Source organism: Esox lucius, chromosome 10 (assembly GCF_011004845.1).
Source record: "Esox lucius isolate fEsoLuc1 chromosome 10, fEsoLuc1.pri, whole genome shotgun sequence".
Taxonomy (NCBI): domain Eukaryota; kingdom Metazoa; phylum Chordata; class Actinopteri; order Esociformes; family Esocidae; genus Esox; species Esox lucius.
In genome coordinates, this window is record NC_047578.1 from 29192755 (window position 1) to 29457854 (window position 265100).

The 265100-nt window shown below is 42.6% G+C and overlaps 2 protein-coding genes and 1 pseudogene across 3 annotated transcripts; 2 read left to right on the forward strand and 1 right to left on the reverse strand.

The window, feature by feature from the left end:
* The first annotated feature begins 22334 nt into the window (after positions 1-22334).
* LOC105031624 (nuclear factor of activated T-cells, cytoplasmic 1) lies at positions 22335-153131 on the forward strand. 2 transcript variants are annotated; one of them, XM_029122953.2, is made up of 11 exons: positions 22335-22706; positions 24220-25252; positions 25900-26059; positions 29291-29493; positions 63407-63579; positions 64369-64509; positions 97072-97127; positions 106898-107030; positions 125938-125984; positions 126249-126525; positions 151267-153131. In XM_029122953.2, exons 1-11 carry the CDS (start codon positions 22688-22690, stop codon positions 151320-151322), a joined length of 2298 nt encoding a protein of 765 aa, XP_028978786.2. In that variant the 5' UTR covers positions 22335-22687; the 3' UTR covers positions 151323-153131. The 2 variants fall into 2 exon arrangements, with proteins under 2 accessions (XP_028978786.2, XP_028978785.2); XM_029122952.2 differs by having other exon boundaries at positions 125938-126525.
* Positions 153132-189007: 35876 nt separating this feature from the next.
* LOC106023937 lies at positions 189008-190853 on the forward strand (annotated as a pseudogene).
* A 36359-nt stretch (positions 190854-227212) lies between these two features.
* si:ch73-196l6.5 (riboflavin transporter 2) lies at positions 227213-230888 on the reverse strand. The gene is made up of 4 exons (XM_010869008.1): positions 230771-230888; positions 228179-229220; positions 227911-228034; positions 227213-227807 (listed from the first exon to the last, which is right to left on the reverse strand). Exons 2-4 carry the CDS (start codon positions 229174-229176, stop codon positions 227598-227600), a joined length of 1332 nt encoding a protein of 443 aa, XP_010867310.1. The 5' UTR covers positions 229177-229220; positions 230771-230888; the 3' UTR covers positions 227213-227597.
* Between the last annotated feature and the right edge of the window lie 34212 nt (positions 230889-265100).

Sequence of the window (265100 nt, forward strand, 5' to 3'; positions counted from 1 at the left end):
CTTATACATTCAGTGTATCCACACTCTCCAGGTGTCTCCATCATTGCCCACGTGTGCGTTGAAGTCCTCCAGCAGAATTATGGAGTTCCCTACTGGAGCCCAATACAGGACTCCATTCAGGGTCTCCAAGAAGGCCAAATACTGCAAACTGCTGTTTGGGGCATATGCACAAACAACAATCAGAGATTCCCACCCCACAACCCGTAGGCGTAGGGAGGCGACCCTTTCATCCACTGGGATAAACTCCAACATAGCGGCACTCAGCCGGGGGCTTGTGAGTATCCCAATCCCCGCCCGGTGCCTCACACCCTGGGCAACTCCAGATCAGAATAAAGTCCATCCCCTATCCAGGAGTACGGTTCCAGAACCGAGACTGTGAGTGGATGTAAGCCCCACCAGATCTAACTGATCGCGCTCAGCCTCCCTCACAAGTTCTGGCTCCTTCCCCCACAGAGAGGTGACGTTCCAAGTCCCCAGAGCCAGCCCCTGCCGCCCGGTTCTGGTCCGTCGAGGCCCCTGGCCTTCATTGCCACCCATATGGCAGCGCACCACAACCCCAGCGGTTCCTCCCATGAGTGGTGGGCCCACCCGGGAGCCATCACCTTATCGTGGTGGAGAGGTTTATGTGTTCCTATGAACCTGAGGGCTGTGTTGTCCGGGCCTTAGTGCTACTGGTAGGGTTTCCCATGGCAAAGTGGTCTCAGGGGAGGAGCCAGACTAAGAATGGTTCAAAACAACCCTATGTATAACTGAGGAAGAGGAGGTGTTACCCTGCCCGGAGGATGCCCGGGGCCCCCGTCTGGAGCCCCGTCTGGAGCCAGTTTGCCACGGAGCCTGGTCGGGCATAGGCCGAAAAAGCAACGTGGCACCCCCCCTCTCCATTCTATGTAACCTTTCTTATGGGTACTAATTAGAACTTAGCTATGGACAGCCTGTATGCTTAGTTTTTTTAAGTATCCACTGTAGGCTTTTGGGCGATAGGCTAGAGTCTTGATTTTGGAACTTTATAAGCCTACTTTATATGTTTAAACTTGTTAGAAATAAACATTCTTCTTTAAATAAACATTATTTTGAGTCTGTATTAATTTTCTAGCCAAATTTTTACAAAGACTCACTATTATTAAAAGTAATTTTGAAAGTAAAGTAATAAAATACTTTTTTTAACATTTGAGAAATGTCAATTTTTTGTGATTGTGACACACGTCTGTATATATATCAGCATCACTAGGTACTTTGACCATCTGTTCTTCTGCCTAGACCAAGAAGGGTATCAGTCCTTTGTGCCTTAGGAATGTGGTCCTTGTGGGGAAGTAAGGTCAGTTGGCCTATTTAGTTAAACACAACAGTAAACATTATGGCAGGAAGGATAAGGTAGGGGGACAGCCCTCCCTTTGGGTAAGGCAGATGGGCGGCATCTTACCACACTACTTTTTCCACTATAAGTACTGATGATTTTCATTTATTAATTTAGAGACTCCTCAGATGATTATTTTGTAAGCATTTGACACGTCTCTCTATTTGCAAATAAACGTTTAATTGTGCCAAGAGCATTTTGTCTCTGTACTTACTCATTTAAGAGTGTCGATTGATGGAATTGCCATCACAGTACTTACTGTACATGAAGTAATAATGTAACATAATCACACTACTGAACAATAATAAGCAATAAGTAATGTATAACCTTTTGAAAAAAACTTCCCGAACACTGGATGGCAGCACTAGCTCTTCCAGATAAAGGAACTGAAATCCGTTATGTTATCAACAAAAATATTGTAATCAGATTACAGACACTTTTGAAAAAATGTATGATTACTTTTGGATTACTTCAATTGAAAAAGAATAGGTGCCAAAATAATTATGACACGTTGTATGTTTGAGTTTATTATTTAATGTTATAAATTTGGATATAAAAAGTCTACACACTCCTGTTAAAATGCCAGATTTTTGTGATGTAAAAGAATGAGACAAAGATAAATCATGTCAGAACTTTATCCACTTTTAATGTGACCTATTAGGTGAACAATTCAATTGAAAAACAAACTGAAATCTTTGAGAGGGAAAAATGAAAAATAAAAACCTTACAATAACCTGGTTGCATACGTGTGTATCTCTGAAAATTGTGTTAATGGTTATCATTGGCTGCTGACGTAATTTACTTTAAGCTAAGCGTGCAGGTTTGTAATCACGTTATCAAATCATCAAACTACTGCCGATTTAGTTAATGCGCGAAAAGCTACGGATATCAAAATTTTTATATACAACGTCGATACCCTTTTTGAGTAATTGCCATATATTTTTCAACAATGTTTTGAATTAAAAACATGAATAAAACACAAATAACAGAACAGGCTTAAGCATCATTAGATTTTGGGTAATGTTCAGATAAAAAGTCAGATTCTGGAAGATCAAGGTTTATTGGATTAATTGGAATGACTGAATATCTGACACACAAGTGTGTAATGTAGAGATGTAGCCCAATCATACTGAAGTAAAAAGCAATGGTTTAGAAACCCATTTCCAAAGGCACTGTAGCCTACACAACCCATAAGATAAAATACGAATTCTGTTTTTGGCCAGCTATGTAAACTCTAACATTGATTGATCCCACAAGTAGGAATATAGGCTATTCCTACTTGTATTCCAATGCCTCTTAATATGAAAATAATCTAAATGTAATTCAAAGTAATCAGATTACTACGTTACTGAGAATGAGTAATCAAATAGTTACATTACTGATTACAAACGTGGACAGGTAACTTGTAACTGTAACAGATTTCATTTAAAAAGTAACCTACTCAACCCTGATGATACACATACCAAAGCCCCTCGCCCAGCTCCCATTAATTTCAAAACAATATCAAAAATAGCGATTTGTGCAGCGGAAGCCTGAGCTCGGGTGAGCTTCGCGATTCTGGCTGGGGAAGCAGTTTCCCAGCAAACATGTTACGTAACCCCAACCAAATGTGACGTAGTGGATTGGTCATGTTGTGACTTTACCTTCTTACAAAGTTTTTCTGCTCAGGACGTCGCAGAAACCTAATTAAATGACGTGCTGACAATGTAAAAACGTACGTACCAGTTTAGTAACAATCTTACGTAACTACAACTGGAAAAGTTAAACTCTTGTTTTTGTTGCTACAGCAATTGCTTACGATGTCATTACTTGCCACCACATCGGAAACCATATTCCAAATATTTCAGAGTTCAGCTGAAGAAACCATAATATTCCAATACATGCAATTGCTCAATTCAAATGCCATGCAGCCTAATCTCTCACAATACCAGATGGAAGGCATACACAAATTAACTTTGCACACAAGCACGGAAGAGCCGCAGCTCGAGTGTCCCGCCACATCTATGCTGTAGTATATGTACTAAATAGTCCTGAGAAGTTTACCTCAGCAATGACATTATCGCGGTGGCTGTATACTTCTGATGTGTTAAACTATATTTATGTTTTGACTCCAGTTTAAGGTAATTCTGGTTTAGTTGTTTCTGTGAGTTTTCACAAGTATCTTTCTACTCTGATTAGCCCAATAGCTATTATAGTGCTTAAGTTTTTTTAGGTAGGTTCTCCCAAGGCAAACAGGTCCTAGGCGATGGGTCAGACTAAGAGCGGGTCAAAACCCCTTAATGATGATAGAAATGTTGAGGTCCGTGACGTTGCCCTGTATGGCGCAGCCGGGGCCCCACCCTGGAGCCAGTCCCGGGGTTGGGGCTCGTACACGAGCGCCTGGTGGCCGGGCCTTTCCCAATGGGGCCCGGCTGGGCTCAGCCCGAAGGAGCGACGTGGGGCAGCCTTCCCGTGGGCTCACCACCCACAGGAGGGACCATAAGGGGCCTGTACGGAGAGGATCAGGCGGCAGTTGAAGGCGGGGGCCTAGGCAGCCCGATCCCTGGACCCGGAAACTAGCTCTAGGGACGTGGAACGTCACCTCGCTGGCGGGGAAGGAGCCTGAGATCGTGCGAGAGGTTGAGAGGTTCCGACTAGAGGTAGTCGGGATCACCTCTACTCACGGCTTGGGCTCTGGAACCACACTCCTTTAGAGAGGATGGACTCTTCACCACTCTGGAGTTGCCCATGGTGAGAGGCGGCGGGCTGGTGTGGGTTTGCTTATAGCTCCCCAGCTCTGCCATTTACCCCGGTGAATGAGAGGGTCCTTTCCCTGCGCCTACGGGTCGGGGATAGGTCTCTCACTGTTGTTTGTGCCTACGGGCCGTCTCTGGGAGTCTCTGGGAGGGGTGCTGGAAAGTGCTCCAACTGGGGGCGGAGCTGTCAACTGATCACCACCTGGTGGTGAGTTGGATCCGATAGCGGGGGAGGAAGCTGGACAGAGTCGGCAGGCCCAAGCGTACTGTAAGGGTCTGCTGGGAACGTCTGGCCGGGTCTCCTGTCAGAGAGATCTTTAACGCCCACCTCCGGCAGAGCTTCGACTGGATCCCGAGGGAAGTTGGACATATTGAGTCCGAGTGGACCATTGTTCTCCACCGCCATTGTCAAAGCGGCTGCTCGGATCTGTGGCCGTAAGGTCTCCGGTGCCTGTCAAGGCGGCAATCCCCAAACCCGGTGGTGGACACCGGAATTAAGGGATGCCGTCAAGCTGAAGGAGTCCTATGAGGCCTGATTGGCTTGTGGGACTCCTGAGACAACTGTCGGGTCCTTTGCTAAGGGCTGTCAGGTCCCTGTACGACCGAAGCAGGAGCTTGGTCCGCATTGCCGGCAGTAAGTCAGACTTGTTCCCAGTGCATGTTGGACTCCGGCAGGGCTGCCCTTTGTCGCCGGTTCTGTTCGTAATTTTTATGGACAGAATTTCTAGGCGCAGCCAGGGGCCGGAGGGTGTCAGGTTTGGGGACCACACGATTTTGTCTCTGCTTTTTGTGGATGATGTTGTCGTGTTGGCCCCTTCAAACCCTGACATTCAGCATGCACTGGGACGGTTTGCAGCCAAGTGTGAAGCGGTGGGGATGAGAATCAGAGCCACAAAGCGAAGCTCTCAATTTACCGGTCAATCTACGTTCCTACTCTCATCTATGGTCATGAGCTTTGAGTCACCCGGGAGGAGCTCAGAGTAGAGCCGCTACTCCTCCACATCGAGAGGGGTCAGATGAGGTGGCTTGGGCATCTGTTTCGGATGCCTCCGGAACGCCTTCCTGGGAAGGTGTTCCGGTCCCGTCCCACCGGGAGGAGACCCTGGGGAAGACCTAGGAAGAGCTAGAGGAAGTGTCTGGGCATCCCTGCTTAGACTGCTGCCCCCGCGACCCGGTCCCGGATAAGCAGAAGATGATGGATGGATGGCATTAGTTGTCAGTTATAATCATCAAAATTAAAATAAATAAACACTTGAAATATATCAGTCTGTGTGGAATGGACACTTTGAATGGAATTACTGAAATAAATCAACTTTTTGATGATATTCTAATTTTATGACCAGCACCTGTACATTGAAGGGTGTGTCTACCTAGCAAAGATCAGGTTTCCAAGACAGTAACCCCCATGCCAAATGGTCAATGTAAAACATTCCTGTGGTTAGTAGAGCGCAACCTACAGAGAGATAATCTAAACAGAGTTGTTTCTGTTGTTCTCATTATCTAGGCACATTCACCTACAATGAAACACACAGTCACATTGTAATTGTTAATGCTCAGATTCCACAGCCCCATCCATACTCCCCTCAATACGGTGCAGTCTTCCTGACCCCTTTGCAGAAAAGCATCCCCAAAGAATGATGTTTCCACCTCCATGTTTCATGGTTGGAATGGTGTTCTTGGGGTTGTACACATCCTTCTTCTTCCTCCAAACACGGTGATAGATATTTGGGAATGAAACATAGCTGAATTACAGAATGTATGAGAGTATTAATGATCTCTGTACGAAGGACACTAGGTAGGAAATGTGATGCCCCATTTTTGATGGTTTCCACACATCCTGTTCATACCTCCTGATAGGAGTTTTCCATCTGACTGTCATAGACTCTATGAATAGACCCATGGACAGTAGTGATGGGAAATTGGCATGAGAAACTTAACACAACACAGATGTGCTGACTAACTCTGAAAGAAGGACCATAGACAGGACGTGTTGCCTGTTACTGATGGACCCCACACATCCTGTCCATACATTATGTCCATTCCTCCTGCTAGGAGTTGCCCATGTGACTGACATAGGCTATATGGATAGGTCCATTGACCATAGGTTGGAACATACCATTCAAGGGTCTGTTGTAGGATAAACCTTTCTTATTGGAGGGTATTGGAATGTGTAATGGTTGGTAATGACCACTGGCCACCTCCTATATATTCTAGCATAAAGACAGTGTTGCCTCTGTAATTAGGGAGGAGAGAGACATGAGAAATGGAAGGAAAACATCATAGACTCATGCTGAATAAAGATGGCTCTCCCCTGACTTCTGGTTTCATTTATTTTGTTCATGGATCAAACCTGGACAGAATATAACAGTAGGTTGGCACATACCATTGTGAGGAAACCTGTCTTTACCTGATGATATGCATGTATTTAAGTTCTATTCTCTTGTTAGAGGAGTGGTTCGTTATCTTGTGCTATATGAGGTACCGTATGACAAGCAGTTGGTATCTACTACTGAGGAGCCCCACACAACCTGATAAGCTGTGGAGCCAAGAAACTTAAGAGGGGACACTATTAGGCCATGTAAGGTTAGGATATAGAATACACATATGTGATTGGAAGACAGCCAGATATTGGAGGGGATGTGCTGGGGCATAAATACTGTGTCCACTTTGTAATCATTGGAGAGATTGAAATGAGAAATGGAAGGTCAACATCATAGACTCATGCTGAATAAAGATGGCTCTCCCCTGACTTCCGATTGCATTTATTTTGTTCATGGATAAAACATGGACAGAATCTAACAACAGCGAGTGGAGTTTAGACCAAAAAGCTCTAGTTTTCTCTCATCAGACCACATAACCTCCCATTCCTCCTCTGGATCATCCAGATGGTCAGTGGCAAACTTCAAACAGGCCTGGATATGCGCTAGCTTGAGCAGGGGGACCTTGCGTGCGCTGCAGGATTTTAATCCATGACGGCGTAGTGTGTTACTAATGGTTTTCTTTGAGACTGTGGTCCCAGCTCGCTTCAGGTCATTGACCAGGTCCTGCCGTGTAGTTCTGTGCTGAACCCTCACCTTCCTCATGATCATTGATGTCCCACGAGGTGAGATCTTGCATGGAGCCCCAGACTGAGGGAGATTGACCGTCATCGTGAACTTCTTCCATTTTCTAATAATTGCGCCAACAGTTGTTGCCTTCTCACCAAGCTGCTTGCCTATTGTCCTGTAGCCCATCCCAGCCTTGTGCAGGTCTACAATTTTATCCCTGATGTCCTTACACAGCTCTCTGGTCTTGGCCATTGTGGAGAGGTTGGAGTCTGTTTGATTGAGTGTGTGGACAGGTGTCTTTTATACAGGTAACGATTTCAAACAGGTGCAGTTAATACAGGTAATGAGTGGAGAACAGAAGGGCTTCACTCATTCCGGCTGTCAAAAACTAACAGGTCTTAATTACTTAATTACCATTTAATTACCATTTCTGAAATTTCCAATGTAGTTAAAAAAATATGACCCCGTTCCCAATTATCGTCTACCTTCCTGTTTTGTTCAATTGCATTATATTTCATTTTTATTGATGTTCCAAATGACAGTTATGGACTAGAAATGTTTACCTTCCTTACTTGCCTTCCGGTAAAGAAAAAAGACTGATCAACTTAACATTACATGATGTCTGGTCTGTCGCACATGTAGTATTTCATGATTTGCAACTTGTCTGCTAAAGTTTGTTTATCAAACAGGTGAAATAACTATCAAGGGAACCTGGGACCTTCAGGCATCCTGGCTGGCATGGTGATGTCTTTAGAGCAACAAGAGGCTATAGCTAGCAAGTGGGACAGTGCACAAACCCCTTGTTAAAAATCGTGCTTAGTGAGAGGTTGATTTGTGTTGGGCCAAAACAAATGACTTCACTGCTAAAAATTGTTGTTGGCTCACATGCGCTAGAAGGGGTGTAGGTCTGTGAATTGGAGCACAGACAAATTGTTACTGGAAAGGACATGTGCAGTCAGGGCTGAAAGAAAAAAGCAAAACATTCGTACTATAGCATATGAAAATGATAATAATAGCCTGGTAAAATACATCAGCAAAATAACATCAGTTTTGCAAATAGCACGTAACTAAATAACTTTCCTGTAACATCCAGTTTCAGCTGTAGTGGTATGCATAATTTCACTGGTTTGCTAGTTATCTTTCTGGTTTTAATAATATTTTTCAACACTGCGAGTTAACTTGCACACACGGGAAATGATGCATACAAGCATAGCTAATGTTTGCATAACTAAGTTAGTGTACATAACCAAGTTTTCCAAAACTCAAAACATGATAGCACACTAGGTAGCATGTTCATGTTTATATACATGGCCTGGTGGAAAACCTAATTTCATAGTGTACATCATGAATATCTTGCAAATAATAATGTTACCCAACGTTTCTCCATCTACCACAGACAGCACTTGGTGATGACGTCGAACGTAAGTGTAGTTAATTTAGATAGCCACATTAGCGGCTAATTAGCGTTCCATAATTTCTGGCAAAATTTGGCCAAATATATTGATATGTCACCTTGTCTCATATATATTTACTCAGTTATCAAAACGGCGAGGTGATGTATTCCTACGCGAAACACACCTTATTTACATCTAAAGATCCACATCTAAAGATGCCACTTCAGAGCTATATTACCAAAAAATTATTAAGGAGGGCATTTAAATAAAGGTAATAGGGCAGCGGGGCTTGTTTGGGATTCGCAAGAGTATGCTCTCATTCAGTTAATAAACGTTATGTAGCCCACATTGTATTTATATATGGGAGGTGTTAGTAGTGATTTAATAGTGGTCCTTTATATAAGCAGAGAAACATTTTCTTTTGTGAACTATAGTTTATAGTAAATTAACATCAAATTACATGTTCTTTTTCTAAATACGATTTTTCTGAATCATTTAAAAAACTGATTTAGTAATTATTCACCTCTGAATAAAGTCATGAAACGTTAATGGTATATCCACATTATTGCAAAGAGATTTCAAATAGCTGTTTTCTGTTTGAGAAGGTATGTTTATCAGTATACAATGCTACAGTTGTTTTTGTTCCTCATTGTTCACCCCAATGGATCTATCTGGTATTGAAGTCTGCACATATAGGCTGTGTAACAAGCCAGGCCTGAAAATGTGGAGGAATTTGCAATACAAAATAATTTATTGATTTCTTGATTAAAGAACTAAAAGCAAATATTATTTTGCATTATGGTATATCATTAGTTGAGATAATAGGGTCAATCACTTGCTGTATAATGATTGATAGGCTAATGTTATATGGTGTTGAGTGACACTGACTAAGAAATACCTGACTATGTAATTATACAACATCCCATTAAATCTCTGTCTTTTGGGCATAAGTGACCAAACCCGTGATTATAGAATCAAAGGACTTATCTTAAAGTAACTAAGTAACTTAAAGCCTTACTTTCTACAGCAAATAACTAACTAATGTAAAGTTAGGAAACTATAACTAGTTTCTGTAATTAGTTACCTTTAACAGTAACTAATTGCAGTGAACAATATATTTTGAGAAACTAAAACACATCTGTGGCCTTTGTACACTGATAAACACCTTCTTTCAAAAGAAAACATTAGGCACATTGCAATTTGAAATCTCTTTGCAATAATGTGCATAATCCAATAATGTTTCATGACTTTATTCAGAGGTGAATAATTACTATATGCATTTTGAAATTATTCAGAATAATCACGTTTAGATACAGAAAATGTATTTAGATATTAATTTGCGATCAGCTTTGGTTGTCCGAAAGAGGATGATTTCGATCTTTGGTTGAGATTCCAACAAAACATCACAGCAACCTCTGCGATTGGTAGTATGCTAGGGTAATAATGACCTAGTCTATAGTAAACTGCTTCCCAAGCCTGAATCGCGCAGCTCAGCCTTGTGTTGCAGAAATCGCTTGTCGACGCTAAATATCGATTTGAAATAATGGGAGCTGGGCGCGTGGCTTTGGTAGGTGTATGTTGATCTCTAGTTCAGTGCTGGTGCTGCCATATTTGCACCCTTTTGTTGCCACTTGATACTGGAGAAAATAAACACAACGTTGTTGGTTGCATTGAAGGAAATTGAGTAACGTGTTATTTATTTGAAAAATTATCTAGTAAGGGATTACTTAAATGAAATAACTAACGTGTTACGTTACTCGTTACCGTTAGTCTGACTGATCGCAAATGAACATAATTTAAAAACGCTTTCAAAACGCTTTAGGATTCTCGAAGTCGCAGCACTTTTGCGATGCGAGTTGCGGCACACGTGTGTATTTGCTTGCCTTTAGGGCCATGGTCCTTCCAGTTATGGGAACTGTTGAAGTCTAACACTTCCCCGAGTTGGTTTGTTGGAAAGGAGAATAAAACACCAGGAGTCAGGTCAATTACAGTACCACATATTCCGTTTATTACAGAAGCTTCCAGAGACAAGTGACGCTGCACAATGTCTAAGGATCAACAGTCAAAACATAATTTTATACTTCTACTACGCCCAAAAGATAGAGGCGTTAAGTTACAAAGCAAGTGTGCCATTGGCCCAATCCCAGTTCTATTCCTTATAGGATAACTGCAAGTATCCCCTTGCCCCCCCCTTTGTGGTTTCTGTGTTGTCTGTCTGACTATGTGTGTGTGTCTCTAACCTGTGTCCTGTTTCTCAAAAGATAGATATACTAAATCTTTCTCTCCCCGGCAACCGCTTGAACAGAGTTTCCTATTCTCCTACTTGCACCTTCAGTTTCAGCTCATATTACAAACAATTAATATTTTGTTTCATTGGTTACAACAGCTTACAACAGTCCACTAACTTATACAATCAATACATCTACAGAACACAACTCAGGATGGTGTGATGTAAAACTTATTTATAATTTTTTTACATAAAATATAAAATAACAGTAAAAAAAAATCCAGGAGTAGTCATCCACGAAGGTCAATTAGAAAACATACAACAGGCAAACTGAAAAGGGCATCTTATGCAAAACAAAACCCTGTTCAAACCAAATTACTTGCCAACATTGCGAAAAACAATGTTTCTGTAACACAGTATATACACTGATCAGCCATAACATTATGACTAGTGCTGGCCATTCGAGCCTTCATTACCGTTCTTCTATCTGCAGGATATTATGCTAGTAGCGTTAACTCAGATTTTAAAAGCCATATTTGAAATATATAAGGCAATATAGTCAACAATCTAGTCTGTCAATCTGTCATTTTATGTTTAATGCCCATTCCAATGTTGTTCTTGTCTGTTCTTTTTTACAGACTAGAATGTTATCTATATGGCCTTATACATTTCCATGATGGCAGGTGAAGTGAATAACACTGAGAATCTTGTTATCATGGCACCTGTCAGTGGGTGGGATATATTAGGCAGCAAGGGAACATTATGTCCTCAAAGTTGATGTGTTAGAAGCAGGAAAAATGGGCAAGTGTAAGGATCTGAGCGACTTTGACAAGGCCCAAATTGTGATGGCTAGACGACTGGGTCAGAGCATCTCCAAAACTACAGCCCTTGTTGGATTTTCCCAGTCTGCACTTGTCAGTACCTATCAAAAGCGGTCCAGGGAAGGAAAATGGGTGAACTGTCAACAGGGTCATGGGCGGCGAAGGCTCATTGACGTGGGGAACAAAGGCTGGCCCGTCTGGTCCAATCTAACAGACGAGCTACTGTAGCTCAAATTGCTGAAAAAGATCATGCTGGTACTGATAGTAAGGTGTCAGAAAATACAGTGCATCACAGTTTGTTGCGTATGGGACTGCGTAGCCGCAGACCTGTCAGGGTGCCTATGCTGATCCCTGTTCACTGCCAAAAGCGCCTACAATAGGCATGTGAGCATCAGAATAGGACCACGGAGCAATGGAAGAAGGTGGCCTGGTCTGATGAATCATGTTTTCTTGTTCATCACATGGATGGCCGGGTGTGTGTATGTCGCTTGCTCTCAAGAATACATGGCACCATGATGCACTATGGGAAGAAGGCAAGCCGGCGGAGGCAGTGTGATGCTTTGGGCAATGTTCTGCTGGGAAACCTTGTGTCCTACCATTCATGTGGATGTTACTTTGACGCGTACCATCTACCTAAGCATTGTTGCAGACCATGTGCACCTTTTCATGGCAACGGTATTCCCTGATGTCATTGGCCTCATTCAGCAGGATAATGCGCCCTGCCACAAAGAACAAATGGTTCAGGAATGGTTTGAGGAACACAACAGCTAGTTCAAGGTGTTGACTTGGCCTCCAAATTCCCTAGATCTCAGTCTCATTATTTAATTTTCATTTTGTGTTACTTATTTGTTGCACTTACTCTTTTGAATAAACAAGTGAGTTGGAGAAATCTTTTTCGTAATTTAGTTTTCTAATTGTTGCCTAATAATTGTGCATACTTATGTATTCCCCTGAGAAAGATCAAAACAATTTTTTTTGTTTAACATTCAGGTTTGAGGTTCATTTATATTTTGGATTGACTGAGAGCATTGTGTTTGTTCAACAATAAAGTAAATCTTGAGGAATACGATTTGCCTAATAATTTTGCACGCAGTGCACATTAAATAGATATTAAGGCAATGGGTCTTATTTGCTACTACCACTAAGATGATAAGACATTGTTTCCATTATTTGTTCTTAGTAACTGTTTCCTGGTTTCGAGGATGGTCTTTTAGTGGTTAATGACCAGAGTGCCTGCAAACGAAGAGCAGGCATCGGGTGGAAAAAGCACAGTGATCCTACGCTCCTTTGACGTAGTTGGAGCTGAGCGTCAATCAGCAACAGCAGTGCTATTTATTAACTGAAGACGAAGGGGAAAGTGTTTACTGTCGCACATGTTTCAATTACACATAGCCAGAAAGCAGGGGGGCTACAGTAGCCCCCTTCCCACCACCACTCTTGGGCCCCATGTCTCTTAGTGGTAGATTTCCATGAGGTCAAACAAATAAGAAGAGCTCTTTAAATGACAGGAAGAGTGCACCGCACCAATATCTGCATTATGAAATAGACAGCTACTATTTCACATGGGCGGTTATTCCTATGGTTACTCTACTGAAAATGAATCCTGTTTCCTATTGGTGAGAGGAAATGTTACATTTTGATGGGAGACATAGACGTGGCGTCGTGGCATAGTTACTATATCCTATCTGCTTTAATATTGCTCGAGACATTGGTAATAATTCAAAATGACATATTACCCAATGGAACATAATCATTTTCTGCTCATAAAAAAAATATTGCAGCTCAAAAACATAGCACATTTGCACCCCTATTTTTAAACTGGGTCTTACAGCTTCATTTGTTACTTGCTCAGGTGCCTATGCCAGAGAGGACAAATATTAAGTACTAGTATCATGACCTACTCTCAAAAGTACAACTTCAACATCTGATGAGAAAAAACCTTTTTACACTGTAGATAATTACATTGATAAACAAAAAAAGAATGTTGGCAGGAGAATTGCATTTTGAGAAAAAGATACCCAAATGTTCTCCTCTTAGGGTTTAGCATACTGGATGGCACAACTGCATTGCTAAGGCTTGTGGAGCAGCTGATAATGTTTCCACTGTTTTGTAGAGATTCCCACTTTAAGAGCTGAGCAGACTCTTACGTTTAGACATGACTAAGAAATGCTGTAAGATCAGATGTCCAGACCTGTCAAAGATAACTATATTGTGAACGTGAAGTTGGATGAATAAGAAATAAAATAAGAAAGATGTAAGAATATTCCTAGACCTATTTCCAAATCATTGGCTCTAGGACTAACTTTATTTATTATTGTGTATGTAACTTGTTGTGGAAATTTCTTATACAATGTATTCTGACTGTATAAAGGAGTGAGTCCCACTGTTAAGATAGGTACAGGAATGTGTGGGATCTGGTATTTGCATAGGGGACATCTATTGTCTGTCCAGATGGAGATCAATGGGTTTTAGGACAGGATAGGAGAAGATACAACAGGGGGCAGTAAGGTCAGTTGGCCCCTTTGGGTAAACATTATGGCAGGAAGGATAAGGTGGGGGAAGATAGCATTTGACGTGTGTGATAGAACAAAGGGAAAGGTGTTTGATTGACATGAAACAGATGGCAGCATCTTACCACACCCCTTCTTCCTATGTAATAAATACTGTCGAAATGATGTTTTTATTTAGAAACTATCCACCGTTACTTTGTAACCTGTATACTTTCTCCTTGCAAGCAAGATTAAAACCGTTTATTGCGCAATTGATTTCTCCTGTCTTACCTACCATTTTCATAGAATTAGTTGGATTTTAGAAATTGCCATCACAAACTACACAAAATTATGGGTTCCTGGCTCAGCTTACAAGCCCCCGGCTGAGTGCCGCTATGTTGGAGTTTACCCCAGTGGATGAGAGGGTCGCCTCCCTACACCTATGGGTTGTGGGGGGGGGGGGTCTCTGACTGTTGTTTGTGCATATGCCCCGAACAGCAGTTCGGAGTACTTGGCCTTCTTGGAGACCCTGAATGGAGTCCTGTATGGGGCTCCAGTAGGGGACTCCATAATTCTGCTGGGGGACTTCAACACACACCTGGGCAATGATGGAGACACCTGGAGAGGCGTGATAGGGAGGAACGGCCTCCCTGATCTGAACTCGAGTGGTCGTTTGTTGTTAGAGTTCTGTGCTAGTCATTTATTATCTATAACGAACACCATGTTCGAACATAAGGATGCTCATAAGTGTACGTGGCACCCTAGGCCGAAGGTCGATGATTGATTTTGTGATCGTGTCATCGGACCTGAGACTGCATGTTTTGGACACTCAAGTAAATAGAGGGGCGGAGCTGTCAACTGATCACCATCTGGTGGTGAGTTAGGTCATGGAGTGGGGGAAGACTCTGGACAGAACGGGAAAACCCAAATGGGTAGTGCGGGTAAAACATCAATACATTGTATTGATGAGATGTCTTGTTTAGTGCACCTGGTCCTCATTCATTATTATTCCCCCCAGTATATATGTTCCCTCTGCTCCCCTGGTCTTTGTGTATTATTTTCTCACTGTTGTGAGCATTGTTTGTGCTACGCAAATTATTAAACTACGTTAAATGTACAACTCCACGTTTCCTGCTCCTCGCTCACTACGAAGCATTACAACATGGGACGCTCTTGAACTTTCCAGCACAACAATGACCCTAAGCACAAGGCCAAGTTGACCCTCCAGTGGTTACAGCAGAAAAAGGTGAACGTTCTGGAGTGGCCATCATAGTTAATTGACCTTAATATCATCAAGCCACTCTGGGGAGATTGCAAGCATGCGGTTCATACAAGATGACCAAAGACTTTGCATAACCTATAGGCATTTTACCAGGACTAATGAGCAGCTATACCACCTGCAAGAATTCGAGGCCTCATAAACAACTATTACAAAAGACTGCACGCTGTCATTGATGCTAAAGGGGGCAACACACAGTGTTAAGAACTAAGGGTATGCAGACTTTTGAACAGGGGTCAGTAGAAAAAAATATTTGTTGCCATGTTTTGTTTTATGATTATGCCATTCTGTCATGACCTAGAGTTTAATGTGAACCCCATAAGAAATAAAAGACATGTGTTTTGCCTGCTCACTCATGTTTTCTTTACAAATTGTACATTTATTATCAGTTCTCCAAGTGTATGCAAGTGTACACATAAACTACTGTTCAAAAGGTTGGGGTCACTTCGAAATGTCCTTGTTTTCAAAGGAAAAGCACATCTTTTGTCCATTAAAATAACATAAAATTGATCAGAAATATATTGTCAGTGTTAAAAATGACTATTGTAGCTAGAAATTTATCATTTACTCATGCTTTATATTTTTCAACACCTCACTTCTACTATTTTCTTCAGGCCTAGAATAGTTCTTTCCACATTAAACATTATTCACTATTGACGCTGAGACTTGTGCAGGTGCTAGTTGAGGACCTGTGAGGTGTCTGTTTCTCAAACCAGACACTAATGTATTTGTCCTCTTGTTTAGTTGTACAATGGGGCCCTAACCAACCCCCCCAAAAGGCTGGTGTCTGCCATACAGCTCAGGGACCCTAAAAGGCTTGAAAATATTATGACAAAAATATCCCATAAAAAGCTATATGTTGGTCCCACCCACAATTTTGAAAATAGCTTAAGAAAAACGTGTTGTCATGTCAAGGTTTCGTTCGAACCTGGGTCGCCCACGTGAAAGGCTATGTAGTTAACCACTACTCCACAGAGCTGTATATTTGCTGGTTGTCAGTATAGCCTCTTGTCTATACTGACACCCGGCATCTGTATATCCTGAACAAATCCTCTTTTGCCACTGGCCGTTTAAATAGTTAATCGGCCATTTGTGAATGACATTGATACAGTTAAACTGACTAACGTTACTTACCAAGTTTACCTCCATCACAAATAGCGTCTATGGGTGATTCTTTAACTATGGTACTTTTCTTGTCCCTGGATGAAATAATAAAAACTAAAAAACATTTCTTCTTTTTTGTTTTTGTCATACTTACTTCACCATAAAAATGTATCATGGCTCAATCATTCTTTTTATTATATAATATGAGTCCTTTTATGCATGGTTTTTAGTGTTTTCCCTCTGTCCCTAAGCCAGACTTTGTATCTTCAACCTCGCTTAATTCTAAATTAAATATTTAAATAATGTAGATTTCAAGTACAAATGATAAAATACAGTTTATTTCAATTCTACATATATATTGCGATATTTATTCACATTTTCCTATATTTTTCATAAGTAGAACCCTTGTCCCTTGGGTTTACTGTTTCCACCACGCTGTACAAAATAGAATCCTGGGATCATTGTTTTAGGTTTTTATACTTAGTAACCATAGCAACAGAAACTCCACAGTGGAACACATGGCTGGATGAAATGGTGTCCTCAACAGGGGGCAATGAAAAGAAGAGAAATCAAGGTAAATATGAGTAAAACTGAGAGTATGTTTATTGGTCGTCATTTCCAAACAGCTCATATTTCACATGTACGTAAAAATAACTGGATACATTTTATTTAATAATGTGTAATTTGTGTACATTTAATGCTAACTCTAAAACTAATATTAGCAGGCTAACATAGCATTTTAGAGGTAAAGTGGGGATGTCATTTCCACCACGGTGTTCATTGTGGTGGTAAAAACGGGTTGTGGTGGAAATGACATTGTTCGTGCTCAACAGCAAATTATTTGGGCTATAATACTAAAACTTTCATGTAAAAAAAAACATTTAAATTCAAAAACAGTTTTAACAATATTACAATATGGTTGGTAAATAAGAGAACAATAGATAAGAAGGTTTGACATGATGTCTTGGCTCTTTCTTTAAGATGCAGCAATACCACAGAACAGAGGTCAAGATCATACAGAGAAAGAATAAAATCAGATCCACCCAAGAAGGACAGAGAAAGATACCTGAAGAAAAAGCAACAAGGTGTTGTTAAATCTGTGACAGAAATGACAAAAAGAGAACAACGAAAAATGAGAAGACAGTGGCGAATTTCTCAACGAAAAAGATGTAGGAAATTGAAAATGGTCTCAGCAGTGAATAGTTTCATGGCACATACAACACCAACACAATCACCAGACAACATGAGTGTTAATGCAGAAGACATCCCTTAAACACCTCAGCTGTGTGAGCCTACACCAGAGAGAACTCCACAGAGGAAAAGAGGGAGAAAAAAGGTTGTGAAGGCAAGAGCAAAGGTGTACAGGGATCTTAATGACATTAAACAAAAGCTTGAGGATGCCCTCAGAAAAGTGAAAAAAAAAAAAGAAGTAATCGACTTAAGAAGAACCTGGGGACCCTAGAATCACCTAAAATGAAAACAAAGCAACAGATGCAGCAAGGAAGCAAGCAATTAAAGAAGACACTCCTATTCCATAACACCATTATATCAGAAATAAGAAAAAAGTATCAGAATATTGACAATCGTAAAGCTCGGCAACTGATCTCCTAACTTGTGGCTGGCAAGATCTTAAAAAATACCGCCTGGTCACCATGGCCAAGAAGGAGTTTGGATTCTCTACATAACTAATCAGGACAAACATGACAAGGGCAGATAAACTCACATACACCCGCAAAACACAATGAAACAGAGTCCGCCAAGAAGTGAAGGAAAAGATAACAAAGTTTTTAGAACGCGAAGATAACAGTAGGGCCACTACTGGAAAGAAAGAGACAATTACAAAGATGAAAAATAAATTGCAAAAGAGCTTCCTGGTGGAGTCTATGCAGACACTGCATCTGAAGTTTAGACACGAGGATCCCGAAGTCAGACTCTCCTATGCAGAGTTTTGCAAAAAGCGATCCTTTTGGATTGTAACACCAACGATCAAAGACAGAGACACATCTCTGTGGAAGCTACACTCAATCAAACAGTTCATGGCAAACAAACTGTTCTTTCACAAAGTCATTAAAACTTCCAAAGTTACCGATCTCATATATTCAATTGCATGCAAGAATGCATGTACAGGGAGTGTCTGGATTGTAAAGACCATGAGCTCCATACCTCTGCCTTGGTGGTTTGAATGGAGAAGCTCTGTGGAAGACAGAGAAAAAAAGAAAAAATATAGCTCCAACGAAATGATTAAAGTTCATCACACAACAAAGGAAAAAGTATATGGGACTTTTTGGGACACTTTTGGATGACTTTTCGGACCAACTGAAAAAAAAAATGGGAAAGCACATTCACAACATAAAACAACAATATCTGTCTTTGAGAGCACTAAAAGAAAAGATTGGCGAAGACAGTATTTTTGTACAAATTGACATCGCAGAAAAATCCAAGCGGTCCATTTTGGCGATTCCCACCAGCAGCTAAGCCTCCATACTGGTGTGGCTCACACTAAGAATGGTGTTGTGTCTGTTTGCACCATTAGTTCCTCAATGCGCCATGACCCATCTGCAATCTGGGCTCACCTCAAAAAAGTACTTCCCTTCCTCAAACACAGCTGCAACCACCCTGCATATCACAAGTGATGGCCCAACCACTCAGTATAGGTCAAAGTACCATATGAGCTGGGACTCCAAAAGGTGACCTGGAATTTTCTGGAGGCCGGACATGGGAATGGCCCAGCTGGTGGAATTGGTGCGGCTGTTAAGCGCCAAGCAGACTCGCTTGTGGCCAAGGGCAGTGACCTTCCAACTGGAAAAGTGTTGTATGAACAACTGCTTAACCAGCCATCAACTGTCAAGTTAATGTACATCACTGAGGGGGAAATTGAAGAGATGGATAGTCTCCTTCCTGATGGCCTGCTGACCATCAAAGGAACCATGCAGATACATCAGGTATCATACATGTCACCTTTGTAATAAGAGTTTAACAATTTTCAATTTATATCTCCACAGTGTTTAAATGCATTTTTTTCTTTTAGATTGTCTCTACAAGACCGGAAGAGATTTCTTGGCGAGTTCTCAGCTGCTTTTGTGCAGATCCCCATCCTTGCCAGTGTTTTGGTCTCAAAAAAGTCGACATACTGGGAGCACAGAACATAGAGACTGCATTGGGATCACCAAGTTCAAGCACACTTACCAGCACATCTCAACCTATCATAGACCTGCATGAGGGACTGATTGGAAGTTGGTGTGTGGTACGGTATGATGGGGATCCTTACCCTGGCATTATACAGGATGTGGACCCTGAGGGTTGTGCTCTGGTGAGAACCATGTGTCATATTGGCAAAAACAAGTTATTCTGGCCTATGAGAGACGATGTTATTTGGTACCGGCCAGAAGATGTGATCAGGCTGGTCCCAGAGCCTCAACCAGTAACAAAGAGGCATGTGATGGTGGAGCCAACAGTTTGGAAGGAAATATGCTCTGTTCTTGACCATGAAACATAACTGAACCTCTGGCCCATATGCAAGTTTGACAGATACAGTATTTAGCAAATACAATGTCTATTTAGTCAGATTCAACTTGTTATTCCACATGATTACACAGCACATGGATTTACAACATAACACACATGACAGTAACGTTTAAGTACAGAGTGTTTGCTCTGGTTCAGCATAGGCATATACGTTTTCAATTTCAAAATATATTGCCTATTTTATCTGTTATTCAACATTATATTCAACTGGTTATATTAAGGTAATGATTACATATAGGATTTGCTCTAGTTTGTACCATTTTGCTCTAGTTCAGCATGTGGAAAACAGTGAAGAAATGATTTGCTGATGTTTAACACCAATTAATGTTTTTACAATTTTTTGGATTGTTTTTAATTTAAACATATTGGTGATATGTTTTTGTTCACTAATGCTGTTGCTTATTGATTTGCTCTGGTTCACCACATAGAGCAGTAGAAAAAAATTTTTTTAATTGGAAGTTGCCTATCTGTCATTTCCGCCCCACACTGTCTCTTCCACCACGCCATGTCATTTCCACCACACCACATATTTTTAAGTAAAACATATAAAAAACATACGATCAAATCAACTATATTCAGTGGTGTTGATAATTGTGCAGTTAGGGCTAAAGATATGTGTATACATTTTGAGAAATAAATGATTTTGAGCTATGATAAGAAAATGAAATCTTCCAGTGAAATCTTCCATATTTAATCAAATATATTTATAACAGAAGATATTTAATTATTTTCTCTTAAAAACACGTTTTGTTATGTGTTGGAATAATATATATTATTCAATACAAATCATCACAGCCAACTTCAGGGAAGGTTTCTAGAGAGATTGAGGAACCAACTGATACTAAAAAATGATTTGAACAATTTATTTTATTTTCTGAAACTGTCTAGCTCAAAGAGTACCAGTTGAAGAATTACCCCTATGTATGTCGTTTGCCACTGGGCGTTTTAACAGCGTATTAGCCAGTAATAAGATTTACCGGTATCTACTAACTTACTGTAATAGTCATAAGAATTGAGCAATTGCTAGCGAGCCTGCCAAAGCTATTTCATTTCATGGCATAAGAACGTATTTTTTATTTCGTGGCTTAACAACGTACTTTTTTCTTTCATTCGTGAATGACATTTATACAGTAACTATCACGACTACGATAACTTTTTCATCAAGTGAAAAGACGAGAGAATCGTGGAATCTACCATAAATAGTTAATAAATGTCCTTGCATGCTTTCAATAGATTCAAACTTGGGTCTCCCATATGAGAGGCACTGTCTTTAACCACTGTACACCACAACAATACACGTTTTGGCAATTGCTAGGCTCCCTTGAGGATTGTGTTAAACTGACTAAGGTTTCTTATTAAGTTTACCTCCACCATAGCGTCTATGAACTGTCTTGCTTTTGCCACTGGCCGTTTTAACAGCTTATTAGCCAGTAAATAGGCTTACTAGTATATACTAACTTCCTAGGAATAATCATAAGAATTGAGCAATTGCTAGGGAGACTGAAGATTAACTTTTCCATGCCAGAAACAGTGCAAAATAACCGTAAACAGTTTCATTTAAGTCTTACTATAACGTAAATACTTTGTGTTAAGCCAGCAAATGTGTTTGTCTATCCTGACCCAAAACTCATGCACGGATGCGTACTTCGAAAATCCACCAGAAACAGTCGCTATATAACCGTAAACTGTTTTATTTAAGGCTTACTATGTTGATACTAACGGTTTTAGCCAGCGCCGTTTTCGTCTATACAGAGTAATACATAATGTGTACATTACTTCGCCTGCGAGGAGATACGAACTGGGCCTATATTTCACAACTGCTTCTGTAACCATTACGCAATTTAACAAGGGTCAATCAGTCACTCACTCATTCAATCGTGGAATCTACGCTTACACAGTCCGGCAAAAAGGTGCAGAAAAATCATGTAAAACATAAGAATGGTTGCATTTGATTTGAATGTACAATATTTAAATATTATTTCTGCATAGGCCTACCGCATGTATTATCTTTTAAAATAGAAACGTTTAAATTTGCAATTATGCTTAATGTCATATCGAGTATCCGATCTTTCTTCTAATAATCCTACATTGTTTGTACCTATAAATATTTAAGTTGTTTCACTAGCCATCACAGTTCTATGATCAGCCCAGCAACTGCACACTGCCAGTCCAGCTAATCAACAACGACTGGAAGCAGCTGGAATCCCCATTGAGTGGAGAGAAACTCCATCAAACGCGTTTGCTGGTCAGTGTTGTGGAAGTGTCACTGTGTTCAAGGGGCGGTACGCTCTCGCTGGAGGTGATTCCCGAGTTTATAAACGCAGAGGAGCTTTCTCCAACCAAGCAGTGCGTCACACAGACCCCGACTAGCAATAATTCCCTTCCACAAAAATCTGAGAATTCAAAGCAGGGACTAAAATAAGATGTACTCTCCTTGCGAATCATAATTTGAATCCTTGACCGCGCGTTGTGATTTTATATATTTTTTTGTTGTAATCTAAACCTTTTCCTTGTTCAAATAATACTTTTTTTTACTTGGCTTTCCATGCATTTTCATTGATATTAATACAAATAAATCTACCGTTATATAATATTTCGTATTATACAGCCTGATCACCGTTAGCTTTGGAAGCGTAACTCGATGCTATATGGATATTGGATAACAGACCTGCTGTTTAAAAGTTCGATTTCGGACGTTGATTACCTAAAAAAATGAAATCTGCTGAAGATGGTGAGTAGACTGATCGTGTTACTTTTGAATGGCAGGAGGTATGTAAAACTGTAATTGCAATCATAAACAGTAACCGACAATTGAACTGATGCATCTTGATACATATGGGTTTTATCTAGTGGCGCACTTTCACCTCAGGTAGCCTATCAGGTTTATTTTGCCTAAATTTAAGCTAACCCTTCAGGTATGACAATGTAACCATGCGTACTGCTATGATCGACTGAAGGCTTTATGAGAGCACTTTCGAGAATAATTGCCATCAGAAATTATGAACTTTGACATTCAGTCAGTTATAATGACAGCATTTTTTTTTAATGTGCTTTTATAAATTACTAGTGGTGGGTGTGGCGGTGCCACCAAAGCTTACAATTAGGGTAGTATATCTAAAGTGGTAATCCAAACCTCTGCTTGTTGCATGAATAAACATACCCTATTTGAAGGCAATTGTACACAAAATGTAATGTGTGCAATTCTACATTTATTATTATTATTATTAATCCTGATTGTAAAAATGTTTTTCATGTTTTAAAAATAGTACGAAGGCCAAAGTGTATCCCTTATAGTTCAGGCCTATTGGCTACATTATACTACATTATTTAGCCCAGGTCAACATATGTAGGGGATGGGGTTGGTGACATTAGAGAAAATAGTCATGTTGGAGTTAGGCCGTGTAGCTTTGTGTGTATACTATATATATATACTACTTTTTTTGTGGTGTTTGAATAATTAAAGAGACTATACTGCAGTTAAGGTTAATACATTGTGATTATGTTGAGGGAGTCACGAGGTATTGCACTGATTTAATTTCTTTATGGTTGCCCAGTAGGCTCTTAATTAATTCACAGCAACCAGGAGCTTTGGCGGCTGCATGCTGTCTGAGACTGGACTAACCACACTGGCTCTCGAGATAACTGTAGTAAGATTACCCAGGTCCCTGAAACCACAGCTCTTAATTTTCTCGTTTTCCTCTGTCTGTGCTACACGTGTGTAAGTCCCTCTCTTATTTCTCCATACCCAGTGGGGGAGCAGGCATTTGGGGAGGCACCACAAGTGTGCCCTATTGGTTAAAGCTTGAACCTTGCAAAAAAAATCTAGCCATGAGGCCCAAGGGCAGTTCCTTTGCCTGGAAATTTTGACAAAAAGTCAGTGAACAAAAATCCACCATGTGGGTTACTCAATGCTGTGATTGCTGTAGAATTGGAAAACAGTCTGGTCTTATTCTTATCCATTTCGGATTAGTTCCTTTTTAAGAGTTTTGCATTTAGGGCTGGAGGTATATATTATTTTTAAAATTTTGGAGAAACCCATTTTGTTTACAATTATGAGATTTTTCTCTGATTTACTTTCATCATCAGTGAGTAGATGAGGTTTACACCCGTTCTTAAGCTACCATTTTGTTGCACATTCTTTCAAAACTACAGGCTACTACAATAGGCCTATGTCTTTCCATGTTTGAGGGTGTTTATGGAACTTTGTTTTTTCTTATTCCATGTGAATCCTTTTTGTTTTTCAGATGCATACAGTTACTCCCCCAACATCAGCCTCTCCCTGGGCAATCCCTGCCTGACATCTGAGTACCAGTCTGGGCATGCCATCTCAGTCACCATCAGCCAGTCTGCCAGCTATGGAGTCCATAATGACAATCGGACTGTGGGTTACTACACGTCCACTAGCATCCGTCCAAATGGAGCACCAGCCCACGAGAGCCCCCGCATTGAGATCACAGCCTATGGGCAGTTTCCTGAAGATGAGGTAAAGGAGAGCAACAACCTTCCTGTGGCTAAATGTGTCAACTCCATTGTGACCCTGACGTTGCCTAGCGCAGATGGCTACCGTGACCCCAGCTGCCTCAGCCCAGCCAGCAGCTTGTCATCGCGCAGCTGTCACTCTGAGGCATCATCCTTCGAGTCAGGCTTCTCTTACAACTATGACAACTCACCTCAGAACTCACCCTGGCAGTCGCCCTGTGTCTCGCCCAAGGGATCCTCCTCTCTTGCCCTGCCCGGTGACGTCTGCACAAACACCGGCTCCCCCCATCATTCTCCTTCCACCTCTCCCCGCACTAGTGTCACAGATGACAGCTGGACAAGCCAGCAAGGTTCCAGGCCCAACTCCCCTTGTGGTGGGAAAAGGAAGTACAGCTTCAATGGAAACACAACCTACAAGTACCCCAACTCCCCCAACCACTCGCCTGGGCAATCCCCTCACAGTTCCCCACGCCTCAGCATCACAGACGATTGCTGGATGACGAATAACACCAACCAGTACACAAACTCAGCCATTGTAGCAGCCATCAACGCTCTAACCACAGATGGTGTGGTGGACCTTGGAGAGGGCATCCCTCTGAAGGCCCGTAAGACCAGCATGGAACCTGGGATAGTCAGCCTGAAGGTCGAGCCTTCAGGGGAGGAGCTCAGCCCTGGTGAGCTCTGTCAGGATGAATTCCATTCCCCTCGCCTGCCCTTTAAGAAGGAGAACTACTGTGGAGGGTTTCTGGATGTGCCTCATCATCCCTACTCATGGTCCAAGCCAAAGCAATATGTCAGGTATGCTGAAGCAATCATTTTAGTGACATAAAGAACATATATTAGAAGGTTAACAGCTCCAGATAAGCCCAAGCAACTAAAGGAGCATTATACTTACAGCACAAAGAAATTAACAGATTGTTGCATTAATTGGTTTAAAAAGAAAACAAAAATATTTTTATCATGGTAAAAAAAAAAAAAAAAAAGGATATATATTTTTTTCTCATTCTGACCTGAATATTCAGCAATCAGTGACAACTGTTTGGAGTAGCTTGAGATAGTATTATAGACATTATGTCCTGGAATTGATTTTCTTTGATGTACAAGAACTTACATGTATGAGTAACTAAAACAAATCAGATTTCACAGATGTATTATTTGGTGAATAAGACTTGGCCCTCGAACCCTCAGGGATCTGTCTCACCAAAAAAAAACTATCTCAGACCTTTTATCACACAAATGGTTGGCATCTATGGAGCTGGAGGAACTACACAAACCCAAATGGTACTACCCAGAAGACCATGTTTGTTTAAAAGGGGTATTAACGCGCTGTTTACATGATGGTTCATCACTCTGAGATATCCGTTATGAGGAAACATCCCAGGAAAGAACTGTCAATCTGTAATCAGGGTGCACTGCTAATTTTAAATACACTCTCTTCATTCTAGCCCGTCTCTTCCTGCCCTTGACTGGCAGCTGCCATCCAGCTCGGGGCCATACAGCCTGCAGATCGAAGTGCAGCCCAAATCTCACCACCGCGCACATTATGAGACTGAAGGAAGCAGAGGGGCGGTCAAGGCCCTGGCAGGAGGACACCCTGTGGTGCAGGTCTGCTATCCTCCTTAAACTAACATACCATACTGTAATACAAACTTGTCTGGATGTTATATCATTAGCCCCATCACTTCTCGACTTACCACTTTCTCCGTCCTGTTCCCTCCAACCGTTTTCTCTTTGGCCTATTTATACAACCAGTGCTGAAATAGATTAGCAGCTATGTGTTTTTTCAATCATTACACATCTATGGTGTTATTTCAAAGATGTCATAGTTCTGAACAAAGTTGCATAGGTATGCCATTATACTGACCATTCCGATCAGTCACTTCCTGTCCAGACGACGATGACTCAGACATTTCCATTGCTCAAGTGCAGTCTCAAGTGCAGACAAGACAGTTGCTTAAGCATGGTCTGTAAAGGTTAGTCATGAGACATAACCGCAGTAGCTCTTGTCTTCGAATTAGAAGTATTGAGTAATAGTAGTTCTTGGCCTACAAGGCCGGTCTACCTGATCGTTACACCACTTCAATGACCAAACTTTAACCTCTGAACAAGAGAAAGGGAAGTAAATTGTGAAAAGTCCCAACAGGCAACCGTTGGTGTCTGTTGAATAGTGGTCTGGACTGTTGAACTTCTCACATCCGTGTGTGGTGACACTCCAAAGTTCATGACCACCCTGAGATACCTACCAGAGCTGTTGCAGTGGGAATGGGAACCTGAAAACAAAGCAAGCTAACCAGCAAAGCATGTCAAACTGTCCCTTGTGTCTCAACACCAGCATGCACATCTGTGCTGAGTAGCATGTTTTGCCCTGTGAATAGGTGCTAATGATTTTATGACATGGGGACTTGTTCACTCTTCTCATGAAAAGTAGTGTGTTCCTTCTAAATCCTCCTCCCCCTTCCCTTTTCCATCCCTCCCTTCTTCCCCTTGCTTCCGACCAAACACACAGACTTGCCTTTGTTTAGGAAAGTTCCCGTGTGTAAGGCTGACATCATCCACAGTGGAGACGGTCAGGCCAGGCCGGGCTTTAACCACACACGTTTCTGGCAGCCCGATGGAGATGTTAAATGGATGTTAGATGTTGGAGGGAGCCTGTTGACAAGGCCACTCAATCAGCCCCCAGCTTCCTGATTACATGGTAGACTGCGGTCTGACTGGTGCTGTTCTCTGACTCTTCAGTGTCAAGCCTTTTGCCCAAACTTTGCAAAGTTTCCGGAAGCCGACGTGGTTTCTTCCATGTTGGGCACAGCTCAGCACCGTGTTTTCTATTGGTTTTCAGATGCCACAGCTTCTGCTGCTGCAGACTGTGTGCTCCATTACATAGGTGGCAGACTTGAGTTATGCTCTCCCATAAGACTGTGTGGACTCCCTGCCCTCCCTGGTTTTACGCTTTACTTTTATAGCTGGTGCCGAGGAAATACCCCATAATTAAGTCAGTGGGGGCTTTACTGTGAAAAACCTTGTGCCAAAGATGATATTTCAAATTCTTCCACTGAATGATGGTTTTTGATTAGCTCGATTTTTCTTAAACTTCTCTTTGTGTCATCTATCTATGCTTTTTTAAATGTGTGCGCAATAAAAAAGTAAAGTAAACAGTCCAACCAGTATCCAAAATAGTTGATAGATAGAAACCTAGAGCTGGCAGAGGTGAGAAGTTGTTCCATACCTGAGCAAAGTATTTAAACCTAATTGCTCCCAGGTTGTTGTTGTAAATAGTAATGTAAACCATTTTCAAAAGGATATCCACATCAGGTCATCAATGCCAGTGATTGTGCTGGGGTCTCTTTTTTTTCTCCATAGGACAAACATTCAGAGTTCTGCTGTCAGCACTGTCAGAGTTGTGTGTAGCCATCCCTTTGAGCTGGAGGGACATCGAAAGAGAAAGGCTGCCCCCGTTGCCCTTCTCTCTCTCTGGCCAGAGTCTTGAAATTCCTCTTATGGGTGATAATATGATCTAGGGAGGGGAGGCTGCACTGGCTGTGCTGAAACGGGCTACCTTTCACTTCATCACACACTCCCTAAAGCTTAAATAAACAGCATTGCTAGGCAGCAACCCATTTCCTTACATAAATATACAGGCACTTAACCCTTAGAGGAATCTGTCTTTAAATTACATCTTCTGCATACTCCTGTTCAATCCTAAGCCTAGTTAGTACGATACTCTGTGTTAAGTTAATGCAGAAGAGAGTAAAGTAACTCAATGTCTTAGCTTCCTTTGTTTGTGTCTTGTCCCCTGCTTTGTATTTTGCATTGTCTGTCAGACAAATTATCTCCACTGATGCAATTATACTGTCATAATGTACAGATAACTTACATGGCTCAAAACTCAGTGACCCATAATAGTTTTTGCTCTCCGTTTTCAGAGTAGGTTTTGGGTCGCTTGGCTTTCCAGGTGGCTGAGGTCATTTGGCATGAGGCCTCTCATCAGCCAACACCTAAGGAGGCCTGGGGTTCTTAAGGAACCGTTTGACAGCATGGGCAAGCCAATTCTGAATGCTATCCAATCAAAATGTTATCATCTCTCAGATTTAATTTTTTTAAACTCTGTCCAACGATACTAAGATCTATCCCTGACTTTCATCAACAAGGGCATGTGTCATGGTTCTTTTTTCCAAATGGCAAGCTATTCCTTATATAGGTCAATCTTTTTGACCCTCTCCCTCAAGACTCTAGGTAAAAGTAACACGCTAGTTTGGGAGTAAGATGGATTTGGGAAGCCCCCTGACCTTTAGTTCACTGTAACTTAGGCTTAGCCTTGTCAGCAGAGTAAACTACCATCTGAAACCACTGTACTAAATGTCATATATGGTTTACTGGCCCTTGGGCAGCCACTGAGACCCTGGGGTTTGAGCCGCTGCTACCGTAAGATCACTCTGAGGCGCAGGCCATCAGTACTGACATAAACTGACATTAATGGGAGGAAGTATGTGTCCGAGTTGTTGGTGTTGATTAAAGGTTCCTCAGAGTCAATGAGAAAATAATATTCTAACCCTATCCCTAATGTGTTGAATACAACAACAATTTAGGGGGGTTCGTTTTAAGTTCACATGTTGTTTCTTATCCATTATGAGCCACATTTCAATAAACTACTTCTCATTGAGTGTTAAAAGTGTAGATGTCTTCTCAGTTCGAAACAGTTAGACTCGGATCCAAACCAACATGAGGATAGTCTGATAAAATGAAATGGCTGTGGGACAGAAATTAACCAGACTACTGGTTGACATTTTTTTGGGGTTCGCTTGGGTGAGTGGATACCTAAATAAATGTCTTCTCCTCCAGCTCCATGGCTACATGGAAAGTGAGCCTTTGACCCTGCAGCTGTTCATTGGTACAGCGGACGACCGTCTCCTGCGGCCCCATGCCTTCTATCAAGTCCACCGCATCACCGGCAAGACCGTCTCTACCCCCAGCCATGAAGCGCTGCAATTCAACACTAAGGTGCTGGAGATTCCATTGCTGCCTGAGAACAACATGCGTGCCATGTGAGTACCAGGTGTATATATGTGTGTGTATTTATTTGCCTCTGTCAAGCAACTAAGACTATGAGTGAACATCTGTGAAGATATGTCCATGACAGCTAATCAACACCAGCTGGTGAGGTTGTGTGGACAGGGCCACCCTTTTCCTCAGATGAGTAGGTTTCCAATGTACAGTAAGAACAGACCTGGAGGTGAGTCCTCACAAAACTACAGTGGGGCGTATTTGATACACTGCCGATTTTGCAGGTTTTCCTACTTACTTACTTAAAGCATGTAGAGGTCTGTAATTTTTATCATAGGTACACTTCAACTGCGAGTGACATAATCTAAAACAAAAATCCAGAAAATCACATTGTATGATTTTTTTATAATTAATTTGCATTTTATTACATGACATAAGTATTTTATCACCTACCAACCAGTAAGAATTCTGGATCTCACAGAGCTATTAGTTTTCTTTAAGAAGCCCTCCTGTTCTTCACTCATTACATGTATTAATTGCACCTGTTTGAACTCGTTGCCTGTATAAAAGACACCTGTCCACTCACTCAATCAAACAGACTCCAACCTCTCCACAATGGCCAAGACCAGAGAGCTGTGTAAGGACATCAGGGATAAAATTGTAGACCTGCACAAGGCTGGGATGGGCTACAGGACAATAGGCAAGCAGCTTGGTGAGAAGGCAACAACTGTTGGCGCAATTATTAGAAAATGGAAGAAGTTCAAGATGATGGTCAATCTCCCTCGGTCTGGTGCTCCATGCAAGATCTCACATTGTGGGGCCTCAATGATCATGAGGAAGGTGAGGGATCAGCCCAGAACTACACAGCAGGACCCGGTCAATGACCTGAAGAGAGCTGGGACCACAGTCTCAAAGAAAACCATTAGTAACACAGTACGCCGTCATGGATTAAAATCCTGCAGTGCACGCAAGGTCCCCCTGCTCAAGCCAGCGCATGTCCAGGCCCGTCTGAAGTTTGCCAGTGACCATCTGGATGATCCAGAGTAGGAATGGAAGAAGGTCATGTGGTCTGATTAGACCAAAAAGCTCTATTTTTGTCTCAACTCCACTCGCTGTGTTTGGAGGAAGAACAGTACAACCCCAAGAACACCATCCCAACCGTGAAGCATGGAGGTGGAAACTTAATTCTTTGGGAATGCTTTTCTGCAAAGGGGACAGGACGACTGCACCGTATTGAGAGGAGGATGGATGGGGCCATGTATCGCGAGATCTTGGCCAAAAACCTCCTTCCCTCAGTAAGAGCATTGATGATGGCTGGGTCTTCCAGCATGACAACGACCCGAAACACACAGCCAGGGCAACTAAGGAGTGGCTCCGTCAGAAGCATCTCAAGGTCCTGGAGTGGCCTAGCCAGTCTCCAGACCTGAACCCAATAGAAAATCTTTGGAGGGAGCTGAAAGTCTGTATTGCCCAGCGACAGCCCCGAAACCTGAAGGATCTGGAGAAGGTCTGAATGGAGGAGTGGGCCAAAATCCCTGCTGCAGTGTGTGCAAACCTGGTCAAGAACTACAGGAAACGTATGATCTCTGTAATTGCAAACAAAGTTTTCTGTACCAAATATTAAGTTCTGCTTTTCTGATGTATCAAATATACTTAAGTCATGCAATAAAATGCAAATTAAATACTTAAAAATCATACAATGTGATTTTCTGGATTTTTGTTGTAGATTCCGCCTCTTACAGTTGAAGAGTACCTATGAGAAAAAATTACGGACTTCTACATGCTTTGTAAGTGGGAAAACCTGCAAAACCGGCAGTGTATGAAACACTTGTTCTCCCCACTGTATAGCCTAAGGCTTTTGGTGGTAGTACATACACTAATCTTATGGTCTTATCACCTGTCATCTTCGTTTGTATCGTGATCTCTCTTTAAAAACAAATCTGTAATTTTAGGCTACTAGAAGTCACCTGAAAAGTTAAAAAAATATTTTGCGGAGTAGATGTAGTTATTATGTTTTAATGGAATATTTTGACATGCTTGGGTGTGAAAGAAAACTAGGATCCACTTGTTTTTCCGACATTACTCATCTCCGTGATAACATCTCAATTATATTTAGTTCTAAACTTAGACTAGTCAATTACAAAACTTGAAATGTGTCGTTTGTCCGCCTTTCTGATGTTTACTTCTGTGTTTTGGATCATTTTCCTACTGCATGACTGTGGCTCACTGAGCTCACAGAAGGATGGCTGGACATTCTCTTTTAAAATTCTCAGAAACCGAGCAAGAGTCATGGTCCGTTGAAATGATGGCAAGTTGTCCAGGTCCTGAGGCTCTTGATCGTGGTTATATGGTTTTTAATGGGGAATGCAATGTTACATTCTCCCAAGAAACAATGGGATCCATGGCATCCAAAAAGTAACCTCAGGTTTGCCAAAAAAGAACTTGGAAGCACCTGGAAGAATATTCTATTGAAAGATAGGTCAGAAGTGGAACTTTATGGACTACATAGGGCCTAATAGGTGCCTGCAGAACTATAAAAGATAATTGCTGGCCATCCGTCCATGACCTGAGGAGCAGCTGGATGATGGATACAGAAAAGACAATGATCCAAAACACTCAAGTCTACATCAGAGTGGCTGAAATACAAGAAATATGAAGTTTCACAATGGCGTAATCTGAAGTCCAGACCAAAATCCAATTAAGATTTTCAATCAGGAGTTGAAATGCAGCGTGCATGCTCAAAATACCCACAAATGTCATTGAATGTTATTGAGTTAAAGCAGTTCTTCATGGAAGAGTGAACCAAAATTCCTCTACACCAATATGAGAGACTAATCAACACTCAAAGGAAGTGTTTGGTTGCAGTAAATGTTGAATTTTCACCAAGGAGAATTCGGTGTCACCTTACATTTTATTAATGATGCAAGTTGTGTTACAGTAGAATACATTTTATAAACCCAAAAAAACAACCCCAAATAAATATGGGTTTTGGTTGACGATAAGATAACATTCATTGTAAACAAATATTTTGCAAATGTTTGCAAGATTGCAAATAAGAAAGAGGGCAAATCCTTTTTCACTGCACTGTATACTAAGCACAGGCATTGTTGGGGTTTATACATTTTTAATGTAATTTTAATGGGACTTCACATTTTACAGCTGCATTTAAGGCCTATGACAAACAACCATTCATATTGATCTGAAGTTAATATGAACTCACCAGCAGTATCATTTGATTTAGTAAAATCGTAATCAACTTGAATGTTCATTTGACAAATTCAGGAGTACTTTATTGACCAATGATAATGTCATAATATGAGTTAATGACAGATCCATTCAACAGCAGTAGTTCATGGGTTGCAATGGGTTCAAATGAGAATCGTGGCATCTCTTCCCCCCCTGAGATTGTATTTTGTTTTATCCTTGGAAAAGCTGACAAAGAATTGGTATGTGTCCTACATTTGACTTTATTGCTGTAAGTAATGCAATTTAGAGGTGCTATGCAGCTCCTGGATAGTTCAGTTGATTGTGTACAGTGTATGCAACTCCAGGGTAGTAGTTAAATTCCCATGGGAAGTGCATTAAAAAAAACTTGCTACAGTAAGTTTTTCTGGATAAGAGCATCTTGTAAATGACTTTTTCAAATGTGAAATGCAAAACCATTTGGTGTGCACCATGTTTTCAGCCACTGAATAGAGACATCTCTGTACTGTTGCCTCAGGCTGTGTATTGTTCACTTCTCACACCTAGAGTTGTCTCTGTGTAGGTGGAAGGCGAGATGAACAGCTGGGGTCCTTAGCTTCAACACCTGATTGCCTCACCAACGGAGCAGCCCCTAGTGTCTGACAATGAATGTTCGGGCGTGTTAAGTTAGTGTAAAATGTTGATGTTAACTACATTACTCAGAAAGCAGCATCATGGAACACTGCCATGGAAAAAAAAAAAATTCACTTGGAACGACTTACCCTATAAAATTGTGAAATGCTAAACTGAGTGCACAGCATAGACATGTTGAGAAGGAGGGGCAGAGAAATAAGACATTTATAAAGTGTTTGTTGAAACCTCTGAGACTCTTAAAAGCCAAAAGGGGTTGTTGGCTGGTAGAGCTGTAGAGGGACTAGTGTTGGACCAGTATCCCATGAGACTTCTCCTTTGGTGCATTAAAAAGCTATTTATGGAACTATTAACATTCACTGTGTTTGGTTTGCTGAGGGATTGGGATTAGAAGTGAAATCACTGGTTGCTGAATACATAGTAAACCTTCCATTGAGGATACAGGTAGTAATCTTACTGCTGTCTGGTTGAGTCATTGAGTACTGAGTGATGCAAGTAAGAAACAATTAAATCATCTAATTAGCTAAGTGTTGATGTGGTCACTCTTTTCCTGGGATAATGAATCAGGATCACTCTAACGATGGGGTAAGGTTTTATTTTTACCCATCAAAGATTTCTGTTTGTTTTTCAATTGAATTGCTCACATTATAGGTCACATTAAAAGTGAAAAAAGTTCTGAGATGATTTATCTTTGTCTCGTTCTTTTACATCACAAAAACCTGGTATTTTAATAGGGGTGTGTAGACTTTTTATATCCACTGTATATTCAGCTATATAAGAGTAATACACTGAACTCTTTTTAATAGATACATTCTTTGGGGTGTTATAGGAGTTATGTTACATAGAAACAAAAAGCAAACACAAAGACCAACAAGATACATTTGGAAAGGAGGAACTTAAATATGGACAGTGATCAGGAACACAGGTGAGGGCACTAACAAGAAACAGGTGTCCTTGCTCTAAATTAGGGAAAGAGGGCGTTGGATCTCACTGGCAGGATGTGGCACAGCAGGCTTATTGTTTACAAAATGACGGTTTTGTCATGTTGTAAACATTCTTATCCAGATTGACTTTAGTAATAAGTGCATATATTTTCATACTTTTTAGTATTGGCTCCCCTGTGGGAATAAAACCCTAAACAATAGCGTTACAAGCAACATGTTCATACAAAGTCAGCCACACAAGACCACCAAATTGATTGGTCGATATCACAATTTGTATATATTTGTAAATAACACAACAAAATAAAACAAAAACACATGTTTTATTTTATAAGATTGATTGATAGTAATATTTGAAAATTACAACAAATTAGCATGTTGATATCAAAAGTGTACACACCCTTAGTGACAAATCATATGAGATCTTCAGTCAAATCTTGTAACCAACAACTTTTAAGTGAAAAACAAATGGATATTTTTTTTTCTTTTAAGAAATTGAAGATGAGAAATGTCAATTCCTTGGTTACATTACTGCGTTCAGAAGTCACACATTAGAAGTCTACCAAAGAGGCCAATGGCAACTTTGAAGGAGGTGCATGAGCAGACAGGAACTGGGCACTTCCTGCATAGTACAATAATTTTGCCTATTCTTTACATGTCTGCGCTGTGCAGTACATTGGCAAGACAGAAGCCAGTTCTCACATTAAAAAACATCCAGCCCTGTAAAATCTTCCAACAGTGTGTAGGAAAATGTGTAATGGTCTGCTGAGACCAATTGAGGACTTTTTGGCCTTAATTCCAAAATACATGTTTGGCACAAAGCCGACATGGCTCATCACACAAAGTACACAGGACCTACTGTCAGGCATGGTGACTGCTGCATCTTGCCATTGGGCTGCTTCTATTTTGGGACAGGGACTCTTGACAGGATACAGGGGAAAATGAATAGCTCCAAATATCAACATATTTTGGTACAAACCCTGATGCTGTTTTATTTAACTTCAGAAAGTTAACGAAGAATTTCACCTTTCAACACAACAGCACTCCTAAGAACATTACCAAGAAATGGCTTACAGAAAAGACATTGTCCAGGAAATGTCCTGGAGTGGCCCAGTTAGAGCCTCAAACTCAATTTTATCAAAAATATGTGGACTGACCTAAAGAGAGATGTGCACAAAAAATCCCCTCACACAGTTATTCTACAAAATAACAGTGGGATACAATTGCAAAATGCAGGTTTGCTAGGTTGATGAGTCAAAATCATTATAATCTTTGAACAAACCTTCCTCCCACTCTTTGTAATTTAGCATTTTGAAGTCATATTCTTATTTTCGGAAACACAAAACCTTATAGTCACACACAGGAATTTATTTCAGCACAAATCTCTCTGCGTAAATGCATAATAGTTTTTTCATTCCGTTTTCACTTTTCACGGTTAGCGCATGATGGTTTTTGCGACTGCACTTGGGGACACATTCAAAGTTTTCACTGTTTTCCGGACTGACTGACCTTCATTTGTTAAAGTAATGATGGCCACTCGTTTCTCTTTACTTAGCTGATTGGTTCTTGCCATAATTATGAATTCTAACAGTTGTCCAATAGGGCTGTCAGCTGTGTATCAAACTGACTTCTGCACAACACAACTGATGGTCCCAACCCCATTAATAAAATGCCACTAATTATCCCTGACAAGGCACACCTGTGAAGTAAAAACCATTTCAGGTGACTACCTCATGAAGCTCATTGAGAGAACACCAAGGGTTTGCAGTGCTATCAAAAAAGCAAAGGGTGGCTACTTTGAGGAATCTAAAATATTAGACATGTTAGTAGTTAGTGTAGGGTATAATGTGTCAGAATTGTGATTTATGGCCCTTGGGGGCGGGACTTCCATATTGATGTGACAGGTGGGTGGGACATCCGGTTTGTAGGGTGGGACTTCCGTTATGACGTATGTTAGGGTGGGACTTCCTGTATGACGTGTGTTAGGGCGGGACTTCAGGAGTGACGTATGCATGTCCGGTAAATTTGTAATTTATGATTACATTGATGTGTCAGTGTTTGATGTTTTACAATGCCTGATGAGCAAAACAGACTAGTGTTATAACAGGTGGGTTATGATTGATGATTAACAAATGGGGCTTAGGGTTCTGGAATGTTAAATTCCCAGGCAATAAATAGGTGTTCTGTCTGCGGTAAGGTGTTTGGTGTTCAACAAATGGTGTTCGGAAAATCTAAAACCCAGGTGTTTTATCTTCTGACAAGTGGTGCAACAGCTGGCATACAACCGGTGGTTGTTAACCATTCATGTTTTATGGGGTGATTCTGTGTATTTAAATCACGCAGACATCGGTGATGGTCATTCAGTCTTGCCTGAGCGAACGTACCTACACATTACAAAACATGGAGGATTGTGCTGCGATCAATGTTTTGGGTGAAACACCAGTGAAAGCTAACAGCTTAAACGCAGCTCAGCGATTTGGTAAGAAATTACAAATGGACCGCAGAGATGCAATCAACATGCCAGCCCCGAAGAAACCGATGCAGAGTTTAACCCGAATCCATCAACTACACCAGGATATGTTGACACAGGAGTGGAAATTGGACGATGGTCGGATCGGTGGATACATCTTCAACCCAGAGCTACCAGAGGTGTCATTTTATGAATTACCCGAAGGCCATGTGTTTAAGGCTGGTGTAACTGATCAAATGGTTTTTAATGCCAGTTTATGGGTCACCTTTCGAAAAGTGTTTTATTTGGGGCCAAAACAAGGCCCACATAATACAGTAGATGTACTGTTTAAAGTTGTTGAGGGGCTGAAAGAGTATGACTCTGATAGATTGGAGTTAATTCCGGAAAATGTCAGCGGGTTAGATTGTGACTGCGGACGGATCGACTGACCTAAGACCCTGAAGCCCCGGTTTAAGCTAACACTGTCCTCAGCACAGCATAAAAACCGACAGCCCGCCTGTGACTATCAAGCAGTCGGAAGAATTTACAAAACATGTCTCAAGATTACAACCAAGCGGTGATTGAAGAACCCAAGGCTGAGGACTGGCTGTGTGACGCCTGGGATGACAACGCTGAAGCCTTCTACGGAACCCCTGACCCAGACAGCTCGATTCCACCGGCATACCCCGCAAGAAACTACCACTGGATTGACAGGGTTGGTGATCAGCTAGGTCCTCTTAACCTGTCATACCTTTCAAATGCTAACAAGAGTTCTCACAAAATGGACAAACACCTTGCACCACAAATTTTAAAGATCATCAAAGCAACAATGGGTATGATTCTGGAAAATGTTGTTGGGGCTATTCTACACAAAGCATGCATCGGATGTGAAGTGGACCACCTGAGCCAGACAAGACATTCATGTCTCGAACCGCCTGAGTATTTTTTTGAGACCCATTATGATGACATTGTGGCGACCGTTTTAACACCGCGACTGAAACATGTGTTGGTCAAGACTTTGAACGCATCTGTTTTTCACACACCGAGGACTGATGTTCACGAGGCCGCTGAGAACTTTCTGCATGAGCTCAAGTTGGAGCCGAACATCACACAGAGACTGAGTGAGAACAGGGATGAATACATGGACAAATTGAATGAGGATGCTGTATGCGACGCAGCGGCGTCATGGTGTGACGAAAGCAAAGAGTCTGTTGTCTAAGGACAGGGTAACTTCAGTTCTCATGTTAACAAAGACTATGAGAATTCTGAATGTTTGTGTAACTTTTCTGAATATCTTGGTTGTGTAATTTCGAAAACTCAAATAAAACATTGTTAAACATGTATTAATTCTCATTATTGCTCAAACACTCTACGATGTCTGAACAGGTTATGAACCCGGCAAACCCTGGTGCTTATGTGGGTAGAGAGGGTTTGAAAAGAGCATACTTAGAAAAAACCGGGGAGATCCTCAAAAATGGTGAGGCCGATGACTGGCTGCTTGCCCAGGATACATACACGCTACACAGGCCTGTAGCTATACATTTTAAAAGAAATAGAGTTATTGTTCATGATATAAATTCGCAATTTCAGCTGGATTTGGTTGACATGAGTGCTTACAGTGTGGAAAACAATAACATGAAATTTATGTTAACATGCATAGATGTACTACGCAAATACGCATGGATTCGCGTGCTGAGAAATAAAAGCGCTATAGAGGTAAAGCGAGCATTTGAAGACATATTAAAAGAAGGAAGAACACCGCAAAAAAGGGGAAGTTTTTTAATTCACATTTTGAAATGTTGATGAAGAAGTTTGTGGGTACAACCATAGCTACCATCGGTCTATTAAGAAGAAGACTGCTGACGTTTGTGAAGAAAATGTTAGATTAGTTCTCAAGAATCTGTATGGCACAACATTAATGAGAAATGGTAATCAAAGATACAAGTTCCAGGTTGGGGATACTGTGAGACTCTCAAAGCTGAGAGGTGCGTTTACAAAAGGCTATGAAAAGGGTATACAGATGAATATTTTACAATAACAGAATGCATTCCTCGGGTACCTCCTGTATATAGAATAAAAAATTACGATGGTGATGTTTTATGAACAGGATTTGCTGAAAATAATCGTGGCTAAGTATAAAACTTTTAAAGTGGAAGCAGTTTTGAATGAGAAAGTACAGAAAGGGAGGAAAATGTGTCTTGTGAAATGGCTTGGTTGGCCTGAGAAATTCAACAGCTGGATACCATCAGAACAAGTGGTTGACCTAGAAACTGGATAAAACTCCAGTAACTCATCGAGACATGTCTATCCAAGCAACACGAGTTCGTGCTATACCACTAAATTTGCCAAAGGTATAGATTTGAAAGGCAATTGGGAAGTATCTTTGATAGAGTTCCAATACCCGCATACTTGGAAGACTTTTACATGGGGTGAAAACGCATTTCAACTACATGACACCGGTTATTACAGCAGCATATTAAAACTAGTGATAGAGCTCAACAGTTATATAAAAACACATGGTATATCGGTGGGGTACGATGAATTTAAAAATAGAATGTTTCTAAAAGGTGAGCCCCAGTTTAGTTTGAAATTTAGTGCAAAACTGGAACAGATATTGGGGTTAAAACCAGGCGATGGTACGGAACATACCCCACAGATATTCTGGCAGGGTTTAACACCCTATACATTTACACAGATATAATTGATTATCAACGCGTTGGTGACAGTCATGTCCCACTGCTGCGAACTGTACATATTACAGGGAGAAAGAATGAAGTTGTCACAGTGACGTACGACAAGCCACACTACGTACCTCTTAGTAAGAGACAATTTGATGAGATCTGTATTGAAGTAAAATCTGATCAAAACCAGCTGGTTTCATTAGTAGTGGGGAAGGTGATTGCAAAATTACACTTCAGACCCGTCAAACAATCTTTTAGAATTTAGGATGCAGCAGCAGAAGCTCTATGATGATCCTCAAAGGTATGTTGAATACTACACAACACAGGCCGGTAACGGTTTACCGGGGTTTCATGGTAGCTCAGCAATGTATGGGGCCGGTCTAGGGGGCCTTTTCCAAGGGCTTTTCCGGATGGCAATACCTTTGTTGAAGCGCGGGTTCTCCATAGCAAAACCACATCTGAAGAGTGCGGCTAGGAATATAGTTGGCGATGTTGTCAACAGTGTTATGTCACGACAAACAAAACAGCAGGACGGTTCTGGATGGATGGTTATGTCTCGAGGTGTTAGAAAGAGACCACCTGGTATCGGAGCCTACCCAAGAGTAAAAAACGCAAGAATGAGACAAAAACAAGAGCCAAGGTTAAAAGAGGACATACACCCCGGAGGACACTCAAAGGGAACACGGCAAAGCTGATTAAGAATATATTTTAGAAAGATGGCACTCCTACACCGTATGTCTGGCCAATGTATGAAGACAGAGTTGGATTTATTCACAGTTCCCTTCACACAGACATCTATTGAGAAAAATACATACATTGAAATACCGACCCTATCAGCAATATCAGACACAGCCCCTCTGGAGTTCCTTATTGCCGGGAATGGCGAAGACTATGTTGATCTAAACAATACTTTGTTGTACCTAGGTGTAATAGTCACTAAACCGTACGGAACTAATATTGATGACGGAGCACGTGTTGGGGTTATCAACTATCCGATAGCCACCCTATTTTCACAAGTGGATGTCTCCTTGGGTGATCATTTAATTAGCCAGAGTAGCAACACATACCCCTACAGAGCCGTTATAGAGAGCATTCTGAATTATGGATGTGATACATTAAAGACACAGTTTTCAGCTGGGTTGTTTTACAAGGATGCCGCAGGTCACATGGATGTTACGGACCCTGCAGGCGAGATTGATGGACTTACGAAAAGGGCAGCCTATTCAGCGGATAGCACAACATTTGAAATGATCGGCCCTGTTCATAGCGATATTTTCTTTCAAGAGAAACTTATGTTAAACGGCGTTGACATAAAGGTTAGGATGGTGCGCGGTAAAGATGAGTTCTGCCTTATGGGGGTCGGGGATGTGCGTTATCGTTTGCATATATTATCAGCGTCACTATTTGTCAAGAAAGTGTCTGTTTCGCCAGCCATGAAACTTGGACACGCTCAAGCGCTACTCTCAACCAATGCCAAGTACCCAATTGAAAGAGTGTGTATGAAGACATTTAGTTTACCGGCTGGGGGTCGTGTTTGCAACCAGGAAAACCTATTTTTAGGACCTGTGCCAAAATGTATTGTAATTGGATTGGTGGACAATGACAGTTTTACGGGAAGTTACACAAAAAATCTATTTTTTTCAAACATTATAATTTGGAGTTTATGGCTATGTATGTAGATGGTCAGCAATTTCCTAGCAAACCATTCCAACCGAATTACGCAACAGGGTCAGCAGTGCGTGAATTTTACCAATTGGCCTTAGCTTCAGGAAAACACCTAAAGGACCAAGCCTTGGCTATTGACAGGTCAGACTTCTTACACGGCTATGCCCTTTATGCATTCAACTGCACGCTGTTGAAGTCTAACACTTCCCCGAGTTGGTTTGATGGAAAGGAGAATAACACACCAGGAGTCAGGTCAATACCTATTCCGTATCATCCATTTATTACAGAAGCTTCTGGAGACAGAGTGTCGCCCCCCAATGTCCGAAGATCAACAGTCATACAGCATTATTTATACTTCAAATACGCCCAAAAGATAGAGCCATTAAGTTAGCAAAGCAAGTGTGCCATTGGTCCAATTTATGTTCTATACCTTATGTGTAAATGCAGTACAAGCATCCTCTTGCCCTTTGTGGTTTCTGTCTTGTCTGTGAGACTGTGTGTGTCGTTAACCTGTTTCCTGTTTTTGTCAAAGACAGGCTGTCTGCTCTCCTAAGACTTCCTGTTTTCTGTTTTCAGTTTCCACTTATGATACAGACATCTAATATTTTGCTTCATTGGTCACAACAGTTCAACAACTTATTCAATCAATATATCTACAATTCCCCCTTTTGATCTCTCCCCAGAGAGATCACCCCTATTCGCCAAGCTCCAGTTCTCCCGGGTCATGCTGCTCCATTAGAGGCATCAGCATCCCTAGTGGCGGTCCTGGAGCCTTCTCAATGGCTGTAGAGATCACTCTCATGGCGAGCCCTCTTATGCATGGGATACAACAACACCCACAAGTAACCCTTATAGCACAAAATGTAGCAAGCGATAACAGACATTATCAAACCTTTCCACTGGCCGAACATCGATGTCATCCATTCCTCCAGCGGATTATCTATCCCAGAATGCTCGTGCATAGTTCGCGAGAGCGTCCTAAGGCCCTGCAGCGCCTTAACAACCGACCCGTCTGGAGCTGTATTGTTAGGAATGAAAGTACAACACATGTCCCCAAACATCGCACAAACCCTGCCTTTCTCTGCCAATAGCATATCGAGGGCTATGCGATTTTGCACCGCCATCAACGAGGTGGGGCCCAACTGTTCTGACAGGCCCTCAACCGCATCACGGGTCAAATTAGAGAGACGTAAGACATTATAATGTACATAGTTAATGCGATCTACATTCTTGTTTGGAGTGACAGGGAACAAAGCGGACAGAATAGGAATATTTTCAAAGCCTGACGCGACCTGGTCTGCGAGTTTGAATTATTTTGGGACCCCTCTAGGGACTCCTATCGCATCTATATAGGTTGGGGAGTCCACAGTGAGGTCGAATGTATCAATTGAGCGACGGCCTATTACATGTCTACGCCGGCGCCGGGTAAGAGCGTCGCTCCTTTTTGCCTGGAGTGATATAACTCGGTCACCTATCAGCACTAAGGGTGCTGCTAACCGTACCATCGCACATACCCCATGGGTGCCTTTTGAGATTCTTACCAGGAGTCGGGTGCCCCCACAATAGTAATACAGGCCAGACCGGGCCCAGGGTCCGATAATAGATCTGCTCTGGATCGTAACATTACACCACTGCGAGGGGATTTCTCCAACCTTCACTACGGGTTTCTGGCTGGTGAAGTGGAAACAGGTATATCCCCCTCCCCCTTTATGGGGAGTGAACGGCCCTGTCCTGGTGTTGTTAGCTATCGGAGGGAACACGCTTGCCAGGGTGGTGCAGTTCACAGGGGAAGCGCTATGTGTAAGAGCTAACATACACTGATATCCCCAAGGGTCCTCTGAATACAAAGGAGCCGGCTCAGTGTATAATTGAGGTTGGGCGGCGGCACATGCCACACAGTCCCCTAAATCTTGTTCTTTGGCATTTTGCAACATCCAATCAAGCCAGATATTACTCTTGTGATACCCCGTGGCTCTCTCGATCACCTCTAACGGTTTCAATTTGGTATAGTCAACCTTTACCACTTCCCCAGATTGCACCTTACCTGCGGAGGTGTCCACAGTCCCTGTGACTGCCACAACTGGAGAGCTAGTGGTCGGCACCCTAATGTTAATCTTAATAAACGCTTTGGTGTCAGTTCCTGCATGCTCCACTCCGAGAACCAAATATATTTTGTCCGCTGCTCTGTAAGGAGAGCTGTCCCAACCTCCAATAGATATGGTGAGTGGATTCTGGGAGGGGCTGAAATCTCGTTGGAGCTTAAACGAGCTCCACATAGTGACATTTGGTCCCCGCGGGAGTCCGGGCTGCCACTGTCCAGTATACGCTCGGACCTCGTCCCATCCCGGGCACCACCCATCAACCGGCGGACGTCCCCAACCGGCACATGCCGTATCTACTAATGGAGTGTGACACACATACAGGTTGTAACCCCTCCACAAGCCATTATATCTCCCGCAAGCTATGACCGAGCATAAATCAAACGTGAAAGCAGTATGTGACCCTTTGTTTAATCCAATTCAATACCCCCTCCCTTCTTCAGGCAGGCGTCCTTTTTTTGTGTCACATGCCTTCTCGCTGTGGAAATGGAGACTCGACGCCAACCAGGGAAACCTGTAGCAACATACAACACACATATCATTATTCCACCAATACCCATATACCATTTCATTCTACTATCATCTCCCCAGACCTTTCTCTGTGACCCTGTCATCTTGGTACGAGTGGTAGGAGCCACTCTGTGTCCAATACCCCCTTTTGTTACAGTATTCTTCAGTTCCCTGGCGCCGTCCTTTGTCTCCTTCTCTGGCTCGTAGTCCCGCAGTATCCTGGGGTCCACTCCTGGCACCGGTCCGGCTGGTTCTGGTCCTCCTTCTGTCCACACTGGGGCAAGCTCCTCCTTCCCGGTTTGGATGAGGTCCGTCAGCGACCTCCCTGGCTCCTGCGCTGGTGTACACTGGCTCCAATGGTATTAGGTCTCTCCTTTGTCCCTCAGGCGGACCACATGGCTCGTTCTCTCCACCACCTGATGAGGACCCGTCCACCTTGGCTCCGACCACTTTCGCTTGATGACCTTCAGCAGCACCCACTCCGCCTGGGGCAAGTTCTGGTCCAGAGGGTGCAGGTTCATCCGTTCTCCGTCTCTATTGGAGAATCATTGGGCCACTTTTCCCCTTCCGGGACCGCAGGCCCCGCGGCTGGTCCTGGAAACTGTCTCCCCGTCAGCAGCTCGTATGGGGTGAACCCAGTGGTCTGATTTAACGAGCATCGAATCGTCATGAGTGTCAGTAGCAGTGCATCTACCCAGTTCAATTTAGTCTGTGCACATATCTTAGCCAACTTGTTTTTTAAATTTTGGTTCATCCTTTCTACCTTTCCCTGGGACTGTGGATGGTATATAGTGCCAAAAGCATGTTTTAGGCCCAATAAGCTCTCTACCTTCTGTAAATCACTGTTCTTAAAGTGAGTCCCATTGTCTGACTTGATTTTCTCTGGGAGACCGTGTCTGGGAATGTACTGGTTCACTAAACACTTGATCACTGTCTGACTGTCCTCCCTTCTTGCCAGCCAGGCATCTGGCCACCCTGTGAACATGTCCACACACACTAACATGTAACGGTACCCCCGTACAGTTTCCCCCATGTCTGTGTAGTCTATCACTATCTCTTGTCCAGGTCTCGTCGTCATGGGGAACGCCCCCATCTCAGGTTTGATCGTCGGTTTTGGATTGTGGTGAGTGCAGATGGTGCATATCCTAGTGTAGTTGCGTACCATGTCTACCATAAACGGGTGCCACCAATGGCACAAGTTCCTCAACATCTGCGCTGGCCCTACATGGCCCAACCCATGGGCTTCTGCAAATTTATCTCCCTGCATGGCTGGTGGAAGTATTACTCTACCGTCTGGCCCTCTCCAGAGCCCTCTCGTCTCTGTTGCTCCTCTCTGTTGCCAAAATGTTTTCTCTTGAGGGAAGCCCCCTTTTGATGTCTCACTAGCTTGTCTCTCTCAGAGCCTTCTCCCCACCCCACTTCCTCTTCTGCTCTTACTATCATCACTCGCGGAGTGTACCCTGCTGCCTGTTTTGCTGCTGTATCTGCCGCTTGATTTCCCTGAGCTACTACATTATTTGAATTATCGTGTCCTTTGCATTTTATGATGGCTACCTTTTCGGGCAGGTCTAGGGCCTCGGCTAGTTCTCTCATCTCTGCCTCGTGTTTAATCGGTTTGTCTCCTGCTGTTCTAAACCCAGCTTTTAACCACTGTCCTAGCTCCACGTGCGCTGCGCCTACCGCGTATGCCGAATCTGTGTAAATGTTTACTCTCTTTCCCTTGGCCTGCCTGAGTGCCTCTATCACTGCTTTCACTTCTGCTCTCTGAGCTGACTGCAGCCCCTGGAGCCTCTCTGCTTTCAGTGTGACTAGACCTTCTGGTGTTAGTTTCACTACCGCAAAGGCCGCCCTCAGCCAATCTTGTTCGTGTCTGAAACAGCACCCATCAGTGAAGAGGTCCTCTGCCCCTGGGAGGGGTTCTGCTGTGATGGTAATTCCATGTATCGACACTCGGAGTAAGGGACACAGAGACAAAGTTCTCTTTGTACATTATAACCGTTTTATTAATTATTATGCACAGAGACTATTATGAGAGACGCGTCAACCGCTTACACACACATAATCGTCTGAGGAGTCTCTAACTCAATATAGCTCATTCAACCATATATATCACATAGGAAAAAGGGGTGTGGTAAGATGCTGCCATCTGTCTCATGTCAATCAAACACATTCTCTTTGTTCTATCACACAAGTCAAATGCTATCTTCCCCCACCTTATCCTTCCTGCCATAATGTTTACTGTAGTGTTTACCTAAGCTTCACACAAAGGACAGCTCTCCTTCCCGCCATAAGTAACTTCTTCAATTCTAAGAGTTCTTACAGTATCTGGACAGACAATAGAGGTCCCCTATGCAAATACCAGATCCCCCACATTCCTGAGGAACAAAAGACTGATACCCCTCTTCTAGGCAGGAGGACATGGCCCAAATACCTGTTAATCCTCTGATATTATAAAGACATGTGTGTCACAATCAAAGTAAACATCTACATATCAGCCAAATGGAAAGACAGACATTTCTCAAATGTACCGTAGTACAAAATTACCATAACATCTGCCTCCAGTTCGGTTTGTGTCTTACTCTCCCTCACTACCTCTTGCGCGCACTCATGTGGTAGCCCCGTCCCCATTCGGTCTGCCATATTTATCCCTTCATGTGTGAAAGTCAAATTTGGAGCCCCGAGAATTTTGCTTAGGTGTTGTTGCCTGAGGGAGTCATAGTGAATTTACATACGCCACTACACTATGTGTTGTAAGTATCTGGAGTTGATGTCCCATCACTATGTGTGCGCATTTTTGAATGAGTCTCGCAGAAAACATCTAGAAAAAAGGGTTTTGTGTAGTCGGGAATTGCCAAATCAGCTACGGTGGCTAGTTGTTGTTTCAGCAAAATGAAGGCCTGGTCGGCCGGGCAAGTCTAATTGAGAGTGGCTTTAAGTTTACGCATTCCCTGCTCTTTAACTAGCGCTCTAAGTGGCTCTGTGAGCCCTGAGTAGTTTGGGATGTAATTGCGGCTGTACCCCGTGAGCCCCAGGAACTATAGCATTTCCTGAACAGTAGTGGGTTTAGGATGGTGGAGGATGGTTGTGCGGTGTGCTGGGGAAAGCCCCGCTCCCTTCTGCGAGGTTACTCTGCCCAGATAGGAGACCTGTGTTCTTACCAGCTGTAGCTTTTCTTTTGACACCTTGAACCCTTTCTCTGCCAGTCTGGTGAGGACCGTTATTGTAGCTTGGATGCAGGCGGCCACCGTCAAGGCCGCCAGCAGCAGGTCGTCTACGTACTGGACTAAAGTTACCCCTGTCTGCAGGCAGCATCCCTGCAGCGCTTCTCTCAGTACCTGGTTGAATATGCCAGGGGAAAGCGCGAACCCCTGTGGTAGTCTCGTGTATCGCCATTGTCGACCCCTATGTGTGAAAGAAAAGATATCACGAAGTTCCTCTGCTAGTGGGAGACAGAAAAAAGCATTAGCCAGGTCAATGCAGGTGAACCATTTTTGATCAGGGTTCAAATTAGTGAGTGCTACATACGGGTTAGGTACCGGTATGGTGGGTGTGAGTAAAATGTTGTTAATGGCTCTGAGATCATGGGCCATACGGTATTTCCCTGTCCTTTTCTTTTCTACCGGGAGGATAGGCGTGTTCCACGTGGAACATGTCTGCAGGCAGCATCCCTGCAGCGCTTCTCTCAGTACCTGGTTGAATATGCCAGGGGAAAGCGCGAACCCCTGTGGTAGTCTCGTGTATCGCCATTGTCGACCCCTATGTGTGAAAGAAAAGATATCACGAAGTTCCTCTGCTAGTGGGAGACAGAAAAAAGCATTAGCCAGGTCAATGCAGGTGAACCATTTTTGATCAGGGTTCAAATTAGTGAGTGCTACATACGGGTTAGGTACCGGTATGGTGGGTGTGAGTAAAATGTTGTTAATGGCTCTGAGATCATGGGCCATACGGTATTTCCCTGTCCTTTTCTTTTCTACCGGGAGGATAGGCGTGTTCCACGTGGAACATGACTCCTCTAACACCCCTGTGGGCCACAAACCATTCAATGTCACATCTAACCCTTCCTCTGCCTCTGGTTTGTGTGGGTATTGGGGCAGCCATATGGGCTCTCCCGGTCTGATTTTAAAGGTGACCGGTGGGCAATCGGTGAGCCCCATGTCTGTGGGGCCCTTGGACCACAGTGAGTCCGGCAACTCATTAAGTCTGGCCGTGGCTACAGGGTGATCCATCTTTTCACTCCCATGATCCCGAGTTATCTCCCTACGCTCTAAATATACCCAATCCGTCCCTGGTGCCTCTAACCGATACGTCTTACAGCTGGGTGAGTACCATACGTTTGGCGCCTGAGTGAGTGTCCAATCAGTGCATTCGACCGCCCTTTTAACCATGGGCCCCAGGTCTTTTGCTTGGTGTTTAGGATGCAGGGCCAGTGACACATGCGGGACGGACTCCACCGCCATCATGTACCGCTGATCCTGCTCCTCTGTCAACTGTACATCTGCCGCTACCCCTTCAGGGCCTACATATATGAATTTAGACCCGATCTGCCACGTGTCCCCACACACTACATCCCCAAACCCCTCTCTATACACCTCATCGCCCTGCCAATCATAAAATAGGGTTACATATGGGGGGTCTGGCGGAGGAAAGTACGGCTCGAGGAGGGAGATCCACGGCCTCCACTTGAAGTGCTGGGACAAAATGCCCTGTTTGTCCGGCTCTTCCGGCACCAATAGTCCCCAATATATTTCTGCTATTTCACCCTTCACCGGCTGTACCAGGTACTGCCCCTTGCGTGTGGTTTCAGGTCCGCACACCGCTGACGTCCCGTCTGGTAACGTGACAGTTAGTCCATCTGGAGAACACAAGATATTAGCCCCCAGTTTTATCAACAAGTCTCCCCCCAATAAGTTCACTGGTGTGTTTGCCGACACCACATACGGATGGCTGAGGGCCTGTTTACCCAGTATCGTTTTAAGAAGAAATGTCTTTGGCAAAGTCTGTCCCACCCCTTCAAACCCCACAACCTCCACTGTCTTGGAGGATAACAGTCCTGTGGCGGGAGGGGCGGTGATGGTGGAAAAAGTGGCACCTGTGTCAACCAGAAAGGGATAGTCCTTCCCATTCGACATTCAGGGACAGCATAGGGTCTGCCTTTCCCCCGCTGTCCCCTCCCCTCCCTGTAGACCGTCATTCCTGGTCCCACCCTCCGTCATATGAGAGTGGGTACTGGCCAGGTGCACTAGGTGGTGGGACGGCGTGTGGGTTGGGAACTGGAGCTGCCCCTTGGTTTGGGTATCCTCTGCCCCTTGCAGCGTCCTGTGGGCACTCTCTGGACCAGTGGTTTGGGTCACCACACGTAAAGCAGGCTCCGTATGGGACTTGGGCTCCTGGAGCCCCTCTGCCTCTACCCTGCCCCCTCCCCCTACCAAAACCTCCCCTTGGAGTCCCTGGTCGATAGGGCGCGGTGAATGCCCTCCGGCCACCGTGAGGTTGGGGTGCCCATGTGGGAACAGGGTATAAGTCGGGTGTATCAGGTTCTCTCGAGCCTAGGGCTGCCATCTGTCTGTCTCTTTCTCCCTTCATTCACTCTCGCTTTTGCCTCGTCCAGCTGTAAGTGCAACAGTTTCTCTTTCAGTTCCTCTATCTGTTTCTCTTTTTCTGACTCCTCGTCCTTAGCTCTCTGCAAATGATGTATACATGCCTTTCCCACACATGTGATTCGCTCCCCGGCAAATCTGGGTTAGCCATCAATGCCTCTTTTATTTTCTCAGGAATTCCCTCTAAGACCGCCCTGCTGCAGACCTCCCTTCCCCGAGTGGTGCCCTGTGTGTTTGTTTCTTGCTTCTAAATACTGTCTAGGGTGTTGGTCTTTTTCCCAAGGTAACTTGGGTACTGGGGCGCCAGCGGGCAAGGGAAATCGTTCCCTCAGGGCCGTGGCTATGAGCCCGACCACCTGACTGAAAGGGGTGTCGTCAGGGCTCCGCCTAGTGGCGGCCCCTTTTTCTATCTTAGTCATAGCCTGGGCGGACATGGCTCGGGCAGCTACTGCCCTCCAGTCCCCCTGTGCCAACATTTGACCAGCTGTGAGTTTATCAAATTGTGCCAACCAAAGTCCACCTCCCTCTCCCATCGGGGGTAATTTATCTACCAGTGCTTGTACGTCTCCCATACCGCGGTTCGCCGCCTCCCACTCTAAAGAGAGGCTGCTGAAACCCAGCACAACTAGCTTCCCCTGCTTGTGACCGCGTATACATTTTATTTTTAGTCTTTGAACCGATTCTAATGCGTCATGGTGTAGTTTTTGTTCTGGTGGGGGCGAACACGGCAAAGGATCTACATCTAAGTCTCCCTTGCCCCAATCTCCACAGTCTGATTCGGTGTCTGAGTCAGTCCATCTCCCTACTGCTTTCCCCGTGAGTAACACCAGCCTCTATGTGAATTTCCTTTTTTCTGCTTATTTTTTGTCTTTCTCACTGTGTCACTATCGTCTGACCCTGACCTTGTGTCCTCACCTAACCTGCCTTTAGCACTACCTGACCTTTTCTTCCTGGCCCCTTTAACTTCATCCTGTTTATTCTCTCCTAGTTTCTTCCCCTTCTCTCTTCTCTCCTCATACCTCCCGTACTCTCTCTCTGCCCTTGCCTTAAACGGTTTCACTTCCCCCTCAGTGTCTGTCTCGCTCTCTGACTCTGCCTTCCTAATCAACTTTTACTTATCTTGCTATCTAGTCAACTGAGGTACGGGCTCGCGGTCCCCTGGGTCTAAACACAATGTCCCTTCTTCTAAGCGTAACACTGGATACAGTGGTGCGGGCGGTGCACTAGGCGACACCGGGTCATCTTCATATGCTGGGGGTTCTATCTCTCCTCCCTTTTTCTCCTCCTTAATTTTCTGCTCCTTTTTCTCTTTGTTCAAATGTTCTACACCCCGACACCACACTGCTAATTTACACCATTCTTTTCTGTGCTTTTCCCATGCCTTCTCCTGATCTCTATATCTCCCTCTCTTGACCAAATTTGCTGTTTCTTTTTTGTCCCTAACTCTATCTCGATTTTTGGCACAATCCTTCTCTTTATTCCACAAAATAACATGTAATGGTCTCCTTTCCCTCCATCCTTAATCCTGCCTCACTCACCACTTGTTGCAATTTCTCTTCTATCTCTTCCTTTTCTTTCTGAATTGGGTCCATCCTGCCTACAACTGTCAGTACATTTCCCACCTGTATTCCCAATTGTTTACACTTTCCCGTACCTGGACCCCACCCATTGTCATCTACTTCTCTCTCATACTCCCCGTCCATCTCCTTATTAATGTTTATCTATGTGTGAGATTCTAATTCACACGTTATATTCGAGGTGGGGGAGGGGGGGGGTAGTCAACCCCGGAACAATAACCAATTACCTTACCCTCCTGAATTTACACCAGTCCCACTACGTTCTTCACAGGTTCACAATTTAGTTCACAGCCAATATGCAGAGTTCTGCTTACCTTTTTTGTGATGTACCGGTACTGGAACCTGTGAGTCCCGTAGAGGTCAACTAGACCAAGTCAAATTTCTTCTCCTTATTCCATCCCGGACGAGCCCCCAAAATTGTTGAAGTCTAACACTTCCCCGAGTTGGTTTGATGAAAAGGAGAATAACACACCAGGAGTCAGGTCAATACCAATTCCGTATCATCCGTTTATTACAGAAGCTTCTGGAGACAGAGTGTCGCCCCACAATGTCCGAAGATCAACAGTCATACAGCATTATTTATACTTCAAATACGCCCAAAAGAAAGAGCCGTTAAGTTAGCAAAGCAAGTGTGCCATTGGTCCAATTTATGTTCTATACCTTATATGTGTAAATGCAGTACAAGCATCCTCTTGCCCTTTGTGGTTTCTGTCTTGTCTGTGAGACTGTGTGTGTCGTTAACCTGTTTCCTGTTTTTGTCAAAGACAGGCTGTCTGCTCTCCTAAGACTTCCTGTTTTCTGTTTTCAGTTTCCGTTTATGATACAGACATCTAATATTTTGCTTCATTGGTCACAACAGTTCAACAACTTATTCAATCAATATATCTACAGCGCCAGACGAGGAATGTGGTCAGCACCTATCCTTGATAAAGTCAGGGAATGTACGACTTGAGATGAGGTTCAGACAACCACTACCACACACAATTTACTTAGTTGTTTATTCAATCTTTGACTCCATTATCGAAGTGTCAAACCGGCGACAAGTCATGGTTGATTACTATTAGGAAAACTGTGTGGAAATGAATACCGCAGAGTTGACCAGTGTGGTGAACCAATTTTCATCTAGGACCCATTTCTATGGTGTGCTGGCAAACGATCAACTACCTAGGGTGCCTGTCCGAGATGTTTCATCAATGATGATTGTTAATACACACCCAAGCAATCACCCTGGGGAGCACTGGCTGGCTATTTACATAACAGATGATGGCATTGGAAGATTTTACATATTTTCCCAAGTCAATCAATGCCTTTCTGAAAACCTGTGAGAATGTGGAATACAGTTCAAAACAAGTACAGGACCTGGTTTCAACCACGTGTGGACAGCATTGTGTGTTCTTTCTCTTTCTAATGACAAAAGGTCTGAGTTATAAAGATTTTATGTATTTTTATGTTGATGATTTACGAGAAAATTATGCCCTAGTCTCTGGTACATCTAGTAGCTCAGATGTACCAGAGTAAGCATGATAAGCAAATGTTTAATTGCATACAACATGCTCAATCTTGTGAAACGTTTTATTTGTGCCATGGTTGTTGAAGAAATAGAAAAGCCAATCACGTGTATGTCACGTCTTCGGGGGGCGGATAAAGGAGGAGCAGGAGAATGGCGTGGTAGAACAAAGTATTTAATGTAATAACGAGAACTCAAAATGTAGTTGAAAACGGAAGCGTACACTGCTCTTATGCAAACAGAGACAATTACACACAAAGACAGGGGGAGCAGAGGGAACATATAAACTGGGGGGAAATGATGAGGATGAGGAACAGGTGCATTAAACAGGATACAGGTGAAAAGTATGATGAGATGGACGATGGTGTCAGAAGGCCGGTGACGTCGAACGCCGGAGCCTGTCCGCTGCAGGGGGAGGTGAAGCAGCAGAGGGAGCAGTTGTCACAGTACCTCCCCTCTGACGCGCGGCGACACCGGCCCCGGGGCCGACCCGGGGGACACGGAGCAGGGCGATCCGGACGACACTGATGGAAATCGCGGACGAGGACGGGAGCCAGGACGTCCTTCACCGGAACCCAGCTCCGCTCCTCCGGGCCGTACCCCTCCCACTCCACGAGGTACTGGAGGCCCCCCGCCCGGCGCCTCGAGTCGACGATGGAGCGGACGGAGTACGCCGGGGCCCCTTCGATGTCCAGAGGGGGAGGGGGAACCTCCCGCACCTCACACCCCTGAAGGGGACCAGCCACCACCGGCCTGAGGAGAGACACATGGAACGAGGGGTTAATACGGTAGTCGGGGGGAAGGCGTAACCGATATGTTACCTCGTTGACTCTCCTCAGGACTTTAAAGGGCCCCAGAAACCGCGGGGCCAGCTTCCGGCAGGGCAGGCGGAGGGGCAGGTCCCTGGACGAGAGCCAGACCCGGTCGCCCGGCCGATACACCGGGGCCTCCCTGCGGTGGCGGTCCGCAGAGACCTTTTGGCGGCAGACAGCGAGCCGGAGGCGGGCTTGCACCGCCTCCCATGTGCCCGCTGCCCGCCGTAACCAGTCATCCACCGCAGGGGTACCGGTCTGACTCGCCGTCCAGGGCGCCAGGACCGGCTGGTAACCCAGTACACACTGGAACGGTGACATGCCTGTGGAGGAGTGGTGCAGAGAATTGAGCGCATACTCAGCCCAAGGCAGAAACTCTGCCCACTCCCCCGGCCGGTCCTGGCAGTAGGACCGGAGGAACCTACCCACTTCCTGGTTTACCCGCTCCACCTGCCCGTTGGACTGGGGATGGTAGCCCGAGGTCAGGCTGACCGAGATCCCCAGGTGCTGCATGAAAGCTTTCCATACTCTGGACGTGAACTGGGGACCCCGGTCAGACACGATGTCCTCGGGCACCCCATAGTGCCGGAAGACGTGTGTAAATAGGGCCTCCGCGGTCTGTAGGGCAGTAGGAAGGCCGGGCAGAGGCAAGAGGCGGCAGGACTTGGAGAACCGATCCACAACGACCAGGATGGTGGTTTGGCCCTGGGAAGGGGGAAGATCAGTTAAGAAATCAACCGACAGGTGGGACCATGGTCGTTGTGGAATGGGCAAGGGGTGCAACTTGCCCATAGGTAGGTGGCGGGGTGCCTTACTCTGGGCACACACCGAGCAGGAAGAGACGTACACCCTCACGTCCTTGGCTAAAGTGGGCCACCAGTACTTACCGGCCAGGGCACGCACCGTTGGCCCGATGCCAGGATGACCGGAGGAGGGAGATGTATGCGCCCAGTAGATGAGGCGGACACAGACAGACGCCGGCACATACGTACGACCCTCAGGGCATGTGGGCGGAGAGGGCTCGTCACGCTGCGCTCTAGCGATGTCTGCGTCCAGTTCCCATACCACCGGTGCCACGATGCACGACTCTGGGAGCACGGGAGCGTCATCCACTGGCCTCTCCTCCGTGTCATGCTGGCGGGACAGTGCGTCGGCCCCGACGTTCTTACTCCCTGGCCTGTAAGTAAGAGAAAAAACAAACCGGGTGAAGAACATAGCCCACCTTGCCTGGCGAGGAGTCAGTCTCCTCGCTGCCCGCATGTACTCCAGGTTCCGGTGGTCCGTCCAGACGAGGAAAGGGTGTTTAGCCCCCTCTAACCAGTGCCGCCACGCCGACAAGGCTCGAACCACGGCCAGCAGCTCACGATCACCTATGTCGTAGTTTCGTTCCGCCGCACTGAGCTTCTGGGAGAAGAAGACACAGGGACGGAGCGTGTTACGACTCCCCGTCCGTTGGGAGAGGATGGCACCAAGCCCACAGTCGGACGCGTCCACCTCCACGATGAACTGGAGCGACGGGTTGGGATGGGCCAGGATCGGAGCGGTGGTGAAATGGTGTTTCAGTTCCACAAACGCCACCCCCTTCAGAAGGGAGGTGATCGGAGCCGCGACCTGGCTAAAGCCCCGGATAAACCTCCTGTAATAATTCGAGAAGCCTAAGAAACGTTGCACGTCCTTTACCGTGGTTGGGGTCGGCCAATTACGCACGGCGTCAATGTGAGGCTCCTCCATAGCCACACCTGTGCTGGAAAAGCGATTTCCCAGGAAGGACACAAGACGACTGGAAAAACAGACACTTCTCGACTTTCACGTACAGGTCATGTTCCAGCAGTCTAACAAGCACCCTGCGCACTAACGAGACATGTTCGGCGCGGGTGGCAGTGTAAATCAAGATGTAATCGATATACACCACCACGCCCTCGCACAACATGTCCCGGAATACATCGTTGACGAAGGACTGAAAGACTGAAGGAGCATTCATCAACCCGTACGGCATCACTAAATATTCATAGTGGCCGGACGTGGTACTAAAGGCTGTTTTCCACTCATCCCCTTTCCGGATACGCACCAGGTTATAGGCGCTCCTGAGGTCTTATTTGGTGAAAAAGCGGGCCCAGTGCATCCTCTCCACCTCCGCAGAGATCAAAGGGAGAGGGTAGCGGAACGGAATGGTGATCTTGTTCAGTGCTCGATAATCGATGCACGGGCGCAAACCACCGTCCTTCTTTTTCATAAAAAAGAAACTCGAGGAGACCTGTGACTTGGAAGGCCTAATGTAACCCTGTTCCAGCGCTTCCTTAACGTATGCGGCCATAGCCTCCGTTTCGGTGCGGGACAGTGGATACACGTGACCCTTTGGGAGTGCGGCTCCGTCAATGAGGTCTATCGCACAATCCCCCGGCCGGTGTGGCGGCAACACAGTGGCCTTAGCCTTGGAGAAAACCGCAGCCAAGTCCCTGTATTCGGGGGAAATTGGCACGGCGGGAGCACTGTCTGGACTTTCCACCGAGGTCGAGCCAACGGAAACACCCAAACACCTACCTTGACACTTCCGCGACCACCCCGAAAGACTCTGACTAGACCAGGAGATGACGGGGTCATGTAGGGACAACCAAGGGAAACCCAAAACGACTGGGAACGTGGGTGAGTCGATGACATGGAATCCAAGGGTTTCGCTGTGACGGTCGCCGGTAACCATAAGGAGGGGAACAGTGCATCTAGTGACCAAACCTGACCCTAGTGGCCGGCTGTCCAAAGCTCTTACGGGCAGGGGGGTAGTGAGGACCTGAAGTGGTATGCGTGAACGCAGAGCAAAGGACCTATCCATGAAATTCTCAGCTGCGCCTGAGTCTACCAGCGCCTTACACTGGGAAAGCAACGGAAAACCGGGGAACATAACAGGGACAGTGCACATAGAGAGGGAAGAGGTAAGTGGTGAATGGGCATGTGCTACCTGGGGTGACGCGGAAGTGCCATGCCTATCGCCTCTCGACTCGGGGAGGGAGGTGCGGTGTGGTTGTACGGCCTCGCCTCCTCTTGGAGGCACTCCGCACCTGTCCTCCCCGACGTCTGCCCGGCAGTGCAGCCGCCCCCAGGTCCATGGGGACGGCGGTGTCTGGTTGGCAGGGTGGAACGGGTGGGCCTCTTCCGGGACGTCCTCGGGCAGCCAGCAGGTTGTCGAGACGGATGGAAATGTCTACCAGCTGGTCGAGGGAGAGGGACACGTCTCGACAAGCTAGCTCCCTCCGGACGTCCTCGCAAAGGCTACACCGATAGTGGTCGATAAGAGCCCGCTCGTTCCACCCCGAACCCGCTGCCAGGGTCCGGAACTCCAGGGCGAACTCCTGCGCCGACCTCGTCCCCTGCCGCAGGTGGAACAGCCGAATGGCGTGGTAGCACATGATGAGGATGAGGAACAGGTGCGTTAAACAGGACACAGGTGAAAAGTATGATGAGATGGACGATGGTGTCAGAAGGCCGGTGACGTCGAACGCCGGAGCCCGTCCGCTGCAGGGGGAGGTGAAGCAGCAGAGGGAGCAGTTCTCACAGTGTATGTCAACTTTATTATTCAAAAATAAAAACATTTGTAAAACCACATCAATGTTTACAAAGTATTTTTCAACATTTATTCAAGGTAAAACAAACATACAATGAATCACAAATGATTAAAAAAGCATAAAATAAAAACACATTCAAATGGAAGCCATTTTGTGGGGTCCGTGGTAGGGGGTTCAAAGAAAGCTTTGGTTGGTTGAAAACCAGTTGCTGGTGGTGTGGCTTAATCATCCATTGGGTCATCAGACGTTTGTTTACACAAATTGATTTTACGTCTTACATGCACATTTGGAATAGTTGTAAAAGGCATGTTGAGACATGCCATGGCCTCTAAAAACACCCCCCACCCCAACGGTGATTCAACAAGATCCAACAGGTGCGAGCCCTTGATTAGCTCTCCTTTGAAAACAAATTCACCATTTGAATTCCATGAAGTCAAATCTTTAGACCTGTGCATTCTATTAAGAATATATTCAACATTCTTTCTACGCCTCGCAGGCACATTATCCAAAATTTAATCAACAAGGTCAACATTTCGGTCAACAGTTTGCTTAGTGTCAGTCACGTTTACTACATCAGACCCTGTCTCAGACCCAGGTAGACTTAAAGTCAGTGTGTTTGTATCAAGCTCCACCTGTCGCACAACAGCCAAAAATCTTTGTAAAATGGCAGAGTATCTTTTAGCTTTCTCATGTAAATCCATATCAGGCTTCAACAGTATATTGCGAATCGATGAGTCCAAATAATTTTCAACAGATTGTCTTACATCGGTGCTAGTCGTTTTGGATTCTCACAGTTTTTCTAACTGATGTTGTGGCACCAGAAACATTTTCTGAGCATGCTCCATGTTGTTTAACCCTGTCTCGATGCAATTAGACTGGTTAAGAATGGAACTGCAACGCTTAGTAACGGCAGTTGAAAACCTCCAGATTGGTTGATGGTTTTTCTTTTCCTTGCGACTGAAGTGTTCTTTCTAGACATGTATATAATTTTGGCTTTTTGTCTCTTTACTTTTCGGAGCTGTGACTCGGTTAAGGGTATATTTCCGCGCCTTAGATTAAGGCATTGTGCTGTAATCAGGGAGCAGTACACGCTTGTTGTACACAACTCTGAAACGCTTAGACACTACCCGGTTTTTTAACGTGAATGTTCTTTTATCTCTAACAATTGTGTCTGCATTAGCAATGACATGATCATCATCACCGCCCTCACCCCGTACAAAGTTATCAACCAGTTGTGTCAGCGTCTCCAAATTAACAATGGTTGTGTTGTAGCTGTTGAACGTAATGCCTTTTGCTTTGAGACAGGTCAGACCTTTAACGGTTTTGTAACCATATGTCTTTGGCCCACCACTAACAAATTGAGCTATGCTGTCACCATCCGGTAACTCATTGATCAAGTCACCCAAGAACGGGCCCAGTGGGGGCACCCAATCCCCATGGTGTGTGACAAAGATCACGGAATCAGTGTCTGTGTAGAGTACACGTCTATCTAACTTCTCCAAGAGTGAATACAACTCGAGTCTAGCATAAGCGGTTGTGAACGCGGCAATAAAAATGTTGCCGTTACGTGGTTTGATTGGTGTCTGTTTTGTGTAATGCCACTGTACCATCGCAACAGTGTCTGAGATGAACGAGAAATAACCAACATCTATTTCACTGGAAAAAAGGTAGTGGCAAACTCCTCCGGATCTGTAATTAACATTGTGTTCATAAGGTTAGTCCGCTCACCCATATTACCCCAAAGACTATTCATTGCCAATTTAGCTAAAGATCGCCTAGCACTGTTTACAACAATGTTTTCCTTGTCAAGCTGCACACCCTCCTTTTCATGATATTCACGGATATACCGGTCTTTAGCCTCATCGTCAACCACAGATGGTGGGAAGCCACTAGCTTCCTGCTTGTGCTTCAGGAATGTTCTCATGTAATCTGCAAAAAGATCATCTGATGTCCTGGTGAAATCCCAGACTTCAAATATTTCCACAATGCGATAACCTTTCTCAACAGCCTTAACCAGCTCAATAGAAACCCAGGTACCAGTTAAAGATCTTTCTGAATCAGTATGTGAACAATCAGTTACCTGGTTTTCAGACTCTGCACATAATCTACACAATGGAAAGAACAGCTTACCGCCAACCCTGTGTGGTAAAACAGGGTGATAAAGGCCATCTCCTGAATAGTCTCCCCTTCTCGAGCCGTAAACTTCAGATGAATCGCATTAGTACGACCGCCAAAAAGAGCATCCCGAGGGTCAAGGCGCTCTGGAGCACCAAATGTCTTCAAGAAAGCTTTGACATCTGCAGATGTGTTTTTAAGCTGATTCCACTCACACTCCCATATGTATTGAACATGTACGTTGTGTTGTTCTTTCAAAGCCTCTAGCTTTGTCAACCATTTCTGGTGCATCAACCCATACTGAATCTTTGTCATTGGATTGATGCTTGTTGAACAATGACACTTTGGGTGAACGTGCTGTATTGATATATTCTCATCGGAGGCCACATATTCAAGCCACTGGATTGAGCTGTTTGAGAATGTCTTCTGGCAACGGTTGTAGTTGTCTGAGGGGACCAATGCAATGGTGTCCTTGGTGAGGAATCTGTTGCAAAAGACTTTCATGCAAGCCAAAGCAATCGTAATTGACCAGAATGGGTCAACACCACCACACTCCAGGAACTCGAGTCTGTAGCGCATACAACCCTCTCTCAAGATGACCACATCATTCACGCAGTAAGCCTTTATTTCATCCTGCATGACTAAGGGGTCTGCGGAAACAGTTGCATACCATTGCAAAAACTCATCTTTTTCTTTAGCCATAATGGTATTCACACGATAGTAATGCGGTTCCGGATGGGGGCCAACATAGTTCTCATTCTCCTTGATGTTAAACTTGTAAGGAAAGTAGCCTTTTTTCAAATCCTTAAAACCCATAGCATGTGGCAAGGCTGACAGCTTCATAGGTAGAATGCAATAACTATCAATGTATCTCTGATTGAATGTGCGGTCTGTAGAAATCATGAGCTTGCTACCATTAGCAATAAGTGTCATGCCAATACCATTGTTAGCAAGGTACTGCATCAAGATGTAACCATAAAAACCTTTAGAGTTGTGTGCTATAAATGTGTAGTCATTATATTTCGGTTGCCTAAACTTTTGAAAAAAAGCAGTGACACAACCATCTCCGGCTGAACACCACGTCTTGTTATCAAAGCTTATTGCGCACACAACATTTGCAGTGTGTACACCATTCACCGGATTGGCAATTGTCTCCAAATCATAAAATATGTAGCGCTCACTGGGGTCCTCGGGCTTGGAGGGTGTTATAAAACACTGATGATTCATTTCAACCGCCAGATCCACATTACAATTGTGACATATGTTAGCCATGCACCTGTGCGCTTTATAGTTGGTAATACTAACATTGTAATAACGGCCGCAATCGACACAGTATTTCTTCTGGTCACACCTACTAAACCAACAATCCACACTTTTGTGGTGCTTCAAACGTTTATGCTGGCTATAACAAAAATCTGAATAACATATCCGTTTATAGTCTGGGCACTGCTTTGTGTTACGGGGTTGGGTATGACAATCTTCATGAAGACAGACACTACAGCTATGTTTACAACCATGATCACCACGTGTGTTGAAACTGGTATAGCACCAGTCACAGACATAAGACACACCCAGAAAACCCTTCAGATTCATGATGCCGTAGAAATGGTTATCGTGTAACGATAAAGACAGTTCTAGGGTGGGCGTCCTCGCTGTTTTGAAACTTGGTAAAGTGACCATCCCGTGTTCAGTGAAAGACAACAATTTTACACCCTGTCATTTCTTCAAACCGAACAATATCTGTGAATGCCACACAATCAGCTAATGCTAAACCAGCACCCTTATGTAACTCACGACCACTAACCAGGGCCTCAGGATATGTGTACTGTGGGTTCAACATACCCATCAAACAAACAGAAAAACACGGAGAATCATTATTCACAGCCACATATAAATGTCTTCTTTTTTTATTGATAATCTGATCTATCAACAATGTTTGAGCTTTACGTCGCGGGGCACCACCCTCACGTTTTTGACAATTTGTATCACCAGTTCTTGTGATTCATCAATCATAATCTCGGCATTACTCTGCATAACACTTTCAAGTACATTAACAAACGTGCATTCATTATATTCATCCGCTCTCATGGTCACATGTACGGGGTCTATCAGAGATTCACCAATTACCTCAATCTGCAGACGATCACCAGGCCCGTGTACAAAGTCTGAAGCTCTAACAATCAAAGTATCCAAGCCTGCCATAATACTTGCGTAGAATGTGCCAAAATCACCAACTTCACCAGTATTTTGTAAATTTATCAACTGTCGTAATTCAACATTGTCAAACGCATTACGTTGTATAACTCTAACATCGCCATCACTGATGCACTGAGTTTGCATCAGAGAGCTCGAAGGAGTGTCAACTAGATCGTGTGAAATATGGGGGCTACTAAGCTCGGTTAACAAGCCTTGTATCTGAGGATTATTGTGCACATCGCTGTGTAACAAAGTAATGGTTGGTTCATTTGTATTTTGAGGTGTGGTCGATTGATTATGTGTAGAGGTTGTTGGCTGTTCCGTGTCTGGTCTGTTGTTAGCATTATCTTTCTGGTTTAATGTGTAAATAACAATCCACTTTTCAGTTTTAAATATTCTAACTCAAACATACATTTACATACAGCGCAGTTTTGAAGAGTTGGCTGTATTACCTTCAGCTTTCAAGCCTGAAAGAAAACAAAACAAAAATCCCCTCACGCTGTGCAGCCACAAGGAAGGGTGTCCGTAACTGAACCCATTGTGGTAATGTACTTTGTATCATCACCCGGGTGTCCTCAATCTGTTGGAATATAGAATCTTGTACCAAGGGTCAGTATGCATAGTCATAATTGTTAATAACACTTTAGAGCAAGACTAAACATTTCTGTAAATAATTAAACTTACACAAAAAAGTATCTGCTCAGGTTGTGTAAGATCACAGTCTAACCGCCCAGTCCAACTGACGCAGATGCTGGTCACTTGGACTAAATACAAATAGGATTAACAAGCGTATACAGGTAATTAAAGCTGATTAACAATAATGTCAAAAGTCTACTTACCAAGATTTGGAGGTCCAAAAATGTGTTTACCAAACACGGTCGGTGTTCATTCCGCTCAACCTAAACCGGAGATTTAAACAGGCAATATGAAAGACAGCTAAAAATGAATGGATTGCGCAATCGTAAAATGTATTTACACATTCTTAAAAAGTTCAAATGTCTGTATTTTTTTTTTTAACCAACGCAACGTTTTTAACCAACTATTATTAAACATTTCTACCAATGTGTGGAAAACAATCTTGCGTTGATCTCTGTTGTACAATTTCAAAAGACGCTTTACAAATGTTTTAATTACCTGAAATAACATATCCTTACCTGTCAACAATTTGCCGTTGTTCATGCAAATTTATACGCTACCTTGCGGGTAACTTTGTAATGTTTTGCCCTTTAATGCAACTTAGAAGTTAATGCTTACTTAAACATTTTTATTACAAAACTCACCATTGCTTATACATACACTTGTTTTTATTTATAACAATATTTTAAAACCCAAACCGCGACACAATCCACCTATGCGTAATGTGTGGTTGGCCCGGGCCATGGATGCTCCTTTAAAATAATAGCATTGCTCATGCAATGTTAGTTTGCTGTAGTGCTGTGTTGGACTACAAACCGTGAGACACGGGATGATTTCTAACCTGCAGATACTACAGTTTGTATTAGTGGTTAATGAGGGAGCATTACTACAGGGCAGATATCACCTTAAGGCCCATCTCTTGTTAAATTGAAAGATGGGCTGAAACTATCCAAAATTGTAATTCGCCCCCCCCCCCTTCTTTATATCTTACAGAAAAAGCATGTCTCTCACGTGTAACTCTGTGCTTGTGGAAAAACACCATGTTACAACCACATTGTAAAACATGGAAGTTTACATCTGTACCACATGGCATTGGAACCCTGGCACCCTTTTGTTGAACACCAAACAACTTACCGCTGACACTTATTTAACATTGCGGAACCCTAAGCCCCATTTGTTAATTAACATTCCGGAACTCTAAGCCCCATTTGTTAATCATCAAACATAACCCACCTGTTATAACACTAGTCTGGTTTGCTCATCAGGCGTTGTAAAACATCAAACACTGACACATCAATGTAATCATGAATCACAAAGTCACCGGACATGCATACGTCACTCCTGAAGTCCCGCCATAACACACGTCATACAGGAAGTCCCACCCTAACATACATCATACAGGAAGTCCCACCCTAACATACGTCATAACGGAAGTCCCACCCACCTGTCACATCAATATGGAAGTCCCGCCCCCCATAAATCACCATTCTGACACATTATACCCTACACTAACTACTCATGTTTTCAGTTATTTCACACTTTTTTGTTAAGTACATAATTCCATTCATTCATAGTTTTGATGCCTTCAATGAGAATATACAATGTAAATAGTCATGAAAATAAAGAAAACGCGTTGAATGAGAAGGTGTGTCCAAACTGTTGGCCTGTACTGTAGTTCCATACCAAAAACGAAATTGTCCCAGATTTTAAAAAATCTGTTCACTGTTGCTGATATCCTCTCAAAGGTCTAACTTAGTTTGTATTCTGTTTTTATGTAGAATTGACTGTGCTGGCATCCTGAAACTTCGTAACTCAGACATTGAGCTGAGAAAGGGTGAGACGGACATCGGGCGTAAGAACACACGCGTTCGCATGGTATTCCGTGTTCACATCAACCAGCCTACTGGACGGACATTGTCCCTGCAGGTTGCATCAAACCCCATTGAATGCTGTGAGTGTACCTTTACTAGGCATACCATGTGCTTCAAAATTTGTGGTTGCCTTTTTGCTAAGAAAAGGGTTTTTATTGTAAAGAATATTTCTAATAGTATTTTATATACATATAATATATATATCATATACAGGTGGTGTAAACTTGATTTAATATTTTGCATTTTGTGCATCATGACCTCGTAATGCAGTAAAACTGGTAATGTAGATCTGGTAAATCTAAACAGATCTGGTAATGTCATGGGTTTCTGATGGAGAATCACATCACAGAGATTAAATGCAATGAGATAAATGAGAAATTTGGTTAAACTATGATCTCAGCTCTTAAGAATAGGATGCTGCTGGTTACTGACATGATGCCACAAAAATTATATTGACCTAGTCGATTCCTTTCTATACTGTCAGAATAATTGTTGGAAAAATTGTTTTGCCAGATAGATTTTTCATTTATGAACATATTACTTTTATTAAAGAATATTACACTATTCGCAGCAATTAAAGTTAACCAGGACTCAGGAGGTAATGGTGAAGTATCATAATGATTGCCAAGACATTTTCTGGAAAAACTATAATATGAGAAAAAGTATTCAATAACAAAATATAGTAATAAATGACACCAAGTTCTGCAGCCCCTATGTTCAGTTTATAATGCTTAGGGCTACTAACGTTGCTAGAGTTAAGGATTCTTCAAGAATTTACAGACACAATGGTCTGGATGCTCAGGGTTGCAAGGGGAACGGGTTTGTTTAGATTTTGTATTCAGGACTGTGTGTCTGTCCACCTCCTACAGCCCAGAGATCAGCCCAGGAGCTGCCCCTGGTGGATAAGCAGACCCTGGAGACATGCCCTGCTCCTGGGGGAGAGAGAATGCTCCTCAGTGGACACAACTTCCAGCATGACTCCAAGGTGGTGTTTATGGAAAAGGCCCAAGGTACTGTAGGATCTGGATCTGACAGAGGACAGATACAGATGTGTGTTATTATGCTTGTGTATGTGTGTGTTGGCTCTAGTGAGTGTGTGTTTGTTTTTGTGACTTGTCAGGACATTTTGTCCCCACAACTATACTAAAACCTGAACAAGGTGACTTGTGGGGAAATTTTTCATTATATCCATTATATCTAGGTAAAGTTTAGCCATAAATGTTACTTTATTGAGGTTAAGGTTAGGGTTAGGTAAGGTTAGGGTTAGGTTAAGGTTAGGGTTAGGGTTAAGGTTAAGGTTAGGGCAAGGGAGCATGGAATTTAGTTTTTCTGGTCCCCACATTTCACAAAAACAAACATGTGTGTTTGTGTGTGTGTGTGTGTGTGTGTGTGTATGTGTGTGTGTGTATGTGCATGCTCCATCCCATACTCTGTACCACTTGGTTCAAGAAAACCCAGGACTACTCCCTCCCTTCCGTCTTACTTCCCCCCGCCGTCAAAATATACCCCATCCTGCCAGACTACCACATGTGGAGCGCATTAATGCAGTTTATTTTTAACTTGGCAGATTTACATTAGCAGGAGTTTTCCATTGCCTGTTCAGCAGAGGAATGAATCACAAATGTACCATGTGCCATTTAGGCTGCTGCACTGTCCCCTCAAAGATCAGCATTGGTTTGATCTCCTCTCTCTCTAAGCCTCATTTAGGAGGGAGAAGGGGAGGGACCACCCCCAGATGTTGTTGCTTGAGGTTTTCTAACAGCAATTACCTTGATTAGCTTTAAAAAAAAAAAAAAAAAAAAAAAAAGAAAAGCAATGCAAGATATGGTTTGGGCCAATGTAAACACTTCCGATCATATCGCCTGGTGAGTCATTTGGTGTAAAGGGAAACCTGTTGCCATTGTTCCGATGCAACAAGGAATTCAAGGTGGGTTGGGTGTTGGGTGGGGTCTTGAGTACACAATGGAGTAGTGAGAGATTTTTGCTTTGCTATTACTCTTAGATTCATTGATTTCTCTCAAATTCTGAGCAACTGGGGGATTATTATTTAATTATGTACATTTCCAGTAAAAAGTTTAGACACAAGGGTATTTCTCTTTTTTTTACTAATCAAAACTAAATACACTAATTCTTTAATTAAGTGTTCCTTAATTAAAGAATTAAGGAACACTTAAATAACGCATCTGGTCTTGATGAAAGAAATATAGAGAGGGCAAAAAAACGAAATTTCTGCCTAAAATGATGTACCCAAATCTAAATGCTTGTAGCTCATGACCTGAATATAGTAGAAAGAAAATGTTGGTATCATTTGAAAGGAGACACTCTGTAGTTTGTAGGAATTATTAATTAATGCAGGAAAGTATAACACAATAGATTTGGCAGAAGAAAAAACAAACCAAAAACATGCGTTCTTTGTAAAAGTTGAGTTGCAGTGGGGAAGGCCAAACATGGATTAGTAACCTGAAGGAACTTTCCACTTGATCTACTAGATGTCAGCAGGATCTGGGTAAAGTTTCATGGCCATTTAATATAAAATTAAATGATCTACTTAGTCATTTGTAAAGCAAGCCCAAAGTGTCCTTTCCAGTTTGGCCACTTTGTGCCAAATTGGACACTTTGGACACATTATGAATTTTCAAGTTCATACATACACAGAACATACAACAGTGAAAAGGGGATTAATATAAGGGTTACACACTCCCAGGAATGTTATACATGATGAAAAATTTACTTTCCTTCATAAAGGTACTAACAGGAAGCACCACAAGGAGGCGGGTCCAATGATCTAACGTGTGGTGTTTGCATCATGTGGTGATCTAACATATGTGGTTTTTGCATCATATTTGATCTAACATCATATGTGGTGTTTGCATATTATGTGGTGATCTACCATCATATGTGGTGTTTATATCATATGTTAGTTCACCACATATGATGTTAGATCATATCTGGTATCTATGCCTCCTTACACACATAGATAGTAAGCAAACAGTTGGCAGGAGTAGAAAGGAAAAGAGTAGAAGGAAATAGGAGAAAGAAGGGGGAGACTTACCGACTTCTGGGAAATCTCTGAAATGGCCAGTCAGATGATGCTGTCATTGTGGGGGTCAAGAGCCAGAGGGACCTCCTGAATCACTGTTGGTTATTCAGGGGAAAATATGGGGATGAATAGGCCATAAGAAACAGCCACAAAGTGTCATAGCCAAATCACAGACAATTGGTTACATATAAGGACATTATGAACTGAAATCTACTATGATGACGTGACCCAATTGGCAGTAAATGCTCAGAAACTATATGACATAGCATAACATAGCCTAACATAGCTTAATATGCTAATGGTAATACATTGTATGTCTTGGGTAATCTATCTTATTGTACTCACCAAGTTGCTTGACTCACAGTCCATGATTTCTTCCAAAAATCTGGTCCAAATTGGTCTCCTATGTTGCTTTTCCACTCAGGAGTAGCCATTTAAACTTTAAATGCCGAGTATAGTTTCGTGAGCAGCGACAGCTGTGCGTCTTGCGCAATAGTCCAGTTTGGTTGAAGATTTGTGAGGGTGGTGCGCACTGTTGGTGTGTCCTGTGTGTGCGTCTGATGGTGATCGTTCGACATTTGCCGTAAAGTGTGGCTCGTGTGCTCCAAACCTAGCGAGTTTCAAATCCATTGGTCATCATTGGAAGGAGTTACATGCTACCAAAGACATGCTGTCGTACATAACCGGTGCCAGACTGCATGTCTTTGCTTACATGGTGCAAAGCATATAGGCAACGCAGAAGGATAAACTATGTCTTGTTAAATGCTAGAGACTCTGTTCTTTTCAGGAATACCAATTATTTCGGTGTTAAAACCTAGGAATGTTTGAATATCATGAATAGTTTTGCTCCAAGTTGGATTTTGTTGTACAATGCTGTGGAGAACATGAATCGTTTTGGATTATAAAAACAGAATTAATCAAACAAAACGACGCTTGGTTATATCTCTGGGACCATCAAGATAAGAAATCAGAAGAAGATGGCTAGCTAGCCTGGTGCCATAATGTTGACTATTCTCAAACACTTGCATAGGAATTTGTCGCCATAATAGCTACTTTAAAATGTGTACTGCAGTTAGATTAACGAGATTCTAAGCTTTCTGCACATATATAGTATGCCTATATAAAAAAACATATATTTACAACACTTTGCACACTTTGTGGCATAAACGTTTTGTGTCCCGGCGCCGGGACAGTTGCAGCTCAGTGGAGGCAACAGGTTAGGTCAAAATCTTTACTGTACATTGTGTAATTCGTTGAGAACAAAATGAAGTAACAACAGTCACTGGAAAACGAAATCACCAACCAATTGACCTTTTGCCAGCCCCTCCCCCAAAATGGCCATTGTCCAATCACACATCATAGCAACCGTTACCATGTGAGCAGGTCCGACAAACATTGACTTCAAGCAAGATGGTGAAGCGATGCGCCCATGGCATTTGTAAATTAGACACTAGATACCCCGAGAGATTGTCTGGAGGAGTTGTGTTCTTTCCATTCCCAATGGACGGCCCCACTCCCAGTTAAATGTGTCCAACATTACGAAGCATAAATACGTCTGCCCAAAGGTAAGGCTAACAGCTAACTAGTTACCATGTTGTCTAGATCTACTAACTAGAGGCAAGAACACAAATTGGACCAAAGTTATGATTACCATGGATATCATTGCCAGAATGTTAACCTACTCTCTAAGCTAAGATTAACGAGCCCTTTAGCTTTAGCCAACATTAGTTAACATGTTAGCTAACGCTAGCTACAATAGCTGCTGTTGTGTTGGGTCTTTGAGCTCCCCAAATTTATTTTTCATCAGTTTACAACAAAGTCAAACATAGCGCCCCAACAAGCAACTTTAAATAATTTAGTTTTTATCTTTCATGTAGCATTTTATGAACATAAAACGGCTATTCTCAAAACAACAGAGAAATGTTAGTTAGCTTTGAATGGCTTTGACGCACATGTAGGTTTAGCTAGCTAACATACCCTTGTATTTTAACAAAATAGCTACTTACAATAGACAATAATAGACCATAACATATGAAAGAGAACTTACCCGGCACTGCAAGAGCATGACTGGTCCACAAGGCTGTGCTGGTTGCATTTGAGGTACAGGTCATGGGGTTTATCAGAGTTCGCTTGAGACCTGTAAAGCATTAGCCTCGATCGTGTCTCCTTCATTGCGTATTTTTATATTTTGTATATACCTCCTCCCATCATGGCAATCTGTCGCGCTGGTCTTGTTTGACCATTTGTTTGTCGGACGTAGCTATTTGTTTGTCGGACGTAACAGTAACTAAGGGGGGCGGGGCTCAGCAAAAGGCTAATTGAGGGCTGGATTCAAACTCTCACCGAAAATCTAAGTAAACAATTGAAATCACAGGCTGTTCCAACTTGTGAATTTCATCACGGCAACTCAGTAGTGTGTATGGCCCCCATGTGCCTGTATGCACTCCCTACATCTGGGCATGCTCCTGTTAAGACTGCAGATGATGTCCTGGGGGTTCTTCTACCAGACCTGGATCAGGGCATCAGTGAGATGCTGGACTGTCTGTGGCTCTACCTGACGGCGTCGATGCACGATACATAACATCCCAGAGGTTCTCAATTGGATTCAGGTCTGGGGAATGTGAGGGCCAGTCAATGGTATCAATGCCTTTGTCATCCAGGAACTGCCTACACACTCTGGCCACCTGAGGCCGGACATTGTCCTGCACCAGGAGGAACCCAGGGCCCACTGCACCAGCGTAAAGTCTGCCGATGGGTCTGAGGATTCCATCCCGGTACCTAACAGCAGTCAGGGTACCGTTGGCTAGCACATGGAAGTCTGTGTGACCCTCCAAAGATATGCCTCCCCAGTCCATCACTGACCCACCGTCAACCAGTCATGCTGGATGATTGCAGGCAGCATAATGTTCACCACAGCGTCTCTAGACTCTTTCACGCCTGTCACATGTGCTTAGTGCGAACCTGCTCTCACCAGGGTGCAAATGGTGGACAGGTGACACTGATTTACAATCGCTAATGCCTCCTAACTGGACAGATTGATATCCCTGAAGTTTAATTGACTTGGTGTTATACTGTGATGATTACTTGTTCCCATAATTTTTTGAGAAGTGTAATAACACATATGGGAGATTGGTTGGAGAATCGGAGCAGCGGGGGCGGTATTGCATTTGCTTTACCGCACCGTTACGAAAAGAGAGCTGAGCCGGAAGGCAAAGCTCTCGATATACCCGTCAATTTTCGTTCCTACCCTCACCTATGGTCATGAAGGCTGGGTCATGAAAGAACTAGATCGCGAGTACAAGCGGCTGAAATGGGTTTTCTCAGAAGGGTGGCTGGCTTCTCCCTTAGGGTAAGAAGCTCAGTCATCCACGAGGAACTTGGATTAGAGCCGCTGCTCCTTTGCATCGAAAGGAGCCAGTTGAGGTGGTTCAGGCATCTGGTATGGATGCCCCCAGGACGTCTCCCTAGGGAGGTGTTCCAGGCACGTCCAGCTGGGAGGAGACCTCGGGGTAGGCCCAGGACTAGGTGGAGAGATTCGGGACCCCCCTCGGGATCCCCCAGTCAGAGCTGGCAAATGTGGCTCGGGAAAGAGAAGTTTGGGGTCCCCTGCTGGAGCTGCTGTCCCCACGACCCCATTCCTGATAAGCGGATGAAGATGATAACACATACGGTATTAATCAAGAAAGTGTTAAACAGATCAAAATACATTTCATATGGTAAATACAAAAGTAGCCACAATTTGCCTTGAAGACTGATTTGCACACACTTTGCATTCTCTTTGCATTCTCTCAACCAGCTTCATGAGATACTCACCTGGAATGCATTTCAATTAACAGGTGTGTCTTGTTAAAGGGATAGTTTGTCCAAAAATCATATTTCAGTGACAGTCCCCATATCCAGAATTGTTCCTTAAGGCACATAATAATTTTTTTAAACAATCCATTACTCTGGCTCTGTCAGTAATTAGCGTTATTAGCGTTGTACAAATTCATGAATGGAAACCTTATGTATCGCAAAACTGCATTGCAAGCGGAAAACTACTCTAAAACCTTCCAAACTAAGATAATGGTGTTGTTTACCTCAAAGAACTTGACAATTTTTTATTCCTCCTAAATAAAGTTTTAATATTCGCGTTATAATTCTCATTTCAAATTAACAGGTACTTCCTGTGTTTACCGGTCAGTTTTGTTCACAAATGTATCAATCCACGTGTTTTTTTAGGAAGAGTAAGTGTATACATCACAGTAGGGCTGCACAATTTGGATAAAATATCGAATCGCAATTTTTTTGACAAATATTGCAATTACAGTTATGATTTCTGATTTAGATAAACTCCCTTAAAAATAGATATCATAGCCTACATAATGTGCTATTAACCTGATGGAAGGATGTTTTTTCCTGTTGAATGGTGACCCCATGTAGTTTTTTTACATACTGATCTGGTATGTTACATACTGGTCTGGTTGACCAAATGTCAAACTACATCAAGATTGGTCATTTGCTGCCATATGAGTAGTGTTTTTCAAAATAAATAAGATGGCTGAAAATCCATGATGGGGATTTTTTTGGGTCTCAGTGGCAAAAAATGTCATAGTGAGGAGATACACCTATGGACTGATTTCCAAGACTATGTCAAAAGGGATGGGTGTGGTGAACTTTAAAAAAAAAACATGACGCTGATTTGCATGATGATGCTTTACTATATTAATTTGGGCACCTTTACACCTTAACTCACAGGAATTTGCAAAAAGGACAGTTTTTTTGCCAGAAGAATAATATTACAGAACTGGAACAAACATAATAGGATTTTGGCATACTGTTGAAACCCTAATGACACACATTGTCAATTGACTTTGATTGCGGAATGGCTTAGATTATAACAGCAAAACATTCTCAGCATCAGTGTAATAAAAGAAAACAGTAGATGAATGTCACACTCACAGATATCTAATATAGTGAAAAGCTAAATTTTTCTAAGCTTCACAATGAAAATGGAAAATACTATTTGAAAGGTTAAGTTAAAAATAATATTAAAACTAGCCCAGCTAGATAATATAGGTAATAAATTAGAGAAGTTACTTTTGTACAAAAATAACAATCACACCAATACCAGAATTGAGTAGTTATGATAAATCATTTTTATTGCTAATTTATCAAGTTCCTAATAAAGGAAAACATTTCAATTTTTGTTTTACTCCACTTTGAACATTGTAAATACAAATAATGATGTGTATACAGACACAAATCAAATGCATTAATATAAAAAATAGGTACAAGTATACATTTGAGTCATTTAACAGATACTCTTATCCAGAGCAACTTACAATAATTACAGGTACACTGGCTCAACAACATTTGGCTCAATTGGGAATCACACAGAAATTTACAATTACAAATTTCACTCTAACTTTAGAGCCACCTGAATGAACACACACACACACACAGTCAAGGACAGGCTCCACACAGTCACACACTGTGCACACCCAAAGACACGCACAAAACACTCAGCATAAATCCTGGTTTGCGTGGCATCTATAAAACAAATAATATTGTTAGTCAATTTGAAATACATTTCATGGAAACCATATTATTGAAACCATGGAATTGATCTGAAATCTAACAAGAAGAAAAAATATATACACTGTGGGCCAAAAGTTTGGAATCATTTACAAATGTTGCTGTTTTGAAAGGAAATTTTTTTACTTTTATTCATCAATGATTCAACTGATCAAAGTATAGTCGGGACATCAATGATGTAAAAAACATTACTATTTAAGTCTTTTTGATTAAATCTACACATGCCTCATTTCCAACAACCATTACTCCAACACCTTATCCTTGAGTGATCATGCCAAATTGCTAATGTGGTACTAGAATATCACTAAAAGCTATTTGGTTTGATAAGTTAAGCTTTATATGGTCTTTGTGTTTTTGAGTTGCCAAAGTATGCGGTAGACTGGTGTTGAGGTCAATATTAGGTCATAAAGTGCAAAAAAGAAACAGCTCACTGTAGAAACCAGACAGTCAATAAATGTTTTGAGAAATGAAAGATGTATAAGGAGCAAATGTACAACTAAACAAAAGAATAAGTACCTCAGAGTGTCTAATCTCAAACTTAGACATTTAAATTTGTAAAATACAGGGTGAAACATTTTTGTAAAGCTCCTGAATTCTAAAATTTTACACAATTGAATATCCTGCTGAGACATGGTGCACCAAGTCGTGTAGGCTGAATTACGATGACAGTGAAACATGTAGAACGTCATCACAGCGTGACAAAATGTTTTAATATTAAAGAATTTGGTAGATAACTGATAGACCTTCTGATTACTCTACTTAAATGTCCTAATATTGGTCGTCAATCTCTTAGATGATTTCATCTTGACTGATGCTAGAAGAGTGAGCTATAGCCTGTATTAAAACAGCTTTGTTAGCTGCACAGCACTAATCAACTAGCTAGCGAACTTCATGTAGCTCAATTAGTAAATTACCTAGCTAAAATACTGCATAAAAAACAGCTGTAAGATGTTTGGTCATTATCTATCATCAACCTTGTTTGAAACAGGAACTAGATCGCTAAATCAATGAGAAAGAGGACCAATGTATGCTTTACCTGCTTGTGCACAACCTTGTGAGGAATTATGTTGCTAACTAGCTCAATCAAACACACCTTACTATGTGATATACTGCTTTGCTTCAGGAAAACACATGCAAGCAACTTCTGTTGTGAAAAAGTCTAGCTGCACATACCAGTACCGAAAACGATGATGAAACAAAGAGGCGAGATGTCAGAGTTTGATACCCTCTGGCTCTGAGTATTTTTCTTTTGCCTTGGCCTGCCTGCCACTCTGAAATTACTTCCAAGTGCTGAAGCATGTCGTCCTGATTTTTTCACCATAAAAAGTGGATGAGGGGGACAATAATGCAATTTTGAAATGTGGAGGGGACAAGTCCCTACTGAAATGTCCGCCTTTGGAAAATATATTTTTTTTAAATGTGGCTCTGAATGCTGCCATATTGTTTGAGATATACATTTTTCATATAGAACATTGAAATATCATGGTCCAAAGATACTTCACAAGCAAACTGCATACCAATCTGTTCAATGATATCAGAGTAGATGGTGTTTAGTTGATTTTACTTCATTCACTTATTCCGGTCAAATCGTTTGTGATATAAAAATTCCAAATAATTCCATTGAAGATACTGGTCCCAGGGTCCTTCTCAGCAAACGGCGTGCAAATCTGTTCAGCGGTCTCCGAAGAGATGTCCTTAGAGTGTGTATTTTACCATTCATAAATGCTAAAAGTTGTCAGTGTTGTTGTAGCGCCCCCTTAAGGTCTATTTGGTTGATACTGCACAGGTCCATCCATTGACCTAGTGTTTAGTGCTATGTTAAAGGGCGTAAGTCTCGGATATTCCTGATGGGATATATAGCCTGACAAATGGCCATACCCATGTAAAAGTAATTAGCCTATTACGCGTGCACTGTTTGAGATATCAAAATTGAAGATACTGGTCCCAGGGTACATCTCAGCGAATGGTGTGCAAATCTGTTCAGCAGTTTCGGAGGAGATGTCGTTTAAGTGTGTTTTTATTAACGGCAAAATCGTGAGAAACATCGGTGATGTTTTAGCGCCCCCAAGAGCTATGTCTGTATGGGACTTTTTCTGTCCATTCCTGACAGACACATTTACGCGTATGTTTCTTTCATAGCTGTTTCATGTTCCATTTGGGATTAATGGACTTATAAAGTCATAGACCCCCCCAGCTGAATTTAATTCGCTGATTTCGACCATACTATTTGAGATATCAACTTTTCTTATATTCCTTTTAAAGATAATGGTTCAAAGGTCCTTCAAACCAAACGGCATGCAAATCTGTTCCACGGTCTCTGAGGAGATGTCATTAATGAGTTTTTCACCAAATTCAAAATGGAGGAAAATCCAAGGGGCGAATTTGAAAGACCCCAAGACGTATTTGGTCAGCATGAGAAGGAGCATGTAGGGAAATTGGCTGCATGACTCTAGGACATTCGGTTCATGAGATATGCATGCTCAAACCTTCAACATTTGACTAAGTGCTACAGTGCCACCATGAGGAGTATGGGTACCAATCAAAGTTTGGAGCATTTTGAACCAGAGGGGACCGATTTATGGACCTTTGAAAATGGCCCTGGAGAATAATAATAATAATATAACCTACGAACATAAAAGGGTTCCAGCAACTTTGTTGCTTGGCCCCCTAATAATAAAACCAACAAAAACAATAGGGTACCCGTACCTACGGTACTTGGTCCCCTAATAAAAGCAGCAAGCAGTATTTAGCGGGTTTCAGCATTGAAGCTACTACTAGACAGATTGCAATTTTTTTTCAACATATATCCATTGTTGCAAGCAATACCACATCTATGCTATTTCCTTTCCCAAAGTGCCCCCATCTGGCCAACTTGAAACATCATTCACACAAAGTGAAATCACAACCGTGATCATGTGTACCAAATGTAATCTCATTGAGTGACAAAGAACAACAGATTTACAGAGTTATGGCTATAATGCCGCCACTGTTTGGCCAAACTGAATGTACTTGCATGTTACATTGCAATTGTTTTCAGGACATTTACCACAAATGGTATTATAATACAATATTTGCATCAAAACAATATGGATACTTCAAATGTATGATACTATCAGAGCAGTATAACACCTTAAACACCAAACAATGTAACTAGATAGTTGCTTGAAATTTTCAAAATGTAATAAATGTAGCTTAATTATATGGGAAAAATAAATGTATGGATATTTATCAGTCTACCCAAGCGCAGAGCATATTAATGAATTGACCTTTTGCTTGTTTTATGATAATGATGGGGTCAGATGAGATCATTATTATAATTTTCAAAGCTATGTTTACTTCAGTATGTGTATTAACATGATTGAGCAAACTATTTCTTTTAGATTTGTTTAATTTCGATGATCATAAGACTGTTACAGATGGCCACAATAAAACCAATACCTTTCCAGATTTTCATTTATTTGGAAAATGCCCTCCCTATTCTTACTGTAAAAGATGTTGACTTTGGTAGGGCATGGGCATATAGCCTATGTACTCATGTGTTACTGTTAAACTGCAACTTAGATTTCATTTTATTTTAACTGCCATGTCTACAATTGAAAAGTTCAACCCTCAGTTAGAAGTGGAGCTGTAGAAACCAATGAAAACAGAGAAATGACTTAACAACTGAGAATGGATTATCTACTGAGGCTTAAACCCCATAACACCCTCTCTACCAAAGGTACCTTTTTAATAGTTAAATCATTGGTTATAATGTTCTTGTCACCAGAATGATTTAAGGTGAACCAATGCTAGTTTAGACTGAGACTCTTGTAGCATTTATTTTTGATTAAATAATCATGGCAACGTTGCATTCCACCAAAAATGTGCTTATATTAGCAAGTAATTGTGCAAATGAAAATTATTAATAGCTAAACTGTCTGATATTATTTTCATGTCATCAAAATAATTTTAGATGGAGTAACTAGCCAGATTCCTAATAAAAGCAACTAGCTGCTAACTAATGAGCCAATGTGATCGGACATTTGTTGGCAGAGAAGTTAATTATTTAGTGTTTTTCACAAATTCTAAATGGCCGCCAAACCATTAAAGCGAAGTTAATCAGTCCCAATATATTCCTTGTGAAGAGGTCTACTTCTTTTCATGGCTGTATCTCAAACGGAGTGAGTATGGTGACCTTGCTAATATGAAAAACCTCAATAGCGCCACCGTCTGGTTGATAAGAAAATCCTTGCAGTCATTTTTTCCGTATGGTCCTTGTCAACATACGTACCAAGTAGAATTATTATACTATTATCCTTGTAGGTGATGTGTCTATATATGTGCAAAACCACGCCCCCTCACATGTTCATTGGTCAATAGCATCCATGTTTTTTGACATAATGGTCTGGCTGATATAACTTTTGAAGACCACGTTCCCTAGATGCAAAATGTCAAAGTATGTGAAGATCGACATATTTGGTGCCAGAGGAGTAATTTCTTTTGTGTTTTTCTAAAAATCCAAAATGGCGGCAAATCCATCATGGCGGGGTTGGCGCAGTGAGCTTGCAAAAAGTGCAACTTTGGAGGCTTGTGACAGCGCTACCATGAGGCCGACATTCATGTCACTGCACCAGAAGATGCGGCCCTTGGCCCTTTACTACCATAAAAATGTGGGCCCCTTTAATCTCATGGGAATTTGCAAAAAAACACCCTTTTTTGATGTAATAATAATAATAATAATGAACCGGAACAAACACAATAGGGTTTCACCAGTGAATTGCTGAAACCCTAATAACAATAATGAACTGGAACAAACTCAGTAGGCTAAAAACCATAGGGTACCAGTACCTTAGTACTTGGAATTGTCATAACTACTGAGCAATTGCTAGCGCGACTAAAGACGACCTTTACACTGCCAAAGTTATTTCATTTCAGGGCACAACAATGTTCAACATTGATGCAGTAACTCTCAATATAGGTGACGATAACTGATTTTTCATCAAGTGAAAAGATGAGAGAATCGTGAAAACCCCTCCTCTTTTACTGCACAAGTAGTTGTGGTCTATATTGCCCTAAACGTATTAAATTTGAATGTGATCAATGTTGAGATCATTCAGAACTAGAATTTATATTTTGAAAGACACCACTGCATCAACTCTTTTTAGTCATGCTGAGCAATTTAAAATGAATGCTCTACCAAGCAAAGTGGGCCAGATCATTGGTCACCCTCAATGCTGTCAGAGGATCTGCAATGGAAGTTGCCTGTTGAAGGTCTCATACTATAAATTGATCAAAACTTATTTGATCAATTTTCAAAGATGTGCACATTTCATCCAAATCCAATTGTTACTATTCTGCCTGACAGTGTGTGGACAGATGCCCCTAGTAGATGCCTGTATGTTTAGGCTATGGAAAGATTTCCTATTTATATTGTCTGCCTCCACAGGTCCAGATGGGGACCGGCATGCACATGGGTAAAGCCTATTGCTCCTATAATATTGGGGAAGCCTGAAAAAGAGGATTAGGTTAATACAGAAGCTTGTCGACCTTTAGGCTACTTTACATTTATTTTAAAGGTCACATACCTGTATTACCTGAGTAGCAGGAACGTTTGCACATTCACCGGCTTGTGAATTTTATTAGTTCTTGATAATAAGGCTGGAGACTAATTTAGTTTCAAATGTTTTAAAGCATGATGAAAAAACACACTAGATGGTTGATGATGACGTCAGAAGCTTCAAACGTCATATATCACGTGATACTGTTGCTCGGGTAGAAGCCTCTGCCCTTTCGTTCAAGCAGGCTGGGTTGAAATTTCAGAGCCAGCCTCCAAGCCTCGTTTTCACGCGTCCCGTCGTTGGTGTTCAAATTTGGTGGCTGAGTGGATTGAGCAACTGTTAAATGCTTAGTGTAGATGGGTTCATACCTTGCCTAGTGAGGACGTTTTGTTTCCACATGCAATTTTTTCCCAATCTGACATGCAACAGTTTATTATTGAAGTTTAATATATGAGCTGTCTTTTAAGTTTTGAACATTGTTGATTGGTTATTGCATTGGTTCTTCCATTTTCTAATGCAATATTTAGATGCAATATAATTTGATGTGTATAATTCCGCAGAAATGTTTTAGAGAAAAAAATTCACTTTCGAAATTTCAATCACGTTTAAAAGAAAATCTGAATCAAACCTTGGCCCTTTCGCTTCGAGCAAACTGGCTTGAAATTTCGAAGCAAGCTTCGGAGCCTCGGCTTCGAGCACCCAAAAGAAAAAAAAATACGGACGTACTATGCATGCCTGTCACTTCGCTTGAAGCACATATCATTCACCTTTTTTGAGCTGAAAATTGCGTAAGTTGGCGATTTGGATATTGCACATGCCAGTATCGCAATTTAAATTATATTTAAATTTATTGTCCAACGCTACATCACAGTAAACGAAAGTTAGTATTCGCTAGCTAGAAAGCAAGTTACCTATTTCGTCTTGAAATGAAAATACATATATTATGTCACGGGATAGTGCCTTACTTGTTTTAACCATTATACACACATCATGAATTGACCGAATAGAAGCTTGCACAGCAGCTGAAGGGGGCGATGGTGAACCCGTTAATCCCCAACCCTTGCACAGAATATCCGGAGGCAATGTGTACTTTGTGTATTCTTACATAGCAATTGGAAGTATTACTTACAATCTGTCTTGTCTCCACAGGTTGAACTGGGTGACTTGATAGAATTGCATTCGTCTTTTGTCCTGAACGTGGGTTACGATCCTCTGTAAAATATTTATTGCAAACTTTGTATGTCTCGTTGGCAAAGTTGCTACATTGATTATCCCACAATACGATTCGGGAGACACAGATCTATTGTTCCAATTGTAGAGCGGGTAGAATTTCATTTCAACTCAAGACCAACGATCAGGCAAACGAGCAGGCAGAAGTCAACATCGATACAAACAAAGGAAGTTCAAAGTTTATTCATCAAATGCACAAAATAACACGGTCATAATACAAAATGAAATTCTTGTGACATGGCACACAACGTCTACATAGTAAGAATTAAGAAATATATAAAGCAAAAATAGAGAAATAATAGCTATACATAAGTGTTAACTAGCTGCAATTTAAAAAATAATAGGATGGGGAATATGAACAATATGGTTAGAAGTATTGAATATTATAGATATAGCAAGTATAGCAGTAATATAAATAACTATGCAATCTAGCAGGCAAAATCCAAGTCTGTATGTCAAAAAGGCTCAGGCACAGGTACAAACTAGGATAAGCTAAATCGTATACACGGAAGGCATGCTAGAATCAAAGAACGTCAGAAAGCTATCACAAACTCTTGAACAGGCTTAGTATTTCGGTGATTGGGAGCTGGGAAGAGTGCTGCATTTGTGATTGGGATCTGAAGGATCTTGGGATCTGGAGGATCTTGGGATCTGGAGGCTATATGTTGTCCTGGTGATGTGGTTGAGAGATGGAACTGTGAACAAGAGTTGGTGACTCAAGTTGGACTTAAGTCACCAATAAATTGACTTCTGACTTGACTTGTGATCTGTTCAAAAGACATGAGACTTGACTTGGACTTGTAGTCATTGTGCCTTGGACGGTAAATATAAAATAGCTAAAACTAATGAAAAAAACCTGCCTTTCTTCCTTGTTCTGGTCTGGTAGCTCAGGCGATTAAAGTTGAAAGTCACCTAGCGACAGTGCATCTGTTCTATTTGTAATAGCAATACAAATACTTTTTACATTCAGTGAGAAGACTAATTTTAGTTTGCTGTCAGTAATTGGGCCTGTTTCTAATATTTGCCAGCCCATTTAGTTACTTTAAGACATGAAGGTCAGTAAACCCATAAAATTTCAAGTACTTTGAAAGTTTATTTAAATCCAACAACCGCTATGATGAAACTTTCATGAAGACCGGAAAGGAAGACTCAGAGTTACCTCTTATGCAGAGGATAGATATTTATTATTCATTTATTAGATTAGCCAGCCTCAGAAATCTGCAATAAACTGTATATCAGATTGCAGCCCAACAAAATGCTTCACAGAGTAACAGACAAAAATCAGTTGTTTAGAGGAGACTGCTAAACCGTACTGAAGAACCCAAATAAGAATAAAAGACTTGATTGGGCCAAAAAACATGAGAAATTTACATTACACTGATTGAAATCTGTCCTTTGGTCTGATGCGTCCAAATTTGGGGGGGGTGACACATAACTCCAAATTACATGGCTTCATATGATCACTATCCTTAAATAAAACACGTATTTTTTACATGATCAGTCATATTTTCAAAATCAATGCCAAAATTGCACAATTTCTGCCAAGGTATGCAAACCTATGAGCACAAATGAATATTATGGTCTAGCTAGCCCATGTGGCTTTTGTCAGGATTGCCTATGAAGTTAGGCTCCTTTGGGAAACACCCTGGAAACATGTCCGCCAAATACCCGGTCAAACCCTGCCGGCTTGCCCCTGGTCATAAATCAGCCAGCATCATTTCAATCTTGTCATTTCAAGACATTTCAAATTTCACAATTTCTGCCAGGGTATGCAAACGTATGGGCACAACTCTATGTAACAAAGAACACCTTGTTTATATGCCAAAATGCAGTTTTTTGGTAATTTTGGATCATTTTGAAGAATTGCAGTACCCCCCCAGTGTCGGTTGAGCTTCAGCACACTGTCTTTAGGGCAGAAGTTCCCAAACTAGGGGTCCCAACCCCATGTGGGGTCACCTGATATGAAAATAGGGTCAGGAAAGAATGTTGGCCTAAAATAAAAAAAATACAATTATACAATTAAAAATATCATTTTTCATCACATGGTTGTGGTCATGACAATTTTTAGATATCGAAATGGGGTCGTTGGCCAAAAAAGTTTGTGACCCCTGTAGGGCATAGCGCAACTGCTAGGTTGGTGTTGATGGGTGTGCTCCCTTGTTTTTCAATGAGGGTTTCCCTGCGTCTGGGACCAGCTGTAGAATTCCTGGGCAATCCTACCATGGAAACTCCCATAAACCCGTCTTAAGCCATCTCTCCCATCTCCCTCCCTCTCTCAATTCTCTCTCCATTTCTGCCTTCTCCTTTTCTCTCTTCATCAAGACTCCATTTCAGCAACAGGATACTACACTGCGTGCACAATTATTAGGCAAGTGAGTATTCTAATCGTATTATTATTTATATGCACCTTTTCCAACTCCAAACCATATAAACTTGAACGCTCATTGGATTGAATTTTCAGGTGTTATGTATTTGTGTAATGAGGGAGCATGTGGCAACAGTGAATAAAACCTTATATCAAGGTGTGCATAATTATTAGGCAGCTTCATGAGCTCAGGTAAAATGGGCCAAAAAAGAGATTTAACTGACACTGAAAAGTCATAAATTGTAAAATGCCTTTCAGACGGATGCAACACTCTTGATATAGCTAAACTAATGAGGCGTGACCACCGGACAATCAAAAGTTTTGTTGCGAATAGTCAACTGGGGTGCAAAAAATGCATGCAGAAGAAAAGATGCAAATTAACAGCAATAGACGTGAGAAGAATTAAATGTGAAGCTACTAGCAACCCATGACCTGGCCCCCTTCCTTACCTGACTTAAATCCTATTGAGAACTTGTGGACCCTTCTCAAACGTGAGATTCACAGTCAGGGAAGACAATACATCTCTTTGAAAAATAAAAATAGAGCTCGCTATAACCACACAAGTCCTGCCTCAGAGCTCCTTTCTGCCCTATCTAAACACAGTTGGAGGTATGGGAGATGGCATTAACACACTGAATGGAGAGAGATCCTTTTATATATAGCCTTTATATTACACTACAGCCCATATTACTCTCACACATCAGGTTGTAATCTGAAACTGGCCCAATCTGACCTTGCTTTTCATTCTCTCCTGCCTCAGCTTGCCCAGAGATGGGCTGTCTGATAAACCTGAGTACAACTTGGTAGAGTTGTGAATCGCTTATCCATCACATTCTCAAGGTTATACCTCTGTTTAGCATTTGAAAACTGTTGACTCAAAATAAAGAAATAATTGAGTAGGGTAGAGATTATTGTAGAGATTGATATTTGGATCCCAAATCGATACCCAAATTGATAGATTAAGCACCGTAACCAGATTCATTTGTACTTCTGACATTTTAATATTGACTATGGGAATGGGAATGTTAGACAGTTTGTAAACACAGCTCAACTGAGCTTTGTCTTCAGCATTTGACCTAACCCCTCAGAATTGGAGAGGTGCTGGGATTGACCGTCTCGCTGAGGAATAGCATTTTTTCTTCACTTTGTTGGGGCGATGGTTCAATCTACCAATCTTAAATTTACTGGTCAGATGCTCTAAATGTTAGGCTACATGCTGCCTTATATTCCCATCTCAGAAAACACTTTGAAACCATTGATGGAAATAAAATAAACAGAAATAAAAAAAAATTATGAGGAAAAAGTAAGTACACCCCTACGTTTACGATCACATAAAATGGCTAACATTTGGATCAGGTGCACCAAACTGGTTCAAATTATTTAAAAAACTATTAGAGGAACATGGACGAGACCAGTCGTGTATAAAGATTAAAAACTTCTTAACCAACTGGCTGTGTGGTAATATATCTTGCTAAGATAAAGAGATCTGAGGCCTTCAGAAGAAAGATTATTCATACACATGAGTCTAGGAGGAGTTATAATTCAAATAATTCTAAGTGCATCATTCCACTGTCATATGGATCATCTGCCAGTGGAGAACATTCCAGACCACTGGCAATTTACATAGGACAAGTCAATCCACCAAATGCCAAGAGCTGACAAAAAGATGCACATAGAAGTCTCTAAGAACCCCAGAGTAATGGCGTGTTCCATTTGTACTCAAGTTGGAAGTTTCAACTGGAAAGCTTCCTCAAGTCAGAATTGCAACTCGGAGAGTCGGAGCAACCCCACTAGCCCCGAGTTCATAATCCAAGATGGGAGCACCCTATGCCACCCCTATGCCAGACAGACAAGTGTTATAAAATGACAGTTATAGTTACGTTACAATATTCTGAAGAGCACTTGCTTGTCCAGGTTACAGGTAATTTTTTTTCTACACAATGAAATACAATGGAAAACATTGTATACATTCCAAAAGGGCAAGCACAACAAAGGCTTTATTGGGGCATACTTTTGGAACGCGATCAACTTGGGATAACTCAGGTGTGACGTCATTCCCAGTTCCGACTTCCGAAGTAAAGATCAAGTGATCTACAGACTTCTCTTGCCACAATCAGCGTAAAAGTCATTTGTCAGAAAGCGGATGTACAAACTTGGCCTTCATAGGAGGTCAGAAAGGAAGAAGTCTTTGCACTCAAAAAATTATATCAAGACACAACTGACATTTACTAGACAATACCTGGGTTAAGACCAAAACTGCTGGAATAATGTGCCCTGGACTGATGAGTCAAGTGTTGAATTGTTTGACTGCAATGCTAGGCGCCATATTTTTGTGAAAATGAAACACTACCTTTGAACAGTGGAACCTCATAGCAACTGTGGCTTCAGGGCCTGGCTAACTTTCCATCAATGAGTCAACCATGAATTCCATATTGTACCAGAGAAATCTGGAGGATGAAACCATCTGTCAAAAAGCTGAAGCTGAACCGAACATGGGTCTTGTAACATTACAATGCAACAGGATAACGATACAAAACCCACAAGCAAAGCTACAACAGAATATCTCAAAAAGAAGCAATTGATGGTTATGGAATGGCCTAGTCAGTCCTCAGCACTCAAGGGCAACACCAGCTATTGAAGAAACAAGTACTTGTTTTTTCCATACTAACACTGAAAATGGAGTTTAGTTTTTTTGCAGTGTATAAAGTCATTTGTTAAATTATGTTACTTTCAGCTGCCAATTGTGTTTAAGTGTAGATTACATGTCCATGTTCCAATATATAAAAAGAAAGACAACTTTCCAGGTGATGTGATAATTTTTAATGCGACTGCTGGGTGATTATACTGTAGGCAGGCTCGAGCAACCATGGAGACTAACTTACTGTGTCTGAGTCAGAGACCCAAAGGCTTTTAGCTTCCCCATTCTTCCCAACCTACCAACTTACTGCTTGTGCTTGTGACAAATGACCCAGAGCTCACCATCTTTCAATGAGTCACAGCCAATGAGGAGACAGCTTACAACCCGGTAGAACCCTGCCCTGGAATGGCAACAGATCCAGACAAGCCCAGTTGTTTTTGGCCAGAGGGGCTGTCTATGTCTACAGTTTGAGGGACCTCCAAATGTAATTCTTTGAAGATTATCAACCTGCATAAACCTTGCCAGGTGGTGTATGGAATTGCCATAGAAAATTATAGATAACTATGTGTCCATTGAGAATAAATCTGTAAGTGTGTAAGGAGGACGAGGAGGTGGAATGTGTGTTACTGTGGAGAGATTCTGTTTATTTTTTTATGTTTAGCTTGCAGTGTGAGGGGTGCTTTTCTGTTTGTTATTTAATTGGTCTGAATCTTATTAATTGCATTCAGCAGTTTGGCCGGCCTCAGACGTTTAGAGAACAATGTCTGTTTTCATACACAAATCAATTAGAAAAATCCTAACAGTGAGTTTATATAATATATATATATATATATATATATACAAATTGCAGTGTACATTTCATTAAACCATAGAAAACCAGAGTCTGTTCTTATGAATTTATGGTGGCACATATTGTAAAGTCATATAATAGAATTTGAAATTATGAATTGCAACCTTGATTGCTGATTGTCTAAAAGCATTGGTAAAATCTGATGCAATAAGGCACAAGTGGATGTGGTATATGACCAATATACCATGGCAAAGATTTTTTCTTATGCAGGATGCATCACAGAGTGCCTAGACAATACATTTAGCCATTGCAACAATGCAAACACCCCAAAGATGCCTTATAATAGTAAAAATAGAATTGTAAAAATGTATGATTTGTCACACTTATATACAGTCTCATACACGACTTTCAGCCTTTGATCATTAAGAATGACACACCTTTTCTTTCTCCTGCTCTTTGTAAAGAAGTAAATTGTGCTGTGCTGAGATAAAGATGAAGAGTAAACCATGTTGTACTGAGCACTGAACTTTTCTAGAGCAATACTGTATTCACCAGCTGCCATTGATCAAAGCAGTTAGCAGAGCTGGCTTGCATTAATTACCGCCCTTTCCAGCAGTGAGATTGCATGCCAAACCCATTGCCCACATTTTCTAAAGGTAGCATTCGGAGGAAGAAGTTGCTCTCACCAGACCCAGGACAAGGGCTCTCTTTCACCCTGCCACATGAGCCTGGGTAGCCCATGTGTTTGTATTTACAGTAGTTATGAGGGCTTTGGGCATACGCCACCCTGCTGTTTGGCCTCGAGCACTATGGTTTACTCCACCCCACCCCAATTACAGAGCACAAGGAACTGTTTGATTCCCTTCATAAACTGTGCATGCCTTCATTGTATACTACTCTGTTCCCCCTCCCTATGCTGCCATAACAGTGTAGTACACCAGTGCTGTGTCTATTGGCTCGCCTGTGTTATGTCTGCTTTTGGAGGGAAAAAAGGTAACTATTCAATTCGACCACAACTAGAGGCACGTTGACACCTTATCTAACTGTGGCAATGTTGGGATTGGCCCAAGAAAAGGCATTTTGAGGTGAGGGAGTGGCCTGATCTGGTTGCCAAGGCGCTTAGTTGACAGAAGGAATGGGCAGTTGTTAAGTGCTTGACAGAACATTCTGCGGTAATCATTTCACCCGATGCACTATACAAAGGTATTCTAAATGCATGTGATGGTTTGAAGACCCTTTTCATTTTGGCCAAGTACTTTTCCTGGCAGAGGGGCAGCACCATGTTGCTAAATGTTTTGCTACTGCATTCATGTGGGTCTAGAGAAAGCCAGTGAGATAGTAAAAAAGAGCAATAAAAAATGATAATGGAAGACTGGAAAAGAGAAGGGAGATCTGAAAAACATGTTTACCTCTGGCAGATTGATGTATCCTTCTAAGATTTCCCTTTTTGGCATTTTTCCCAGAGAGCAAGAGAGAGAGCGAGAGAGTAGAAGGCAGAGAGGTTCCCTGCAGTCTCCAGACATATGAAGAGGCATTGGGAGATATCAGTGCCAGAGTCAGTATCTCCTTCTGCCACATCAGAGCCTTATCAGACCCAGACAAAGAACAGGGTTACCCTGTCTAATATTTGCCTCACTGTTTGTCTACCTTCCAGTCTCATTGTATACACCAGACCTTCTCCCAGATAACATATCTGTCACTATCTAGACAAGTCGGTCATTCATGAATTACTATAGCATTTATGCATGGCATTTCATTTTAGCTGAATTTTTTAATGAGTCAGCAACTGCACAAATCTAAGTTAAAAATGTTTTATTACCTTTTGTTTTGGCTAAGACTGGTTAAAACTTTGATATGTTATTTACCAAGCAAAAGGTGGGGACATCCAGTGGACCGTGACCCAACCTCCTGATTATAATTGATAAACTGACCCGAGCATATTTGATTCACTGCATAGAAATCTCTAAATCCCCAAAACAGGTTACTGCACCTCACTAATAATGAGTGACCTTTATTATAATTATTTATTATAATATGTATATTTCCTCAGTTGTTATATCCCAATTTTGCACCTTTAAAAAACATGAAAAGGCATACAAATATATGCTTGGCAGTATTAAGGAAATACATACAGTGTGTATAGAAAGTCACCACCCCCATTGAAAATGTTCACCTTCTGTTGCCTTACAGCCTGAAATGAAAACTTTTTTCCAGCTTTATTTACACACAGTAACCCACACTATGCAAGAAAAATCCATGAATCAGAAAAACTATTTTGGATACAGTGGGGAGAACAAGTATTTGATACACTGCCGATTTTGCAGGTTTTCCTACTTACAAAGCATGTAGAGGTCTGTAATTTTCCAGTAAAAGTCCAGAAAATCACATTGCATGATTTTTAAGTAATTCATTTGCATTTTATTGCATGACATAAGTATTTGATCACCTACCAACCAGTAAGAATTCCAGCTCTCACAGACCTGTTAGTTTTTCTTTAAGAAGCCCTCCTGTTCTCCACTCATTACCTGTATTAACTGCACCTGTTTGAACTCGTTACCTGTATAAAATGAAATATTTTAATAATCAAATCTCCTGATTTGAGCCTTTCCAAAATTGTATCTCGTAGATCTTTCGAAAGTACCTTTCCTCCCATATTACAAAAGTTTCCAAAACGTAAAATGCTAATAAAAACAGAATGCAATGATGTGCAAATCATTTATCCCTGTATTTAATTGAAAATAGTTGAAAATAAATGCCTTTTTAGAATTATGCCAGCAACAAGTTCAAAAAAAGTTGAGAAAGGGGCACTGTGTTGCATCATCTCTTCTTTTAACAACTCTCAGTAAATCCTTGGGAACTGATAATTGCTGTAGTTTTGAAAATGAAATGTTTTCCCCTTCTTGCTTGGTATAGGATTTAAGTTACTCAACTGTTTGGGGTGTCCTTTGTTATATTTTTTGTTTCATAATGTGCCAAATGTTTTCAGTCGGTGACAGGTCTGGACTGCAGGCAGGCCACTTTAACAGACTCTCTTACAACAAAGCCATGCTGTTTTAGTAAATGCAAAATGTGGTTTGGCACTGTCTTGATGAAATAAGCAAGGCCTTCCCTGGAAAACACTGGATGGCAGCACATGCTGTTCCACAATGTGTACATAGTGTGCAGCCTTAATGGTGCCTTCACAGATGTGCAAGTCACCAATGCCATGTGCACTAATGCACCCCCATACCATCATGCATGCTGGTTTGTAAACTGTGTGCTGATAACAAGCTGGATGGTCCCTCCTCTTTAGCCTGGATGATGCAGCGTCCATGATTCCCAAACATTATTTCACATTTTGATTCATCAGACCACAGGGCAGTTTTCCACTTCACCTCAGTTCATCTTATATGAGCTCGGGCCCAGAGAAGGTGGCGTCAGTACTGGATCTTGTTTATATACTCACCTAAAGGATTATTAGGAACACCATACTAATATTGTGTTTGACCCCCTTTCGCCTTCAGAACTGCCTTAATTCTACGTGGCATTGATTCAACAAGGTGCTGAAAGCATTCTTTAGAAATGTTGGCCCATATTAATAGGATAGCATCTTGCAGTTGATGGAGATTTGTGGGATGCACATCCAGGGCACGAAGCTCCCGTTCCACCACATCCCAAAGATGCTCTATTGGGTTGGGATCTGGTGACTGTGGGGGCCATTTCAGTACAGTGAACTCATTGTCATGTTCAAGAAACCAATTTGAAATGATTTGAGCTTTGTGACATGGTGCATTATCCTGCTGTAAGTAGCCATCAGAGGATGGGTACATGCTGGTCATAAAGGGATGGACATGGTCAGAAACAATGCTCAGGTAGGCCGTGGCATTTAAACGATGCCCAATTGGCACTAATTTATGCCAAGAAAAGATCCCCCACATCATTACACCACCACCACCAGCCTGCACAGTGGTAACAAGGCATGATGGATCCATGTTCTCATTCTGTTTACGCCACATTCTGACTCTACCATCTGAATGTCTCAACAGAAATCGAGACTCATCAGACCAGGCAACATTCTTCCAGTCTTCAACTGTCCAATTTTGGTGAGCTTGTGCAAATTGTAGCCTCTTTTTCATATTTCATATTTTCCATCCGCCTCAAGGTGGTGCGTGTTGTGGCTTCACAAATGCTTTGCTGCATACCTTGGTTGTAACGAGTGGTTATTTCAGTGAAAGTTACTCTTCTATCAGCTTGAATCAGTCGGCCCACTCTCCTCTGACCTCTAGCATCAACAAGGCATTTTCGCCCCCACAGGACTGCTGCATACTGGATGTTTTTCCCTTTTCACACCATTCTTGATTGGTTGATTAGATAATTGCATTAATGAGAAATTGAACAGGTGTTCCTAATAATCCTTTAGGTGAGTGTATATGGTTTCTTCTTTGCATGGTAGAGTTTTAACTAGGATTTATGGATGCAGCGTCATACTGTGTTCACAAACAATGGTTTTTGGGATTGTTGTCCCATGCAGTGATGTCCAAAATATAATCTGTTTTTAATGCAGGGCTGCCAGAGGGCCCGAAGGTCATGGCCATCCAATATTGGTTTTTGGACTTGTCCCTTAGATACATAGATTTCTCCGGATTCTCTGAATCTTTTAATTATATTATGCACAATAGATGATGAGATCCCCAAAGTCTTTGCAATTTTATGTTGAGAAAGGTTATTCATAAATTGTTGCACTATTTGTCTGCGCAGTCTTTCACAGAAAAGTAAATCCCTCCCCATCTTTACTGAAAGAGGTTGCTCTTTTTATACCTAGTCATGTTACTGATCTGTTGCCAGTTAAACTAATCAAAGTCACTACATTTGATCACAGATGGAAGCCAAGTAACTTGATTTGTGATCTGGAAGGTGGTTGTTAATATACTTTAGCAAGTTTGCAATTGTAATTCTAATAGTCGGTATTCACTTATCCAAATAGGGTATTTTAGTGTTTTCATTTTAATAAATGTTTGTCCTTTTTTCAATTATCGTAGATTACTTTGTGTAAATAAAGTAATCTATCTGTAAATAAACATTTCAGATTCTATGTATTTTCATTTAAGGATGTACGGCAAGAAAATTTGATCATTTTGAAAGGGGGTGGTGACTTTCTATACCCACTGTATGTTCTTGTTAAATAAGCTAACATTACATTTTAAATGTAACAATTTAAAGTGTTCTATGTGGAGTCCCAGTTGGTAGATCATGATACTTGCAACTGCAGCATTGTCAGGACGGAAAAGAAGGTGTTAGTCGCTCTGGATAGAACCATCTGCGAAATTACTTAAATGTGCAAAGGTCAAGGGACAGCCTTTACCAACACAATGCATGAATGACCCAGATCTAATCAAGAGTGGAGTGCACAAATTCTTCTTTTGTATCTTAAGTTAAAAAAAAAGTCCATATAAAATGAAGCCATATTGGCCACAATCTTTAGAAAATGCATTCTCATCAAGGACCTTTTTAATGTGATTTCATTTACAGGAATTGTTAACTCGAGAAAATAAGGCCGTGGTTACCCTGTTCTTCATAAACTGTGTGAAAATTGCTTTTTGTTCTCATAGGACCTTCTTTTAGGTCCCATGTTTCCAACAGCTGTGATGCCCTATTTTATTGCCTGATGAGAAAGACCGTTTGTTGTGACACATTGAAAGTAAATAAAGTGCCATTACTAGAATATAAAACATATAAAACATTTAATAATACTTTAATGAGCATGACACAAACAGATATTTAAATATGTGCTATTAGAAAAGGCCGACAGTGGGTTGGAGAAGGTGCGTCAATGCCAAGCCTTTGCTTTCCAGTCATTCACAGCCCACTGGTCGTCGGAACCCCCATTTTATAGTCTCATTAAGAAGCCTGCGAGTCACAATTGGTCATGTAGTTTGGAATTCGACAAAGGAATGAAGTGAGGATTTCTCTCATCCACCGAAGACATAATATAAATACTTTGGTACAGTATACATCTCGGGATATGAGTTCATTGGCATACTTGACTGATGATGGCCTTGATTCTGTTGAAGCTCTTTTATAGGTCAAAGAGAACTGACAAGATAATGCCATGGGAGTCATTGGGCCTGGGCATAAGGATAGCCCTGGATCTGTAATTATTTATATATTTTTTTTTATACAAAAATAATAATAATAAAAAGCCCCTGATCTATTCAGCTGTAATTCCAATCATGCATTAAAGCCCTCAAAAAATATGATATAGTTGAAAAACACAAATGTTTTGTGTCCTCTGTGTGTCATTCACGCAGCAGATCTACTAAATATTTGGAACTTGCACATTTTGTGTGAGCCCGCCAAGAGAAAGAGAGTGAGTGCACCCGTTACTGGGCTTGTCATTGTTGGCATCTGATTATACAATAATCTTTTAGAATCATTATTCTAAGAGCTATATAAGAAGTGCAGCTGAAGAGTAGGGCTGCACGATTAATCAAAATCATATTGAAATCACAATTTGTAAGATTTCTAAACCGCAGAAAGCTGCGATTTTGGCTTTTTATTAAATTTTTTATATCTTCGCTATAATCATTGTCATATTTGTATACAATTTTATTAGGAGTTTATTTTATAATCCGTATGCCTGGGAACGACATGATCGTGCCAGTCAACACATATCTACAAGCACTCTTACAACACATGTTCCCTAACTTTTGCAAACACAATAAGTGTTTGCAATTCAAATGTCCAGCTGTATGTCTCAAATTGGTCAATCAAACTATACAATACATTGTTCTGATGATGCCTCTCACTCATCCCATTTTATAAAAAGTGAGTTAAAGTGAGTATTCTTAAAATATCCCAATTCCATGATGGATCTATAACTAACGAAAGCAATAGCCACAACCCTATATAAAGTACACGTGTGGGTCAGGGAAACAATATTAGCTGTGCAGGCACCCTGAACAGCAAATTCTAGCCAGTCAGAAACATTGAAGATGCGGCGTAGAGCATATTGTGAAAGAATAGTGCAGAGTAGGGCTTGCTGTTACGGAGAGGAAGAGGATCAATTTAGAAAATGAACCCAGAGGACAATGTGATAGAGACAAGGGATGATTTGGGGACAAAAAATAAGGGGGGGGGGGGGGGGGGGTGTGAAGACCAGAATGTATTGTGATCCTAGCAACATCTCTGCTAACAACAGTGCTCAGAAAAGTTAGCAAACCTTCTGCATACAATTGAAATCAAAATAATGGATGTTTGGATAAATCAGCAAAAGTAAATGTATTGAAATATTCAGAAGTTTACTATTTTGTTTGCATGGAATTCTACAAACACATTGGTGCATTTTTGTTGTTGTGTTTACGCTTTTAACCAATAGTAACTTATATGAATGTAATTGTATTCATGAGTACATAATATTGGGTGGAGGTTGTTTCATGCAAATAATACAGTATCTCACAAAAGTGAGTACACCCCTCACATTTTTGTAAATATTTGAGTATATCTTGAACACTGAAGAAATGACACTTTGCTACAATGTAAAATAGTGAGTGTACAGCTTGTATAACAGTTTAAATTTGCTGTCCCCTCAAAATAACACAAGACACAGCCATTCATGTCTAAACTGCTGGCAGTACATCCCTATGTGAAAATGTCCAAATTGGGCCCAAAGTGTCAATATTTTGTGTGGCCACCATCATTTTCCAGTACTGCCTTAATCCTCTTGGGCATGGAGTTCACCAGACCTTCACAGGCTGCCACTGGAGTCCTCTTCCACTCCTCCATGACGACATCATGGAGCTGGTGGATGTTACGAGATCTTGCGCTCCTCCACCTTCCATTTGAGGATGCCCCAGAGATGCTCAATAGGGTGTAGATCTGGAGACATGCTTGGCCAGTCAATCACCTTTACCCTCAGCTTCTTTAGCATGGCAGTGGTCGTCTTGAAGGTGTGTTTGGGGTTGTTATCATGTTGGAATACTGCCCTGCGGACCAGCCTCCGAAGAGAGGGGATCATGCTCTGCTTCAGTATGTCAGAGTACATGTTGGCATTCATGGTTCCCTCAAAGAACTGTAGGTACCCAGTGCCGGCAGCCCTCGCCCCCAGACCATGACACTCCCACAACCATGCTTGACTGTAGGCAAGACACACTTGTCTTTGTACTCCTCAACTGGTTGCCGCGACACACGCTTGACACCATCTGAACCAAATAATCCATAATTCCAGTATTCCATGTCCTTAGTCAGCTTGTCTTCAGCCAACTGTTTGTGGGCTTTCTTGTGCATTATCTTTAGAAGAGGCTTCCTTCTGGGATGACAGCCATGCAGACCAATTTGATGCAATGTGCAGCGTATGGTCTGAGCACTGACAGGCTGACCCCCCACGCCTTCAACCTCTGCAGCAATGCTGGCAGCACTCATCATCATCATCTTCTTCCGCTTCATCCGGGGCCGGGTCGCGGGGGCAGCAGTCTAAGCAGGGATGCCCAGACTTCCCTCTCCCCAGACACTTCCTCCAGCTCTTCCGGGGGGACACCGAGGCGTTCCCAGGCCAGCCGGGAGACATAGTCCCTCCAGCGTGTCCTAGGTCTTCCCCGGGGTCTCCTCCCGGTGGGACGGGACCGGAACACCTTCCCTGGAAGGCGTTCCGGAGGCATCCGAAACAGATGCCCAAGCCACCTCAGCTGACCCCTCTCGATGTGGAGGAGCAGCGGCTCTACTCCGAGCTCCTCCCGGGTGACCGAGCTTCTCACCCTATCTCTAAGGGAACGCCCAGCCACCCTGCGGAGAAAGCTCATTTCGGCCGCCTGTATCCGGGATCTTGTCCTTTCGGTCATGACCCAAAGCTCATGACCATAGGTGAGAGTAGGAACGTAGATTGACCAGTAAATCGAGAGCTTCCCCCTGCATCTCAGCTCTTTCTTCACCACGACAGACCGATACATCGACCGCATTACTGCAGAAGCTGCACCGATCCGTCTGTCAATCTCCCGTTCCATCCTTCCCTCACTCGTGAACAAGACCCCTAGATACTTAAACTCCTCCACTTGAGGCAGGCACTCTCCACCAACCTGAAGTGAGCAAGCCACCCTTTTCCGACTGAGGACCATGGCCTCAGATTTGGAGGTACTGATTCTCATCCCCACCGCTTCACACTCGGCTGCAAACCGTCCCAGCGCATGCTGAAGGTCCTGGTTTGAAGAGGCCAACACGACAACATCATCCGCAAAGAGCAGAGACGAAATCGTGTGGTCCCCAAACCTGACACCCTCCGGCCCCTGGCTGCGCCTAGAAATTCTGTCCATAAAAATTATGAACAGAACCGGTGACAAAGGGCAGCCCTGCCGGAGTCCAACATGCACTGGGAACAAGTCTGACTTACTGCCGGCAATGCGGACCAAGCTCCTGCTTCGGTCGTACAGGGACCTGACAGCCCTTAGCAAAGGACCCAGGACCCCATATTCCCGAAGCACTCTCCACAGGATGCCGCGAGGGACACAGTCGAATGCCTTCTCCAAATCCACAAAACACATGTGGATTGGTTGGGCAAACTCCCATGAACCCTCCAACACCCCGTAGAGGGTATAGAGCTGGTCCAGTGTTCCACGGCCCGGATGAAAACCACACTGTTCCTCCTGAATCCGAGGTTCTACTATCGGCCGTATTCTCCTCTCCAGAACCCTGGCATAGACTTTCCCGGGGAGGCTGAGAAGTGTGATCCCCCTGTAGTTGGAACACACCCTCCGGTCCCCCTTCTTAAAAAGAGGGACCACCACCCCGGTCTGCCATCCCAAAGGCACTGTCCCCGACCGCCACGCGATGTTGCACAGGCGTGTCAACCAAGACAGCCCCACAACATCCAGAGACTTGAGGTACTCAGGGCGGATCTCATCCACCCCCGGTGCCTTGCCACCGAGGAGTTTCTTGACCACCTCGGTGACTTCAGCCCGGGTGATGGACGAGTCCACCTCTGAGCCCTCATCCTCTGCTTCCTCAATGGAAGATGTGACGGCAGGATTGAGGAGATCCTCGAAGTACTCCTTCCACCGCCCGACGACATCCCCAGTTGAGGTCAACAGCTGGCCACCTCTACTGTAAACAGCGTTGGTAGGGCACTGTTTCCCTCTCCTGAGGCGCCGGACGGTTTGCCAGAATCTCTTCGAGGCCAGCCGATAGTCCTTCTCCATGGCCTCACCGAACTCCTCCCAGGCCCAAGTTTTTGCCTCCACAACCACCCGGGCTGCAGTCCGCTTGGCCTGTCGGTACCCGTCAGCTGCCTCAGGAGTCCCACAAGCCAACCAGGCCTGATAGGACTCCTTCTTCAGCTTGACGGCATCCCTTACTTCCGGTGTCCACCACCGGGTTCGGGGATTGCCGCCTCGACAGGCACCGGAGACCTTACGTCCACAGCTCCGAACGGCCGCTTCGACAATGGCGGTGGAGAACATGGTCCACTCGGACTCAATATCTCCAGCCTCCCTCGGGATCCAGTCGAAGCTCTGCCGGAGGTGGGAGTTAAAGATCTCTCTGACAGGAGACTCGGCCAGACGTTCCCAGCAGACCCTTACAGTCCGCTTGGGCCTGCCGAGTCTGTCCAGCTTCCTCCCCCGCCATCGGATCCAGCTCACCACCAGGTGGTGATCAGTTGACAGCTCCGCCCCTCTCTTCACCCGAGTGTCCAAGACATACGGCCGCAGGTCAGATGAAACGACAACAAAGTCGATCATCGACCTGCGGCCTAGGGTGTCCTGGTGCCATGTGCACTGATGGACACCCTTATGCTTGAACATGGTGTTCGTTATGGACAAACTGTGACTAGCACAGAAGTCCAATAACTGAACACCACTCGGGTTCAGATCAGGGGGGCCGTTCCTCCCAATCACACCCCTCCAGGTGTCACTGTCGTTGCCCACGTGGGCGTTGAAGTCCCCCAGTAGAACGATAGAGTCCCCAGTTGGAGCACTTTCCAGCACCCCTCCCAGAGACTCCAAGAAGGTCGGGTACTCTGCACTGCCGTTCGGCCCATAGGCACAAACAACAGTGAGAGACCTATCCCCGACCCGAAGGCGCAGGGAAACGACCCTCTCGTTCACCGGGGTAAACTCCAACACATGGCGGCAGAGCTGGGGAGCTATAAGCAAACCCACACCAGCCCGCCGCCTCTCACCATGGGCAACTCCAGAGTGGTGAAGAGTCCATCCTCTCTCAAGGAGTGTGGTTCCAGAGCCCAAGCCGTGCGTAGAGGTGATTCCGACTACCTCCAGTCGGAACCTCTCAACCTCACGCACTATCTCAGGCTCCTTCCCCGCCAGCGAGGTGACGTTCCACGTCCCTAGAGCTAGTTTCCGTGTCCAGGGATCGGGTTGCCTAGGCCCCTGCCTTCGACTGCCGCCCGATCCTCTACGCACCGACCCCTTATGGTCCCTCCTGTGGGTGGTGAGCCCACGGGAAGGCGGCCCCACGTCGCTCCTTCGGGCTATGCCCGGCCGGGCCCCATGGGGAAAGGCCCGGCCACCAGGCGCTCGCGTGCGAGCCCCAACCCCGGGCCTGGCTCCAGGGTGGGGCCCCGGCTGCGCCATACTGGGCGACGTCACGGAACTCAAATAATTATTCATCATTAAGGGGTGTTTTGAACCGCTCTTAGTCTGACCCGTCGCCTAGGACCTGTTTGCCTTGGGAGACCCTACCAGGGGCATATAGCCCCAGACAACATAGCTCCTAGGGTCACTCGGGTACTCAAACCCCTCCACCACGTTAAGGTGGCAGTTCATGGAGGAGAGGTGGCAGTTCATGGAGGAGTGCTGGCAGCACTCATAAGTCTATTTCCCAAAGACAACCTTCTTTGCCATGAGGTGCCATGTTGAACTTCCAGTGACCAGTATGAGGGAGTGAAAGAGAGATGACACCAAATTTAAAACACCTGCTTCCCATACACACCTGAGACCTTGTAACACTAACAAGTCACATGACACCGGGGAGGGAAAATGGCTTATTGGGCCCAATTTGGACATTTTCCCTTAGGGTGTACTCACTTTTGTTGCCATCAGTTTAGACATTAATGGCTGTGTGTTGAATTATTTTGAGGTTACAGCAAATTTACACTGTTATACAAGCTGTACACTCACTATTTTACATTGTAGCAAAGTGTCATTTATTCAGTGTTGTCACATGAAAAGATACACTCAAATATTTACAAAAATGTGAGGGGTGAGATACTGTATGTGTGTATAATGCATAAAACCCGGATATCTTAAACAATAGTGTTTATATTTTCTCAGCACTGTAGCTTGTGATTGGGGGTCCCATTGGTCTAGACATTTTTCAGTGGTTACTCATTTATGCATGTCTGAATACTACATTTCTCACAATATAGTGTCCCACATGTTCACCCTCATTTTTCTCTACTCTCCCATCTGTAGATGGCCATCACCTATGGGAGACAGAGGCCAAGATTCACAAGGACTCCTCCAAGTCTGTAAGTCCTATATAAGCACAAAAGAAGTATCTCACAGCATTGTTTGTGTTGGATGGAAAACACTCTGCTGTTCTCCATCTGAAAAGCACAACATACAGCATAACACCTGCGTCTGTGGGACACAGTCCTGATTCAGTTTAGTTGGAAATTAAGTACACACCTGGAGAAACTGTGCTGAGCTTCAGGTTTTCAAAAGGTTCTGCAGAGTTCAGTGTCTCCCTGTGGGGTTTTCACTTGGCAGGGAGGTGCTAGCTGTCTAGGTTTGGGACAGCTGGGGGGTGTGTGAGGATGCTGCTGCTGGCAGGCTAGAGCCCAGGTGAGTCACCCAAAGCACTCTGTTCTTCCGGGTGACTAGAACTGAGACTATGGGATTAGAGAATGTCTTATATGTGAGGCGGTGCACCTGCTCCCTGTATCCTCCCGTGCCCACATGCAGACACACATACACTCACCACTGTTGCCACACATCTGTGCGAGCTTTCTTCACAGTTCAGACTGCTGGAATACTCCCATTCTAAACAAAGACAAAACCGTGGCCAGGTTTAACCATTTTGCTACATAGCTTTAAGCGCTGGGGAATGTAAAACACTCACTGCATCATTCATTGTCTTGTCTTCCTCTAATGGGGAAGACATAAAGAGGGGAACAAAAAACATTTTGAGGTGTTACTCACCAATAATTGCATTATAATGGACCTTAATGTTCCTTCTGCCTGTCGGCTATGGCAATGTTTAGTCTAGGGTTGGTCATAGACAGTTTTATGTCATACTGTTGCTCAAATTAGGTATGAGTATTAACTCAAGAAACACAATGGCGGTCTGTTAAGAATGAGAAAATGTTTTACACTCTGCCTTAAATAATTTTTATGTGGACAGTGATGCTAACAGTAGAATGGTGGCAGTGTGGAAGGGGCCTTAGTATTAATATCAAATTAAAATGGTTGTGGTAGATTGTGGTATTTCTTATGATTGTGTTAAGAAATTCTAACCTGTGCCAGCTACTTTTGGAGCCAACACTTCATTCAGCCTACAAAAATACATTCAGTGTTACAGTGAACTTCAGACATATTCCAATATGTCTTTTTGTAAAATCACTTTGTGACAACTGCTGTTGTAAAAAGGGCTTTATAAATACATTTGATTGGTTGAATAGTGAAAAAATAAATCTTAACTGTTTCTCAGCACTTTTGCTGAAAAAACTGTTTTGGTGATGATGAAGATAAAAATGGGTAAACTGCAGATTATTGTAATTTGGGTGTATGTTCATCCATACTGGATGAACAATTAAAAAATGACAGCATATTTTGTGTACAAAAACTATTTGGACAATGTTATTGTCAACATTGCAGACACATAAATTAATGCATAACAAATCCCCCCTAAAATAGGCCTAGCGACGTCCCTGCTGTGCCCTAACAACTATTGATATAACATTTCACAACTAAATATAACCTAATAACCTAACCATATCTCTAAAGCTTAAATTGTGTATGTGTTTTTATCCTCTCAGTGGCTAATTCAAAACCCGCCCATCTAACCCTCCTTTTCTGTTGGCCATGCACACAAACTCACACATTATAAAACAAATTCTGTCCACACCAGCATCGAGAGCATCATACAACTAAAAGTATGATGGACAATTAACTGTATTGTTTTTTTCATCCACTAATCCTCTGATGCGTTATCAGGGGTGGAGGATGGTTCAGGGTGGAATCTGAATGTGATGTGCTATGTAACAGTAGTGCTTCATCTGGCTTCATTTTAGTTTATGGCTGTACTGATTTATATAAAGTGTGTCAGGCCTCACATGCACCTGTCAGTGGCAGCCTAACTCCAAAACCTAATGCCAATATAAATGACTTCCATTCTGTTGTGCTCATCTCCTCCCTCAGTCTGCAATAGAACCTAGCTGGGCTGAGATATGTGACTACTATTGAGTTACTCCCGAGGCTTGGGTTAAAATACTATTTAAATTGTTTTCTAATATTTGAGCTGGGGCTTCATTAAGATTAGTTGGTGCAAGTATCAGAAACACTCACTAAATTGGATGTAAAATAAGTAGAGGATAAAGTAGTTGTTGTTCCAAACAAAATATAAAGTGTAATTTAAATACAGATACTTGATGGCTATTTGTAAAATATCTCGTGTTTTCTAATATTTGTTTGGAAACTAAGGTGTAACTAAAAGTGTCTGCGTGCATTTTCGGTTGCTGGTGAAAGTTGACTTAAAAAATGATTAGTTTTTGGCAACCGCAGTATGTCAAATTATTTTTTGGGGAAATATACATTGTTAGCGCAAACACAAGTACAGTTGTGCTCTAAAGTTTGCATACCCTTGGAGAATTGGTAATATATGTAAAGAAAACATGAGTGAGCAGGCAAAACATATGTATTTTATTTCTTATGGGATTCACATAAGGTGAATCAGAATGGCACACTCATAAAACAAAACATGGCAACAAAGAAAATAAATGAACTGACCCCTGTTCAAAAGTCTGTATACCTTTTTCTTAATACTGTGTATTGCCCCCATTAGCATCAATGACAGCGTGCAGTCTTTTGTAATAGTTGTCTATGAGGCCCCGAATTCTTGCAGGTGCCCATTCTTCTTGGCAAAAGGCCTCCATGTCAGGCAGTCTTTGGTCATCTTGTATGAACATCACGTTTGAGATCTCCCCAGAGTGGCTAGATGATATTAAGGTCAGGAGACTATGATGGCCACCCCGAACCTTCACCATTTTCTGCTGTAACCACTGGAGGGTCAACTTGGCTTTATGCTTAGGGTCATTGTCGTGCTGGAAAGTCCAAGAGCGTCCAATGCGCGGCTTTCATGCAAAAGAATGTCTGCCAGTATTTTCTGATAACATGCTGCATTCATCTTGCCATCAATTTTCTCAAAATTCCCTGTGCCTTTAGAGCTCACCCACCCCCAAAACATCAGTGAGCCACCACCATGCTTCACAGTGGGGATGGTATTCTGTTCACTATAGGCCTTGTTGACCCTTCTCCAAACATAGCGCTTATGGTTGTGACCATAAAGCTCTATTTTGGTCTTGTCACTCCAAATTACAGTGTGCCAGAAGCTGTGAGGCATGTCAAGGTGTTGTCGGCATATTGTAACCAGGCTTTTTTGTGGTCCTTGAGATAACCACGCAGTCTTTTTCCAGAACAGCCTGTATTACTCCTGAGGTTACCTGTGGGTTTTTCTTTGTATCCCGAACAATTCTTCTGGCAGTTTTGGCTGAAATCTTTCTTGGCTTGGTATCAAGAGATCCCCGAACTTTCCACTTCTTAATAAGTGATTGAACATTACTGACTGGCATTTGCAAGGCTTTGGATATCTTTTTATGTAATTTTCCATCTTTGTAAAGTTCAATTACCTTGTTACGCAGGACTTTAGACAGTTCTTCTCTGTTCCCCATGGCTCAGTATCTAGCCTGCTCAGTGCATCCATGTGAGAGCTAACAAACTCATTGACTATTTATACAGACACTAATTGCAATTTTAAAAGACACAGGTGTGGGAAATTCACCTTTAATTGCCATTTTACGAGGCCAAACATTCAAGGGTATGTAAACTTTTGATCAGGGCAATTTGGGTGATTTCTGTTATCATTATAATTTTAAAAGGAGCCAAACAACTGTGATAATAAATATATGATCACTATCCTTGTATAAAAGAAATTGGCTAATAGCCACAAACAAAATCATACCTATGTACCATTAATGCAAAATAAAATGTATTTGGGTCTAAGGAGATGCAGTATTTGACTGGATTTTTGGGTTAAGGATCTATATTTGAATTAGATGCTATTTTAAATGTTAAATTATATACAGTAGCAACCAAAGATATGAAGGCAAAACAGCAACATACACTCACCTAAAGGATTATTAGGAACACCATACTAATACTGTGGGGGCCATTTCAGTACAGTGAACTCATTGTCAGAATTAAACAGAATGAGAACATGGATCCATCATGTCTTGTTACCACTGTGCAGGCTGGTGGTGGTGGTGTAATGGTGTGGGGGATGTTTTCTTGGCACACTTTAGGCCCCTTAGTGCCAATTGGGCATCGTTTAAATGCCACGGCCTACCTGAGCATTGTTTCTGACCATGTCCATCCCTTTATGACCACCATGTACCCATCCTCTAATGGCTACTTACAGCAGGATAATGCACCATGTCACAAAGCTCGAATCATTTCAAATTGGTTTCTTGAACATGACAATGAGTTCACTGTACTGAAATGGCCCCCACAGTCACCAGATCACAACCCAATAGAGCATCTTTGGGATGTGGTGGAACGGGAGCTTCGTGCCCTGGATGTGCATCCCACAAATCTCCATCAACTGCAAGATGCTATCCTATCAATATGGGCCAACATTTCTAAAGAATGCTTTCAGCTCCTTGTTGAATCAATGCCACATAGAATTAAGGCAGTTCTGAAGGCGAAAGGGGGTCAAACACTGTATTAGTATGGTGTTCCTAATAATCCTTTAGGTGAGTGTATGTTTTTTCATTTGTAAAAAAGGTTGCACACTTATTTGCAATTTTTTTGGGGAATTACTTTTGTAATTGTAAAAACATATTGTAAACTTATAAAAAAGATTTGCAAACTTGTAATTACTTTTGTAGTTGTATAGAAATGTGAATAATTGTGACTAACTTGATATTTGGAATCATGCATCTCATCATTAACAAATGTAAAATACTGACACTCAGAGTTTTGTCACAAAAACTTCGCTAGAAGTGTGACATTTATTTTATTTTATTTGTAAATCACTGTTTCACAGCATCTGCAAGCGGAAATGTGGACTGATTGGCACGGTATAGCTTTTCTGACAAATGAACTGAGTCTGTCCCGTTTTCACCTTTTAACCAGTCTGAGTAGATTCTGGAACACCAGTGTTTAAACTTGATACTGATGCATTGCAGAGGAGGCGAAACAGGTCTCGGCATGGTCGGCTTCTCCTACCTGCTCATACCTCTGTTGTTGATACTATACAAACCTTTTATCCAGTTCTTGTCAGAGTTGTCAAGACCTGAACCCAAACACAGATTGGACATGGGAAGTATTAAAGAAGATTTATTGAACTGAAGCACAACAACGGTGAAACAAAACGCAAGGTGGGGTTGGAGTAAGGAGCGGGTTTGGGGTGCGAAGGTCCAGGGTCCCAGGTAAGTGAAGCAGGTGGGTAATCCAGGTGGCAGGGCAGGGCAGGTCTGGAAATCCAGGTGAGACAGGTGAATCTCCCAAGGCAGGTGTGTCTAGGCAGGGTATGGGAAACATAATTAGAAACAGGGGAACGTGAAAAGCAAATGAAGCACAGAATAGAGCTGGTACATTATGAACCTACTAAGGCGACTAACAATCCGGCAGGGAGATGACATCAGGACTCCTCCTAAATACCGCTGGTGATGAGCTGAGCAGGAACAGGTGTGTGATTGCGGAGTTGGAGCAGTTGGGCACAGGAATGTGAGGATGTTCTGCCCCCTCATTCGTATCCCGGGAGACCGGAACAGACAGACAACAATAAACACACAGACAGAAGCTAGCGCACAGGGGAGAAACTCACTGAGCAATGAAACCAACGAAAAACACAAAACAGACACGCCACGGAGGAAGGGTCATGACAGTTCATTCAATGTGACAATACAATTGAGAAATACAAAAAACTGTTTTGAATGAAAACAATATAAACGTTTTAGGAATAAATTACTACAATGGAAAAACATTAAATGGCTAGGACATGGCTAGTTAACATTCTGCATATGATTTTTCGACCTGAAACTGTACCCTGTTCTCTGGAGTAGAAATTCCTATAAAGTATCAAAAAGAGATCAAAGAAAAAAAAATTAATAATTTTAAGATGTGAACCATATTCGGCCCCCCTGATCTGAACCCGAGCAGTGTTCAGTTATTGGACTTCTGTGCTAGTCACAGTTTGTCCATAACGAACACCATGTTCAAGCATAAGGGTGTCCATCAGTGCACATGGCACCAGGACACCCTAGGCCGCAGGCCGATGATCGACTTTGTTGTCGTTTCATCTGACCTGCGGCCGTATGTCTTGGACACTCGCGTGAAGAGAGGGGCGGAGCTGTCAACTGATCACCACCTGGTGGTGAGTTGGATCCGATGGCGGGAGAGGAAGCTGGATAGACTCAGCAGGCCCAAGCGTACTGTAAGGGTCTGCTGGGAACGTCTGGCCGAGTCTCCTGTCAGAGAGATCTTTAACTCCCACCTCCGGCAGAGCTTCGACTGGATCCCGAGGGAGGCTGGAGATATTGAGTCCGAGTGGACCATGTTCTCCACCGCCATTGTCGAAGCGGCCGCTCGGAGCTGTGGCCGCAAGATCTCCGGTGCCTGTCGAGGCGGCAATCCCCGAACCCGGTGGTGGACACCGGAAGTAAGGGATGCCGTCAAGCTGAAGAAGGAGTCCTATCAGGCCTGGTTGGCTTGTGGGACTCCTGAGGCGGCTGACGGGTACCGACAGGCCAAGCGGACTGCAGCCCGGGTGGTTGTGGAGGCAAAAACTCGGGCCTGGGAGGAGTTCGGTGAGGCCATGGAGAAGGACTATCGGCTGGCCTCGAAGAGATTCTGGCAAACCGTCCGGCGCCTCAGGAGAGGGAAACAGTGCCCTACCAACGCTGTTTACAGTAGAGGTGGGAAGCTGTTGACCTCAACTGGGGATGTTGTCGGGCGGTGGAAGGAGTACTTCGAGGATCTCCTCAATCCCGCCGTCACGTCTTCCATTGAGGAAGCAGAGGATGAGGGCTCAGAGGTGGACTCGTCCATCACCCGGGATGAAGTCACTGAGGTGGTCAAGAAACTCCTCGGTGGCAAGGCACCGGGGGTGGATGAGATCCTCCCTGAGTACCTCAAGTCTCTGGATGTTGTGGGGCTGTCTTGGTTGACACGCCTGTGCAACATCGCGTGGCGGTCGGGGACAGTGCCTTTGGGATGGCAGACCGGGGTGGTGGTCCCTCTTTTTAAGAAGGGGGACCGGAGGGTGTGTTCCAAATATAGGGGGATTACACTTCTCAGCCTCCCCGGGAAAGTCTATGCCAGGGTTCTGGAGAGGAGAATACGGCCGATAGTAGAACCTCGGATTCAGGAGGAACAGTGTGGTTTTCGTCCAGGCCGTGGAACACTGGACCAGATTTATACCCTCTACGGGGTGTTGGAGGGTTCATGGGAGTTTGCCCAACCAGTCCACATGTGTTTTGTGGATTTGGAGAAGGCATTCGACTTTGTCCCTCGCGGCGTCCTGTGGAGGGTGCTTCGGGAATATGGGGTCCTGGGTCCTTTGCTAAGGGCTGTCTGGTCCCTATACGACCGAAGCAGGAGCTTGGGGCCGGAGGGTGTCAGGTTTGGGGACCACACAATTTCGTCTTTGCTCTTTGCGGATGATGTTGTCGTGTTGGCACCTTCAAACCAGGACCTTGAGCATGCGCAGGGACGGTTTGAAGCCAAGTGTGAAGCGGTGGGGATGAGAATCAGTACCTCCAAATCCGAGGCCTTGGTCCTCAGTCGGAAAAGGGTGGCTTGCCCACGTCAGGTTGGTGGAGAGTGCTGGCCTCAAGTGGAGGAGTTTAAGTATCTAGGGGTCTTTTTCACGAGTGAGGGAAGGATGGAACGGGAGATTGACAGACGGATCGGTGCAGCTTCTGCAGTAATGCGGTCGATGTATCGGTCTGTCGTGGTGAAGAAAGAGCTGAGCCGCAAGGTGAAGCTCTCGATTTACCGGTCAATCTACGTTCCTACTCTCACCTATGGTCATGAGCTTTGGGTCATGACCGAAAGGACAAGATCCCGGATACAGGCGGCCGAAATGAGCTTTCTCCGCAGGGTGGCTGGGCGATCCCTTAGAGATAGGGTGAGAAGCTTGGTCACCCGGCAGGAGCTCGGAGTAGAGCCGCTGCTCCTCCACATCGAGAGGGGTCAGCTGAGGTGGCTTGGGCATCTGTTTCGGATGCCTCCGGAACGCCTTGCTGGGAAGGTGTTCCGGTCCCGTCCCACCGGGAGGAGACCCCGGGGAAGACCTAGGACACGCTGGAGGGACTATGTCTCCCGGCTGGCCTGGGAACGCCTCGGTGTCCCCCCGGAAGAGCTGGAGGAAGTGTCTGGGGAGAGGGAAGTCTGGGCATCTCTGCTTAGACTGCTGCCCCCGCGACCCGGCCCCGGATGAAGCGGAAGAAGATGAATGAATGAATGAATGTGAACCATATTAAACTGGTATGTATATGCCCAAACTAGTCTAATACAAAATATTAATCATGGAAAGTGAATTTATATTATTCTCATGTTAAATACAAAGGCAAAACGGTCGTAGCCTTGTAAGTTCTTTGCTAGTTGCTAGATTTAAATTTGAGTAATTTAGCTAGTAGACTCCAGTAAAATGTTGTGCTTTGATCTAGCAAGGTGGAAAGGTCATCTAAAACATTTGTTAACCTATCAAAACTGAGGTAGGCTACGAGAAGCTGACTGTTTAACCATGTTTTTTTCCTGGGCATCACTACAATTTGAAACCAGTTGAAACACTGGCGCTGCATGTTCCTGAATCTACTCAGATTGGTTTAAAGGTGAAAACATGTTGTGTTCACGATGCATTCAGTTCATTGTTCAGAAAACGCTAAGGCCTGTCAATCAGAGTCCTCATGGGTATCTCCACTTGCAAACGCTGTGAAATGTACTATCGCAGACTATGATATACAAATAAAAATCTCTTGTGAAATTTTTGTGTCAAAACATGTCTGTATTTTACAAGTGTTAATAATGAGTTGCATGATTCCAAATATCAATTTAGTTACAATTTTGCTCATTTTTATACAACTACAAAAGTAATCATACATTTGCAAATCTTTTTTCCAAGTTTGCAAAAAGTTTTTACAATTACAAAAGTAACAAATATTTTTTACGTGTTCAATCTTTTTTGCAAATAAAAAACTTGTTTTAACCATTGGGGTGGTTTTCCCCCCTTTTCACTTTTACTTATTGGCTATAAACAATATGTAAAGCTTACATATTGTTTATAGCCAATGAATTCTGACCACAACACAACCATGGCGAATCGTTTTTCCAACACAAATGTTTTCTGCAAACCCTTTTCTAACAAATATATTCATTGTATCACAATAAATGTGAACAGAACAATGAAATAATTCACCTTTTGTGCAAACAGTCCAATATGTTTTTGACACCCATTCTTCTATTTATCATTGAATTCAGACCACAAAACTATGTGGAAATTTGTTTCCAACACAAATGTTTTCTGCAAACGCTTTCCTTACACAAATACACATTGTTTCACAATAAATGTGAACAATGAAATAATTCACCTTACTTGCATACAGTCCAATATGTTTGACACCCATTATACATTTTCTATTTATCATTGATTACCAGGTGATATCAGGCCACAATCACCCGTGTGGAACAGTTCTCCAATCCCAAATACGCAAAGCAGACAATATCTATAATGATCACAGTACATTATTTCATGATATGTTACTTACCCGCTATACAAACAGTGCATGAATGTTATTGAATGAAATATATTCTCATTAACAGTCATTCTGGTGTTGCTATTATCCCATTGCACACCCTACAATATTCTTTATTACACTTGAAAAAGTTATATAAAAAAGTAAGGAACGAAATCAAAGGACTAACATGTGAAAATGGTGGTATAGACGTTCACTAGGCAATGTATGGGTATAAATTGGTTCTGACTATTCGTGGCGTTCCCTTTTACTTTGCATTGCAGACATCTCTTCTCATTGAAATCCCTCCTTATCGGAACCAGAGGATATCAAATCCTGTTCAGGTGAACTTCTATGTGTGCAATGGCAAGAGGAAAAGAAGCCAATACCAGCGCTTCACCTACATGCCTGCCAATGGTAAAATCTTTCTTTCTCTCTCTGTCCATTTCCATACCATTATTCTTTCATATCCCAGAACAATTAAAGCACTAATGTATATATGACCAAAAAAAAACAGCATATTCTGTATTACTCCTTTGTCTAGTGGTTTTTAAGCAATGAACAAATTAATTTTTTTAGCTACAGTGGGGCAAAAAAGTATTTAGTCAGCCACCAATTGTGCAAGTTCTCCCACTAAAAAGATGAGAGAGGCCTGTAATTTTCATCATAGGTACACTTCAACTATGAGAGACAAAATGAGGGGGAAAAATCCAGGAAATCACATTGTAGGATTTTTAATGAATTTATTGGTAGATTATGGTGGAAAATACGTAGAAATAACAAAAGTTAATCTCAATACTTTGTTATATACCCTTTGTTGGCAATGACAGAGGTCAAATGTTTTCTGTAAGTCTTCACAAGGTTTTCACACACTGTTGCTAGTATTTTGGGCCATTCCTACATGCAGATCTCCTCTAGAGCAGTGATGTTTTGGGGCTGTCACTGGGCAACACAGACTTTCAACTCCCTCCAAAGATTTTCTATGGGGTTGACATCTGGTGACTGGCTAGGCCACTCCAGGATCTTGAAATGCTTCTTACGAAGCCACTCCTTCGTTGCCCAGGCGCTGCGTTTGGGATCACTCTCATGCTGAAAGACCCAGCCGCGTTTCATCTTCAATGCCCTTGCTGATGGAAAGAGGTTTTCACTCAAAATCTCACGATACATGGCCCCATTCATTCTTTCCTTTACACGGATCAGTCGTCCTGGTCCCTTTGCAGAAAAACAGCCCCAAAGCATGATGCTTCCACCCCCATGCTTCACAGTAGGTATGGTGTTCTTTGGATACAACTCAGCATTCTTTCTCCTCCAAACACGACGAGTTGAGTTTTAACCAAAAAGTTCTATTTTGGTTTCATCTGACCATATGACATTCTCCCAATCCTCTTCTGGACCATCCAAATGCTCTCTAGCAAACCTCAGACGGGCCTGGACATGTACTGGCTTAAGCAGGGGGTCTGGCACTGCAGTATTTGAGTCCCTGGTGGCGTAGTGTGTTACTGGTGGTAGCCTTTGTTATTTTGGTCCCAGCTCACTGCAGGTCATTCACTAGGTCCCCCCGTGTGGTTCTGGGAATTTTGCTCACTGTCCTTAGGATCATTTTTACCCCATGGTGTGAGATCTTGCATGGAGCCCCGGATCGAGGGAGATTATCAGTGGTCTTGTATGTCTTCCATTTTCTTATAATTGCTCCCACAGTTGATTTCTTCACACGAAGCTGCTTACCTATTGTAGATTCAGTCTTCCCAGCCTTGTGCAGGTCTACAATTTTGTATCTGGTGCCCTTTGACAGCTCTTTGGTCTTGGCCATAGTGGAGTTTGGAGTGTGACTGTTTGAGGTTGTGGACAGGTGTCTTTTATACTGATAACAAGTTCAAACAGGTGCCATTAATACAGATAACGAGTGGAGGACAGAGGAGACTCTTAAAGAAGAAGTTAGAGGTCTGTGAGAGCCAGAAATGTTGCTTGTTTGTAGGTGACCAAATACTTATTTTACCGAGGAATTTACCAATGAATTCATTAAAAATCCTACAATGTGATTTTCTGGATTTCTTTTCCTCATTTTGTCTCTTATAGTTGAAGTGTACCTATGATGAAAATTACAGGCCTCTCTCATCTTTTTAAGTGGGAGAACTTGCACAATTGGTGGCTGACTAAATACTTTTCTGCCCCACTGTATTTCCATTGTAAAAAGGCATCTCCATAAAATCTGTTATTTTCCATACCTGTAGCTTTAAGACCACTTGGAGTGGTCTGCAAGAAGTATGGATATGTTGTATTGTGTGAAAAGCTATGCTGAAAAAAGTATATATATGTTGACCCACCAGTTCAAATGCAGACAGCTTGGAGTTAATTGCAGACAGCTTGAAGTGAGCATCCAGTGGGTGGTTCAAAGCTCTGATTCAACTTTGGGCCCAGCCCTAAATGTGGGCGCTGACATGCCTCAGTCGCTGTTCCCTTTTGAAAGTGCAGCATTGTCCTCAACCTCTGGTATGAGTCGGGGAGACGGAGGGTGGGGAAACTGGGCCTGGTCAGTGTCTCACCGGGTCAGACAACTGTCTCTTCACAAAATAAGCTGCCTGGACAGTGTGGTCAGGGAATGCCAAAACCTTTAGTAGTCTACACGTTAGGTCCAGCCTAGACATCTAAAATGTATAGTAAGGGAAGATTTAATTTCCTTTTCAGTCATGAGACCATGGTTTTGGTTGGGAAGCACACATTCAACTGCACCTATAGTTTGGAAACTATAGTTTACGATACTGAAGTTTAACTAACTCCGAGCCTAGAAAGGAAAATCTGTTCTGGGACCACCAAATTCCTGTTAAAATTACCTTTCAGTTATTAAAAAAGTAAAACATTTTATAGTGAAAATGAATGGATCATTATTCATGAGATCATTAAAATAACAACCGACTATAAAAATAAAAAAGATGTCAACAACCTGCTAAAAACCTAGAGGATGGGAACCACTGCAACAGAATGCCACACAGACTAGTCAGATCTGAAAATGTGTAATAAGACCATTTACACAACAAAGAGGCAACTCCGGGATACTGGCCTTTCTATAGATCTGCCCCTGTCCAGTGTCTGGGTTCTTTTGCTCATCATAATTATTTCTTTTTATTGGCCAGTATGAGATATGGCTTTTCACTATTGACTTTAAGACTGGTGTTATGTGGTACTTTTTAATGAAGCTGCCAGTTGAGGACCTGGGAGACGTCTGTTTCTCAAACTACATAATGTATTTGTCCTCTTGCTCAGTTTTACTCCAGGGCTTCCCACCCATCTTTCTATTCTGGTTAGACCCAGTTTGCGCTGTTCTGTGAAAGGAGTAGTACACAACATTGTACGAGATCTTCAGTTTCTGGACATTTGATCCTGTAATCGAACCCACAGAGATTGAAGATACTGAAATACAGTTAGGTCTGGAAATATTTGGACACTGACACAATTTTGGCTCTGTACACCACCACAATGATTTGAAATGAACCAAGTGAGGTGCAGTTGGAGTGCAGACTTTCAGCTTTTATTCAAGGGATTGAACAAAAATATTGTAAAACTTTTTAGGAATTTTAACTTTTCAATTTCCCTTGCATTGAGAGTTCCTTTGACCGCATGTGGGTTCACAGCAACAGCTTCCAAATGCGAATGCAACAAATGAATTCAACTCCAGACCTTTAACATGCAAATTGATGAAGAAATAACTAAGATTGCCCACACCTGTCCAATAAACAGCTTTTGAGTCAAATTCCAATTACTTTACGTCCCTTGAAAAAGAGGGTGCTACATATAAAAGAGCTGTAATTCCTAAACACTTTCTCCAATTTGGATGGGAATACCCTTGAATAAAAGCTGAGAGACTGCACTTTAAGCCCAAACTCATTATCAGTAACTTGACTATATTCTGGTAAACAGACAAAATAACAAAACTTGTCCAAATATTTCCGGACCTAACTGTAGTCTAAAGAAGGCCAGTTTTATTGCTTCTTTAATCAGCACAAACATTTTCAGTGGTGCTAACATCTGAAAAGTCGCAAAAGGTTTTTGTAATGATCCCCAAACTTTTGGAAGGTAGTGTACACTCACCTAAAGGATTATTAGGAACACCATACTAATACTGTGTTTGACCCCCTTTCGCCTTCAGAACTGCCTTAATTCTACGTGGCATTGATTCAACAAGGTGCTGAAAGCATTCTTTAGAAATGTTGGCCCAAATTGATAGGATAGCATCTTGCAGTTGATGGAGATTTGTGGGATGCACATCCAGGGCACAAAGCTCCCGTTCCACCACATCCCAAAGATGCTCTATAGGGATGAGATCTGGTGACTGTGGGGGCCATTTCAGTACAGTGAACTCATGGTCATTTTCAAGAAACCAATTTGAAATGATTCGAGCTTTGTGACATGGTGCATTATCCTGCTGTAAGTAGCCATCAGAGGATGGGTACATGGTGGTCATAAAGGGATAGACATGGTCAGAAACAATGCTCAGGTAGGCCGTGGCATTTAAACGATGCCCAATTGGCACTAAGGGGCCTAAAGTGTGCCAAGAAAACATCCCCCACATCATTACACCACCACCAACAGCCTGCACAGTGGTAACAAGGCATGATGGATCTATGTTCTCATTCTGTTTACGCCAAATTCTGACTCTACCATCTGAATGTCTCAACAGAAATCGAGACTCATCAGACCAGGCAACATTCTTCCAGTCTTCAACTGTCCAATTTTGGTGAGCTCGTGCAAATTGTAGCCTCTTTTTCCTATTTGTAGTGGAGATGAGTGGTACCCGGTGGGGTCTTCTGCTGTTGTAGCCCATCCGCCTCAAGGTGGTGCGTGTTGTGGCTTCACAAATGCTTTGTTGCATACCTCGGTTGTAACGAGTGGTTATTTCAGTCAAAGTTGCTCTTCTATCAGCTTGAATCAGGCAGCCCATTCTCCTCTGACCTCTAGCATCAACAAGGCATTTTCGCCCCCACAGGACTGCTGCATACTGGATGTTTTTCCCTTTTCACACCATTCTTTGTAAACCCTAGAAATGGTTGTCCGGGAAAATCCCAGTAACTGAGCAGATTGTGAAATACTCAGACCGGCCCGTCTGGCACCAACAACCATGCCACGCTCAAAATTACTTAAATCACCTTTCTTTCCCATTCTGACATTCAGTATGGAGTTCAGGAGATTGTCTTGACCAGGACCACAGCCCTAAATGCATTGAAGCAACTGCCATGTGATTGGTTGATTATATAATTGCATTAATGAGAAATTGAACAGGTCATCATCATCTTCCACTTATCCGGGGCCGGGTCACGGGGGCAGCAGTCTAAGCAGAGATGCCCAGACATCCCTCTCCCTAGACACTTCCTCCAGCTCTTCCGGGGGGACACCGAGGAAGATGATGATGACCCAGCCAGGAGACATAGTCCCTCCAGCGTGTCCTAGGTCCTCATCCCCACTACTTCACACTCGGCTGCAAACCGTCCCAGTGCATGCTGAAGGTCCTGGTTTGAAGGGGCCAACACGACAAGATCATCCGCAAAGAGCAGAGATGAAATCGTGTGGTCCCCAAACCTGACACCATCTGGCCCCTGGCTGCGCCTAGAAATTCTGTCCATAAAAATTACGAACAGAACCCGGCGACAAAGGGCAGCCCTGCCGGAGTCCAACATGCACTGGGAACAAGTCTGACTTACTGCCAGCAATGTGGACCAAGCTCCTGCTTCGGTCGTGCAGGGACCTGACAGCCCTTAGCAAAGGACCCAGGACCCCATATTCCCGAAGCACTCTCGACAATGGCGGTGGAGAACATGGTCCACTCGGACTCAATATCTCCAGCCTCCCTCAGGATCCAGTCGAAGCTCTGCCAGAGGTGGGAATTAAAGATCTCTCTGACAGGAGACTCGGCCAGACTTTCCCAGCAGACCCTTACAGTACGCTTGGGCCTGCCGAGTCTGTCCAGCTTCCTCTCCCGCCATCGGATCCAACTCACCACCAGGTGGTGATCAGTTGACAGCTCCGCCCCTCTCTTCACCCGAGTGTCCATGACATACGGCCACAGGTCAGATGAAACGACAACAAAGTCCTGGTGCCATGTGCACTGATGGACACCCTTATGCTCGAACATGGTGTTCGTTATGGACAAACTGTGACTAGCACTGAAGTCCAATAACTGAACACCGCTCCGGTTCAGATCAGGGGGGCCGTTCCTCCCAATCACGCCCCTCCAAGTGTCACTGTCGTTGCCCACGTGGTCGTTGAAGTCCCCCAGTAGAACGATAGAGTCCCCAGTCGGAGCACTTTACAGCACCCCTCCCAGAGACTCCAAGAAGGTCGGGTACTCTGCACTGCCGTTCGGCCCGTAGGCACAAACAATAATGAGAGACCTATCCCCGACCCGTAGGCGCAGGGAAACGACCCTCTCGTTCACTGGGGTAAACTCCAACACATGGCGGCAGAGCTGGGGAGCTAAAAGCAAACCCACACCAGCCCGCCGCCTCTCACCATGGGCAACTCCAGAGTGGTGAAGAGTCCATCCTCTCTCAAGGAGTGTGGTTCCAGAGCCCAAGCAGTGCGTAGAGGTGATCCCGACTACCTCTAGTCGGTACCTCTCAACCTCTCGCATGATCTCAGGCTCCTTCCCTGCCAGCGAGGTGACATTCCACGTCCCTAGAGCTAGTTTCCGTGTCCAGGGATCGGGCTGTCTAGGCCCCCGCCTTCGACTGCCGCCCGATCCTCTCTGCACCGGCCCCTTATGGTCCCTCCTGTGGGTGGAGAGCCCACGGGAAGGCGGCCCCACGTCGCTCCTTCGGGCTAAGCCCGGCCGGGCCTCTTGGGGAAAGGCCCGGCCACCAGGCGCTCGCGTACGAGCCCCAACCCCGGGCCTGGCTCCAGGGTGGGGCCCCGGCTGCGCCATACCGGGCGACGTCACGGACCTCAACATTTTCATCATCATTAAGGGGTTTTGAACCGCTCTTAGTCTGACCCGTTGCCTAGGACCTGCCTTGGGAGACCCTACCAGGGGCATATAGCCCCAGACAACATAGCTCCTAGGGTCACTTGGGTACTCAAACCCCTCCACCACGTTAAGGTGGCAGTTCATGGAGGGGAAATTGAACAGGTGTTCCTAATAATCCTTTAGGTGAGTGTATATTAACCTGTTGGACATTCCATTCTAGAACCATGGGCATTTATATGGACTTGGCCTCCATTTGCAGCTACAACAGACAACACTCTTCTGCAATGGCTTTCCACAAGACTTTGTCATGTCGCTGTGTGAATTTGATAACATTCAGCCAAAATAGCATTTGTGATGTCAGGCACTGATGTTGGATAAGATGGCCAAGCTTGCAATTGCCGTTCCAAATTATCCCAGAGGTTGGTGTGGAGGCCACTCAAGCTCCTCCCCACCATCCTCGTCAACCCATGTCTTTATGGACTCCACTTTCTGTACAGGGGCACAGTCATGTTGGAACATGAAAGGGCCTTCCCCAAACTGTTGCCACAAAGTGGGACGCACCCAACTGTCGAAAATGTCTTTGTATCCTAAAGCCCAACACAGCCCTGGACCATTAACCATCCTTCACCAAACTTTACAGTAGGCACCATGTATTCCAGTAGGTAGGTTCTCCTGGCATCCGCCACACCCAGATTTGTCCACCAGACTATCAGCTAGTGAAGCGCTATTCATCACTCCAGAGAACATGTTTCCACTAGGGATGTGCATTGGACCATATTTAACTATCAGAATAGTATGTGTTGTTATTCGAATAGTATTCGGTTAACTGATATACATGTTTTTAAAACCAACCAATACCACATGAGTGCTAATACATAACGTGCAAAGGAGATGGTGTTGTTCTCATGTAAAATCAGCTCAATGACCGCTCGTGTGACAAAAAAGCAACTGCGTGTATGGAGGAAGCTGTGTGGTTGCCCCGCAAAACTATAGAACTAGAAGACAATATTAATCAACACACAACATTGAGATTATTGGATGGAAGAATCTAGAGAAGCTAGTTAGTTAAGCTAGCCAGCTACAGTGGGGAGAACAAGTAATTGATACAGTGCCGATTTTGCAGGTTTTCCCACTTACAAAGCATTTAGAAGTCTGTAATTTTTATCATAGGTACTCTTCAACTGTGAGTGGCGGAATGTAAAACAAAAATCCAGAAAATCACATTGTACGATTTTTAATTAATTTATTTGCATTTTATTGCATGACGTAAGTATTTGATACATCAGAAAAGCAGAACCTAACATTTGGTACAGAAACCTTTGTTTGTAATTACAGAGATCATACATTTCCTGTAGTTTTTGACCAGGTTTGCACACACTGCAGCAGGGATTTTGGCCCACTCCTCCATACAGACCTTCTCCAGATCCATCAGGTTTCAGGGCTGTCTCTGGGCAGCTCTCTCCAAAGATTTTCTATTGGGTTCAGATCTGGAGACTGGCTAAGCCACTCCAAGACCTTGAGAGGCTTCTTACGGAGCCACTCCTTAGTTACCCTGGCTGTGTGTTTCCGGTCGTTGTCATGCTGGAAGACCCAGCCACGACCCATCTTCAATGCTCTTACTGAGGGAAGGAGGTTGTTGGCCAAGATCTTGCGATACATGGCCCCATCCATCCTCCCCTCAATACGGTGCAGTCGTCCTGTCCCCTTTGCAGAAAAGCATCCCCAAAGAATGATGTTTCCACCTCCATGCTTCACGGTTGGGATGGTGTTCTTGGGGTTGTACTCATCCCTTCTTCTTCCTCCAAACAAGGCGAGTGGAGTTTAGACCAAAAAGCTCTATTTTTGTCTCATAAGACCACATGACCTTCTCCCATTCCTCCTCTGGATCATCCAGATGGTCATTGGCAAACTTCAGATGGGCCTGGACATGCGCTGGCTTGAGCAGGGGGACCTTGTGTGTGCTGCTGGATTTTAATCCATGACGGCGTAGTGTGTTACTAATGTTTTTCTTTGAGACTGTGGTCCCAGCTCTCTTCAGGTCATTGACCAGGTCCTGCTGTGCAGTTCTGGCCTGATCCCTCACCTTCCTCATGATCATTGATGCCCCATGAGGTGAGATCTTGTATGGAGCCCCAGACCGAGGGAGATTGACCATCATCTTGAACTTCTTCCATTTTCTAATAATTGCGCCAACAGTTGTTGCCTTCTCACCAAGCTGCTTGCCTATTGTCCTGTAGCCCATCCCAGCCTTGTGCAGGTCTACAATTGTATCCCTGATGTCCTTACACAGCTCTCTGGTCTTGGCCATTGTGAAGAGGTTGGAGTCTGTTTGATTGAGTGTGTGGACAGGTGTCTTTTATACAGGTAACGAGTTCAAACATGTGCAGTTAATACAGGTAATGAGAGGAGAACAGGAGGGCTTCTTAAAGAAAAACTAACAGGTCTGTGAGAGACATAATTCTTACTGGTTGGTAGGTGATCAAATACTTATGTCATGCAATAAAATGCAAATTAATTATTAAAAAATCATACAATGTGATTTTCTGGATTTCATCTCTCACAGTTGATGTGTACCTATGATAAAAATGACAGACATCTACATGCTTTATAAGTAGGAAAACCTGCAAAATCGGCAGTGTATCAAATACTTGTTTTCCCCACTGTATATGCAATTTGCTTAACTCACCGTTTTCTGCACTCCCAGCCGCCTTTCGATTCCACAGCTGAACTTTACGTAGCGTTGTGTGGCCAAATATATTTTCTGGAGGTAACATTAATTCAGTAAATATATTCCATCTTCCCTTAAATTATTTGACTTTCTTCCACTTGCTAACAGTATGCAAAAAGTATATATTGCGTGAGTCTGGCTGACTGGGCAAGACCACACTACTACCACTTTGATTGAGGAACATAAACACACGTGTGAAGGAGCGCATGTTATAAAAATACTTAAAATGGTATACTTTTGAAAAATGTCATGGTAAATTGTCATATGTAAAAAATAATATATATATATTGGAAAGTCTATTTATTCCAACCAAAAAACTACATATACTTAAACAAATTGGGGTTAATTAAAAACTCACTCAAGTATTCAAATACTAAATACATTTTGGGTATTCGAATATTCGACTATCCGTGGCCATCCCTAGTTTCCACTGCTCCAGAATCCAGTGGCGGTGTGCGTTACACCACTCCAGCCAAACGCTTGTCATTGTGCATGTTGATGTGAGGCTTGCATACAGCTGCTCGGCCATGGAACCCCATTTTGTGAAGCTCCCGACGGGCAGTTCTTGTGCTGAGGTTGCTTCCAGAGGCAGTTTGGAACTCTGTGGTGAATGATGCAACAGATGATAGGCGATTTCTACACACAATGCGATTCAGCGCTCGGCGGCCCCGCTGTGAGTTTGCATGGCCTAACACTTCGTGGCTGGACTGTTGTTGCTCCGTAGATCAAGTAGAGCAGACATTTCAGAAACTGAATTGTGGCAAAAGTGGAACCCTATGACAGTGCTATGTTTCATGTCACTGAGCCCTTCAGTTCAACCCATTGTTCTGCCAATGTTTGTTTATGCAGATTTCATGGCTATGTGTTGTATTTTATGCAGCTGTAAGCAATGAGTGTGACTGAAACATCTGAACTCAATAATTAGTGGGGGTGCCCACATACTTTTGGCCATATAGTGTATATACACTCACTTAAAGGATTATTAGGAACACCATACTAATACTGTGTTTGACCCCCTTTCGCCTTCAGAACTGCCCTAATTCTACGTGGCATTGATTCAACAAGGTGCTGAAAGCATTCTTTAGAAATGTTGGCCCATATTGATAGGATAGCATCTTGAAGTTGATGGAGATTTGTGGGATGCACATCCAGGGCACGAAGCTCCCTTTCCACCACATCCCAAATATGCTCTATAGGGATGAGATCTGGTGACTGTGGGGGCCATTTCAGTACAGTGAACTCATTGTCATGTTCAAGAAACCAATTTGAAATTATTTGAGCTGTGTAACATGGTGCATTATCCTGCTGGAAGTAGCCATCAGAGGATGGGTACATGGTGGTCATAAAGGGATGGACATGGTCAGAAACAATGCTCAGGTAGGCCGTGGCATTTAAATGATGCCCAATTGGCACTAAGGGGCCTAAAGTGTGCCAAGAAAACATCCCCCACACCATTACACCACCACCACCAGCCTGCACAGTGGTAACAAGGCATGTGGTAACAAGGATGGATCCATGTTCTCATTCTGTTTACGCCAAATTCTGACTCTACCATCTGAATGTCTCAACAGAAATCGAGACTCATCAGACCATGCAACATTCTTCCAGTCTTCAACTGTCCAATTTTGGTGAGCTCGTGCAAATTGTAGCCTCTTTTTCCTATTTGTAGTGGAGATGAGTGGTACCCGGTGGGGTCTTCTGCTGTTGTAGCCCATCCGCCTCAAGGTTGTGCGTGTTGTGGCTTCACAAATGCTTTGCTGCATACCTCGGTTGTAACGAGTGGTTATTTCAGTCAAAGTTGCTCTTCTATCAACTTGAATCAGTTGGCCCATTCTCCTCTGACCTCTAGCATCAACAAGGCATTTTCGCCCCCACAGGACTGCCGCATACTGGATGTTTTTCCCTTTTCACACCATTCTTTGTAAACCCTAGAAATGGTTGTGCGTGAAAATCCCAGTAACTGAGCAGATTGTGAAATACTCAGACCGGCCCGTCTGGCACCAACAACCATGCCATGCTCAAAATTGCTTAAATCACCTTTCTTTCCCATTCTGACATTCAGTATGGAGTTCAGGAGATTGTCTTGACCAGGACCACACCCCTAAATGCATTGAAGCAACTGCCATGTGATTGGTTGATTGGATAATTGCATTAATGAGAAATTGAACAGGTGTTCCTAATAATCCTTTAGGTGAGTGTATACACTGAACATAATGACCATCTGTGTAATATGATGTTGGTCCTCCATGTGCCACCAAAACAGCACCGACCCACCCAAGCATGGACTCTACAAGACCCCTGAAGGTGTCCTGTGGTATCTGGCACAAAGACATTAGCAGCAGATCCTTCAAGTCCTGTAAGTTGCGAGGTGGATCCGCCATGGATTGGACTTGTTGGTCCAGCACATTCCACAGATGCTAATTGTATTGAGATCTGGGGAATCTGGAGGCCAGGGCAACACCTTGAACTCTTCATCATGTTCTTCAAACCATTCCAGAACAATGTGTGCAGTGTGGTAGGGTACATTATCCTGATGAAAGAGGCCACTGCCATCAGGGAATACCACTGCCATGAAAGGGTGTACCTGGTCTGCAACAATGTTTAGGTAGGTAGCATGTGTCAAATTGACATCCACATGAACGCCCGGACCTAGGGTTTCCCAGCAGAACATTGCCCAGTGAATCACATTCCCTCCACCGGCTTTTAGTCTTCCCACAGTGCATCCTGGTGCCATCCTTTCCCAGGTATAAAGCGCACACATACATGGCCATCCACATTAAAGAAAATGTGACTCATTGGACCAGGCGACCTTCTTCCACTGCTCCAAAGTTAAGTTCCGATGTTTGCTTGCCCAATGTATGCACTTTCTGGTGGAAAGGTGGCATCATGGGCATTCTAACCAGTTTACAGCTACACAGTTCCATACGCAGCAGGGTGCGATGCACTGTGTGTTGTGACACATTCCTCCCGTAACCATCATTAACATTTTGTGACTTGTGCCACTGTAGACCTTCTGTAGGTTGAGACTAGACGGGATAGCCTTTGTTGCCATCACACATCCATGAGCCTTGGGCACCCAACATCATGTCACCAGTATGTAGTTTGTCCTTCCTTGGACCCCTGTCGGTAGGTATTTATGACTTCTGACTGGGAGCATCTCACAAGGCTTGCCGTTTCGGAGATGACATAGTTTTCTGGGACAATTTGGCCCTTGTCAAAGTCGCTCAGGTCTTTACTCCTGCCCATTTCTCCTGCATCCAACACATTGACTATGGGAACATTGTTGGCTTACCATCTATTCAACCCAGACTTTTACACGTGCCCTTGTAAGGAGATGTTTCATTGTTAATTTCACCTGTGAATGGTCATAATGTTTTTGCTCATCAGTGTACATAATGTGTACTGCTATGTTTGCTCCAGTTCTATCCTAGCACAACATAACGTTAACTAATGTAGCATCTCTCTATAAAGAGGTTTTGGTAACACTTGAAGTGTAGTTTCATAACTCTGTTATAAGGTGTATCTCAGATCGGCCAATAAAAAAAAACTTTATTAAGATAGGCAAAGGAACACAGACACTAGAGAGAATAAGATTGGAAAAAAGCGTAATACATAGTTTGACTTCTTTCTAAACTTCTTACCGTTAACTGGAGATGCTATAGGGAATGTAAACATTGCAATATTATTTATAATAAATCAAATAATTCATGTAAATTACACAATGACACAGCTGTTTCCTCAACCAGTGACCTGTCTATGGACAATGCTATGGATAGCACAATATTTTGGTGGCCTGGTGCAGGTATTTCCTTACGCTGTATACATTTTGAAAATGATTGAAAAGATTTTCAAATGTAATGTACCTATAACATTATTAGTAAAAATTTAATACTATTTGATTGCAGCCATATTTACAATTGCATGGTCTGTGTACTATATTAAATCCATGCAATTTCCTTGCATGAGCTAACAAATTTATCAAAGGTTTGCTGCAATGGATACATCCTTTGCAACATAATTAACTACAATAATTAACATAATTAACTACAAACAGGTTACTGTTTGCTGCTAACGTGCAGCCTATAGCTTTAAAAATAATAAATCGAATAAATTTGATATTTCCACACTATAGGCTCTGTGCACAAGCGTATGGACGAACTTCCGCTTTAGCCAGATGTCGGCATATCATTTTTACATATCGGTTTACTTAAGGCGATCACCCGCGTCGCCCAAAATTTCAGTCTCCAAGACCTGCCTAAAATAAGCATTAGTGATGTCCATCGAATTGTTGATGCCTGGTCCCCTGCTCCAACAAGCAAGCTGAACAAGGGATTCAAACTCTACGAATCGAGTTATCTGCACAACTACAAGGTTAAGTAGTTTACTGTGGTGTGTCGGCTGGCTATCGGCTAAGCTAGTTAGCGATGTGTTCCTTTTTAGTGTAGTATTAGGCAGGACAATAGAACGCATAAAAATTCACCCTAGCCTCAAAAACGGCAAAAGAACGCTGGCTGAGCTGGAACGCTGGCTGAGCTGGAACGCTGGCTGAGCTGGAACGCTGGCTGAGCTGGAACGCTGGCTGAGCTGGAACGCTAGCGCTTCCCCATAACAAGTGAATTGAAACAAACCTTCGTTCAGCCTCTTCTAACCTGAATGAAGCTTAAAATTCCATAGCCTCAAAAAAGCACCAAAACAGGTCTCTTCTTTTATTTTACTACTGTAACCTCATTTCACAACGAAACTGAAAAATAACAACTGGCATAAGAAGTAAACATCTGGTCCTATATGGTGTTAATTGCGCTTCAACCTGCATTACGTGGGAGTATATAAAAAAATCGCCTTTTCTATTTCTAGTCTAGCGTTTGAAGTCATTGAATGGCACAAGCCATATTTTATTAAAAAGAGGACATTCTCCTGATTTAAAATGATGCCCCACTTGTATCTTGAAACTGAAAAGAGTCACGTACATTATATTTCTTTTTTTTCCCGTACAACAGCATCACTCATCTTGTTGTGAGTTTAGGTGTTTACTAATGCGGATGAGTATTAGTAAGTAAACCGTAAACTGCAATACCGACTTCTAGACAAAAGCAGAAGTTTGTCACTACGCTGGTGCACAGAGTCTAATATTTTTTTCTGTGTTAATTGGAAACCAAAGAAGTCAGTTACAGTACCTATCTACCCATAGCCCACCTACAGTACGAAAACAAACTAACACGTTTAAAATGCACGCTCCTTCCATTGCGCTGACAGACTTTGCGCGCACCATCATTACACCTTCGTCGAAACGTTTACATATGGACATCAAACTAACTAAGCCGCTTGGCCTGGAGAGCTAGCTAACAAAAATGTAAACAGTTTGATAACTTACCTACAGTAGTAATGTTAACTTGCAAATAGCAAAGTTAGCCAGCACTGTACATTTGTTACGTTGTTTTTAGCTGGCTTTATGTTAACGTATATGTATATCCTAAAAGGACAATACTGCTAGCTACAGATAAGCTGGATAATCATGTTGGGGAAAGACATAACAAGCTTATTTTCTAACCTGCCAGGAGCAGAACGGGCAAACTGAAAAAAGTAATTGATCTCTACGAGCCATTTATATTCAATACAAATTGACATAGTCTACAGGTCTATACAAACTCAGAGTTTGTGATTGGTCAATAAACCTGTCCTTCGATTGCGGATTGAAATGAAGTTGACTTAACTCTAAAATACCTGGAAAAGGTTTACTTTGTTTAGGACTGGTCAATGAAACAGCTTTGAAAATAACCCAACTGCATTTCTTCCCACAAATGCTAGTCAGAGTTTTCTGGTTCTATAAAGGGGTGCACGTTAACATTTTTGCCATAGCACTCAGTGTACCCTGCTTACACACTTCACTGACATAAAAAACTGATTATCTGAAATGAAAAACAGGCAACCCTTGGGTTCACCAGGACCAGGATTGGGAAACACTGCCCTGGTGCATTCTTACTAAAAAGAAAGTTTGTATAACCACAGGTTCCTCGATGCACTATTTACAGGTTCCCCTGTAAATGGTTCTAAATACAACACTATATAAAGGGTTCTACCAAGAGCCATTTTATAATCTAAAGGTGTATCAGTCTGCATTAACTTCTTTTAGATCAGGAGCATGGTCATTGCACTGTACCCACTTGAACCAAATGTTTTGAAATCACCCAGTTTTCCTTACCAAGTAGGTAAAGGTCCCTTTTCACATAAAAAAGGTAAGCCTGCATTATATAAAAAGTTTATAATTATATAAAATAGGAATTATTTTAATGATATTCCATCCATCCATCCATCCATCATCTTCCACTAATCCGGGGCCGGGTCGCGGGGGCAGCAGTCTAAGCAAGGATGCCCAGACTTCCCTCCCAGTGGGACGGGACCGGAAACACCTTCCCAGGAAGGCGTTCCGGAGGCATCCGAAACAGATGCCCAAGCCACCTCAGCTGACCCCTCTCGATGTGGAGGAGCAGCGGCTCTTCTCTGAGCTCCTCCCGGGTGACCGAGCTTCTCACTCTATCTCTAAGGGATCGCCCAGCCACCCTGCGGAGAAAGCTCATTTCGGCCGCCTGTATCCGGGATCTTGTCCTTTCGGTCATGACCCAAAGCTCATGACCATAGGTGAGAGTAGGAACGTAGATAGGTGAGAGTAGGAACCGGTAAATTGAGAGCTTTGCCTTGCGGCTCAGCTCTTTCTTCACCACGACAGACCGATACATCGACCGCATTACTGCAGAAGCTGCACCGATCCGTCTGTCAATCTCCCGTTCCATCCTTCCCTCACTCGTGAACAAGACCCCTAGATACTTAAACTCCTCCACTTGTGGCAGGGACTCTCCACCAACCTGAAGTGGGCAAGCCACCCTTTTCCGACTGATTTTAATGATATTATATACTATAATTATATTTTTATTTTTTTAAATTCATAAACTTTCATATCCGGAAATCTAGAACTGTGAAAGTTTTCACTGTTTTGCCGACTGATCCCGGTTATTGATGGGTACAGACCATATTTTGCAAATAAAGCTGTCTGAATTTTGGCTGCGTCAGGTTCATGTTAGCTATTTGTCACAGGAGAAGCATCATTACTATAATCATACAAACAAGACTGGAACTAGATAGGAAGGTGAAAAGCTACAGTTTATAAAAATGTCATGATAGCATTATGACCATCCTGTGTCTCCTTTCTTGAAAAAAGTTTATGATAATACAAAAGAAGCATTTTGACCATAATCATTGCAGCCAGATAGGCCTATCTTCGTCAGTAGTCACAAACACGATGTCATGTCCTGCTCCTGAAATCTACTGCTGGCGTCCTAGTCATGAGAAACATTGCACTGGGGAAGGTAAATAGCTGACATTACTTCATGCATAATTATATCGATATATAGCATTTGTAATGAAATGTAATATATAAATACTGTTTATAAGAAGACTGGTGTTTTTATAGACTTGCGTATGTGTCATAACCAATCATAAAAACACAATATGTCACAATATTTCTAAATATGTGTCATTAGAGTGTTGTGACCATGTTATAACAGGATATGACATTATATGTCAGCTGACATGACACCTTATGACATGGTCATGACAGAGTTATGACCATGTTATGACACTACACTTCAAGTAAAGTGTAATGTATATATCATTTTGTAAAAGAAATTCACATAAATGGTTATTTGTTTGTAGGATTCACTCGTTAACATGTCTTGTTGTATAGCTGCATTACTGCGGTCAATAGTTCCACACCTGGTTGCAGCATACAGACAGTGCCCTGGGTCCTTCAGAGGGTGGCACAAATAGTCTCAGAGCCACCTGGTTTGGACTGGTGGATTTGGGTTCCATTTCCTTGTTATGCTCTGTTGGCCAGTAATGTGCTCTCCTTCAACATGTGTGTGGTTGAAAGTACTTCCTAGTTGATTGATCTGTTAGATAAAAAGGAGAATGGCTTGGCAAGATTGGAAGACGTGTTTGTTTAGAAGGCCATCATTGCAAATTTGACATTGGTATTGGTATTGTAGAATATATTATTATTATTAAAGTGTTTCTTGTCAAATACTATGGTTATGGGTGAAGTGCCAGTGGAATACATTGGCTTTAACATGTATCTACAACAACACATGCTCAAGAATTTAACCAACGCATGCTCAAGGTTTCAAACCAACCCAACGCATGATCAAGGATTTAACAAGAAGAGATAGTCACTTACAGTAAAGTGGGTATTGATTTTTGACTATTCAATTTAAAAAAGTTATAATTTAATACATTTGATATTGAGAATAGATCTGGTGAAAATAAAGCAATTTTCAAGATTAAAACTTGGATTATTTTGTTATTAAATATTTTATATATTAGATTATATTCCCAATTGTGCAAACATTGAAAAGTATGTTCAGATAGTTTTAATCGAATAAAAAAATAATTAAGAGTATCAAATAAGAAATTGTACTTATTGGAGTGGCTTTTTTTTTGTTTGGTTGGCTGTTGCTATAAGTATGTTAACCCACACTTTTTAGCAGTACTTTTATTTTGGGGACGCACCCATCACAGATCTTTCTTGTGGAAACGTAGAGGCACACTTTCAGGATTTATGCTAATGCGAAATATTTGCTCTGCTCCTACTCATCTCTGTCTGTGATCAGTTTATTCTGTTGCTGACAGACAGACTTCCTCTAATGGGGACTAAAATAGGAGTATGTTTGCTATTTTGAACCTGTGGTTGGTGTGACTCGTCCCATCAGGGTTCTTCTTCACTTGTTGACAAAAGGCTCAGCAACCCTGTTGTAACAACATTTCAGTCATTTTCTGAGAAGATATGCCACAAAACACCAACTGTATTTCATGCATATTAGACAAAATCAAGAGAGCTTTAAAAGATTTGCATTAGAACATAATAATTTTATCCAAGAATAGCCACCAAATGAAAGAAGGAAAGATACAACGGTTAGTTGTCAGTTGACTGCATCATTGGCCATTAAACCAGATTGGATTGACTAAGCATAATTTGTGTTACCAAACAGGAGGAGATTGAAGGAATCTTTTAGATGTGGTGGGAACAAGACAGCGAAGAGAGGGAGTGGAACATCTGAAAATAACCATGATCTCCACACGGATTATCATTGCAATCCTCAAAGCATTCTACAGCCACCATTTTGTTTCACTGCTGAGCCACGTAAAGTAAGGGGCTCTGTAACAGAGCACTATATAAGTACAACTTTTTTCTCAATGAGAGCACTAATTTATTTAAAGTTGTAGATATCGGCTGTCTACTGGATTTTGCTTCTGCTGCTGTAACATATTTCCTAGTGCACGTTTATAGGATATTATTCCTGGGATTGAATTCAGAGAAAATAGGCCTCTTTGTTATTGAACCAGCTGCATGTCTCTTCTGATGATGATTCATCCCTTTTTTTCTCTCCCACTTTTTTTCAGCAGGGTGGGAGAGCTTAGGCCCAGACACAAAGTCTCATTGATGGGAGTGTTTGTTTGACTGTGGGTATCCTAGCCACAAACCCACTCACTCACACTTGTTCACTCTCTCGCCCGCTTTTACTCAACAGCAGATCAAACTTGATGTGTATTAGTTTCTGCTCACTATTCTCTCCTTTGTGTCCTTTTTTCAGTTCCAAAGATAAAAATGGAGCCACATGACGACTACGACCACCCTCAGGTGTGTACCCAGCGTGACCTTGGCCTGGCCCTGCATCCCAAGCCCTACTACACACAGCAGGTCATGAATCCAGACCTTCGGCCATGCGTAGGGGGCTCCTACTCGCCCTGTCCACAGAGACTTGGAGGAAAGCCTGCTTCACTGTCCAGTTCATCTCCCAGTAACAGTCCCCCACTGCATGACCTGTCTCCTACCACGCCCTTGTCCAAGTGTCTGTCAGCAGGCCCATCCCAATCTCCGATACCACATGTCTCCATCATCCAGGAGACTCCTGGACGCCACCAGATGCCACCTGTCCTCTACCCTTGTAGTAGTGCTTCATCCTCCCCAGGCTCTCAGCCCTCTGGCACCAGCTGCAGGGAGGCTCCATTCTCAACAATCCTCTGCCTGACACCACCCCAGTCCATTAGTGGAAATTCCAGCCCAGTGACCCAACAGTTCTCCAAAGTGCCAGAGCGAGGTGGTCGCTCAACGAGCCCTTCACTGCCCATCAGCATCAAACAGGAGCCGCAGGAACTAGACCAGATGTACCTGGATGATGGTGCGTTAAACAATAATAAACCTCTTCATATTTTTCAATTGCATTCTTTATAAATGAAACATAACAATGAAATATACAGTAAATCAAATGGTAAACAAGAAACAAAAATAAGGCAAAACTAGGGGCTTGAAGAGCAGCTATTTGTTTACTTAAATCATATCTGCAAGCTGTATTAGTTCTGTCTTGGTTTACTGCTATAGGTGGTTTCAGAGAACAAGCGGTGGATGGGGCACAGTTCTTAACACTGTGTATTGTCCCCTTTAGCATCAATGACAGGGTGCAGTCTTTTGTAATAGTTGTCTTTGAGGCCCCGAATTCTTGCAGGTGGTATAGCTGCCCATTCGTCTTGGGAAAATGCCTCCAGGTCATGCAAAGTCTTTGGTCGTCTTGCTTGAACTGCACGTTTGAGATCTCCCTAGAGTGGCTCGATGATATTAAGGTCAGGAGGCTGTGATGGCCACTCCAGAACCTTCACCTTTTTCTGGAGGGTCAACTTGGCCTTGTGGCTTAGGGTCATTGTCATGCTGGAAAGTCCAGGAGTGTCCCATGCGCAGCTTTCGTGCAGAAGAATGCAAATTGTCTCCCAGAATTTTCTTATAACATGCTGCATTCATTTTGCCATAAATGTTCACAAGATTCCCCCTGCCTTTAGAGCTCACACATCCCAAAACATCAGTGAGCCATGCTTCACAGTGGGGATGGTATTCTGTTTACTATAGGCCTTGTTGGCCCCTCTCCAAACATAGCGCTTATTGTTGTGACCATAAAGCTCTATTTTGGACTTTTATGGAGCTCTATTTTGGACACTCCTATTAGTGTGCCAGAAGTTGTGAGGCTTATCAAGGGGTTGTCGGGCATATTGTAACCATGCTTTTTTTTGGTTTTGGTGCAGTAAAGGCTTCTTTGTAGCAACTTGACAATGCAGCTCATTTTTGTTCAAGTATCTACGTATTATGCTCCTTGAAACAACCACACCATCTTTTTCAAGAGCAGCCTGTATATCTCCTGATGTTACCTGTGGGTTTTTCTTTGTATCACAAACAATTCTTCTGGCAGTTTTGGCAGAAATCTTTCTTGGTCTACCTCAGGGTTGTCCAAACTATTCCACGGAGGGTCCTGTGTCTGCAGGTTTTTGCTCTCTTCTTGTACTTGATTGACTAATTGGCTTACTAATTGGTTAGTTTCTACCCTCACCTGGTTGTTTAGGTGTGAACTGGGAACCAATTTATAGGAAAAACCAAAAACCTGCAGACACACGGCCCTCCGTGTAATGGTTTGGACACCTAGGTCTACCTGACCTTGGCTTGATATCAAGAGATCTCCAGATTTTCCACTTCTTAATAAGTGATTGAACAGTACTGACTGGCATTTGCACGGCTTTGGATATCTTTTTATATCCTTTTCCATCTTTATTAAGTTCCATTACCTTGTTACACAGGTCTTTTGACAGTTAATTTCTGTTCCCCATGGCTCAGTATCTAGCCTGCTCAGCGCATCCATGTGAGAGCTAACAAACTCATTGACTATTTATACACAGACACTAATTGCAATTTAAAAAGCCACAGGTGTGGGAAATTCACCTTTAATTGCCATTTTCACCTGTGTGTGTGTTACCTTGTGTATCTCAATCAATCAGTCTGTAACAAGGCCAAACATTCAAGGGTATGTAAACTTTTGATCAGAGCCATTTGGGTGATTTCTGTTATCATTATGATTTACCAAGGAGCCAAACAACTATGTGATAAAAAATGGTTTCGTATGATCACTATCCTTAAATAAAATTTTTGTTTTGCATGATCTTGGCAAAATTTCACAATTTCTGCCAGGGTATGCAAATTTATGAGCACAACTTTAGCTCTCCAAATACATCCTGCATTTTCCAACTGTCTACATACAGTACATGGACTCAGTACTTTACTATCAAACCAGAACTCTGCTAGTTTCACTCCCCTACACAATGGTCAAATGAACCAAAACATCAGCTCAGTACATTTCTATAACACTAGTTCCGCAACAACGTCTGCAGGCATGAACAGGCCTTGTCTGCAGGTGTTCGCAGATGTAGATGCTTGCCAACATACTTGGACGTAAAACTAACGCAAAGGGCAGTGATGTATGTATTAGGCCAGAATCAAAAAAGAAGAAGAAACTGAAACAGCTAAAAGCTGTAAACAAAGAGACATATCGCTGCACACTATGAAATGTAACAATGTGTAGTCAGTTAGTCACAGAGTCAGTCACTTAATCAGAGACATTCACTCTTCTTGGCTATGCTTACGCAGTCAGTTAATAATGCGTTCTATAGGCCAGCTGCTTAGAAATTGTTTTTAGTTGTTACTATAAACTACTTGAAAAAGGCCAGGATTACATTTTACATTTAAATTATTTGGAAAGACTTACATTAGTGAGTGCATTATAACAAAAATTCTAATGCTGGCCCCATGTGCTCAAACTCAGAACCCTTGGCGTTGCAAGGACCATGCTCTACCGATTGAGCTACATGTGATCATTAACAATTAACACCCTCTGGTCCTGATTCTCCCAGTGCTCAGCCAACTAGAACAGGGATTAATAATTACGTCATAGAACTCTGGTAGGTCTGTGGTTGAAATATTGTACTTTGAAGACCCTGAATGAGGCCATCCCTTTTCAAAGCCCACTGATAAAATAAACATCTTTCCTTGTCTCCTCCTTTCAGTCCTCCTAGACTGCAGACTGCAAGCTGGGGATTTTTAGAAGCACACTTTTATGATCTCACTGTTCTGGTACTCCAGTGTTCACCACCACTAAAGGTTCTCTGCTGCTGATTTGAAATAAATGGGATAAATTATCTTCCCCAGGGTTAGCTAGAGAACAGCACTGCCTCGCTTTATATCAATCACGGGGACGATACCGTTCTTCAGAGCTGGAGATGGGAGAGTTGCTAACCAGCAGCTATGAAAGTAGAACTCTTTGATGGGATGGGAATTGTACCAAACCAAACCCGGCCTCTTCCCCCGACTGAGCTGAACTGAGCCCAACTGTCTGGCTGGCTTGGGCAGGGGCTTCCTGATGGATTGTATTGTATTCTGGAGCTACTTCTTAACATTTCCAATATCCTAGTCTGGGTAAATACCACACTGCCTGATCTGTCTCTCTGTGTCTGTCTGCCTTGGGGATTTCAACACCAGAGTTCATACTGTAATATGAGATCCTCCACTCCAACAATCAGGTCCACATTTATCAGGGATTGTATTTCGTGTGAACATTGGTGGGTTTGGACTAGGAGTTGTATAGTCCAAGTGATGTGGACAGGATGTGCTTCTGAGGAGAAGGGCTCCAATTACATTCAAAAAACAAATTTTTCTGTTTTGTGCATACTAAGCAGTCCAGTCTAGAGTGGTTTCTCAATTAATTTAATGTTTTTGGCACTGTTGCATTTGAATTTTAAAGCTCACTTATAGACAAATTTAGTCTTTTATTTTTGGTATGTACACAAGTTTGCAATGGACTAACTTATTGTCATTTAATTTCAGTAATGGTAAATTTGCATTCTCATCAGATTTTAGTCATTTAATTGGTATAAAAGGGTGCGATACAGTAGTTCAGAGTTTGTGTGAATACCCTACTGGAAAGCCCATACATTCAGAATCAGAATGTGTTTTATTGCCAAATAAGTTTCACAGCAAACAAGGAAGGTGTTCTGGCCAGTTGGTGCAACAGTTTCTACAAAATAAATATATATACTCAGCAAAAAAAGAAACGTCCCTTTTTCAGGACTGTGTATTTCAACAATCCAAATAACTTTACAGATCTTCATTGTAAAGGGTTTAAACAATGTTTTCCATGCATGTTCAATTAACCATACTCAATTAATTAACATGCACCTGTGGAATGGTCGTTAAGACATTAACAGCTTACAGAGAGTAGGCATTTAAGTTCACAGTTCCAAAAATGCAGGACACTAAAGAGACTTGTCTACCGACTGTGAAAAACACCCAAAGAAAGATGCCCAGGGTCCCTGCTCATCTGCGTAAACGTGCATTAGGCATGCTGCAGGGAGGCATGAGGACTGCTGATGTGGCCGCACTGTGAAACGCCTAAGACAGCGCTAGAGGGAGACAGGAAGGACAGCTGATCATCCTCGCAGTGGAAGACCACGTGTAACAACACCTGCACAGATTCGGTATATCCGAATATCACACCTGAGTGACAGGTACAGGATGGCCACAACAACTGCCCGAGTCACACCAGGAACACACAATCCTTCCATCGGTGCTCAGATTGTCCGCAATAGGCTGAGAGAGGCTGGACTGAGGGCTTGTAGGCCTGTTGTATGGCAGGTCCTTACCAGACATCACAAGCAACAACGCTGCATACTTTTGATTTTGAGCCTCCCTTCATTCAGGGACACATTTCTGTTAGTCACATGTCTGTGAAACATTTTTAGTTTATGTCTTATGGTGTTGACTCTTTTAGTGTTAATACAAATATTTACACACATTAAGTTTACTGAAAGTAAAAACAGTTGAAAGTCAGAGGGCGTTTCTTTTTTTGCTGAGTATATATAATATACATATAATATATAAAAACAAATAAGAACAGTGGACTGAGCATAAAAACAGTATCACTGATTTTCAGCGTGAAAAGGATACATTAAATACAATTCTAAATCACTTTCCTCATGGAAACTTTGTCTAGATTAGTCTGGCCCTGAGCCTGGGCTATACGTCTATCCCTCCAGAGGCTTTGTGCAATGGAGGGAGGCTACATGGCTACAAACGCTGCAGTGGTCTGGATCCTGCATGAAACCATGACCTCCTCCCACTGTGGTCCTGAGGAATTGGAAGAGTAGAGGACCAGGTCACTGTACTGTTCCTGTGAATTCAAGGCCGAAAGGCAGTAATAGTAGAGATGGATACCAAAGAAGGAGGTGGAGCGGGCAGGGTTCAACATTAACGATGGCCTGACAACAGGCCAGTTGTCCCCTGTCCTCAGCAGTCCAATCCCTGTACCTTTTGCAGAATATCAGTCTGTCCTTGATGTTTTTCCTGGAGAGAAGTAACTTATTTTCTGCCCCTCATGACAGCAGGCCATCCTCCTGCCTGCTGCCACACTGTGCGTGCAGATTCACTCAATCCTGCCTGCTGCCATTCCTGAGCAAGCTCTACGATTAGCAGCTGAATCAACTTTAGGAGACGGTCCTGGCGCTTGCTGGACTTTCTTGGGTGACCTGAAGCCTTCTTCACAACAATTGAACCTCTCTCCTTAAAGTTCTTGATGAACTGATGAATGGTTGATTTAGGTGCAATCTTACTAGCAGCAATATCCTTGCCTCTGAAGCCCTTTTTGTGCAAAGCAATGATGACGGCATGTTTCTTTGCAGGTAATCATGGTTAACAGAGGAAGAACAATGATTTCAAGCATCACCATCCTTTTAAAGCTTCCAGTCTGTTATTCTAAATCAATCAGCATGACAGAGTGATCTCCAGCCTTGTCCTCGTCAACATTCTCACCTGTGTTAATGAGGGTATCACTGACATGATGTCAGATGGTCCCTTTGTGGCAGGGCTGAAATGCAGTGGAAAAGTATTTTGGGGATTAAGTTAATTTTCATGGCAAAGAGGGACTTTGCAATTAATTGCAATTCATCTGATCACTCTTCATAACATTCTGGAGTATATGCAAATTACCGTCATAAGAACTGCAGCAGCAGACTTTGTGAAAATATATTTGTGTTAATCTCAAAACTTTTGACCACAACTGTATATACTAATACATATTACAAAGGTTCAAACTGTAATTTCTACCTAGGCCATAGTACATTTTTGACAAAAGTGGTATATCTTCAAGAGATATACCACTTTTCAAATGTAGTTTATTCCGCCCACAAGATTTTAAGGCTGTTAAACAATTAATCAAGTTTATAGTTTGCATACGGCCAAACTAGTTTTAAATTGTTCACAGATATAACGCTCTATTTCACTCACTCTTCCTCCATTTTCATCTCTCAAGATGCAATGTTGTGTGCATGGAAACATTTTGTACAGTGAGTCAATTCCTTACTCTCTCGCTCTTCTTTTCCTATATTTAAATGTTTAACAGCCATTCAGGCAATTTGCATCAATACCTGGTTGGAACTGTATTATCATTGGCATAGTGCATGAGGACCTGCTGAACTACCCAGCCTCACTAGAGGCTGAATAACAGTAACACAGCAGGAGACCCAGCCCACTGGCCAAAAACATCTTGCGGCTTGTGGCACACCCCAGATATATAACGATAGTGTGGGTAACGTGTGAGTGTGCAGGCACTGGGAAGGGCAGTATTTCTGTATTTGAGAGTATTTTGTCATTTGTATATAACTGGCCTGATCTACAATCAAAATGATTTTATAACAAGATACTTTAGAGGGCTGTATTTTCTAAAATACTTTTCTAGGTGTGGTCTTTTTTGGGGGTAAAGCTCATAAGAATGATAATACCCAGAATTTATTGCACATGCTGATTTTTTAAATGTAACATAAGTCACATAAGAACATTTGAGTTTAGCAGATGCTCTTTCCCAGAGCTAATTATTGTAATGAGTGCATATTTATCTATACTTTTTTATGTATCTATACAAACCTGCAAGCCACGCAAGTGTTCTGATCGCCACCATATACCAACTAAGCTACCCATTTTAGGAGCTGATTTACAGTCAGTACAGTCAATTAAAGTAAATAAACAACAACAGATAAAAGTTACATTTTATAAAAGTACTTGCATCTTATTACATATGATTCATTTAACTAGATACAAAATTATGCAAAAGTACATTGTATTTAAGTATGTAATTTTACTGTGTGTTTGTGTGTGTGTGTGTGTGTGTGTGTGTGCAGCCGGTCTCCGTTTCTTCTCAGGGCTACTTTTTAATTATTATTTATAGCCTCAAAAGCTTAGCTTGTTGGTGGTCTGTTTGTCTTATAGTACAACCATATTGTGTTGACAAAAACAATAATCTGCTGGTTTGTTGATGTTCCGGACCACTTAATGAGGCTAGCAGCACTATCCTGCTAATTGTTTAGAAGTTCCTCCTCATTTTGCCCTCGATTCCTGGAGGCTGAAATCAGGTTGCCACTCTCGGCTCTATCAGTCACCTACAGCTGTTCCTGGAAGCCTCCACAGGACAGGAAACGGGTTCAAGGATTTTCAATTCCAGTTTCTGCTTCCTGCCATGACTAACTGTAACTGTAACATTAGACATTAAGAAAATCTAATTAAGCCGTTAAGTACATAATATCCATAATCATTCATATAGAATTGTCACACTTGGTGCATACTGTTCCTTAGAAATGTAAAAAAATACTTTGAAAAGTGACCATAATCAATGAAAGAAATCCCTTGAAAAATATTATACATACATACATACACATATATACAGCTCCGGAAAAACTTTTTGAGTGTTAAAATTAAGAGACCACTGCAAATTGAATGCCTCTTTTCCTCACTCAAAACGTTTTTGAAAAGGAAAGAAAAATGTGCAGTGGTCTCGTAATTTGTTCTGGAGCTGTATATGTATATACAGTGGGGTGAACAAGAATTTGATACACTGCCAATTTTGCAGGTTTTCCTACTTACAAAGCTTGTAGAGGTCAGTCATTTTTCATCATAGGTACACTTCAACTGTGAAAGACGGAATCTAAAGAAAATATCCAGAAAATCACATTGTACAATTTTTAAATGATTAATTTGCATTTTATTGCATGACATAACTATTTGATCACCTACCAACCAGTAAGAATTCCGTCTCTCACAGACCTTTTAGTTTTTCTTTAAGAAGCCCTTATGCTCTCCACTCATTACCTGTATTAACTGGACCTGTTTGAACTCGTTACCTGTATAAAAGACACCCTTCCACACACTCAATCAAACAGACTCCATCCTCTCCACAATGGCCAAGACCAGAGAGCTGTGTAAGGACATCAGGGATAAAATTGTAGACCTGCACAAGGCTGGCATGGGCTACAGGACAATAGGCAAGCAGCTTGGTGAGAAGGCAACAACTGTTGGCGCAATTATTAGAAAATGGAAGAAGTTCAAGATGACGGTCAAGCTCCCCAGTCTGGGGCTCCATTCAAGATCTCACCTCGTGGGGCATCAATGATCATGAGGAAGGTGAGGGCTCAGCCCAGAACTACATGGCAGGACCTGGTCAATGCCCTGAAGAGAGCTGGGACCACAGTCTCAAAGAAAACCATTAGTAACACAGTACGCCGTTTTGGATTAAAATCCTGCAGCGCACGCAAGGTCCCCCTCCTCAAGCCAGCGCATGTCCAGGCCCCATGAAGTTTGCCAATGACCATCTGGATGATCCAGAGGAGGAATGGGAGAAGGTAATGTGGTCTGATGAGACAAAAATAGAGCTTTCTGGTCTAAACTCCACTCGCCGTGTTTGGAGGTAGAAGAAGGATGAGTACAACCCCAAGAACACCATCCCAACCGTGAAGCATGGAGGTGGAAACATCATTCTTTGGGGATGCTTTTCTGCAAAGGGGACTGGACGACTGCACCGTATTGAGGGGAGGATGGATGGGGCCATGTATCGCGAGATCTTGGCCAACAACCTCCTTCCCTCAGTAAGAGCATTGAAGATGGGTCGTGGCTGGGTCTTCCAGCATGTCAACGACCGGAAACACACAGCCAGGGCAACTAAGGAGTGGCTTCGTAAGAAGCATCTCAAGGTCCTGGAGTGGCCTAGCCAGTCTCCAGACCTGAACCCAATAGAAAATCTTTGGAGGGAGCTGAAAGTCTGTATTGCCCAGCAACAGCGCCAAACCTGAAGGAACTGGAGAAGGTCTGCATGGAGGAGTGGGCCAAAATCCCTGCTGCAGTGTGTGCAAACCTGGTCAAGAACTACAGGAAACGTATGATCTCTGTAATTGCAAACAAAGGTTTCTGTACCAAATATTAAGTTCTGCTTTTCTGATGTATCAAATACTTATGTCATGCAATAAAATGCTAATTAATTAATAAAAAATCATACAATGTGATTTTCTGACTTTTTGTTTAGATTCCGTCATTCCGTCACACAGGGCGCAGATATGATTTTTTAACTGGGGGGGACCAAGCTGTCAGCTGTAATTTGGGCTTTAACTAGTGCTCAAGTAGTTACTTTGCGTAATTTGGGCTAATGATTTGAACTCAAAAGCTGTCTTTATCTACTGTGGCTGCCCTCCTGCAGATCCTCACTTGACTGACTTGGGCCTGCCTTACTGTCATCAGAAATTGCCTGCAGGCCAGGAGGACAACATTTTAAATCTTATAATTTCAGTTAACCCTCTATACCTTTATAGAATTTCAAAACAATGTGAAATACAACATATTCCTGAGAATTAATGTCTAAGAATAACTCAAAATTTTAAATGTAAGTGTTAATTACAAGTTTGTTGCAATTTATAGATTAGAAATATATTTCAAATGATGTATGACTTATTAAGAAATGTTTTTCATCATATTTAATTTCATTTAAGAATCTATATCCTCTGTTTCTCCGTACAATAAAAAAAAAACATGATTTCCTGCTATAAGTTTATGTAGGCCTTTATTTGTTGTTTGCATACACTTTGCACCACACAAATTTACTTGTTATAATTATTTTTATAGTGGCTTACACGACAGTGAACATACTTCAGTCAATTTATACAGTACAATGGGTTAAATGATAAGATTAAACATTATTTCCTGACGATGATAAATTGTATGATTTATCCAACCATTCTTTTTGTGTTCATTCATTATTTGCTTCTTTCCACTCACCTAAATGCATATTTATGGTCTCCACATTTTGCTGTGTTTGCTAAGTGCAAAAGCCTCCTTGCCATTATTGTCAGACTAGCTATTCCCCTTAACAAATCTAATCTGCCACATCTGGGAAAGTCAACAGGCATAGGATATTTACATTGTTTGGTTTTTGAAAAAACAAGGTGATTGTTTTTTGTCTCTTCATTGTCTTTATGTGGCATTTATACAGTCGATTCAGATCAGAAAATCACAGACTCAGCTCAGTCATAGATGGTATATGATCACTATGGTAACCGGTTACCGCTCCTACAGGCACGATTGAGGCACCTACCAGCTCGTCATAGGACCCCGGCGACGCGTCACTCAGGAGTCGTAGCACACATACAGAGAGAGTGAGTGTAAACACTGGTTAGTCCTCTGTTTTACCGATTTCTTTTGCCTTTCGTAGCGATAGTGAGGGCGGGGGACGGATCAGGTCTCTATGAATCTGAAAAAGTCCCTAGTGCCATCTGCGCGCCTGCCGTCACAGTTGAAGAGTACCTATGATAAAAATTCTACATGTTTTGTAAGTGGGAAAACCTGCAAAATCGGCTGTGTAACAAATACTTGTTCTCCCCACTGTACATTGTATATGTGTGTGTGTTAACCTCTGATATATATATCAGAGGTTCCCAAACTAGGGGTCGCATTGCCATATGGGGTCACCTGATATGGAAATGGGGTCGGGGGAAAAAGTTTTACAATTGACTCTCATAGCCTCAATGATATACATTTTCTTCACATGGTTGGGGTCACGAGAATTTTTAGATATCAAAATGGGGTCGGTGGCCCCATGATATATATATGTATATACAGCTCTGGATAAAATTAAGAGACCACTGCAAAATTATTGTTTCTCTGGTTTTACTATTCATAGGTATGTGTTTGAGTAAAATGAACAGTTTTGTTTTATTCTATAAACTACTCCCAAATTCCAAATAAAAATATTGTCATTTAGAGTATTTATTTGTAGAAAATTACAACTGGTCAAAATAACCAAAAAAATATGCATTGTTTTCAGACCTCAAATAATGCACAGAAAACAAATTCATATTCATTTTTCAGCCACAAAATAATAATGAGAAGAGTTATGAAGAGGTCAGATAGCAATATTTGTTGGAATTAACCAGCTTTTTTATTACAGCTTTCATGCATCCTGGCATGCTCTCCACCAGTCTGTCACATTGCTGTTGGTTGACTTTATGCCACTCCTGGCACAAAAATTCAAGTAGCTCGGCTTTGTTTGATGGCTTGTGACCATCCATCTTCCTCTTGATCAAATTCTAGAGGTTTTCAATGGGGTTCAGGTCTGAAGATTGGGCTGGCCATAACAGGGTCTTGATCTGGTGGTCCTCCATCCACACCTTGATTGACCTGGCTGTGTGGCATTTTTTCCTACTGGAAAAAACTGTTCTCAGAGTTGGGGAACATTGTCAGAGCAGAAGGAAGCAGGTGTTCTTCCAGGATAACCTCGGACTCGGCTTGATTCATGCGCCCTTCATAAAAACAAATCTGCCCGATTCCAGCATTGCTGAAGCGTCCCCAGATCATCATTGATCCTCCACCAAATGTCATTGTGGGTGCGAGACACTGTGGCTTGTAGGCCTCTCCAGGTTTCCGTCTAACCATTAGACGACCAGGTGTGACTTGTCAGAGAAGATGACCTTACTCCATTCCTCAACGGTCCAATCCTAATGGTCTTTTGCAAACTTCAGCCTGGCTCTTTGCTTCTCATAAATGAAGGGCTTTTTTCTAGCTTTTCACAACTTCAGCCCTGCCCCTAGGAGCTTGTTTCGATCCGTCCTCGCCGTGCACTTCACCCCAGCTGCTGTTTACTATTCTTTTTGTAGGTCACTTGATGTCATCCTACTGTTGTTGAGTGATATTAAAATTAGTTGACGGCCAGTCTGTAGATTTGTTGTCCCCAATGTCTGTTGCTTGACCTTGTTCTTATGAACCGCTGTCTTTGACATTTTTAGGATGGAAGCCACCGGACTCTCACTGCATCCCTCTGCCAGTAAAGCCAGAATTTAACCCTTCTTTTCCTCACTCAAAACTTTTCTTTTCAACTCTTTTGTCATGCTGAATAGTATTTTTTTTATTCAAATTACCTTTGAGGTACTACTTGCAATGTTTTTGCCATCCAGCTGGTCCTATTGCAAGAGGATAATGATGACAACATGTCAACAGCAGTGGTTTTTATACTTTTCCTCGTTAAATTAGATTTGGTTCAGGTATTCACCTAATCGGTACCTCATTAAGTAAAATGAGGTGTGCCTGTGTTGGAATTTAACAGACACTTGAATGGAATGGCTGCCATACATGTAGAGATGCTGATTAAGGGAAAAATTAGGAGTGGTCTCTGAATGGAGGTGGAGCTATATATATGTTATATAAAAATGTTATACAACAATGTATAAATTGTTGTTTCGGATTGTAAATGATGTGACTGGTTTTTGTATCACTAGCCATGCTGAGTCATTGTTTTTTCCATATTCCTTCAGAAGCAGTCCATGCCATTGACACAAGAAATTTGCATCTGGTGTGTTTGTTTTGAACAACTAAAAATCTCTATTGACATATTTTGTGTTAAACATTGTAAAAATCACAAGATCCACATGCTTCAGCTGTTGCCTTGTTATGGTTATGGAAGTTTATTTTTAGTGATTTGTTGAGGGCAGGGTGACTGAATCACTGCAAAACATACACAGATACACAATTAGAATTGTTCAATTAGATCCCTAACATGGAATGTGGCAACACAATAAAATGTTGTCCATGGCAACAGCAGCAAGCAGAATGATTGAGAAATGTATCTTGCTACAGCAGTGTTGGATCTACAGAACCAGAGTTAAATGTAACACACTGAGTAAATAATCCAGCGGATTTGGTGTTGGGCATGTATCTGTAGATTTTTGTTTGATTACAAGGAATTTAGTTGTTTCCTAGAGGGCTGCTAGGTTCACGTCCTCAAGATATTATCTTACTATTTCCTCCTTTATATACAGCTCCAGAGAAAATTAAGAGACCACTGCACCCTTTTCTTTCCTTTCCAAAAAAGTCGAAAAGGAGGGTTTTGAGCGAGGAACAGAAGGGTTAAAATTAAGAGACCACTCAAAACTTTCCTTTTCAACTTTTTTAGAAAGGAAAGAAAAAGGTACAGTGGTGTCTTAATATTTTCCGGAGCTCTATAAACAAAGCAGAAGATAATGTTTGTGAGGTTCTGTTAGGTTCCTTTTCGTTTTTTTGCTTCTGTTTTCGAACATAGACAGTTTTGTTTTGTTTTTGTCTTTTGTGTTTGAAAATAGCTTGTCCTGTATTATGGTTTGCACCTGTGTCTTTTTTAGCACCCTATTTATTCAGTTGGTTTTGTTAGGGTCGTCATGAGGTATTGTTTGTGTGCTACAACTCTACTAAGCCTTTTCTCTGTGAATCCCTTTTGTTGACCATCTGTTTACCGAGTTTTAGAGCCAGTCCCTTGCCCTACCATCGATCTCTAGTCTTGTCTTTGCCTGTACCATTGCCTGATCTGCCATTCTGTAACCGACCCTGCCTGTTTTCCTGACCATGATTTCTGCCTGCTCCTTTAAATTAAACCTGCGCGCTCCGTGCTTGGAACCAGACCACCTGCCTGTGTCGTGTTCTTACAGAATTCCTCACCCAAACCTCAGAAGAATCCAGCGGAGCTGCAAGCATGCCTCACAGAACAGGAGGAAAGGATTGAGGAGCTTTGCCACGCCAGTCACTCCCTGTTCCTTCTCCTTCAGGTACTCTAGCGCCTTCCCCTAATCCACCCTTCATTTCCATGCCCAACAAGTATGATGGTGCTCCAGGGAAGTGTAATGGGTTCCTGATGCAATGTTCCCTGTAAATTGACCACCACCCCAGCCAATTCTGAAGTAAAAGAGTCAAAGTGGATTTTATGCTGTCCCTACACACGGGCAAGGCCTTTGATTGGGCCACAACCCTATGGACAGTGGGTTCCCCGGAATTAACCTCTGAATCAAAGTTCCGTGCACATTTCAAGGAGGTGTTTGACAACCCGCATCCGGCTGGAGTACTGGGTACCAGGTGTGCGAGCTGAGGCAAATTACACCCCAGCTGTGCGAGCTGAGGCAAATTACGCACTTGAATTTTGCACCCTCACAGCTGGTAGCGGATTGAGTGAGGCCGCCCTGCTTACCATCTTGTCTCTCCAGAGACCTCCAAGCAGAGCTGGCTTGCCTACAGGAATACATCAATGTGTCCACCTCCCTTGACCACCTGTTGGCCGACCACAGACGACCACCTGTTGGCCAGACCCAGGGGGCAGCTTACACCCAGTCCACCAGTTTCCCCAGTGACTGAACTGGAACCTATGCAACTGGGCCGTTATCCCCTCTCCAGGAGCGGCTTTGCCTATATTGTGTAGACAATCGCCATCTGCTGATCTGCTGCCCCATTCGACCTCCCCGGTGAGACAACTCTCGCCAACCACCCGGTGCCCAGGTAGGTGGAGTCCTAGCGTTTACTATTACTCAGAGGCAATTTTATGTGCCAGCCCAGCTTTCTGTCAACAACGTCTCAGTAAATATAAAGGGCCATTGTGTGTCCTTCTTTAAGAATTAACTCCTTAGACTGCCAGCCCCTGGGTACCGGATACGTGACGCACCTGACGGGCAAGATCTTCTTCCAAATCGGCTAAGTTAACACTAAAACTATACAGCTTTTGGTACTGTCCTCGACTTGTGATCCTTTGGTCCTTGGCCACCCTTGGCTTCACCTCCATGACCCCATGATCTCCTGGAGAAAAGGAGATCTCCTCTCTTGGAGCCCCACCTGTTCAACCCATTGCATAACTCTGCCCTGCAAAACCACCTCTGCGAAGAGAGCCTCGTCTGTACACCTATCCCAGTTCCATCTGTGTACGATGAGTTTTACTTATTGTTCAGTAAGGAGAAGGCGGCCTCTACAACCACATCGCTCCTGGGATTGTGCCATCAATCTGCGCTATTAATCATCCCTTCCCAAAGGAAGAACATAACCCCCCCCCCCCCCCCGTCGCTGCCGGGAACCATGGCCATGACCTATATCGATGAGGCTCTTCAACAGGGGTCCATCCGCACATCCACCTCCCCATCGCCATCCAGTTTCTTTTTTGTGGGCAAGAAGGATGGATGCCTACGCCCCTGCATAGACTATCGAGCCCTCAATGATATCACTGTTAAACATTGGTACCCATTGCCTCTCATCCCTTCTGGGTTAGAACAAGTACGCCGGGCCACCATCTACACTAAACTTGACCTGCACAGTGCATATAACTTGGTCTGCATTTGGGAAGGCGACGAATGGAAGATGGTCTTCATCTTGAATGAGATATTCCGGGACATGATCGACATTGATTAAATATTCCTCTATTCTCATTCTCTGAGCATATCACCCATGTCAAATGGGTTCTGTGCCGCCTACAGGAACACCAGCTGTTTGTTAAGGCAAGCACCTTCCATGTCACCACATTTAACTTATTGTGTTCCATGCTGACACCCGGAGGGTGTGCGTCACTGGCCACAACCCAAAACTGTCAAGGAACTCCAAAGATTTGTCGGGTTCGCCAACAATTACCAGCGGTTTGTCTGCGGTTTCAGTTCCACGGCTGCTCCCCTCACTGCCCTCACAAGCCAGATGTCTAGAATGCCCTCGCCGCTTTTGACACCCTAAAGCACTTTTTCACATTTGCACCTGTCCTCCATCAATCAAACCCCTCTCAACCATTTGCCGTGGAAGTCAACGCCTCTGAAGTAGGTGTGGGGGCAGTGCTATCCCAACGGTCTGGAACACCACCTAAGCTACACCCCTGTGCATTATTTTCAAAGAAACTGTCCGCAGCTGAAAAGATCTACGATGTGGAGAATAGAGAGCCATTTGCTATGAAACTGGCATTGGAGGAGTGGCAATAGTGGCTGGAGGGGTTCCTTTGGGGATCTCTAGTCTTTTCATTGCCTGTACCGTTGCCTGATCTGCCATTCTGTAACCGACCCTGTCTGTTTTCCAAATTTTCTGCCTGCTCCTTTAAATTAAACCAGCGTGCTCTGCGCTTGGAACCACACCAAGAAAACCTGATCCAGAGCACATAGGACCTGTGTTGTGTTGTTTTCCTGTAAAATATAGACAATATAGACAACCTACCTCACAAATCGAACCCATTACATCTCCCTCAGTCACCAAAAATCTGAAATATCTACAGTCACGCAGGGGGTCCCCCAGGGCTCTGTTCTGGGTCCCTTACTCTTCATTATTTACATCCTCCCCCTTGGTCAGATCCTCCGCCACTTCAACCTTAATTTCCACTGCTACGCTGATGACACACAGATTTATCTCAGCACCAAGTCTCTCACCAACCCACCTCTGGCCCATATTGAATCATGTCTCTCTGAAATAAAAAAATGGATGCATCACAACTTCCTCAAACTCAACAGTGAAAAAACAGAACTTCTTCTCATTGGCACCAAATCCACCCTTAGTAAAACTGGCACATTCTCTCTCACCATTGACAACACTGTAGTTTCTCCTTCCCCCTGTGCTCGCAACCTTGGGGTCATCCTTGACTCCACCCTCTGTTTCGAGCAACACATTAAACATACTGTCAAATCATCTTTCTTTCATCTTCGTAACATTGCAAAACTCAAATCCTCCCTCCCCCCACCTGCAGCTGAAACTCTGATTCATGCATTCATCTCCTCCCGTCTTGACTATTGTAACTCCCTCTTGTCCGGCATCAACTCCTCATACCTCCATAAGCTCCAAATGGTTCAAAACTCTGCTGCGAGGCTTCTTACTCATTCAAAGTCCTGGCAGCACATCACCCCCATCCTCTGTGAGCTTCACTGGCTCCCTGTCAAACAGCGCATTGAATACAAAATACTCCTCCTGACTTACAAAGCCCTCCACAAACTTGCTCCCCCCTACCTCTCGGACCTTCTTCAACACTATCAACCTTCACGCTCACTCCGCTCTTGTACAGCAGGCCACCTCATCATCCCCAGATCCAAGCTACGGAGCTTTGGTGATAGGGCATTTTCCAGGGTTGCTCCCCGGCTCTGGAACTCACTGCCACAATCCATCCTTGACTCTGACTCTCTTAACACCTTCCGACTACGCCTTAAGCCATTTCTGTTTAAACAAGCCTTCCCATAGCCCCTTTGTTGTTGTATATTTTATTTCTCAGTGTTCTTTGTTTTGCTTGTTTTTGTAAAGCGTCTTTGGGTCATTGAAAAGCGCTATATAAATCCCATGTATTATTATTATTATTATTATTAATATAGTTATATTTTATTCAGATTCTTGTAAACTGCTGTCATGTAAATTGCTGTTTTAATCAACTTTAATGTTTTTGAACAAACACAAATAATATAGTTGATTAGGTTTATGTCGTAAACAAAAATATTTTAAAGAGGCATCAGAAGTTTTGCTTTGTAATATCAGAAATCTCCAAAATATGTCTCCTGTAATATTGACGTTATGTGGGTGTGTACAAAAGCACATCCGAAATGCAGAATTTCTTTTGACAAACAGAAGTTATTTTATAGAATTAATTTATAATTGATTAAATATATTTGTATTGACCTACACAAGATAATACCTACACAAGATAATACCCATAATGGTAAAGCAAAAATATTGTAGGAAAATGTTTGCCAATTTACTAAAAATAAATGGCTGGAAAAGCCAGCATTATCTTGGCTGTATGCTTTGAGTCATTGTAGTGCTAAGAGACCTCAACCTGATCCAGACTGTGCTTTCTTCAAATCCGTATTTTGCTCCATTCATCCTTCCCTTACTCCTGACCAATTTCTCAGTCCCTACAGAAGAAGCATCCCCTTAGCATGATGCTCCCACCATCATCCTTCATCGACATGTGCTGTAGAGATGGTTGTCCTTCTGGCCAGGTCTCCCATTTCTACAGAGAATCTCAACACTACTGAAATTCAACACTACTGTTGTTTGCTCCTTGGGGTTTAAGGCCGGGTGTTTCTGTAAAAGCACTTTGTGACAACTGCTGTTGTAAAAAGGGCTTTATAAAAAAATTGGATTGATTGGTTAGAGGGGCAATTGGGCTCTTTGTCCTGACCAAGATCCTTCTTGCCCAGTTACTTATTATGGCTAGACGGCAAGCCCTAGTAAGGGTTAAGTGGTTCTAAACTTCTTCCATTTCATGCTGTGTTTCTGGGAGCTCTCAATGGACTGCATAGCTTGGTTTTTGCTCTGAAATGGACTATGAAGTGTAGGACCTTATTCTAAAACATTTCCAATCAAATTAAATTGCCAGAGGTGGAATCAAGTTCTAGTAACATCTCAAGAATGATTGAAGTAAAAAGGGTGCATCTGTTCTCAATTTGGAGAAGCTATTTATGTACATGAGATGTTTCCTTTTTTTTGTTTAATTATTTTATGGCATTAGGTAATTGCCACAAATTTCTAAAATAATGTTTTTGTTTTGCATTAGGTTATTGAGTGTAGATTTCAAAAAAATATTTAGTCAATTAGAAATGTAGTGTTTTACAGAACGTGGAGAAAGTGAAAGGGTCTGAATATATCCTGAATGCTATTTTTACACCAGCAGTTGTCACCAAGTGCTTTTACAAAACACTCAGCCTTAAACCCCTAGGAGCAAACAACAATAGTGTTGAATTTCAGTGGTTAGGAAAAAGTCCCTAAGAAAGCAGACATTTTGGAAGAAAGAGAGGAACCAGGCTCAGAGGGGTGACCAGTCCTCTTCTGGCTGTGCCGGGAGAACATATTAAGGCTGAGTATTGCCAGCAGAGTTCAGCCCAATTGCATGATATGCTCAACAAAGAGACAACAAGCCAGTGACTCCGTCCCCGAATGGCACCGGAGGGAGGGCATCCGAGTGGCAATGAGAGTCCACCTGGCAAGATAGCAAGGGTGGACAGTATCAAGCCTTTCTGGTCAACTTCAGACCCCTGGGCCAGACTACACTTAATCATAGACCATGCTAAAGAGATGAGTCTTTAGTAGACACTTGAAAGTTTGCACTGAGTCTGCATTTCTAACCTTTATTGGCAAATCATTCTATAGTAGTGGAGCTTTATGAGAAAAGGCCCTGCATCTGGCTTGTTTAGAAATTCTAGGTACAATTAGACGGCCTGCATCTTGCGATCTAAGGTTGTGTGTAGGTATGGATGGCTGGGTCATTTCAGCAAGGTAAGTAGGCGCAAGTCCATGTATTGATTTATAGTATAATAATAAAACCTTTAAAATTAGCCCTAAGCCTAACAGGCAGCCAGTGTAAAAAGTCTAGTACTGGAGTAATGTGTTAAAAATGTTTAGTTCTAGTTGGGATTCTAGCAGCTGTGTGCAGCACTAATTGAAGTGTATTTATTGATTTATCACGGTAACCAGAAAGAAGAGCATTGCAGTAATCTAATCTAGAAGTAACAAAAGCATGGATTCGTTTTTCTGCATCAGTTGTTTATAGAAAGTTCCGAAGATGAAAATAAGCAACTCTGGAGATATATTTTATATGTTCATCAAATGAGTCAGGGTTGAGGGAAACGCTGAGGTTTCTTACAGTTTTTTTGGGATACGACCATGCAGCCGTCGAGGTTCACAGTGGGATCTGCCAACAAAGCTCTTTGTTTCTTGTGTCCTAAAACCCAAGAAACAAAGAAACATTTTTGTTTTTCTTGAGTTTAAAAGAAAGAAGTTCTCTGTCATCCACTTCCTAATATCTGAAACACATGCTTCCAAAGTAGCATATTTTGGGGCTTTTCTATGCTTCATCGAAATCTATAACTATGTCATCAGCATAACAGTGAACATTTACAGTGTGATTCTAGATTACATCACCCAGATGCCGCATATATAGTGAGAACAATAATAGGCCCAAAACCAAGCCTTGAGCAACACCAAAACATACCTTTCATTTGTCAGAGGATATGCCATCCACACATAAAAACTGATATATTTCAGAGAAATAAGATTTAAACCAGGCTAGAACATGTCCACGTTGCCCAATATGGGTTTCCAGTCTCCCTTCAAGAGAAGGGAGTGATCAATAGTGTCAAAAGCAGCACTAAGATCAAGAAGTAACAGGACGGATGGGGAACCTTTGTCTGAGGCCATTAGAAGGTAATTTGTTACCTTCACTGTTACGTGCCGCGAGTGGGCCCAAGCGCACGACACCAGACACAATCAGAGAAACAAAAAGGGTTTTAATGGTGGCTGGGATGGAAGGACTAAGGCCAGGCCAGAGGGGTTGGGGCTGGGCAGGTAGGTAGGGTGAGGCAGACAGGACAACGGGTAGCCAGAGCAGATGGCTAACAGGAGGGCAGGTGGAGGTGTTTGGAGGCTGGGTAAGGTGGATCTTGGTAATGGGAAATAAACAGTGTTAGTAGGAAGGAATAACTAAACTGGGTGCTCAAACTATGGTTTGGAGCGGCCGTGAACGTTACTACCTAGTAGTCAATAACAACGATATAGCGCCGTACGGACGGAAACCAGGGTATTTAAAGGCAGGCTGATGAGGGAATGAATAGCAGGTCCGGAGGATTGAGGGGCAGTGAGGGAAAGCCCCACATACACAGACAGACAGGAGAGAGAGAGCCTGACCTGGACTCTGAGGAGGTGGATGCGGAGGGCGTGACATTCACAAGTGCAGTCTCATTGCAATGATGGGGTTATTTGTCTTCAGGAAGGCATTCAGTTTTTGGGAAACACTTTTTTGAGAAGAATGGGATGTTCGATATTGGCCTCCTTTTTTCGCTCACCCCCATGTCACCTGCTCTCCCTGCCCTGTCGGCATCCTCATGTTCAGTCTTTACTCTGAACGCACCAGAGTGAACCTGAAATGAATACTATCAGTAAACAAGTGGTGTTTCTTGCCATCAAGTTCTGGAATGGATTACTAACCATTTCTGATCTGAATGGCAATGATTATTATATGAAGAAACATAGACTAATCTCTTGTAATACTGTGTAGTTTTGTCTTCTGACTGGCACTCATTTTCTCACTGCTCTCACTTTTCTGAGGTTGCCCAAAAAACTGACGAATGTCACTGTCTCCCTTCCTCTTACTCATATTGACAATCACTGTGAATGAAAGCTGACTGTAATCAATCTGCTTGCACTTTAATCAAACAAACATTAGTAATGCTATTTATCATAAGCAAGTACAGCTATACAGTATAATATACAAGTATGCAAAAAAGAAAAGCTACATAAATTACACATGCAGCGCACCATAAATGACTGACACTTTACTCAGACTTCACGTGGGCTTTATGACAAAAATAACATAATTAACGCTGAATACACCCATGAGCAAAATTGTTGGTCGCTGGGTGAATGTCTGGCTAATTAACTTTCTAGGTAAGTTAGCTGTGGTAGCTAACATTAGTGTTGGTTGATTGATTAGCACTCACAAATCGGGCTGTTTTCACCAAAAACATTTGTTTCCACATACAATTACTGACACTTTTCAGCAAAATATTAGTTATTTCCACAATTAGGCTACAGTTCCTGCACAAAATGACGTATTGACATTGTAGTTAAAACTATCACAATCGACAGTGATATAGTCTACGTAACACATTATTATTTTATTAATATTTTTAATATCAGTATATTCAGGGGGACATTTTGAGCATATTTTAATATTGGGGGGATATGTCCCCCCCAATGTATATTATAATTACGGCCTTGGTTTAATACGACTGGATCCAGATTAGACTTGTTTAGAAGAGGCTTAATTTCTGCAATTTTTAGTGAGTTTGGTACACATCTGGATGAAAGGGTGCAATTTATTAGGTTCAACATTGGTTGACCTAGCACCAGAAATAGCTCCTAATTTAGTGAACATGTCGAGCGATACAGGATCAAAAAATTCAAGTGTCGTCCTTGACACCAGGTCAGGGAGGTTCAGTACATTCTCAGGACAACTGGGGACTATAACTATTTATAGTTAGGAGGAGTCAGTTATTTGTTTTCTAATGGTGATGACTTTTCATCAAAGATGTTCATGTATTCATTACAACTAAAGTGAAGACCCATTTCACTTGTTGAGCATTGCTTTTTTGTTAACTTTGCAACTGTATCAAAGATATATTTTGGATTGTTTTTGTTCACCTCAATCAGGTTGGAGAAATAAGCTGATCGAGCAGGTGTGAGTGCTTTTGGGTATTATAGTGTACTGTCTATCCAGGCTAGTGTGAATACTTCCAACTTGGTGGAGCGCCATTTTCACGATATTCCAGGATTTTGGAAATTATTACAATATCTATTTCTCGTGACAGGACTAAATCTAAGGTATGATTGTGGCAGTGCGTTGGACCTAAGACATGTTGGACAAAATCCATTCAGTCAATTATGGCTTCAAAGGCTTTTTGAAGAGGGTCATTGGACTTTTCCATATTAACTTTGACATCGCCAAAAATTTGAATACTATCAGCAATACTATCAGCCTTACCAGCAATTCTTAGACAAGAATTCTGGAAACTCATTGAGGAACATTGTATATGGCCTGGTGGGGCTGTAAATAGTAGCTATGTAAAATGATATATCAGCCTGGTTAACTTTCATGAGTAAAACTAGCGATGTGTTTAAGAGTAAATTTATATTTAATGTCAAAAATATTAGCAACACCCCCTCCTTTTCGGGTTACACGGGGGATATGATCACTAGTATAGCCAGGAGAGGCTTCATTTAGGGCAATAAATTCACCAGGCTTCCTTAGGCCCACATGAAATTCAACACTACTGTTGTTTGCTCATTGGGGTTTAAGGCCGGTGTCTCTGTAAAGCACTTTGTGACAACTGTTGTTGTAAAAAGGGCTTTATAAATAAATTTGATTGATTGATTGATTCTTGGATTTGATACACCAATCCACAAGGAGTTTGGAGTCGGCTAGCTTTAATTTAAAAAAATTTCAGGTTTTTCTGCAAGGTTTCTGAAAAGGAATACCATTGATCTATGCATGAATACGGTTATCTCAATGATAAGATTTAAACAATTAAGATTTTTTTTATTTACTTCGCACAATGATTTAAATCTAATTAAAACGGGTACAATAACCCTACCAAAGCTTCCATCTTGTTCAGTGAGAGTACTCAAAAGTCTGTCTTGACAGATTGACAAATGTGCTCTCCCCATAAACCAGAGCTCTTATACTGTAGCACCTACTTTGTTAATATCTGAAAGATTTTGGCCTGGAAATTGTCTGCTCATGATATATTACACAGATAAAACTGTAGCACTGTAGTGAACTTATCCCATCTCCCAATACATTTTTTTTAATCCCTCATTACGACCGATCAAGGTGATTTAATGTACCTAAATATACATGTTGTAACTCCCCTGACAAGTAAAGATAGTTATGATATGTATATGAAGAGTAATTTTGCTCTTGCCAAGTTCCTTTTGAAGACTTTTGAAATATACTCTGGTCCTTGAAGACACGTTATAGGTCCAGCGTGTCTTTTGTTTCTATGATCCTTGCATGTGAGATTTCTCAGACTGTTTTCCTTCGACTTTATTAATAGCTGTCAATCAGTTGGCTATGTCTTGACAACTTTAAGTAATAAAAGAGCTTCCCTACAATCAAAATTAGACATGCTTGTCATTAAATCACTCACAGAACTGTCCTTGGTATGTTTGTCTAATGTGGTGATATAAAAAAGACTTCTTTCCTCCATGTAAACACCTTCAGGGTTCTCCTATGGGACCAGCCAAATACTGCTACAAATAAGGCACACCCATTCGTTCTTATTGTGGAAGGAAGGGTTGGAGAACACAGAGAGGAAGTGTCTGTGTCAGCGCTTGGTCACACGGGGAAGGGCTGCACCGCACCGCCTCAGTTGAGAAAAAAAAACAAAAAACAATTGTTTGGAAGGAATCTGATATTTCCAGGCTGCTTTTCCAGATCCAAGCTCCTGGCTGTGGTGGGAGTGTATTAATGCGGCGGGGCCATGTGTCAGAGGGAATTCCTCTGCAGACTCATGGGCTTGGCTTCCAGCGCCTGGCTCCAGGGGAGTTCCTCTCGCTCACTTCCTAAATGGCTGCACTCTGGTGGAGCTAAGGGACACATCCTGGATCTCTGGCTAGGTCTGAGTCCAGAAGGACCTGCTGCAGTGGCAGTTAGAGGCTCCTTCCCAAATAGCCCCCTATTCAAGTGCACTACTTTAGATTAGGGTCCTGGAATATTGGGCCCTTTTGTGTTCAGCCACCTGCTGTTAAAGTATGGAGTAGTAGTGTCAGGTCACTCAGCACTATCAAATGATAGATACCTAAAATCTAAATCCAATGAAATGAGGAATATATCAGACCTTTCAGCGGGATATTCCCCCCCAAGCTCTTCAATCAGGCATTAAAAAGGGCCTTGTACCGACTATGCTTTTCATCACAGGAAAATAATGTGTTGTTTTTATACACATTCATACTAAAGACTACACAGAAGAGGGATGTGGTCTGCGTGTAGTTACACTTTCTTGCCTCAGTCTCTTCTAAAACTGACACTCTGTAACAGATTAAGGTCCACCTGCTGAGCCTGCTGGTTCATGATGGGCTCCTCAATCGAGGTCCCTGACTTTACTATCTTTTCTTTATTGGAAGGACAAACACTGGTACTGTTTGTTTAGCTCCTGTTGGTCACTTCAGTGTTTGGTCACTTCCTTCTCATCAGCCAAAGAACACAGCTGATGAAAAGGGACATGAATCTTCAAGTATGAGAAGACTGAAAGAAGACTGGCAGTAGGCAGGAAAAGTGGTGAGATGTGTATTTGGAGAGGTCAAAAAGCTGCACTCTCTCCAAACCAAACAGTCTGTTTATCTGTGTTGACTCTTTGAAGAAATTACTATGTTTCGCACGTTAAGTGCTTTAAAGTTATTAGAGATTCTTTGATATCGATTGTGAGATATTGACCATTTTCTTTTTCTCTTTTCTCCACAGTTAATGAGATCATCAGGAACGACCTATCAAATATCTCTGTCCACACCAATACGTAAGCACGACTTTCATCATGGACACATGAGGGCTGAAGGTGAAAGGTTAAATACAATACCAATAATTTTCACTATTTCTGCGTGTTTGGATTACTGTGTGTAAGAATCCCAAAAACTAACCAAGGGGAACAAACTGAGATTCGGCATCCTGAAGATCACAATCCAATGTATACCTTTTAGTTGAAGGTATTTCAAAAGATTTGCCAGTGTACATAAATTGAATATAAAATGAAATACCGGCAAATTATGGAGCACTGCCACTCTGCCTGTACTCCAGAAAGTACGCTTTTCAGTGGACCAATGAGTGTTAGAAACTTTTGTCTTATATTGTAAATTGTTGAGTGCCTAAGTGTTTGTTTTTGTGTGGAGTGTTTCAGTATGCACATCTTATTTTACTGAAAGAAGTGCCTTTTACTGGAAATCTATAAGTGTACCAGGAAAGCTAACCAAATTTGCAGTAAACAAATTTGTCACGAATAATGACTATCAAGAACTTCCTAGCCAGTGGTAGCTTTACCAGCATGTCAAATTTGACTTAGGATCTGTTGTTTTGTATGTTTTTTTTACTTGAGTCTTCTGTTCAAGTAAGGACAGAGAAATGGCTTTGACATTTCAGTAAAGTCAGTTAAATATACATGCCTTGAGCGATCAGAGATCTCTCTCTGTTCAGTATACTTATGTTAAAGAAAAAAATGATGGGAGTACATTGGCAGATAGCCTTGTGGTTAGTTCTCCAGGCCAATAACAGAAAGATCCTAATACCAAAGGTGAAAATCCCTGGCGAATGGCACGTTATACTAACTGCTCAACTACCAGTGCCTTTGTCATTTTGGGAAAATGCAGTGTTGTCAGTTTTTGAGAGTAACACTATTGCTTATTGGCTAATACTTAATTTGCATATACATCGTATGGTTGCCACATGCTTACAGAAATGTATGACATTTGTCTAAAACAGTTGTTATGTTGCTATGTAGTTCTTGTATTGAGGATACTGAGGGAAATAATTATGCTTGAAATATATATTAATTATAAAAAATGCATGTAAAGTTGCTTTTCTCCAGGCATATTATGCTATGACTAAGTTTTTTTTTTGCATGTACAGTCAGTGGGAGAAGCTGGTAATATGTAAATTCCCAATAATGCTTTCATTGATATTAAAGGAAGTTATTATCTTACTTTGTTTATATGGTCAATTGAAACGATACCTATGCAATATGCAGGTATAGCATTTGTTTTTTAAAGAATGTATGCATTTAAGATTGTAATAGAAAAAGGCTTGTCTCTTCAGCACAACTGTCTCTAATCCAAAGACTAGGTAACAATGATGAAAAGCAATATATTATCAAGTATGTGATTCAAAACCTCCAATGTATGTATTTAGTCTTTTAACATATCCTCTATTTACTTAGTAGTTCTTTTTAGCCCAATATAATATACACTACGTATATACACTACAATACTTATATTCAGTTTGTAAAATGCAGTATAGCTAGACTGAATACATGAGATATCACCAAATGTTTTACTTTATTATTTTTTGTTGGCCTTACCAGCAATGATTGTATCTTTAGCTAGCACAAGTTTCCTTATTAGAATTGCATATATTTACTGTATTTGTATTTATGTATATTACATTTAAATTCATTAATTTTGATTGGCCGAATATGAAAAAGCCATAAAGCCATGTTAACTGGAAAAGTGACTATTATTTTGTTCCAATATGCAGATTAATTGTTCAAAGCCTTTTTTTAGGTTCCAAGTTTTGCTTCATGTACTGTACGTACTGTCAATAAATATCTCTTTCTAATTCTATAGCTGTCTTAGTTAGAATGATTATTTAATTATCTTTGTGCCACCCTTCATGCTGCATGGACAGTAGTGACCTACTGGGTCTCGGAGTGGTTATCTGTGTTAGTAAGCTACGATTAGTACAAGGTGATGTCTGTGTGTCCTATTATATCAGTCTATAACATACGTCCTTCTTCCTTGTTTTGTCCTGTTTACCATACCATACCATATTTACGCTCATTGGATCCAAACACAATATGATCACAATCAGATCATAAATGGGGCTTTAGAGACCAGCAATCAGTGTCATCCCTGTCAGTAATTTCAAACTGACCCCTCCCCATAAAAGAGGGACTGAGGATAAATATAATTTATATTTTTGATGGTTCTGTTGTACAACCCTATTTCCGGAAATGTTGTGATGCTGTGTAAAATGTAAAGAAAAATAGAATGCAATGATGTTCAAATCATTTAAACCCTATATTCAATAGAAAATAGTACAAAGACAACATATAAAATGTTGAAACTGAACATTGGCAACAGGTCAGTAACATGATCCTGGAGAGGATGAGTCAGAAGATGTCAGGGGGTTCACCACTCTGTGAAAGACTGCACAGGCAAGCAGTGCAACAATTTAAGATTAACAAGTTTGGGGATCTCATCCTCTACGGTACAGAATATCATAAAAAGATTCAGAGAATATGGAGAAATCTCTGTACGCAAGGGCCAAGTCCGAAAATCAATATTGGATGGCCATGATCTTCGTGCCCTCGGTCGGCGCTGCATTAAATACAGACACGATTCTGTAGTGGAAATCATTGCATGGGTTCAGGAACACTTCTGAAAACCACTGTCTGTGAACACAGTATGCCACTGTATCCACAAATGCAAGTTAAAACTGTACCATGCAAAGAAGAAACCATATATAAACAAGATCCAGAAATGCTGTCACATTCTCTGGGCCAGAGCTCATTTCAGATGGACTGAGGCGAATTGGAAAACTGTCCTGTGGTCTGACAAATCAATACTTGAAATTCTTCTTGGGAGTCAAGAGGAGAGGGACGGTCCCTGCATGTTATCAACGCACAATATAGAAGCCAGCATCTGTGATGGTATTGGGGTGCATTGGTGCACATGGCATGGGTAACTTGCAAATCTGTGAAGGCACCATTAATGCTGAAGAATATATATAGATGTGCTGCCATCCAGACTTCTTTTTCAGGGAAGGCCTTGCTTATTTCAGCAAAACAATGCCAAACCACATTCTGCATGTATTAAACTGGCCTGCCTGCAGTCCTGACTTCTCAGAGTATTGTTAAAAGAAGAGGAAAGAGGTGTTGCAACACACTGGTAAACAGGCCCGTCAATCTTTTTTTTTTATGTGTTGCTGGCATCAAATTCCAAATGGGCATGTATTTCTCCAAAAAACATACAATTTCTCGGTTTCAGCATTTGATATGCTGTCTTTGTACTATTTTAAATATAGGGATACATGTTTTGCAAATTATTGCATTCTGTTTTTATTTGCATTTTACACAGCATCCCAACTTTTTTGGAAGTCCCTTTGCTCCCATTGCTGAAGAAATTCAGATATAAGCTTCTGGCTGGTCTGGCTGGTAAGTATTACATAGAAAATCTAGAAATACTATACATGCTACCTATTGGTGAAGTTTTTTTTAGGCTGACTTTAATGGAAGTATATCTTCAATAAATCCTATCATTAGCAACAATTTGGAATACCACTGGCTGTAAAGATTTGATGTAGAATATATTAAAAATGTATTTGAAAAACATTGGGAGGGAGGCTGGAGATATTGAGTCCGAGTGGACCATGTTCTCCACCGCCATTGTCAAAGCGGCCGCTCGGAGCTGTGGCCGTAAGGTCTCCGGTGCCTGTCGAGGCGGCAATCCCCGAACCCGGTGGTGGACACCGGAAGTAAGGGATGCTGTCAAGCTGAAGAAGGAGTCCTATCAGGCTTGGTTGGCTTGTGGGACTCCTGAGGCAGCTGACGGGTACCGACAGGCCAAGCGGACTGCAGCCCGGGTGGTTGTGGAGGCAAAAACTCGGGCCTGGGAGGAGTTTGGTGAGGCCATGGAGAAGGACTATCGGCTGGCCTCGAAGAGATTCTGGCAAACCATCGGGCGCCTCAGGAGAGGGAAACAGTGCCCTACAAACGCTGTTTACAGTAGAGGTGTGCAGCTGTTGACCTCAACTGGGGATGTCGTTGGGCGGTGGAAGGAGTACTTCGAGGATCTCCTCAATCCCGCCGTCACGTCTTCCATTGAGGAAGCAGAGGATGAGGGCTCAGAGGTGGACTCGTCCATCACCCGGGCTGAAGTCACCAAGGTGGTTAAGAAACTCCTCGGTGGCAAGGCACCGGGGGTGGATGAGATCCGCCCTGAGTACCTCAAGTCTCTGGATGTTGTGGGGCTGTCTTGGCTGACACGCCTGTGCAACATCGCGTGGCAGTCGGGGACAGTGCCTCTGGGATGGCAGACCGGGGTGGTGGTCCCTCTTTTTAAGAAGAGGGACCGGAGGGTGTGTTCCAACTATAGGGGGATCACACTTCTCAGCCTCCCCGGGAAAAACTATGCCAGGGTTCTGGAGAGGAGAATACGGCCGATAGTAGAACCTCGGATTCAGGAGGAACAGTGTGGCTTTCGTCCAGGCCGTGGAACACTGGACCAGCTTTATACCCTCTACAGGGTGATAGAGGGTTCATGGGAGTTTGCCCAACCAGTCCACATGTGTTTTGTGGATTTGGGGAAGGCATTCGACTGTGTCCCTCGCGGCATCCTGTGGAGAGTGCTTCGGGAATATGGGGTCCTGGGTCCTTTGCTAAGGGCTGTCAGGTCCCTGTACGACCGAAGCAGGAGCTTGGTCCGCATTGCCGGCAGTAAGTCAGACTTGTTCCCTGTGCATGTTGGACTCCGGCAGGGCTGCCCTTTGTCGCCGGTTCTGTTCGTAATTTTTATGGACAGAATTTCTAGGCGCAGCCAGGGGCCGGAGGGTGTCAGGTTTGGGGATCACATGATTTCGTCTCTGCTCTTTGCGGATGATGTTGTCGTGTTGGCCCCTTCAAGCCAGGACCTTCAGCATGCACTTGGACGGTTTGCAGCCAAGTGTGAAGCGATGGGGATGAAAATCAGTACCTCCAAATCCGAGGCCATGGTCCTCAGTCGGAAAAGGGTGGCTTGCCCACTTCAGGTTGGTGGAGAGTGCCTGCCTCAAGTGGAGGAGTTTAAGTATCTAGGGGTCCTGTTCACGAGTGAGGGAAGGATGGAACAGGAGATTGACAGACGGATCGGTGCAGCTTCTGCAGTAATGCGGTCGATGTATCGGTCTGTCGTGGTGAAGAAAGAGCTGAGCCGCAAGGCGAAGCTCTTGATTTACCAGTCAATCTACGTTCCTACTCTCACCTATGGTCATGAGCTTTGGGTCATGACCGAAAGGACAAGATCCCGGATACAGGCGGCCGAAATGAGCTTTCTCCGCAGGGTGGCTGGGCGATCCCTTAGAGATAGGGTGAGAAGCTCGGTCACCCGGGAGGAGCTCAGAGTAGAGCCGCTGCTCCTCCACATCGAGAGGGGTCAGCTGAGGTGGCTTGGGCATCTGTTTCGGATGCCTCCGGAATGCCTTCCTGGGAAGGTGTTCCGGTCCCGTCCCACCGGGAGGAGACCCCGGGGAAGACCTAGGAAGAGCTAGAGGAAGTGTCTGGGGAGAAGGAAGTCTGGGCATCACTGCTTAGACTGCTGCCCCCGCGACCCGGCCCCGGATAAGCGGTAGATGATGGTATGGTATGATAATTCATGTTCAAGCCAAATGGAAACTGGGGATGATGAGTTGAGGACCATGTTGGAGATTCAGCCAAAACTATGCTCTCCAGTTGCATGATCACCCCATCAAAATTTCACTTATATTTTGGCTTGTTTGTATGCAAGGTGGGACTTTTCAGTTACAAAGAGATTTGAAATGGACAATTATGTGATAGCGCCGTTAATACCTTTAACACTCTAACGATAAGTGTCATGGAATCTTAGCACAGCCAGGATACCACTCCAAAAGGCATTCCCATTAATGCCCTGGGATTTGAGCTTTAGACCAAAGCACCCCCTAAAGGCTCTCCAACAACACTTACAGCAGTTTCTGGTCTTCCATCTAGAGCAAAGTTGTCACACCGGTTCCACGGAGGGCTGAGTGTCTGCAGGTTTTCGCATCTTGTACTTGATTGATTAATTAGGTCACTAATTGATTCGTTTCTACCTTTATTTGGTTGTTTAGGTCTGAACTGGGAACCAACGTATAGGAAAAACCTGCAGACACTGGAACTGGTTTGACATCCCTGATCTAGAGGCTGACCAGGACGGATTCTGTTGCATGCTATGCTGTTGGCAATAGGTGATACTGATTATAATCTCAAGGAACTGTGTAGACCCATCGTTTTGTGGAATCAAATTGAGTAATTTGTTTAATAGTAATTAAATGTATAATATTAAAACATGTTACATTTTGAATATAATTTCTGATTTCTCTAATGAGGAATAAGCAGATATTGACAAAGTCCAGTGTCCCAACTGTTCTGCAGCCTGATGATGCTACTTCATTAAATAAAATGTATCCACTAAAATATGCCCACTATGGTTCAACAGTCACTCAAAAGGTGACAGAATAAATCCAACCATACATATACTCACATTGTTTCAAGACAACAGACAGTATACAGTGGGGAGAACAAGTATTTGATATACTGCCGATTTTGCAGGTTTTCACACTTACAAAGCATGTAGAACTCTTACTCTTTAACTGTGAGTGAAGGAATCTAAAACAAAAATCCAGAAAATCACATTGTATGATTTTTAAGTAATTAATTTGCATTTTATTGCATGACATGAGTATTTGATACATCAGAAAAGCAGAACTTTTGTTTGCAATAAGAGATCATATGTTTCTTGTAGTTCTTGACCAGGTTTGCACACACTGCAGCAGGGATTTTGGCCCACTCCTCCATACAGACCTTCTCCAGATCCTTCAGTTTTCGGGGCTGTCGCTGGGCAATACAGACTTTCAGCTCCCTCTAAACACTTTCTATTGGGTTCAGGTCTGGAGACTGGCTAGGCCACTCCACTCTTCTTATGGAGCCACTCCTTAGTTGCCCTGGCTGTGTGTTTCGGGTTGTTGTCATGCTGGAAGACCCAGCAACGACCTATCTTCAATGCTCTTACGGAGGGAAGGAGGTTTTTGGCCAAGATCTCGCGATACATGGCCCCATCCATCCACCCCTCAATACGGTGCACCTCCATGATTCACGGTCGGGATGGTGTTCTTGGGGTTGTACTCATCCTTCTTCTTCCTCCAAACATGGCGAGTGGAGTTTAGACCAAAAAGCTCTATTTTTGTCTCATCAGACCACATGACCTTCTCCCATTCCTCCTCTGGATCATCCAGATGGTCATTGGCAAACTTCAGATGGGCCTGGACATGCGCTGAGCAGGGGTACCTTGCTTGTACAGCAGGATTTTAATCCATGACGGCGTAGTGTGTTACTAATGGTTTTCTTTGAGACTGTGGTCTCAGCTCTCTTCAGGTCATTGACCAGGTCCTGCTGTGTAGTTCTGGGCTGATTCCTCACCTTCCTCATGATCATTGATGCCCCATGAGGTGAGATCTTGCATGGAGCCCCAGACCGAGGGAGATTGACCATCATCTTGAACTTCTTCCATTTTCTAATAATTGCGCCAACAGTTGTTGCCTTCTCACCAAGCTGCTTGCCTATTGTCCTGTAGCCCATCCCAGCCTTGTGCAGGTCTACAATTTTATCCCTGATGTCCTTACACAGCTCTCTGGTCTTGGCCATTGTGGAGAGATTGGAGTATGTTTGATTGAGTGTGTAGAAAGGTGTCTTTTGTACAGGTAACAAGTTCAAACAGGTGCAGTTAATACAGGTAATGAGTGGAGAACAGGAGGGCATCTTAAAGAAAAACAAACAGGTCTGTGAGAGCCGGAATTCTTAATGGTTGGTAGGTGATCAAATACTTATGTCATGCAATAAAATGCAAATTAATTATTATAAAATCATACAATGTGATTTTCTGGATTTTTGTTCTCTCTCTCACAGTTGAAGTGTACCTATGATAAAAAGTACAGACCTCTACATGCTTTGTAGGTAGGAAAACTTGCCAAATCAGCAGTGTATCAAATACTTGTTCTCCCCATTGTATGCTGTCACTGACAGAGAGAAAAATGTTGCGCTGCATTCGATGTCCAGCATACAACAAGAATGCAAATGCACCAAAACAAGAAATGTTATGTAACAAGTACTATTTATTGCAATGTCATTACCTTTGTTTTTACCACACAACAGTGCTTTAATGTTGAAATAATATTTTGCAAGCTGTAAAGGTAAGATATTTCACTCACCATTATGAATATCATTTAAAAACAAAGACCATTCTCTTGTCTTTAATGAAATGGAAAATAGCAAGTTCATGTAGATTGTCTTTTGATTTTTTATCCGAAAGAAGTTTTATTGAGATCAAAGCCAGGGTTGACAGCCGGCCCATCACCATCCGTAAGCACACTCACTGCAAAAGCTAGCCAGGCTCAAGGAGGCTCAAGCTTGAGAAAACAAGATAAGTCTCATTATTGGCACTGAATTAGTGACGTATACTTAGACCCTCTAGGGGGCCTTGAGGTGTCATACAATTGTCCCACCTATTACAAGACGATTTGTGATTGGTTGATTCTACTGTCATTCCAAAATGATGCTATAAAATAGCTTGTTTGTATATGATGTCACGTCACTGCGTTTCTGTACAAATACAGATGAAGTGATTTTCTACATAGGAAGCACTATCACAAACTCAAAATGCCGATGTCTTGCGTCATTTACGGTTGCTCAAATCAATCAAACCGAGAAACCACAAGGAGCTTTTATCATTTACCAAAAGTTGTTGTTCTTATGGGGGGAAAATGCAAGAAATTGACTGAAAAACGCAGACTTGCGTTTGATACCGCTCATGTGCAGTTACTACTTCGTCAAAGGTAAGTTAATACATATTATGTGGATATGTTTATGACCGTGGTAAAGAGTTTCATATTCCCACATTCGACTACTCCCATGTACCGATAAAATGTAATGAAGAATATATGGATGCGATTTGTGATGAATATCTAAAAATTTGAAAAAGCTATTTCAAAAGGAAACTAAAATATTCTCAAAAACTCTGTACTTCATTATTTGAAAAGTCAAATTTGAGGCTCTTAGATAATGTAATGGGGAATATATGGATGCAATTTGGGATGAATGTTTAAAAAATTTCAAAAGCTATTTCAAAAGAAAACTAAGATATTAATAAAAAAAATATGCTTGATAATTTGTGATAAATAAAAGTAGAGGTTAATAGATAATGTTCATTCATCTTCTTCCGCTTCATCCGGGGCCGGGTCGCGGGGGCAGCAGTCTAAGCAGAGATGCCCAGAATTCCCTCTCCCCAGACACTTCCTCCAGCTCTTCCGGGGGGACACCGAGGCGTTCCCAGGCCAGCCTGGGAGACATAGTCCCTCCAGCGTGTCCTAGGTCTTCCCCGGGGTCTCCTCCCGGTGGGACGGGACCGGAACACCTTCCCAGGAAGGCGTTCCGGAGGCATCCGAAACAGATGCCCAAGCCACCTCAGCTGACCCCTCTCGATGTGGAGGAGCAGCGGCTCTACTCCAAGCTCCTTCTGGGTGACCGAGCTTCTCACCCTATCTCTAAGGGATCGCCCAGCCACCCTGCGGAGAAAGCTCATTTCGGCCGCCTGTATCCGGGATCTTGTCCTTTCGGTCATGACCCAAAGCTCATGACCATAGGTGAGAGTAGGAACGTAGATTGACCGGTAAATCGAGAGCTTCCCCCTGCATCTCAGCTCTTTCTTCACCACGACAGACCGATACATCGACCGCATTACTGCAGAAGCTGCACCGATCCGTCTGTCAATCTCCCGTTCCATCCTTCCCTCACTCGTGAACAAGATCCCTAGATGCTTAAACTCCTCCACTTGAGGCAAGCACTCTCCACCAACCTGAAGTGGGCAAGCCACCCTTTTCCGACTGAGGACCATGGCCTCGGATTTGGAGGTACTGATTCTCATCCCCACCGCTTCACACTCGGCTGCAAACCGATAGATAATGTTATGGATAATATATTGGCATGATTACTGATGGATATATCAACTTGTGAAATATAGATTAATTAATATGCTACAAACTGTATCGTTAAAAGGCTTCGTTCTGAGGACTGCACTTTTATCCTGGTTCCTAAGTAGTCCGTTTGCCGGAGTGGTGCTGAAAACATCCCCCCTGCCGAAAATCTCCCCCCCTTTGCGTGAACGCGCACTCTCTCGATTGTCATTGCTGCGACTTTGCTTGTTAAGAGCAGGCGCGCAGATGGCACTAGGGACGGGGGGGACATGACCCCCCCAGATTCATAGAGACCTGATCCGTCCCCCGCCCTCACTATCGCTACAAAAGGCGAAAGAAATCGGTAAAACAGAGGACTAACCAGTGTTTACACTCACTCTCTGTGTATGTGTGCTACGACTCCTGAGTGACGCGTCGCCGGGGTCCTATGGGGTAGGTGCCTCAATCGTGCCTGTAGGAGTGTACCATAGTGATCATATACCATCTATGACTGAACTGAGTCTGTGATTTTCTGATCTGAATTGACTGTATAAATGCCACATAAAGGCAATGAAGAGACAAAAAACAATCACCGTGTTTTTTCAAAAACCAAACAATGTAAGTATCCTATGCCTGTTGACTTTCCCAGATGTGGCAGATTAGATTTGTTAAGGGGAATAGCTAGTCTGACAATAATGGCAAGGAGGCTTTTGCACTTGTGGAGACACAGCAAAATGTGGAGATCATAACTATGCATTTAGATGGGTGGACAGAGGCAAATTATGAATGGTTGGATAAATCAAACAATTTATCGTCGTCAGGAAATTATTATTTAACTTTGATGGTTGCTGCTCCCGCACTGGAAGAGAATGCGATGCATCCTTCTGCATATGGATCTCTTGGTGTGATGTGGTCGGCAGCTGCTGAAAAACCTCATGTCCCATAGGCTGTTAGCTCCATCTGGGCTTCATTGGGTGCTTCCATCTATCCTTTGTATATCATCTGTCCCTCCAGATGCACAATTGCTCCTTCAGTCTCACTTGTTGACAGTGTGGGGTAAAATTCTAACAGGGATGGATAAATGCCTGATGTAAGCTTCATTGCATATGGTTGCAGTGGGGCTGTTGATGGGGTAGCATCTTTTTAATTTATGTTCATCCAACTGAATTGTCCTCCAATTGTACTGCTGCTTCTCTGACTTCCATATATGAATGAGTGTCTTGCTAGTTGGTGTCAGTTGGTGTCTTTTCTCTGGTTTTTTTGTTCTGTAATCTTTCCTCTAGTGTCGGTTTAACTATTTTCAAATGTGCCTTCAACATGGTGCCAGCAGGTGGCCATGGGTGGGTGGTGTCTTTAGTCCATTTTTCCCACTTCTCTGTAAGCTGTTTTAAATCTTTAGCAAAGGCAGGGAATTAAAAATTCTAGGGGTGTCTTGTCCTCAGTAGCCGCCCCGGTCCCTTCTATATTAGGAATGTTTTGGGAGGAGCTTTGAGTTCTTGCACTAATGCCCAGAGTGGACCAGCAAAACCTATTCAATATTTATTACACACTTGATACATACAAATAATAGCCCAAATTATAAAACAGATGGCTGTTAATCACCAATTTAAAACATATATAGTGGATATAAAAAGTATACGCACCCCTTATAAAATGCCACGTTCTTGTGATGTAAAAGAATGAGACAAAGATAAATCATAAATTGAAAAACAAACTGAAATCTTTGAGGGGGGAAAATAAAAAATGAAAAACAATAACAATAACAACCTGGTTGCATAAGTGTGCACACCCTTAAACTAATACTTTGTTGAAGCACCTTTTGATTTTATTACAGCACTTACTCTTTTTGGGTAGGAATCTATAAGCATGGCACATCTTAACGTGGCAGGATTTGCCCACTCTTCTTTGCTCCAAATCTGTCAGATTGCGAAAACATCTCCTGTGACAAGCAGGATCACCCCACAGATGTTCAATCGGATTCAGGTCTGCGCTCTGGCTGAGCCATTCCAAAATGTTAATCTTCTTCGGGTGAAGCCATGCTTTTGTGGATTTGGATGTGTGCTTTGGGTCGTTGTTGTGCTGAAAGGTGAACCTCCTCTTTATCTTCAGCTGAAGAAAAACAGCCCCACCACCATGCTTCACTGTGGGTATGGTGTTCTTTGGGTGATATGCAGTGTTGTTTTTGCGCCAAACATACCTTTTTGAATGATGGCCAAAAAGTTTAACCTTGGTTTCATCAGACCATAACACATTGTCCCAATGAAAGTGAAGAGACAGTGCAAGTAAGAATAGAAGAGAAAATAACTACCAAAGAAAAGAAGACGACTAAACTGCTCTCTGACAAAGCTCTCTGCCATTTATAGATCTGAATTGACATTGGGAAAAAGCTGACAATTCCCTGATAACAATTACAGAAATAGATGACCTATTGCATAGCAGCCATCTGGAACCTGATGTGAGAATGGCCCTAGAAAACAAAAGTGACAGGCTCATGAAAGGTGTTAATGAACATTTGTAGGCAACAGAAAAGATCATCAGACAATCCCACCAAATCCAGGGACAGGCAGCTGACAACCAAGCCCCGATGGAGCTCCTACCCAATCTGAATGCACCTGATGCACCATTTGTTCAGCATGCTCAACAAACTCCCTAAACATTCTGAGGGGGGAGGAAAATGGATTACTGCAATTGAACAACAGACAGCCACTATGTGTTGGGGCCATCAGACAAGTAATGGCCCAAACGGCAGGCACAGAAGCGCCTGCCATCCTCGCAGCTGGAGGTATAACTATAACAGTACTAGATGGAGTACCATTTAGGAATGCCGTTTAGGCCGCAATGAGAAATCAGTAGCCTATGCAACCAAACAAGACCGAGCAAACTGAGATGACATTGTAGGATAACATGAGCTTTGAACAACTCATTCAAGAACTCCAAGAAACCTGGAGGCGGTGACAGGAGAAAGATGGACCTCAAGTAGGACTACACAACTGCTGTTTTTGCGCACCCTGGTGAAAAATCTACCACAGGGAGTCAGAGAGGAATGATTCAGAGAGCAACTGGGTGAAAGTGTTGTGGTCAGATGAGACCAAAATCGAGCTCCTTGGCATCAACTCAACTCGCCATGTTTGGAGGAGGAGGAATGTTGCCTATGACCCCAAGAACATCATCCCCATCATCAAACATAGAGGTGGAAACATTATGCTTTGGGGGTGTTTTTCTGCTAAGGGGACAGGACAACCTCACAGCATCAAAGGGACGATGGACGGGGCCATGTACCGTCAAACTTTGGGTGAGAACCTCCTTCCCTCAGCCAGGGGATTGAAAATGGGTCATGGATGGGTATTCCAGCAAAACATTGATCCAAAACACAGGGCTGAGGCAACAAAGGAGTGGCTCAAGAAGAAGCACATTAAGGTTAATGACTTGGAGAAGAACTGCAAAGAGAAGTGGGAAAAAATCCCTCCTGAGATGTGTGCAAACCTGGTGGCCAACTACAAGAAACGTCTGACCTCTGTGATTGCCAACAAGGGTTTTGCCACCAAGTACTAGTCGTTCTGCTGGGGGTTCGAATACTTATTTCACTCATTAAAATGCAAATCAATTTATAACATTTTTGACATGCGTTTTTCTGGATTTCTTTGTTGTCATTCTGTCTCTCACTGTTCAAATAAACCTACGATTAAAATTATAGACTAATAATTTCTTTGTCAGTGGGCAAACGTATAAAATCAGCAGGGGATCAAATAATTGTTTCCCTCACTATAGGAGTAGCCTATAACCAACTGAATACCTTTTGCGGGATCAATGAATGTAAGAGTTTACATAGCTGGCCAAAAAACGGAATTCACATTTTACCTTATGGGTTGTGCCTTTGGAAATTAGTTTCTAAACCATTTATTTTTACTTCAATATGATTGGGCTACATCTCTACATTACATGCTGAAGGTCTGTCAGATATTCAGTCATTCCAGTTAATCCAATAAACCTTGATCTTCCAGAAACTGACTTTTTATCTGAACATAACCCAAAATCTAATGATGCTTAAGCCTGTTCTGTTATTTGTGTTTTATTCAGGTTTTTAATTGCTTCAAAACATTGTTGAAAAATAAATGGCAATTACTTGAAAAGGGTATTGACATTGTTGTATATAAAAAATAAGATATCAGTAGCTTTTCGCGCATTAACTAAATCTGCAGGGGTCTGATAATTTGCTCCAAAACCAACATATTTCTGCAACCAAAATATTGGTTGCAGAAATATGCGAATGCACGTTTGCAATCGTGAGCACTTGCATAGAAATAAGATTTACCCGCACGAACGTAACCTCTGTTGAAGTCTAACACTTCCCCGAGTTGGTTTGTTGGAAAGGAGAATAAAACACCAGGAGTCAGGTCAATTACCGTACCGCATATTCCGTTTATTACAAAAGCTTTTGGAGACAAGTGTCGCCGCACAATGTCTAAGGATCAACATTCAACAGATCATTTTATACTTCTACTACGCCCAAAAAGATAGAGGCGTTAACTTACAAAGTGTGTGCCATTGGCCCAATCCCAGTTTTATTCCTTATAGGATAACTGCAAGTATCCCCTTGCCCCCCTTCTGGTTTCTGTCTTGTCTGTCCGACTATGTGTGTGTGTCTCTGACCTGTGACCTGTTTCTCACAAGACAGACATACTAAATCTTTCTCTCCCCGGCAACCGCTTGAACAGGGTTTCCTATTCTCCTACTTGCTCCTTCAGTTTCAGCTCATATTACAAACAATTAATATTTTGTTTCATTGGTTACAACAGCTTACAACAGTTCACTAACTCATGCAATCACTACATCTACACCTCCAAGTGAGCAATCGCTGGCTCGTCACCGGCATTTTCCTGCTAGCGGGCTGCCGGCAGCTATAATGTCATACAGCCAGCGGGCCACCAGCTTTTCAGCTTTTCTCCTGATCTCAATTTGCATAAGCTAATTTGCATCTCAGGTGGCTTTCCACCAGTGGCCCGACTGCGTTACGCTGGCGGCTAGCCACCAAAAAGAGGGCTTGCGCTTTAGTCTGCTGTATCTGCTTGTATTGCCATTTTTCCCAGCAGAGATGCTATTGTTCCCCTTTTATACTTGTACTGATTCTTTGATATATTTTAATATTGTAAAATGGTAGTGTACAACATTTTGGTCAACATTGGTATTTTATAAATAAAATAGACTTTGACTATTGCTTATGTAAAGGACCTTTGTGTAGACATGTACAGTAAACACATCTCGCCGTTGCTTACCATAATATTTTCCTGAACTAATGGGCATTTTCCACTGCATGGTACCGGCTCAACTCGTCTATAGCCTCAACTTTAATGCTTCATGGGGGACAGTTCTTTACTGTTTTTAAACACCGCCGTGTCTGTAGATGGCGAGAATTGCACATGTGTAAGGCAAGACTATATGTCTATGGGCAAGACAGTCGCCATTTGGATCCCATGCTGTTGTACCGTGAAATCTAGAAGGAAAAAAGAAAATTGCGACTTGGTTCTCTTGTCAAATCTGCATAAGCTATATGCTCTGAATTGGACAATACAACATGTGGATTATCACATTGTTTTACTACAATTACGATCAAGGATATTTTGGACATCAGACCGAAATTTTTTGAACACTGAGTCACCTAAATCTATGGTGAGTTCTGTTCTATTATAAATAACTAGCGTTAAGTGTTGTTAGGTTACTGAGTAAGAACGTAATGACTGTTTTGTATTAAACAATGACTGTTTGCAATATTCTATTAACATTCAAATTCTTTAGTCAAGTAATAGAAACTGTGTCCACAGTTTGTTTCTTCGTGTGTCCACAAGTTTGGTTGCTTACTATTTTTTGTTTCTTCATTTATCCTCAAGTTCAGATGTTTTGTGCTTCTTTGCATATCAACAGTTGAACAGGTGTATGGTAACATCGTTAGCTAACTTGTCTAAATCCTGTTTCTTAGGGTATCAACAAGTTAGAATTGTATAATATGTGCTTACTCCTTGTAACTTTTATCAACTGATACGTAACGTTGGCTAAATCGTGTTTCTTTGGTGGTCGGAGCCAAGGTGGACGGGTCCTCATCAGGTGGTGGAGAGAACGAGTCATGCGGTCCGCCTGAGGGACAAAGGAGTGACGTGGTACCATTGGAGCCAGTGTACACCAGCGCAGGAGCCAGGGAGGTTGCTAACGGACCTCATCCAAACCGGGAAGGAGGAGCTTTCCCCAGCGTGGACGGAAGGAGGACCAACACCAGCCGGACCGGTGCCAGGAGCGGATCCCAGGACACAGCAGGACTACGAGCGAGTGAAGGAGACAAAGGACGGCGCCAGGGGAATGGACTTTTAGGGGAAGGAACTGAAGAATACTGTAACAAAAGGGGGTATAGGACACCGAGTGGCTCCTACCACTCGTACCAAGATGACAGGGTCACAGAGAAAGGTCTGGGGAGATGATAGTAGAATGAAGTGGTACATGGGCATTGGTGGAATAATGATATGTGTGTTGTATGTTATTACACATTTCCCCGGTTGGCATCGGGTCTTCATTCCCCCAGCGAAGAGGTTTGCGACCCCACCTGAGGACACCTGTTTGAGGAAATTTGGGGGCATTGAATTGGACTATGTCAAGGGGTCGCATACGAGCATTCTGGGATAGATAACCCAGTGGAAAGGTTTGATAATGTCTGTTCTTTTATCGCTTATTTATTTATTTATCGTTATTCTCCTATGCATCAAAACAACTCGGGGAAGTGTTAGACTTCAACACCTCCTTCACTAAACTGATTATGCGCGTCCACCTTTGCGTGCATGATGATCACACACAACTGAGGTGCGCAATAGTAGTGTAGTTAGTGTAGGGTATATTGTGTCAGAATGGTGATTTATGGCCCTGGGGGGCGGGACTTCCATATTGATGTGACAGGTGGGCGGGACATCCAGTTTGCATGGATGGGACTTCTGGTATGACGTATGTTAGGGTGGGACTTCAGGAGTGACGTAGGCATGTCCGGTGACTTTGTGATTTATGATTACATTGATGTGTCAGTGTTTGATGTTTTACAACGCCTGATGAGCAAACCAGACTAGTGTTATAACAGGTGGGTTATGATTGATGATTAACAAATGGGTCTTAGGGTTCCGGAATGTTAAATTCCCAGGCAGTAAATAAGTGTTGTGTCAGCGGTAAGTTGTTTGGTGTTCAACAAAAGGGTGCCTGGGTACCAATGCCATGTGGTACAACAGATGCAAACGTCCATGTTTTACAATGTGCGCGCAACATGGTGTTTTTCCACAAGCATAGAGTTACACATTAGACATGGTTTTTGTGTAAGATATGAAGAAGGATTGAAGGAACTTACGTTTTGGATAAGCACTGCCCATAGTTCATTTTTTTTAACAACAGAAGGGTCTTAAGATCAGATCAGCCCAACATAAACATTAAGCCAGGTCAAACAGTTTATTATCCAAGAAACCGAAGCCGGTTAATTGCATAAGGGTGTTTGCCCCAACCAAACTGGAGACATACATCTCTAGCTACAGTTTGATCTGATGTTGTGAGGACCCAGGGGTAGACCTAATCCTTGGTGTAGTGATACGACCCGCGGTAGGGCTCAAAATCACACAAATCAACACCCAGAAGCCTTTGCTGTATTCTAATTTGTATACACAACAGCCATAGGTTGACATTTCGTCTGTGTGTGTGTGTGTGTGTGTGTGTGTTGGTTGGTTGGTTGAGGGATCGTTCGGGCCTACGTGTGAAGCTGTTGAATAGGAGGCGGTGGGTGTGTGTGTGTGTGTGTGGGGTGGGTTTGTGGTTCGAATAGGGATATGTGTGTTAAGTTGTGATATATTGAGATGAATAATTAATATTGTAGTATATTGTTTATAACAAGAATATAATGTTCAGTTTGAAACCAAACATGATCGGGTTTAGATTAAAGCAACCCCGCTTTTGACATAAAAGGGGGCCCTAGACACAGCGGCATTAATCGACAGGCTGTGTTCTGATTCAGGGGTAAGGATGTGTAAAATATTCGGGGCTGTGATGTGTTTTTGTGAGGGTCTCATATATTTCGACCAATAAGTATCTCTTATTCTGTAAAAATACATTTTGGGGGGCGTATGTCAAATGGTCCAGGTTAAAAAGGGGGATTTGTGTGGGGTTCATCCTTTCGATCGCGGTGAGATACATTGCAGCACACATCTGACTTTTTAAGGTAAGTGAAATTAACTTCTTAACAATAATACATGATTCATGTTTTAAGCTACACTAAAAGCACAGTTGTGTGTTTTTATTAATCCATGTCAAGCCAACTGCAGGGTATAGCTAAAAAGATTTGATGAGTGTAACAACTTGTCAGTGTTGATTTTCTCAGGGGCCACATGGTGTACTAAAGCCCCAAAATTTGCCTTTTTTAATCATATGCTGTTAACCAGCAAGATACATATTAACTTAAAGACATCTTAATAAGGCTACCACATATCAACCCCAATTTTATTCCTATCGGTTTCGAGCAAATATCGACTGTTTGTTTGAAAGGTCATTGTGTTCCCTATTGCAATATGGCTGCAGGTATGTAATAACATGGTATGTTTTTTATCTCTGTACAGATCGAAAAATACCGTTTACCACACAACCGTTGTAATTTGATGTTTTGTTTTCGAAACGAGCGGGTTTACGTGTTATAATGAGGTAACCATCTCGTTTATATCACAAGCATATATCAAATCTCAAAAATCTACAACTTTTTATTTACTATAAATTAACATGTATGTTGTGTTTTGGCTAACATTATACCTGGTATATTTAAATATCAATGTATTTTATACTTCAGGGTGTTCAACAGATGATGATTTTTCAAGGGGTTATGACAGAAACAGTACCCCAGTGGAAAAGAAAAAGGGCGCCAAAAAGAATTGCTTTGACTTCATGTGTAAGTACTGTGTGTGTGTGTGTGTGTGTGACCTGTGACAACACCCCAACACCGTCAACCTCTACACACATTCAGCAGATAGTGCCTAACACAAGTACACCGGACAAGTCCACAGATATTATCCCTAGTATGAACAACGAGAACCCCATAGGCAATAGCGATTTTGCTATTATAAACCCATCCATATCGTATCCGAATACGGCATATCCTAAAAAAGCTAATAAACTATCTTTGACCAGAAAACGTAGAGAGAGAGAGTTGTCTAGATCGGTCGGAAACAACACCACAACCCTGTCAAACTCTACACAAAAGCCGCAGATAGAGCCTAACACAAGTGCAACGGCTGTATCCATGGGTCTTATGCCTAGAAGCAACAATGGTAAGCTCATAGATAATAGCCATAATACAAACATAAGGCATCGTTTGTCACAACAGAATACGTCAAGCCCTAAAAAAGCATATAGACAACCCCGACTGTGTGTAGCTACAGAAAATCTTAGATGCTGTTAGAAACCAGACAGACCCGGAACAACCAACAACCTCTACACATAATCAATCGACCACACCTCAAAATACAAATGAACCAACCGTTACTTTGTCACACGGCGATGCGCGCAATAATCCCCAGATGCAAGGCTTGTTAACAGATTTTAATAGCCCCTGTTTTGCACACGACCTTATTGACTCTCCTGCGAGCTCTCTGATGCAAACTCAGCGCGGTGATGGCAATAACGTTAGAGTTATACAACGTAATGCGTTTGACAATGTTGAATTACGACAGTTGATAAATTTGCAAAATACTGGTGAAGTTGGTGATTTTGGCACATTCTATGCAGGTATTATGGCAGGCTTGGATACTTTGATTGTTAGAGCTTCAGACTTTGTACACGGGCCTGGTGACCGTCTGCAGATTGAGTTGATTGGATCTCTGATAGACCCCGTACATGTGACCATGAGAGCTGATGAATATAATGAACGCACGTTTGGTAATTTACTTGAAAGTGTTATGCAGAGTAATGCAGAGATTATGATTGATGAATCACTAGAACTGGTGGTACAAATTGTCAAAAACCGTGAGGGTGGTGCCCCGCGACGTAAAGCTCAAACATTGTTGATAGATCAGATTATCAATAAAAAAAGAAGGCATTTATATGAGGCTGAGAAAATAACAATTCTGCATGTTTTTCCATTTGTTTGATGGGTATGTTGAACCTGCAGTACATATATCCTGAGGCCCTGGTTAGTGGTCGTGAGCTACATAAGGGGGCTTGTTTAGCGTTAGATGAATGTGTGTCATTCACAGATATCGTTAGGTTTGAAGAAATGACAGGGTGTAAAATTGTTGTCTTTCATCGAACAAGGGATGGTCACTTTACCAAGTTTCAAAACAGCGTGGACATCCACCCAAGAACTGTCTTTATGTACTTACACGATAACCATTTCTATGGTATCATGAATCTGAAGGGTTTTCTGGGTGTGTCTTATGTTTGTGACTGGTGCTATACCGGTTTCAATACATGTGGTGATCATGGTTGTAAACATAGCTGTAGTGTCTGTCTTCATGAAGATTGTCATACCCAACCCCGTTACACAAAGCAGTGCCCTGACTGTAAACGGATATGTTATTCAGATTTTTGTTATAGCCAGCATAAACGCTTGAAGCACTACAAAAGTGCGGGTCGTTGGGTTAGCAGGTGTGACCAGAAGAAATACTGTGTCGACTGTGGTCGCTATTACAATGTCAGTATTGCCAACTATAAAGCACACAGGTGCATTGCTAACATGTGCCCCAATTGTAATGTGGATCTAGCTTTTGAAATGAATCATCAGTGTTTTATAAAACCCTCCAAGCCCGAGGACCCCAGTGAGCATTACATATTTTATGATTTTGAGACAATTGCCAATCCGGTGAATGGTGTACAAACTGCTTATTTTGTGTGTGCAATAAGCTTTGATAACGAGACGTGGTGTTCAGCCGGAGATGGCTGTGTCGCAGCTTTTTTCCAAAAGTTTAGACAACCAAAATATAGTGACTACACTTTTATAGCACACAACTAAAGGTTTTGATGGCTACATATTGATGCAGTACCTAGCTAACAATGGTATTGGCATGACACTTATTGCAAAAGGTAGCAAGCTCATGATTTTTACAGACAGCACATTCAATCAGAGATACATTGATAGTCATTGCTTTCTACCTATGAAGCTGTCAGCCTTACCACGTGGTATGGGTTTTAAGGATTCGAAAAAAGGCTACTTTCCTTACAAGTTTAACATCAAGGAGAATGAGAACTATGTTGGCCCCCATCCGGGAACTGCATTACTATGGTGTGAATACCATGATGGCTAAAGAAAAAGATGAGTTTTTGCAATGGTATGCAACTGTTTCCGTAGACCCCTTTGTCATGCAGGATGAAATAAAGGCTTACTGCGTGAATGATGTGGTCATCTTGAGAGAGGGTTGTATGCGCTACAGACTCGAGTTCCTGGAGTGTGGTGGTGTTGACCCATTCCGGTTAATTACGATTGCTTCGGCATGCATGAAAGTCTTTTGCAACAGATTCCTCACCAAGGACACCATTACATTGGTCCCCTCAGACAACTACAACCGTTGTCAGAAGACATTCTCAAACAGCTCAATCCAGTGGCTTGAATATGTGGCCTCCGATAAGAATATATCAATACAGCACGCCCTGAACAGGGGTGAAGTGAAAATCGGTCCCTACTACTTTGATGGTTATGCTGAACGCGATGGTTTTAGCACGGTCTATGAATTTCTAGGTTGTTTCTGGCACGGTCACCCAAAGTGTCATTGTTCAGCAAGCATCAATCCGGTGACAAAGATTCAGTATGGGTTGATGCACCAGCAATGGTTGACAAAGCTAGAGGCTTTGAAAGAACAACACAACGTACATGTTCAATACATATGGGAGTGTGAGTGGAACACATCCGCAAATGTCAAAGCTTTCTTGAAGACCTTTGATGCTCCAGAGCGCCTTGACCCTCGGGATGCTCTTTTTGGTTGTCGTACTAATGTGATTCATCTGAAGTTTACGGCTCGAGAAGGGGAGACTATTCAGTATAACGATGTCTGTAGTCTTTACCCATTCTGCAACAAGACAAAGACTTATCCGATTGGGCATCCAGACATAATCTTTCGAGATTTCAAACCACTAGACAATTACTTTGGTATTGTTAAGGCTACAGTGTGTCCACCGAAAGGTCTTTATCACCCCGTTTTACCACACAGGGTTGGCGGTAAGCTGTTCTTTCCATTGTGTAGATTATGTGCAGAGTCTGAAAACCAGGTAACTGATTGTTCACATACTGATTCAGAAAGATCTTTAACCGGTACCTGGGTTTCTATTGAGCTGGTTAAGGCTGTTGAGAAAGGTTTTCGCATTGTGGAAATATTTGAAGTCTGGGATTTCACCAGGACATCAGATGATCTTTTTGCAGATTACATGAGAACATTCCTGAAGCACAAGCAGGAAGCTAGTGGCTTCCCACCATCTGTGGTTGACGATGAGGCTAAAGACCGGTATATCCGTGAATATCATGAAAAGGAGGGTGTGCAGCTTGACAAGGAAAACATTGTTGTAAACAGTGCTAGGCGATCTTTAGCTAAATTGGCAATGAATAGTCTTTGGGGTAAGATGGGTGAGCGGACTAACCTTATGAACACAATGTTAATTACAGATCCGGAGGAGTTTAGCCACTACCTTTTTTCCAGTGAAATAGATGTTGGTTATTTCTCGTTCATCTCAGACACTGTTGCGATGGTACAGTGGCGTTACACAAAACAGACACCAATCAAACCACATAACGGCAACATTTTTATTGCCGCGTTCACAACCGCTTATGCTAGACTTGAGTTGTATTCACTCTTGGAGAAGTTGGATAGACGTGTACTCTACACAGACACTGATTCCGTGATCTTTGTCACAAGCCATGGGGATTGGATCCCCCCACTGGGCCCGTTCTTGGGTGACTTGACCGATGAGTTACCGGATGGTGACAGCATAGCTCAATTTGTTAGTGGTGGGCCAAAGACATATGGTTACAAAACCGTTAAAGGTCTGACCTGTCTCAAAGCAAAAGGCATTACGCTCAACAGCTACAACACAACCATTGTTAATTTGGAGACGCTGACACGACTGGTTGACAACTTTGTACGGGGTGAGGGCAGTGATGATGATCATGTCCTTGCTAATGCAGACACAATTGCTAGAGATAAAAGAACATTCACATTGAAAAACTGAGTAGTGTCTAAGCGTTTCAGAGTTGTTTACAACAAGCGTGTCCTGCTCCCTGATTACAGCACAAGGCCTTAAGGCTACTAAACCACAGTCTAGGATGGATAGCGGTTTTGACCCGCGACTGCAACACCCGTTCAGCTGTGTCATTAGTGGCCCCAGTAACTCTGGTAAAACATATTTTGTGAAGATGTTGTTGGATAATGCAGAGGTTGTATTCTCCAAAGAAATTCAAAATATTGTCTGGGTTTATTCATGTTGGCAACCGCTGTATGACGAACTGTTGAAAGTAAGGGAGATACATTTTATAGGTCTACCAACATCGCTGTGTGATGACAATCTGCTACCGATTCAGAAAAACAACCTTTTAATTATTGACAATTTAATGAAAAGTGCATCAGAGAGTTTGGAGATGGAGAGAGTTTTCACACAATATTCACACCACCGTAACCTGAGTGCAATTTACCTCGTCCAAAACATGTTTGTTAAAGGCAAATCTAGTAGAACTATTAACTTGAACACAAACTACCTCATCTTGTTTAAAAACCCCCGCGACAATCAGGAGATTAGTATTTTAGGCACACAGATATACCCCGGTCTTTCTCGATTCTTCATGGAGAGTTTTAAAGATGCAACACATCCGCCTTTTGGTTATTTACTTATTGACTTTAAAGCTACAACACCAGAAGACTACCGTCTGAGAACAGGGTTATTTTCAGGGGATTGGCCTGTCGTGTACGTTCCTAAGAAAGTTTGATCATGTCTAAACGCATTCGTAGAAATTTACCACTTTTGAAAATGATATTTAAGGCACCGGCAAGTCAACGAAAAGTTATTTTAGAATCAGCATCCACCGACCTCATTCTATCACTCTGTGAAATAGCGCTTAATCTAAGGCGCGGTAATATACCCTTAACCGAGTCGCAGCTCCGAAAAGTAAAGAGACAAAAAGCCAAAATTATATACATGTCTAGAAAGAACACTTCAGTTGCATGGAAAAGAAAAACCATCAACCAATCTGGAGGTTTTCTACTGCCGTTACTAAGCGTTGCAGTTCCATTCTTAACCAGTCTAATTGCATCGAGACAGGGTTAAACAACATGGAGCATGCTCAGAAAATGTTTCTGGTGCCACAACATCAGTTGGAAAAACTGCGAGAATCCAAAACGACTAGCACCGATGTAAGACAATCTGTTGAGAATGATTTGGACTCATCGATTCGCAATATACTGTTGAAGCCTGATATGGATTTACATGAGAAAGCTAAAAGATACTCTGCCATTTTACAAAGATTTTTGACTGTTGTGCGCCAGGGGGAGCTTGATACAAACACCCTGACTTTAAGTCTACCCGGGTCTGAGACCGGGTCTGCTGTAGTAAACGTGACTGAGAATAAGCAAACTGTTGACCGAAATGTTGCCCTTGTTGATGAAATTTTGGATAATGTGCCTGTGAAGCGTAGAAAGAATGTTGAATATATTCTTAATAGAATGCACAGGTCTAAAGATTTGACTTCATGGAATTCAAATGGTGAATTAGTTTTCAAAGGAGAGATAATCAAGGGCTCGCACCTATTGGATCTTGTTAAAAGTGTGACAGATACCAATAAAATTGCTGATGATAGAAGACCGTTGGGGTGGGGTGTGTTTTTAGAGGCCATGGCATGTCTCAACATGCCTTTTACAATTATTCCAAATGCGCATTTAAGACGTAAAATCAATTTGTATAAACAAAAGTCTGGTGACACAATGGATGATTTAGCCACACCACCAGCAACTGGTTTTCAAACAACCAAAGCTTTCTTTGAACCTCATACCACGGACCCCGCAAAAAGGCTTCCATTTTAATGTGTTTTTATTTTATTTGTGATACATTGTATGTTTGTTTTATCTTGAATAAATGTTGTTTGAAAAATAATATGTAAACATTGATGTGGTTTTTATTTTTGAATAATAAATTTGACATACACGTGATTGGCTTTTCTATTTCTTCAACAACCATGGCACAAATTAAACGTTTCACAAGATTGAGCATGTTGTATGCAATTAAACATTTGCTTATCACGATTACTCTGGCACATCTTAGCTACAAACTTTGAGACTAGGGCATCATTTTCTCGTAAATCATCAACATAAAAAGACATAAAATCTTTATAACTCAGACCTTTTGTCATTAGAAAGAGAAAGAACAAACAATGCTGTCCACACGTGCTTGAAACCAGGTCCTGTACTTGTTTTGAACTGTATTCCACATTCTCACAGGTTTTCAGAAAGGCCTTGATTGACTTGGGAAAATATGTAAAATCCAGGGGGTTTCCAAAACTGTCATAAAACCTTCCAATGCCATCATCCGTTATGTAAATAGCCAGCCAGTGCTCCCCAGGTTGATTGCTTGGGTGTGTATTAACAATCATCATTGATGCAACATCTCGGACAGGCACCCTAGGTAGTTGGTCACTTGCCAGCACACCATAGAAATGGGTCCTAAATGAAAATTGGTTCACCACACTGGTCAACTCTGCGGTATTCATTTCCACACAGTTCTCCTAATAGTAGTCAACCAAGAATTCACGCACTGCTGACCCTGTTGTGTAATTTGGTTGGAATGGTTTGCTAGGAAATTGCTGACCATCTACATACATAGCCATAAACTCCAAATTATAATGTTTGAAATTAAATGGATTCTTTGTGTAACTTCCGGTAAAACTGTCATTGTCCACCAATCCGATTACAATACATTTTGGCAGAGGTCCTAAAAATAGGTTTTCCTGGTTACAAACACTCTTTCAATTGGGTACTTGGCATTGGTTGAGAGTAGCGCTTGAGCATGTCCAAGTTTCACGGCTGGCGAAACAGACACTTTCTTGACAAATAGTGATGCTGATAGTATATGCAAACGATAACGCACATCCCCGACCCCCATAAGGCAGAACTCATCTTTACCGCGCACCCTCCTAACCTTTATGTCAACGCCGTTTAACATAAGTTTCTCTTGAAAGAAGATATCGCTATGAACAGGGCCGATCATTTCAAATGTTGTGCTATCCGCCGAATAGGCTGCCCTTTTCGTAAGTCCATTGTTCTCGCCTGCAGGGTCCGTAACATCCATGTGACCTGCGGCATCCTTGTAAAACAACCCAGCTGAAAACTGTGTCTTTAATGTATCACATCCATAATTCAGAATGCTCTCTATAACGGCTCTGTAGGGGTATGTGTTGCTACTCTGGCTAATTAAACGATCACCCAAGGAGACATCCACTTGTGAAAATAGGGTGGCTATCGGATAGTTGATAACCCCAACACGTGCTCCGGGATCAATATTAGTTCCGTCCGGTTTAGTGACTTTTACACGTAGGTACAGCAAAGTATTGTTTAGATCAACATAGTCTTCGCCATTCCCGGCAATGAAGAACTCCAGAGGGGCTGCGTCTGATATTGCTGATAGGGTCGGTATTTCAATGTATGTATTTTTCTCAATAGATGTCTGTGTGAATAGAACTGTGAATAAATCCAACTCTGTCTTCATACATTCGCCAGCCATACGGTGTAGGAGTGCCATCTCTCTAAAATATATCCTGAATCAGATTTGTCGTGTTCCCTTTGAGTGTCCTCCGGGGGTGTATGTCCTCTTTTAACCTTGGCTCTTGTTTTTGTCTCATTCTTGCGTTTTTTACTCTTGGGTAGGCTCCGCCTACCAGGTGGTCTCTTTCTAACACCTCGAGACATAACCATTAATCCAGAACCATCCTGCTGTTTTGTTTGTCGTGACATAACACTGTTGACAACATCGCCGACTATATTCCTAGCCGCACTCTTCAGATGTAATATGTACAGTTCGCAGCAGTGGGACATGACTGTCACCAACACATTGATAATCAATTATATCTGTGTAGATGTATAGGGTGTTAAACCCCGCCAGAATATCTGTGGGGTATGTTCCGTACCATGTGGCGGACCACCACTCGCCTGGTTTTAACCCCAATATCTGTTCCAGTTTTGCGCTAAATTTCAAACTAAACTGGGGCTCACCTTTTAGAAACACTCTATTTTTAAATTCATCGTACCCCACCGATAAACCATGTGTTTTTATATGACTGTTGAGCTCTATCACTAGTTTTAATATGCTGCTGTAATAACCGGTGTCGAGTTCATATTTCCAAGTTTTGTCGTTTTTCAAGTCAAGTAGTTCAAATGCGTTTTCGCCCCATGTAAAAGTTTTCCACGTATGCGGGTATTGGAACTCTATCAAAGATACTTCCCAATCGCCTTTCAAATCTATACCTTTGGCAAATTTAGTGGTATAGCACGAACTCGTGTTGCTTGGATAGACATGTCTCGATGAGTTACTGGGCAGCGTTATGTAGAAGCCACCGTCACCCATGCTGATCGCAGTCAATGTAAATGACTTGATCCTGTAAATCCTGGAGTTTTATCCAGTTTCTAGGTCAACCACTTGTTCCGATGGTATCCAGCTGTTGAATTTCTCAGGCCACAAGACACATTTTCCTCCCTTTCTGTACTTTCTCATTCAAAACTGCTTCCACTTTAAAAGTTTTATCCTTAGCCACGATTATTTTCAGCAATTCCTGTTCATAAAAGGTCCCAACTATCACATCACCATTGTAATCTTTTATTCTATATACAGGAGGTACCCGAGGAATGCATTCTGTTATTGTAAAATATTCATCTGTGTACCCTTTTTCATAGCCTTTTGTAAACGCACCTCTCAGCTTTGAGAGTCTCACAGTATCCCCAACCTGGAACTTGTAGCTTTGATTACCATTTCTCGTTAATGTTGTGCCATACAGGTTCTTGAGAACTAATCTAACATTTTCTTCACAAACGTCAGCAGGCTTCATCTTAATAGACCGATGGTAGCTATGGTTGTACCCACGAACTAAATCTTGAATAACCTCAACATAGCGGTGGGTGTTGGCTGCTGTCAGATACCTCCACATTCGTGATTTAATTGTTTTATTAAACCTCTCAACGATACTCGCTTTGACATCATTTCCTGTAGCAAAATGTTTTATGTTGTACTTCTTCATCAACATTTCAAAATGTGAATTAAATAACTCCTTCCCCTTGTCCGTTTGGACTTTTTGTGGTGTTCTTCCTTCTTTTAATATGTCTTCAAATACTCGCTTTACCTCTATAGCGCTTTTATTTCTCAGCACGCAAATCCATGCGTATTTGCTTAATACATCTATGCATGTTAACATAAATTTCATGTTATCGTTTTCCACACTGTAAGCACTCATGTCAACCAAATCCAGCTGAAATTGTGAATTCATATCATGAACAATAACTCTATTTCTTTTAAAATGTATAGCTACAGGCCTGTGTAGCGTGTATGTATCCTGGGCGAGCAGCCAGTCATCGGCCTCACCATTTTTGAGGATCTCCCCGTTTTTTTCCAAGTATGCTCTTTTCAAACCCTCTCTACCCACATAAGCACCTGGGTTTGCCGGGTCATAGTAAATACTTTTCATAACCTGTTCAGACATCGTAGAGTGTTCGAGCAATAATGAGAATTAATACGTTTAACAATGTTTTATTTGAGTTTTCGAAATCACACAACCAATATATTCAGAAAAGTTACACAAACATTCAGATTTCTCATAGTCTTTGTTTATATACATGTTAACATGAGAACTGAAGCTAACCTGGCCTTAGACAACAGACTCTTTGCTTTCATCACACCATAACCCTGCTGCGTCGCATACAACATCCTCATTAAATTTGTCCATGTACTCATCCCTGTTCTCATTCTGTCTCTGTGTGATGTTCGGCTCCAACTTGAGCTCGTGCAGAAAGTTCTCAGCGGCCTCGTGAACATCAGTCATCGGTGTGTGAAAACCAGATGCGTTCAAAGCCTTGACTAACACATGTTTCAGTCGCAGTGTTAAAACTGTCGCCACAATGTCATCATAATGGGCCTCAAAAAAATACTTAGGCGGTTCGAGACATGAATGTCTTGTCTGGCTCGGGTGGTCCACTTCACATACGATGCATGCTTTGTGTAGAATAGCCCCAACAACGTTTTCCAGAATCATACCCATTGTTGCTTTGATGATCTTTAAAATTTTTGGTGCAAGTTGTTTGTCCATTTTGTGATAACTCTTGTTAGCATTTGAAAGGTATGACAGGTTAAGAGAACCTAGTTGATCACCAACCCTGTCAATCCAATGGTAGTTTCTTGTTGGGTATGCCGGTGGAATCGAGCTGTCTGGGTCAGGGGTTCCGTAGAAGGCTGCAGCATTGTCATCCCAGGCGTCACACAGCCAGTCCTCAGCCTTGGGTTCTTCAATCACCGCTTGGTTGTAATCTTGAGACATGTTTCGTAAATTCTTCCGACTGCTTGAATGTCACCGGCGGTCTGTCGGTTTTTATGCTGTGCTGATGAAGGTGTTGGCTTAAGACGGGGCTTCGGGGTCTTAGGTCAGTCGATCAGTCCGCAGTCACAAACTAACCCGCTGATATTTTCCGGAAATAACTCCAATCTGACAGTCATACTCTTTCAGCCCCTCGACAACTTTAAACAGTACATCTACTGTATTATGTGGGCCTTGTTTTGGCCCCAAATAAAACACTTTTCGAAAGGTGCCCCATAAACTGGCATTAAAAACCATTTGATCAGTCACACCAGCCTTAAACAATTGGCCTTCGGGTAATTCATAAAATGCAACCTCCGGTTGTTCTGGGTTGAAGATGTATCCCCTGATCCGACCATCGTCCAATTTCCACTCCTGTGCCACCATATCCGGGGGTAATTGATGGATTCGGGTTAAACTCTGCATCGGTTTCTTCGGGGCTGGCATGTTGATTGCATCTCTGCGGTCTATTTGCAATTTCTTACCAAATCGCTGAGCTGCGTTTAAGATGTTAGCTTTCACTGGTGTTTCAACCAGTGAAAGGATGACTGGTGAGAGAGAAACAATACACAGAGGGTTATCCTTTTTTTAAGTGAAATTATAGCAGAAATGGTGAAAACAGCCAAAAGTGAGTTTATCCCCTACAATAAAATGCTAAATTGAATTTGGTTAACTAAGAACATTTGCATCTTTTTTTAATTTTTATTTTTTAGTTACTGAGATGTCATTGTGTTTTATAGAACAAGTTAGATACATGTCTTAGTTCTAAAAATGTTGACTGATAAAAATAGTCACACCCTGGGTTCAAAGAGCCAATTCCCCCACACATTGCCCTGGGATAGATGAAGACATAATTGGGTGGTCATATCTGTTTTTAGTTTAGTCATAATTTTTATGAATGTTTTGGAATTTCCACAATAACTGTAAGTTACTGTGTAGGTCTGGGAGCACTCTTTACAACTTCAAAAGCATTGGATACGATATAATTCAAACCTTTGATTAACATATAATGTCAATTAAGTTGAAGAAAAAGAACATGTCTTCCAACAGGCATGGTCAAAGTTATAATTTAGTGTTTGGCTGACCGAGGCTATTTAAGAATAAAATTGCTAAATAAAACAGAGTTTGAAAATGTCCCTACAATTTAGGAAGTTAATCAAGATGTTATGTTTGTGTTTTTCATAAGGTAGTTAGGCCATAACCTTTAAAAATGCTAAATTTGGGTGCTGTAACTATGCTAATACAATCGCCCTTGTTGTTGCAGTAGGTTACACATTGCAACCTGAGCTGGATTTATTTCCAATAATAGTTCAACAGAACTTGAGGGCAATTCGTTTATTTAGTTAGGTATGTGCCACCAAACTTCAGGAGTTTATAAATACATGATAGCCAATTTCATGGACCTGAAAAAAGATGTTTAGCTTTAAAATAAATTTGTCAGTGGGTTATATGGTTTATAAATACTTCACACAAGTGACCATGTTGCACATTTTATGTCTTTGTTTGTGTTTGTTTTCAACATGTTAATTTTATTTTTTTCATGAGTATACAGTATGCAACACCTTCTCGAATGGATTTGATACCAATTTTCTATTTTTCATGTCCGTCCTGAAATTATGGCCAGTGCTTGTCATTGTTGGGAGTTGACGGAACAATATCCAGTAGATGAAAGTTCGATGGACTGTTGAAGCACACTAATCATTGTTTTGCAGTTATACGTTCAACAGATCGGGACCATCACAACCCCTTTTCTGATGATACATCCCATTACCGACTAGATACAAACAAGTGTGTGAGTAACAGCAACATGTTCAAAAAGGATTTCTACAATCACACTGGTCGAATCTGTTCCTGACCACTCACATTGGCAGAACAATGCCAGGGTCAGATCACTTGGCTTCACACTCCATTTCTAGATGAACCATTAACAGCGAGAATCCAGAAGGACTACACATACTTCAGGTCAGAGTACCATGGGCCAGTTGACTGGAAAGGTCACATGGCCCCAACACAGTGGAATACACTGTTATGGTGTTAATCCTGAATTTGTGAAGTTTAGGAAACTCACTACTCCACTATACACTTACACTGACTTGTTAGGACAACCAGGCAATTTGCTGGGTCCACATTACACTGACTGCAATAACTGATTGGAACTTTACATCACTGATACAAGACAAAGACTGAAGAGTAGAACTACAGGACATTTGATGGGAATCTAGCTTAATTCCTAAAAATCAATAGTTTTCCTAAAGTGACTGGTGTTTTGATATTATGTATGTTCATTCCTCACAAGGCAGGTAGAGGACTACATATGATCAATACCCAAACATTGGTCACTGATACTTGTGTTTTTGTGAAGTTGCTTAATAGTCATAATTACAACAACTATCCTGATATGTTTAATAGTGCCATATTCCTTCTCAAAGGTAGGAACTGTCACTAGTACATTCATTGGAGTTGAGTGTTGTGTTACGTTCAGGATATGTTGGGTCGTTAGTATGATGATAATGCATGACTCATGATATGGACAAGGGGGTGCTTTGATTGTTTAAAGGGTTAATAGGGAATGAACTATGCATTTCATTAATATTTCATGTTAGGTCTGTTTCGGTTGGACTGATAGTAATCTGATACTTGATGTGTATGGTAAAGATCAATCATCTTGGTCGTGCCATTGTGTTGTGTCAGAGCAAGGTGTGTCCATTGCATTTTATTTTCATTACATTTAAGGAATAATAAAGCTTCATAGGCGAAATAATCATTCTTATTATTTTCTTCATTGTTTTGGGCCTTTAGTGTTTGGACCTTTTAACTTTGTTAGGAATTGGATTGTACTTTAATTTTGCTAGTTTTATCAACATGTAATGGTTATTTGTTACATGTGTGAAGGGGGACTGATAGATATTGAGCATGAAAGCAAGTAATTTAATTAAGCTTGATACAATGTATGAGAGTACTAACTGTCTCTGTATGAAGGACACTAGGTAGGAAATGTGATGCCCCATTACTGATGGGTCCCAAACACTCTGTCCATACCACCTGCTAGGAACTGTGTATGTGACTAACATAGGACTCTCTGAATAGACCCTTGGGTCATAGGTTGTAATACACCATACAAGGGTATTTTGTAGGATAAATCTTTTTTCTTATGATGTTTTCATTTGAGGATTTGTTTTTATGTTATTTTATTTTTATATTATTGTTCTTTGTAAAGCACATTGAATTGCTTTGCTGTATGAATTGTACTATATAAATAAACTTGCTTGCTTATAATGGTCTGTGTAATGGTTGGCTATGGACACTGACCGCCTCCTATGTGTCCTGGCATAAAAGACTGGGTAAAACTTTATTTGAAGGGGTGTGCATAAGAGTGACATGACACTGTCATGATACTGTCATAACTATGACATGACACATGAAGGAATCATTTTGAATGTTTATGAATGTTGTCATTAGGTGTCATTCGGTTGATTATGTCATGTTTTATGCAAGGTTGACATTGTTTGGGATGTCTTATGACAACTTGACATTAACCGAGACAACATAACCTGCCAATGTCTTTGTTATGACAACTTGACATTAACTGAGACAACATAAACTGTCAGTGTCTTTTTTATGACAACATGACAGTAACCAAGACAACATAACCTGTCATAAACATGGGCCAAATTATCAAACTTGAAGAAACTATTTTGCCAGTATTCTGTCTGCCATTTAATCAACATTGCTGATCCTGAGACTGGTGCTCATACTCAGCATATTGAGCATTTATGGCTTAAATACAAATTGAAAATATGTTGTCATTGAGGTTATTGCACTTGTGAGTCACTGAAGATTTGCCTCAAAATGATGGAGTTGCACCACTGGTTAGCCATATGCCATCATAATGGTGTCTTCGGCAGACGTTTCCATGATGTGAAGTTAATATCAAAGTTTTTTACAGGAACATAGTTTGTACTGTAATGTTGTTGATGTTGATGCAGGACATTCATTCATATAACTAGTGGTTTGTATGAACAATATGCTAAGTAATATACATTATTCAAGAGATAACATACATTATCCAATTTGTTAATATGTTTAATGTGCGGTAACCATTATGAATGAAGTAAACTGGCTACTTGCGTCTTCAAATAGGTGTGACGCATACAAAATGTATGGTCGCATTTGGGGTTGATATAGAATTTTGAAAGACACTTTTATAATGAAGGATACTTACTATGGTTGGCCTACAGTGGGAAGATTGATGTGGTCGTGTTGCGTTGGGACTGTTAACGATCCAAACACCTCTGCGTTGTCGTAACTCTTCAAGTGCCTTGCCACCGAGGAGTTTCTTGACCACCTCTGTGACTTCAGCCCGGGTGATGGACGAGTCCACCTCTGAGTCCTCATCCTCTGCTTCCTCAATGGAAGACGTGACGGCGGGATTGAGGAGATCCTGGAATTACTCCTTCCACCGCCCGATGACATCCCCAGTTGAGGTCAACAGCTTCCCACCTCTACTGTAAACAGCGTTGGTAGGGCACTGTTTCCCTCTCCTGAGGCGCCGGACGGTTTGCCAGAATCTCTTCGAGGCCAGCTGATAGTCCCTTCTCCATGGCCTCACCAAAATCCTCCCAGGCCCAAGTTTTTGTCTCCACAACCACCCGGGCTGCAGTCCGCTTGGCCTGTGGGTACCCGTCAGCTGCCTCAGGAGTCCCACAAGCCAACCAGGCCTGATAGGACTCCTTCTTCAGCCTGACGGCATCCCTTACTTCCGGTGTCCACCACCGGGTTCGGGGATTGCCGCCTCGACAGGCACCGGAGACCTTACGGCCACAGCTCCGAGCGGCTGCTTCGACAATGGCGGAGAAGGGAAACAACCCTCTCATTCACCGGGGTAAACTCCAACACATGGTGGCAAAGCTGGGGAGCTATAAGAAAACCCACACCAGCCCGCTGCCTCTCACCATGGGCAACTCCAGAGTGGTGAAGAGTCCATCCTCTCTAAAGGAGTGTGGTTCCAGAGCCCAAGCCGTGAGTAGAGGTGATCCCGACTACCTCTAGTCGGAACCTCTCAACCTCTCGCACGATCTCAGGCTCCTTCCCCGCCAGCGAGGTGACGTTCCACGTCCCTAGAGCTAGTTTCCAGGGATCGGGCTGCCTAGGCCCCCGCCTTCAACTGCCGCCTGATCCTCTCCGTACAGGCCCCTTATGGTCCCTCCTGTGGGTGGTGAGCCCACGGGAAGGCGGCCCCACGTCGCTCCTTCGGGCTGAGCCCGGCCGGGCCCCATGGGGAAAGGCGGGGCCCCGGTTGCGCCATACCGGGTGACGTCACGGAACTCAAAATGTTACTCTTCATTAAGGGGGTTATATTTCGTGGAGCTCCGCCCCCTAGAGGGGCTTTAGCTCCTAGTGGTTTACCCATGCCGCGTCAGCGGCCGTACTGAAAACTCATTATGCAAGATGCATCAGCCAATCAGGGCACGCCTGCCCCTATATATGACCCGTGAGCCCAGAGAACGTCCTCCCTTTTTATTCAGCAACAATTTGTTGAATACGTCTGATTACTCTCAGCCTGAGAATTTTTTGCAGTCGACATTCTTCAGCTCGATGTTCTCAAGATGCTTGCCGCTGCGCCGACCTGTCTTCTGACCAGGATCCGCATTCTGCATGTGTTTCCTGCCTGGGACCGGCACACGCTCGTGACGGTCTTACTGATCCCCTGGCTTACTCCTCCTGCGCCGTCCTGTCCCTCCCTACACGTGTGGAGAGGGCAGCCTACTTTCAGCAGGTGGTGGACGTCCCCGCCGTGTTGAGCTCCTGCGACGACAACGACGAGGACGACATGCTGTCAGTGGAGGACATTTCTACGCAGGACCGCGCTTCCCTGACGCAAGCGAGCTCGCTCCCTTCCCTCGTGGGTTGTGGTGGCGGTTCCCGAGCCTCTCCTTCTCTCCGGGGAGCACTCGAGGACGACTTTTCTTCCGCTGCCTCTCTCCGTCCGCCCCCTCTCCGCGTGGAGTTTGCGGGTATGATTGAGAGAGCAGCTCTCCGTATCCAGCTGCCTTTGCCTCCCCTGCCTACACCAAAGCAGCCTTCGGATATGTCCTTCGGTTCCTGGGCTGAGCGAGTAAAACCGGTGGACTCCCCTGCTCCTGAAGTCCGTGGTTTTAAAGGCTTCGCCGAGGGTTCCTGGTCTGCTCCAGCTTCTGCCAGGGCGCCCGTCAGATCCTACGCCACCTTCACCAAGGTCCATGGTCGTCTCGCTCCTATCAGCTCTGCCACTCCGCCGTTGGAACCCGAGCTGGCCGCTCACTTCCTTCCTTCCTGGGGCTGGTCCGGTAAGAAGCCTGCCCTGCCGTCTACCAAGGACCGTTTCTCAGGACAGCTTTGGGACAAGGTTTATGTTCTGGGATCTCAAGCCCTGGCCGCGGCGAACAACGTTGCTCTCCTCGCGTCAGCGGCTTCCCACATCTTGGACCGTTCACCTTCCCCGTCGTCACGTGACGTTGAGGAAGTAGCGGCTAATCTCAAGGCTATCCTCCACCTTAACCGGCCCAGACTGTCTGCGCTGGGCGCTCTGTGGCGTCGGCTGTCGTCGGTCACCGTCATCTGTGGCTCTCTCTCTCCTCTCTGCGTGAGTGCGATCGCGCACCCCTCCTCAACGCTCCTCTCTCCCAGAAGGGCTTGTTTGGCGACGCTGTCCACACGGCCATAGCATCTTTTAAGAAGACGGACGAAGGACGGAAGGAGCTATCCCGGCACCTTCCTCTAGCCGGTCTGCTACACGGTCCTTTTCGCATCGCCAGGGTTCTTCCACCAGACGTCGCCAGCGCCGTCATGTCTCTGCCGCCGCCTCCGTTGCTGCCCCAGTCCCTCCTGCCACGGCTTCAGCTCCTGCTCCTCCTCCGGTGCGTCGCAGACTACCCGCTCCCAGACTCAGCGTCCCCTGGCCGTCTAAGAAGCCCAGACCATCCTGACTAGGCGTGGAGCGGGCTGTGAGTAGCAACGTTGCCCTCACGGCCCCCATCTCTCCCTTCACCAAAAGAGCAAGGGCTGAGTCTGACGGCGTCGCAGACTCGGCCCGGCATTCTTTACATTTTAATAAACAGGCTAAACGTTACTTGGGCGTAAGTTGTGCTTTTGTGCAGGCTCAGGCGGTGTCTGAGACTGTTAAATCACTTGAGAATTCCACATGCCCTAGTTTGCCTCCTTCGGTGGCTAATAGAGACTCGGTGAACGCTCTCCCCGTCTCTATGCCAGCCCCGTTGGATATGAGCAGTGGCGCAAATGAGCGGCTTTTCCCTCATTCTCACCCTGCAGCTGGTAGGTTCTCTAATGTGTTTACTTGTGCACGTTCTATTCCTTTCCCTGCTCTTTGTAGGGATAAGAGTTCTGTTGGTAACTGTCAGGATAGCGAGTGTGTTCGGGGTGTTATAAGTATAACTTCTCGCTCCTCTCTACCTGCCAGCTCTGATAGACTTAAGCGCCGGCTAGCGGTTTCGGAGTCGTCTCCTATCCCGCTACCCGCCAGTCAGGAGCGTGTTTGCTCTCAGAGTCCTGCCAGGCATGATTGCGTTTGTTTTCACTCACCGTCAAGGAAACGCTTGCGTATGCTTTTGCCGGGTTCCTCTCTCCCCCGCCACTCGCGGGTTGCCGAGCTCCCTGATACTTCGCTCGTTGTTACAGATGTAACTGCGGCGGCGTCTCATTCTGCTCGCAGCGAGAAGATCACACGTCAGGGATCACCGCCGGCTTTCGCCTCTGTCTCGATTCCTGCCCTCCCTGACCGTTCCAGTCTTGCTTACCCTACCCGGCGTCTCCTTGTCAACGCGTCCCCGCTCAGGGTACAACGTCCGCCTATGCAAATGCCGGACTCCACTCAGGTTCCTATGAGTGAGAGCGCAGGGTTTCATGTACAGTGGAATGGCTCAGTGGTTAGAGCAATTGCCACTCAATCAGCAAACCCAGGTTCGCCTCCCGAGGCAGCAACTAATTTTTCTCCAGTTTTTTCTCATCCCTTTCTCCTCCTGCCCTCCTTGGGCCGTGTCTCTCCCTCTCGGGTCGAGCTCGGCGGCGGTAAGGGCGGAGAGGGAATTCAAGTCTTTCCTCGCCAATGCCCCCCAACTACCTGCTCTTCCTCTCTCAGAGCATTATTGGGAGTGGCGTCAGCATTGTTCCATGTCACTGTGGCTCGATCGAACGATCAAGCGGGGCTATCTGATCCAGTTCAGATCTGTTCCACCCCCCTTCTCGGGGATAGTGGAGACAGTGATGTCATCGCCGGACAGGGTGTCCGCTCTGCTGTCGGAGGTGACGGAACTGTTGAGCAAAGGAGCGATCTCCGAGGTCCCGGAGGATCTCAAGCAGAGCGGTTTTTACTCCCGTTACTTCCTGGTTCCCAAGAAGACAGGGGGAGTGAGACCAATCTTGGACTTGCGCAATCTGAATGCACACGTGGCCAAGCGCCCGTTCCGCATGCTCACCACCAGCCGTCTGCTCGAGGCCTTTCTACCGGGGGACTTCTGCTCGAGCATAGACCTCAAGGATGCTTACTTCCATGTCCCAATCGTTCGCAGGCACAGGAAGTTCTTCCGCTTTGCCTTACGAGTATACGAGTATAGGCTTACGAGTATACGAGAATTCCATTCGGCTACGCTCTAGCCCCACGCACCTTCTCCAAATGTCTGGAGTCGGCTCTGGAGCCTCTACGCAGGGAGGGCATCAGGATCCTGGCCTATCTAGACAACCTCCTAATTCTAGCGTCGTCCCTGGGACTGGCCAGGTCACACACTGTCCGTGTGGTGTCCTTCCTCACGCGACTGGGTCTCGCGGTGAATTGGAAGAAGAGTGCACCGAGACCAGCCCAGCAGGTTTCTTACCTGGGTCTGGTCATGGACACACGCACAATGAGAGCGCGTATTTCGGACTCGAGGGCTCTCGATCTGCTTTTGGCTCTCAACCTTTGCCGGCCGCCCTGCAGGCGCCCGGCTCGGGCCATCATGTCCCTGCTGGGTATGATGGCCGCGGCTCACAAGGTGGTTCCCCTGGGCCTGCTACACATGCGCAGCCTACAGGCCTGGTTTGCCCGCCAACGGTTCGACCCGGCACGCCATCGGAACCGGGCCTTGTCCCTGCCGGCTGGCCTACTAGGGGATTTGAGCTATTGGAGGGACCCCCTGGTTCTTTCTCAGGGCGTCCCGTTGGGCAGAGTGTCGGAATGCATCCAGGTCTTCACGGATGCATCTCTCCACGGATGGGGCGGGGTGTGCCTGGGCCAGGCAGTCGGAGGCGTGTGGCCTCCCGGCACTCGCCACATCAACCTGCTGGAGCTAGACACGGTCTTATTGGTGCTGATGCATTTCTCAGACCTAGTCGAGGGCCGCGATGTCCTGATTCGCTCAGACAATCGGGCCACGGTCGCTTACATCAATCATCAAGGGGGGGTCAGGTCTCCTGCTCTCCACCGGGCAGCGACACAACTCTGGCTATGGGCTTGTGCCCATCTCCGCTCCCTAGCTGCGGCCCACATTCCGGGTCATCTGAATGTGGGCGTGGACATGATGTCTCGGAGCGGCCTCCATCACGACGAATGGCGCCTCCACCCAGACATCGTCTCCCTCATCTGGCTGAGATTTGGGGAAGCTCAGGTGGACCTGTTTGCGTCCAGGCGGAATGCACACTGTCGCCTGTGGTTCTCCCTGTCTCAGGCGGATCGCCCCCTCTGTGGGTGGACGCGTTCGCGCACCACCCCTGGCCCCGGGGCCTCTTGTACGCGTTCCCTCTGCAACGCTGCATAGCGCGCCTGCTGGCTCGGTTCAGGACGGAGGGGCTTCGGGTCATCCTGGTGGCACCCGACCGCCCCGCAGCCATCTGGTATCCGGAGATGATCCAGCTGCTGGTGGACCGTCCTTGGTCAATTCCGCCCAGACAGGACGCGCTGTCCCAAGCGGAGGGCTCGATTCTACACCCTCCAGTCCTCTCAGGAGCCCTCAGGGTCTGGCACCTGAGCGGGTCAGGCTCTTGAACAGGGGTTTGTCCGAAGCCGTGGTGCGCACCATCCAGGGCGCTAGGGCATCGTCTACATCCAAATTATATTCCTCTCGCTGGAATATGTTTGTATCATGGTGCGCACAGAGGTCCTCGGACCCTTCGTGTTGTCCTGTGGAGGAGATTCTGTCGTTTCTGCAGTATCTCTTCGATATGGATAGGTCTCCTTCGACCATCCGCGGCTACGCATCTGCCATCTCTGCGTGCCATGAAGGTTTTGCTGGAAAAACTGTTTTCAGCCACCCTCTTCTTCGCCGTTTCCTTTCAGGGACAAGCCGTCTGCGCCCGACGGTTAGACTGGGCGCTCCTCAATGGGACCTGGCTAAGGTGCTGGGCGCCCTCTGCGCACCCCCATTCGAGCCCTTACAACAGTGCTCTCTCAAGTTTTTTTCCCTTAAGATGGCCCTGCTTGTCGCTCTGTGCTCCGCCAAACGGGTGAGTGATCTCCGCGCTCTCTCTGTGTGCCCCGGGTGCTTGGCCATCAGAGAGGACTTGGGTTGCGCTACGTTGAGACCTAACCCATCCTTCGTGCCGAAAAGTATCAGGAGTTCTTTTCGGTCAAGGACCATTCAACTACAGGCCTTCTTCCCTCCCCCGCACGCTCGGGAGGAGGACGAGAGGCTTCACCGTTTGTGCCCGGTGCGTGCCCTTGCCTTGTATGTGGAATGCACCAGGTCTATCAGATTGACGCACCAGGTCTATCAGATTGACTCCCCAGTTGTTTGTTTGCTATGCAAACTCCTCGTTGGAGCTTCGGGTTCCGTTGTTCCGGAGGGTCTCCGTGCACACTCCACGCGGGGTGTTGCTGCCTCTTCTGCCCTTTTCCACGGAATCAGAGTGGATGACATTTGCACCGCGGCGTCGTGGTCGACGCCTTCGGCGTTTGTCCGTTTTTATTTGATGGACGTGTCTCCGTCTTCCCTTGTTCATTCTGTCCTCGGGGCAGCTGCCCAGGACCTCTGAACTTACTCCTTTTTCGTTTTTGTTTATATCTTCATGCCCCTCATTTCGTGATTTGTGGTGCATGGACGTATATTGTTGGGCTTATGCGGGATGGATACGTTTCCCTCTCGTTTGAGTTCAACATCCCTTCTCCCTGCATAGCTTATTTTCTTACGCTATGCTGGGGGATTCCTTCATACGCATTCGGGCATCACCTTCTGACTTTGTCAGCTGTCGGGATGTTTGTCTTGGGGTAATTGGGATCGGGATTTTTTTACTGATCCTTTTTTAGCTTACTGGTGTTCCGGCAGGGAGTACATTTTTGGCTCGCTCGCTCCGCCGTGAACCACTAGGAGCTAAAGCCCCTCTAGGGGGCGGAGCTCCACGAAATATAACGTTAGTTGTCCCCCCTAGACCTGTTGCCCTGCCGAAATATAACATTAGATGTCCCCCCTAGACCTGTTGCCCTGCCGTCCCATGAGTTATGCTGAATAATTTCGGGAGGACATCCTCTGGGCTCACGGGTCATATATAGGGGCAGGCGTGCCCTGATTGGCTGATGCATCTTGCATAATGAGTTTTCAGTACGGCCTGCCCCTATATATCTGAAAAACAAAAGAGTGTGGAAAAAGGTGAAGAGGATGAGGCTGTTGCAACAGAGATCGACACAGGAGTCAGTCCACTACCCACCACAACCTGCAGGATAGATGGAAGGCCAGAGATGGATGCTTCCTGCTCTGGGAAGTCTGACACTGTCACAAACATCCATCCAACAGATGAAGAAGCTGTTGAAAACTGGAGAGGCTTAGCAGTTCCACCCAAAAAGAGGAAGAGGAGTTCATACCTCTCTCCTTGTCCTGAATGGCTCCATGCAGATCCATCTGTGAGAGGGAAAAGACTCAAAGTGGACCTATTGAAAAATGGAAACAATCAACAGCCTGTTAAACTCAGGAAATCAAGAATCTCTGTGCTGAACACATGTGCATTTGATGCTTTTTGTCAATGCTTATGTTGTGCTTACTGTGATAGTGTAACTTTAGAAAATATTGTTTGCAATGAGGATTCCAACAACCTCCTCCAGCTAGTGAAATCCATCACCAAAAGGGTCTGAATGCACAGGCCTATATACAGAGGGCAGAACTGATGAGCGAAATATTCAAAGCTGTCCGACTGAAGTCTGGTGCTCTCCAAATTGATGCACAATGCCACATCTCCACTATCATTGAAAAGTCAATGAAAAAAACGCACGTGTGTTTCATTAACAAAACAGTGCTCTTCACAGAATTGTGGTCTCAGCAAACAAGTCACAAGGGAAATTGCATTTGTTTGTATTTCTGTTGCTGTACTGCAGGCTTCTGGCATGGCTCATCTTCAGACCGCGGTGGAAGAAGGCCTTGACCTTCCGGAGTCCCCCTGCCTCAGGCCGATCCAAAGTCCGTCACAGTGTCCCTCTGCAATCAAGCCAGATACCTCAGAAAAAGTGCTCTGTGCAGGGAAATTTTCTCACAGTTACAGTCTTTTAGAGGAGGCTTAACCCAGGATGCTCTTGGACATTATGTGGCCTATTGCAGGAGGTCTCCATGTGTCTAGGAGATGTATGACGACCTGAGAAGTGGAGTGACAGGAGCGTCAGATAAAAGCAAAATATGCCCACATGCTGTATTATACACAAAAGACTGATTGCACTATTTAATTTCACAAGTTTAATTATTTTTGTTGAACTTTTTGTATGCCACACACCCTTGTTTCCCTACTCCTGTTAGGAGAAGTAGTGTGCTATTTTATGGAAGTTTGCACTCAAGTCTATTATTTTGTGTGGTATCTTTGGTTTGAAGAAAGATTGTAACTTGTCAGTATTAAGTGTTTTTAAGTGTAAGTTTTTAAAGGTATTTTTTTTTGTTAATGGATGTTTGATAGATCATAATTAAATTTGAAAGGTTAAATCATTTTGACTTAATTGAGTCATGAGTTTCCACATACATAATAATAATAATAGTAGTAGTAGTAATTAAATGATATATACACACAGACACATAAGTACACACACAGTAGCCTACCAGTCAAAAGTTTTTTATGTTTCTCAAAGTTTAATGTTCGCTTATGCTCACTAAGACTATATTTATTTTATCAAAAATAAAGTAATATTGTGAAATATTATTCCAATAATACTGCAGTTTTATATGTGAATACATAGTAAAGTGATTAAGAGTAATTTATTCCATAACTAGTTCAGTGTCACATGATCCTTAAGAAAACATTCTAAAATAGCTAGCCTAATGATGTTATGAATTTGATGCTCAAGAAACATTATCAATTTTGAAAACAGTTGTGCTGCTTATTGTTGTTATTTTCTTCTTCTGAAAACCAATATATACAACAATTCAAATATTTTGGTTAAGTAATGTAGCCTATATAAAAAAATAACACTTTTATTTAGTAAGGATGTAATTAATTAATAAAAGTTTGATCAATATTGATCAAAATTAAGAACCTTTCTTAACTGAGCACCAATAATAATTGAGCATACAATCAACATTTTAATATGATTTCTAATGAATCATGTGAAAATTAAAACTGGAGTAGGTCTAATGATACAGAACATTCTGCTTTTACATCGCAGGAATAAATGACATAGTAATTATACATATAAAAAATAACTGAAAAAAACTACAAAATAGCAAATAGCTTGTAATGTTTAAAAAAAATTAAAAAAGCCTTAGTGAGCTTAAGAGACATATAGGCCTATAGGCCTTTACAATACACTTGTGTATAAACACAGCAAACAGATTATGGTTCGTTTATTTGTGACAATTGTTATATTATTAACAAAACACAGCATACAGTAAGTAAAAACACTTACCTAGAAGTTTATGTTGCATCCACACATCCTGTGATCCGCATCAGTGTTCGTTAAAAGTTGAAAACGCACAGGATTACAGTAACCTATAAGTGAATATTGTGATTTGGTTTGCCGATTCTTTAGGTCTTACCTTGTTACTTCAACTAGCCTACTGTTAAAAAAAAGTGGGCTGGTACACCTTCTATAATTCTCTCTCATTCAGTGTCTTTCCCATTCAGTTAGTTGTACACAAACGGAGCACAAACAAACGAGAATTTGGAGCATGTGGGGGCTGGTGACGTCATCGTCTATAATTCAATGTCTAATATTTTAAAACCCAACGCAGCACAAACAAAACTTTTACCGGCACAAACCAGCACAAACGTAGCACAAACAATCGAGACTATTTTGGGTGAATTTGGAGAATGTGGTGGGGCTGGTTGACCTCAGATTGACCTACAAATATTATTTTAATATCTAAAATACCGAAGCAGCACAAACGAAACTTTTTACAGCACAAACCAGCACAAACGAACGGGACTATTTTGGGTGAATTTGGAGCATGTGGGGGGACTGGTGACATCATCGTCTATAATTCAATGTTGAATATTTTAAAACCCAACGCAGCACAAACAAAACTTTTACCGGCACAAACCAGCACAAACGAACAAGACTATTTTGGGTGAATTTGGAGAATGTGGGGGGGCTGGTTGACCTCAGATTGACCTAAAAATATTATGTTAATATCTAAAAAACTAAAGCAGCACAAACAAAACTTTTTACAGCACCAACCAGCACAAACGGAGCACAAACGAACAAGCATAGTTTGACAACATTTTGCGTTGGTGGGGGGGCCAACTTCACGCAGGTTTTGTAGCCGTATGTCTTTGGCCCGCCACTAACAAAATTGAGAGATGCTGTCACCATCCGGTAAATCATCAGTCAAGTCACCCAAGAATGGGCCCAGTGGGGCACCCAATCCCCATGGTGTGTGACAAAGATCACTGAATCAGTGTCTGTGTAGAGTACACATCTATCCAACTTCTACAAGAGTGAATACAACTCGAGTGTAGCATAAGCGGTTGTGAACGCGGCAATACAAATTTTGTTGTTACGTGGTTTGATTGGTGTCTGTTTTGTGTAACGCCACTGTACCATCGCAACAGTGTCTGAGATGAATGAGAAATAACCAACATCTATTTCACTGGAAAAAAGGTAGTGGCTAAACTCCTCCGGATCTGTAATTAACATTGTGTTCATAAGGTTAGTCCGCTCACCCATCTTACCCCAAAGACTATTCATTGCCAATTTAGCTAAAGATCGCCTAGCACTGTTTACGACAATGTTTTCCTTGTCAAGCTGCACACCCTCCTTTTCATGATATTCACGGATATACTGGTCTTCACCCTCATCGTCAACGACAGATGGCGGGAAGCCGCTAGCTTCCTGTTTGTGCTTCAGGAATGTTCTCATGTAATCTGCAAAAAGATCATCATATCATCCCAGACTTCAAATATTTCCACAATGCGATAACCTTTCTCAACAGCCTTAACCAGCTCAATAGAAACCCAGGTACCGGTTAAAGATCTTTCTGAATCAGTATGTGAACAATCAGTTACCTGGTTTTCAGACTCTGCACATAATCTACACAATGGAAAGAACAGCTTACCGCCGACCCTGTGTGGTAAAACGGGGTGATAAAGGCCTTTCGGTGGACACACCGTAGCCTTAACAATACCAAAGTAGGTGTCTAGTGGTTTGAAATCTCGAAAGATTATGTCTGGATGCTCAATCGGATAAGTCTTTGTCTTGCTGCAGAATGGGTAAAGACTACAGACATCGTTATACTGAATAGTCTCCCCTTCTCAAGCCGTAAACTTCAAATGAATCACATTTGTACGACCGCCAAAAAGAGCATCCCGAGGGTCAAGGCGTTCTGGAGCATCAAAGGTCTTCAAGAAAGCTTTGACATCTGCAGATGTGTTTTTAAGCCAATTCCACTCACACTCCCATATGTATTGAACATTATATTGTGTTGTTCTTTCAAAGCCTCTTGCTTTGTCAGCCATTGCTGGTGCATCAACCCGTGCTGAATCTTTGTCACTGGATTAATGCTTGTTGAACAATGACACTTTGGGTGACTGTGCCAGAAACAACATAGAAATTCATAGACCGTGCTCAACCCATCGCGTTCAGCATATCCATCAATGCAGTTGTCAGATCTGAAAGGAACCCAAACGCAGACTGGATGAGTGCGGTGAGAATCAATTTAATATGAGGGTAGTCGCGGGCAAGCAGAGGTTCGGTACACGGGCTGGCGGCAGAGGTACAGACAGGGAGTAAGCAGAGTAGTCGTGGGCAAGCAGAGGTTCGGTACACGGGCTGGCGGCAGAGGTACAGACAGGGAGTAGGCAGAGTAGTCTTGGACAGGCAGGAGGTTGGCACACGGGCTGGTGAAGGTTGTCAGGAGATTCCTACAAACACAGGGAAACAGAATTAGCAGGATCGACACGCAAGTATCTCAGGGATTGGGTTTGTGAGCCGTGACATACGGATGTGGATCAACGATCCGGCAGGGACGGTTCGTCAGGGCTCCTCAGATATACAGCCGGTGATGAGTCAAGCGGGAACAGGTGTGTGATTGGGGATAGGGAACAGCTGGTACCGGCTCTATTCAAAAGAGTGATGCCACGCCCCTTAATGCGTTGCCCTGACAACCTGGAGCAACCCAAGACAGAGCACCTCAGGGAAGGGAGGACATGACAGTACCCCCCGCCGACGGACGCCCCCCGGGCGGACCACCCGGCGCACCAGGATGGCGCAGGTAAAAGGCGCGCAGCAACCCGGGGTCCAGGATCTGGCGCCGAGGCAACCAACACCGCTCCTCCGGCCCGTACCCCTCCCAATCAACAAGGTACTGGAAGCCCCGCCCCCGCCGGCGGGCCTCCAGGATCCAGCGCACCGTGTAGACTGGACCCCCATCGACCCACCGAGGGGGGGGCGGACGAGGAGGAGGAGGCAGCAGAGGACTGAGGAGGACCGGCTTCAAGCAGGACACGTGAAACGCAGGATGGACCCTCAGGGACCGAGGCAACTTGAGCCGAACCACTGCAGGGTTGATGACCTTAACAACCACAAAGGGGCCGATGTATCTGGGCGACAACTTCTTGGAGTCGGTCTTCAGTGGCAGGTTCTTGGTCGAGAGCCATACCTTATCACCCACGGCGTAGGCGGGCGCTGGGATGCGGTGGCGGTTGGCATGCCGTTGGTACTGACCCGCCGCACGGAGAAGTGCCGCCCGGGCCCTATGCCAGGTCCGGTGGCAGCGGCGTATGTGATGCTGGACAGATGGAACGGCCAGGTCCTTCTCATGGGAGGGAAACAGAGGCGGTTGATAGCCATAGAGACACTGGAAGGGGGACATACCTGTGGCGGCCGTAGGGAGAGTGTTGTGGGCATATTCCACCCACGGCAGCTGGGCTGCCCAAGAGGTCGGGTTGGAAGAGACCAGACAACGTAACGTGGCTTCCAGCTTCTGATTCGCCCGTTCGGCCTGACCATTGGTCTGGGGGTGGAACCCGGAGGATAGACTGACCGTGGCTCCGATTGCGGTGCAGAAGGCTTTCCAAACGGCCGAGGCGAACTGGGGACCCCGATCGGAGACGACGTCACAAGGCAACCCATGGACGCGGAAGACCTCCCGGACGAGCAGGGACGCGGTCTCCTTGGCTGTGGGGAGTTTAGGCAGGGGAAGGAAGTGGGTGAATTTACTGAAACGATCGACCACGGTAAGTATGACGGTATTACCCTCAGAGGCCGGAAGGCCGGTGACAAAATCCAGCGCCAGGTGCGACCAGGGACGACGAGGAGTGGGCAGAGGACGCAGGAGGCCCACACTGGGCCTGTTGGAGCCCTTGTTCTGCGAGCATGTGGGGCATGCTGCAACGTACTGCCGAGTGTCCTTCCCCATCGAGGGCCACCAGAATCTCCATCTAAGGAAGGACATGGTCCGTGCCGTACCGGGGTGACAGGTCAGTCGGGAGGCGTGTGCCCATTGCAGCACCGTCGGCCGTACGGTGTCAGGGACAAAGAGGCGGTCAGGAGGACCGCTGCCCGGACCCGGGTCGGTCCGAAGAGCAGCCAGCACATCCTCCTCCACCTTCCAAAGCACTGCCCCGATTACGCGTCCCTCGGGTACAATGGTGTCGACCGGAACGTCGGCATCCTCCCTTTCCTCAGTGAATGCACGAGACAGAGCATCAGGCTTCACATTCCGGGAGCCGGGCCTGTAGGACAGCGTGAAATTAAAACGTTCAAAGAACAAAGCCCACCTGGCCTGACGGGAATTGAGGCGTTTTGCCGTTCTCACGTATTCCAGGTTTTTGTGGTCCGTCCATACCACAAACGGATGCTCCGCCCCTTCCAACCAATGCCGCCACTCCTCCAAGGCGAGCTTAACGGCGAGCAGCTCCCGATTGCCCACATCGTAATTAGCCTCTGCGGGGGAAAGCCGACGAGACAAAAAGGCACAAGGGTGAAGTTTACCGTCCTCAGCCGTTCGTTGGGATAGGACAGCCCCCGCCCCCACGTCCGACGCGTCTACCTCCACCACGAATTGCCGGGACGGGTCAGGTTGGGACAGCACGGGTGCCGTGGTGAACCGGTTCTTGAGATCCCGAAACGCTAGTTCGGCCTCAGGGGTCCAGACAAAGGACCTGGCGCTGGAGGTGAGAGCGGTTAGGGGGGCAGCCACACGACTGTAGTTCCGGATGAAACGTCGGTAAAAGTTGGCGAACCCCAAGAATCGCTGCAGTTGTTTCCTGGTCTCAGGTCTTGGCCACTCCAGCACGGCATCAACTTTTGTCTTATCCATCCTCACCTGTCCCTTTGACACAACGTATCCCAGAAAGGTGACGGTGCGGGCATGGAATTCGCACTTCTCTGCCTTACAGAAAAGCTTATTCTCCAGGAGTCGCTGGAGGACCTGCCGGACGTGCCGGACGTGTTCGGCAGGTGTTTTGGAGAATATCAGGATGTCGTCCAGGTAGACGAACACAAAACGCCCCAGCATGTCCCCCAGCACGTCGTTAACCAGGCATTGGAACACTGCAGGCGCGTTGGTCAATCCGAAGGGCATAACCAAATATTCAAAGTGACCAAGGGGGGTGTTGAATCCCGTCAACCATTCATCCCCCTCCCTGATCCTGACCAAATGGTAGGCGTTACGCAGGTCCAATTTGGTGAAGACTGCTGACTCCTGGAGCAGGTCGAAGGCAGTGTTCATCAGGGGCAAGGGGTATTTGTTCCTCACGGTGATGTTATTCAGCCCTCTGTAGTCAATGCAAGGCCTAAGGCCTCCATCCTTCTTGCCTACGAAAAAGAACCCTGCGCCCAGGGGGGATGAGGAGGGACGGATGAGCCCGGCTTCCAGGGATTCCCTGATGTATTTTTCCTGCGCCTCCCTTTCAGCCTTGGAAATGCTGTACAGACGGCCTCGAGGGTAGGTGACGCCGGGCAGTAGCTCAATTGCGCAGTCATAGGGTCGGTGAGGAGGAAGAGAGAGAGCCTGTTGTTTGCTGAATACTTCGCTCAAATCGTGGTACTCTGCGGGAACTCGGGACAGATCTGGGGGCTGTGCATCTTTCCCCGGCGGGCGCTTTGACGGAGGACAAGCCGACCGGAGGCATTCGGAGTAACAAGCCGTGCCCCAGGCGGTCACCTTCCCTGCCTTCCAATCGATGGTTGGGTTGTGCCGTACTAACCAGGTGTGTCCCAGGATCAAGGGGATCCGGGGGGAGTGGATGACGAGGAACCCAATGTCCTCAAGATGGTTGCCAGATAAACGGAGACGCACGGGCCTGGTCCTGTGCGTAACCCGTGCCAATAACCGGCCGTCCAAGGTGGTTGCGTCAATGACCTCCTCCAAACGGACAGTCGATAGCCCCAGCTGTTCCACCAATGTGGCGTCGATGAAGCTGTCGTCAGCACCGGAATCAATCAGGGCCTGGTATTGGCACGTGTGGCCACCGACGGTAAGGGTTGCGTGGAAGAGCGTGCGTGGTTTGTGGCCGGGGAGGTCGTTGTTCGTGTGGCTCGCTTGGACGCCTCCTATGTCTAGCGAGCCCGTCGGTTTGACGGCCGCTGGGGACAGGAGGCGAGGTAATGACCCGAACGACCGCAGTACAGGCAGCTGTTGCTGTCCCTCCGTCGCTGTTGTTCTTCCTTGTCGATGTGGTAGCGCCCCAACTGCATCGGTTCGGGTTCCGCCGGCGTCGCCTCCCTCTCCATGCCCGGAACTGCTGGTGGGCCGTTACGCCTCTCCTCTTCGGGGTGTCTGGAGAGTGGTTGCAGGGGACGGCCGCCCCGTTTTCTTTCTCTCCTCCGTTCCCTGATCCGATTGTCCACCCGCATGGCCAGGGAAATAGTGTCATCCAATCCCATGGTCTCGGGATATGAGAGGAGTTCATCCTTTAGTTGTTCACTGAGGCCGTTGTAGAACCCAGCTTGCAGTGCTTCTCCATTCCATCCGCTTTCCTCAGCCAGGGTACGGAATTCAACCGCGTACTCCGCCACGCTGCGGACCCCCTGATGGAGCGAGTACAGCCGTTTGGAGGCATCCCTGCCACGGACTGGGTGGTCGAACACTTTCCTCATCTCGCTTGTGAAGTCGCTGTAGGTCTGGGCGTACGGACTCTGTCGTTCCCAGATGGCTGACGCCCATTTCAGCGCGTCGCCTCGGAGTAAGCCTATCACAAAGGCGATCCTGGACTTCTCTGTGGGGTAGGTGCGGGGTTGTTGATCGAATACGAGGCCGCATTGCAACAGAAAGGAACGACAGAGCCCCATATCTCCGTCATATCTTTCAGGCGTGGGAACCCAAGGTTCCCTATCAGGGCATGGAGCAGGTGCTGGCGCCGGGGGTTCTGGTGCGAGTGCTGAAGCAGGGGCCGAGGGCTCGGCGGATGCATTGAGACGCTCCTGGATAGCCGCCACGCTGGTAGACAGGCTTTGCAGGCCAGTCATTATCTCCTGAAGCGAGGTGCTGTGGTGTCCTAACAGGGTGCCCTGCATCGACACAGCCTGACGGACGGCATCCAGATCCGCTGGGTTCATGATGGCCGGATCGTTCTGTCAGATCTGAAAGGAACCCAAACGCAGACTGGATGAGTGCGGTGAGAATCAATTTAATATGAGGGTAGTCGCGGGCAAGCAGAGGTTCGGTACACGGGCTGGCGGCAGAGGTACAGACAGGGAGTAAGCAGAGTAGTCGTGGGCAAGCAGAGGTTCGGTACACGGGCTGGCGGCAGAGGTACAGACAGGGAGTAAGCAGAGTAGTCGTGGGCAAGCAGAGGTTCGGTACACGGGCTGGCGGCAGAGGTACAGACAGGGAGTAAGCAGAGTAGTCGTGGGCAAGCAGAGGTTCGGTACACGGGCTGGCGGCAGAGGTACAGACAGGGAGTAAGCAGAGTAGTCGTGGGCAAGCAGAGGTTCGGTACACGGGCTGGCGGCAGAGGTACAGACAGGGAGTAGGCAGAGTAGTCTTGGACAGGCAGGAGGTTGGCACACGGGCTGGTGAAGGTTGTCAGGAGATTCCTACAAACACAGGGAAACAGAATTAGCAGGATCGACATGCAAGTATCTCAGGGATTGGGTTTGTGAGCCGTGACATACGGATGTGGATCAACGATCCGGCAGGGACGGTTCGTCAGGGCTCCTCAGATATACAGCCGGTGATGAGTCAAGCGGGAACAGGTGTGTGATTGGGGATAGGGAACAGCTGGTACCGGCTCTATTCAAAAGAGTGATGCCACGCCCCTTAATGCGTTGCCCTGACAACCTGGAGCAACCCAAGACAGAGCACCTCAGGGAAGGGAGGACATGACAGCAGTAGGCACTGATTTTCACTTCACCCCTGTTCAGGGCGTGGTGTATTGATATATTCTCATCGGAGGCCAGATATTCAAGCCACTGGATTGAGCTGTTTGAGAATGTCTTCTGACAACGGTTGTAGTTGGTGTTCTTGGTGAGGAATCTGTTGCAAAAAACTTTCATGCAAGCCAAAGCAATCGGAATTGACTGGAATGGGTCAACACCACCACACTCCAGGAACTTGAGCCTGTAGCGCATAAAACCCTCTCTCAAGATGACCACATCATTCACGCAGTAAGCCTTTATTTCATCCTGCATGATAAAAGCAGCGACACAACCATCTCCGGCTGAACACCACGTCTTGTTATCAAAGCTTATTGTGCCCACACAATTTGCAGTGTGTACACCATTCACCGGATTGGCAATTGTCTCCAAATCATAAAATATGTAGCGCTCACTGGGGTCCTCGGGCTTGGAGGGTTTTATAAAACACTGATGATTCATTTCAACCGTCAGATCCACGTTACAATTGGGACAGGTTAGCCATGCACCTGTGCGCTTTATAGTTGGTAATACTAACATTGTAATAACGGCCGCAATCGACACAGTATTTCTTCTGGTCACACCTACTAACCCAACGATCCACACTTTTGTGGTGCTTCAAGCATTTATGCTGGCTATAACAAAAATCTGAATAACATATCTGTTTACAGTCAGGGCACTGCTTTGTGTTAAAGGGTTGGGTATGACAATCTTCATGAAGACAGACACTACCGCTATGTTTACAACCATGATCACCACGGGTGTTGAAACCGGTATAGCACCAGTCACAGACATGAGACACACCCAGAAAACCCTTCAGATTCGTGATGCCATAGAAATGGTTATCGTGTAAGTACATAAAGACGGTTCTATGGTGGGTGTCCTCGCTGTTTTGAAACTTGGTAAAGTGACCATCCCGTGTTCGGTGAAAGACAACAATTTTACACCATGTCATCTCTTCAAACCGAACAATATCTGTGAATGCCACACAATCAGCTAATGCTAAACCAGCACCCTTATGTAACTCACGACCACTAACCAGGGCCTCAGGATATGTGTACTGTGGGTTCAACATACCCGTCAAACAAACAGAAAAACATGTAGAATCATTATTCACAGCCACATATAAATGCCTTGTTTTTTTTATTGATAATCTGCTATCAACAGTGTTTGAGCTTTATGTCGCGGGGCAACACCCTCACGGTTTTTGACAATTTGTACCACCAGTTCTAGTGATTCATCAATCATAATCTCAGCATTACACTGCATAACACTTTCAAGTAAATTACCAAACGTGCGTTCATTATATTCATCCGTTCTCATGGTCATATGTACGGGGTCTATCAGAGATTCACCAATCAACTTAATCTGCAGATGATCACCAGGTCAGTGTGCAAAGTCTGAAGCTCTAACAATCAAAGTATCCAAGCCTGCCATAATACTTGCATAGAATGTGCCAAAATCACCAACTTCACCAGTATTTTGTAAATGTATCAACTGTCGTTATTCAACATTGTCAAATGCATTACGTTGTATAACTCTAACATCGCCATCACTGCACTGAGTTTGCATCACAGAGCTCGAAGGCGACTCAACTAGATCGTGTGAAAAATGGGGGCTACTAAGCTCGGTTAACAAGCCCTGTATCTGGGGATTTTTGTGTGCATCGCTGTGTAACAAAGTAATGGTTGGTTCATTTGTATTTTGGGGTGTGGTCGATTGATTATGTGTAGAGGTTGTTGGTTGTTGCGTGTCTGGTCTGTTGTGAGCATTATCTTTTGCCATTTCCCTGGCTTAACATGTAAATAACAATCCACTTTTCAGGTTTAAATATTCTAACTCAAACATACATACAACGCAGTTTTGAAGAGTTGGCTGTATTACCTTCAGCTTTCAAGCATGAAAGAAAACAATGAAACAAAAACCCCCTCACGCTGTGCAGCCACAAGGTAGGTTGTCCCTAACTGAATCAATTGTGGTAATGTACTCTGTCATCACAGGGCTGTTCACAATTTGTTGGAATAAAGAATCTTGTACCAAGGTTCAGTATGCATATTGTCATTATTGTTTATAACACTTTAGAACAAGACTAAAAATGTCTGTAAATAATTAAATTTACACAAAAAGTATCTGCTCAGGTTGTGTAAGATCACAACCGCCCAGTCCAACTGACGCAGATGCTGGTCACTTGGTCTAAATTGGATTAACAAGCGTATACAGGTCATTAACGCTGATTAACAATAATGTCAAAAGTCTACTTACCAAGTTTTGAAGGCCCAAAAATGTGTTTACCAAACACGGCTGGTGTTTAATTCTGCTCAACCATTCTTAAAAAGTTCAAATGTCTCGTTTGTTAGGATTTGTAATTGCAGCACATTTCAAATAAATTACTTAATTAAGTTATTTTAAATTACTTATAATAACTTGTACTTACAACAGAAACAATATACTCCGCGCTTGAAACAACAGCTGACTTCTGTGGATGCTGCAGGGTTAATTACTGTCTTTACATAGCAGCCGGGGCGCCTCCAGCAAGTCACGCCTCTTAACTTTGTCATTGATTACATCACGTCATCATTCTTCACGTTAGATAAAAATTTTGTTAGAACTATACAGGCTGCAATGATAAAAATTCTGGATAAAACGTAACTATTTAGTTCTGATGATTGTTGACGTTTGAGAAGGCAAATATATTGATACTTCCTGTGTGGTAGAAATGCCATTCTCGTTAATTTTCGCGGCTCAGCCGTGACATTGCGTCATATAATTTTATATATAAACGATAAACTAATCTGCTTATATATAAACGCTGGCTATTGTCACCATATCGCCATTAATCTGTTCAACATTTAACAAACACAAGACCGTAATACAGCAATCAAAAATCAGATTTCAAGAGTTGGTCATTATGAGAATACTACAGTATTTTTTTTAACCAACCTTACCTATTATTAAACATTTCTACCAATGTGTGGAAAACAATCTCGCGTTGATCCCCATTGTACAATTTCAAAAGACGCCTCTACGAATGTTTTAATTACCTGAAATAACATATCTTCACCTGTCAACGATTCGCTGTTGTTCATGCAAATTTATACGCTACCTTGCAGGTAACTTTGTAACGTTTTGCCATATAATGCAACTTAAAAGTTAATGCTTACTTAAAACAACAATTTTTATTACAAAACTCAGCATTGCTCATACATATGCCAAAATCCATATTTTTATTTATAACAATATTTTAAAATCCAAACCGCGACACAATCCACCTTTGCGTAATGTGTGGTTGGCCCTGGCCATGGCTGTTCCTTCAAAATAGTAGCATTGCTCATGCGATGTTAGTTTGCTTTAGTGTTGTGTTGGACTACAAACCATGAAACACAGGATGATTTTCAACCTGCATATACTACAGTTTGTAATAGTGGTTATTAAGGGCCATTACTACAGGGCAGATTTCATCTTAAGGCCCATCTCTTGTTAATTTGAAAAGTGGGCTGAAACTTTCCAAATCGTAAGTCCCTAACCCCTTATTTATATCTTACGCAAAAAGTGTGTCTCTCATGTGTAACTCTGTGCTTGTGTAAAAACCCCATGTTACACGCACATTGTAAAACAAGTTTACATCTGTTGTACCACATGGCAGTGGAACCTTTTGTTGAACACCAAACATCTTACCGCTGACACAACCACCTTATTTATTGCCTGGAACCCTAAGGCCCTTTCTTTAATCATCTAACACAACCCACCTGTTATAACACTAGTCTGTTTTGCTCATCAGACATTGTAAAACATCAAACACGGACACATCAATGTAATCATAAGTTACAAAGTCACCGGACATGCATATGTCACTCCTGAAGTCCCGCCCGTACACACATCATACAGGAAGTCCCACCCTACAAACCGGATGTCCCGCCCACCTGTCACATCAATATAGTTCCGCAAAAAGTCCCGCCCTCCATAAATCACCATTCTGACACATTGTACCCTACATTAACTACTCTACCCTACTCCTTCAATTTCATTGTACTGTACCTGTTCAATTACAATAAAGTTGAATCTAATCTAATGTTGTCGTGGTTAATGTCAAGTTTCATAATAAAGGCATTGACAGGTTGTGTTGATTCGGTTAATGTCAAGTTGTCATAACAAAGACATCCCAAACAATGTCAACCTTGCATATAAAATTACATAATCAACCGAATGACACCTAATGACAACATTCATAAATGTTCTTAATGATAGCTTCATGTGTCATGTCATGGCCATGACAGTATCATGACAATGTCATGTCACTCTTATGCACACCCCTTCAAATAAAGTGTTACCAAAAACTGTTAACTTTGTAATCATTGGAGAACATGGAAGATCAACATTTTGGACTCATGCTCTTTAAAGATTATCCCCTGACTTGTTTGTTTAAAGACTCTGTTCATGGATCAAAAGTGGACCGAAGCTAACACACTCTACAGTTTTGTTGCCCGACTCTATGGTGGAGACATTAATGACATCTCCGGTGAAAGTCGCAGCCCTCAGAGAGGTGAAGGAGGCTGTGGCATTGGAGCAGAGAGGGAGGGGGCTTTAATCCCCTTACTTCCTTGCACCAGGAATGACGGGGAGAAGGTGGACTATTTTGGTCTTTTCAACTAATGTGTGTCCAAATGGCAGTTTCGCATACTCACAAGGAAATGTCTGTTGGCGTGCAATCCCCATATTGTTGCGTCAGCATCAATCTCACCCTCGGCGGAACAGTCCTGTATTCACATGTTCAGATTAGTGATAGTCAACTGGAAGAAGAGTGCTCCTCGGCTCAGTCAACTGGTGGGGTTTCTGGGACTCCAGTTATCCACAGTGTCTATGAGGGCACACATCTCCGATACGCGGAGGGAGGCAACTCTGCGGGTCCTTGAGCGTGTCCGTCCATCAAACACGGTTTCGGTGCTCTCAGTCATGTCACTGCTGGGCTTGATGTCATAGGTTCAGACTGTGGTTATAATGGGGCTGTGGCGCATTAGAGGCTTAAAGCACTGGTTTGCATGTCTGATCTTAGACATGATCAGGTGAGCGCTGCTGTACTTTGCGCTGACCTTACAGGGTCAGGACGTGTTTCTGTGGTCAATCAATGAATCAATCAAATGTATTTATAAAGCCATTTTTACAACAGCAGTTGTCACAAAGTGCTTTACAGAGACACCCGGCCTTAAACCCCAAGGAGCAAACAACAGTAGTGTTGAATTTCAGTGACTAGGAAAAATGCCCTAAGAAGGTCGAATTTTAGGAAGAAACCTAGAGAGGACCCAGGCTCAGAGGGGTGAACAGTCCTCTTCAGGCTGTGCCGGGTGAGAGTCCAATTGGAATAATTAATACATTTCTCTGGGCTAAATCCAGAGTCTATTTGATTTTAGACTAGGTCAATCGTTCTGCCATGTGAGTGGTCATGAGGATTTGGAACAGATGCGACTCATGTGGTTGTAGAAATCCTTCTTGAACATGTTGCTGGTACTCACACACTCAGTTATCTGTGTCCAGTCAGCGACGTGATGTATCATCAGAAAAGGATTTGTGATGTCTTGATCTGTTGAAAGTATAACTGCAAAACAACGATTAGTGTGGTTCAACTGTCCATCGGACTTTCATCCACTGGGTATTGTTCCATCAACTCCCAACAATGAATACAATAGATCAGTCCTGAAAACTTGTGGATCTCAGAAGTTCCATCATAAGAGTGAAGCGTACACCCTATTCAGACAAGTTTCCATAAAAGTCTATGTCAAATTTCCTTTTCCATCCAGAACGGGCTCGGTTGATGTTTCATTCAATGTGCTATATCTATGCCCGAATAGCACCTGGCAGTGGAATGAGATTCCGTTGTCTGATCAGACTTGACTTTGCTTAGCCAAATCAAAAAAGATTACATCTATGCTATTCCACCATTAAAATGTTAGACCTTACGTCAAACAAACAGTTTCCAAATAAACAATTAAAACAAATCCTAAGACTAGAATATGTTAAACATAGCAGATTCCAATGCACCATTATAACTATGCAAACAGAAAAAAACCCCGAAATGTTCATGTAACTCCTTTTAAGTATCAATTTGATTTGCTTTGAGCCCTAAGCTCAACTCTTTCCAATGATAATCAGTTATCATATTATACACCCCCCTGCTTTCACTTCATTAAGTCAATGGAAAACGACACCATGAGTGAAAGCAGAATCACGGCAAATATGGTCACAGGAGGCGCCATCCTGAACCCACACTGGCCATCATTTTGGGACGGACATGTAAAAATAGAGAATTGGTAATAGGGATGGATCTAGAATCCATTCGATATGGAGTTGCATACTGTATATCCATCAAAAACAACAAAGTGAAAATGTTAAAAACACAAACATTCACTAACACAATCAAAGACATCAATGTGCAACACAGTCTTGTGCAAAGGAATTATAAACCATATAACCCATTGACACATTTGTCTTACAGAGCTAAACAGCTCTCATATTCTTTAATTGGCTATCATGCATTTATAATATCCTGAAGTTTCTTGGCACATGCCTAACTAAATTGGTTTGCACACTAGGGGATAAGCTGTGCAACTAAGTTGTTGGAGAGAAAAACTCCAGCCCAAATTCCACTGGAATACCTACTGCATCCACCAGGGCAATTGTATTAGCATATTTACAGCACCCAAATTTAGCATTTGTAAAGGCAACGACCAAACTACCTTGTGACAAACAATGTCTTGATTAACCTTCTACATTTAAGTAACATTCTCCAACTTTGATTCGTTTTAATTCCAAATAGTGGCATTCATCCAAACACTAAATCACAACTTATATTTTGACCACATCTGTGGTTCTACTGACATCAAAATTACTCTATCATCAACAATGGAGGATGAATTTTGGTCTCCACCCTCACTGTAGTTGGTTTCAAAATCATACAATTCAATGTTAAAGCTATTGAGTAGAAAAAGTCTCTAACCTTTACTTAAGGAGTGGGTGGAGCGGACATGCTAAACAAAACACTGGTGGCCACTAACCAGGGGGGCATTTTAAAAATCACCTCCCTCCAGCCAGAGGAGCCCACCAGCGGTACCCCTCCCTCCAGCCAGAGGAGCCCACCAGCGGTACCAGAGTTGCCAACGCGTTGGTTTTCGTGCACCTCTTATCGCCAGCCGCCAGCTGTTGCCGCGCACGTGCTCTCACACAGAGCCCACAACTGGCCACCGGCACCCACATTTGCGGTTGTGTTAGGTTCCATCTAACCAATGGGTAGTGAGTTCATATAAAAGCTGTTACATAAATCCCTTACACAGTATGCTAGAGCGGAGCCTACACATTCGTACACATTCACAGTACAGACATGTGTAGCGAGGGTTCTAAAGAGAGAGCTCCAATTGAGATGGTGACAATGCCAGTTTCTTCAAAAATTGAGAAGGAACACGTAGAAGATGGAACAAGAGAGAGCAAGGTAGTTGGGGTATTTCAGCAGAGCCATCGCTCAGTGAAGTGGCGCATGCTCATAAACGCATACGCTCATTCTGATATTGAAACATTGGCAGAGAGGTTGAACAACCTAACTTGTGACTATGTGCACATGTGGGTGTGTCCTGAAGCAGAGGGCCCGGAGCCAGGACGAGTGTGTATCTGCCATCGCATGGACTTCGATGTGTGCCTTTCTCCGTACACTACCATTCGTGTATACTTTGAGTCCAAGACACCTATGACAGCCACGGAACATTGTACTTTTTATGTGTTCTGTGTACCGTGTACATCGCTACCCAAGAGGAGGAAGACTCAAGAATAGGCGTACTGTTCTGCGCGGGATCTCTCGTGTTCTATGAGACGAATGGGATGAGATACGTACACCTCTACCGTGACAGTGTCACGTTCTGCAGCTATGTGACCACGGGTGGCCATCGGAGATTCTTAGATCGTTTGAGCTGGGGATTCCATTCTTCTGGAAGCAGACCAACGTGTCATCCGAAACTGGATTTCTTCTTCGATTTCTACCGCTTGTTACACTTACACAACTAAAGGATTTTAGTTGGGAGCTGCTGCTCCTGTATACCGTTTTCATGTATGATGTGTTACCTTACGGTATGTGTAAAGTGTGCGCTGTACACAATAAAACCATTTTAAACTGGTTCTACGGTTGTCAAGGTTGTGTTTTGGTGTCCCATCGCATTCTGTTTTGTTTTGACTTTCATTTGGGTCTTTGGGTGTTTCAAAACTCAACATGTGCTCATATAATCACATATTAATTATTGTACATTAGCAGTATCACAGGCACCTCAATGCTGAATAGAGGGCGTGATGGCACAAGTTACATTACCCCACCAGGACACATCGATGATATGTCGCAACAGTACAGGGAATGAAAGTAGCGATGACTCTGACATTGAGTTTGTTAGTGACAACACAAGTAACGAAATTATATTCAACCCTGTTCGGGGTACAGTGGCTCTATCGCTGTACGCGATGCTGGGGATACGGTGCAATAAACAGCCTCGGGGTTGTAGAACACATTATGCTAAGTTAGGGGTTCCCTGCACGAAAGGGAACATAAAAGGTGATGGGAATTGTTTCTTCAGAGCAGTCAGTGAAGCGGTGTCTGGTACAGATGAGTACCATGGAACAATCAGAGATCACGTGGTGAAGCAGCTAGAAAGCGACACAGACAAATATAGTAACATATATAGTAACATTACCCTTCAGTAGCAGAATACATTAGCAAATCCAAAATACGTGATCTAGGAACCTGGGCCACCGAAGTGGAACTCCAAGCTGTGGCTGATTGTTTGGGTGTTAACATATACACATACCACACTGACCGTTGGCTTCAATACTCTTCCCTTTCACAACTGGAGGATCAAGGGATTTATCTAGAGAATCGCGGGGGTAATTTTGAAACAGTTATTTGTGTCAAGAGGCCTCGGATGACGTTTTGTTATGGTTACTGCAGGTGGGGATAGCGGTACACCAGGTACAAACATATCGTGTACTTTGCAACACTCTGTGTCCCAGAGTGTTTTGCCAGGTACATGGCCCGGTCCCGAAAATGTTCGGATACGTGAGGATGATCACGCTTACTGGCAGGGGCGTGAACAGGAGACTCGTAGGGACGAGTCTGAGAATATCGGCGACCAAGAACCCAAGACTCGTTCCAACCATAGCCTTGCGTGGGAACCCGATCAAGCTTACTCTCAGGAGCACGATGAGCACGAACCTGAGACCCTGGGCTACGTTTCAGATGACATCGGGGACCAGGAACCCGAAACCCGTTCCGGAAATAGCGTTGCGTGGGAACCTGATCAAGTTTACTCTCAGGAGCATGGAGAGCACGAACCTGAGACCCTGGCCAACGGTTCACAGGACATCGGGGACCGCAAGCCTGAAACTCATTCTGATCATTGTCTTGTGTGGGAGGGCGAGGAGCATGAACATGAAACCCAGAGCTACGGTTCAGAGGACATCGGGGACCGCGACCAGGACACTCTGTCTGACCATTTCCCTTTGTGGCAGGACGATCAAGTTTACTCTCAGGAGCATGAAGAGCACGAACGTGAGACCCAGAGCTACGATTCAGAGGCCATGGGGGACCGCGATCTGGACAGTCTGTCCAACCATTTCCCTTTGTGGGAGGACGAGCAAGGTTACTCTCAGGAGCACGATGAACATGAATGTGAGACCCAGAGCTACGATTCAGAGGCCATGGGGGACCGCGATCCGGACAGTCTGTCCGAACATTTCCCTTTGTGGGAGGACGAGCAAGGTTACTCTCAGGAGCACCATGAGCACGAACGTGAGACCCAGAGCTACGATTCAGAGGCCATGGGGGACCGCGATCCGGACAGTCTGTCCGAACATTTCCCTTTGTGGGAGGACGAGCAAGGTTACTCTCAGGAGCACGATGAGCACAAACATGAGACCCAGAGCTAAGATTCAGAGGAGATGCAGGGCCGCGAGCACCACACTCATTCCGAGCATAGCCTTGTGTGGATGCACCATGGTGATCACGGTTACTATCAGGAACACGATGAGCACGAACAGGGGAGTCAGTGCTACAATTCTGCGGATTCCAAGGACACACTTAATTGGTCGGCTTTGAACAGAGAGTGGCAATCCTTTTTAGACTGGCTTGATCACAACTGGTGAGGCTCAGTACCAGAGGAACAGATTAGGTCTTACTTGGATAGATCAAAATGTATGCATAATGCTCTCCCTGTTGTCGTATCAGCACACTTTGGTGACATGCCAGGTGGAGTGTGTTTGGTTACGCTAAAGAGAGCGGACACGATCATGACATTTCATGTGCTCGCACGTGAAGGATTTTACATGTGTACGGAGTTGATACATGGTGACTTCATAAGTCCTATTGCGATAATAAAACACTGGGCTAGGTGCGAACACAGAGTCCAACTGCACTTACAGTCTAGACCAATGAGAATCCAAGCTAATACAGAGTACTTTTCTGTAACACATATAGCGCAGCAGATTTCTCGTATGATAAAGTTGCTGAAAGGCGCATGGTGGGGGTCTTCATACGTAGGCCCCGAAGGCTCTTCCCGTTACCGTAAGGTGATACAGCATTTACAAAGGAAAACCCACCTGTACACCCACACAGAGGCAGTGATGCATAATATGAGTAACAGGACTGTGGCATACCTGTTCGAGATTGTGACTGCTACTGGGAAGAAGTGGATTGTTTCTTTTGATAATGTTGGGTTTAGAGTTGGGACAGGAGTGCATTTCACCAAGCTAACACAGGTACTAGCCCACATCCACAGCATGAGCAATGTCATTTTCGTTTTTTTTTTGTATACCTTGTTTATAACATATCATGAATAAAACAATAAGGGTCTGCTGGGAACATCTGGCAGAGTCTCCTGTCAGAGAGATCTTTAACTCACACCTCCGGCAGAGCTTCGACTGGATCCCGAGGGAGGCTGGAGATATTGAGTCCGAGTGGACCATGTTCTCCACCGCCATTGTCGAAGCGGCCGCTCGGAGCTGTGGCCGTAAGGTCTCCGGTGCCTGTCGAGGCGGCAATCCCCGAACCCGGTGGTGGACACCGGAAGTAAGGGATGCCGTCAAGCTGAAGAAGGAGTCCTATCAGGCCTGGTTGGCTTGTGGGACTCCTGACGCAGCTGACGGGTACCGACAGGCCAAGCGGGCTGCAGTTCGGTGAGGCCATGGAGAAGGACTATCGGCTGGCCTCGAAGAGATTCTGGCAAACCATCTGGCGCCTCAGGAGAGGGAAACAGTGCCCTACCAACGCTGTTTACAGTAGAGGTGGGCAGCTGTTGACCTCAACTGAGGATGTCGTCGGGCGGTGGAAGGAGTACTTCGAGGATCTCCTCAATCCCGCTGTCACTTCTTCCATTGAGGAAGCAGAGGATGAGGGCTCAGAGGTGGACTCATCCATCACCCGGGCTGAAGTCACTGAGGTGGTCAAGAAACTCCTCGGTGGCAAGGCACTGGGGGTGGATGAGATCCGCCCTGAGTACCTCAAGTCTCTGGATGTTGTGGGGCTGTCTTGGTTGACACGCCTGTGCAACATCGCGTGGCGGTCGGGGACAGTGCCTCTGGGATGGCAGAGCGGGGTGGTGGTCCCTCTTTTTAAGAAGGGGGACCGGAGGGTGTGTTCCAACTATAGGGGGATCACACTTCTCAGCCTCCCCGGGAAAGTCTATGCCAGGGTTCTGGAGAGGATCATCATGACCATCCCTCCTCATCTCCCCAGGTTGTTGCCCTTTCCGCCAGTACATGCCCAGCAAGCCCGCAAGATACAGGATCAAGTCGTGGGTGGCGTGCGACGCGAAATCCAGCTACGCGTGGAAGATGCAAGTGTACACCGGGAAGCCCGCCATAGGCGGCCCGGAGAAGAACCAGGGCATGCGGGTGGTGCTCGATGTGACAGAGGGGCTCAGGGGACACAACGTGACGTGCGACAATTTCTTCACCTCCTACGAACTCGGACAGCGGCTCCTGGCCAGGGGGCTCACGATGGTGGGCACGGTTCGCAAGAACAAGCCCAAGCTCCCGGCCGCGCTGCTCGTGACCAAGGGCCGAGAGGTGTTCTCGTCCAGGTTCGCGTTCACCCCGAGCGCAACTCTAGTGTCCTACATGCCCAAGAAAAGCAAGAACGTGGTACTGCTGAGCACGCTGCACACGGACGCGGACGTGAGCGAGCGCCAGGACAGGAAATCCTCCATGATCCTGAACTACAACAGCAACAAAGGAGGGGTGGACAACCTAGACAAGGTGGTCGGAACCTACAGCTGCAGGAGGATGACGGCTCGCTGGCCCTTGGTGGTGTTCCACAACATAATCGACGTGTCCGCCTACAATGCCTTCGTGATATGGAGGGAGCTCAACCCTGGCTGGATGACCCGTAGGCGGAACAAGAGTAGAGTCTTCCTGGAGCAGCTGGGAAAAGCCCTCGTGATGCCGCTCATGGAAAGAAAGGCGCGTATCCCGCGCACACACTCATCCACGGCGCTCGTGAAAGCACTGATATAATATTAAGGAGAGAGAACACAATATTTTAACCTTTTGTAAGAAAACCATGAGACTATTTTACCAGATTACAAAATCATCATTGTACCAATTTCTTATTTATCACTAGGGTTAGATGTACCCACGTGTTAAAGCCTGTAGTGAGACCCTCCTTGAGGCCTTACGGTTTTAAACATTATCATCACTGCAATAAATACGTTTGATTTAAATTTACATAGTGAACATGACAAAGCACAACAAAACAGGCTATTCCTTGAATACCTATTAAAACATGTTCAAGCATGACAGAACAAAACAGGCTATTTCAAATGCTTATTAAAACATGAAATATATACCATCAAAGTGCTTTCAAATTAATATTCACTTGAATAAGCATGGTTATTATCAAGGGAAGTGATCAGATTTCCTTGATAAGTTCCAGCTCTACTCAATATTTAGGTACGCAACATTTTTGGAAACACATAAAAGAAATACTTAATCAATGATTATAAGCTCACATCAGTTCCCGGTATTGCCAGGAAATCCTCTGTCTTTGATTCCTGAATTCTATACATGGGAGATCTTTCCTTGCTGCTGATCGGAATGTGGTCAAAATGTCTCATGTTCCAACTGTCTGTGCATCCTGTCTTTTTCCTTTGGTTCTTCTTCTTGCAACGCTTATCCTGACAATGTCCAATGATTCCACAGTAGTGACATGATCCTGGTTTCTTTTTCAATGGGCTTTGAGTGTCTTTAGATGTTGTTCCTTTTTCCAACTTATCCAGTTCAGCCATTTGTTCAGCCGATGCCCGAACACATTCTTTCTCATTCTATTTTTGAGGAATTTATCATTCCATTTTTCAATTTCTGATGTGTTTTTTGTAATTCATCAGGCATTCTTTGAATTTCTTCCCATATTTTCTGTATATCAAAAAAACCTAAAAAAAATATTTTTCTGGAACAATGGCATATTTTTGAATTATCTCTTGGTGACAGTCATCTATTTTCAAGCTCATTTTGATCTCATAGGCCAAGGATTTCACAATTTTCTAAATTACAACGGGAGGGCTGCAGTCCCTGTATTTACCATGTTGTTTAAAGACGTCTTTTTCATCCCCTTACTTTAAATTATTACTACATACGCGTCAACCTGTTATCCAAATAACAAGGACTTCTAGATGAATACCAAAGCTTTACATTAAAGAGTGGCCTATATTAGGACTTTACACATGTGTCACTTACTACTCAGTCTAGTAAGTACTTCCCATCTCAACAAGGAAGCTTTAGCAAGGACTTCTAGATGACTTAATAAAGATTTATCTTCTTCTGTGGATTCTCTGGACTAAGACTAAGTACACATCTTTCAGTGTCCAAGTCTTGCGTGTCCTCACCACAGGTTTCCATTGCCTAAAAAGCGACATTTCTAGGTCTTTTTATTGTTCCAGATGTGTTCATCTGGATACTCATGCTGATTTAACTGACTTGTTCTTTTAGAGTGGTTTGACTCACCATTCAGAGTGCAAATCCATCTGTCCGGCTCACGGCACCATGCTGTTAGATTCTGTCCAAGTTTGATCCATGAACAAAATAAATGCAACCAGAAGTCAGGGGAGAGCCATCTTTATTCAGCATGAGTCTATGATGTTGTCCTTGCATTTCTCATTTCTATCTCTTCCATAATTACAGAGGCAACCGTCTTTTTTGCCAGAATACATAGGAGGTGGCCCGTTGTCATAACCAACCATTACACATTCCAATACCCTCCAATAAGAAAGGTTTATCCTACAACAGACCCTTGTATGGTATGTTCCAACCTATGGTCAATAGACCTATCCATAGAGCCTATGTCAGTCACATGGGAAACTCCTAGCAGGAGGTATGGACAGGATGTATGGACAGGATGTGTGGGGCCCATCAGTAACAGGCAACACGTCCTATCGATGGTCCTTCTTTCAGAGTTAGTCAGCACATCTGTGTTGTGTTAAGGTTCTCATGCCCATTTCCTATCACCTGTCATTCTTGCAATACCTGGTTGATAAGTGGAGGTCACCCTGTACGCTCAAGCTGTACATGTGTGCGATTCCAGCGTGTCATGAAGGTTTTCAATGGAGTATCTGGCCCAATCCCAATGTCCCCACTAAACCCTAAGCCCTGAACCCTCACAGACTTAACTGACATCACCTGGTAAGTGATTGTGTGCAAGAGGCTAGTAATGGGACAGCACTTTGAGACTTTATTATGTTGTCCACATAGTGGACAAGAGGTAATTGTCAATAACAATATATATTTGTCAATAATCAATGTATTATTTTTGGCCAAAAAAGCATTGCTAAGCAAAAACTAAAATAGTTGAAAATACTAGGTGTGTAATAAGGTGATTACATTCCTCTGATTTCATGTGTTCTATGTGCCATCTTAAATCCTAGTTAATGTAGTGCAGTTTACCATTCTTTCATAAAGTGGGTTAGCTCAGATTTTTCTCTCGCAAACCTGGCTTCCCCTGGAACAGAAGGGTTAAAATTAAGAGACCACTGCAAATTGAATGCTTCTGTTCCTCACTCAAATCTTTCCTTTTCAATTTCTTTGGAAAAGAAAGAAAAAGGTTCAGTGGTCTATATTTTTTCCGGAGCTGTAGATATAAAAACAAGTAGTCCATCAAAAAATAACAGTAAGATTGCACATCAGATGTGTTAGAAATCAGCGGTTACGTACAGTGGTCAAATAATGTAGAACCTGTATCAAATCGAGGGAGAAGTTCGCTCAAGTCTATTGGAAAATTGCAGCACAGATGTCATTCGGTGAACGTTCCATTATCTTCTCACTGTAATGTTAGTTGCCAGCTAGCCTACACATTAAGGGCGTTTCTACCTAGCAAAGATCAGATTTCCAAGACAGTAACCCACCATGCCAGATGATCACTGTAAACATTCCTGTTGTTATCTGAGCGCAACCTACAGAGAGATAATCTAAACAGAGATGTTTCTGTTGTTCTCATTATCTAAGCAAATTCACTTCCAAAGAAACATACATGGGCCATTCCTGGGATTCGGTAATATTTCAGTCCCTTAGATTTTTGAAAGTGGTGGTTCACCAAAATGAAATATTAAAAGCTTTTCACAATACTTTGGTATGTCCTTTTTAATGAATACAAATAATTAAATGATTTAAAAAAATCTTATTTCTGTCTTACAGCAAGCATTTTGTCTTGTTCCTGAGGTTCTGTACTTGGAAAATCATTAATAAAATGTGCATACTGTCTATAATTTTTGGGCATAATGCAAGTATTATATATTTAAAGCAAGATATTTTGAAATTTGATTTGATGTTCCTCAGTCTGAACTCAACCCCGTCATGCTAACCATTCTCCGCCCATAATAATTTAGACTCCACCCATATGTGACATAATTTACAGGAAGTTGCATCATTCAGTTCTCTTCAACAGCATGGTGCAGAAAAAGGTGAGTGATATTACACTTTTTATAAATTTTTTGAGGTATATTATAGTCAGAGAGGGTACTGTCAAGCCTATCAACTCAACCCCATCACATACAATTAAGAGGTGATCACTAACATAGATTTAAACAGATTTGTCAACAATATTTGACAGAAATGGGCCTTTTGTGTACATACAGAAAGTCTTAGATCTTCCAGTTCAGCCCATGATGAATGTAAAAGTGTTGCGTTTATAATTCAGTGTATTTAGAGTGTCGGATTCGTATATTGTATTTCAATGCAAATTCAGGGACACTTCTGAAAGATTTTGGAGCACTCTCTGGCACTGGCCAGAATGAGGAGCCACCTAGGCTTTGTGCAGTTTAGTTTTATTTGTGTGTTTGTCGTTAGCAATAGGTTAAACATTCAATTCTATTTTTTATTTGTATTTACATAATACAATTTGTTTCTATTTGTCTATGCTACTTCTTTTTGATATTTATTAGGTACATTTTTGTATATTTATATGGGGGGGGGGGGGGGGGGCTGAACGGGGGGTTTGCCCAGGAAGCCATACAAGCTAGAATTGCCACTGACTTACGTTTACATATCACCTGTTGTTTACAGAACTCAGTGGGCATGCATGCATTTTGTTTGTTATGTCTACTGATCAGGTGCTCATAATATAGAGGGGTGATTGATAGGCTAGTAAAATCAGGCCCTCTCTCGCCCTGACTTGTTGGCTTTGCCTGGTTTCTCCTTGCACCTGTTTGAAACTGACTCCTGGTGGAAAAGAAAATAATGTGTCACTTACTAATGATAAATTTAAGGTATCCTGATGTATGTTAAAACTATAGATACACTTCAAACCTATCAGCAGAGCTCCCCTACAGCACCACAGAAAACTTGGTAAGGAACTTCAAGCTTTCTAGTTTGACTGGTACAATAATTTCTTTTTGAAAAATAAATGCCACATATGCATGATAAGTTCTCATTCTCTGCCAGAACCTTAATTCAATCAATTAATGGAAACAATTGCTGTATAGTCTTAAAACTAACATACATTTGTATATCATTGATAGTTAGTTCTTGCATCCATACCACTCTCTATGAATTTGACAATAATTATATTTTTCCAACTTTATTAAATCTGCTGTTTATTCAAACATAGTTGGATCATTTAACTGGACACTATTGTCACCACTGTTGAACTGCAGATTGCCTCATCAATGTATTAATTATCAGAATTAAATTGTGTAAGATGACTGACTCCTCTCTCAGGCTGCAGACACAACCAGAAAACATGGAGTTGGTAACCCAGGGACATGACAATTTGACAGAAGGCAATGATACAACAAATATCAATGTATTACATTGCTACAGCAATGTTTCCCATCAGGCTCTTTTTTCAATCATTGATATTTTCCCTACTCTTCTTGGAATTCCAGTGATTACAAAACTTCTGTGGATCTCCATTACAGCGAAGAAAACACTGGGTGTCCTCAATTTGAATTTATTTAGCTTCCTCACAGTGCAATATTGCCTGTCTTTCAGTGACTTCATCTGTGTATTTTTTTCTTCTTTTCATCTGTTTAAAATTAGAGCATTTCTGTTTGCGTACGCGCTTATCGGAGGACCCATGAATTTGTTCTGTATCTGCATAGAGCGTTATATGGCAGTATCGTGCCCCACAACCTACCCGTTTCTTAAAAAGTGCATGTTTAGAGAGGTGTGCAGTGTGGCTGTCTGGATGCTAGCATTAGCAATTGCACTGCTAAAGGGGTTATCAGCAATTGATCAGAATGGATGGTGTGTTTTCGGGATTGTTAGTTTCTTTGTTATAATGATGTGTTGGTTCAACGTAAATACTCTATTTACTCTGAACAAATCAAGAACAGGAAAAGATAAGATGCACCCCTCCAAAAACCGTGCCTTTAGAACTGTTCGCATTACTAATATAGTTGTGATTTGGGGTTACTATCCTGTTTCTATTTTATTGGCAGTCTGCCATTCACAAAATCTAGAAAATATCTTTAACTGCGTAATCATTCCTGTGTGCATGTTTGTTTTATCTGTGGCCAGCCTGGTACACCCGTTGTTGTTCCTATGTACACATGGAAAATTGTTTGCCTGTATTAAACAAAAAGTTGTAGAATAGAGATGGTGGGCATTTAAAAAAAAATGCATAACCTAGTCTATTGATGTGAACTAGAAAATATAAAAAAAACTGAAATGTATTTTAGATACTTTTGGAGTTGTTTAAATGACAACTTCATTAGGTTAAATATTTATTCTGGGACTTGTGAATAACAACCTTTTTTTTTTAAACATCCTGGTTTGGGCTGGATGTGTAATAGCATCAACTCTATTAGCACCATTCATTATATTGAGCAAAAGTGAATGCAAAAACAAAACAACACAAACAATGTAACAATATTTTGGTTTCCAACATACCCCTGTATACACTGAGCCGTATACTTTCATTTCAACACAATCTTTTCTCAAACACAAAACATTTTATTAGGTAGCATGATTTTCTTCTGCCAAATATAGGTTTAAAAAATACTGGCACCCCTAAAGCATATTTTAAATAAAGTTGGTCTCAGTCTCCAGGAACAGTTTATTTCACCTATTCCTGTTTCCTTGATATATTCACTGTGTGTGTGTGATATATATATCTCACATGCACACACACAATGTATATATATGTGTGTGTGTGTGTGTGTGTGTGTGTATATATATATACACACACTACCGTTCAAATGTCTGGGGTCACTTAGTTTCCTTGTTTCCATGAAAATATACATGAAATTAGTTTGAATAGGAAATATATCAAAATAAATAGGAAATATGGTGACAAGGTTAGAAATAATGATTTCTAATTGAAATAATAGTTGGGTCCTCTAAGAATCCTCCATTTGCAGCAATTCCAGCCTTGCAGTTTTTAGACATTCTAGCTGTCAATTTGTTAAAGTATTCTTAAGAGATGTCACCCCGTACTTCCTTAAGGACATCCCACAAGTTGAATTGGCTTGATGGGCACTTCTTACGTACTATACAGTCAAGCTACACCCACAACAGCTCAACAGGGTTGAGATCAGGTGCCTGTGCTGGACACTCCATTATAGACAGAATACCAGCTGGCTTGCGTAGTTTGGAGCTATGCTTTGGGTCATTGTCATTGTAGGAGAAAATTAGCTACAATCAAGCGCCATACACAGTGTATGACATGGTGTTGCAAAATGGAGTGATAGCCTTCCTTCTTCAAGATCCCCTTACCTGGTACAAATCTCCCACTTTACCACCATCAAAGCATCCCCAGACCATCACATTGCCTCCACTATGTCTGACAAATGGCATTAAGCACTCCTCCAGCATCTTTTCATTTGGTCTACGTCTCACGAATGTTCTTTGTGATCCAAACACCTTAAACTCATCTTTTCATAACTCTTTTTTTCCAATCTTCCTCTGTCCAGTGTCTGAGTTCTTTTTGCCCATCTTTATTTTATTTTTTATGGGCCAGTCTGAGATATGGCTTTTTCTTTGCAACACTGTTTAGAAGGCCAGCATCCCGAAGTCGCCTTTTCATAGTTGATGTTGGGACTGGTTTGCGGGTACCATTTAATGAAACTGGCAGTTGAGGACCTGTGAAGCACCTGTTTCTCAAACTAAACACTAATGTACCCACTCCTCTTTCTAATCTGATTAGAGACAGTTTGCACTGTTCTGTGAAGGCAGTAGTACACAGCCTTGTATGAGATCTTCAGTTTCATGGCAATTTCTCGCATAGAATACCATTTCACAGAACATGAATTGATTGACTGAGACTGAGTTTCAGAAGACAGTTCTGTTTCTGGCCATCTGGAGTCTGTAATCAAACCCACAGTTACTGATGCTCCAGATACTCAACTAATTTAAAGGCCAGTTCTATTGCTTCCTTAATCAGCATAACAATTTTCAGCGGTGCTAACATAATTGTAAGGATTTTCAAATGATCAATTCGCCTTTTAAAATTAAACTTGGATTAGCAAACACAACATGGTATTGGAACACCGAACTGATGGTTGCTGATAATGGGCCTCTGTAGGCCTATGTAGATATTCCATTAAAAATCAATCATTCCCAGCTACAATAGTCATTTACAACATTAACTATGTCTACACTGCATTTCTGATCAATTTGATGTTATTTTAATGGGAAACAATGTGCTTTTCTTTCGAAAACAATTGACCCTAAACTTTTGAACGGTAGGGTATAATATGAGGTCACACAAACGTAACATCCCTTTGTAATCATGGGCAAAATCAAAGAGCTGTCAGCTGAAAGGAGACAGATGGTTGTTCATATAAAGATTATAAAAAATACATAAACAGTTGAAATATCACTAAGCAAAGTCAGGGCAATAACTAAAACATTTCAGAAGTGTGGAACAGTTGCAAATTTGCCAAGAGGACGCATGTGCATGTTTCCACATGCATGGTTACAAAGATAGTGATTGAGGCAAAGAAGAATCTAAGAATAACAATTTCGGAATTGCACAGTAGTGGAATCTTAGGGATATCAATTTTCAAAATCAACTGCTGTAACTACTGTTCTTGGCCAAGAGTATTGGAACTACAATTAGAATTTGTTCTGATCAGATAACACTAAATATACCTTTTTGGCCATGTACACCATTGGCATGTTGAGCAACAAAAGAGGACTGCATACTGAAAAAAACTGTAGTACTCAATAAAATGTTTTGTATTTGATTAATAATTGCGTTGTAATGAAAGTATATGGCACCCCCTTAGGTTTGAGCCCAAAACTTGAATCATTATTTGTTGTTTATTTTTTGCAATAATTCTTGAACTGACCATGTGCATAATCATACCTCAGCAAAGAAATTCCAGATTGGAAAGCAACTGGTTTTGATGACGGGCACAATTTTCAGGGACCAATTTTGTTCCCAAAAATACCGGAATAAATTTTTAAGTACTTTGATATAACAAAAATAATCTTGTCATGTGATCTAGAATATATATTGAATGTTTTTCCCTTTGTTTTAAAATAATAAACTTGAGGGTATTTTATTGAGGAATAACATTTGTATATAGGCAAAACCATTTAGTAGGTACTTGAATATATTTGTTTTCTTGTACATTGTATAACACAAAGTCATTGCAACAATATTTGTATTTGTTTCCTTTCAATAGTTTTACGCAAATGCATTATGTTCAATAGACTCATGTATTTTTTTTTTAACTACACATGGTACATTAACAAATCATTTGTCTCCATGTCTCAAGTTTCATTCCTATTATAAACACATTATTATTCAGTGATACTAACAAGGCATAATAATACATTACATATAACGTATAACAATAACACATAACACATTTTGTTACATGTAATAGATTACTTGTAATGGATTACTTGTAATCTGTTACTCCCCAACTCTGGTGATCATCATGCTCATAAAGGTGAGCTCGTATAATCAGGTTAGTGACGGATGGAGCACTAGTTTAATTTTCTCCAGTTTTGGTTGGTTGGATGGCTGGTAAAAACAGAGTAGGCTATGTCTACGATAATATTAACCGAGCCATTTACATTGGGGAGAACAAGTATTTGATACACTGCTGATTTTGCGGATGTGATTTTCTGGATGTTTTACATTCCGTCACTCACAGTTGAAGAGTACCTATGATAAAAATTACAGACTTCTACATGCTTTGTAAGTGGGAAAACCTGCAAAATCGGCAGTGTATCAAATACTTGTTCTCTCCACTGTAAAATTGTATTTAGTTATCTACTCTACGCATCTTTCTCTAAACAATGATAGGCGATATGCCTACCTGGTCTTTTTCAAGTTTCAAGGTTTAGGCCTATTTGTCAAATGCACCGAACAACACAGCCAGGAAAAGTTGCACCGAACTTACACAGGAATTGTTTAATAGATTAGGCAACTATTTGTTAGATAGCTGTAACATGGCGCTGCCTTCAAGATAAAACATTATATAGAGTTCAACACGACATTCGAAGAGAAAATGTGTGTTGGGAAGCACTCTGCCAAAGGATGATTATTTGCATTTGACGCAGCCACATTATCTCCGTCAATACAGGTAGGCCATATTATTCTGCATTGCTTTCCACTTCTAAAAATTGTGTTCATGGGTTATCATTGGCTGCTGACGTCTTTTACTTTAAGCTACGAGTGCAGGTTTATATTCACTGTTTATTTATTTCATTTGCGTTTTGAAAATCCATCACTGGTGGCCCTAATAATCACTGGTTACGTTTGCGCGGGTAAATCTAATTTCTATGCGGGTGTCAACTATTGCAAACATGCATTTGTGAAGATCAAGAGTTATTGGATTAATTGGAATGACTGAATATCTGACAGACCTTTAGTGTGTAATGTAGAGATGTAGCCCAATCATATTGAAATAGAAAGCAATGGTTTAGAAACCCTTTCCACAGACACTGTACACAACCCATAAGGTAAAATGCAAATTCCGTTTTTGGCCAGCTATGCAAACTCTAACATTGATTGATCCCGCAAAAGGTGTTCAATTCATTATAGGCTATTCCAATTTTTTTTCCATTGCCTCTTAATATGAAATTAATCTAAAGGTTTCAAGTAATCAGATTACGTTACTGAGTTTGAGTAATGAAAAAGTTACGTAACAGATTACAAATGTGGACAGGTAACTTGTAACTGTAACGGATTACATTAAAAAAGTTACCTACCCAACCCTGTGTATTACTAAGGAATATACTATTCTCATCTTGTGATTAGTTCACGCTGTGTAGATTAAAGGATTTAGCCGAAACCTAAAATAAAACTGCACATTCTTCTGTTGAAAACATTTCTAACTCTCTTACCTGTACCACCGGTACAAGATAAGAAACAGTTACATAGTGTAGATTCCAGCATATTCAATTACATCCATATTTTGTTTAGATGTAACATGTTTTTATTATTTTTTACTTTCTTCATTTTAGTAACAAAAGTACAAGCAAGGGAGATACTGTACACTTAATTCTGAAACCTGGTTTACATTAATTAAATTCATAAACACAATTTCTTTATTCAATAATCCTTTTAATGTAATCCAGTCACCTAAATTTGTAATGTAATTTGCCATTCCTGGCAAAGTAACACAAAAAAGGTAAATATCGCATCATATCTCAAAAGAATAAACGAAAGAAATTATGATAGTAAGGGCCTACATAGTAATTTCATAAGTGTCTAACGTATCAAACTCTGGTTAAATCTATGTGACACTTTTCAGCCTGAGACTACTTCTACTGAAGGAGTTTTTGGTGGCATCGAACTTTTGTCCAAAACATCACCCATTGTTCTGGGTGTGGTGTTTGGTCAAATCAATGAGCTTGTGAAGCAGCTGCTTTAACAATATTATTATTGTTTATGCATTTTAAAAATGTACATTTAAACTAGATTTCAGTTGACTTAACCATGTTTAACCTTATTTTAAGATACAGAAGTAACAAAATCACAATCTAAATAATAATCTTTAGAAAAAAATTAAGTACCAAAATAACTACAATGGTGGAAATTGTAGATACATTTAAATTCAGAGTGTTGAAACATTTGTAGATTTAACAAAAGTTGATGACGTTGACAAAATGCTGCAATTTGCAGGTTTTCCCACTTACACAGCATGTAGAAGTCTGTAATTTTATCATAGGTACTCTTCAACTGTGAGTGACAGAATGTAAAACAAAAATCCAGAAAATCACATTGTATGATTTTTAAGTAATAAAGTATTTGATACATCAGAAAAGCAGAACTTAACATTTGGTACAGAAACCTATGTTTGCAATTACAGAGATCATATGTTTCCTGTAGTTCTTGACCAGGTTTGCACACGACCAGCAGGGATTTTGGCCCACTCCTCCATACAGACCTTCTCCAGATCCTTCAGTTTTCAGGGCTGTCGCTGGGCAATACAGACTTTCAGCTCCCTCCAAAGATTTTCTATTTGGTTCAGGTCTGGAGACTGGCTAGGCCACTCCAGGACCTTGAGATGCTTCTTACGGAGCCACTCCTTAGTTGCCCTGGCTCTGTGTTTCGGGTTGTTGTCATGCTGGAAGACCCAGCCACGACCTTACTGAGGGAAGGAGGTTTTTGGCCAAGATGTCGCGATACATGGCCCCATCCATCCTCCCCTCAATACGGTGCAGTCATCCTGTCCCCTTTGCAGAAAAGCATCCCCAAAGAATGCATCTTCCATTTTCTAATAATTGTGCCAACAGTTGTGACCTTCTCACCAAGCTGCTTGCCTATTGTCCTGTAACCCATTCAAGCCTTGTGCAGGTCTACAATTCTATCATTGATGTCCTTACACAGCTCTCTGGTCTTGGCCATTGTGGAGAGGTTGGAGTCTGTTGGATTGAGTCTGTTGACAGGTGTCTTTTATACAAGTAACAAGTTCAAACAGGTGCAGTTAATACAGGTAATGAGTGGAGAACAAGAGGGTTTCTTAAAGAAAAACTAACAGGTCGGAATTCTTACTGGTTGGTAGGTGTTCAAATACTTATGTCATGCAATAAAATGCAAATTCATTATTTAAAAATCATACAATGTGATTTTCTGGATTTTTGTTTTAGATTCTGTCTCTCACAGTTGAAGTGTACCTATGATAAAAATTACAGACCTCTACATGCTTTGTAAGAAGGAAAACCTGCAAAGTTGGCAGTGTATCAAATACAAATGCAACCCTCCTGATCTAGCTGAATGTTATTTTTCTGTACCTGGTATTTGTAACACTGAATGTGCTGATATACCTAGTATTATTTGCATTCTTCAGTCCTTAAATCTTACTATTCACAAGCTGTTACACTCTAGTGAATAGATGCTTCCACTCTGATGGCAGCTGATCAAATAGCTGACAGCATATTCTAAAGTGAATGTACAAATCACTCTGAACATTTTATATACTTATGTGAAGTGGGTTGAATCTCCTCATGTTCATCTCACTGGTTGTATTTTTTTAGCGTAGGAGATATGTTTTGGTGAAACTCATCAAATAAAACCATAGGTTGTTTGTCTAGGACCCTTCCTATTTGCTTCTTCAGTAGCATTCAAGCACAGTCTGTGCTACATGGGTTTCCTGATATGAAAAAATTATAAAAACTAACCAATGGAAACATTGTGACGGCACCAATCAAGGAGCCCAACTGCACCACTGCTCCACACCACACAAGGGCGCTGTGGCCCTCATCACGAAGGATCACCCCAATGAGCACTTTCACATAGGACAGAGTTAGTATGAACATGACCCAAGCACCCACCTGCAGAAAAGGAAAAAAATATTTACCTATTAAAAACATTGTAATACAATATTTATTTTCTTTTTATACATACATGTTTTCAGTTATATCATTTGACGCTTACAATGAGGACTGTTCCTGCGCTATTATTGACCAGAAGGGGACATGGACTCAGCACTGCCATGCCCATGATGTAGACTGCAACTCCAGTGCCAATGACTGCTAGAACCCCCAACAGTACCAGGGACCTACGATAAGATGAAAGTAACACCATAAGTTGGTGGAATAGTTCTGTTGGTTTGACTCATTTACTAAATGAACTAAAATCTGGCAATTACTCAGCAGATCATTATGATTTGCATGTTTTGAAAAGGATTTTGACCAATACTGACCTTATTGGGAAAAACATGGCAATTAAGCAGGCCAAAGGGTTGGACACCGCAGCCATAGTGGCCGATAAGTGGTATGCAATAATTCCATAGGGCAGACAGGAGTAGGACTGCACTGAGGGAAGCACACTGTTAGTAAGGCCATTGACCCATGCCAGGATAAAGAAGATGTACAGAACCTGTATCCAGCTGTAGGTCCCTGTCCCAAAGCTACTTTTCGCCATAATGTCGGAATGTTTGATCATAGGCCTTTGTTCTGTCTGGTTCCTCTGAGTTACGTCATCTTTCTTGACAACCACATTAGGGTAGCGGCTGTTTGTGCGTTCCTGGGCCACAGCAGGGTGGTAGTTCAGCAGGACGAAGGCTCCCAAGCACACCAACATCATAGCACTGAGGAAGAAGAAGAACACCTCCGCAGAGAAGTTGGCCGGTTGGTAGTATGCCTGCAATTCGTAGCTAATGCTAACCAAACCTGAGTCATTCATCATCTTTGTGCTGTTATTACACTGGACCAGTCCCACCCCCTGAATCAAGGCGACCAAGGCGGGTAGCAGGCCACTGATTCCCTCCCCCACAAAGTAGGTGGCGAGGTACTGAGGCTTCAGACGCATCATGAATGGCAGGAAGGTCACGGAGGAGGTGCAGTCCACCGTGGAGAGGAAAAAGGTGAGGATGAGAAGGGCAATACTGCGTGGGACACCAGCCACCAACAAAGTCTCCTTCCAGAAGAAGGCCAGGAGGAAGCTTGCCACTGTGCCCAGGGAGATGATCACGTAGATAACCGCTGTCTCGTTGAGCACCCCTGGGCGGAAGCGGTGCATCAGGGTCACAAACAGGGGCCCCAGGTTGGCCAGCTGGATCAGAATGGATAGGTAGGATGGCAAGTACCAACCCTCAGGGATCTGCGTAACAATGAGGGGCAACTCCACAAAGAGACCATTGATGGACACCCAGGAGCCCATACCCAAAAGGCAGGCCAACACATGTGTGAAAAGGGACATAGAGAATCTGGGTACTGGACACTGCTGGGCAGGTAAAGTGGGTACTAGAATAGAACAGAAGAGTGAGGTCAGAAACAGAATACACATTTAATGCAAGGATTTTGCTTGGCAGACGTGTGTGCACAGGGCGTTGCATAAATGACCCACACAAACTACTTCAAGCTTAGTGATTTATTCCTGTGTTCAGTTAATGGTTGCATCTACAAAATGAGATGTAATGCAATAAATAAGAATCATACAGGTAAGTTTCAAATCATGATGAAAAATCCACAAAGGATATTTGACTACAGTGATGTTATTGGTTCAAATGAGCTGATGAGTAAACAATATCATGATGTCTATGGTGGAACCATTGTCCATTCACGATAAACATTAACCATAAAAGTAATAAAAATCACCCCAGACCCAGCACATTTCACCTTAGTTTAAATATTTTCAAATACCAACAAATCTTATTATGTGATAAAACAGTTAATAATTAGTCAGCTAAATATATTAAGGAGCTTACTGGCTTAACTAATTGAGAAAACTGTCAGGGTTATGTAAATAACACATCCCATATGAAAAGCTCTGATTCAATCCAGAGTGTATTATAAAGCTGTCTACTGACATACTTTACCCAGGTAAGACATTGAGAGCACAATGATCTGTTACCAGCCTTTGATTTAATCCGTGTTACATAAACCAAACCCTTGTTTTTGGCAATTGTGTGTCCAGACAATGTTGTGTCTGTTTGTTTTAACCATTACTATTTTAAATATTTATAAGTTGATATTCTCCCTAAAGATTCACTTTAGGGTGAGTATTGGCAAAATAAGGCATTTAAGCTTTTTAATGGATATTGGTGCATGTCTCATTCCCACTACTCACCCTACATTTGGTTTACAAATTCTTACAAGACATGCTATTAAATTTTTTTGACATACAGCTGTGGAAATAATTTAAGATTCTTCTAATTAAATATTTTTTTATAAAACAGCTGCTCAAAATACTTGTACAGTTTAAGATTCCCACTATCAGGGTTGTATTTCATCAATACATAGCATTTCACCATGACGCAGCCAAAGGCTATCATTCCTGAATCCTGATCACAAACAAATTAGTTACTTATGCAAGTGTTGCACAACTACTATGAAAACAACAGAACATTGTTCATTGACAATGAAACCAGCTTGGTGCAGACTGCAGAGTCTGATCTGGTGCAAAAACAAAACAAATGAATGGAATATAATTGTAGGGAAGTTATTCAACATGATAGGTGGTCCCTGTAAAGTATAATGTGATGATCGTAAGCTATTAATACTGATTTTCCAGACAATTATGTCAGCAGATATACAATTGTCGGGTAAATATCAGAGAAGTTTCTACCTAAAAGTTAAAACAAAATTTTTTTCAAGACTACACAGATCATAAACAAAAAATAAATGTGATTATATTCATGCAAATAAATCAGAATACATAAATAAAAATATTTTACAAAATATATTTAATCTATTTAAATAATATTTGAATTGTGTTGGAAGTAAACCATCAAATAAGAGTAAAGATGCATCATGTCATTTTATAAACAAAGTTGTATTGCACCAATACTCACATGTTGGGTAGCAGAGTTCAGTCAGAGGTTTTGCAGTGCAGATAAGCCAAAGTCCTGTGCACTAAGTTCAGCAGTGAGGGTTTCCTCTGTGGGAACTTGGTGGGTGTACTTCTGTCAACCAACCCAGACACAACAAATATTTAGCCCCAAGTCACTCTGAATATGAACATTTGAGGACGTCATCTAACATTAACAGGCTAACAAGTCACACCACCAGCACCAATAACTTCATTGTTTCTTTTTAACTTGTTATGACAGAGTTAACTTTTAACTTTTGTTAAAATAATCGTTCATTTCATCACACATTAGATTTCTTATTAGGTTCACATATTGCATTACAGGGGGGTATTAATTGTTGATAGATTTTGAAATGTATATAACAATAAAAAGTTTTATGTGAAATAATGCAAGGCTGTCATTTAAAGCTATGATTCTTAGTTACTTACAGTGGGTATAGAAAAGAATTACCCCCCTTTAAAATAATCACATTTTGTTACTTTGCAGCCTGAAATGAAAACGGACAAAAACTATTTTAGGTTTATTCAACTGTATTTACAACTTATAACATCCAAGTGAAAGATATAATACCAACTTAAAAAAATTACAAATTAAAAAATAGAATCACTGAGTTGGAAAAAGATTCACCCCCCTCCTAAAAATGACTTGTAAAACCAACCAGGTGTAGTTAATCACCTTCTCAATAGCACACAAAGCCAATTGACATTCAACTGTGATCAGCTGTGGTCATTTTGATTATCTCAGCATGAAACAAGCTTTTCCTGAAGCATTTCACACTAATGCTAATGCTAATAAATGCCTTTAAAAAATGCCTTCTCCTGAACCACATATCAGTAAATTTCCAGATGCTAGGCCATACTTCTGAACAGGGCTGATAATGTAACTTGTTTTTATGTCAAAAGTTGACTTCACAAAGGTAGCCTTTTATGCTAACTCTATAAGAACACTATAAGAATTACCTTAAAATCAACCAGTAATCCAATTGACCTCCCAGTTGGAGTACAGGTGTCACATATGTACCTCCCTATAGGGTTGTAAGGAATAAGAGATATATTACAAGATGGCGGACAAAATGGCTGTCCAGTGAGAAAGTTATGGATGCATACACTTCATGTGTGCATTACATTATGGCACAATGAAAATACAGACCAGGGATATTATTCACACAGACAGCTGACCTAATGCATTGTTTCCACAATTATGCCAATTCCACCCTGAAGATAACCCCTGATATAACCCCTGACCTAAATGTGTACAGGTGTCTCATATGTGCCTCCCCATAGGGTTGTAAGGAATAAAAAATACATTTCAAGATGGGGGAGCAATTACATCAGTAAAAAGGTGGTTAATGTAAATCCATTGGACAACAAAAGGTAGGTCTGTATATCTTTGTCACACACACACACAGACACACTCTTAGTGAAACATATTAAAAAAAACATAATGTTGCAGTGTCCTACCACTGCATTTTTCATTGCCAGTGTTTTTGTGAATGGCCTTAGAGTGTTACTGTTGATTCAGAAGTCTGTACGACCATACACATACAGACACGAATGTCCCCTACCAGACTATTTTCCTGTATTGACCAACTTCAGCTGTCTAACGTACATTACATCAGGAGCACTTTCTTAGCCACCCACTCCACTGCATCCAGTGCAAGACTCTACACCTGAATTTGGCCTAGGCAAATTGCCTTATAACAAACTAGACCATGTGAAGTGGAACATGACATTTGAGATAAAGAATCCATATATAGTGTCAATACATGTCTCCATTAGGGTGTTAAGACAATTTTCCTATCATGTTAACCCTCCATGGCCATGTCTGTGTCTGTGTCTATGTCTTTAGAAAGTGTACTGTAAATCAACAATAAATCTGACTGACCTGGCCAGCAGCATACATGTGTCTTATACATGTCTTCCTTATAGGGTGTTTAAAGTTAAGAAACATTCTATATTTCAGAAAGATAGTACATTTCTGTTGTCAGGAAACACAATAATTACCTGTTTTCCACAGACTTTGATTTGCTGTTTCAAAAAATTTAGTTTTTATTATTGATATCCCAGCATGCTTTGCGACTGTTCAATTTGGTCATATTTATGTAGTAATTGATAAGAAGGTTACAGAGCTTTGCTTTTTGTGCCATCTTGTAATTTATGGGACTATGGTCGTTTTTGGGTGCCAACCATAGAAAGGAAGACCATTGTGTTTGGGGTGCCTTGCTGCTTCATATCACTTCAGTGGATGTGGGGCTCTGACTGTTTTTCTGCTGATTGTGTGCTTTGTAGATGTTGGGGTGGTGTGAATACCCTGAGGATGGATGGATGGATGTGTTGTGGGTGTGAATACCATTAATATGTGCTATGTAGGCATTTGCCCTGAATCTTCCACCAGGGATGCTTCAAGACACAATTCATTTTGCTAAGGAAAAAATTATAGCTTTTCCATCCTGCTACCTAAAGAAATCTGGCCACACATCTTGGCCACACTTCAAAATTGGGCTGGTAATGTAATTTGTAGCTATGTAAAAATGTGCCTGCACTATGGCTTGACAAAGTTAGGTCAGCTGTCTGTGTGAATAATATCCCTGGTCTGTATTTTAATATCCCTGGTCATATGTGCCTCTCTATAGGGTTCTAAGGAACAATGACATCAGTAAAAACGTATTAATTGTAAGTAATTTGGACAATAGGAGGTAGATGATAAAATGAAGTAACCAACTTGTCACACACACACAGGCACACACACACAGTGAAACATATTAAAAAACCATTTACTTAGAGTGTCCTACCACTGCGTTTTCCATTGCAGGTGTTTTTGTCTATGGCTTTAGAGAGTTACCCCTCCATGGCCATGCTTGTGTCTATGCCTTTTGAATGTGGACTGTATATCAACAATAAATGTTACTGACCTGGCCAGCGGCATACGTGTCTTGTACATGTCTCCCTTATATGGTGTTAAAAGTTAAGAGACTTTACATGTAATTTTGTGTATTTCAGAAATAGTACATTTCTGTTATCAGGAAGCACAATAATTATCTGTTTTCCACAGATTTTGATTAGCTGTTTACAAAAATAAACTGTATGAATAAGGAATATTTCATTAACCATATCCCAGTATGCTTTGCGGCTGAAAAATTGTATTGCCTTAATTAATAGCATTGTTTAGGCGTATAACGGTGGATGCTAAAAATGTATTAATATTCATATAAATTAGGACGCTCCATTAGTTTAGTATGCCTGATGTCAAATAACTCGTCATCAGTGATGAATTTAGTAGGAAAGAAGTCTATGGGGCAACAGTTTTTGACCGTATGAAAACAATTCTAAGTAAACAGCTAACCAAAGAACCTTGTAGAGACGTTTTTAATCGCCTCAGACTCTTGCTTCAAATAGACAACTGTGGTTGCATTCTTGTCCATTGTTGAAGTCTAACACTTCCCCGAGTTGGTTTGTTGGAAAGGAGGATAAAACACCAGGAGTCAGGTCAATTACCGTATCGTATATCCATTTATTACAGAAGCTTCTGGAGACAAGTGTCGCCGCACAATGTCTAAGGATCAACAGTCAAAACATCATTTTTATACTTCTACTTCGCCCAAAAAGATAGAGGCGTTAACTTTCAAAGCAAGTGTGTCCTTGGCCCAATCCCAGTTCTATTCCTTATAGGATAACTGCAAGTACCCCCCTTGCCCCCCTTGTGGTGTCTGTGTTGTCTGTCCGACTATGTGTGTGTGCCTCTAACCTGTGTCCTGTTTCTCACAAAACAGACATACTCAATCTTTCTCTCCCCGGCAACCGCTTGAACAGGGTGTCCTATTCTCCTACTTGCACCTTTCATTTTTGCTCATATTACAAACAATTAATATTCTGCTTCATCGGTTACAACAGCTTATAACAGTTCACTAACTTATACAATCAATACATCTACAATTCCCCCTTTTGATCTCTCCCCAGAGAGATCACCCTTATTCGCCAAGCTCCAGTTCTCCCGGGTCATGCTGCTCCAGTAGAGGCATCAGCATCCCTGGTGGCGGTCCTGGAGCCTTCTCAATGGCTGTAGAGATCACTCTCATGGCAAGCCCTCTTATGCATGGGATACAACAACACACACAAGTAACCATTATAGCACCAAATGTAGATAGCGATAAAAGAACAGACATTATCAAACTTCTCCACTGGCCGAACATTTAGTCTGTGCACATATCTTAGCTAACTTGTTTTTTTAAGTTTTGGTTCATCCTTTCTACCTTTCCCTGGGACTGTGGATGGTATACAGGGCCAAAAGCATGTTTTAGGCCCAATAAGCTCTCTACCTTCTGTAAATCACTGTTCTTAAAGTGAGTCCCATTGTCTGACCTAATTTTCTCTGGGAAGCCGTGTCTGGGAACGTACTGGTTCACTAAACACTTGACCACTGTCTGACTGTCCTCCCTTCTTCAGGCTTCTGGCCACCCTGTGAACATGTCCACACACACTAACATGTAGCGGCACCCCCGTACTGTTTCCCTCATGTCCGTGTAATCTATCACTATCTATTGTCCAGGTCTCGTCGTCATGGGGAACGCCCCCATCTCAGGTTTGATCGTTGGTTTTAGATTGTGGTGAGTGCAGATGGTGCATGTCCTAGTGTAGTTACGTACCATGTCTACCATAAACGGGTGCCACCAATGGCACAAGTTCCTCAACATCTGTGCTGGCCCTACATGGCCCAACCCGTGGGCTTCTGCAAATTTATCTCCCCACATGGCTGGTGGAAGTATTACTCTACCGTCTGGCCCTCTCCAGAGCCCGCTCGTCTCTGTTGCTCCTCTCTGTCGCCAAATTGTTTTCTCTTGTGGGGAAGCCCCCTTTTGATGTCTCACTAGCTCGTCTCTCTCAGAGCCTTCTCCCCCTTTTTTCTGAAACAGGACCCCATTCAAGACTCATCCTGTTTCAGAAACATCTAGAAAAAAAAGGTTTTGTGTAGTCTGGTATGGCCAGATCAGCTGCGGTGGCTAGTTGTTGTTTCAGCAAAATGAAGGCCTGGTCGGCCGGGCAAGTCCAATTGAGAGTGGCTTTAAGTTTACGCATTCCCTGCTCCTTAACTAGCGCTCTAAGTGGCTCTGTGAGCCCTGAATAGTTTGGGATGTAATTGCGGCTGTACCCCGTGAGCCCCAGGAATGATAGCATTTCCTGAACAGTAGTGGGTTTAAGATGGTGGAGGATGGTTGTGCGGTGAGCTGGGGAAAGCCCCGCTCCTTTCTGAGAGATTACTCTGCCCAGAAAGGAGACCTGCGTCCTTACCAGCTGTAGCTTTTCTTTTGACACCTTGAACCCTTTCTCAGCCAGTCTGGTGAGGACCGTCATCGTAGCTTGGATGCAGGCGGCCACCATCGGGGCCGCCAGCAGCAGGTCGTGTATCGCCATTGTCGACCCCTATGTGTGAAAGAAAAAATATCACGAAGTTCCTCTGCTAGTGGGAGAAAGAAAAAAGCGTTAGCCAGGTCAATGCAGGTGAACCATTTTTACGTCTTACAGCTGTGTGAGTACCAATACGTTTGGCGCCTGAGGGAGTGTCCAATCAGTGCATTCGACTGCCCTTTTAACCATGGGCCCCAGGTCTTTTGCTTGGTGTTTAGGATGCAGGGCCAGTGACACATACGGACGGACTCCTCCGCCATCATGTACCACTGATCCTGCTCCTCACTGCTCCTCCTGTCAACTGTACATCTGCCACTACATATATGAATTTAGACCCGACCTGCCACGTATCCCCACATACTACATTCCCAAACCCCTCTCTATACACCTCATCGCCCTGCCGATCATAAAATAGGGTTACATGTGGGGGGTCTGGCGGAGGAAAGTACGGCTCGAGGAGGGAGATCCACGGCCTCCATTTGAAGTACTGGGACAAAATACCCTGTTTGTCCGGCTTTTCCGGTATCAATAGTCCCCAGTATATCTCTGCTATTTCACCCTTCACCGGTTGTACCAGGTACTGCCCTTTGCGTGTGGTTTCAGGTCCGCACACCGCCGATGTCCTGTCTGGTAACGTGACAGTTAGTCCATCTGGGGAACACAAGATATTAGCCCCCAGTTTTATCAACAAGTCTCTCCCCAATAAGTTCACTGGTGTGTTTGTCGACACCACATATGGATGGCTGAGGGCCTGTTTACCCAGTATCGTTTTAAGAGGAAATGTCACTGGCAAAGTCTGTCCCACTCCTTCAAACCCCACAACTTCCACTGTCTTGGAGGATAGTAGTCCTGTAGCGGGAGGGGCGGTGATGGTGTAAAAAGTGGCACCTGTGTCAACCAGAAAGGGGAAATCCTTCCCGTCGACATTCAGGGACAGCATAGGGTCTGCCCTTCTCCTGCTGTCCCCTCCCCTCCCCTCCCCTCCCTGTAGACCGTCACGCCTGGTCCCACCCTCACTCATAAGAGAGTGGGTATTGTCCAGGTGCACTAGGTGGTGGGACAGCGTGTGGGTTGGGAACTGGAGCTGCCCCTTGGTTTGGGTATCCTCTGCCCCTTGCAGTGTTCTGTGGGCACTATCTGGACCAGTGGTTCGGGTCACCACATGTAAAGCAGGCTCCGTATGGGACTTGGGCTCCTGGAGCCCCTCTGCCTCTACCCCGCCCCCTCCCCCTACCATAACCTCCCCTCGGAGTCCTGGTCGATAGGGCGAGGTGAATGCCCCCCCGGCCACTGTGAGTTTGGGGTGCCCATGTGGGAACAGGGTATAAATCGGGTGTGTCAGGTTCTCCTGAGCCTAGGGCTGCCATCGGTCTGTGTTTCTTTTTCCCTTCATTGAATCTCACTTTGGCTTCACCCAGCTGTAAGCGCAACAGGTTCTCTCTCAGTTCCTGTATCTGTTTGTCTTTCTCTGTCTCCTCATCTTTAGCCCTCTGTAAATGATGCACTATGTGTCTTTCCCATACGTGTGATTCACTACCCGGCAAGTCAGGATTTGCCATCATTGCCTCTTTTATTTTCTCTGGAAGTCCCTCTAAGACCGCCCTTCTAAACCACTCCTGCTGCAGACCCCCCTTCCCCGGGTGGTGCCCTGTGTGTTTGGCCCATGCTTCTTTACATACTTCTAGATACTGTCTAGGGTGTTTCTCTTTTTCCCAAGGTAACTTGGGCATCGGGGCCCCAGCGGGCAAGGGAAATCATTCCCTCGGGGCCGTGGCTATGCGCCCGACCACCTGACTGAAAGGAGTGTCATCAGGGCTCCACCTAGTGGCGGCCCCTTTTTCTATCTCAGTCATAGCCTGGGCAGACACGGCTCAGGCGGCTACTGCCCTCCAGTCCCCCAGTGCCAACATTTAACCAGCTGTGAGTTTATCAAATTGTGACAACCATAGTCCACCTCCCTCTCCCATCGGGGGTAATTTATCTACCAGTGCCTGTACGTCTCCCAGCCCCAATGGTTTATATCGCGGTTCGCTGCCTCCCACTCTAAAGAGAGGCAGCTGAAACCCAGCACAACCAGCTTCCCCTGCTTGTGACCGTGTATACATTTTATTTTGAGTCTTTTGAATTGATTCTACTGCATCATGGTGTAGTTTATGTTCTGGTGGGGGCGTACGTGGCAGAGAGTATACGTCTGCGTCTCCCTTACTCCCATCTCCACTAATGTCTGCGTCAGGGTCTTCGTCTGAGTCAGTCCATCTCCCTACTGCTTGCCCCATGATTACCACCCGTCCTTTATGTGAATTTCCCTTTTTCTGCCTAGTTTTTGTCCTTCTCACGGTGTCACTATCGTCCGACCCCGACCTTGAGTCCTCACCTAACCTGCCTTTAGTACGGCCTGATTTTTTCTTTTTGGCCCCTGTAATCTCATCCTGTTTATTATCTCCTAGTCGCCTCCTCTCCTCGTATCTCCCGTACTCTCTCACTCCCCTTGCCTTGAACGGTTTCACCTCCCCCTCAGCATCTGTCTCGCTCTTTGACTCCGCCTTCCTACTCAACTTTCTCTTATCTTGCTTTCCTGTGAATTGAGTTATGGGCCTGCTGTTCTGTGTGTCTAAAGACAATATCCCCTTCTCTAAACTTAACACTGGATATAATGGTGCCCGGTCTGTACCGAGTACAAGGTCATCTTCATATGCTGGGGGTTCTATCTCTCCTCCCTTTTCTCCTCCTTAATTTTCCCATGTCCAGTCAAGTGGCTCCTGGCTGTTACAGTCATGGATGTAGGAGCCTCTTTGTTCTGCATGCGTCTCTCCATTCCTCCACCCTCTCCTTGACTGTGGTGCAGCTGGAACCATCAGTGTCCAATATTCTTATTCTGAACCCAAGGCAGTCTCTCAAAGGTCTGGGCTTGGTTTGGCCTTAGAATGATCTGGGCCATCTGTGTGAGGTACCCCTTTATTGGACAAGGTGTATCAGGGTTGCAGGATTCAGGACTCCTACTCTGTGAGAAACAAAGATGGAATCTTGCACAACACAAAGTTAAAACCTTGACTGGAGAGTTTAGCATTAACTTACTGAATTTATGTGTTAATCAACAATTTTAAACCCCAATCTAATGACTACCTCTTATAAATGTCCTAAATTGGGAATTACTATTTTACCAATGTTTCATAAATGTTGCACTCATTTTCTTTACATTTAACACTGGCCAGTTGATTCTAATTTGACATGTCTTTGTCGTGTTTCATAATTTAGATGAGCTCAATTTTCATACAATTTCGTGTACACAGAATTCTCCAATTGGAATGGGAAAGCAATTGCCATTTTAATATTACAATATAGAACCTGATTTTGCTCTATTTGAATCTATTTTAATATTGGGAATCTACTTCCCTGAATCTCAATTGGTGTGTCTGTCATCTTTTGCACCTCTCTCCTAGAGTGTCTCTGTGTTCTGGATTGGGATGCTTAGAGTTACTCCCTACTTTCTGGGATGGCAGCCAAAAGCCGTCTTATCTATTTGACTCCTCTCACTATCCTTTAACTGGACTCATTCAAACTTAACCAACAGACCACCTTTACAATATTTTCAAACAATTGAATGAAACCACTTTAAAGAAAACTTTGTTTACACAAATAATTACCCAAAACCTTTGTCCACTGTTGAATACTTTCTCGTGGCACATCTCCCACTAAATCTTTGTCTATCTGGCTATTTTCTTCATTAACCCTTCTTCCAATCTATCCAGACATCCCTTTTCTAGAACTCGAGCAAATATCACTATCATCTACTGTCAATTTATCCACTATGCGCATCACTCCCAATGAGTCTCCTTTCACACACTTCCTTACAAACAGACAGGAATTCTCTTAAAACACAATTTACTCTACTCCTCACTTCTCCTTGACAACAAACAATTCAACACTTCTCTCAACAGTTCTCTCTCAAACTCCCCGTCCATTTCAACCTGACTTATGTTACTGTGAGTCCCAGACTCAGAATAATTAACAAATGATTAACACTTTTTGGGACTTGAACCCAGTTCTCTTATAAAAATTCGGGGAGTTCCGAACTCCCTGGGCCTCTAACCCAGCTGAACCTTTACACACAATAAGTATTTCGAGGTGCCCCTAAGTCCTCGGGCCTCTAACCCAACTGGTTGCCAAGACTCTAACTCGCAACTCTCCACCGTCCCCGTCGGGAAGTGGCATAGGGTAGTCAACCCCAGAACGATTAACAGGCCTCTAACCCGACTTACAGTGAGACTCTAACTCACACACCGGTAACGGGCCTCTAACCCGACTTACAGTGAGCCTCTAACTCACAGACTGTTCCTCTGACCTCCTGAATTTAAACCAGTATCCCAATACGTTTTCCACAGGTTAAAAATTTAGTTCATAGCCAATATGCAGATTTAGATATAACAGGCTCTGCTTACCTTTATCATGAGCCGGCTCGGAACCTGTGAATCTCGCGTAGGTTGTCTGGACCAGGTCGAATTCCTCCTCCTTTTTCCAATCCCGGACCGAGCCCCCAAAATTGTTGAAGTCTAACACTTCCCCGAGTTGGTTTGTTGGAAAGGAGAATAAAACACCAGGAGTCAGGTCAATTACCGTATCGTATATCCATTTATTACAGAAGCTTCCGGAGACAAGTGTCGCTGCACAATGTCTAAGGATCAACAGTCAAAACATCATTTTTATACTTCTACTTCGCCCAAAAAGATAGAGGCGTTAACTTACAAAGCAAGTGTGTCCTTGGCCCAATCCCAGTTATATTCCTTATAGGATAACTGCAAGTACCCCCCTTGCGGTGTCTGTGTTGTCTGTCCGACTATGTGTGTGCGCCTCTAACCTGTATCCTGTTTCTCACAAAACAGACATACTCAATCTTTCTCTCCCCGGCAACCGCTTGAACAGGGTGTCCTATTCTCCTACTTGCACCTTTCATTTTAGCTCATATTACAAACAATTAATATTCTGCTTCATTGGTTACAACAGCTTATAACAGTTCACTAACTTATACAATCAATACATCTACACCATGTACGTGAGTATAATTCCTTGTCCCGTTAAAACGAAACAAGCAGACACAAGAAACACGTACGCTTGATAATCCGTTATTGCGTTTATTTACAAAAACAGAAAAACTGATTTTGACTTTTTATTTTGTTATCTGATTTTTTTCATATAAACTATAAAACGACTTGATATATCAATTTTTCTCTTGGGGTGGAGCTAAACGTGGAATGTCTGTCATAGGCCAAAATTAAGGCTTGCATTTCCTTGCCTTTCAAAATAGCAGCGCACTCTACTAAATTACATTCATTTCAGGGTTATAAACTAGCCACCCCAATTCTAGTGTTTACAAAATTGGAAATGAACAGATGAATATTTCGATAAATGATATATGCTATCTCTTGGGGAAGCAATAGCAAGCTAATTTAATGAAGGCATAGGGTGAACTCGAGTAAACTGGGACATTCTTTGCAATTTTGACTTATTTGATTTATTCCGATTTCGGAATAAATCAAATAAGATCAACACATTATACCTTTAACACATTAGATCAACACATTATACCTTTCTGAAATACCTAAGAGATTTTCGAACCACACCAGAGGAAATAATGTAGATCTTATACCCAGAGGAGACATGCCACAGCTATTAGTGTTCTTTGTACACAACTAAAATAATCTGCCTGAATTTGATAATTTGGGACAGGTCACTTTGTAATCTGGGATACTTTTAAAAAAGCCTACATTTCTTTGTTTACCAAGATCAATATCACTAATTTGCAAAAACACATTATGAAAAGATGACAAGGACAGGAAGCTGAATAAGAAATGTCATAGAAATTGCTTTAATTTATAAACAAAAATGTATGTTTTCATAAAGATATCCAGTACAGTACTTTTCATCTCTACATGGAATTAGTTGATCTACCATGTTAATACATTTAAATTATTCTATTAAAATTGTATACATTTTAATTTTTTTATCTACTAATATTCAAGCAACAGAGATTATTTTTCCAATTCTTTCACAACAATCCAAACCACCAAGCAAGCATTGTAACAGAAACGTATTTGATCACATATCTCCATTTAAATCGTTGTAAATAGGCTACTTGAACCTTGAAAAACTGCCAAGTGATCAATGTTTTTCAGTTCAACAGAACCTGCGGAAAAGAGAGATGAAAGCCCAAATACGTCTAGAACCAAAAGCAAAGCGTAGAAAATGTTAATTATATGATAGTTATTATTATTATCTATTATCATTATCACAATATTTTTTTCTTGTAATATCAATTTGGATAGAGTCAGTATTTCACATATCACATCAATCCAAGATTCGTGGCCATCATGCTTCATGCAACTCGGGTCAATTACAGATTTTTATAATATATAATATATTATATTATTTTGGAGACTCAGGAGGTGTTTACGTTCACGATTCATGCTGAAGTGTTTGCATGGTAACCAAATGTAAACTGAAATTTACGGTTATAAATTCTCAGTTGGCTGCAATATTCCCTTCCATGGATGTGTGCGGTTCAGTTTGAGAATATTTCTGGCATTAATATTTTATGTAGCAATTTATTGAGGAAAAATATTAAGAAAGCTAACTATTGTTACCATTTGCCTTATCTGATTGCTAGTATGTGATTCCTGAGAAGGATTTTGCAATTTCATTCTCTTGTTACAAGTAATGATATTATGTTATTATTATTTTATACTGCATTGCAATAGAGATTTCAGGCATTTCTAATTGCACAAAAACAATACTAACTTAGGACTTTACCCTCCCAACTTCATACTATTTATCTACTATGTATTAATTGATCTATAAGTAGTTATAATGAATTTATGAATGCCAAAATATGGCAGTATTTCTCCATTTATATTTCTTTATTTAAGATTACTAACAGGTTGCTTTGAATCCTGAATGCTGATTGGCTGACAGCCGTGGTATATGAGACCATTGTGGTGGTTCATAATAGTAATAAGGCATCTCAGTGATTTGTGGAATAATGTCAGTATACCACAGCTAAGCGATGTACACAGGCATTTCGGACTGATAGAGCTAAAATCTGGTTGAGATGGTTGATTAGTCTTCCACAGACTGATGTGCTCTCACTAAACTCTTCTTGATGGCCTCTGAGATCTTTCCTTTCAGCATGGTGTGTTTTATATTCAATTGTATGAATAACACCATAGAGACCATGTTTCTTGTCTTTATTCGAGTACTGTACTCGGATAAAGACAAGAAACATGGTCACTATGGTGTCAGTTTAGACTCTAAACTCTTTCCTACAGATCCCTCTTTTGACTGGTTAATTTGCTACCCAATTATTTACCCACCTGATATACTTACAGACTTGATTTAATCAATGCAACTTGGGGTTCACTAATTTTTGCACCTGCACTACTTCCTTTTTAATTACATTTTTCTGCTACATGCATGATTTCCAGTAAACCAAAATATGGAATAACTGTAAACTTTGTCAGATTAAAATGACTGGTTCTGATTAAGTATACATTTAATGGTGAACACTTAAAAAATGCACCGATACATAACGTCCCAGAGGTTCTCAATTGGATTCAGGTCTAGGGAACATGAGGGCCCGTCAATGGCATCAATGCCTTCATCATCCATGAACTGCCTGCAAATTCAGGCCACCTGAGGCCAGGCATTATCCTGCACTAGGAGGAACTCAGGGTCCACCGCACTAGCGTAAGGTCTGATGATTGGTGACAGGACTGGTGACTACTGGGACTCAAAGGAATAAAAAGGAAAATATCCTTGAGTGGTCCATTGAAAGCCCAATACTACATCCAATTGAAGATGTGTGGAATGACTTGAAGATTGCTCTCCATCTACACTACCCATGGAAATTGACAGAGCTATTATATTTTTAATGTAGTGTGTATTGTTTTTTTCCACTTAAAAGTTCCCCTAAAATGTGGAGGGAATGGTGTAGGTGAGTTGGAAAAAACTATTTTGATACATGGAACTCTGTGGTACTGACACAGCATGATGTGAAAGAAGTTCAAGGGAGTATTGAATCTATAAACCCTATCAGTTAGCTAACCATTTACATCAACACCACTACACCAACAGGCCAGCTTATTATATTACTAATATAAATGGTAAAACATTACAGCATTTTTAACATTAACATATTCATAGATTTTAAATAGTATACTATTTAATAATATATATTAAATAGTAGATGAATGAAGTTAGAAGGGTGAACTCCTCGGCAATTTTGGTGAAAGTAATAGGTCAATAACCTGTAATTGGCAATTTTATACATTTGAATAAAATGTAACTGATTGATAATATTTATTTTATTGAATTAAGGAGGAAACTGCCAGTTTGAAGGAACACGTAGTGCTGACTATACATTTGGCCAATGACAGGCATTTCAGATTTCGCTCCACCCATGTGTGAAAAGTCTAAATATCAAGTTATATGGTTTATGTGTAAAAAATAAAAACGAAATAGCAGATAAACAAACGTGTTTCTTGATTCTGCTGGTTTAGTTTTGACGGGACAAGGAATAATACTCACGTACACGAACCCATTTGTTCAAGAAAGCTGCGCCACTATATTAGTCAAAAACTTGCTCACGACTGGAAGCCATGAAAAGGAGACCAACTCTACTGACGAAAGGAACAGAAACATCGGGACTTCTCACTCTTTCTTAACCACACAAAAAGACGAACAAGTGAAATTATTAAAGGAATAGTGACTGTTGATGTTTTTACTGAATACAGATGAACTATAGAAAACCAGGATTGCTAGCAACGAGAGAGAATGACGAAACTATCCTTTACTACGAGCCAAGTACTGCAGTTTAGACACCATGCGACTGTGAGCTGCATTCGCTTTTCGCCGTGGTGAGTGTGAAGAATTTACGTGTATCAGAATCTCTGAAGAAGGAGAGGCTATGGTCCGAATGAAGATTTAACACAAATAATTATTAATAAAAATGATAAGTCAAAATACATGAATTACGCTGCAGCGGGCCTGTAAATAGTTGTTTTAACCCTAAAGTCTCCACATCTATTCGCGCCAATCCACGTTTCTCTAACAGTTTTATTCCTCTAAACACAGGGGTGGTTATTTTTCACCTTATTGGCTCTTCGTTGGCATGGTGACATGTTGGACGAATCTCGTTGGTTTCTTCGCTGTCCAATGAGGAATGACCAGAGCCATTGAAAAAGAGATTTGCGACACTCCCATAGACCGCCATAGGAACTTTGGAATGCGGAAGTAACACATGTCGTGGAGCAGTCAATAGTTCCAAACACTGATAGTTCCAGCACTGAAGACCATTAATATTAGGAGCTTCCGAAGTATGCCCGCTGGTAAGTTGATGAAATTAGTGTAATTTTGACTATTAAACACATTTTCCAACCTCTCATGAATCTAGTCAGTATTATTCACTTGATCTGCATGTTTATGTGAATTGTTTTTTTAACATATAACAATAGGATATTGGTAATTATGACCACAGAAGCACGAGAAAAATATATACAGTACATACTGTAAATGTATTATACCTTTGGGAGCAGTCCCCCTTCCCTACGAAATTACAAAAACACACAAAATAATTTATTCAATTCAAAGGGCTTTAATGGCATGACAGTTTCAAGAATAATGTTTTCAAAAGGATTAAATTATGATTTGTCAATATAAACACAATATACAGTAATATGAACATTAACAAAACACTAGTACAACTGGGTGAGGAACAGCCAAACTCGGCTAACAACATTGGATAAGACCATTAACTGTCAAAAGTTATACTGAGCACTACAAAAAAGTCAGACAGCCGTTTTCAGATGTGCTGTCCAAGCTCTTTTAAAGAAGCACAAATAATGTGTGTGTGTGTGTGTGTGTGTGTGTGTGTGTATATATTTATTTATATATATATATGTACAATTTATGTATTATGGGTTAGGGTTAGTTGTGTACATATTTATACTTAAGAGTAGGCCTATACTAGTGTGTACAATGTATAGATGTATTTTTCATTTTTTGTGTGTGTGTGTTTTCTGATACATGGTTTAGTCTATGATTAAGGAAGGATGAATAGGTACATTGGCCATACTGAAATCAATCCCATTAACAGTTATGGGTCATATTTAGGAACATAGTTAATTCACTCAGTAATTATATCTCCGGTTTCATTTCATGAAGTTAATATTTACCGAACATTGCCGCAAATATAATTGTTGCTGTAAATGTATTCTACGTTATGGGAGTCCATTTCCCTCCAAAATTAAACACAAAAACGTATTAATGCTGTTTCCGTCACTCTCCCCCCAAAAAAAGTATATTGTATACATTTAATGTTAGTGTAAACATAATAATCAATGTACATTATGCACATATTTACCTATAATTGCTGGAAATATAGCTGCTGCTCTCTGTCCCGCTTAAACTCATTCAAACTGGTTGACAGCGCAGCTCTGTTTGGAACTATTGAGAGCTACATAAACCACGTGACTGCGTGGCGGCGAGATCATAGTGTGTCGCAACTCTCTTTTTCAACGGCTCTGGGAAGGACATGCTTTAAACTCTGCCCCCCTTGGGGTCATTTTTGGTTACAGATCAACAGAGTCAATCAATCAATCAAATTTATTTATAAAGCCCTTTTAACAACAGCAGTTGTCACAAAGTGCTTTACAGAGACACCCGGCCTTAAACCCCAAGGAGCAAACAACAGTAGTGTTGAATTTCAGTGGCTAGGAAAAACTCCCTAAGAAGGTCGAATTTTAGGAAGAAACCTAGAGAGGACCCAGGCTCAGAGGGGTGACCAGTCCTCTTCTGGCTGTGCCGGGTGAGATATTAAGAGTCCAATTGGAAGAATAAATACATTTCTCTTGGCTAAATCCAGAGTATATTTGATTTTAGACTAGGTCAGAAGTATGACCAGGTGGACAAGGACAGGAACAGCAACGGTCCCCCCAAACCAGGTAATCCGCAGGTGTGGACCAGGACCTCATCTTCTAAAATGTAAAACTGGAGGAAACTGAGAAAAGTTAGTAGTACATCCCTCATATCCCCCAGCACAATAATATAGCAGCGTAACACCTTGGAACTGAGATGGGGGGGTCCGGTGACACTGTGGCCCTACCCAGGGGAGGCCCCGGACAGGGCCCAACAGGCAGGAAATCAATCCAACCACATTGCCAGGCATCAACCAAAGGGACACCCACCAACCGCAACCCCCCTGAATGAGGGCCGAGTATTGCTAGCGGCGTACAGCCCAATTGCACAAGTGCGCAACAGAGAGTCAACAACAAGCCAGTGTGTCTTCCCCCGAAAGGCATTGGAGGGAGGGCATCCCAGTGGCGACGAGAGCCCACTTGGCAAGACAGCAAGGGTGGACAGTATCAAGCCTACTGGTCACCTTCACGCCCCCGGGCCAGGCTACACCTAATTATAAACCGTGCTGTAGAGATGAGTTTTTAGTAGACACTTGAAAGTTTGCACTGAGTTTGCATTTCTAACCTTAATTGGCAGATCATTCCACAGGACTGGAGCTCTATGAGAAAAGGCCCTGCCGCCAACTGTTTGTTTAGAAATTCTAGGTACAATTAAAAGGCCTGCATCTTGCGATCTAAGGTTACGTGTAGGTATGTATGGCTGGATCATTTCAGCCAGGTAAGTAGGAGCAAGTCCATGTATTGATTTATAGGTTAAGAGTAAAACCTTTAAATCAGCCCTAACCCTAACAGGCAGCCAATGTAAGGACGCCAGGACAGGAGTAATGTGTTCAATTTTTTTTGTTCTAGTTAAGATTCTAGCAGCCGTGTGCAGCACTAATTGAAGTTTATTTATTAATTTGTCTGGATAACCAGAGAGAGGATTAATTTTTCTGCATCAGTTTTTGATAGAAAGTTTTTTCGAAGATGTTTCGAAGATGAAAATAAGCAACTCTTGAGACATATTTTATATGTTCTTCAAAGGAGAGGTCAGGGTCAAGGGTAACGCCAAGGTTTTTTACAGTTTTTTGGGATACGACCATGCAGCCGTCGAGGTTCACAGTGAGAGTCTTGCATACAGATGTGAAATCTTTACAAGGTTACAGTAATTAACATTCTATTGTCCTAACCTTGTCTAGGACAACAGGGGTTTGGAGACAGAAGGTTTCTTCCTGCTGTATAGGAGGCGGTTTCTTTTGCATGTTAATTGTTGGGTTTTAATCCTATCTCTCTTAATAATACAGGTGAAAAGTCAGAGTGAGTGTGAGTGAGTGTGCGACAGCATGATGGAGTTTTAAACCTAGATAGTTAATGTATTCAATCATATTTTCCTAACCTGGCTGCAGTATACAATTTAATAAAACAGAAACATAGAAAAACATGGTTATTAAATCAGCATTATTTAAACTGTATTTATCTCAACACAAGCCATAGTGAAAATAGAAACTTTTTAGTTTTCTGTTAGACAGACTTCTTGAGTAACTGTACGTATTAGTTTTTGTTTGAGAACATCTTTTTGAGAAGATTAAACGTTTGCCAGTGTCTTTGGGCATTAAAGTGAAGACAAAATGGCGGATGATGTAGTCACTGCAGAAAACGGCCACAAGAGGGCAGCAAAGCCCACAGAAAAGGCTTTGGAGGAGAAACTTCACAGAAGAGCAAAGCTAGGTCCACTTTCTAACAAAATGAACGAATTGGATCATCTAAAAGAAGATAATGGTATTCTGAAAAAAGTTGAAGAACAACATCAGACTTCTCAGAATGCACCACTGAAGTGAAACCAGTGATGTCACAAGAAGATCACCAGTTCATGCGTGACAAAGAGCTTGTTAATGGCCACTACTGCATTGGTTTACCATTGAGAAGTGAGACAGCAAAGATGCCGAACAGCTGTTGCATTGCAGATTTACGCGTTGTCTTTCTTGAGGATTACAAAGGTTTCATGAAAGACATCATAACGAAAGGTTACGCTGTGAAGGTACCCCATGAACTAGTGTTTAATGGAATAGTGTGGTATATTCCTCACCACAGAGTTTACCATCCAAAGAAAAAGAAGATCTGTGTAGTCTTCGACTGCACTGCAACTTATCAGAGTTGCAGTGCATTACCTTGCTGAATGAGTTACTTCAGGGACCAGACCTCACCAACCCAATCATTGGTGTCCTGACCAGATTCAGAGAAGAGCTTCTGGCTATGATGGCGGATATTGAGTCAATGTTTTACCAGGTCAAAGTTCCAGATGAAGATGCTGATCTACTACGTTTCCTATGGTGTCCGGATGGCGACCTGCGTCAAGCCATAGGAGTACAGAATGGTTGTGCACCTGTTTGGAGCCACATCATCCCTCAGTGGTGCATCCTATGCACTGAGAAGAACAGCTGAAGATGGAAGAGACAAGACACCAGAGGCGGTCGACAGTATTCAGAAAAGTTTACGTTGATGATTGTTTGAAGTCTGTGTCGTCAGAGGACCAGCAGTTGCTTTGGCAAGGGATCTTAGAACTTAGTGTTCCATTGGAGTGTTCCGTTTGACGAAGTGGATGAGCAACAGTAGGATTGTCTTATTATCCATCCCAGAAGAAGAAAGGACCACAGATGTCAAAGACCTAGACCTGAGTTGCAAGTCTTCCCATGGAGAGAGCTCTCAGTGTTCCGTGGTGTACAGAAACGGATGTGTTTAAGTTCCAAGATGCACATACAGGATAAATAAATCAAAAGACAAGGAATTCTCTCTGTTGTCAGTTCTATTTATGACCCACTTGATTTTTTGGCACTGTTCATTCTACCAGCGAAGCTTATTAGACCTGATGGAGTTAATCCAAAACATCATGGGGTGCCGGCTGTTTGGTGCCAACATACGTCACGTTCGTGCAATGCCATTCCCAAACAAGATAAGCATGAAGGACAGTACTCATAGGCAGAGTTTTCACCCCCCCTCTCCTGACCCTCTAACTAAAATCACCCAGTGCTTCCAGAAGTTGTCCTTGTCCCAAACGGGGGCACAACAACTCCCACCCCCCCCTCGCACTCACCCTCTCCTTTCTCACTGAAACGTGTCTGACAGAAGATTGTAATGCTCCTATTCTTAACGAGACAGCACCTGAAATTTGGCTATATGAATATGTGTCGAAATGGTAGGAAAGGAGGAGGAGTGGCTGCCCTATTCAAAGATACATTCCAGTGCAAAGAAAGTACACTAGGTAATTTTATTTATTTTGAATACCTCTGTTTTACATTGAAGGTTACGCACAATTTTGTTTTTAACCATTTACTGATTTTGCTGAACTACTCTGTTATATCAGTTGATTATAACTTGTTTATTATTCCAGGGGATTGTTGCCACCACTAAGCGGCAACCGTCCTGGCGCCGGGACACCAAACGTTTATGCCACGAAGTGTGCAAGTTGTTGTACATTTTTTTTTTGTTATAGGCATATATGTGCAGAAAGCTTAGAATCTCATTAATCTAACTGCAGTACACAATTTAAAGTAGCTTTTACGGCGACTAACTCCTATGCAAGTGTTTGAGTATAGTCAACATCCACAAAAATGGCACCAGGGTCGCTAGAGTCTCTAGCAAAAGTCTCCTAGAAGAAACATTTCAACATCTTAAAGCTTTCACTTGCTGTCTCGTCACACTGCCATCAGACTTTTTAAAGAATTTTTTTTACTCGATAACAATGGACCTACAACAAATAGTTAATAGCTCTCTACAATCAGCCATTAAACCCCTATTAAGAAATTAGGGAATTAATCCTGCTGGAGGAATTCAAAAACCACCTTACTGACCGTATTGTTGTTCTTTTAAATGAAAAGAAGGTGGCGACGTTGACCCAGGCAGATTAGTATTCTGATGAAACCCTAATAACTAGAAAAGTACATTTCCTGAAGAATGTGGTGTGCTTGCTAGCGGTTTAAAAAGTGTTCATGGTTTGAAATAGTGTTTACCTATCGAAAGGTTTGGAGTCCGTATATTTAAAGGTTCAAGAGATGGGGTTGATGAGTGTAATTAGCATAAATTAACATACATGACAATTAAACCTCAAAAGTTTTACCAATTGCAGATTTCGTGTCTGTAGCTCGAACAGTTCAAATAATGCAGCCTAGTAGTTAACACTATTTACGATAATTAGCATATGTAAAATCGATAACCGTTTCATAATTTCCAGTGGGGATAGCTTAAACGTGTGAAACAAAGTTGGTTTTGTTTGGTTGGTTTTGAACCTCAAAAGGTTCAAAATATACAGCTTAATTGCTAATTTGATGCTAATTTTGCTAATTAGCATATGTAAAATCAATAAAGGTTTCTTTATGTAAACTGGGGATAGCCTTAACTGGTGAAACCAGTCTGTTTTGTGTCTGCTGCTTGAGCGGTTCAAAAGTTTCAGCCTAGTAGTTAATTTATTCTAATTACGCAAATGTGCATATGTAAAATCAAATAACTTTTCCTAATTTGAAGGAGGGAGAGCCTAAACCGGTGTAACAAAGTTGGTTTTGTGTCTGCAGCTCGAACGATTCAGAAGATACAGCCTAGTAGTTAATTAATGCTAATCACGCAAATTAGCATACGCAAAATTGATATACGTTTCCAAGTTTGAAGTAGGGATAGCCTAAACTGGTGTAACAAAGTTGGTTTCGTGACTGCAGTTTGAACGGTTTAAAAGATACAGCCTTATACTAAATTAACAGTAATCACGCAAATTAGCATATGTAAAATCAATTAACATTTCATAATTTGCAGTGGGGAAAGCCAAATGTGTGAAACAGAGTTGGTTTCATGTCTGTAACTCAAACGGTTGAAATAAAATACAGCCTAATTGCTATTTCATGCTAATTAAGCTAATTAACATATGTAAAAATAGATAACAATTTCTTAAATTGCAGTGGGGATTCCCGAAACTGGTGTAAACAAGTTGGTTTCATGTCTGTAGCTCAAACAGTTCAAAAGATACAGCCTAGTAGTTAGTTTATGCTAAATATGCAAATTAGCATATGTAAAAATCGATAAACGTGTCCTAATTTGAAGTAGGGATTGACTAAACTGGTGCAAAAAAAATAGTTTTGTGTCTTTAGCTTGAACGGTTCAGAAGATATAGCCTAATTGCTAATTCATACTAATAACACAGATTAGCATACGTTGAATCGATAAACGTTTCATATTTGAAGTAGGGATAACTTAAACGGGTGTAAAAAAGTTGGTTTCGTGTCTTTTGCTCAAACGGTTCAAAAGATACAGCCTAATCGCTAATTAATGCTAATTATGTAAATTTGCATAATAAATCGATAAACGTTTCCTAATTTGAGGTACACTAAAATAATTGACTGTAGATTTACTTTCACAGTAAGTGACTGTATGTACATTTACAGTAAATTACTGGGAACTAGTTACACAGTTTCACAGTAAGTTACAGTGCATTATAGTAAAATGACAGCTGTATACTGTGACCTCACAGTATTTATGCAAGTAGATTACTGTCATTTAGCGGTATGCTGCTGTAGAATTACGAAATTGTCATTGTAATGCAATGTGCTGTAAATTTAATACTGTAGATTTGACCTTTTCACAATTTCTATCTGTTCAATAAACCCATCAATAACCTAAATCTTTGAAAAATGTGTTAAATTCAAATAAACACAAAAACATGATACATTTTTTTAGCAGTTTTATATAAACTTTGCAGGACAGTGCAACTACTGCATTCATGTTTGTGTCAATTTCATTTAGAACCTTTATACATCATATTCTTAAAACATTTAGAAGTTGAAGCTATTTAAAGATGTTACTTTGGGCTCTAGGAAATAGTAATTTCTCAAAAATGTTTACATTTTGTAGACTAAACAATCAATTGATTAATAGAGCAGATAAACTGGTAAATAAAGCTGCAAATGGTTCATGCTTTGGTACTAAATAAAATAAACGTTAGCTGCAGGCCTACTTTATACATCAGTTGGCGGCAATATACATAAAATAGAATTTTAAAGACATTTTTCACCTCCAGTTTCACAAATTAATTCAATAAAACGGAAGAGTGAAATATTAAAAACACACTTATAAAACAGTAAACCTTTAACTTATGCTGTATGCATGTCTTGCTTTTCACAGTTACTACATTGACATCCACTCAAAGTCAATTACTTTCCTGATTAGTGTACACACTTGCTGGTTGATTTGTCCTCCCTGTTGCTTTGATTTTGTGCCGTCTCTGAATTAATGCCCAAAAAGCACCTATAAACCAAAACACAGGAGGAAAGTCATAAGTTTCATTCAAGTGGGTTTTCCCAAACAGTTTGGACAATTTGACATTACTGTGGTTTAGTTAAACAGCAATTATTTAAAATAACAGGAACTGAAAACCATTTCCATCACAAACACTTCAAACAACAAAGTGCAGGTGTGTGATTTACCCAGGCAGCATCCATGCAGTGGGCTTCATTATGTCAGATATACTCATCATGCCCTACTGAAAAGGAAGTAATGTTGTGGCGTAGGCATATTGCTTTAAATCACTGTTAAAAACATCACTTTGCTTTGGCTTTTCCTTCAAGTAATTAAAGTTCTTATCCCAGGCGATTTTATTATCATCATCATCATTATCATGTATGCTATGATATACTCTGTACTCTAATGTACTTTTACCTTGTAATTACTGTTTTTTGTTGTACTTTTACCCTGTAAAGAGCCTTGGTCAACCTTGGTAGTGTGCTATCTAAATAAAATTGATGTTGTATATAACAATACCATTATAATAGCTGCAATAAATTCTAAATGCTGAACCTATGGGTAAAAGGTAAATACAGCTGCTTATAAAAAGAAAAGACCAAGTGATTTAATTGGGTTGTGATAGCAGGTCTGAATTATGTTGGCTTCAGGCAGTGAGGCAACCTTTTTTTTATATTTAGAAGTTTACATTAAATGAGTACAACATCATAGTCTGAACCATGCACAGAGATAGTTCGCAATACAGTTTCTGAAGGTGTAAATGCACCCATTATTAGTTTACCAAAAAAATAACAATGCTGTCAGTGTCTCTTGCCTTATATTTTTAATTTTACCTAGGGATGCACTGACCGATCAGCTGGTAAACAGAATCAGCTAGTTTTCATCATAATTGGCCATGACCGGTGACAATCATTCTCACATATCCAATCCTGTGCCGGTCAAATTTACATGCATGCAGACAGTAACCGACACAGCCGCAGCCAGTCTGCACAGGGTGTTTTATTTTGAAAATTGACCGAATTCTCTATGCCATCCTGTGTCTGACTTCCTACCAGGTTCGATCTGCTCTGTGCTTGACGTGACTTCCGTCAAAAATAGACTTGCCATGTATTCTCCGCACAGCGGAGAGCTGCTGCTGGGACACGCTGTGACTCGTCTGGTGTGATTTTTTTTTATCATCAGCCTAGAAAATGTCAAATGGTACATCTCTTACTCGAAATATTTACATTTTAACTATTAAGTTTCAGGTAGCTCAACATGTTCTGGACTCGCTGGAAAAGGAAGTATCTACTGGAGCTGAGATCAGCCCACACCAGAGAGCCCACAATACCACAGATGTATGTGAGGATGTAACAAAATACACTGTATACCATTTTATTTAACTAGGAGGAGATTCGAGGGATAACAATGTTTTTGAGGAAGTTAGGGATGAAGAACAAAAGTGTATTTGGGTGTGCTTTTGGGATCAGTACCAAAAGCACGACTTAACGGTGTGAAATGCATAAAAATGAAGACATCAACATTACCTTGGACAATCAAGCGAAGGGTGCTTGGTAGCATTACTGTACTCTCAATGTCAGTGGCTGTGGCACACAACTGCAAACATAATATAGAATACAAATAGAATAAGACTCAACTGTTAACATCTCTTGTCCCTATAGATTTATCTTAGTTTAGTCAGTACACATTTTGTAAAGTTTAGATTGTAATCATGGGTTATGTATGAAGTACTCAGTACTTCAGCTATCACTATCAGGAACACCTGCACACCTGCTTATTCATGCAATTATCCAATTTGCCAATCATGTGGCAGCACTGTATTCTATACAATCACATAGATACAGGTCAGGAGCTTCAGTTAATGTATAAATTATGTGATGCATTCAGTCATGTCAATAAGGAACAGAATCTCAAAGGAATGTTTCCAACATATTGTGGAATACACGCCATGAACAATTGGTCGTTTTGAGAACAAAGTACCAGTATTAGTATGGTGTTCCTAATAAAGTGCTCGGTGAGTGTATTTATACACACAAAAAACTATCCTAATATGAGAGTGAAAATAAACCTTGCCATGCCTCTGTCTTCATCTGGTACCTCACTGCATGGCCTTCTCTCTCTGCGTCGTCTCACAAGAATATTGTTCCTGTTTTATATTCCACCCATTTTTTTATTAGCTGCAGAAGAGAATAACAACCATCTCCAAGGATATAATTTTTTGCAACATCAGCAAAACATTTCGGATGGCTCCTTACAATGCTTCAAACAACATAATGACATATTGCTCTGGTTGGGTTAGGTTCATGTTCAAACATTTGATCCACCACTGCCTTCACCATATATTTTCTCCTGGTGATGGTCTTGTTTGGTTTGCTATTGCCTTTTGAATTGTTGCTAACACCCTATCCCAGTTGACCCGGAAGTCTGCATGCCATGGTCTGCCAAGCTGCAAGGATGTAGACGAAACAGTGTCTTGAGTGCATGAGGAGTTTGATGGTATGGTGCAAAGAGTGCTTGAGGAGCTGGGGGTGAGAGATGGAGAGGTGACAGGAACCAGTTCCAACTGAAAAAGTCCTACAAATAAAAGAACAGATTACATGAAGAGAGAAAGAATGTATCCTAAGTGGAGGGGGAATAAACGGATTGTTAGTGAAAAGAAAAATACATTTAAAATTAACATATTTAAACATATTGTTTATTTTTGGTGAAATATGTATCTGTAAATCTGCACAGCATGGCTTTTATTTTGAGTGATTGATATATTACTTAATTGAAACAAATAATATATTATTGAACTTACATTTTTTCTGATATAATTTAATACTATGTCCATATTATGTCTATTTTTATGTGACGCACATTGACATGTCTTTATTGTACAGCACCCTGAGCTGCATTTCTTGTATATAAGGTGATATATAAATAAAGTTTATTATTATTATTGTTGTTATTATTATTATGGTTGTGGATTGGGGTCCATGACAAAAATTTTCCTTTGAAGGCATGCTATGGTCAAATAATGTTTGGGAACTACCGCACTAGACCAACAAATCTGTGGCTGAAAATAGTCCCCTAACAAATGAACTACTCCCTCCTGTTGTGTAAAGTTTGATAAAAGAAAAAAAAAAAAAAAAAAAAAACTCTGCACACAAGATAGGGAGGTCAGAAAGTATTGAGAGACTGACACATTGTCAAGTTTTGGGATTTTCTGGAGTTAATAAGAAAAATGTGAAATATTGCTGTCCTTTACAAACACTCTTTTGAACTATAGTATTATCGTTTTTTCAACATTTCATGGGATAGTATCAAAATGCAGTTACCTTGAAATCCGTTCAGTAATTTACAACACTGAATAGGTCTAAGGTATTTCTCTAGATCCTTTTCTTGTAACAAAGTCTTTCTTGTTTTCCACACCAGGTTCTTGTAACCCATCCACCAGTGAAGTCAGAATTTCATCAGAGAAACCTGGTAAGAATGATAACACCACTTCTATAAAAGCCTAAAATAAAACAGTTAGGGTTAACTGTTAACATAACCTTATTAGGATTTGTTCAGGATAGACAAACACTTCGCTGGCTACACGATTCTCTTGTCTTTTCAGTTGACAATTGTTAGTGAGGAAGTTTTTGTCTATCCTGAACAAATCTTTTGCCACTGGCCGTTTTAACAGCGAATTAACCATTAGTAAATGACATTGATACAGTATCTATCAAAATATGTGACAATAGTGATGGCCATTCAAGGCTTCATTACCGTTCTTCTAGCAGCAGTATATTATGCTAGCAGCGCTAACCAATATTATTTTTCAAAATAAAAGCCATCATTGAAATATAGAAGGTTATATAGTTAATCTAGTCTGTACATTTTATGTTTAATGTCTGTTCCAATGTTATTCTTGTCTGTTCTTTTTCAAAGACTAGATTGTTAACTATATTGCCTTATAAATTTAAATGATGGCTTTCATTGTGATAAAGAAAATGTTAGTGCTGCCAGCATAATATCCTGCTGCTAGGTGACGATAACTGACTTTTTCATCAAGTGAAAAGACGAATCGCGTTTGTCTATCCTGAACAAATCGTAATATCCACCCAAACTGTTTTATTTTAGGCTTCCAATTACATAGCTACTGAAGGTTGTTGCTAGCAAAGCTTTTGTCTGTCCTGAACACATGAGGCATAATATATTTATCAGTGACGGGAGGCGAACGCTGGACCTGTTATTCCGTAGTCTGCGTGTCTAACCACTATGCTATTTAACAAAGGGGTAGTCAGTCAGCCAGTAAGGCGCTCATTTGCTCAGTCAGTAAGAGACATTCGATCTTCTAGGGCGGCACCACTTATGCGTTCCAGCAAAAAAGGGTTGGAACATCTCACAACTGATTTTGTTAATCGGCAACAGGTCAGTAACATGATTTTGGAGGGGGGAAAAAGCACATCCCAGTGAGGATGATTATTTCAAAAGTGAAGATGTGGAGGGGTTCATCACTCTGTGAAAGACTGTGCCGGCAAATAGTGCGACAAATTAAGAAAAATGTTTCTCAATGTCAAATTGCAAAGAGTTTTGTGTACGATATAAAACATCATTAAAATATTCAGAGAATCCAGAGAAATATCTGTACCTAAGAGACAAGGCAAAAAAACAATATTGGATGGCCGTGATGTTAGGGCCCTCAGACGGCACCGGATTAAAAACAGACACGATTCTGTCGTGGACATCACTGCATGGGCTCAGGAACACTTCCAATACCACTGTGAACACAGTACATCGCTGCATCCACAAATGTATGTTAAATCACTACCATACACAGAAGAAACCTTATATAAACAAGATCCAGAACTGTCACCACATTCTCTGGGCCCAAGCACATTTTAGATGGACTGAGGCAAAGTGAACTGTTCTGTGGACTAACAAATCAAAATGTAAAAATTATTTTTGTGGATTGTGGATGCTGCGTCCTCTGGGCTAAAGAGAGGGACCACACAAGTTCTTATCAGCACAGTTCAAAAGCCAGCATCCATGATGGTATGGGGGTCCATGACATGGATGACTTGCACATCTATGAAGGCACCATTAATGCTCAACAATAAATACCAGTTTGGAGCCACATATGCTGCCATCCAGACCACATCTTTTTCAGGGAAGGACTTGCTTATTTCAGCAAGACAATGCCAAACGACATTCTGCACGCATTACAACAGCATGGCTCCGTAGTCAAAGTTTCCGGGTGCTTAACAGGCCTGCTTGCAGTCCAGACCTCTCATCCTTTGAAAACATTTGACTCATTATGAAACAAGAAATATGACAAAGGAAGACATGGACACTTGAGAAGCTGCAATAATACATCAAACAAGAAGGGGAAAACATTTCACTTTCAAAACTATAACAATTGGTCTACTCAGTTCCCAAAAGCTTACAGAGTATAACTTTTTTGAAACATGTTCTTAGCTTCAAATTCAAATGGGCATGTATTTATCCAAAAAAATATTCCAACATTTGATATGTTGTCATTGTATTATATAATAAAAAATTGGGATACATGATTTGCACATCATTGCATTCTGTTTTTATTTGCATTTTACCCAGCGTCCCAAATATTTTGGAAACAGGGTTGTATTTTACTATCCAACTAGACTCAAGATTTTCAACTAATCACGAATGCTTGAAAGTCTCCATAAGGCATAACGTCCTCCTACACCAGTATTGGATCATAAACACACACACTCCATAAAATATGAAAACAGTTCATACTGAAATAGAAGTTTTGAACGGTCTCCATAAGGCATGGTGTTTTCATACCCCAGTATTGGATCATAAACACACACAATCTATAAAATATGAAAACAGTTCATACTAAAAATGTATGTTTGAAAGTTATCCATAAGGCATGATGTATTTACTAACACATATCACAATTAAACCCATATGGAATATTAAGAATAGGAAGCATTAAAAAATCGGAAAAAAGACAATTCAGTAACATAACCTTCATATAACCTTTCATATCATAATATTTAAGATATGATTCAATTATTTATATCTTATACACTTGGTGGATTGAAACTCGGATGCTGATTGGCTGAGAGCTGTGACACATGTAAGCAGTAAATCTGGGGGTGGTATATGGCCAATATAGCACGGCTATGAGCTGTTCTTATTCACAATGCAATGCAGAGTACCAGCACATAGTGCTTAATTCAAACCCCAGGGATGCCTTATTGCTCTATTAAATTGGTTACCAAGGCGAGCAGTAAAACAGTCTCTCATAAACCCGGGTGGGTGGAATCATGAATACTGATATTCATACTTACTGATATTCATACATCTCATGTACATTCGTACATGAGACTGTATACCACTGCTATGATATAACTTTTTTTATTCTTTAATTACTTTGGTAACCCTTTTAAAGGAGCAACAAGGCATAGCAGGAGTTTGTGGTATATTGCCAACATACACTGTGATGCATCGTGCCTAACACTAGCTCTTAGTCATGGTATATTGGTCATATACCACACCCCTCATGCCTTGTTGATTACATGAACACTGAGAATATCTATGACTATATATATCTGTACTTAAAATATATTTTATGGTGGACTTATCTGGCAAATGCCGGCCTTTTGCCAGTATAGTTGTGTAGTTGTCGGGCATATGAAAAAAATCAATGGCCAAAATGTCGGGTGGGAAAAATGCTAAATAAATAAATAGATTAAAAGCATATTAAATAGCCTAATATTGTGTGATATATATGATGTTACCAAGAAAACAGCAAGCTCCCGTTCGCTTTTACAGTAAGACATTACTGAGGAGACCCCGGGGAAGACCTAGGGCACGATGGAGGGACTATGTATCCCGGCTGGCCTGGGAACGCCTCGGTGTCCCCCCAGAAGAGCTAGAGGAAGTGTCTAGGGAGTGGGAAGTCTGGGCATCTCTGCTTAGACTGCTGCCCCCGCGACCCGGCCCCGGATAAGCGGAAGAAGATGAATGAACATTACTGAGTGTTTGGTTGTGTGACTAAGCGTGGTGCAAGATTCAAAAGCAAACACTCCCACAGCAACTCCAGAGTATACAAATGTTGAAGGCAAAGAAGACATCCCTGGGCCAGTTATTTTTTTAAAACAAGTGATTGTGCAAATGAGGCCAGCAAGATCACAGAAATGAATCAGTCTCCTGCTCCTCCTTATTTAATTTGACGGGTTTGGAATGCAGAGAAATACATTTAATAAAAGGCTAATGTCTTAATATAATTGATCTTCACAAAACGCAACCGCATAGCAATGACAATTATGTTTCCCTGCGCATCATGACGTTTCACCTCTCGCTCTGCTGCAAATATTATAGTCAAGTTATTTGAAATAACCTTCCTTACATAGCAAACATTTTTTCTACTTTAATATGCAATGGGACAACATATTTAAATCCATACATTTTAATGGGCATTATCTAATTAGGAAATATGGTTGGAAATGACAAAATTCTACTTACAATATTAGTCAAAATATTTTACACAGGTGTGAGTGTTTTTTTGTCGATCAGAGTTGATGGGACAAATAAGTGACTGAAATATGTATCTTAATGTTGCGAAATTAGGCTACATTATAGTGCATTCCAAAACAATTCTAAACTAGGTTTAAACAATTATAAACTAGGAAATTATAAAGCAAACGAGTTTCAGTAAATTATCTGTGCCTATAACTTTACACAGAGCCTTTCAAACGCTCGAATACATGCATGGGCTAGACAGCCTATGGAAACTAGTGTTAAACCGATTATCGGTCTGGCCGATAATCTGCAGCAATTTTTGCCTTTTACTAATTTAGCTGTTATTGGCTCTTGGCTATCGACCAAGCCAATAATCCCTTTCATGTAGTTGATCAAAATGTCCTGATGGTGCGCAGATCTAAAAGCTCCTGCCAGCCACTGCTAAAGGCTTTATCTTTCATTAAAATAAATATTCTGCAGTGTGAATTTTTCAGTGATCCTAAGAACAATCAAGCAAGGTAAAGTATTTACCTATTTGAGTCTTTGGACTATTACATAGCACTGTGGTTTTGATGCTTAGTTTAATTGAATACTAAAGTTTACTGCTTTTCAACCAAAATCTATTTAATTTAAAGTAGGTTTTGTGTCTGTGTCGTATTTAGCATTTTTCTGGTGCAAATTTGATTAAAATTAAAAGATGGGGAATATCGGCATCAGCCTTAATAAAAAAACTATATTTGTCTTGACGGCATCCCTTACTTCCGGGGTCCACCACCGGGTTCGGGGATTGCCGCCTCGACAGACACCGGAGACCTTACGGCCACAGCTCCGAGCGGCCGCTTCGACAATGGCGGTGGAGAACATGGTCCACTCGGACTCAATATCTCCAGCCTCCCTCGGGATCCAGTCGAAGCTCTGCCGGAGGTGGGTGTTAAAGAGCTCTCTGACAGGAGACTCGGCCTGACGTTCCCAACAGACCCTTACAGTACGCTTGGGCCTGCCGAGTCTGTCCAGCTTCCTCCCCCGCCATCGGATCCAACTCACCACCAGGTGGTGATCAGTTGACAGCTCCGCCCCTCTCTTCACCCGAGTGTCCATGACATACGGCCGCAGGTCAGATGAAACGACAACAAAGTCGATCATCGACCTACGGCCTAGGGTGTCCTGGTGCCACGTGCACTGATGGACACCCTTATGCTTAAACATGGTGTTCGTTATGGACAAACTGTGACTAGCACAGAAGTCCAATAACTGAGCACAAACAACAGTGAGATACCTATCCCCGACCCGTAGGCGCAGGGAAACGACCCTCTCGTTCACCGGGGTAAACTTCAACATATGTTGGCAGAGCTGGGGGGCTATAAGCAAACCCACACCAGCCCGCCGCCTCTCACCATGGGCAACCCCAGAGTGGCGAAGAGTCCATCCTCTCTCAAGGAGTGTGGTTCCAGAGCCCAAGCCCTGCGTAGAGGTGATCCCAACTATCTCTAGTCGGAACCTCTCAACCTCACACACAATCTCAGGCTGCTTCCCTGCCAGCGAGGTGACGCTAGAACTAGTTTCCGTGTCCAGGGATCGGGTTGTCGAGGCCCCCGCCTTCGAGTGCCGCCCGATCCTCTACGCACCGACCCCTTATGGTCGCTCCTGCAGGTGGTGAGCCCACGGGAAGGCGGCCCCCATCGCTCCTTCGGGCTGAGCCCGGCCGGACCCCGTGGGGAAAGGCCCGGCCACCAGGCGCCCGCATACGGGGCTCGTAAATTAGCTGCTAATTTTGTTATTGCATGAGACCTATACTTATTTATGAGCACATGTGCTTAGACAAACTTCATGAATCACACCTGGTTCAGTTCAGTCCACTGAAAAGGTATTTACAGGACATAAATAAGAAATTCATACTGTACAAAAGAGTACAAAACAAATAAAAAGTGTTGTGTGAAATTAGCACAGATTGTCTGTATGTTTATTCCATTTCATGTAGAGTGCAGATTGGAGATAATCATCTATAATGTTTTTCTTAGAATATGCCCTCAAGTTTAGTCTCTATAGAAATATCGCTTGCCACCTCGCAAACAGGGCCAATCACAAGGCCAGCTCACAAGTATTTTTAATTTTTTTTGGACATGGTTCCTAAACAACACTAAAAGCAAAATCCTTTTGAAAAAAGCACTTTATGGTCCACTGGTATCCTTCTTATGTTCACTAATATTAGCTGGAAACAATTATCTAACTTGTGGCCAACAAGCAGGCAACAATTATCATGTCGGAAAGAAACACAACGTTAACAAATGTTTTAAGGACATGCAAACTATTTTAATATCCCAAAAGTTCAAAATAACTGTAAATTGTTCACCTTTACACAACACACGGAGCCGAAAAGGGATTTGCCCATGTGTTTCCGTACAGCCAAGAGTTGCCATCACAACAAACAAATCATCACAACAAACTAAATTTGAACAGGAGGAGCAGACGCGGCGTAGCTATGTCCCAGCAAGCAAGACGCCAGTGGCCCACTAGCAACCGAGCGTTTCTGCAAAGCATCCGGCCAGCGGTCGGTGGGCCACTTTCATGACAATGCCTTCTAACAATACCTTGATCAGCGGCTCACCAGTGGCCTGACGGCGGCTAGCCACTTTTATGCACTAAACCCAGCGGGATGCCTCACGACCCAATATTAGGTTTTATTTATAATAATCCTTTATAATAATTTTGGTCATATCAAAAATGACAATGAACTGAATAAAATCTAAACAATTTATTTCAAATAGTGCAAGATGCATACAAAAAAAACATGCATTAAACAGCAAGCATACAAAATAAACGTGCAAATGAATTGAAATAACATTTTTACAAAATGTAATAGTGCAACAAAACGTGTCCAGCAACAGGTATAGTAAAATTACAGTATTTGAATGTGAAAGTACAAAATAAACATAATACAATACAAAATAAACAAGGGCTAGAATGGCAGTAAAATACATAAGTATGACCTAGCAGCAATCAATAGTTATTGAATATCATAGATACATCAGTGCAATACGCTTATGAATGGTGGCATAACACTACAACCACAATCAGAATTAAGAACATTCACACAGCGCTATAAATATATTAAGAGGATAATGCAATCATATATATAACACTGTACATAGCAGCAAAAAAAATAAAGAAATACAGTACTGCAGCTTAGCAGCAATATTGGTTGTGCTGGAGATGTCATTCATATTCACGGCGGGTCCCTTGTACCGCTGCGACATCTCCCACTTGCATGGTCAGCTGCCCCTTTCTGGTACCTGAGGACCTGGTTGTGGACAGCCTCATCAGTGGCATCAGTGGTTTGAAGGATTCTTCATTATGGCTCCTGTAATACAGTAATCAGATATTGTACTTAAATGGTCTGACATAATTTTGAGAATTGCATGACATTCAGGACAAATTAAATGTTTCATGAAGACAACATGCTAGAGCAACTATAGTCTTGTTTTACATGATTGTAGAGCCAGCTGTACCCTCGGCTTGACATTCTTTTCAGTCAGACGTTTATCAGAAGCTAAAAAGCACAATGAAATGTCAATAGCTTAATTGTGAAATAAACAAAACTACTATATACATGTAATTTCAGAAAGGCTTTACAGTATTGCATTTTAGTAAAGGGCACACATTCAGACAAATGCAGTTTCATTAAGACAAGATGCTAGCGTAACTATAGTCTTGTTTTTACCAGATTGTAGAGCCAGCTCGACCTTCTCTTCAGTCAGCCACTTGATCTTCTCCAAATGTTCTGAAAGTAAAGACAGACAGTTAATTATTCAGTCCTTAATATCTGGTTATTTAACAATGAGAACTCAAATTGCAGTGTCCGCCAAAATGTTCATTCTAACCTTCATGTGCAGAGCTAAAACTTCCCCCTACTTCTGCCTTCTTGCTCTTAAAAATAAATTGAAATTGAAAAATAAAATTGGAAGCAACATGCTTTAATAACAAGTTCAGCATCTGGGTTAAGTGAATGAACCCACACTTACCTATGTAGCCGTCCTCTACATGATGGCGTGGAGTACCTCTCTGGTGCCTTGGAGTACTGTGCTTGCTCCATCCTAAAAATAAACATAAAAGTTGGTGAACAGGTAAATATGGTGAAACCAAGTAAACATTGCAGCAATTACGAGATTAACATGTAATTCGCATACCTCCAGGGCTACAATCCACAGG

Excerpts from the sequence above, each read along its gene's own strand:
- LOC105031624 (XM_029122952.2), top strand. Across the intron at positions 64,510-97,071 it reads GTTTATGGAAAAGGCCCAAG|ATGGCCATCACCTATGGGAG; the intron begins GTACTGTAGGAT and ends TCCCATCTGTAG. Across the intron at positions 97,128-106,897 it reads ACAAGGACTCCTCCAAGTCT|ACATCTCTTCTCATTGAAAT; the intron begins GTAAGTCCTATA and ends TTTGCATTGCAG.
- si:ch73-196l6.5 (XM_010869008.1), bottom strand. The coding sequence starts at position 229,176 with ATGTCCCTTTTCACACATGTGTTGGCCTGCCTTTTGGGTATGGGCTCC. Across the intron at positions 228,035-228,178 it reads GCCATGTTTTTCCCAATAAG|GTCCCTGGTACTGTTGGGGG; the intron begins GTCAGTATTGGT and ends ATCTTATCGTAG. Across the intron at positions 227,808-227,910 it reads GCGCAGGAACAGTCCTCATT|GTGGGTGCTTGGGTCATGTT; the intron begins GTAAGCGTCAAA and ends CCTTTTCTGCAG.